Genomic DNA, 288358 nt, shown 5'->3' on the forward strand with positions numbered 1-288358 from the left:
CTATTTCGAACGTAGACATAACGATGTATTAAAAAAAGAATAAAATCTACCTGTGAATTAACGATCAATTCCAAAATATATTAAATTATTAATATACGTATCTCGTGATCGAAACTAGAACGAAGAATTACCTACGATATATTACAAACGATACATAAAGAGACTAAATAGTTTTTCAAATTGTCCAAAGAGTTAGAAAGTGAACGCCGCGGAACAATTGAAATTGGTTAAACTTAGATTAGATTGTGCGATTAGAATTCAATGAATAACGTAGCGGTGAAATGGTAGCTGGTGTCTGGATATTCGCATGATCACGATGCTGCAGCGAATTTACTCAATTAAGAAGCAGCGCTGAATCTCGTAACAATGACGCTACTGGCTGTTGCGTTTCGCCGGTCTGGTAAAAGTGTAGTTTGCGTAATGGTTTGAAATGTAGATGAGTTTGGGACGGAGTATGGCAATATGATGGGTACTTGCCCGGATCGGAGGAATTGGCTGGGTTTCAAGGACGGACCGTTTGTAATTGGCGAAATGGAAGTTTTAGAGTTTTCCTATTAGTTTAGTGGTTCAAGGAGGCTTTTATACGTTACGAGTTAATAATCTGCTTACCGCAAAATGTTTCATGAAATCATGTCGATGATATGTGTGCTTTCCCATTCTAAAAGCTTCGGATATACGTACAGCGATTCGCGAAACTATTTGACCACTTTGATACTATGGAAGATTTTTATAGACGCTTCATATGCGTTGTATGAAATTTTATAACCATTGAAATAGGATATAATTATACCGATTATACAGTACGTATTGGTAAAATATGAAATCAATTTGAAGACAATCACGGTCATCTTGTTATCCTTGCAACGAAATTTGCAATTTAGCTCGATCGGCGTTGATTCTTTGGTCTTGAAGTGGAAAGTTAATTCTTTAAAAATCCTCAGAAAATACAGTCGATCAATCTTACTTTTGGATGACTCATGTATGTACATATGTACGTGCTGAATACTGAAAAAGAGCAGATTTATTACATTTTCAAGAAATACTTTGTGCAATATTTACTCCGACGGTGTACGATTGTTCACCGTACAATTGTTAAATAGAAATGACATAACAATTACATCATAATGCAGAGGAACGAGTTAATAAAACATACAGCTGATCACACGACTTTGGTTCTCATGTTTGCAAGATCGCAAACGCGATATTCGTTACGAAAACGATAAACCGTGCAAAAACGTTATGCCATTTCGCTCGCGATCCTGGTCTCCTGGTTCCCAGACCGACACATTTTCCACGAAATTGCATCAAATTCCCGCATCCTCAGATCTTCCGAAGATTCCTTCCCTTTGCTTTTTCCTCGCTCTAACGACTATCTATTGTAAGAAGATTCACCTCGTCGACCTCGTTCGACAACGACGAACAAGAAGTAGAAGAAGAATTCATGTCGGGCATCTCTCGCGGGTAAACATTCCATAAGCATCGGAGATTATCTTGCTAATGAATCATCGCATTTCCTGCGGCAACGAGGTCGACGAATTTCCTCACGATCTGCGATTTTGACAACAATACGCGTACACAAACGCACGAGAGAGGAAAAAAGAGAGAAAAGAGTGGAGGAGCACCTCGTATACCGAGTCACACATACTCACACGAAATGTACTTAGAGATAGATACACGTGTTCGCATACACTGATACAGAAACATCCGTACGCATACGCAGCAAACGTACAGCACAAACATACAGAATAAGCGTATACACACATACATACATACAAATACACACATACGGTTACCCTTGGATGCAGCGCGTATTGTCAGGTTCTAAATTTCATTTTCATAGCGTCAAGTATCAATCGTATGGAAATATCGGTGAACATGAGACGAAATATAATATACTTGGATCTAGTTAATTAGCACGTCAATCCTAAATGTTGCGACAAATACAATGCTATAGAAGTTTTATAGCCACTGTAGAAACATTTACACAGCGACGATAGAAACATCCAAAACGAACACAAAGAGACATTCGTATGCATCGAAATCGAATATAGAAGCATTCGTATAGAAATATTCGCACGCACGTACATCCAACAATGAAATATCAATACGTGGACGAAGTTGACGCAGAGCCAAATATACGCAACCGTACTAATTCGTAGAAAACGAAGAAGTAAGCAGAAAGAATCGCACGACCCTGTAACCCAGACGCGATGGCGGCCTCCTGAAAAGATTCACGATTGCTCGTTCAGATTAAGCAGCGCGCGGTTCGTTACGTTGGTTACGACGTTACGAGGAGAGACCCCAAAGAAGAGGGGGGTTTTGCGAGATGTGTATGCTGGCTTGATCGCCAGGCCAGGTAGGGGATTTTTGTCGCGATGGTGGTGGTCACGAAAGTTAGGTGTTACGAACAGCAGAAGACGAACTTCGTTGCTTAAACGGGGAGAGGCGGAAAGGCGGGGATCGGCGAAGAAAGGCAAGAGCTATAAAAGAGGCACCGGTCACGACGATGGGCATCAAACACCTCAACATGAAGGTACGTGCTAAGACGCGTTCGCAAGCGTTTCCATTCGTACACGGTGTTCTTTCTTTTCTTTCTTTTGTACTTTCTTTCTCTTTCTTCTCGCCGGATCTTCGGATAAGATTTACACGACATCTTTTCGTTACAGGTGTTCGCGATTACGATCCTCTTGGCGCTCGTAGCCACCACCTATGGTGAGTAGTATCTACTAAGCCCAGTGAACGTGGATTTAAAGTGACTGAGAAATTCTAGCGGAGCTAAGAAATCGCGGTATACATCACGGCTAGTAAATCGTGGTTCCTTCCGATTACGAGTACGGACGATGGATGAGTCGTAGGACGAAAAACACGCCGCGATCGGAACGAGCTTTCTTACCCTCGGGAGGAGACGTTAATCGAGTGACGGGCAAAAAGCCGCGCACGCTCTCTCAATTTTCACGATCGCTTGCGTTCCATCGTTAATCGACTTACCAAGAATCAAATTGACCGTGTATCTTGTAACGACGTCGCGTTGCCGCGAGCAACATTCTCAAACGATTTTGCGTTAGAAATAATTGTACGGGGTTCAAATTCTCGTCTAACGCGATATTTTAGCTATACGATTCCTATCATTCGATTCGAGCGTAGTCCAATTTTTTAAACGAACAGAAAGAATTATAGGCTCGTGCGTGTAGGAAAGTTACGTTTCTGTGAATTCGTATAACACGGTTTCGAACAACGCGAAACCAATCAACAGTGTTGCTTCGAGGGTTGCCTACTCGAGGGTAAAAGTACCGTACTGTATCGTCGTTCCGACGATTTCTATTTCTAGAAAACACCGAAACTCGAACTTCGGTTCGAACGGAAACTTAATTCCACGAAACTCGGTTTTAGATGAGAAGAATTTTGATCTCGAGCGCGAATCTAAAGCATTTTCTCTTATTTTCCAGAAACGATCTCCATCGTAACGAACTAACGATGAATCGTAAAAATTAAATCCACGCTAATGAAAAACCTAAACTTTAGCATTGCTCCGTTATCCTTCGGAAACGTAACCAGCCGATAATTTCAAAAATTAATATTAAGCCAACCGAGAATCGTTCTATACTTTTCGGAATCGTTCGATTACAGTGAACCATAGTCCTGGAGGATAATTTTTAACAGTCTACTCTGTGTATCAAGAAAAGTGTAATAAATAGGAAGGAGCCTGGCAGCGTAGCAATTTGTGTACGTTAACAAGTCAGGAAAATTGACGAGCGTTCTTGTTTTGTCTCGCAGCCGGTTACATAAGCAGCGGCTGGTCCGGCGGTGGTGGCGGCTGGAGCGGCGGCGGTGGCGGCGGTGGATGGAAGGGAGGGTGGAGCGGCGGCGGTGGTGGTGGCGGATGGAGCGGCGGCGGCGGCGGTGGTGGCGGCGGTGGAAAAATCATCAAAGTGATCACTGTGAGCGGCGGTGGAGGTGGATGGCCTAGCGGCGGCGGCGGTGGAGGTGGATGGCCTAGCGGCGGCGGCGGTGGCGGTGGATGGAAAGGAGGATGGAGCGGCGGTGGTGGTGGTGGCGGATGGAGCGGCGGCGGCGGCGGCGGCGGTAAGAAAACAATTTAATTTTCCAAATCTTTTACCGTCTCCTCTTTCCTTTTTTCTTCGTTCGTCTTCTCTCTTCTTTGCCTCAGTACGTTCGTCGATTTTGAAACGAAAATATCGATCGAACGTTTTCGATATTTTTATAATCTCGTTTCTCTCCCCTTTCCTTTTTTCTTCCTCGTTTCGATAAGTTTGTCAATTTTGAAGCGAGAACGATAGCGTTTTGGACTTATTACGAATGTTTTAAAAGCTTGTTCTTCGTTTATTTGTTCTGTTCTTCTCCTATAACATTATGAAGTAAGAACATCGGCTCGAAGATGAAGGTTTAATGAATTCCTCATAATCTCGTTTCCTCTACGCTGTTTTCTCTTTTCTTATTCCTTACTTTAGTGCCACTTTGGAAGAACAGCGATCGAGAGTACTCGGAAGTTACTAAGAATCTTGCAAGATCCCGTTTCTTTCTCTATTATTTCTTCGTTTTAGTATCGATTTCCAAGCAAGAACAGAGATCGAAAGTGTTTGAAACTATAAGCAATGAATTTTCTGTTATCCGTAGCTTCTCTTTTTTCTTCTTTTCTCTTTCTCTTTCTTTCTATTTGTCCCAGCAGAGTTGATCAATTCTGAAAGATTAATTTAAAAACATCGATCAGTAGCGTTCGAATTTGTAACAAATTTTCCATGGACTTGTTTCTTCCTCTTTAACTTGAATTCTAACTCTCGAAATTAGGATGAAGGTGTAACGAAATTTCTTGGGACGTGCAAATTAATTTGGACGGGTGGATCTTTGTTTGACACGTTCGTTGAAGGGGTAACGCGTTAATTAGCTGATTTAGCTGGTATTCGAAGGCAGGGGGATTTATTTGCTTGTTTGTTTATGGGGAATGTTGTTACTGATCCTCGATTTAATTTGTCAAGGCTGGGCAAGATAAATGGAATGGATCCTGGATTGAATCGACGCAGAGAATTATCGGTGGATAATAGATTTTAAAGTTGTGATTAATTATACGGTTTTATTGGGACTCGCTGGCAAATACTGTACGCGTGTGGTAATAAATACTGGCGTTAAAAAGGAAGAAATATTGAATTGCAAAAACGATTTCGCGCGAAAAGTATTCCAGATGCAAGAATAATTCGAAAATTTAACGAACGAAATACTTGTATATTCAAAAATGCAGATTATTCTACAAATACTTTCGAATCAATGACGATTAATCGTTCATTTATTCCGATTTTCTATATTATCAGTATAGAAATATTCTAAATATTTTTCTAATATATTCCATTGAGTCTGCATATGTCCGAATTACTACAAGACCAACTTTTCTTTCCTACCTAAATTTAAAACCAATCTGGAAAGTATTAAAAACTATATAACGAAACTCCATAAAACATAGCATCTTTAAAATATTTCTAAAAGAGATATGACCAGAATTTATCATCGAACGATAGCGTTTGCACGCAGCGTGACATATTTTCACGCTAACGTACAATCAAAAGCCTTTTCTAAAAGGTTTGCCTCGAGAGTCTAACAGCAATGACATCGATCCGAACGACACATTCTCGCAGTGGAGTTGATACAAATAGCCCTTAATGCGCGTCAATAATTTTTTAACCGGGCTCGTGGGAAACGTTGAAGCGTCGCTGAAACGCAAAACTAGTTAGCCGCGACCGAGAAATCCAATATACCCGATCAAAAATGAACGGTCCCGATGTATCTAAATTTATGGCGTGCAGTTTAAATACCGATTAAGCTGTTCACGTAGCAGCTTCGATATAGGAACCGATAAAAAGCCTTCTGCCCCCATCTCTATATATCACGCCTATATATATCGCAAAAACATTTGTCCATTTTGTAGCGTAACGTGCGATGATAAACATTTGATTTGGCGCGATCGCGATTAATCGGCGGGAAGAGGCTCGGTTTGACGAAATAACGTGAAAACAGAATTTCGAAGCCGTGTAATTGGGACGAAACGACGCGACGCCGCCACGTAACGAACAATTCCACGTGGCTTGTCGCTTCCGTGCTTTTGATTAAAGGGGTTACTTCGCGTTACAAAATAGCGGAGGAAAAACAACGATCTCTGGGTTCTAGGAGACAAAGAGGGCTTGTAAACAAAAGCTCCGTTACCGGGGCCATCGTCCGATGAAGAGGTCCCGTCGTCCCTTCCCGATTAACGCACGAAAAATTCTTTTCAGGCTGGTGGTAAAGGACAACCGAGGACCGCGAATAATTAGAAGGAAATTTTGCTCACCGATCACCACCAGTGCACATCTTGGCTGTAATCACACCGATTGTCGGTTCACGAAGAAATAGCCTGACCCCTCTTGTGTGGTTCATCCATCTTTGATTCCTTTTTCTTTATCCCTCTCTCTCTCTCTCTCTCTCTCTCGCTCTCTCTCTCTCTCTTTCTCTTTGTTTCCTTCACGCGAACACGACCATCGCGGAAGAATGAAAAGAAGAACGCGACAACAGCACCGTCGCGACAAGAAACGCGCGTTTCCATCTGCCGCGACTTCCGGAATATAAGCAGACACAGAGAGAAGAAAGAAAAGGACAACAGCGAGAGCAGTGGCCACGATCACGCTTCCGAGGTTCCCTTTCTTCGTAACGCAACGAGATCGAGCTTTTGGTTGTACATACAAGCTGGTCGAGATTGCCAATCCACTTCCGGCAAACCCTTGGACCTCTTTCGTCGACCCGCAACATCCGCATACAAAAATCCCCGAGCTAAACGCGTGTTTTCTTTCGATTAGGAATTCGATATCCCTATTCGTTTCGTTGAATTCACGGAATATATCCGAACGAGAGGGTACGGGCTACTATTCGACCAAAATATTTAGCAAATAATATTGTAGATATTGTAAATTCGATCCCACGTCGTTCATAGAGTATATCCGCGTATAATTCGGTTTCACGAAGGAAAAGGATTCAAAAAAAGAAGAAGTTGTAACGACGTGGGGGATAGAATATTGTACAGCATATTTTGTACTTTTTTTTATATTTGATTTCCACGTGGGACCAGCAACGATTAAAAATTCATTGACACACAAAACGAGCTTTTATTTCTTTTACACGACCCTTCTCCAATCCTCATCTTCTTCAATCCTTGATATATAATACACCGCACGATATTCATCCGATAACATACGCGAACAGGTACATGTCACTTTGAAAACGCACGAAAACGGATTTGCAAATTTTCAAATTGCAAAAAGTGCAAGAAAGTTCTAAAGCGATAAATCACGCGTTGCTGTATAGACGACGATTGAAAACGCGCGAGTAGATGCATAATTGAGCACTACGACTATCCGACTCGTGAATACAGATTCCCACAACTACCGAGACCAAGAACAAATAAAGATTCATTGGCAGGCAAAATAGTATCCTTTCTCCTTCTTCCAACCCCTTGTCCCCTGTTCCGAATCTGCGAACCAATAAATCGCACAAATCCTTTTGCACACACGCAACGACACACGCATGCAGCGTGAATCAAACGGCTGTAAATTCGCGATTCGGCCAGTCCCCTTTCGATTTATGAATCCACGGTCATCTGGCGCGCGAAAATTAAAATCGTGGCAAAACGGGCGTGGCCAGACCGCGGTATCGCCGAACCAATGGATTTACTATCGTTCCCGCTCGCGGCAATAACATTTCCTCGGTTACGAGATTGTAACGACGTAAATATCATGGACACGGTATGGTTGGAATGATCCACTCGAAAAGTATCGCGATAGTGCGTAGAACATGCGACCGACGACTGCTATGAATTCGGAACGCGGCCATTCCTGAGCGCCGCTAACGTCGTCCACGATTTTCGAGACTTCGCGACATCGCTCTTGAATTTACGATACGCGAAACGGCAGCACGGTTTCGCTCGTGATTTTTATTTAATTTTACGGACGAGATTAAATCTGTATCGGCACACGAGGTAGAAGACAAATTAAATCGTGTTGTTGTGTTGCCTCGGAGTATCAATATCGTTAGGACTTACATGATGTAACAATAAATAAACTCCAGGCAAAACAATGTCGCCGCTACGTGCGATCTCGAACAAAGTCGAATTTGAATTTTACGACTTTCCTCCTACCGGTATAAATAAACGCACGCGATTGCGAGCGATTGAGTATATACCGAGTATCTACGAGTTATCGATCAATATCTACGAGTTATCAACGAGCAATTATACACTGTCTTAGCGAATACGTTTGTCCCTCGACATTATTTATATTTATTAATTTATTTGATTATTTGAAATATATTTGACGGGTTGCAACAGCAAGTTCTCGTTATTCTATATTACAATCCTCTACAAGTCCTCTACAAATCTTAAATTAATTTTTCGTTTCGTGTTAGGTTGTCCGAAAAGTTTCTTTCGTTTCATGAGGAAACAATAGACGCATAACGTTTTTTGTTTTATTACTTTGTCGAATTACGTACGATCCATTTTGTTCTGTTGAGATAAACACCGCGACATTTCACAGACTTGGTTTCACGTTTCTATGAAGGTGCATTGTTGTAAAAAACACGTTTGCGAAAGAAAGACACTTTCCGGACAACCTAATAGATTCGACGTAGAGCGACATGAAATGGGAAAATTACGCGAAGCACCCATGGCTCCGAAAATTCATATCACGGTCTGTCCGAGGCTTCTTTCGGCAAACATCGGCCTACGGAAAAGATACGGTGCACAGGGCGCTGGGTAATCAGGAGCAGCAAACCTCGTAACGATGTGTCACAGGGAAACGTCGGAAATCCATCTTTGATTACGACTTTCATGTTTCACTCGAAGCTACCCTTTGCACGAAATGCAAGCATGAGAGCAGAGTTCATTAATTGAAAAAGAAAAATTGGAAAAACTCGATCGAGCGAGTGGTTCGTTATTTCGCTTGCGAAGTTGGTTCATGGGACAATCTTTTCTTCGTTTCTCGAGGTTATTGATATTCTTTTGCGAGTAACTGTAAATTATTGTTTTTTTGCATTATATAATGTATTTTAAAATACATTGGAGAGTGTCTGAGCGACCTCGAATGGATGAGAGGATCTTTAATCCTGATGTATTAGACTGTAAGATAGTATTGGGAACGAAGAGAGTAGATATTTCGAAATGATACGATTTCAAAGTCTGAATTAATTGTAAAATGGTATTAAAAGTGGTAGGTAGCGTTAGAATCGTAAGATAGCATCTATTGACAATATTGAAACGAGTATTGACGTATTTATATGGTAAGGTGTTTATCAAATTTGTTAAACTTTGTATTGTCTATTAGTGACAATATTTTTCATGAAAGAAACATAATTCCTCGATAACGCCTACGTAACTACCTACGTTACACCTACGTTACCTACGTAATTATGGACGTAGGATAACATTTTATAGAATATAGCATTCTCGTGTATGAAAATAAATTCAAATTCAAAAATCACTCACTTCTGTTTCCTCGAGAAATAAGACCCCCACCTTCTGAATTACGCAATGTTACAGCAACGGTGGAACACGTCATCCTGCAATGTAAAAAATAATCTTGCAATTTGTTCAAATTTGTTAATGTTCGTATTGTACGAAACCATGTCTATTAGTGACAATATGTTTTATGAAAGAAACATAGTTCCTCGATAACAATAGAAAGTCCAACTGTAAGGCCACGAAGTCTAATTAACTACCAACGTAATTATGGTCGTAGGATAACATTTTATAGAATATAGGATTCTCGTGTATGAAAATAAATTCAAATTTAAAAATTACTCACTTCTGTTTCCTCGGGAAATTACGCAATGTTACAGCCTCGGTGGAACACGTTATCCTGCAATGTAAAAAATAATCTTGTTGCAGAAAGCGACTCAATATGAAACCTACCACAAATAATAATTTGAAAAATAATAAGTGTGCACAAAACTTGCTAAATTATTGAAGATATAAATAAATATTTATATATTAAAATACTCTCAATTAATTAGTAATTTGTAACTCCTCGTAACCTTCCATTTCTTTCCTTTTTTCTTTTTTTTTTTTTTTACATTGTTTCTAATTTATGCAAGATGCAAGAATACGAGAAACGGAAGAAGAACATAATAAGCATTTCTTACTTTTTTCTATAGAGAAGAATTATTTCATTATTTAATTTTGAAACTAAACGTGTATTTCTCAAAAATTGTAACGATAATACTACTCGTTGTAATATTAAGATGTTGTTTGTTTCAATAACGATTATCTTTGACTTCCACAAAATTTCGTTTCAACTTCTCAGCTACTTTCTTAAAAGAGTCGCATCTCTCAACGTGTTATTTTCCTTCCCAATTACGTCGCGTTAAAATAGGAAAAGGTTATTAAATGTTGAGGTTATTCGATGTATAGTCAGAGAAAACTAGTGGATAAATTGTAAGGCAGAAAATATATTTAAATATAAATGTAATTATAAGTAAGAATACAATTTGAGCTGGTCCAGATCCGCACGCTAGCTGTGTTACCCAATAACTGAAAAAACCCCGAAGCCAACATCGCTTGTCTTCTGTTTATGGTCTGACTTCGTCGCAGTCTTTTGTCTACGCCCTGTCGATGGCTTCAGTGCTTGAGAAACTAAAAAGACCAGATGTAGAGTTTTCTTATAAGTGGTGACCACTTCAACATTAAATATAAAAAGTACTAAGATAGGAAATAAACAGAATTATCAGGTTTCTCTTCCATGATCTTCAAATTGAATGGAAAGTCCAATAATGCAAATTATGTATGCCCACGATAGATTCTTTGTACGCCGCTTTGCATCTTTCAACGTCATCCCTCGCTCGTATAACAAGAAGCCTACGTTCGCCAAAATCATTCTTGCGATGCGCGAAACCAGACGAATATCGTTCAAGAAAAGACACGAAGAAGATATGAAAAGAGATTGGAATGATATTTTCGTCGACGAAGAGACCAAGACTCGTTTCGTTAATTGCCTTTATTCTTTCACGATTCCATCACCCTTTCTCCCTTTCCTTGTTCGCAAAGCTGTTCAACGAGCTTTCTCCAGAAAACGAGTTTTGTCGTTTAATTTCGAAGAAGAGGCGTACGAAGCCAGGCGAAAATTTGACCAGGTTTTGCCAAGTATTCGCGAAATTCGTTACGTTTTACGAGAGGCAGCCGAAAGACTCTCGCGGTCCGCCCGATATCCTCTCATTAATTAATTTACGTAATCAAGTTACGCGGCAATTAAGGCACTTACGTGGTTACGTGCCCTGAGCATTCTCGATGCCGAGGTAGGAAATTTTGTTCGACGTAGAAAAGTATAACGCGCCGAGAAATGTAAATAAAAGAAAGAGTTTTTATGATTTTCTCTTTTTATCTCTTTCGTACTTTTATTTCCACGTCCCTTTTACTTGCGAAGAAACTTTTATTCTTCCGAGAGAATTTAAAAGACAGTTGTCTGAAATTACTTGTTGTTTCTTATTTAGTAACGGCAAAGAGGGATTCTGTGCTTTCAATTTTGTACTTTGTCTGCTTCTGTCAATGCAACGTACCTAGCTTTCTTCTTAACAATTATTTGAATAACAATCGCTGGGAAAATACTATTTACGATTATATAGTTAATTTGTAAATGTAATGGGTTTTAATACACGTAATTATGATATTATTGGTTAATCGATATATCGAAACTCGATGTTTCGTATCTAACGAGTATCTGGTAAAATTTATAAAAAGAAATATTTCAGACGTGCGAGTTACATTTTCTTCGCGCATTACTGTTAATATCGATGATTCCGATTATTCTGATTCGCCAATTTATTCTTAACGTTTGTGTGTCTTGAATTTCTTAAAACCACTGAAATATAGTCCACGCGTTGTCGTTAAAAATATTTGCTTCATCGTCTGTCACTGTGTTCGTGGCTACTTTTTGCGTTACATCTCGATGAAAATGTAAAACGGTACGTTACTTTAAAATTGAGATATCAGTTTCGTAAACACGATAACGTGTCTTTTATAATTTGAAGTAACGCAATGAAAATATTCAATCGACAAACGCACGGATTTCTTTTTTTTTTCCAAAAAACCGAGCACGTGCTTAAAGGTCTATTTGATGAATTTATGAAATGTTGTGTCATTAATCGCGACGAATGTTTCGAGTAATTTCGATATTTCTAGAATATTGTAGACGGGTCGATCGAATTTGTTGAAGTTCGCTGACGATAAGCCGATATCCTGTATAAAAGATTAATAACGCGGCCTGATGAATAATGCGATAAATAATGTTAACAAGTTGCCGTGATTTCCATAATACAGAATTTTGTAATGTAATATTCAAGAAATTACCGGATATCAGTATTTGTTTATTTATTTAGCGACCTGTTTGTCGAAGCGATGAAATACACGTAAAGCAGCGTGGCCGCGGCAGATACGGGGTTACAATCCGAAGTAAAAACAATAGAAATGGAATGGAGAACAGAATAAATTGAAACGAAGCAAACTGATGAAATAGGAAAGAGGGAAAAACTAACAAGAAACGAACGATAAACGGTAGATGAATTGTTCTAACGGAAATTAAATCGAATAAATATGAAATGTAAAAGAAATACAAGAAGATTCGTTAAACGATCAACTTTCTATTTTAACTTTCGCTTATTCTAAACATAATTTGTTATTCTGCCTGATCATTTAATACGTAATCCAGTTTTCATATTATTTTCTTTCCACAAAATGATGTAATCTATGTATACTCTCGAGAATTTCACATTCACCGATAAGTTTACGTTGCTTAGTTCGATCGTACGTCGGTGATACTGCGTGCAAGTACGTCAATCTATTTAACGTCTAAATTTTATTTATTGCCTTCGCAAGCAACAACCACGCTGATCCTAAAAACCTTGAGTCATCTTCTACTCGATCGTGTGCTTGTCTATTGGTAAAAAGTATCTTAAATCGGAAGAAAATACGAAAGAATCATTAACGATGTTGTTAACTAAAGTTGTAAAGCAATAAATATAGTAAAGTAATAAATCGTGAAATATCCGTTTATTTATTAAAACAAGAAGAAAATGGAAACGTAAAAATGCTGAAAGCGCAGTTACGCCGGACATCTTAATTAAATGTTAAAAAACAAGCTGTATAGGACATAACTTTTTTAATTTTTCGTTAGCGTTGCCTAACGGAATTGCTGCCAGTTCATTTTCTGTATCTCCGTTTCGACGAACCAACTTAATGAAAGTGCGCGATAATGCTTGATAATGGATTCTATTTAGATAGATACAAACTTGAGGAAACTTCCTGTCAGAAGACGTACACAGAACGAAATTCCTATAACAATAGTACCGTGGCTGACCGTAATTGTTGCCATTAATAATCCGTTCGTGTAAGTTACACGATGCAAGCGTTCTACAAAAGCATCGACGACCGCGTAACTCGAAACAGGATATTCGCGTGACGATGCTACCCGTTACCTTCTTGCCATTACAGCTTGCTTAATTACTATTATCGCGACAACTACCGGTATTTATCTTCTATTGCCATGAACTATGTTTCGATTCTAATGTTTATCGAACCAATGGATCGATATTCAATTTTGCAACGCGCGATATCGCTCGGTTTGCGATACAACGCGAAAGTTTAAAACATACACGTAACTGTGCCAATAAATATGAGTTTACAGCGAATCGACAATGACGTAAAATACGTTCACGCGGAACGCTATACGAGATATCGTTGGCAATCGCGACGGATCGGTATCGTTATATATCAGTTTTGTACGCTTTGCTCTTGTAGAATTAAACCGATGTCAGGTATATATCGGGAGATCGATGAAGTTTGTATTAACTGACCATCGAGAGGCACGTGATTGCCGATTATGTCTTATCTTTGCGTGATATATGGTCACATTGGCGCAGCTTGACAGCGAGTCTCCAGAGGATCGAGGTTTTACGGCTGTTACCTACCTCGTCAAACTAAATATATAAAATCCAGTTGCATCTATCAGAACTGTGAGAATACGAAACTCCTGGAAAACAATGCATCGACGAAACTCCTGGAAAACAATGCATCGACGAAACTCCTGGAAAACAATGCATCGACGAACCTCCTAATTATCAAATAATAATCGTCGACAACGGTTCTCATTGAACGGCGTTCGGTTATCGAAGAATAATTGCGATCGATGAAACGAACCTGTAGACTCGAGACTTCGCGGCGCGGATTTCCACGTTCGAGTTCTATCGCCGCGTTGTTTTTAATGCAGCCAATTTACAGAACTAGCAGGTGCCCTCGAAGAAAGCCTCGAAAAGCATCCGACGCTAATTGGACCCTTCAGATATCTGCTTTGAATAATTACCAAGCGTCCGTCTTCGAATTATTCGCGCGGATGCCACCCCCTTTTGCTCTCTTGGTTCGTCCCTCCACGTTTTCTTTTTTTATCTAACCAGCCAGATGATATTTTATTCTTCTTTTCTGGTTCGTTTCAAACGGTGGCTCGGTTCTTTCATCCGATTCGAATCCGACAAATTGGTAAGTATCTTCTTGGTGTTTCTTTTTGGTATAGTCGCCGGTGCGTTGAAGCGAGATTTTTAAACCGCTTCCAACGATCGCGATCCATAAGAGTAGTACACGATTTCCGGCTTGCTAAACGCGCGTTCGAGTTAATCTCTCGACGATGAAGTTTCACCGGATAAGAGAATTTCTCGTTTGAAAAATTATTTCAATCTTTCGATGTATACATTTCGTAAACTGAATATCCTATGGAGCAGAGATCATATCGTTTGCAAGCTTGTTACTCGCGTATGTATAGCTTTTCAAGTCGATATATCGTTTGTAGTAGAAACTAAATTATCTTCTGTGCCAACACCGTTTAACATGATAATAATATGTTAGTAATATACATTATGTAACACGTTAGTAATTTATTTATTACAATTTTATTTCGTAAAATTATCAGATTCCTTTTGATTTAAGTTTCAAACTTTCTTCTGTCCGATCACCTACGCATAAAATTTGGCGAAAGACTGGAAAAGAATTTTAATCGCACGAGTATCCGCGAATTATTCGTGAAAAATACGAAGTTTGTATAGCATCGAATGAGAAGTAAGAGGAAAAGAATCTGTGTACTTTGTTGTTGGAACGTTCTGTTCGATATCCTAATTGCCTTTAGAAAGCGCATTGATCTCTTTTCGATCGAGTATCCTGCTAGGTACTGAATCTATAAGCGAACGAATCGCTCGAGAAATCCTTCCTGCTCGAAGGGGCAACTTTTTCCAGGAACGAGGAATTCCTCTTTCATCTCGCTGCCCATTTATGGCGTTTCAGCCAGTTCGCAGTAAAGGTAGCGATTCTTCATTATGCTTCCGTAAAGAAAGAAACATGGCTTATATCGCTTTTGCTAAACCCAGAAACAATCGCGAAAATACGTAAGTTACGCCATACTTTCGATTTACGTCAATTTATTCATGAAATTATTCTGGTGTCGCGTATTTCATTGATCAAACGTTGCATTACGAAATAATATATGTAACAGATGTTTTGTTTAACGAATATATCGTTTTAAAAATTCCGGATTAAAGGAATCTTATTATTATGGGATATGTAATTTTATTTATCGCAATACTATTGAACCTGAAACAGATTTCAGTATATTATCAAATTACATTTGCTAGAATTGTTAAAGTTTTATAAATTCGAATCTGTAATTTTGAGAAATTGTTTGATATGCGTGTAATATAATACTTCAAAAATATTTAAAACGGAAGCAGAATTAAACATTTTTTTTTTTTTTTTTTTGTCACTGTTCGTTTTGTCGCACTGTGACAGCTGACAAACGTATAGTTCGTACGAAATATGAAATCCATCATCAAAGAATTCAAAATAATACATTTACACCAGGACACGCGACATTTTTATAAATATTAATATTTCGTAATAATTTGATCAAAAAAGAAACTCGAGGAAATTATACGGCAAGACGATGAATTTCAGTCTGTCTTGCACGAACGTTACGATGTTTTCGCTACTCTGTTTCAATTAACGGCATATTCGATGTGCGTTCGGCCGCGCGCGACCAATTAGATTTCAAGTGAAGGCTCTTCACCGTAGACGTCCAGGCAGCATCAATTGTCGCATAAATTTATTGGACGCTGATGGCCTCGCAACCGTGCAATCGACTGACACCAATTTATGACACCGCCGCGGTAACCGACCGACTGGCAAAACCGGAAACGGTATCGTTTCATCCCTGTAACGCTCTAACGCTTCCACTTATCTCTATTTTCACATTAAACGCGACACCCATCGAAATCGAACGCAAATTTCAGTTCGAATTTATTTGATCGATCAAAACGGCTACGTCTTTTATTACGCACTGCTTGTTGCAGATTATATATTCGTTTACTTGTACGGGAATTTGTATTATTATTAGTACAATTAAGATAGTGCAAAGTTTTTTAAAACGTGTGACAATTAAATGAAAATTAGAAAAAGTTCTAACATCTTTTTTTACGACAGAAATAAATGTTTTTTTATTTTAAACATCTATATTTACCGTGAACTGTTAATAGCTAAAAATTAATTCGATCTATGCGAAGATAGCTTCTTTGTCAAATTAGCCTAAGTAATTCAAATTTCATGGATATCCTTCCAGAATATACACAACGTACAGAACAGCAAATGTCTTTAAGATGTCTGTAAGACGTCTTCATAGTACCTGGAGCTTCTCATTACGAACACCTACGTACATTCCATGAGTGTTTCACGCCCATAACTATCTGCTTCCATCTATTCCAATCCGAAGTTTCAAATCCATTCTGTCAAACGAACGCACATGACAAGATCCTTCGATGTAACCCCTTGGACGTCCAGCAGTTGAAGTTTCCATCAAGGCGTTGGATTTACAGAAATTGCGTCTTGTACAGGCAACGATATCGTCGACAATTCTATTTCGGTTAATGGCCATCGATGACGAGGAGCAATTAAATTAGCGCGGTTTAGGAAATGCGCGCCAGTGTGTGTGAAATAGGGGATGACCGTGTGGGCGGTCGGGGTCGGAGGGTGCGAGTATAAATTTGGGGTAGGCCTGGTAGTGGTAGCATGTTTCAAACACATCTGTGCCACACGGCCATGTCTCCTCTCGCTCTCCAACCCTCCTATGTTTCCTCTCTTCCTCTCTCTCTCTTCCTCTCTCCGTTTATTTCTCGTCGAGACTCCGCTATACAGGATGTTTCAGAAATACGTGATCAGACTCGAGTATTTTATACAATATTTTACTCGAATAATGAAACAAGGTAATAGAAATGTGTGAAAATATTTGGACACCTACCATAAAGTAGGTAAAAATATTTCATGTCAGTTATAGAAAAATATTTTGAAATTTCATTGCCACTATAATGAGACACTACTGTCACCACTGTGTTGCTATAATTTGATACCGAACTCGAGTATTTTATACAATATTGTAATCGAATAATGAAACAAGGTAATAGAAATATGCGAAAGTATTTGGACACCTACCATAAAGTAGGTAAAAATATTTCATGTCAGTTATAGAAAAATATTTTGAAATTTCATTGCCACTATAGTAAGACACTACTGTCACCACTGTGTTGCTATAATTTGATACCCATCTAGAGACGTATTTAAACGTTACGAGATTTTTACTGCAAACATATTTAATAAAAGATCAGTAAAAGGCATGAGTAGTTGTTTTAAATAATCGAATACGATAAACATCAAAGATGTTATTACTTATTGATACAAGGGACAATTGACTGCTCAGATACTTCAGTGATCTCTGCATTAAATATCTCACAGCTTCTATGTATATTTTCAGATTTGTTTAAAAATTTTACCGATGTAATCACGATAATCGAGTTCTGTTGCAGTACTAATGAAATTCGAAACGTTTCGTATAACATATTTTTGCGGCAAACGTTCAAATACCATCGTGAGCTGCTCTATACGCGATAGAACATTCGTTTACACAAATTCCATTTATTTGAATAAAAATTTTAATTACTGCCCGACTAAAGCCTTGCCGGTCGAATCCACTTCACGAATATGTTTCACGATATATTTTAACGCTCGTGTTTGTCAAGTTGCTGTGGCCAACATTTGGCCATCTATTTCTGGAACGCCTTCTACATGCACTTGCCCCTCTTTCTTTCTCACCTTCCATTTCCCTTCCACTTTCATAGTTCAACCCTCTCCATCGTTTTACCTGTACCGTCTAAAAAGCGCACAGTTTCTATATTCGTCCCATTTTATCCAGTCGAACGCGCGTTACCTCCATCTTCGTCAGACGTTCGTGGTCGTGTTTCGCCCCTATCACGAGAAGCCTCGTAGTGCCAAACTGGAATCGACCTGACGCTCACCGTAGTCGATTACAAATCTGACCAATTAGGCGCACACTGTGCCCGCCGGATCCGAATTGGCGGCCGTTTCGTATCGAAGGAGGCGCCATCACCGATCACCCACCGATCTCCCGGTGGGTCGGCTTTAATGATGCAGGTAACGTCATTAAACGACAGAGCGGATATTGCGTGCTTGGCTCGAGATCCCCACGAAGTACAGAAAGAAGGTTCTGCTTTGACTTTCGCTCGTATATTTTCGTCGTACGATCGACTCGTTAAAGGGATCGATCGATACGAATTACCACGTACGAGCTACGTAAGAAATTTGAGCGCAATTGGCGGTGCTTGGCGAATGTCACACGCTCAGGGAGACCACCCGCTCAGAAAGATAGGATAATCGGATAGACTAGACATCCTGCATACCATAGCCATCGAAACAATAACCAAATAGTAACGAAATAGGCGCCTCTGAGACACACCAGACGACAATCCCTTCAGAGGGACTAAAACCTCAGTATAAAAACCCTCCAAAATGAAGGCTCGCCCCAGTCTGTTAAAACATTTTGAATCAGTCTCTCGTAACACTTTGAATCATTCTGTTGTAATATTTTGAACCGTCGCTCTATTGGATTTGCATAATAAATTCTATTATCATACGCAAAGTTCAATTTCCTTACATTATTCGTGAAACGTTCGAACTGCGACGCGAGGAGATCACCGGTTTCGTGATTTCTTGTGTCTCCGTTACAGCGATATTCGATCGATGATACGAAATCGTAAAATTAAGAGATTAAGCGAGACGAGAAGGCGTACAAACGACGTGTAACACACGACCGATACGCGGTAACAAGAATCGTGACATTTATTTCAAAAGAGAAACCATAATACCCTGGAGAAACATTTATCAGAGGATAAATTCGCAAATGGTGTATTCTTTCTCGCAACGTTATACACTTACGACGACTTAACCTCGTAGTAATTATAGTTGACTTGGAAAGCAACACGAGTAACGTGCGTTGTAAAGACAGTGTGTAACACGAGAATCGCGTAACAGAATTCCTTCGGTAGCGAGTGTACAACCGTCAAGAAGGTTAGGAAGCCTTGTTCGCAGCCGAATAAACGAGCTGCACGACTATTCAAGAATTCCATCTTGTTCTGTCAACGACGATAAACTAATTTCCAAGACATCTAGACTTTTGTGTCTGCCGTTTCTCTACCCAATTCGCGCTTTCGAAGAATCTTCATTAAGCTTAACGAGGTGTTTCACGATTAACGTTCTTGTCTCGAACAGGAAGAGTGTACCTTTACGTAGAATCGTTAATTACGCAGTCATTAATATCTTAAAAACGAAGCTTGGTTTTTTGGCCAAATCGAAACTAGACAGGAATAGATAATTGGCAGAAGATTATCCTACACTCGGAAATACGTTGCAAACGAAGAATAAAGTTTCGTCGCTTCTGTTTTCGAGGAAATAGAATTTGACTATGTTAGTTAAGAATTAGCTCGGTGCACGTGCAATTTTCAAATTTGATCTTCCCCGAAACGAAACGTGCTACGAAAAGATTGCATTCTACATTTTCCATTTACTTTTACATGCAAAACAAACTCCCATTGTCGATTATCTGCTCCTGTCGAGCTGCGAATTAAGCAAATTTACATCTATACTTCGCAAAATTTTCAAACTCAATTTTCTCGAAAACAAATCTACGCGATATCGTTATTCTTGAATGAATCGTGGACTACTCTGTATATTCGTACAAGGAAACAACAATTACGAGTAACGCTAATTGTAAGACAACGAGGTTACAGAAATGATAAAATAATAAAACAGAGAGTTATTTATCTTTGGAACAACGCTATTTATTCGCTTGTATATAGGTACTTTATATCTTGGTAATACGTTTGTTCAAACATAGTATACTGTATTGCGGGTCCATTATGTTAGGAAATATAGACATTTTAACAAATAGCGATACCACGCATCGAAGCGTAATCAAAACGTAATATGTGTAACGACCGCTGTATAAAATGTCACGCTGTAAAAATGCTAACCACGATATAAAACTAACTGTAATATAGCCAACTCGTAAGTTTCAAAATTGTCATAGCCGAAGCCAGTAACATCCACGATCGAACGATAAGAATATTTATATCCAGGCACGCAATCCTTCACGCGTATGTTAATACGTTGCAACAATCTCTTCGAGTAGTGGTTAACGCGTTGGCTGTCACACGCGACCAACGGAAATAAAAATAAAAGAAATTCTTATCGACGTAACACGATATCACTGGTACCGGTTCGAAGGCAGTAAATGTGGCATGTGGCGTTCCTACGTGTAAGAAAATTCCACCTTATGTATAACTATACATATCACTGTATTACTACAACTGCATCGAAATTCTTATCGCAGCGCGTTGCAATGCGATACAGCTGTACAAAATGAAAAAACGAATTAAAAAAAAAAAAAGTAACGAATACGTGGGTGCGTTTCACTGAAAAAACGCGGACGTTTTGCGTCGACCTGGATTCAATCGACACTGCCCTACACACGGCCCTCTTCCCTTCTCAACCATTTCAAAATGTCTTTTTTTCTTTTTTATTTATTTCGCTCGAATTAACCGCCGCTGTATTTTCTACGAAGCCAATCAGAGAAACAGAGAAATATATAAATATATACAGGTAGAGGAGAAAAGGGGAGAAACGGTGGAAAAAAAAGGGGCGAAGAGGAGGACTGTGGAAAATTCGGATGCACACGCGCTGCCGGGCGACGATAATTTATTATTCGCTGTTGGGCCACCGGCCTCGATCCATACGGGGTGGCTCTGGGATACGTGCAAACGCCGAGGTTTCGAAAGAGGAGAAAAAGAGACCGAGTGGAACGAAAGAGAGTGGGACGAAGAGTGGAAAGAATGGGAGGGGATATGGGGGTGAGTAGGTTGGGTGGCAGTTGGGCGCTGTTGGTCGTAGCTGGACAGAGGGAGGGGGAGAGGTTAAAAAAGAGGAACAGAGACAAAGGGAAGAGGGCGAGGGAGGAGAAAAATGCCAAAAAAGAGGAACGAGAACGCGCGAGTCGGTGTTTTATTGCCGGCGGATTTGTCGTATTGACCGAGCGTGGGACGGGCTGAGAGGCAGAGAGAGAGAGAGAGAAAAGGGGTTGTAGAGGTGCAGGCAACGGGGTTGAAAGGCGGAATAGGGGGAGTGAAAGATCCAACAGGAATGGCACAAGTGACACTCGCCTACCGGTGGTCGATAAAATCGGCTGATTCCGGTGTGTATAAATGATTTCGCAAGAGATCGGAGACAGACGATCAACGAACCGATTTCGAACCGCTTAACCGGTTCGCCAGTGACCCCGTCCCCCCACTGATCAATACGGAACTTCGTTACCTGGCGTTTATTTCTCACCACTCGTTCCGATCGCTGCCACGCGCCGCGATTGAAACGGAAAATCATTTTTCCGCGGTAAGTCCTACTAGGAATAGGTTTGGTGCTGCTACGTGTATAGGGTTAACGCGAGTCGCTCGGGGAACGCGAACAGGCGTGGCTGGTATTTCCGGTGACCGGTGTTTGCCACCTGGACGAGGGTGGCTCGGTTTAATTGGCATTCGTGCTGCTCGATTAAAAGTGTTTCATGGGTGGGGAACGCGCGTTATCGTTTGGTAATTTGTAGTAAATCTTCAACAGGTATGCAGGAGGGAAAGAGGATGGAAGATCGATCGGCGATGAGGCACGTATGTTTGTTCTGTTGGAGCTATTTGGTTTTAAGTAATCGAGTTAGGCTTGTTTTCGTGTCACGTTTGCACAAATACGTGTTATGTACGAGACGAGATATTTTAAGGAAGATTCTATGATATAAGGTAGCAATTTTTCGGGAGGAGACAGATATTTAACGTGGGTGTAGTAACTTGTACTTGCTCGATGAAGATAAAGGCTACATCGATGTAGCAATAACAGCAATTTTTAATAACGAAATTGATCGACGAAATGAAATATTTTTTGACGTAGCAATCACGGCAGTGCGTTGCAATCTTTTTTGTCACTGCGGCAAAAATTGCAAAACGACGTATGACAGGTTTATTGTTACTCGCGTTACGACCACATTCAGACGACCATAGGTGTTTAAAAACTTTCTGCGTCCCTGTCACCGTAACGCATAATATGACAAGCAACGTAGTTTAGTAAATGAAAACCAGATGCTTCCTTATATTTGTTCTAAATACAAACATAGGCTTTCTCTATTAATACAGCTGAAATCCAATTCAAATAAAATCTGCGAAAGATCTAACAAGGCAACATCTTCGAGCGTAAATCGCCGATTTTAACGAAACTCATGTACGACGTAGTTCTCGGAAAACTATTGTTAAGGTATAGAGAGGATATGGAAAAACAAATAGTTTAAAATTTATTTACAATTTATTCAGCTCTACGTGTACGTTACTCTCTGAAGGACTCGCTATCCTACTCGCTTGGCTGTTTGTTTTCTTCTGATCGGTTCTGATCGCTTTTAACGGCTTTTAATAACTTCTAACCGCTTTTTTTGTCTCAACCGAGACCTGCACGTCTTTCAACGCTCACATACTCTCTCACACATACTGTATAAATGTACCATTTATTTAACAACTATTTCACGCGTATTTCTTTTTACGTGCTGATATTCACGTTGAATGAGAGTAAACATGTTGAGAATTTTGGATCTTGATAGCCGAAATAATGGTATAGGAACACTAAATTTACACTTAGAATTTATATTAGAATAATTATATATTTATTTGATAAACGATTTCAAAGATATTCATCGATACACACTTGCACTTTCTTCCATATCCGACTGTTAACCGACTGAACAGTTTACATTCCGTAGTCTTCGAGACGCCGTGCACACACATACTTCCACACACTGATATTCACTACTACGCAGCCAGCTTAGTCTAGCACATAAAATTATACATATCTCAATAAAACAGTCTCGAAAATTGAGAATGGAAACCATATTTCAAGAAACGTGTCTGAGATTATTTCCTAGTATGGAACCTCTGTTCGAAGTAACGTTAGTTGATATCAGAAAGGTGTTGATAGACGATTGCATGTTGAAGAGAGAACAGTCCCAGCAACAAACTCGATCAACGCAGCTCTTCCTTACGAACCTACGTCAGTCACACCGTTGCGTAAAATATATTTTCACCAATACATCCAATACTTTCCCTTCCCAAAATCCTCAATTTTTCGTTCCGTGCTCGAAATTCCCCCGAAAACCGCCGGCTATAGACGACACGCGTTTAATTTTCAAAACAATGCTTATTATTTCTCGTGCACCCGCCACAGGTGCACGGATTGTGAAATCGTCATTTGGCCGACACAAAAGCGGCCAAAGGTCAGCTCGTTGAACGACGTATGAAAATTGACGAGGCATAACTGACGTCGGATAGGGGCGCGTCGTTCGCAGCGGAAACCCTTTAGAATTTCAGAGGTGCAGACGATCGCGAGGCGCGGGTGTTATAAAAATTACACGCATTTCCATCTGCGAGCGATACCATCAATCCACAAGTCTCAGGAATAAAAGCAGAACGGAATGAATCCCGCTGTGAATCGTCCGTTGATTCACGGTTCGCATCCCTTGGTTTTTGTGCGACCTCGCTTTCTCTTTCTCTCACATCCCTTCTCGTACTTGGCGCACGCCTTTCCTGCTGTGCTTCTCTCGTTCCCCGGCTGCCCTGCACTCGCGCTTCTTTCGGGACTCGGAGAAAGAGAGATTGAAATTGCGGATTAGAATCTACCTCCAACGAGAGAGACCGTGACAGGGACGAATTAAACAACCTTCGACCCCTGTGCAGGCGGCGAATAATTCATCCCGTGCTCAAGGTACCGGACGTTAGCGTTGTTTTTCAGCAGCAACCGATTTAACCACCTAACGCTAGGTTTATCGTTGAGAACGATTAAACCTCAATGGGAAATAAATAACAAAATGGAAATCGTCGTATAACGTGGCTTTTGCAAGATACATGGGTATCTTTGTATCCTTATAAAGCATCGTAGATCGAATTCATAAAGATGAGTAATAATCGAAAATAATCAGCTAGACCAAAAATAATTTATACCTGTGTATATCGCGAGAGCGTGCGTTAAGATGTTGTTAACATATCTTGAAGTTATAGATGAGATTAAAATGAGATTAAATGGTTCCGTGAAAATTTGGTTGAGACCCGACGCGAACATTTAGACCCAAATACTGTTTCGGTTGAGAGGTAAGAAAATGGAGAGAGAAATAGCGCCTACCTATGTAAAAGATATTCCCTTCGTATAAGCAATTTTTCTGGAAAAAGGTTGAGTCGACATTTTTTAGATCGAGTTCTATGCTAAAGGCAGAAATATAATACGATATGAACGTCGTATAGTCTGTTTCGTACCTAGTACACGTGTTTAAAGGATAAACATGTTAGATCGCTCTTTTCAACGTGACAAAATTTAATAAAAAAAAATTGAATATCTATGCTTGAAGAATATGATTCAGTGAAAATATAAAGTAAGATAAAATAAAATATAGCGTAATATAAAATAATATAACATAGGAATAAGATATAATATAATTGAATCGAGCATAACGTCAGCAAACTGAAGATATTTTTTAATGATCGAACAGTCGAATTTCTTGAATAATGCGAACGAATAAAACTTTGATTTTACATGTATTATCCGGAAAGCTTCTCGCAGAGTGCAGAAATCGCGCGTTATTCTGATGACGTCGCAGGTGTTACTATGTTCCGAAAAGGGGGAGTAGAAACAGAATATCCGTCGATATGCAGACGCTTCCACAGATAGTAATGGAGCTGCGACTCGTTAAAATCTCGTGATGAAATGGTATCACGGAAAATACATTTCTAATATCTGAGAAATATGTGTAGTCTGCCAGACGCGACTTCCTGAATATTCCTAAACGATCTTTTTGTCGAGACTTTACCAATGCATACGAGAGCAAATACTTTTCACAGACATTTCTCGCTTATTACTACCGTGCATAGAAATTCAGTTCAATTCGTTACAGAAGAAATTTAACGAGTTATCAGTTTGAAAACAGATAGAGCAATATTCAAAATTATTAGGTTGTCCGAAAAGTTTCTTTCGTTTTATAAAGAAATAATAAACGCGCAATGTTTTTTGTTTTATATTAGTTTATTGAATTATGCACGAACATAATAATAGAAATATAACGAAATGGATCATACCTAATTCAATAAAATAATATAAGACGGAAATTGTTGTTCATTTATTATTACCTTTGCAAACGAAAGAAACTTTTCGGACGACCTAATATTTTATTCGAGGAAGAAATCAAAGAAATAGCTTTAAGAGCTATCGTAATTTAGGTACTCGAAAGGAGAAAAGATGTAATCATTTGATACATTAAAACCTACGCGAAAGTGATTAATTATCTAAGTTATGAAATTCTTCATTCAAAATAACATACTGTCTCTCACCATGAAATATACATATCGTCTTATCAAGGTAAGAAAGGTGTATTAAAATGACAGATACTTTGAGAAAAAGCTACTGTACACATGTACATAGGGAAATAGTTGAACGATCGATGAATACTTCAATTTTCTCAAACCTCGTAGGAACGCAGAAATTTGTAGGAATTATAAGAAAAAATAATCATGAAAAAATACTAAAAAATTTTTTCGAATTATTTTCAATACCACGGTATTGAAAAACGAAATACAATGATACAAATTGACTTAAAGAAAAAAAAAAAAAAAACTGAAGAAGCTACAAATGAAACGTTGCACTGATGCAACATCGGAACTTGATAAGTTTAATTACAAAATATATCGTGTCGAAGACATCGATACAACTGAAAAACTTGCAACTGTACACGACGATGATATTGTCTCTACGAAGATTATCATCTACAAAGAGCGAGCTTCGAAGTTACCTGGATTCAAAGTGCTAATTAGACCAGTTGTTCGAACCTTTGTGAGTACGCGTTAGCAACAAACGGCGGCGTGGCAGAATGTTGTTACGGTCTATGATAACAGAGTTTGATTCATTTAAAACAGAAGCCTAATATACAGCGAGTTGCACGACGATTGCTTCGATACGCGTAATCAAAGCAGGCCATGTTTATCGGTTAAATCACCCCTGATGCGTAAAAGCCAATTTGGCAATGAACGGCTTTCCTGAAATTAATCTTCGGTCACTCGGATTGACTAATATTCGCCCTCTTGCTCCGGAAGAATGATTGCGCATCGTATAAATGATTAACGGGGACGACTTGCGAAAACTTCAACGATACAGCTGAGTAATTGCCAGGCCGGTAAAGGGATAATTAAAAATAATTACCGTTCTAACGTTCTCCTGCAGCGACAATCAATTAAATAGGTCGCATTTTACGCGCTACATACAAGCACCTCGTTTTCCTTTTTAGTTCTATCCGCCTACTCTGTTTTATATTACCAGCAGCCATTGTGCCTGGATAATTGGGAAATTTGACGATGAAATATTCAAGATTTGAGTAGAATAGCAATCGCCTTGATTATTTTATTATTTTTTCAGATACAGTACACTGGCTGGAAAAGGTATTTTAAAATACTCGTACTTTTCAGTTAAGCAATTTTTTTTCATTAGATTTTTCATGACATCAAATTTTTGTTGTTCTATAAAGGTAGCATTAAATAATATACTCGACGTTTAATATACTCGGTTGTATTAATATAGTTAATTAGTACGATGACTAGATGATAAATACGATGGTGTGCAAATATTTTTCATAAAACATTCAAAGGTTGAAGTTGCTTTTTCGTTCAAAGAAAACTTGAAGCTTTAAATATAATATTCATTAACAAATTCAATAAATTCGAATCTTTAACGAAGTTATAGCGAATTTAACACAGCTACGATTACAACGAATTAAACACGCCTTTGAAGCGATTTTTGGACTCCTCTCATTTTGTGACAATTTTAACTTGAAACGACAATAACGAGAGGAAGATGGTATTAAAGACTAAACAGCAACATAAAACACAACACAAAACACCGATGTTCCAATAATTTCACATGCTACTCGATATCATTGACGTGATTTAAACAACCAATTGGGATCAGTGAATTCGAACGGTTCACGAATCTCTCGTAACTAAATAACTTCGGAGGATGGTCGAAACGTGTCAAAGTAGCGGAATGTCGCTCATTCGTGCCATTCACCCGGGAATACAAGACGAAAATAGAAACCACGAAAGAAATAAACGCGGAAAGCAAGGAGAAAGTGAAAGAGAGAGAGAGAGAGAGATTAGAAAGGGAGAAACTCTTAACTCGGTCCCAAGTTCGACTCGAAAGGCTAGAGTTTCCGTCCTCCAGCGGCCATCGCTCTTTAAACGAGAGGCAGAAAGATCTCCGTTGAGCCACCCGTTTCTCGGATACGTACAACCATTCTCGTACACAGCGAAAGGAAAGCACGAGTCTCGGTTGTTCCATATACATGCGTTGCGAGTAAGTACGTGACGTTTTATGACCTAACGCGGCCACTGTGCAACGTTGATTCGATTTTCCATTGCGCAACACACATTGTACTCATGGAACACACATTGCGTGTTACCTTATATGTACGATGATGTACGTTAGGCAGAAGTTGCTTTTAAATGTTATCGACTAGACAATAAGCTTGTTAAATATGAGACGTGCGAAATAGAATTCGTTTCGTCCGAGGATGGAAATGTCCGTTGAATTGTTTGAAACGAACCTAAAATCTCGAATACGACGACGCTAGGATTTTAAATCAGTGCTATAATTTCTATGAAAGATTTGTTTCGTGGGCTTGGCAGCGATAGATTTTCAATTATTTTGATCGTCACAAAATATCGTAAAAGATCTTACTCGTTGGAGAACGTCGAGACGGTGACCGAACATTTGAAATCAAAACTCTTATGATTTTTAAAGAAAAGAAAGGAAGATATACTTCTAGGGAACGACAAATACGTTAATTCCTTAATAAGTGCGATAAATTTTATAACTTTTAATAACTACGTTCTACACTCGTTCTGGAGAATCGTCGAGTTTTCAAATATGAAAACTCTAAAAGCTTCTTAGAAATCGCACCGTCACTGTCGGAGGATTACTAAAAAATCATTACCTTTACGATTCTCGGAAAATAATTAACCAATCAAGCAGCTTTTTTTCAATATCAATCTGTTCGATATAAGGTTACAAATTGTCCGGGAGACTTTCACGTTTCACCGTCCGCACGATGTAAACAAATTCCAGGTTGCCACCACCGACTCGTGCAAAGGCTGCTCGGCGACATGAATTGGAACCAATTTCAGCACTGAATACGCGTCACAATTTGGATCGTACGGTGCGACCGTTTAAAATGTCTCCTGTACGTACGTAGAATGTATACATATATACGAATATATATATACACACACAATACAATATATAATACAATATAACACGGGGAGCCATTTCATTCTGTCTCGAAGCGAGGCAAAATACGCTCCGTCGGCTCTCTTTGTGAAAAGAATTCACTTTGCATTTTTACAGTTTCGCCAGAGAAGAAGAAATCGACGCGAGATTACTCGTCGAAGGGATATATCCTTCAATGGCGGTTGCAGCCTTTTTTTCATTCGCTCTATCCGACTTTCCAAGGCTTCGTCGTTCTCCTCTCTCCGTCATTTAAGGCACTCGTCTCTTCAACGATTCAAATTTTAATTCAATTACGAGGACGAGGACGACGACAGCGACGCGTCTCCGCCGTGTCTCCCTCCACCTTCTTTTTCTCTCCCTGTTACTTTTTCTTCCCCGATTTCTCTCGACCGACCCCTCTTTCCCTTTTTTTTCTTTTTCCCCACCACCTGCCCCGCCAAATCTGAATTTAATTATGACCCTTCACGTAACCGCCTTGCTCCTCCGCCCCTCGAACCATGATTCGTGGCCTATCTCGCTCTCGCATCTGCCGCCTTCGGGACGTTAAGACGCGCCTTTCTTCTCTGTTCCCTCTTTCTTCCGCTTTACTTCGTTCGACGACTCTCTTTATCCATGAGCTAGCTAGATGATCGTGGACGAGGGCGAAACGCCAAGGGTGGAACGCCTTAAATTTTAAAGGGCGTTTAACCCACCTATTGCTTGTCGATTTTTCCGTCTTTTTAATCTCGTTAAGACCTTGATCGATTAAACGTTCTATGAACGTATTTCGGGATTATAATCGCGTTCTGTAAATCGATTATGAATCTTTATGAACTTTCATATTTTCACGAGTGCAGGTAAAGCTTTATTATGGTAGTAACGAAGAAATGGAAGTTGAACGGAGATCTGTTTCAGCCGTTAAAAATTCTAACTACTAATTTGTATATTTTTGTATGTATTTTATTCCATATATTCTTACGCGTTGTATACGCTTTGAAATTTTCCAAGATTTTGTAAAAATATAGATTAGCGTAAAAATCCGTGGACTACGTTATTCGTGAAGTTATTGTTAAAGACGAACTCTTATTTCCGAGGAAATTGAATCTGGAACTTTCATGGATGTACCTCATGAAGTATTCAATAGACGTACAATTATTAACAATTATTCATCAATAACGGAAATGATAATAAACTATCTTTGTAATGCTAACGAGTGCAAATAGGAACAAAAATCTTCGTCTATTCAGAGCTCCACGTAATCGAAATTAAAGTGCACCTAAGTACACCTAACTTTGCGTCAAGATTTTCCACCTTCACCTTTCCAATTCATTTCTTCGTGTAGAATCCTACGATATGCAATACAGATACTACTATTGGGCAAAAATAAAGCGTTTGAAAATTATGAAAGTCAGTCTTCCAAGAAATGAATTCAAACGGAGGAAACAAAAGAAATTACCTTGACAGGAAACAAAATCTGTGAACATAAAATAATGAAACAACGTATGTATATTAATTCCTTTGTTTTTTCTCTTGATACGCTTTCAACATACACGCTACAAACTTCACGTTTGCTCACGATATTAGCAAAGGTATACAATTCGTAACAAAGAATTACATTCGGAGCATCGTAGTACAAAGAATATCGCTAAGAACTCGACAGAAACGTAGAGAATAATAAGTAGACAATAATCAGAAAGTTCTTTCCGTTAATGCTATTATAGTCGAAGACGGTTCTATTTTCCTGTAATTGGCGTTGCGATGTTCGTCCAATTTGAATCGTTTCGATTGTCATGAGCTTGGTTAGCCAGCGATGCAACGGTTGTAGCATACACACGACCATGGCGCGTATTATCGATTGATCGTTGAATAAATATTCTTATACAGAAATAATGACGGGGTACATTATGAAAAGATGTAATAACGTATTCAGAATTGGTCGTCTACTGGGCTTCAATCTTCATTAATTCTCTTTTTCCATTGGCCGCTCCTCCTTCGTTTCGCTATCTTATTCCCCGTCTCGATTATCCTTTAGAAAACATTCGCATCGACGAGCCTTTCTTCCGATCGATTCATTCTCTACTTCTCTGCCAATCCTCGGCCATACCCTCCTTCGTTTTTTTTTTTTTCGCATTTATTCGAGGTTCCGGTATTCTCATTACTTCGCCATTGATTCCGTTCGAGGTGCTGTGGATAGTAACGGCAATTAAACTAATGCCAATTAAACAAACCGACAATCGTTAATTGATGGTTTATGTTCCCGTCAAATCAATTCAAATCGATTCCTACAAGTTTTGCAATATCGTGCTGGTGATTGGTCGACGTTGAACGTGGATTACGCGTTGGGCGACGCTTACGACTCTCGTTAGCTTCCATCAGTTTCGATATCGTATAGATACCATTCGATAGGAATTAGAATTCTTATTACGTCTTACGGATAGAGCTGATCAAACTTTAGAACAAGAATCACCATATAAAGACACGGGTAGATATTTTGATCGATCTATCGTGATTGGATATACGTTTGATCCTATTTGATGTACAATTTCTGCAAGATCACACGCATACAAGGATTAAGCTGTAGGACAAGCTTCAAAATGTTCTCAACGATCTCCGAATTCTCATTCTCGTCATGTCTCTTATCCGAGAACGTTGTTTTAATAATAGAAGAAGAGAAAGACCTGCATATCCATTCTGTTGAGGTTGACTGATAGAAGAACGAGTAGATGAATTTGTAATAAAAAAATATATTGAAATAAGTATAGGTATAAGTATGAATGTATGCTGATCCAGATCCTCACTCTTACAGTGTTACAATATAATAGAAGGAGCTATGATAGGGAACACGTTCATATATTTATAGCAAAGGTCATTGCCAAACGGTTAACCTTGTGGCTCTAGCTGAAGGCTACAACAAACAGCAATAGAAATCAACTCATAGTTCTTTTGTTTCTAGACCTCGTGACCCAAAACATAATTTATATATTCAAGGGCACAATAATATGGGTCTTTCCTTATTTCGAAATTTTTGTTTCACTAAATTGTAACAAAGAACACCACCAAAAAGTTAACCTTGTGGCTCTAGCTGAAGGCTACAAGAAACAGCAATAGAAATCTACTGGTAGCTTTTTTGTTTCTAGACCTCATAACCCAAAACATAATTTATATATTCAAGGGCACAATAATATGGATCTTTCCTTATTTCGAAATTTTTGTTTCACTAAATTGTAACAAAGGACATTACCAAAAGGTTAACCTTGTAGCTCTAGCTGAAGGCTACAAGAAACAGCAATAGAAATCTACTCATAGCTCTTTTGTTTCTAGATCTCGTGACCCAAAACATAATTTATATATCCAAGGGCATAATAATATGGGTCTTTCCTTATTTCGAAATTTTTGTTTCACTAAATTATAACAAAGAACACCACCAAAAAGTTAACCTTGTGGCTCTAGCTGAAGGCTACAAGAAACAGCAATAGAAATCTACTGGTAGCTTTTTTGTTTCTAGACCTCATAACCCAAAACATAATTTATATATTCAAGGGCACAATAATATGGATCTTTCCTTATTTTGAAATTTTTGTTTCACTAAATTGTAACAAAGGACATTACCAAAAGGTTAACCTTGTAGCTCTAGCTGAAGGCTACAAGAAACAGCAATAGAAATCTACTCATAGCTCTTTTGTTTCTAGATCTCGTGACCCAAAACATAATTTATATATTCAAGGGCACAATAATATGGGTCTTTCCTTATTTCGAAATTTTTGTTTCCCTAAATTGTAACAAAGAACATTACCAAAAGGTTAACCTTGTAGCTCTAGCTGAAGGCTACAAGAAACAGCAATAGAAATCTACTCACAGCAATTTTGTTTCTAGATCTCGTGACCCAAAACATAATTTATATTCAAGAGCACGATAATATGAGCCTCTCCTTATTTTGAATTGTTTGTTTCACTAAATTCTATTCTCTTCGTAACAGCGATCTCCAGGTCACGGATATACGAAACGTAAAAATGTAGAGTTTTTCTTCAAGTAATTACTTCAACACATTCCATCTTCTTAAATCTCTTTCTAAGGACCCTTCGTTTCGGAGGATACCGATCGGCCGAGTGCGATAGACGACGGCAAAGCACGAAATGCCAATGGGGACGATAACAGGCTCGATCAATCTGACGGGACTATGAAAATCTGCAGAAGTTGAACCCATTCTGGCAGCAGTACTCCGGCATTTGACACAGCGGTGCAGTCGTATTCTAATTAAACGGTACAACAAGCCTGATCTCGGGATGGAATCCTAAGATCGGCATCGATTACCCAGCCAATTTGCGACCAGCCACTCTCTCTCTCTCTCTCTCTCTCTCACCCTATCGTAGCAGCCACCTTCTCTCTGCTCTCGGTCTTCGGTTCTTCGAATCTGTTTCGAGCAGTTTCTTCCGCGGATATTCCATGAATTTACAAACTACGCGTGAAAGGCCTCGCGGAAGTTAATTCCGAAACTCGACACAGTTTTTGCTTATACGTGTACGTCGATGTGTATATGTATCGTAGCTGGGAGACGAGTGTTTACGAAACATTTCGTAAAGGGATGTGTAATATGATTAATAGCCTGATCAATAGCGTGTCGGTTCGTGCGCGTCTATTAATGAAACGAATCGACTTTCTCTCGTCATTAACTTCATTTTTACGCTTTGCTGTATGCGCTGGAATAGGTTTCGCGCTAATACGTTAAAGTAACTTGTCACTTAACGTTTGAAAATCAAATTGTAAAATGCTACTGCTTATTTATTTGTGTGCTAATAAACGTAACTTATAATCTAGTATCGAGAATCTAAACATTAAAAACACAATAAAATTCGTAACTGATAAAATAGTATTAGTTTGGGAACAATTATTAGGTACGAGTTTATATAGGTTTGGTTAATGTTTATTAACATATCGATAAACATGATGGAAAAGGAAGATATAAATCTACGATCAAGAAAAGTCAAAGACGGATTTCATACTTAATATGGACAATTATTTTGCGATAATAATTAATGAAAATTAACTGTCAATCAAAATATGTAACACGATGCAAACATGTCATCAATTCTCATCGAAGAAATTTGCAACTGGAACGGGAGAGTCTCAACGAAATGCTACGCTTTCGCGCTCGACTTCAGTAGATTAGCTCTTACATAGTCAGCCATAACGCTGTGACTATTCAACAAGTCTGCAGGTAACTTCAAATCTTTGATAGCTATAACTTTCGGATAAATTTCAACATTGAAATATCCAAAGAATGGCGATAGAACGGTTTCACTAGAAAATGTAAAAATGATCGAAAATGATAGATATAAAAATGGGTACTCGGATACTCGATTAGTCACGTCACGATTAAACGAGCAATTAAATGAATTTACAAAAAAAAAAAAAAAAAAAAAAACGCAGTTATACAATGTACAGTTGGCAAACTCCAATTTTCAATATAAGCGCAAACGTGTTAAATTACATCACCGTCAAACTCGCAACGCCGTGCGTACATGCGTTAAACTACGTATACCACGGTGAAACACGTCGATGTTGGTCTGATGCAATTCACGCGATGGCGAAGTTAAGTGGTCGCCAAGCCTTAAAACGGTCGTCGGTGAAAATTTCAGCCATGTTCCTCCGTCGTTGCCTTAATAGTTCATTTGTCGTCACACAAGCCTCGAACAGCGGCGTGTTACCAGGGGGTAGTGAGGGAAAAGCCAACGAATAAAAGAAGGCGAGGAGGATGGTGGAGAGGAGGGAATGGGTGGCAAGGGAGACAGAAGCTCGGAACCACTGTTTATGTCAATTTCGTACCTACGGCGCATCACAAAGGAAATAAAAGGGAACAATTGCAACGTCGCCAAGTGCAATTTGCGCCTAGATATTATAAAAAGGTAGAGAGGGTTGTGGAGGAGGGAGGACGAGGAAGAAACGGCGAAAGCGAGAGGACAGACAGAAAAGAGGACTAATGGGGAGGGACAAAATGGTCGGAAGAATGCGGAGGAAAGAGGTAACTAGTACAAAACAAACGACGTACCATTCTACACTGGCTGCATTGATATATTACGCTGTAGAGGTAGGGCTTGCGGAGCGTGTGTGTTCCGTCGCGGCCGCTTTCGCTGCGCTTTTAGAATTCGATTATTGGACTGCCGGTAAATCAAGCATGGAAATAAACTTAAATTACGAGCGTTTTTTTCTGCGCTCGGAGAAACACAGATTTTTTTTCCTAAAGCGCGGGAAAGGGCTGCCAGTACGCGTATTAAAGAGATAAATTCAGCGTAACGAACGTATTACGTTCGAGAGCTTTTTGTTCGATGGTAAACTCGGAAGAAGAAATCGGTTTAAAAAACCATCGTTTAAAGGATTATGCGTTTATGGTAATGTTTTTGATACGTGATTTTCTGGCGCGATACGTAACGAATCGATAATTACGTTTCATTAATATTAGTCAGCATTATACGAATACGATATTGAATATAATGAATACGATATTTACTATAACATTTCCGAACGATAATATCAATGTAATCGTGTTGGAGTCGGATCGGGAACCACTTTAAGAACGAATTAAATTGATTAAGTAGGACAATCTGTTTTGAAAGCGTGCGGCAACTTGTAATAGAAGTTTCTTCCGAGAAAAGATGCTCGTTATTTACCTAACTAGGTCAACGCTATGAAGTGCGACTACCTACAGTTTTATTGCGAAAAGATAATTCGAAGATGCGGAAATACTTCCCTCCAAGCTATTCCAAGAAATAACGGCAATTATAAAACTCATCAATTTTTCAAGAAATTGTCTCGTTAAAATTCTGCCCTAATTAGAGAACCGGTATTCTTCGACAATTACACGCGACAAAATTCTTTGCCCAATCTTTAATTTTAATATCGTATGAAGCTCTTAATAGATCGGGTGTATCTATCGACTACTTCTACGTATTGTTAGTATCTATGAGATTCTTGGTCGTAAATTATCTATCGATCTTTTCGCGCATGATCGAATGTGATTTTATACTTTATCCTTACTTCATACCTTCACGTATTTTTATAAACGAAACTGACTAACCTAACTTCAGTTTTTATAAGGTTCCAGATTTATTATCCGGATATATGTATAATTAGTATTCAACTTTTCAAGTATCAAACTAATTAACCATAAGGTTATTTGTCATAAACAATGGTATAGATAATTGTAAACAAATTTCAAAAGGTACATTTTTATCACTAAATATTTGGATCATCTTCGTTCTTCTCACTTGATCAATACGATTGTTAAATTACAATAATTTGTATAGAGGGTGTAAACCTATAGAAATAGATTTTACGCAAAGCAACATGTAATATACCCAAATTTCAATAATATAATGAACATAATAATAATATAATGAGAGATAATTGTCTCTACTTATGGTACACGATATTCCGTGCAATCGCGGATCGAAAGTGAAGCGATTATTAAAATTCTAGTAGCATTTATAACTACCAATGTTGCTCAATAAAATAGAAAATAGATCATCTTTCATCTATCTTTTACATCGACTTGCGTAATAGAAACTGATAAAGAAATATTAATACAATCATCGGAATAAAATGAACGTAATAGAGATTTTCAAAAAATAACGGAAGCTCCAAATCCCATTTTGTACAAACCTTGCGAGCCCAACATTCTGTGTTCTATATACCGCACATACGACATACACACATACGAGCGCGCGCCACAGAACTACCCGAAGCCGCGTAACCAGAGCCAACATTTTCAAGGCCCGAAAATGCATCCGATATTTCGGTGTAGGCACTCTGTTAAGGTCAAAACACGCGCGCATCACTGACTGAGAACAACAGAGGAACGTTCGCGTATCCGGTGCCCGAGGCATTCACCTAGAAAGCACGCGTTCCCGCTGTACCCTTTTCCCTGGTCCCTTAATTCGCTTCTCTGCGGAGAACGTGAGCCGGGGACAAATTTGAATTCGTGCAAATCATTCCGGCTAGCTCTTTACGAGTTACCTTACGTGGCTCCTCCTGCCGAAAACGATAGAGAAAGAGTAAAAGCGAGAAAGAGACGGGGATAAAGGGCAATAGGAAGAAATAGGCAGAACGAGATAGAGATACAAGCGACTAATGTGACAGATAGAGAAAAAGAGCGTCAAGACAACAGCCTTAATAGCCAGTACAATGGGCGGATCTTCGAGTCTTTTACGTCGCACTTGACGAAACAATAGTCGAACGAGTAGAGCGCGGGCGATAGACCGGCGCTGCTGGAGGGTGTCGAGGGTGTCGAGGATGCCGAAGAGGGGCTGCTACCACCGGTAGACGACTCGGAATCCGTAGCCCCGGGTCGGGTTTTAACGACGTGCTCGGACACAGTCGTTGCATCCCTCTGCCTCCGATGCACGCGCTCTCTTCCACGGTAACCCTGTCCTTCTCTCTTTCTCTCTTCCTTTCGCCCATTTCACTACCACGTTTACCCTCTCTCCTCGTTCGTTCTACTTGGCCTAGCTCCATCCGTCTCTCGCGTTCCAGCCTTCGCTTCGTTTCGTTTTCGTGCATGCTGCAACCCCGGGACGCACCAAGTTCTGCCTTCGTTCTCTGCACGTACGCATACACACATGCTGACACGCTCTCCTATTTCTCTTCTTCTTCCCTTCCTTCTCTCTTCCTCTCTGTTTCTTTGTCTTCGTTCCTGTTGCTCCTTTGCCCCTGTCGAGTGCTTCCACTCTCTTCCTTCATTCTCACTCTCCACTCTCAGGCTATTCGCGTCTCTTTCCGTCCTGCACGCCGTGCTATCTCCGTTCCACCTTCGGTTCTCTCTCTGTTCTTTCTCATCGCCAATCTCACTCGCCAACCTCAAACCCCTCGTTTCTCTCTTGCGCCACTTTCTCCCTCGTCTCCTGCTCCTTTCGTCCCTGTCTAACCACGACAACAGTTACCTCAGCTCCGTATGTCTCCGTCGTTCCTTTCATACGGCTCAAGCTTGCCTGCAAGCTCCCTCGTCGCTTAACGTCAAAACTTTCGTGTCCCTCGTCGCCGCCCCGTTCTCTCAGCCAATGAACACATCCTTCCGCCTGTACACTGGGTGTCCAGCCTTATTACCAGCGATTCCATCCTTCGCGAAAACAACCTGTCCTGCTCCTTCCTCTTTCCCTGTTTGTTCCATGGTGATCATTTCGAAGACGCACACGGAGAGATGGTCAGGGTTAAGTTTCGAGACTGGCAACACTTTGAAGGTGTAACAAAGCGAGGAAAATTCAGAAGGAGTTCTTATTTTATTCTTAAGCGTGTTTAAAATCTTACATTCTTTCTGATACACAACAAGTACACATACGTAGATGTATATATTTTTGAATTTTATAGGTTTCAACTTTCTATAGGAAATAAATTATTAATAATTGTATACCTATGATAACATTTAAGATGCGGCAATTATAATTATAGACTGTTTAGTGTTGTTTATTTAATATTCAGTGGATTTTCGATAATTTGCACGTCTAATGATTCGTTTATTGAAAAAACAGTATTGTCAGAATTATTTGTAATGAAATTTTTCGAAAATTTCTAGATTTACGACAGCGCATTTTTTTTTTTTTTTTTTTAATATAAATTTTATACTTTTTAGTCGTCACTGACTTTGATATTATGAATCGTTCTGATCTATTATAATGTATCAAATACACGTTATACCGTGTCTGTATTGGAAAAGGTTCAAGCCCAAGTAATTTGTCTTTATTAAGCTTAACTCTATTTTCAAAGGAGTTTCTGATTTATGACGCGGCTAATAAGTTGGGAAGGTTACTCGATTCCGAGGGATCACGGGCTGAATGTTTTCTCCTTCCTCTAATGGATAACTTGGAATTTCCAAAACAAGCATCTCAAAGATTTTTTTCCGAAATTGATGAAACAAGTCTAATAGATCGCAATCAGAAAATTGAAGAACTTGCCACGCTATTTTATCTCGAGTAGTTCTTTATATATCACACGTTTTTCTGGAGACCATATTTTCCAATTTTCTAGCTCGAAGAATTCAAATACCATTACAATAAAGATTGTTTGCTGATTACAACGAACGCTTTTTGCTTTAAGTCAATTTGCAGACTGCCATTTTATCGCACCACGATAAAATACACTAAAAAAATAATAATAATAAAAATAAAAAGGCAATGCTTTTAGCGTTGGTTGTGTTTCTCTCCCCGACTATAACGCGTACGGCTGAATAAAATATTTTCCTCCGTTTTACAATAATTTGGAAAGGCGCAAAAATCGCAATTATCTTCAACGACTTTTCTGCAAAACATTTACGAGAAACGCATAATTTTCAGCGCGCTAAACCGAACAACCCCTTAACCCGATTACTGGATTGTTCCAGAGTTAGAAAATTCTTCAAATACCGCATTAAACCCTTGATAAAGGAGAATTAATTAGGCCAAGTTTAATGTTCGCCGTTGCAAACAAAATACCTTGTACCTTTCGCATAATCTATTCGTGCATTAAAAAACAAAGCGGTGCTCGTCTAATTAAATTACAAAGTCTAAAATATATTGTAGCAAAATAAAATGTAAATTGATTCGCCAAGTGGGCTCGTCGTTCTCAGTCAAGGATCAAGGATCGTTCGAGCCTAGTAAACCAGAAAATTTCGTTCGCTGGAATTTACATCGCGAGCTGGATCGTTGCCTCTGGTATAGAAATTTCGCTACTGCGTATGCATAAACAACGAAGCCCTAGAACTTTGTAAAAACTGTATGAATATGATATAGCCGGCATCCTCTGTTCCGAGGAAGAAACTGCAGCCATCCAGTTTCTTACAACTTCCAGGGGCTCGTTTCGGAAAGCACCGAGAAAACCGGGGAAAGAGAGAGACTAAAGAGAGCGAGAGAGAGAAGGACAGAGAAATTGAGGGAGGGGAGAGGAGAGAATGAAAACCAAACCAGGGCCGAGTATATTTTAATAAAGTCGTTAAAACTCGGACGCTGGAATCTCTGGCAAATAACTGCGTAAAAATTGAAGAATCGAATACGTATTTTTCCGACTTGTATTTTCTTACTTATTTCTTCCATTATTTTCTCTTTTTACGGCATTTTCTCCTTTTTGTTTCTTGCTTTTTAAGCACAGAGACAACGCGCGCTGCGAGAAGAAAGCTCGATATGGAAAACGACGAGACTTGTTTGAGTAAGGATAAAAAATGTAGAGGAACCAGGAAGATAAGAGAGAGAGAGAGAGAGAGAGAGGAGAGGAGAAGAAGATGGACGAACATAAGGAGAAACTCTAAAAGAATAAATTATACATTCCGAGGTAGCTCGGTGCAGCTTGGACGAGAGACTGCGTGCACGTAAGTTGCAAAGTTCCTCAAAGATGCAACGACTGCAAAATGTTCACCCTTCTTTTTCATACACGCCGATACTCGCGCGACGCTCTCCATCTTGGCCCTTTACGACGCGTCGGCAGCTCGTTCGAGAAATCTCGACATGACAACCGGTAACGAGAAAGACGCCGGGACGCAATATACGCGTCATAAAGCGCGATAAATTTTCAGCAAACTGTTACAAAGGAATCGTCGGGGAACGGGTAACGAGCGTACTCGTCGAACGCTCAAAGAAACAAGCAGCGAATTTCGCGATGGGGCGTTAAGCTCTGATACAAACGCGTGTCTTCAGTTTCGCTCGAATTGCCTTTGCTGCTCTTACATTAGATTAGCCGAGGGACAAATAAATAGAATGTACTGGAAGACAAATATCGAGCTCGTAGGAAAAGTAGTATCGGTGTATTTTTTCCTTTTTTAAGTCAGACGAGATACGTAAAATCCGTATTTCTCTGGAGGATCTTGCTATGAATTTTTGCACGCCTTTACGATTGCGTACGTAGGTTTCAAAGTTTCAGAATGTACAGACCATTCTTCTACCAAAATTTAACTTTATCCCCAATCTTCTAAAATTAGTTAGGTAAGTACATATAGTCGTATAATCGTTAAGTTTTCTAAAGCACGTAACATATAGCTAGAGAAAAGTTTGTTGCATTAAGTGATCGAATATTTCCGTAAGTTGCTGAACGTCTGAGATTTCACATATACGCGCTACTGAAATATACGCAAGTAACGCAATAAATGATGATCATTCGACGGTTTTGTAACGATAACGATTACGATTTGTTCCTTACTGTGTGTAGGGGTTGACTCTAATACGTTTTCTTTAATGTCACTTTATAAAGTTTTATAAAACTAACGGAATCTATGGATTTCGTGATGTAATCCTGCTGGAACGTATAAAAATATTTTTTTAAGTATTCGTTACATTCAAATCGTGATACGTTACACGAGATCGTATTAAAATTCTTTTGGAAATATTGTAAAAACGTTTCGTGAATGGAGATCAAACATTTATACATATTCCTCTTCTTTCTCTTTTTTTTTTTTTTCTAAGATATTCTTCTTAAAATATCGAATATTTCGATTTAATTGAGATACTTTGCGGCAATTACTAAATTCCAGAATCGAATGCTTAAAAAGCACAAATAAAAGCACAAATAATATCGTACGGACACACCCTTTGCTTCACTTATGAAATTTTTCTCGAAAAGTCTGCAACTTTTGCACAGTAATACAATTTCCACTATTTTATTCTGACGTTCACGTAGAAGCTGGCAGACGCGCATAATAAAATAAAGAACCTGAAACTCGGATACGAGCAAATTCCCGTACATTTCGAAAACATGAACGACTAAATTGCAATGCCAAATTGACAAAAATATTCCGTTCCGCCATTCGGGGAATTCTATGAACGTTAGACACGTAAAATGAATAGACAAGAAAAAAAGAGAAAAGAAAAGAAGAAGGGAAGAAAGGAATCAAGCGATTTATAATTCTACGAAGCTGTTACCACGAAAGGAGGAAACATTTTGAGTCGTCACCGCATCGTGACTTCAAACACAACGTGTATCGCATCGTACGATCGTTACGCAATATCCGGCTTTTGCTTTATTCTTCCTGGCTCTACACGGCATCTACATATTTCAACACAATAAACGATCATTGGAGCTCGCAAATCGCGTGTGCGGTTCGGAAGGGATTATATGCGGCAAGGATGCTGAAACTTTAATCTCTATCGTATGCGAAATCATGAATTATTCGCTGGCCCGTTTAAATTATACGCCAGACTCTTAATAGTTTAAACGCGCTGATGACTCATCAATACTTCAGAGCAAACAGTATCATAAGCATTGCATTTGAACTTTGTTTGATACGTTTAACGAGGAATTAGGGAGAATCGAAGTTGGATAATATTCAAAATGGAACCTGCAGAGATTCGTGTATGTATCTGTGTATTTAGACGTGTAAGTTCGTATAGTACAACTTTCACGTTATTGGAATTCATGAACTAAACATCCCGGGTCATTGGAATCCATGCACTGGAACTCCAAGATCGTTGGAACCCATATACCAGTACTACGGCGATGTCGCTGAAACTCATACACCAGGTTTCTGAAATCGCCGAAACCAGGATCGTAAGACACCAAGATTAATGAAACGCGTATTCTGCTACATCAATGTCGTTGAAATCCAAATATCTAAACTAGGAGATTGTTGCAACTCACACACCGTTCCTCTATGATCAATGGAACTCATATATTAGGTCTCCTAGCACGTTTGAACCCATAAACTAGGCGTCCGGTAACGTTAGAACTCGCGCACTACGCCTTTGAGATTGTTAGAATCCACGTCCTAGGTTTCTAAGATCATCGGAATCAATACACAGGACCTCTAAAGTCGTTGGAACCCACATACTAGACCTTTGGGATTGTCGAAATCCATACGTTTGGACCTCGAGGCCGTTGAAGCTGATACGCTAAGAACTTGCTGAAACCTAGCCCAGTAGACTGGGTGTGTATATAGTTTCATGGTCATAGTGTATTGGTTTCGAAGCCTCTGGGTTTTAGCGTGTAGGCTGCAAGGATGTCAGGATCCTAGCGTATGGATTCGAACGACGTTGTGGCAGTGCTGGATCTCAAAGTCCTAGCGTATGGATTTCCACGACTTATGAAGTCCGATATATTGGTTTCGATGATCTCAGAGATCCGAAATGCAGATTCCTACGACTTCAAAAGCCTAATACGTGAGTCCCAATGACCTGAGAAGTCCAGGATATGCGTTCTATGATTCTTAGCGTCTCTGATTCTTATTAGTTCAGGCGATTTTCGGTTCACAACGTCTTTCGACCGGGGATACATATACGTAATGTAAAAATATCAACTAATGAACACAATGACAGGGATAATAGCATATTAAACGAATACATATTGGGATCTCGGTGTATCGATTTCGAGAACATAGGGCTACTAGCGTATGCATTCTAAATATTTCGCTATATTCAAACTATGATCCAGGTACTGTTTTACGCGTTTGTCGTCAGACGATGTATAAAATATTCACCCATACCAAACTATTTTGGATGCTATATTTTTACTTTTAAAGATGCTGAAATGAATTTTCTAATTTGTCAAAATTTAACTCATACGTAACTAGTCTAACTGAACGCACGATACAATATACTAAGTTGGCAACTAAGTGATTGCGGATTTTGTCATTAGGTAGTATTGACAAAATCCGCAATCACTTAGTTGCCAACCTAATATTACGCATGTTTGACGTTGATCTAGTGGCAAGACATTTAGCGTCGACTGTGTGATCAAAGAATTAAAACGAAAACGACGACAGACTCTTACGAAGAATTGATAGGAGCAAACCCATTCGTCCTCAATAGACTCGCTGCCACCGTTGAAAAGCTTGCACGTAGTTTTCCACTAGAAACCTGCTCCGAACGCAATTTCTGTTACGCGTTAAAATTCAATAGCGAATCTGGTCGCGTATAACAGAGGAGCGAAGACGCAGCCAGTAAAGTAAAATTAAAAACTCCACATAAATTAATAACGCTGCATGTCCCAAATATTTTAATAGAAAAAAGCCTGTGTTTTCTTTTAATTAACGTAAAACCGAATAAATTAAAAGCGAAATGACATCGAATATATTACAAACTTTCGTGCGCCGTCGTTTAAATTAATAGCGTGTCGCGGAAAGCGAGCGCGACAATTTCCAAGCGAAAACACGGGCGCGCGCGCGCGTCGTACACAAAATACAAAATACGGGCCGGCCGGGTCTTCGAAAGTTCCACCGTGCGTGGAACAATCACCAAGCATAATACTCGCGGCCTTTCATTCCAAGCACCCATGCACACGCCATCCCCGTCGATCGTAGCAAAAGCTACGAGAAAACATCCGCGACAAAGCTGAATAAAAATTACGCTAAAGTTACTCTTTACGACGCTCTAAAGGAACTATAACAGCAAGTATATATACAACAGAAACTCGACGAAAATAGCGGTCGGATCAACATCCTACTTTACGTAGCATTCTACTTCGTGAAAAACGTACAAGAGAAAAGAAGAAGATACTTGTCGAGCCAGAAACCACAAACTAACCCATCCTGATCATCCACCTACCTGTTCGCGTTTCACGTCGAACATCCAGAGCGTACCTCAAGACGCAATCGTATATTCTGGAAAGAACTTTCTTTCTCCATAGTAAGACAATATCGAGGAACGATAGAAAAGGAAGACGAAGAAGGAGAAGAATGAAGGAAGGAAGAGAGACAGAGAGAAAAACGGACAAAAGCGTAACGCATCGCAAGCATCTACGAATGCTGGATGCGTGCAACGGCCGCGCACCGTACGTCCTCCCTTTCATTCTTTGTGGCACCTGCAGCTACCCTTTCCAACCCCTACGACACGGCCGAGCGGAGTAGAAGCGAGACAGTGGAAAGTTGAAGTTCGCGCGAGAAGGATCGCTATAGTTCGCGAGGGAGAGGGTTGGACGCATGCGCGCGAGGACTCGCGGGGGTTCTCCGGTACGATCAGTCGTGGCCGGCGGTGCCGGAGGCCAAAGACTTTCGCGAGGGTGGACGCGCCGCGTTTTCTGCCGGACCTCTTTCGCTCTATCTACACCTATCTGTCCCCTCCTCTCCTCTCCTCGGCGCCGATTTACGCCGCGACTGGTCTGGCCGCGCACGTATGACCCTGCACCGCTACCGCGTGCACTTTCGCGGTCGGCTGCACCACCATCAACGTCGATCACGACACCGATCGCCGTGTGACAGAGAAGTCCCTAACCATCCGTGACTTACCATCGTCGCTGATCCTCGCAGCCTCGTCGTCGCGTGTTACTTCGCGCGTACGTCGTGGCCACGGACAGAGGATCGGAGGAACGAACGCGACCTCTGACTAACTACCGGTCGATCGACGCGACCGCGACCACGACCACGTTCCACCACGACCGAGCGCCGGCACCGGTGTGACGTTCGAGGACCACCGGCTAAGTGCTCGTCGTTTAAGTTGCTTTCGACAAGGTTGACCAAGAGGTCCAAGAACGGGTCAGGATCCGAACGATGCTGGCCAGCTGCCTAATTTTTGTTGGTAAGTGTCCTGCGATTACGAATCTGTTTCCGCGTGTGTCACGCTGTCCGTTAACTTTGCGAGTTGATCTTGTCGGTCGTTGAGTGAAGTTTCATAAGTCTCGCATGGATCCGATTCGTGAAAAGAGCGCGATAGAGCCGTGTTCGACAGTCACTGATATACTCGTGCATGTTACGCATTCGGATACATCGTTTCGTTACGTGTCAGACGATGATCGATAGAAGTCTGCCAGGTGCTTTCAGAAATTTTCACAAAACGCCGTTTCCATTTTTTCCCAAATTTTTTTTCTACCTTCCTTTTTCAACGTGGATATGCTGATACGAGGGATGAAAGGGCGAACTGATTTCACGGGTATCTCTGACGGAATTCGCCGGCGCGTAAAATTACCGCGAAAAAAAGAGGCGCGGAAGCATCGACGATAGTTCCGGGGTTTTCGCAGTGCTATTTCGGGAAAAACCAGCTGCTTCCACCGTCCAGGAAACAATCGCACGTTCGTCGTGTACGGACGCGAGTGCGTCTACCCTCTTTCTAAAAGTTTCGCTCGGTAAAGCGTATTGGAAACGAGATAACGACCGAGCACGTGACACTCGTGTAAATCTAATTTGTGAAATAGAGGCAGCGAATCTGCGCATCCTATCGAGCCGTCGAATCAAAGGACCACGTTCTATGCGGCGTAACTTGTGTGCATGAATGCATCTCGGACATCAGTGAGTGAGTCATGTGTGAAAACGTTTCGTACGGTATATCTGTTAGAGACGTGTTCCTTTATTCCAACTATCACGTACGTGAATTCTGAAAAATCGACCTTCGACGAATGATTTCTCATTTTTTACGATTTTCTGTGTACGCATACTTTTCTAATAAAAAGAGTTTTTTCGCTTAAAAGCTCCGAGTTTGATCCAATTGATAAGTATGTGCGCGGATTCGCGAATACAATTGGGGATTTAAAAACGTGAAAATACATGCAATGAATACGAGAAATATCTTTGGTTAGATTCTGCATTTCCTATTACAGTAAGAAATTTCCCACAGGTGATAGAAAATTTAACGCGTACTCGAAGAAACTTCCGAACTGTTTCAACATTAAGCGTTGGATGAACTAAATCTGAAGTTGAATGTTTCTTCGTAACGTATTCTCTAGACAACGTCTAGATCGTCTTCTATATGTTACCTAACCGTATGAAAATACTGAAACGCGTTTTTGTATTTCGAGTATCTCGATGGTTTGTAGTAGGAAAATCTCGTTGAACACATACACGTTTGTAATTCATATTGGCGACATTCACCGATATAATATGACATGTATACGTGTCTACAGTACTTGAAAGATAAATTGTTTGTATAATTAAAAACACTTGGCGTGGAGATAATTCGAATTGAATCGAAGTGACGAAAGAAATACCGTTTGCTCTAACCGCAATTCTAACAAGTACCTACTTTACGGAGTGTTATCGCGCTACTTATCTAAATTTATTTATCGTACGAATCATCCTAGCACATAACCTTCTAAAGAAATACTTTCTCAATTTTTCCCATTTTTCTCATTCGAAGTTTGCTTAAGCTGAAATAAGAATTTCTAACAAAAACGTGACCCATTATAAAATTATCATATCCAAACTAGTGGAATCACGATATTATTCCTCGAGTACCCTCCGAATCTACAGAACAAGTTCGGATCAGCACGGTAACCAAATTTAACTTTCTCTTCTAGCTTCCTACGAAATATTTTCCTGTCTCATTTCTAAACGTAAAATATTCTACCTTTATCTCACAACCGAATGTCTCTATTTTTCGCTTTACGAATAAAATATTTCATTTTATTTTTACATTAGAACTTTCATGCCGCTATGAACTTTTATTCTTGTATAACTTTTATATATAACTTTTATTCTTTTATTCGTTGAATAATCTTCGTAATCGTAAAACGTATCAAATAGCAGAATACACCGCTGGTCGAATACGAATATCATCAACTATAGAAATGAACGACTTTCACTCGCTCGTTAAATTTTGTTGGACGGCGGTCGCGTTCGTTCGAGAGAAAACCGATGTTCGAGTACATATATTATGGCCGCGTTAAAGGAACAATAATCGTACGGCGGACTCGAACGAGGCTCTATTTAAATTCGAATCGAAAAATCACGGGCATAATCGTGGCCCGGTTAACGAACTGCGTCTTCCCGGCTTTTTCTTTTAGATATAAAAATTCTCGATCAACCGGTGCCGCGTTCGTTCGTTCGTGGAATATATCTCGTGGAAATTTCCCCGTGAAAAAGTCTCGTTAGAGAGAATCTCTCGTCGCCAGCAAAAAGGAAAAACTGTAATTTCATTCCGAAGAACGTGCGCCACGCTACCAGGCCCATGTTTTCATTTCAAAATTTTCCAGTAAAAAACGCGAAAGAGGATCTAACACATATTTTTCGGATGCGAGTGATATACTTCTCTGGAGAAATTATACTATTCGAAAGGAAGAACGTTGCCTTCTATTTATCACGGAAATCTTCCATTCGTTTTCTTTTTAAAAATAGGAAGTACGCGTAAACGATATTTTATTAGAAACCTTCAAAATTTAATCACAATTAACTCGATCGTAATGAAAACATTCACTAACCTACTTTCAATCGCTAAACAGTCGAGTGGTTAATAATTATTACTAACGAAATCAGATATCAATAATTATCAGTGATTAAATGAATCCTTCAAATATCGTTAATAATTTCCATTGCTTCGAACGATTATCGAAAAACGAATTCTCTAACCGGTCAAAATTCTGTACCAACATTTTTCCAAATCTTTAGCTTCCGCGTTTAATAATTTTTCGCCCAGTAATACGCGTGTGTACGTATGCTCGAACCGAGAAACAACGATTATTTTACAAAACGACGAGAAACAGAGGATATCAAAATTGAATAGCCATCGTCATGGAAAATGCTGCGTAGGTGAAAATCTATTCTACCGTAACTTTCATTCTGTCTCTCGACGATATCCATTATTACGCTGGGTAACAAGCGAACCGGGAAAAGTAAAAAGAAAAAGAAAAAAAAGGGAGAGAAGAAGAAAGAAAAATCAGAAAAAAAACGCGGGAATCGAAGGGAAACAAACAGTCGGCGCGACTGATACGGACGATTGGCTTTCGCGACGACGTCCACAAAGAGCTACATCTTCTTATTTGCGTTCGTAAGAACAATACGTTTGTCCGGGCGAGGATGAGACGACATCGCTCAGACAATGAAGAATGTCGATAATGATCACGACGCATCTTAAGACCTCTCTCGTTAACGTTCTACTGGCTCTTTCGTTTCTTGCAGGAAGCTCTCTGTACTTTTCCTGAAGGAGCTCGCCACCCGGTCAACTCTCTACCATCGTCCCATCCCTCGCTACCACCCTACCAGTCGCTGTCCTCTTCTTATCCGTTTCGCACTAATTGCGGACAATTCCAGACTTTAAATCTCTCGAATCTCGAAAGCCTTTAATCTCGACGGCCGAGCCTTAACGACGTCGCCGTGTTTCGTAGAGCGACAGTTTGAAATTTAAGCGCTCGAGGAGGCGGAACAGACACCCTTAATAAGGTTCCTCCATCGTCTCGTCCTTCCTCTGCCTACTAACCTTCTCCTCTCTTTCACTCTCCACGATATATATGTCTTCCTCTGTCTAGCTGTCCATCTCCGTCTCACTTTCTCATACGCTCTGTAGCTCCTCTTTCTTCGTCGTTCACCTGACCTCACCTACACCGTGCGCCCGATAGCACACAGGCGAGAACGTTAATGGAATATTTTAATGGCTAAGCAAACCTTTAATCAACCTTTGTTCACCGGTAGTACATTGTGCGAAATTAGGGATAAGCAGATAAGGTGTTAGCGGTGTCTTATGGCGGGCGCCAGGCGATGGTGGAGTATGGATATGATCCTAGTCAGCCTGATGGCTGCTTTACGGATATTCTTGGCGTTACGACTTCAACCAATGATACGTACGTAATTGCTGTATATAAAGCGGTAGCGTAATGGTATAACAATGGGACGCAATAGGATCGAATGGTACAGTAACGAGCGAGATAACATTCGTAGGATACATTTGCGTGTAACATACAAATCACACGATGTAGTAGACGAAATAGAGATGTCGTGGAGAAAAATATTAAGATCTTTGTTTGCGCTATGAAGAGCTTCGTCATCTTCGTATGAAAATATGTCACTGGAGTTTGGAAAAATGGAACATTCGAAAAACATATTGCATCAAACGATTGGTCCTTGTGTAACGTTTAATTCGAAAACTCGTGATAATCGCGGGATAATCGCGGTAGTTCAAAAAAAAAAAAATACCTTGTAACTCAATGAATGGCTCGCTTCGAATATTATACGACATCATCAACGCGATACATGATTAATAAACGCAAAAATAGCATGATTACGAGGGAGGCGTTTCTACGCGAAAACTAGGGATCTAATTTCAAATAATTTGGTCTCTTTTGCGGTTATATGATCATTAACGTTCGTACAAATAGGAAAAGAAAAGCAGCGAGGGATTCCACTGATAAGAAGTCGTATTATTTGTTAGCGTTTTCACATCGAAGTAACTTCCACGTTTCTTAACGATTTCTTTACACACTTCAAGCAATTTTTCAAAGTTGTTGTTCGGATTTTAAACGATGCTTATTTAACAATTTGCCAGTTTTGTCCACAGCTTTTCACTGGAATTACAATAGAAACATCGTACAGCTAACCATTCCGTTATTCGCAACAGTTTCAAGTTCCTCTACTCGTTTCAAACTTTTGACGCGACTTTGATCAGATTGAGAGAATGTAGTAAATCTACGTCAAAGTTGAAAATCTATATCTTCTGTCTATCCGTAGCGTAAAATAAAGTTTCCAGCAAGCGTCTGTAGCATGTTCGAGCTAATCCCGAGTTCCACTGGATGGATTTCCATGCGATTTTCACCATTTTAAGCAGTATATCTCGAGTAGGATTTAAGCGCGTGAAACATTAACCTATGACAGAAGAAACCACGAGACAGCAGGAAATATAAAGAGACAGTTTCGCGGATATTCGCAACGCAACAGCGACCTTCTTCGCTGCGATCGTATTTTCTTTAGAATCGCTAGTATAATATAGCGAGGCAATATGATTTCTCCTTCGAACAATGTCTTCCTCTTTGCGGAATGCGGCATGTCAAAAGCAACTTCACGACTTCGCTGTGTAACAATCGATGTTGTTTCACGGACTATGGGACTATGTTTACCGATCCAATAGAAATTCACAAAATTGTCAGCCATGTTATTAAAAAATATAAAAAATATAAAATCGATGGCAAAGGCTGGCTGTATCAGCTAGTACTTCTAATAAATAATCCTCCGTATATCAATGTATCTAGAACTATCAAAGTGGTAGTTTCATTTGTTTCACACGTGTTTCATCTTCTTATGATACGTCAAGAGACCATCGACATTCGCATGGGAATTTTTAACGTAAATATAACATTTTCTAATTAATTTTATCGAATTATAATAACGGAGAAAATCGATGATGTAGAAGAACGTTGATTTTTTAGAAATAAGAATACTTAGCTTCGATACTAGGATTACCAAACTGATTTAAACGACCGGTTCGTAACTTTTCATAGAAATTTTGCAAGTTTACGACGATATGCTTATTTTTAGGAAAAAGCGATTTTTTATTGTTGTACGTGGATATGCTTCTTCCTTTGCATTATATGTTCTTCCGTGTATCTCTCATTTTGACCTCTTCGATATTTTTATACATCACTTAGTTTTAGCATTGAGGTATATTATCCGTAACTCGTATCTTCTTCTAAATTCCCGCATCGTTGAGTAAGATACGTCTGTGTTACTTGAATTAAACGATAGGTCAAATGCGATCTTTATCACGATTACGCGTATGTATCGTAGAGAGGTAGGACGAGTACACGTACTTAAAACACGTAAGCATCGAAATGACCGAAAGTAAGTGGGCGTCACGCGAAAGGCAACGTTTCCTCGAAAATGGCAAAATGGCAGGTTAGAAGCCGAGCTGACGCGCGAATCGATGCGAAACTAAATTCGAAATGTTCATCGACAACGCTGGGTAAAAGTTACTTCTGGAAAGCGCGAGAAGTTACCGATTCGGAACGAAACTCTGAAACTGTTCTCCCTATGGCTGTCTATGCCAGCAATAGCAGCCGAGAACGCAAAAATGCTCGTTTCCAAATATGATATAATTATAACGAAATCGCGTAATTAAAGTTTCGAAGCGTGTGCCACCTCTCTTCCTCTATCCCTGTCTCTATTCTATTCTCGTCGGCCCGTTTATTTTTCCAGCGGAATAACTCCACGGTAAAAAGAACGAACGAACGAACGAATGAACGAACGTACGAACGAACGAACGAGAAGTATCGATCGAACTTTATCGCGAGACGTCAAGCGGGAAGGTTGTTGTCGAAAAACAAAGCGACCGGATCCGGTGAACGCAAATAGCTTAATACTCTGTCTCGAAAATAAAAACGGGGAAACAGCAGGACGCGGCTCTGCGAGTGCTGTCAGTCACTGTGAAAATTATCGCTCAAGTATACCGGCGGTTTGTACACGGATCCCTAGACAGTCTGAAGGGTTGCGCTCTCGCAGAGATGGCGGAGCCAACGACGAGTACGAGACATACGGATAAGGTATATGCTCTGTCACTTTCCTTCTCTCTCTCTCTCTCTCTCTCTCTCTCTCTCTATCTCTATCTCTATCTATCTCTCCTCCTCTTACCTTCTCTCCTTCTCTTACTCTCTCATCTATGCTTAATCCTTCTCTTCCTCTCTGGTTACATTCCACGTTCTCCGATTATGTGGATAATACGAGACAACGTGACGGGCCTATACATACAACCAGATAGGCACACCCTGGGCTGGTTGAATAACTTATTCGTTATGAATATAGACTCCAGGAAACTGATTCGTACCACCGCGTTTACACTCTAAACTACCACTTACGCTTGCGAGCACCCTCGTCACCGGACGGAAGGGACATCTCACGCTGCAATCGTGTTGCTAACTTTCGCGCTTATCGTACCCACGTTTCGTGGCCGTTCCTGACGTTTTTCGTACTCTTGCTCCGCTGAAATTTTTTTTTAACTGCAGACAGTTGACATGGGAAGGTTTTTGTCGTTTATCATGCAGAAGCTTGTTGGCAGAGAACAATCGGAGAGGCAAGCTGAGAATTTATTCGCAGTAAGGAAATTTTGTTTACTCGTGGTAATGGACGAATCGCAGGTATAATTAAATCTCGTCCGGTCAATACGGTGGTTGAAATAACAAATCATAGTTTAAATTCATTGACTTTCTTTATAAGAACGACTCTGTATCTGTTATGTTTCTTTTCTCCTAAACTTGAATCTCCTTGCACAACGATTCAGTAGTTGTGAATAACGAGCGACGATTGTGTTCCTTTTTGTAATATTGAAAGTATACTTGTAAAGTATACTCGAGTTCCTTCTTGCAAATGAAAGTATACTTGTAAAATTTCATTCGTTTCGTTATCAAGCTTGTTCCAATTACGCAAGAGAATCTATCGATAATTTGTAATTTGCGAGTTGAAAAATATTATCAAAAGAGGACTATCGTTTATTATCGTCATTTGAACGAATGTTTTATAAGCAACATCAGAATTATTCTCTGATATTGCTTGCAAGAAGAGTATCTCCTCTACCGATTCTTCGAAATTATTCGAAACTTTTACAAAGGTGTTATATTCTGTCTTTTGGCATACGTTCATGACTGTATTCCGTAACTTTGCGCGAGTGTAACAACGAGAAATAAACGTAACGCTTTATTAATTCCGTTTCCTGGCCAACCATCCGACATTTTTGTTTCAATATTAATCGTGCAGGAAACACGTAATGAGAATACAAAGTAGAAGTTGCAAACGTTATTGCACCCTCGCACGGAAACATAGGTACCATTGTACGATGTTATTTATATTTTCTTCCCTTGTTATCCTAGAAACCATGCAATCATCGTATTCCTTTGTCGAATAGCAAAAATAGAGTGCTAGTAGCGTGCTTTTCAGTTAGACGTTCGTGAATCGAATTACAGCCGGTGCTTCCGTCCAAATTCAATTCAACATATCCCTGCTGTTTAGCGAGAGCATATTCAATTTAATTCGATCCATATTATCGTCCGGAACTCTTTCTCGATTCTCGCTGAATGTTTCACTCCTTTCTAGTTGATCGTGCTATTTTCGATAATACTTCCTCGCCGTTTCTTTTTATCGCGTTAAGAAGTTAAAGATACACTGGTGATCTTATGGCATTTTTTCCTATTCAATTTCAATAAGCACGGAACGAAATGAATTGTAAGATACCGTAGAAGAATCTTAAATCACCTACTAAACTGAAATGTTCTTTCTTATGAATTATGTAAAAATGCTCGATGGTATCTAAATCTTGTTAAGTTTCAAGTGTCTCGTTGAAGAGTTGAATTGGCAATTTCATCTATCTTTCTGTAGTTTATTTATTCCATTATTAGAAAAAAAGAGATACTCGTAGGAAACCCAGGAAATACATTTTTCGAATTATTTTATCGTTGACCGTTAATGGCCAAGTTACAAGGTACATGACCGTACCTTGACAAAATGAAGTGACGTCTATAACTACCACTAGAACATTTAACCTTGGCTCATTAAATATGTATTAAGATGCAGCACGTTGCAAATATTCTTTGGAACTTGTTAAGAAGCTTGTCAGTATCAAAAACTTTCTTGATTTCCAAGTATCAGTTTAATATATACATATGCATATAAATCCCACTTTATTGTACTTGCACTTCTCTTACTACGCTACTGCGCTTCACTTGCATTTCTCCTAAAATTTCCTTAGAACTTTCTGTTTCTTATCATTTTATCTCTTTTATTACTCTCTTCGTCGTGCGCAATACTTTACTACTTTCTACTATGCAGTTCTTTTTTTTTTTTTTTAATTCATCCCTTCTTTTCGCTTAACCGGATAAAGGAATTTTCAATTGAAATACATAAGTATCTACTTTTCCTATCGAGCACAATATTCATCCAGGTTGAGTATCGTCCTTTTTTCCATCGTTCATTCCAACAGTTGTTTCTTGAATTTCCTTCTCCCCGTTCCCGATATCGTCGCGAACGAGAAACTTTTACGTTCGCCATTGCGAGTCATAATATCTTCTTTCGCTGTCCCTTTCCGTGTCTAATTTTATTCCTTCCACGTCATTCGTTTCCTTCAATCTAGCAAAGCACGTTTCAATTTTGCTCGCATCGTTGAAAAAATATAGAACGGATATGCATAACTGTTTGTCTATGGTCCCAGTAAGGTAGAAAAAAAACATCGTCGAGGCAAATGAGATTTTCAAACGCATCGCGACGTACGAAACTCAACCACGACAGATGCTTTTATTCTTATGCCATCGGTCGATGCCTCTTTTTCGTTTTCATTGCTTTCGCTTCGAACGCGTCTAAACAATCTCCCGTCTTTTACATGTTCGCAAACATTGCACATTTATCAAAATTATATAGCCTTCTATTTCCATTATATCTTTTATTCTCTTAGTATTTTCGGTTCGTATTTTTTTGTCAATGTACATATTTCTTCTCATTTATTGAATGTTACGTTATGTCCAAGGTAATGTATACATTGCGTGGAATTTAATTCCACGAAGTATCTAACATACAGTTTTTATTATAATATTTAATAGGCGAAGCAATTTTCTGACTACTTTTTTTAACTGTTTTCGTAAAAACATGTATTTGCGTAAATATCTACAGTCCATGACAATTTGTGTCCGCGATGATTCCGTGGCTATTTTTGTTAACAAATATTTTCCAGTTTAAAGAAGTTCATCTCACTGAGAAATAATAATATTCGCTTTTTTACGAAGTGTTGCTCGATGATCCCGCGTTGCTCAAATTACTGTTTGTTTTTGACGTTACATTTTTACGTAAAAAGTAATATTCGATAATTATAAATATACTTGAAAAGAAATTTCACTATTGCTGCACGTATTTGCTTGCGTTTATTCTACTAATAAGATACATTTTTTGAAGTAGAAAACAACGTAATTCAAGAGCTACGCTCACGCAATGAGTTTCTGACCCACATTACACGTGTAAACATGTATTTGCGTAAATATCTACAGTCGATGACAATTTGTGTCCGCGATGATTCCGTGGCAATTTTTGTTGACAAATATTTTCCAGTTTAAAGAAGTTCATCTCGCTGAGAAATAATAATATTCGCTTTTTTACGAAGTGTTGCTCGATGATCTCGCATTGCTCAAATTACTGTTTGTTTTTGACGTTACATTTTTACGTAAAAAGTAATATTCGATCATTATAAATATACGTGAAAGGAAATTTCACTATTGCTGCACGCATTTGCTTGCATTTATTCTACTAATAAGATACATTTTTTGAAGTAGAAAACAACGTAATTGAAGAGCTACGCTCACGCAATGAGTTTCTGACTCGAATTACACGTGTAACAGACATTGATACCAATTAGTATTAAAGTACTGTTTTAAAGTACTTGTTACGAAGTATGTTAAACATATGGGTCAGAGAATTCTTCGATCTCTAAGGATATAAGTTTTGTAACGCTTATTCAGTGAATAACGTGCTTAAATTGTTTATTAATAAATGGCAAATCAAATATTCTACAAACTCATATGCGCTTTGTTTCGATAAAACTAAGAAGTTAATTAAATAAAAAAAAATTACAGTTGAAAAGATACATGTGGCTTTTTCATCTTCGGTTATCGTACTTTCGTAATCATACCAACGTGCCAATTTGCATTCACTCGATCATTGTATTTATGCAAATCAAATTCAACTACCTTTAATAATCGATAATCAAACATGCAAATGAACTACTAACTAACATCATAATGCAACTATTCTCCGCTACGATAAAATATATTTATTCCTACAATACTCACACTGTTGCGAGAAAAATCTGGGAAAATCATGCGTGTATTGATCAAGAACAATCGAACAAAATTAGTCTCTCTTAATGGATTACCGTAATCACCGATGTAACACAATTTTTCCGTCAACAAAATTTTTCAGATATTGAAATAATTAATATTCCCATGTTAATAGTGGTCAGCCTATTGTATAATAATTACTATAAGTAAGCTAATACAAATTTATCGTTAGACATCGTAAAAATGCAAAGCCATAAATCAAGTTCGAAGACTAGTTTTATTCCTCCTCATTTTTGTGTTTTTCACGTTACAAGAATGAAAAGCGATTTAAACACGTTAGAACTGAATCTATGACTGTCACCTCTGACCCTGGTTGATCATGGGAGAAAGGTCCGCGTCTTGGCTATTTTCCTTAGCGAACGAAGTTAACCGCACCCGGGCATTTACAATTGAAATTACTTCGTTCTTCGTCTCTGGATTATTACTTTAAAGTCTGCCCACGGATATCCGCGCTGTTCTTTTCCCGTGTTCTTGATGGTTCCGGCTGGTTGTAGGGAAATGCTACGCCCTGGGGTCACGTCGCGTCATACACGTCATCATGAAATTCTTCCCTTTCTTCGTGAATATAACAAATTTGATTTTTCCTTTTCTTCTTGCCGTATTTTCTTTGTATTCTTTTTTCTTGCCTTTCTGTTACCTAATGTAAAAATGTGAGCAAAGGCGTCAAGGTTAACCCAAATTCCAACGTTGCCTATTCCTACTTCATATTATCGCACGTTTTATTAAGCTTAAGTATTTCAAGAAAAAGATTTAAGAAATGTGGTAAAACGTTGAAGGAATTTGAAGCTCAAATAAGATACCTCTTTAATTATGAAAGAGGAATATTTTCAAATTTCTTCTATCGAACATTAGACTTTTATACGACAAATTTTCTGTGTCGTCTACAGTACTTTTGATCGAAATACCTGCTGTAAAAATTAAACAAGAAAAGATAAACAGATAAGAGTAGACGACGTTTGCTTCAATAATTTTTTAATACTGCACGAGGTATCTACTTGGACATTAGGTTAAGAGGTCTTTCTTTCGTTTTTCTCTCCATATTTTCCTAATAGTCTACTTCAGTAAATTATCTTCGTTGTGTATTTAAGATTCCTGGATCGCGCTACACAGGTATCTACGATTCAAAACTTCGGACGAAGATTCTTTACAGTAAGAATTTTCCTCTCTAACTTCCAAAAGAGCTTCCTCGCAATTTTTCCTACACGAATAGCCGTTCAGGGAAAGTTTCACACCGGTAGATAGCCGTAAAAGATTAAACTTTCGTTTGAAGCGATTAAGATTGCGAATACTTAGTCTCCTTCACTGGAATCATTATTAAAGTCCGCAAGAGCCTCGCCAATGAAACAACAAACATCATAAACTTGCAAAAATAAGACGAATGATAAAACAAAGATAGGTGGCTATAAATCTCGAGCCATGTTCAGGAGTCTTTAAATCCTTGAAACGCGTTAAGTTATTTAACTTAATCTAACGTGTATACGTTGCAACGTACAACTAATATGATCACTGGCGATGCCAACCGGTTAGTTCAACCGTAAAAATACAACAAAAATTAATGAAAGATATTAATTAAAAAGAAAGAAAGAAGGAAGATATAACCAATCTTTAAGAGATGATGGAAACTGTCGGAATAAACCCCAAAGGGGATTGGTAAGATCCAATGATCTTCGAACCCATTAATCAGCAACTTTGCGACAGTAGCAAAGATACAAGAACGAACGAAGGTAAAAGAAACAGAGGAAGGGAGAAGAGAGTTGAAATTCTCGCTGGGTCTAAGCATTGTGCCGGTAAATTAAGTCGTCACCAGGGTTAGAGGCGTCACAGTTTTACGCGCGATAAAACGACGAAAGGAGAGCCAATTTCCTGATCGACCATGGGTGAAACATCGAAGCTTGGCTGGCGCTGCCGCCCTCGTGTTGCGCCGCCTTGGAACGTGCTCCTTCGTCTCCCCCCGATTCAACCTCCGATCCAACCCTCTTTAAACTCTCAACCGTAACACGCACGCCAGTTGGTTCGTCGAGTGGTCGGCCGGACCCGTTTATTTTCATTCGCCGGGATTGCTTTTCATCGACGCTCGGTGAACACGACAAAAGCTTCTTTCTCTCTTTCTCCTGTTACGGAAAAAGAGGATATACACAGGCGAGTGCAAGTACACACGGACTGCACCCCCGTGACACGCGTGGGGGTACTTCACCACGGGCTCTCGTTTTTCAATGGAGCTCCTTGGCAACGTTCTCGAACTTGTATCGTCGACCATCGTGTAATATCGTCGTCCTTGACTGAGCCAACGAATCGCACAGCTAATTTGCACGGTAATGAGCTCATTATTCCGGCCACTTTACCGGCTCCGGGACACTAAAAGATAATTTAAACGGCGACCCGTAATCGTATCAACCGGGTCAAACCTTTGAGAAGCAGAGTTCGGCTGGCCGCGACTCTCTTCGAGGAAGGAAATTGCACCAAACGCGAGTCTTCTGTCGCTTTCCTACCCGGTGTTCATGGCGACAAGAGACGGTATTATTTAGGTTGGTAGGAATTAGGTTAAGTTCGCGTGAATGATAGGTTAATTGAAAAATTGTACAACATAGCTTCTAATTATTTAAACCGTACTTTACTCTTAATTTAAACCGTCTTTTACTTTGCTTCTGTTACAAGAGCTGAGTAAAAGAATTCTCGCTATTGCTAATATATCAATATGATTCTTTGTTGGAACAATGAAAAAAAAAGAAATTAATCGAGCGAATTGCATGGACTTTAAATCCGTTTGATTAATTACAAGCGACGGTGTATGAGTTATTTGATCGAAATTCTTATTCCTTCTTCTTCCCCGGGTTCTTTTTTCTCTTGTATATCCTGTGGGAATAAGTGTTTGGTACGAGAGCTTGAGTGATTGAATTTTAAATGACAATAATCGAGTGCAATAATACTGACACGTGTAAATTAGATTAGATGCATCTAATATATTAAATTAAAATTGAAATTAAATTCTTGTTTATGTGGTAAGCACTGTTTGTCACAAATGAGACTTGATGCTACGAGACAAGAAATTGGCACTCGTATTGGCACAAGTGATAAATAAAAATACAGAATTAGTAAAAAGATCCACTAGATAATGGTAGAACGTTTCAGTAAATGACGTTACAAATAATACTTAGTAACAATTTCAAAAAAATCTTCTAACTTTTTAAATTTATTTAAATAATCGCTCACATTGCTTGAGTCATCCACAGAAAAAATACGATATCGGAATCAATACAATATTGAATTGAAGCAGAGAACACAAGAGGAGAACACGCGAGTAGGAATGAAAATAATGAATACAAAACCGATCGATCCTCCTCTTACAAACTACTTATGTCCTCGATAAAATCGCTATGGGTCGTTGAATCAACGACACGTATCAGCGACAAAAGTGTCCCGAGTGTATGGCCAATTGGTGACTCTGAGCCGTGCAAATTGCATCGCGCCTTCCGACATTACGTCTCTTCCGGTGACGGCGACGAGGGAGAGTCCCGTATAACGCGAAAACGAAGCGTTGATTAAATTTCCAAGAATCACGCTTCAAAACTTTCAAGATTTTCGGTAGCAATCGTAAAAACATCGTTTACTTTTGACGTGTACAGCAATAATTAAAAGCAAATTTCCGTGTTATATCCAAAATTCAAAATTTGTTCTATAATAAGTCTTGTAATTGTTAGCACGTTCATAGTTTACATTTTATTACGTAATTCTTGAAAGACCGAAAGTTACTTGAAATCAAAGAGGAATTAAGTTGAAAGCTCGTTGCCAGATATTCCTCTTATTATTTTTAAGATTATAAGGTAAAAATTGCAAAAACGACACTTGATCCTATTTTATGAACATTGTCCTTCTTACCGATAAATTTAACGAACAAAGAGAGTACCTTATATCTTCAAAGAGAATTTCTCGTTAATCGTTGATTGATCTTCCTCTTTTTTCTCTTTCGTTATAAAGCTACCATTTGAAACTTGTTCGTCGCCTCGACGTTTATTGTACATTTTCAGTTACTTGAAAATTGTGCCGAGCAAGTGAACTGTAAACGATGAGCGTTCAAGAAACGTGGAAACTGGACGCAACATATTAATAACACGAACGAAACCTGGAAAACCAATAATAAACAAACCACGAACATATCAAAATTTACATTTTACCTATGGATTGACAAGTATCGAATTTATCGTCAGAACAAACTATGCTATCTAATTACCAATTTGTAAGTCTTACGACACGATTTAAAAATTTCATGAGTATTGGTATTTAAATTTCAAAAGTATTGGTATTTAAAATATGTAGAAACGTTAAAATTTCAAGACACTGAATTACGTTACCCTTGATAAAACAAGAATATGAGAAACTTTCCATTGCTCGAAGACTAGGCTAATTAATTACTTAGTATCTTAATAGTCTTAATTCCAGATTCCGGCAGTATGCACACGCAAATGGTCAAATAAACATGAGCAGACGAGGCTAACGTTCACTTCTGACTAGGAATGTGCACGCGTGCATGTGATACTCACCTTGAATCCCAGTAGGACCATGGCGTTAGTCTAGCCACGTATCGCACGTGTGTGCACGTTACGTTACCAGCTACTAAATTATTCCACGATAAACGTGTTTGCGTACGTTTAGTCGCGCAACGAGCGTCACGCGGGCTACTTTAATCGCACCGGCAAATAGACGTGTTCAATATCTATGCAATTCGATCGAGCGGCTTGCACGACGGTCACGTATCGGTGAATAAACGATACGCTAAACAGCTCGAACGCATTTCCACGCGTACCTGTTCTCGTTTCCCTCGATTTTCCCCATTTTTCGTCGTTTTTTCTTGTCGCGACGGCCGATGCTTTATCGCCGATGCAGCATCGATGAAATTTTTCAGCGAGGCAAACACAGCGCCTCGGCCACCCTTTAAACACACAGGATTTGTCAGAGTTGAAAAATTCAAATGTAAACTTGAAATAGCCGGCGCGAACCGCGCCAAACACTCGGTCCTTTTACTCTATTGTTCTGTCATTAGCGGTGCGTTTGTGCCTTTCGCCCCTCTTCGCCACTGCACCGCATGTACTGTACAATTGTATTTCGTCCGGTTAATTCTTTAATTCATCGTATGGGCTTTATTGGTGTCAAATGAAATTGCTGTGAATCAATGGGCAATCGATTACTCGGGAAAATGAGATTTTTCTCTTTCTTTTCTTTTTTCTCGAGGAAAGCAGGAATTTCGAAGATATATTGGTTGGTTTGTGTTGACGAGTTCTTACTCTTGCGTGCAACAAGATATTCATTGCAACAGTTTTTTCTATTTAAGGGATAGCGAGGTCGAAAAAATTATTTAGGAATTATTAATTTAAAAAATTATTAATTAAAAATTATTAGGAAAATTATTAATTAGGAAAAATTTATTAGAGTAGGTAATATACTAATAAGTAGAATTTTTAACGTATTCGTTTTATAACAAAATCAAAGTTACATTATTTTAATATACAACACAGTTGAAAAGCTAAACATTCTGATAAATTCATCAAAAATCATAAATTTATAAAAATAATTCGTATTATGACAAATAATATCTTTAAAATATTCGGGAGAGTGATATTTAATCAATAAATCAAATAGAAAGAGAATCTTCACGACACAGAGATTGGTCGGAAGCATATTGAATTTTAAAATTGCTTCTCTATAAAAAACGAAAAACGTGACCTATCAACTTTCTTTTGTGGCTCTCAAACGCAGCTACATAATTTTTCCAATATCATACTAAGCGATTGAAAAATGCTAAGATATGTGTTCCATTCTATAAAGAAATTTAGCCTTACTGATTTCCATACCAATTTTACTGGAATTTTGATTTAAAAATCAGAGGTTGCAATCATCGAGGAACTCCAATATTGGAAATCATCGTTAAATGAAAAAATCCTTGTGACATAATGTACTGTAGAATAATCCATAAACTTCTAACAAAGAAAACAAATACGTATGTATATAACCATCAAGCATTTATTGTTACGATGTTTTCAATATTTTACGCGAATGCAGAAGATTTCATACTCAGACATAAACTCGGCACATAAACTGTGTCCTGACATTGCAAGATTACGTAAAATACAGTTTAAATCGTTTACTCCAATCGCTACCGCAAAATCTAAACCAACTAAACTAAAGAAAACTATTGAATTATAATCGTTCCACCGTTAGCGCGTTGCCTACTACGGTGGTTATCGGTGACCTATATTTTCTAGTACGATTAAAATAAGACAAATTTCATGAACTGAAAAATTGTCAACAATAGAAATAACTTGAATAATATTGTCACAGAAAGGTGCACAAATACAACACGCACAGTATCTCGCAAAAATTAAACGTTATGCAGTATATTTCAACCTATCGCGGTTCCCAAGACAAAATATATGAAATTCATAGTTAACTAACGTAATGTTAATAACCCTAAGCTCTAACTAGAAAGAAACAAATTCACAGGTTCGCGTTAAAATTCATTTCAATTCCATCGGTATGTAAAGGTGTTCTCACTTCACCGTGGCATCGTTGTTCCAACTCTGTACTATCCTACTCACCTTAACTTAGCCTACATTCTGGCGATGCATCGAAATAAGACGAACAAGCGACGATCTGGTACACGATGCGGCAACCTGCAAAAGCCGAAGTTTCGAAGTTTCCATCGAAACAAGTGGAGGGAAGTTGATCGGCTGAAATCCCATTATCAGAAGAATGTTCGACTACGAGGCGGCGAACTACGCCGGGTTACGTGAAAATTTAATAAACACTGCGTATACGCGAGAAGTACGACAGCTCTTGCTTAGAGCTAATACGAACTTACGAACAAGTAAGAGGCGTGTTCCGTGCAGTCTGAGACACTTCCGGAACAGCAACAGCAGCGCATCTATTCCTCTGGCGCTTGACCGGTTACACGACAAAGGCGGATTTTACGTTGGGCAGAGGATCGTGAACAACGCCATAAAAAACGAAAGATCGATGGTTTAAGTACCAAGGCGAACTAGGTCGAGCGTAGAATGGAAATTCGCGTCAAACCCCACTTTAAATTCTTATTTCTGGAAAATTAATTACGGTAGAATCTCCATATTAGATGCACGTCCGTGCTATCGCGTTTTAAAAATATTAAGGAGAAAATTTTATAAATCGAGAAATTAACAATTCTTGGGTCGGATCGTTAGTGAGCTTTTGATTTATCGTCGCAATATTAATAATAGCGTAACATCATATCGCAGCATGTACGTTGATCATTTCACTTTATCACGTTACATCATTACAACGAGAAAAAATCTCTCTGTAAAGCAATTACTGTCGGTATTGTATTCCAACTTCTACGCTTCGATACGATACAATGAATATTTTACAGGCAATTTACATTTGTACTTTTATTATTGTAACTTCTATATTTTATTATCAATCATCGTCGATAATGTCATATTGCGTAGAATTAACATATCGTACGAAGATGGTCACATTAACAGGCTGAAAGGCTTCAGGAACACCTTTATCATTGTAGTTTCTCCATTATGTTATCGTTGATAACGTCTTATTGTATTTAGTTCATAAAATAGGCGAAAACGGCCACATAAACAGATTGACGGTCTCCAGGAGCAACAACAGCGGCGTATTCTTCTGGCGCTGAAGCGGTTACACGACAAAGGCGGATTTTATGTTAAACATTAAGTTGTGAACGAGACGATGGATACGTAAACGAAAAATCAACGACGAAATTACGAACGATCTTTCGACGTAAATTCGGTGGAGCGTAGAACGGAAATCAACGTTAAAGCTGATCGATTCTCATTCCTGGAAAATTGATTAGTTCGATTTTCCTCCTAGGAAATTGAAGTCCGCGGCGCGTCTTAATCCAGTTTAGAGAAACGCAAGGATATCTTGGAACGAACGGATGGAACGGAATGGGATAAAGACGCCCGTCGATTTTACGAATTATATCACACGATTGCAATCGCCTTCTCGCTACCAGTCTGTATTTCTGATTATTACGCTTTGATCGAGTTATACCGATGATAAAATTATCTATAATCAATGTAAAATTGAATGAACGTGTGTGTTTCAAACTAGACAAATATTGTAAGAAAACAGTGTATTCTAAGATCCCAAGATCATTCAAATCTTTCTTAATGAAATAGTGTATTTTCGTTAAAATATATAAAATAATAAATAATAAAATCAAAATAACGAACCCGATAAGCGTTGACTTGCAAATAGTCCTTTGACAAAGTAATTTCCTCGTACGAAAGTATCATATCTCATTAAAAAAAAAAGAATATAATTCTTATTTAAAATACATGTTCATATTGATATTTTATATAAAGTACGTGTGTATATTTTTACGTTTATTTTAATTCAACTTTTCTATCGGCGCTCGACCAAAGATGGAACGTCAGTAGTCGCAGTGTCGCACCGACATCTGACACGTTATAAAAAAAAAAAGGAGAAAAAAGAGGTGTAAAAAATTGTTCGTGCATTAGTCCAAGATAACGTGATTACCATAAAGTTAATGGATTCGGAGAAAGATGCAGGCCACGCGGTAGTTGCTCTATTTTTCGGGTCATTTCGCGAGGCATTTTATCGAAAAAAGAAGAATCGAGGAAAAGGAAAAAAGCGAAAGAAAGGGAATATCGTCCGCGAACACGGTTACGTCCGAGCGAATAATTTCGTCGCGGAGTTTGCGCTCGTCCAGTAGTAAAACAAACGACCTCTCCACTGTTCCATTCCTGGCAATAATTCACTAAAGGCTATTGCCGTGGTTCCCTCGAATTATTTCTGAATAATTCAACCGTTTTCTCTGCAATTTAACGAATGCACCCGGTGCACGCGAACACGAATCATCACGGCCGATGATTCCTCCGCAACACACATTCGTACACCACTACGTATCTATCCTTCTTCCCGATGCTTTCAGCATGTTCGCAACGTTTTGTGCGTGGGCGCGCTATTCAATGTGGTCATCCATCGCAAATGACGATATCACAGCGCTGTAGTCGACGGATTACTAGAATACCAAAATCTTCATTTCTGCTGCACCATCCTATGGTCTTCCTCCCAAAATAGATTAAACGGAAACCTTACGATTTCGAACTGGCATACATAGATTCTACGGATATGTGACGTGATCTCCTCTCCTCTCCTTTCAAAATGCACAACATATTCCAACCTGACGATCGCCGTTACGCGATCGCAAACGTCGTACGTAGCTCGTTGCATCCCAAGACTAATAATAATTTCTCGATTATACGAACTATCTAGCTCTAATCAAAGCAAGAAACGTGTTTGCCTCTTTAACAAGCTCGTTTCTAGCAAGAAATCACGGTCGTTCGCAAGCTCGTTCATAACTGCCCCATTCTCACGGCTATTTTCTCCATGCGCATCCTCTATCTCCCCTTGGACGATTTCCTTATCGGCTACGTGACGTTCTGCAAATTCCTCACGCATCGCAGATTACGCCATAGATCAAAGCGTAGCAGGGAACGAAGTGAGGAATTCTCGGGCGTCGTACACGTACTGTATGTATACGGAACGCGCGCACACGCGTTCATCATCGTGTACACCTACTTTTCCAACCCTCTCCTTATCATGCTCGGCCGGTGACCGGGTGCATCGTTACGTACCGATGTACCGCGATCTCGATGAAGCAACTACCCAGCGAGCAGCAGTCTCGACAATCTCGTCCTCCTCTCGTAGTCTTCAAGAAGCTCCCGAACGAGCGGAAGGGGAACAGGAGGAGGAACACAAGAGGGTGAAACGGAGACGGTGAGCGGGCTGGCACGACTCGCTCGATATCCATTAACCCCCTACCCCTGCAACCATCCCGAGTCTCTGTAGGGTTTAGGGGAGGCTATTCCCTCCTCGTTCATCGAAAAGACACGAGTTTATGCCACGCCGAGAAGCCGAAGCCTCCTCGTTCGTTAACCTGCTCGGAAACTGGAACTTTGGAGTCGAGCCCGACCAGGAACCATATCCTTTTTTTTTAAACTCCATCTCGTTCCACCAAATTATCCTTCGACAAGGATGCGTCTGGTTGAGAGATAAAACGACCAGTTTCGCAAATTTGTTTATTGGAAACGATGCGATGAATGGAGACTTTGGAGTAGATTTACGATTATGTACTTCGAAATGTGGATATGTTGCTCTGTGTTGCGATGTTAAGCGATCAAAGTTTGAGTATTATGTGAGATAGGAATTTACGAGGCGATGTTATAAACATAAATTTGAAAATGATCTAGATTTACGATTTAAGATTGTAAAAGTATCTGTGTGCGTGTATAGACATTTAAGCTTTTCACGTTAAATGAGACTTCTTGATACGTTTGTCTAATTCTTCTAAAACTGAATCAATATTCAGAATTCATGCAATCAGATCCATTTCAATTTTCAATAAATCTGTTTCGCGTTATAGTACAGCTATCGATTAACTGTAGCTCCATAGTTCTATAATATCCGAAATTAAACCGATATTTAATCTTCACGAAGATTTCGTGGAAATTTTCCTGGAAAATTACACGTAACAGTTTCAAACACAAGATGGCAAAAGGGACACACTTTGGTCAGCCCTCTCCCTCCATCGACCATCTTTTCTTCAAGCTTTTCCTCCGTGTCTCGTTTTACTGTTTACGGAGGCGGTCCAGCACGCCTCGGTCATTTAATATTCATATGGTAGCACACTCCTCGCGGGCAACGTATCTGTCGTTCCTTTCAAAAAATAAACCACCGCAGCGTTCGCTCGTTCCCTTGGCCAATTAAGAAACTGCATTTCAAAATCGTCGCCACTCATCTCGAAAGCTCGATGGCTACTGCCGCTGATTAATTGCCCACATTTATCGTGCTGCACCGTTTAATGTAATTTTGCGATAAAGCAGCGAATACCGCAGGGATCTGTTTACAACGACCACGCGACCTTCCTTTGATGAATGCGCATTATCGTGGGAGCAAAGAGCGGATAGACGGTCGATATCTTGGCGAAAATCAAAGTGGCGGATATATTGAACATTTCTACTTTGACGATACGATATATTATATTAGCGCGGCATGCAATTCTTTTGGTTTAAAACATATTTGCATTATAGTTTACTCGATCCGTACGAAACTCTGGTTAAGGGGTAACTGGGTTAACAGGTATAATAATGGAAATGGAGTGATTATCGTTGATCCTTTCATTGTCCAAAATTATTCCCAATTTTCTTAAATTATCTTCCAAAAATTCCCAGAATTATTTAACAGGCACTGTGATTTATTTGCAATTTCCCTGTCCATTTCGTGAAAAATCTCAGCGAGTCTTATGAATATTCTGAATATAAATATACAGGTCAAAAATTAATTTTTCGATACCCAATTAAAGAAGAAATTTGAATATGGAAATATCGTTGCTAATTAATAGTATATATTAACCTCTAGCCCTACCGTATAATTTATAAAAAGTGAAGAATATTTGATCGTAATATACAAAACATATCGTAAGATCGTAATGTATAAAATAAATCTAAAATCAATTCCATACATTTCATCAAAATAAAAAACGTTAGACTACATTTTTAGGAATACCTGCGTCTCGTACTACAATATCGAGGTCATGACAAAAGCGTGCATGCAAAAGAAACAGGTCAGCCCGAGATAGAAGAAAAGTTCTCCAAAAATGTAACAGCAATTTGATAGCGTCGTCCTACAGACGAGTATATCGATTATTCTTGCGGCGATTAAAGCTTCGACTATTTTACTCGCTCTCGCCTTTTTTCTCATATATAGACATAAATGTCATATAAAAGTATCGATCCAAATACTAAATTTCTATTGCCCTCGTCTTTATAGTGGAAAACAGGAATAAAGAAGAAAATGTGGCCGTTTGTTCCACAATTCTAATTCCTCCTTCTTTTTTTTTGCTTTTGCTATCCCTTTAGATAGACGTATACAGGTTGAAACAAAAACCACGACGCGAGATAATCTTCTCATATAATATCGAGTATAAAGAATCAAACTTAAAGCGAACAAAATCATTTTAAATGGTTTTGGTCTTTGAATCGAGCTTCCCATGTGCATACGTAGGTCATTTCGTTATACGGATTTGCTTCAGAACGACCAATTACGATCCCCTTTGTAGTTGCAGTATTCGAGCAATTTCGAAATAGTTACAAATTTTCGTTTCGACGATGCACGTAGAACTGTGGCTCGACGTTCATCGCTGTAATCTAATCGCGTCCATATTTCGTACTCGCTTGGCTTCTCCCCGATTTAGAAAGCGCGTTTCGTATTTTTGGTCAATAAAATAACGTTTCCAATTTTCGAGCAGTGCATCCACGAACAAGCACACTCACACAATCGTCGTCGCTAACAGAGTCCATTACGCTGAAATCTCAACGAGCGCACGCACCGAATACGATCCTGCTTCAATTTTTAAAATCGTACTCCCCGCCCCCTCCCATGGAAACGAAGTTCACCTCGGAAAACAGTTTTATTCCCAACGATTTCAAGTTACTTTCAATGAACAGAGCGAGTTATGGTAGACCGGAAGTCGACGAATCGCAACGCAATTCTGCACGCGCTCTCGTTTACGTGTAGCACTGTCTATAAGTCAGACAAAACACTCTTTCCACTTATATATTTATTATATTTTTAATATACGTGTACTATAAGGAAGTCTAAGCTTCTATACTACGTTCTTAAAATTCCATTACATACTTAGCTGTTTCTTTATACAACTAAGCTTCTGCTGTTGCAAATTCACCAACACAAAGCTCAAATCGATTAATCGTTCCTTGATAACGCTGCTCGTTACGTTTCGTATGAAACTATCGATTGTCCCAACTTACAGGCGGAAGTGTATGTGTAATTTTCGTCGCGACTACACGGATACACATTAGCCGTGACCGAGGTGGTAGCAGCGTGGCACGTTCAATGACACGAGCGCACGAGGAGGACCTATGTGCTACGTGTCCACGATAGTAACGGTACACGATAGGCTGCGGGTGAATGTACGTCCCTGCCCCTCTGCCGCTTTCGTGCAACTGCATGGTGATGCAGAGACGCGGATGCATCCTGTAGGAGAATATAACGAGCTCGAACCCGACTCTCGGGGTCGATGGCTGGTGGTTTCGCCTTGCCCTCTCGAACACCCACTCTCCTCTTTCCTTTACACTCCCCCTCCACCTGACCCTCTTTCACTCTTTCTTCGTCTGTCTTTCTCATTCTGTTTCGTCCCGTCTCACATCGTTGCACCCTCATTACCTCTCTTTCCAGTCGTCTGATCCTCGCCCTCTTCCCTTGTCCCATCGTCTATACGCCGACAGTGGCGTGTAGCTTTAAATTCAGGACCAGCCAGCCGGTCACGGGGTGCGCCCTCGCCTGTCGAGTGGGACAGCGCCGGTTACTGGGATAGAAAACGTTTTGACGGGTGTTCTTGAGAGGCGGCTCACCTTCGTCCCGTGCTACGCTGCTGTGTTTGTTCTGGATTTTTATGGGCGCGTTTCTCGCGGCAAAAGTCGCGAGACATGCGCGAAAAGATACGCGAGTTTTATCAAGGAGAGGACACGCTAGCTTGTGTACGAGAGTATGTAAATCACAAGGATAGATACAATTGGCGTGTAATTAAGCAAGTAACTTCTAGTTATTAGAATTAGTAGAGAAAGTGTTTAACACGTTGGCCGTGGAACGATGTAATCACAGCAGATTGTAGCAAAGGTTTAGTATGAAGTATTTCTTCTTTCATGTACTTTCGTACAATATGTTTAACGATACAGAGTACTGCATATTATACTAATTTTTTTTCAATCAAGAACGTAACTTGGTTAATTTTAAGATGTCAGAAATTTGTGAGGCTGGTGATACAAAGCCACGATCGTTTCATTTCCAAAAACACAATCACAAACGTGCCAGCTATTTCATTTCTATAAATAATTCCCGTAAAACGAATCCTATCCTACCATTACGTAACACGTCGACCAATTTCCGGAATCGGGGGTCAACAGCTGCCGAGAGAAAAGACTAGCGTGTTCCCTTTAGTTGGTAAAACGTTCACGTCATAACAACTATCGTGCAACTCCCGACACGATGGTAGAGGAACGACGCCGAAGGAACCGGAAGAAAGTGTCGTCTCGTCGCCTTACTCGAGCAAATACGACGCAAATTCGATACGAGCGGCATACCGTCGTCTCAGTCGACCTGACGCTCGCGTCGAGAATGAGATACAGCACGACTACACCTGGGAATAGTCGGAGCTTTCTCCTTTCACGTCCCCTCCTCTGGTTCAAGCGTCACTTCCCCTCTTCTGATGCTCTCCAGTGTCTCTTACCCCTCTTTCACCTTCCATCTTTCCCTATCCATCCACCTGCCTTTCACGATAACGCGTCGACCAAAGTAACATGTCGGTTTGACTGATGTCGCCTGGCGACATAAACGCCCTCCGGGAGATGCCTTCCGGTTTGATGGCACAACCGTTCTCCAGCTGTCTGTTGTCCTAGAAAGACACGCGAAATGCCACGCCAACGAAGATCTCACGATATCCTTGCTTATCGTAAGTGGTATTGCATTTTGATCGCTAAATTACGGATGAAATTTATTTCGGTTAACATTTGAGCATAATTGAGGAAGTTTATGCGTTTTAGATTAGAATAGAGAAGAACGAGCCGATATCTTATTTGAAAAACTAATTTACAGGTAAAATATAGCTTTTTCGATATTTTACGAGTACAGATTTCAATTGTTATTTTAATTTGGAAATCGAGGGCCAATAAGTAGACTACTCGATACTAGAGAAACGATGTGATGTAAACTCAAGTTGTAATAAAGTAGAAGAGGTCAGTCATAAAGAGACGCAGTAGGATTTAGAAAACATTACGTGTAAGTAAAATTAAAGACACGTATCGACGTTTCTGGTTTTTGTAAAATATATCTTTGCCTAGCATTAACCTGATTTTATATTTTTCATCAACTGCCTTCCAGCTTTCGTGGAGTAATGACATGTTGCTATTTTTTAAGGGAGGACGTCATTTTCTTCCTATTTCTGACAAGTAGATATAAACAGGTTTACGTTTCCTCTCGTGATTTACCAATTCTGTACGATGTTTGCTTATATAAACGAACACGGAAGTTCCGTTCTCCCGAGTATAAAACATTAAACGTGGCTTCACTTAGCGTTTTATCAAAAATCCCAGATAGGGAAGTAGTTTCACGTAAAATATAAAATTAGAGAGTGTCCGACCGATCTTCCTTTCACCTTCGCTTTTAATGATAATAATATCGTAAAATCACATAGCCATTTCACTTACCAATTAACCCATTAAGGATCGTGCAATACAATAATCCGTAAAGTTGTGTAAACCTCATTCGACGAATAATACAAAACGGAATTTTAAAAATTCAGAAAGCTAAAAATCTAAAGGTCTGCCGATTTATGACGAAAAATCTGAACTTGTGGAGAATTGAAAATCAAAAAGTTCGAGATTCATGTATATGCATTTTTGAAAAATATTGTTTTACCGATGCTATATAAAACGTGTACTACGATAATAGAATCTTTACAAAAGTTCTACAAGTCAGGAAGAAAAAATTTCCTGACTTATAGCACTTACGGCGCTGTAAATATTTCATCTTTTCTTTTTTTTTTTCTTTCAAAACTCATAAAATTAGAGAATTTAATCGAGAGAAAAAATAATAAGGAAAAAAATATTAAACAAATTTCCCGGTGAATATAGCTGGATATTCCTGGATATGGGAAGCGACGAGATTTCTGAAGAAATTCGCGATTTAGGCATCGATGGTGTTTCTCGAATGGCCGCGCAAAGCTGCTGGAACTTTTTATCGAAATCCTCGTGCTTCCGATTTTCGTGATATTCCTTGCTAGAGATAAGAGCGTGCTTCTGCGGTCGTTGACTCGATGGTAAAATATTATTTCTCTCTCGTCCTTCCTAAAGCAGCGTGCCTCGCACGCGCAGCGCAAAAGGACCGTCACTCCTCATCCTATCCGCTCTTTTTCTTTCTTTTCTTCTTTGCCAGCTGAAGAGCGAGGGTGGATCAAAAGGACACAGCTTCTCAACGGGGGCGCTCATATGGGAATATACACAATGCGAGAGCGTAATGGTAAACGCGCTGTCAAAACTGCGGTCGGTTTCAGATCTACATATACACGTTTTTGCCAACAAGTATTTCGACTTTGGCTTAAACATACAAATCCTGCTCTCGATTGATTTTTCTTTATTTTTCTATCTTTATTCGTCGAGGGAACAGACTTTCTCCTGTGCATTTAAATTGTTCGTTGACGTAGTCGTAATTTATTTAAAATAATATGCCATTGGTGTTGAATATGTAGGGTATTACCTGGCCAGAATTATTCAAACGACTTCAAAGGCCGATGGATATTTCTTGAATAATTTCACTTTGTGACACGTACAATTTCTAATTAATAATATAGTCAAAACAATGTTCCTTGTTTTGTTCTAAACAAGAGTCGTATGTGAAATCAATAAAAATGAACAGCCGTGTATCTTTTATAGTAGAAGCGAAACAAAGCGAAAAAGCATATTCTGTACAGAAACGTACAAAAATGTTTATTCAGCGAGATTTCATACGTTTCTCTCTGAAAGCAAAAAATAAAAATGAGAGAGTGTTATTTTATAGTGGATGTTAGCTGAAGAAAATAATATAACAAAGAAACACTGGTTATTACTCTACTTGTGTCTATATAGAGGAATGCTGAATTAATTTATTTAAGAGGAATCATCGAAAATCTATTAAAAGAATGACGAAGAACGATCTGGAGCAAAATGTACTAAAATACCAAATAGTGGAAACATCTGAAAATTCCACGGTTAAGGATTTTAAATTAACGAATAATCACAAATTATAATAATAATAACGTGCTACATACGAAATAGAAACGATGAGCATATTTCGATTAATTTTATCGTACAAAGATGAAAATTTATGTCAAAGGAAATGTAATTAATTAATCGAATAGTTTCGAAGATTTTTCACTGCATATTATTTTCTCTTAGAGAGATGTTAAAACTTTTAATCAACGACATTATTTTTATTAAAATATTTTTGAAACATACTTTTCGAACGAAATAGCAACGACGTAGCAAAACGACGATATGAATAAAAAATATGAGTACTTTGATCGTAATTATCCGATTACTTTAAATAGGAAGCTGGAGAAAAGGAATAGGAAGAGACAGGAGAAATAAATAATTCATGGGAGATAGATTTTTAATGATTTCTTCTTAACTTCTACGTTCTACAGAACTGAATCGAGAAATGTCAGCGAGGTGCTTCATAAATCCCATGGATTTTCCACGAGATCCGGTAAAGATTACTCTCCTTTGATCCGAACAGGATATACGACTAACAGGTCGTCTGATACACGCTCTTTTAAGGGCCGTAGACGTCCTCTGAGATTGGATTTCAATTTCAGTTTTACGAACATCGATTAATACGTTTTTCTCGTGAAATATCGGAAAAAATATTTTCTCACTATCTGGAACAGGACAAAAGCCATTTCAGGGAAATGGCACTCAGATAGAATCATGATGCTTTTCAAGTATCGAGTCATCTTTAGATATAGGTAACAAAAGGTGTGACATCCTACATATTATATTTCAATATCATTTTCTATCTTCGAGTATTTAGATAGGATTTTTATCCACTTTGTATTTATATCTTTGACTAAGAGTATCGCACTTTATATCAGGAATGAATTCTTAAATCCATTACGAACAGGATCCAGTATCAACGCAAACAATTTCAAGCCAATTCTTTGAAACGAAAAAAGTATCGAACAAACTTTCTACACATTAAAAAAAAAAAGAAACAAAAATCGAATAATATAAATTGAATGGAAGAGAATTACAAATGAAATTAGCCTTTAATGGATTAATGTAGCCAAAAATATCTGAAATTCTTAAATTTCCAAAATTTACTTCTCTCCAAAAATACAAATCTCCTAAAATTTATGAACGCGTAAAGTGATTTCGATAAAAGAATTAATAGATCGATTATCCCCGTGGATAAGGGATTGTGCACGGTGTTTGCCATCTAAAATAGAGGCGAAAGATTCTTATCCATCCGCGTTGGTCCATTCGACGACGGGTTCGTCTCCGCTCGGGTATTTGCTCCCGTAATCTTTTTATCCTTCTCCTCGTATTCGTGGTCTGCAGGATAGAGGAAAAGGAGAAAGAGGTGGAGGAGTCACAGTATCCAGCCAGCCAAGGAGCAATATCGTTCTCCTTCAGGCGGCTGCTCATCTCCAGAGGACATCAGTTTCTCTACTACCTTCGCAATCTCTCTCTCTCTCTCCTTCTCTCTCCCTTCCTTCAATCCTTCTCTTTCTCATTTTCTGTCCTCGTTTTTCCGACGTTCTTCTTTCTCGAATCGAAAGAGCATCCTCGGACTGCAAATTAGCCAGGATCTCGTGCAAGAAGGTTCGTTCGTCCCTTCTTTGGCGTGGGAGCATGCGAGCCATGCAACATCATCCCTCGGCTTTGCTCCATAGCCTCTCTAACACTGTTATGCGAGCATCGTAAATAAAACGGCGCACGTAGGACTTGCTCGCCAGAAACGTAGCAACAGTTTGCAGCGTATGAATCAGGCGATGCGGTTTGTTTTGTTGGCCTACTTTCTTACGATGCTCACACCGCTCTCCCTTGAAGGTTCGATTGGAGGCGATTGCATCTTTCTTGGCCCGAGGTCAATACGACGCGCTGAACCATAGCGAGGGACATTGATCCCGATTCTCGAATGGCTAGTGAAAGTGCACGAGGGACAAGATGATGCACACCGCGAATTAAGGACGAACACGCGTTACTTTCTGCTCTTGGGATTCTCTGGGAGATATGCCGTTTGAGAAAGTAGGAATATGTGTGTATGTACGTGTATGCGTATATATATATAGCTTTATTGAACGAGACGATTCTATTTCGATGATTAATGGACTCGTTTGTAAAATCGTGGAATTGAGACGGGAAAACGGGCCGATGTTCGTCCGTGATAATTCTTACGTATTCACAGTTCGATGAAAATTTACTGTAAAAAAATTATGTCTTTTACAGACTGTGGAACGTGATCCAGTAAATGGAAACTTGTTTGATACTTATCAAATCTTTATCTGCTTTAATGAGAGGACAAGTTGGTGTTTAGCTAAATACGTCACTAACTATGCTGTAAGCAACATTTATGCAATTGATATTACTTTTCAAAATTATTATCAAAATGCTACGGATCTAATTCTTTGATTTGTGCTAAATACTCAAATCTTTAAAATGGATGCTTCAAGATGCGGAAATGACACGTACATTAAAGAGTGGGATTGTAATAAAATATAAGAATAAAGGACAAATCGCAATTTGGTTAGATAGAAATCACTGCGAGGTTTTCGCAGAGCGTCGTTTACTCGCGAACTGGTATAAAGTTCGAGGCAAAGGGCAACGCGACCCTGCACAGAACACGATAAAATACCGCAATTCTTTGTAGATGAAATGTATGTTTTCTGGTGTTGTTACTTTCAACTACAACGGGATATGTAAAACGATTGTTGGCTTGCGGCATAATAATGTTTTCCGTTGCAGGACGAGGCTGCTGCATCTTTTGTAGGAAACTTCACGCTCGTGATAAATGAATTTGCCATGTAAAGCGTATAACCGCCTAATGTGCGTTAATTAAAAAACTTCCGCCGTCTTTAGCAACTCGTTACAGCGATATCATTGTCTTGAAATTATCATGTTGGGGCGACTTTAATGCAAGACTTCACAAAAGGGGCTGTTTATTACGATAATTGATTTCTCTTTTATTTTATTTTCAGACGTTTTCGTCATAGAAAGTTCCACCGCGAAACGACTACTATACCAGACATTCAATAATCGACTCGCTTTCTCTTTTTTTATTTCATTTCCAGACATTTTCACCATAGAATATTCTATTGTGAAATAAGTATTGTATCAGATACTCGTTTTAAAATTTATATCAATGGAACAATGATATAATAGCTGATGAATCAGTTTCACGAATGGTCTTGAATATTCCACTTCCACGCTCTTCAATTATACATACCGTTTTATTGTTCTCGTTTGCGATCGATTCCAAATTATGCTAATAAATTCCGCTGTAAGATTTAACTCTCGGAAGAACTAATTAAAACTTTTCTAATTCCTCTCACTGCTAATTACTGCAAAATCGTGACCGAACGTTTACGACCGCCGATTTTAGGTTGAGACTGTAAATTCATTCGCCGGATTATCGATTCGACAGTCAGGAAACTTTCTGAATGATCTGCCCTGAAAACGTCCCCGTTTACCTTGAAATTAGCTCACACAGTTCATAGCTCAGCAGATTATTAATTTTGATATTTATACTTGGAATATACGTGCTTTCAAGTGGAATAATTATAGAATGTATTTGCTTTGTTTCTACTCGTAAGTTGAATAAATTTTATTTAACATGAACATAAATAAAGATCAATCGTTTTAGGATCGAAAAGCTTCGAAACAGAAGTATTATTTTAGCGGCATATCATTCAAAACTATCGATATAGTATCGATATAGTATTATATATATCCTACATCACGGTGAATCTTTATGGACGTTAACAATTATCAATAAATCTGAAAGATGAAGTCACATTTAAAATCAATACCTGTTATAGCCATTTCAATGATAATATCTAAATTCTCTACTCGACGCATACTAAATTCACGCGTATCTATGTTACACAATCAAACAGTTAGAATTAAATTCATTGGATATTTCGATAAGCTACTTTCTCATAAAATTTTGAATTAGAAATTTGATTTAGAAAAACAGATATTTCTATGACTAAAATATTACCAAGGTACTATCCGTTCCTCTGTCAAAACTGCTTACAATCATCCTTGAACTTTCTCGACAAATACTGGCTATTCTCCAGCCTGGTTCTACTTCATCCCTGTTCCCTTAACATGGAATGTGGATATAGAAGTAGTCAAATACTGCTACAAAAACGCATCTCTGCATAATATTCTTTCTTTGTTCGTATTATCTGTAATTATCTGAAAACGCAAACAAACTTGCCGAATCGAAGCTCGAGGACCCAAGATCAACACTGCCACGATCTCCCTCGTCAGTAAAACTTTCCGTCTAACTTACGTTCGCCATTGAACGCAACAAAGGGGAGCCGACGATCTACAGACAATTCTTCTCCGATCAGTCATTTTCCCGGGCACCGAAAGCTGGTTCAATAGCGTCCGTACCGGCAAGATACTTAAAACGGTTCCCATCTGACTGGTTCCATCGACGCCATTGTACGACCCAATATCTACGACGCGCCATCAAGCCGTTCCTTATCGTTCGATTGTTCGTGCAACACGTTAATGAATCCCATTACAGGCTACCTATCGCGCGCTTGTCGAATAACGTGATCGAAAAATTTGCACGGATATAACGCCATCTAACCGCGATATCGACGCGTCTGACAGAAATACTGTCTGAGATGGGTGGCCAAACAGAGAAACAGCCTAGTCAACCGCGTATGCCAGCCTGCAACATGGCCAATTGTGCGTTACGCAGTGTAGATAGCCTGCTCGTTCGCGCAAGAGGGGTTTGCTTGGCTGCCTTAACGCCGCCAATTCGCGAGGCTTGACTACGCGCGTACACCACCTCTTTCTGTCTCTCTCTGCGTGGCGTCATTTCCGACTGACACCGGTATTGTGCAGACTACATTGTCCCAGCGTGTATTCAATGAGACGGCCCGCGGCAACTAACCGTCAGGGGGGCCAGGGGACAGCCGGAGAAACTGCGAGCACCCAGAGACGCCGCACTCTGCTCCACCGACTGCCTCCCCTCGTAAGCGGACGAGCTTCCTTGGAACAATGAATTGTTCTGAAAGATGTCATTGTCCGATCGCTCGCGGGCCCTGTCGCGTTTCGCGTAGTAAACTCTCGCAGCCCTTATACAATCGCCGTTCAAGTCGCTTCTCGATATAAACTATGCACTATACACAATCATTAACCTTTCGTTCCGCGTCTTAATTTCCCGTTTATCGATCGACGACTACCGATTTAGCGAGCGGACCAGACAAAGGCAACTTTGTCATGGTAGTACGCGAGCAATTTCAGGAATTCGTATCTGGTTCGTCTCTGTTGGCATGGTATGCTCGTGTCTTTTCTCTTTTTTTGGGGGAGGATCCATGGGGTGGATATTAAAAACGACGCGTTTTTGCGAGACTATGAAATGAAGAGACAAAGGGAAACTTTGATACGGCGAAAAATTGTTCTTTTAGAGCTCGAGTGCCTCGAAAGCACGTAAAGTTTGTTGTATAATCTAATTAAAGTTTTCTGATTATACTTTATGTAAGCCAATATTGTTTTCTAACTTCTAAATTTTCAATGAAATCAGTTAATTGATCCTTAGACTAGGTCTTTCGTGATCTTCGAACATACATTTTGTATGTTTTACTTTGTACTATCTGCTATAGGCGCAACATGTCGAAGATTGTACGATGATCCCAATTTCAAATGATCAAAGACATATGAATTTCTTCGGTTCTTTGTAAAGACTGTTACTGGGAAACGTATCAGACACGAGAGATCTACGTTTGCGCTTTAAGGGTACAAATTTTTTAACGTATTTCTTGTATAGCGTTAATTTCTGTTACGTGTGTGTAATCATTTTTTTATGCTCTTATTTAAAGGAAGAAAAACCATATCTCTTTTGAACTGGATTTACCAATGTACGAATAGAAAGAGCTTAATATTGACTTGTATATTTGTACAGATAACTCGGGGAAGTTCAGAGCGTCCGCTAGGGTAACTTTTATTTCCGATTCCGCAATTATGCTCTATGGTACTCCGTACTGTATGTAGGGTCGACACTCGTACTTCAATGTTCACGGCTCTTATCGCGGTAAAAGATTCAATGCGCGGTAAGTTCGACGAGATGATTTCATTGCGAGTACGACCGATATGGTCTGTTACACAGACTGAATAGACTCGATTATATCAATGGTTGGCGTAAAATTCGAACCGCGATAACGACGATTTTTTATTCGCTACCACCAGAGAGAAGCTTCGATCAGAAACCTGAGCATTAATATGCGAATAACGAACCGTACGACGTTTATATTTTAATACAGAAAAGTATTTCAGTGTCTGGAACTGGGAGCATGTGGCAAACGCTCGGTACGAAATTCCATTTCATTGAAACTTTTTGTCTATGAATACAACATTAACGAATTTCACGTGAAACTTCTGGTGGAATTTCTGCATGATTGTTCGCTGTTTAATAAAATGTTTGAATATTTAGAACGACTTTCGTATCGAATTATCAACAATATCTGCGTATATTCTGAAAAAAATTAACAGCTCTCTGAAAACTAGAAATGCGTTTTTGTATGACTAAATATGTAAATATTGTAGTATCCTGACAGATTGCCTAAGAAATCTCGGGTGAACCATAAACAATGTTGCGAGAAAGCCTAAATGCCGACAGGCCGAAAGAGTCTGGAAGCTTCAATGGACCGTGCGGCCCATCAATGTGTCGTTAGTCCTTCAATCAAATAGTTACGCGGAAAAAAAGATGTGACCATGGCAGTGTAACATCAAGCAAATCTCAATCCACATCAGAGACCAGGTCACACACCGCGGGTAAGATGGCATCCAGATGTCTACACATCCTTACTGCGCACCCCCAATAGTCTTAAGGACCCACCATAAATTTTGGCATTTTCATAGTTAAGGTCCTTCAGAACAAACAAGTATCTTTTATTTCAAGTGTCCTTTACATTTATCGTTTACTACAAGTTGACACGGGAACGTTTGTTTTTCTCACGTATTATGCAACTTTCTATCGAGGGCGGCTAAGACCCTTCCTAGTCCACCAACCTTATTATCCAATTAGAAGCAATGTCTACTGCCCTCACTTTCCTAACCAAAATTGTCATCAACAAATCCGATGGTCCCGTGTGCTAGACACACCCATAACTAGCTTTCCTCAGACACAGCATCGTCCCTGAACTTCACTTATTCTCTATCTTTAGAATAGTCAACATCTTTCTACAGAGTTTCTACCCTTAGACCAGTCGCGTACTTAGTTTATACATACCCATCAATGTAACTAGGTCCTAAATAAAGTTGTTGGAGCGAACTGTGATTTATACGTGTCAATTCAGTGTATATTCAATTGTGATTATTGAATTCGTAATAAAGATTTATAAAAAGAAAGCTAATAGTTGTGTTACGGCTCAACCTTGTTACTTTTATATAATCTGAATTGTGAATTGTGATTTTACGTGACAGCCGCAGACGGTTGCGGAACGTGTATGTCAGGTAAACTTGTGACTTAGATTATAAAAAAAGAAGGTTGAGCCGTGGCCCAACTCTTAACTTTCTTTTATCAAACTTTATTATAAATTCAATGATTACAACAATCTTACAAAGGTAGTATAATATATTGAACCAGAGAAAGGCTGAACAAGAACTGCCTGAGTTTGCTGAAGTCTCGGCTTATATACGTTTTGGTTTGGGGATGTTGAGGGGCTCGGTGTACGTTATGATGATAAGGTGATGACGTGTGGAAAAGAGACCGAAGGTCGGGGAGGAAGTCTTATCTTTGATGTAGATCAAGGTGTGGTCGATGTCACACGTACGTGGTGGGGCTATGAGAAAAGACAAAGGGATGTTTAAGGGAGAAAGATGAATTAACAGGCAGTAGTTAGTTGAGAAGTCAGAGTGTGGTCAGCGTTGTCGGAGAGTTGTCAACATCGTCAGAGAGAATGTTGTCAGCGTTGAGGAGGATGGTCCGCGTGAGAGTGAGCGTTGGAACCGTGGTGACGAGAGTTGTAAATTAACTATTTAGTTGTCTTAGTTATAGCACATTACTGTATTTAGTTCACGTTAAATAACCATCGTTTCCTGTTTAATCCATTCTAAATAAATAAAAAAAATCCTACAATATAAGTGAAAAATTTAATTTTGGAAGGTGAATTTAATCTTGTCACCGATAAACCATGTTCAATCACGATGGTAATCTTGCAGGATTTAATACTTAAAATTGTTTGACTCTGGTAAACGTAAATTTTATTAAGTTAGAAGCGAAGTAGATAAAGAATTACAATACATGTATGTATGTAACACACGCTACACTCTAAAACTGGAATTCCCTGCAAATATTTTATATTGAAGTATTCTTCTACAATCTTCTTTAGTAAACAAAATCTCACTAACTCTATTGACAATGTAATCGCTATATTCTACAGTTTATCACAATCAGAACATCATATTAAAGCTATTAAAGTTTCGAGTTAAAAGTTAAAATAAAAATCACGAACTAGTACGCGATTCCTCTAATTTCGTACGAGATCAATCTTAACAAGAGATTCCAATATTATTAAATTCCGAAGAAACTAAAAAATCCAAAAGCGCTTGAAAAAGATTCAAACTAATAAATAAATTCAAGTGTGCACGACATTAAACGATCACATTAACAGTAACCACTTTTCCCGTCCATATCCTTTATAATTGCAACTACCGTTGCACCACATTTAAGCAAGGGACACGTGTCTTTAATACGGTCTGATACGCATTCAGACATTCGTTGAAACGACAGAGATTCAAATACCGAGAGAAACATGGACCACAGACAGTAATATTCCGTTTTCGTCGACGGAGCGAGTCTGCGAATTAGCACGACGTTACCTACGGCCTACGGCAAATTCTCGACTCCATGAGAAGTAATATTGTCCGAGCAGCGTGGCACGAGCTCCTGTTTCAACCACTTGGACTCCTTTAAACAACGGGCTCCACGCCAAAACTGCGAATCCTATCCGAACCGAGTCAGCTCAGAGATTCCTGAGCAGTTCTGCATTCACGTCACGGCCTCCGGTTAAATCCAAAGATACGTGGAACACGGGGAAAATGAATTCACGGACGATATCGTCGAATAGGGTGCTTGTTGCAGTTGATAATGAATTTTTACGATTCGAGACAACGTGCCTTTCCTATTTTACGTACACTCTAGTACAAAAGTGTTAGAGTGCATCTCCTGTTTTTAATAAATCTTTCGTATTTAGTAATTTTAAATGATCGAATTAAAGAAATTATTACAATATGATTTACCCACGTTTTTGCCAATTTTGAGAGAAATATAATAAGCGTTTTAAACTTTTAAGAGAGTGTATGTTTGTTTTTCTCTGTACAAAATATCGCGAAATTGGAATATATGGGGTGCAAGATAAATAACAATTTAACGAATAGAATCTGCATAAGCATGTTAAATGTTGCGGTGGAGTAAATAAATAAATATTGATTTTGAATATTTAAGATAGTGCAGGATAAGAACATAACCTTCAAAATAATATTGACATTTGTATTATTTGTACTATATATCAGAAATTGCAACAGAAGTCGAGAAATATATTTAAGTAACGAGTAACATAAGTAGAAAAAAGACAGAAACATGAATTTGAAATACATTTACCTAAAAAGACATAGCGTACGTATATATATTAGTATATACATGTGTGCATACATAATGTCATTCTAACCTTAGACATACATATTTCAGAACAAGATGTTTCAAAATAAAAAATCGACAATAGAAAGATTCAACTGGGAAAAAGACGATAATAAAGATCACAAAATTGAACAAGACACTCGTTTAAAATCTTCCTGATTCGATCGTACGTATCGTTTCAGTTATTTCTATCTATAAATATCTCGACTCTAGTTCGAACAATAATTCAGTTGTCCACGTAGCTACACGTCTCAGTCGGTAAAACCTGACGTGATACAAATTGAACCTGCATGGCGTACATAAATCATCACTATCTCTCCTTTCATAGTGGATCGTATCCCTTTGGTTCTATCCTATAGTATAGTATATAGCTAAAAATTGACATGTATATTTTCAACAAAATACGCGTTTCAATTAAAAATGTGAATTACCATACGCGCATATAAGTTAATTTTTTCTTTTATTTACTAAGATACTCGAAGTGAAATCTAGTAGTCATTTTAAGAAATTACGTGACTCGAGATACTTTGTCGCTCGAGCGAATACGTATCCGTACAGCCTGAGCAACCGTTAACATAAATCTAGAATGAGAAACTAGAGGAAGAACGATGGGGCGAAACAAGGAGATAGAAGGCAATTGATATTTTCTGTTGCTTTCTTACCTACTCCCCACTAGGATGTGCACAGCAATTCATCTCCATTCTTCACCGCTTCCAGCATCTCCACACTTTTCTCGACTATTATCTTTTTCGTTCTCGTATGATCATCTAGTAATCAAGCCATCCTCCTCCCTCTCTCCTTAACGAACTCGTCTGACGATAACATTGTCCCAATAAAATTTGATAAAAAATTGGATATTGCAAGGAACAAATCGCAATATATTGCTCACGATATATCACGATGAAATCGCTTCATTTTTCATCTCGCATTTAACGACGAGTCTTGTTGAACCTGAATCGTGTCAACATACAGAAATTCGTTTTATATACGCGTATACACACATACACATACACACCATACACGTAAAACGTCATTACTTTTCTGTTATATTTTATTACGAATACGAAGCTTGAAATCAGTTAAATAATGTAAAATCAATATTAGTGTTATTTTATCTACCGCGTGTAATTTACGCTCTAGACTGAATATATAATTAGTAAATTAAATGATGCAAATGGACATTACGAATCAAATACTGTGCAAATAACTGGTATCCATATTACTCGAGAGAATTATACACCTCACGAATAGCAAACTCTTAGTTGTGTTTCTGTCAACGAATTAACACGATAGGCAACGTTTACTGCAAACAAATCAATATGTGTATTCGATCGATGCAAACCCACTATTGTCGATGCAATTTCAAGGTAAATGTACATACTTCTGAGGAGATATCGAAGATTCTCTCTCACCGTCGTTGAAACGAATCTTTGTCCGTGATCGTAATTTGACAATATTTCACTATTAGGATACTTTTTAAGACTGTAAACTGTTTATAACTGCGCGAAAATATCTACGCTTTCAAAATATCAAGTACATCCGAACTTGTAAGAGCACTACCACGGCTACCTATATGTACATATACCACTACTTAGGTAAGCATTTAAGAAAATATTTCTGATTGGTCGTATAAATAAACTCAACTCTCTGATTGGTAGAGAACCTCATTGGTTAAGAAATCTGTCATCAAAATTTACATAACTTAAATAATTTCAATAATTTAACTAATTTAAATAATTCAAAGTGATTATTTATATGCGCATTCTAAAATGCATTAATTTTTGATATTAATCTAAACTCTTTTCTGCGAATGGCGTACAAACAAATACAACTCTCTGATTGGTATTAGATCCTTATTCGTTGAGAAAATTGTCATATTAAGACTCAAGTATTGTAATTTGAACAAGTCGGAGTGATTCTTTGTGTAGTTGTACGTATTAAATAATTAATTAATTTTGTTTCAAATGTTTATAAATTTTCTAAACTGTGTTAATATATTCCATCCAATCACTTACTTCTCAAACGTTATAAACAAATTTCCGGACTTTTTGTGTAACATCACGTACTTATTTATGATATGTACCTACTTACTTATTTGCAATGAAAAATTAAGCAGACAACAGTGAGTTGAACACCAGACTGGTGAGTAAAATACGATATTTCTTTTCATATTATTCATATCATGAATTATCTCCACAGTAATTTATATTACTTTATGACTACCAAAAGAGGTTATGTGTTGGTCATTTGAATAAAAACGCGAATGCCTCTGGACCCTTTTTTTACACGCACTTTCGATGTCCCATATTTACATGTCCATAAACATTTGAATACATCGTAATTTATTGGTATTGTATTATTTAATTAAATTGAAATAAATTTCCACGAAATACGAAGGTTGAATGAACATATACAAATATACATAGCATAAAATACTAGCACACACCACTAAAATCAACACACACATGTTACGTTTTCTATATATTAAATATTCAATTCATATAAATAGACAATAACACAATGCATAATTTTATCTAAAAGAATTAATTGACTTTAGTTTGTATTAAAGCCATTTTAATAATTTCCATATATAAATAGTAATATAATTACTGTACATATATATACATAGTATATGTATACTCTGTATAGAAAAATTACTCAGCTTTAAATTGTATCATCTCAAGTGCGATATTATTTTCATAATTTCAACTTGTCGAGAACAGTTTTCTTGTTGTCTCACGTTAATCTTCTGGTCAGCATCTGTAGATAAACATTTTCTTCAGCAACATAGCAATTTTGTAGAATAATTAACCTAGCCTGTAACTTAGAAACAAAGCTTAGTTTGTAAAAAGTTTTATAAAAATGAATGGGCCATTAATAAAAGTTTTAACATTTTGCGGATCGAAAATAAGTCTCGCTGGTTCTCCGCGGACATTCTCTCTGTTATCCGTCGAAAGAGCAACTGAAAGCGATGAAAAATTGACTCCACTCGTTGAGCCGTGGCAAAGTTGCCGGAACTTCCGGCGACTTTCCTCTTCTTCGTTAAAAAAAAAAAAAAGGAAAAAGAAGAAAAAATCTCCGGGGATGAGGACGGGATAGCGGAATCCAGAAAAAGGAGGGCAAAAAGCCACGGAGGGGGAGACTTAGAGTGTTCCAGTTCGACAAGCAGAAAAGAGAAGTTTTGGCTCGTTAGTAGTTAGAAGAGTCGATAGAAATCTCGAAAGCGTCAGATTTTTTCCTGAATCTGACTTTATCCATACGTTTCATTCCTATAAGCGTTCTCGAAATTATGAATCGATGTTGCGCGAAGGAAATAACAACGTTTGATGACTTTGAGTTCCATTCGTGCTATTAAAATAAGTGAAGCAGAAAGTAAAAGCATCGAAGATAAATGAATCAAACGGAAATAATATCGGAAATCGTTAAGTAAATTTCAAACAAATTTTCGCTGATATAAAACTAATTTATATCGATATACAAGCTTCGATCAAGAGTGTACCATGTGGATGCCTAAATAGGTCATTGTTTTAGCTGGTTCGATTTCTCGAAAATTTTCAGCTAGCGATGTCTACATCCTTATACCATGGTGAATGATTACCTTCGATGAATCCATTAACGTGCACTGATTAATAAAGCGTATCGAACGTAACGAAGCGAACAGGAAAAGGGTACCATTTATTAGAATAGAAAGAATGTAACCGTGGAAGCAGGTACACACTCCTGGCTATCTAATTTCGATCGTCTATCGGCCACGATTCAATACAAACCGTATAATTTCATCCGAATCGAAAACCGATAACGGTTGCGCGGACGTCTGTTGGGTTCAACATCGGCACGATTAATTATTCCCGAAAGTGTACTTACACGCAGGACGCGTTAAGCCTGACAACTTGCGTCGAACGTACGTAATAATGCACAGATAACTTTTTTTCAGTTTCGTTTATTGCGTGCAGCCTGGTATTTGTCGTGTAGATTCAGGCGGTGTAAAGGGTAGGCGGTTTTATTAAACCTCGTCCGGTGGTACACGCTTAACTATCTCTCTGATATCGCGCCGCTACGTGCATACCTCTCTTTGAGATGAACACCATCCTCGAGGCAACCACCACCGGTAAAAGTCCAAGCAGGCAGGACTAAAAGAGGTCGACAACCCCGCCTTCGATAATTACCGTGGGTGGCGTGGGCGAACCTCTTTCTCTCTTTTCCTTTTCCTTCCCCGTTTCACCCTTTCTCTCGACCTTCCCTGTCCTGCTCTTCACGGTCTCCTCTACCCTTCTCTCTTTTCATTGCTGTTTCTCATCTTGCGTCTTCGTCGCTCCTTCGATCTCTCGTTATCGTCTCTCTTCCTCTAACTCCTTCTAGTTCTCTCGTTCTCTTTCACGCCGAAGCTTTTGCGCCTCAGTTGCGACGAATCGATGGAGCGCTCTGATCGACCGATAAAAATATACCCGCGATATACATATGGCTGTATTATTTTGAAAACGGCCTGGTTCGCCTAACCTCTGTGTCGGTGAACGATCCCGGTAATGGTAAAATGCCGGTGAATGAGCATTTCTTTGAGCAAAACCTACGCGAAGGAAACAAAAGAGCGAAAGAATGAGAGAAAAAAAGACAGGGGAGAGAGAGAGAGAGAGAGAGAGAGAGAGGAAGGTCATTGTTGAGAAGGTAGCCGTGGACAGAAAGGGTTGTCGTCGGTGGGGTAGTAGCAATACGTCGAGCGAAGGGAGCAATATTCTTTGATGTCGAAGACTCGACGTTTACCAACGTCACGAGGATTCCAACGCGGACATGGTTCGTATTCAGTCCGTGAAATATATCGTGAACCGTGCAGAAAGAAACGAGAAGTGGCAAGAGGGCAGATTGGAAGGGCGAATGTGATCGCTGCAGAAGGGAAAGGAAGAGGGGAAAACACGTAAAGATATCCGCTCCAATGAATTCACGAAATAGTTCCCTGTTTCTGACAAAACTCACGGTTCCGTGCTAACCATCCTGAGAATTATTTTTCACAATAAAACGAAATTGATAAAATTAAAAAAATTTCTAATGTACAGAATACGTTGAATATATGGTAGGTCAATCGAGTAATATTTCAAGCAACAAATATAAAATCCATAATGTGGAAATTCATACCAAGCGCGAAATATTTCTTTCTTCCTTCCTTTTTATCTCCTGCTCGAATGGAGCTTTACTTTTTAATCGATTATACATAAATATATTTAGAATCTTTGAAATTCACGTTTCCAAATCTCCAAATCCAAAGATAAAGCAACGTGTAATATTCATTAAAACAAATATTTCCACAAATAATTAAATTAAATTTAGAAAATTGATGAAATCTTTTAAGTAATTTATAATAATTTTTATAATATGGAAACAAATCATTCGAGTTAAAAAGTTATTTTTATTTTAATATATACTCAAACAAATCTTTTTAAACGTTGTTGTACACCTGTAAAAATTTAGTACCGTTGTATAACTTCTAAAAAATAGTTTCCTTCTTTGTTAGTCATACAAAATCTGTATTCTGCATATTAAATTGCATCGTATATTCGCTCTTATATAATTTCCAAATATTATACGCCCGTTATTGCTGCAATATACACATTTGTGCCGCATGTCATATTTAGACATGTAACATTAAGTGTAGGTAATTACTCGCAAAGGTATTTATCCGATAATATTTACTATCTTAATGCACTGTAAATAAGGAGCATCCATGAATGTAAACGCTCATTTGTTCAATTTACAGCGTTCGCTGTAAAGTTATGAAATTCATTTCACGCTCTTACCACGCGCTTTGAGGTAAGAAAAGCCTGAGGGACTGTGAACACGCTAATTGCGATTCGCCAAAGGCTGTTTGAAACGGTTTACTGTTCCAATTATTGCGCTGCGAAAGCTTGCTCAATTTCGAGAGTAACAGCTAACATTGCAAATAGAACGAATAAATTGTATCAGTTTCTCCGTATAATTACTGATTATAGGATGAAAGTAATCAGTTTTAAGATAGCTACCTCAAATTGTAATTACATTTCGAATACCTTCTAAAATTTAATCGTGCGTTTTAATTACGTTTTAACTTTCGTACCGGAATATTCGATGGAAATAAACATTTCAATAATAATTATGCAGATGCGGTTGAATTATACGCATTTAATGCAATTTAATGTATTATTATCGTAAAGCATTTACCATGCGACTATAATTTTACGTTTCCAAAACATGAAAGGTTTAATATAACTATTAAGCACTGTATATTTCGAAAAATTGTTTATAAAAGAATCTAACTATATAAAGGGATAAATCTATCTCGTTGGAGCTTCTCGATTATTAAATTCTTAATATCACCAGAATTAGTGTACAAAAAATTTCGAGAATGAACAGATGCTTAAGCATACTCAATAACGTTCAATGAAACAGTAACAACCTGTCGCGAGTTGATAGTTCGAATAGAAAAGTAGCCTGTGTCTTCGTATTTCACAATACATTCAGCTACTTTAGACACTCTCGTGCACACACAAAGTGTCGTACTCTAGATAACAAGCGAAACAGCAAAGCGTGTGCAAGTTGATAGGTACACGTTGACCTACATCACGGTAATTCGAAGTGGCTCGAAAGCACTTTTCCAGCGGGAAGAATAGAAGAGGAGTAACAATCAATGGCTAATACGTGTCGAAAACTATAATCCTCGAACAGTTCTTAACGAGCTTCACACGTTTTATTCAGACGAGCAATTTCGAAGCGTTCTCTGCTCTTTGACATGAAAAACAAATGAATTCGCCTTTCGTCTCATCTGTTCTATTACTGTACAACATACAAGCGGTTTGTTCGAATAGACATTTTTTTTACAGATACGTTGCTCATTTCGCGAAAGCTCAAAACATTGTAAAACGGATAACCGATGTCGAAAAGAGTGGGAACGTGCAGATAGCAGAGCCGCGAAGTGTTAACACTCGGCCCATGCGGCACAATTTTCCACCCAGTCTGCCGTGTTAATTCGCCCGTTCGAACAAAAATGAGAGAATACGTTAGTGGGGCAACTAGAGCAAGAGGACATTGCATCCGTCGCCATTGGGTGGAACGAAAAAAGGGGGATGAAAAAGAATGAAAGACGGAAAAAGCAAAAAAGAAAAGTTAAAACGTGAAATTCCATCGTGCCTTGGTCAGTCTTCTGTAAACTTCAACGCTTGGCAGAGATCAAAGGTCGCGAGAATTTGGCGCCAAACTGGGTCAACGGTGAAATCAAATATCATCGTACGATATATTAATGGGAGAACGGGTACCTGTTTGTGCCTCAAAGACAATCCCTTTTTCCCCATGGAACGTTGATTTAATTAAGAGTGCCGAGGTTTAATTAATTTCAATATCGTCGGATCGGGTAGCGTCATTCGAGCGCGAATACTTCCCATCTATCTACAACCTACGCGTCTGTAGACGGGGTGAAAAGTAATTAGCAGTAAATTTTTGTCGTTGCGCACGATCTGTACGTATTATATAAACGATACGTGGCACAACGTGGGCATAGTTTTACATTTTGCGGTCGGATAACTAAGCCGCCACAGTAGCAGAAGATACACAAAAAAACAAATGTTCGTGACAGGAGATATATGATCGGGGAAAGGTTCATCGAACTGACCGACCCACCCTAAGAGAGCAATTTCAAGAACGCATAGAGCAGCCGCGAGCGGCGGGCACGTTTATATAACGTGACACGTTTAATTGTTAATCAATACTAGCTGGTCAGACTGGGTGTAGTATTCAATATTGCTGTAGCGTCGCGCTTCAATTAGTTTTCGTAGCGCATGTATCGTTACGTTAAACGGATAGGATCAGCCTTAACGACTAGGCTAGACGTCCGACAAAAAAGGCTATTTGCCTGGGAATGTAACTTCGTTTAACTTTACGACCGATGCGGACATCTTTCGCTCGCTCACTGAGATTTCCCTTGCGATTCGTATAAAAATTTTTATCGTTCAAATCCATTCAACCGTCTCCTCTTTCTTTCGATGTCGCTTTCGTGATTCTACTCATCGACGTCATTTCCGCACAATTTTCTAGCCTAAATAATATATCGAATACAGTGGTTCGTTTTGGCAAGAAACAGAGGTAGCGTTCGATGATTGTCGAAGAAAATAAAATCTCGGACTGTATCGATTATTCATCGTGACGCACGTGCGACGGGTGGCTGGCCGTGGTGATAAAAAATCGAACACAACGAAATTCTTGCCTGAGAACGCTAGATATTTTTCCGGTACGTACGCGTTTGCACGTATGATCCGTTCGCGTTCCGCGTGTGCAAATGCGCGCGGATGCGCGCACCACATACACGTTCCACCTGCGGGCTTTTAAATTCTGCGCGATTCGAATTCATTTCGAGCGCGGCCAAGCCGTTATCTATGCGTGTGGAGCTTGCGGTTCTCGGCCCTGGCGTGGTAATAACTCCAGCGTAAAAGGGGTATGGGATCGGCGGAGGGCGCGAGAGAAACAGCGAAAATACTGTGAAAAAAGAGGGATGCTGCGATGGAAAAGCGATAGGGAGGAGAGAGGAGCGAGCAAGAGAGATTGGTGGGGAGAGCGTACACTACCACCCTCCAGGGATAGCTTGCGGAAGGTACAAAGGTACAAAGCCCTGGTAATATATTTTGGATTACGTTGGCTGGTCTATCCCCTCATTCCCTTCATTCGTTCCTTGTTAGAAGTATTCAAGCGTACTTCTAACGAGACTACGAGTACAAACAAACACCGTATACCTCCTGGATAAAGCAGACGGAAGGAAAAGGGCAGAGGATGTCTTAGGAAACACGGTACTTGCTTCCATTGCGATCGCTGGATTAGTGTTTCAGACGCAAAGCCTCGTGTAACTTTTTGCGGCGAGGTATTCCTGCATATTATTCGTAATACGCTTGTTCCTACGATTATCGTTAGAACAAAGATAATTGTGCTTTCGTGAGAAATTCAAAGAAAAATGTATAGAATGTGTACGTTTGAATGATAATTAATAATACGTATGAATGTAAAAATATATAAAACATTCAGAGTAGAGATATATGGCGTATATAGTGGATAGATGAAACGTCTATCTTGACCATGTTTCTTTAGTTATCCTCATAAAAATATGAATTTGTATAAACATTCGTGATTTTATTTATTATCGTTATAGAACGCTTTGACACTATGGGTTCTTGCCATCGTCATTTCTTTTATAATTAAGATAATTAGAAGATCACTCGTATAAACAGTTCTATTAACCAACCAAGCAAATGAAAGCGAAATGAAATCATGTAGGTTTGATAGAGTTCGACGAGTTATTCGTTTGATATTTTTATAAATCGACTTGAAGATAATCGTTCAAACAAAATGTACAAATACAAGGAATAGATATGAAACTCAAAGTAGCACAGAATACTGTCCTTTATTTCGAGCAATGTACTTATACGCATCAACACTCAGCGGTCCCTTCGATAATAAAAAGTGTCTCGTATTAATCAGATTCTTCGGTCGTATACATAGATAATGAGATAAGTTTCAGAAATCGTTGCATAAAAGCGAACGATTTTACAGTTATGAAGCTGATCGAGTTTAAACGAGTTTCGCGTTCAAAATCAAACAGTCTATCATCGTTTGAAAGTCTATACGGATGGCATTACATCAGAGACGAGACTAGAAGTTTGCTCGCAAGAAAGTGAAGTCAACAGGTGCAAGACGACACAGTTGCTCCGTTTGAAAAGGCTTTCAATTCGAAAGATAAACATTCTGAGCATATTGTACATACGGATATGTCGATAACTGCAGCGGATAATAATATTTCGTTATATCGCACGACATCGAAACTATTCCCGTTCTCAAGTCGACGGCTGAACGCTGAAATCGTAGATCGACCGTGTGAAACATTTTTTATCGAAAGAAATTGTTTCTGTCTAATTTTCCGACTACTTTTACCTACTGCTTACTTATTCTTATGAACTTAAAACACGATACTCTTCGTACTAATTAACGTTTATTTGATTCTAACCTCGTAACCGTATGCATAAAATTCATTACAATCGAAAACTTTATCCGTGCGCAACGCAATATCGATTTCACTTGTTGACGAATGTTTCACCGTTTCTCTCGAATTTCACTTTGAGCAGGAAAATTCCATGAATATTGCAGACACAGGGAAATAAATTACGGCTACAGATCGGTCTGTTCGTTAGAGGTAGAATCGCGAAAATATAGCGAAACCTGAATACATCGTTCCCGTTAGTTTTCCAACTATCGCTACAACCACCATTTTGTGTTCTATAGAATCGTTGGTGCATCAACTCGATACTGTAAAACATTTCCCTCGCGGGTCCTGAACCACGATCCCCCTCCTTTCTTCCTTTCTTTTTTTTTTTTTTTTTTTTTGTCCGAATTACCATGCACTTGCACTGTATGTCGATGCTTGTATAAACGCATTCGACCGTCTCGTTGCGATTCTTCCTAGTCTATCCGTGTCTGTATTCAACGTTTCTTTTATTCTTTTATCGCTCATTTTCCTTTCTCTGCTACTTAAAGGCTCGCTCTTACGTAATTGCACATTTGTCCAGAATCGGACTACTTGGTTTCGTGTACTGCATAATTTCACAAGCTTTTTGCCAACGGGCATTGCCGGGGTTCATGGCAAATGCAAATTCCAACCAATCTAGTCATCCTGCAGCAGATGGAACGCGTTATAATGTATACGAAGAATTATGTATGCTTTTTGTATTATTTCGAACGAACTTTTGCACGGAGTCGAGTTCTTTTGAGTTCCTGCTCGACTATGATCTTCCCGTGTTCCTTGAAACACAGGCAGAGTGTACACTTATTTCAGTTAACGTTTCATGGCGACGAGGAAGTTTATATTTTCTTACTGAAAGCCGGAATAGACGACTCTGCAAATGTCGTATTTAATATTCATGTTTTTATTTGGAACTTTCTCTTTACTCGCAATTTAAATGTACCGTGAGGATTCAATCATACGAAAGATTGTTTCTTCGAACTTTGAATTTGTCGAGTCGATTACACATTTAACACGTATTAAAGGAAAAGAAAGCTGTCGATTTCATATATTCAATGTTGAGAAGATTTGCGATAAAAATATCAAAACCGCGGAAAAGGTGTATCTTGACGACATCGCGAACAATATATCTCGTAAGCTCCTTGTGAGTTTAAATTTGAAGAAAATCTTCCGAAAGTTCCTGGAAACGTAAATTTACGAACAATGTCATAATACAAAAATTATTTTAAGAGAAACAACTCCGTTCCGAGAATATTGGAATTCTGGAACTAATTATAATTCCTATAAATTTAGAATAATGAAACTAGTTAGTCGACAAGGTACATTGAATCCTATAAAAATTAGTCTCAGTTGAGAGAATGGCGTTTCGATCCAAGGCGTACCTATCTAATGTTGTATCCCTACCAACTGACACGATGCTTTATAAAATTTACATCATTTATTTCTTAGACAACAAAATACCATAAACTGTTTCTATTAATAATACCATAAATGTTTCGATTCTCCATTGCATGTCCGTATCTGTTCAAGCTAAATCCTGGATACTGAAAACTCATCATTTTTTCTAAGCCATTCGTTATATCATATTTCTACCAACAACAAATAGACGAGTCAAACGTAGCAAACATCTGCGGTACGAATCGAAGAATTATTTGGAAAATACAAATATTTGAGCATATCCAACATCCTTCGCCATCCTTTCTCCCGTTACGCTCTCTTTCTTCCAATTCCCTTCGAAATAGATCTAAACGTATCCTGCGATCAAATATAAAGGATGTTTCTCGTTTCACGGCTTATCCCTCTCCTCATACATACGTATATTTATCCATATACGCGTCTATATTTACTTTTTCCGACTACGAACAGCGCATACACAACGCTCAGACTTTCGCGTGCTCTTCGACAGATAAGTCTCTCTTCGAGATATTTCTTTTCCGTTGGTAAGATGAATCTCGTAAGGAATATCAAACGACGTACAGGCCTGCGTGATCCGGAAGATGCGCAGCTACGATATACAATATACTTGGAGCAAATTCGTCCGGAGGTAAAATCAGCCTCGCGAAATTGCAAGGGAGAAATGGTCAGAGACAAAGAGGCGAACAAGCCCCGTGGAAATTTTCAAGAACTTCGAAATAATTCATGCGCGAGGAACCGACTCCGTATCGCTTCGGAGACAAAGGATGGCCCATCCCCTCGGAATGATCAGCGACGCAGAGAGAAAGAGCGAAAGACACAGAGAGAAAAAGTTCGGTCTTGCCACAGTTAAATGTGCTTCGAACGTTCTGTCGTCCGCTCACAAGCCAAGGCCCGGTATTTCCGGTCGTTCTGCCGCCTCATTATTCCCTGGCCATCTTTGTTCTTGCTTTCCGAGCAGCAAGAAGCCGGTGCTGCTTCGCTTTTCGTACGCCGCCCGCTAATATTTTCATCAAGCACACTCCCACACTCTCGGCTTCTCCTCTTCCTCTCTCTCTCTCTCCCCTCTCTCCCCCGCCGGTGTAAAATATTCTTCCGGCGTGGTGGTCGTTGGCTCGGCCAGCCGGAACGAGAGAGAATCGCCGAAAAATTTATTCCCCGCGAAGTCTTCCTTTTCTCTATCTATTCGAGCGTCGGGTGGTTGGGATGGGTCGAGACACGGGGATGATATAGCTGGGAAGACCGCAGGTTGAAGAGAGAGAGAACAAGCTCCGTGGACTCGTCGGATGCGAGTAGGATAGGGCAGTGCGGCGGAAAGGCATCCTCGTCGAAATTTCCAGACGAAAACTTTCCGCGCGGCGATTGTACGGCGCAGACTTTCAGTCCGGGCGCGGAAGAAAAGCGGACGAGAAAGATGAGGCACGAAAGATGAAAGGACGAGGAACCGACGGAGGGCGAGCTCGAAGCTGAACCGATGTAGAGGCTGCTGCTAGTGTGTTAGAAGGAGAAAGAGGAGTACCGCTGGATGGAGACAGGCGACCGAGGAGGGCGGCGAAGGAGGTACGCGAGAGGGTAGAAGGTTGTTGGCGCGCGCGAGTCAAAGAGGCGCACATAAAGCGAGCAACGTCTACGGCGCGCGGTAGAGGTAGCCGAGGGAATTGCCTCGTCCAGAGACCGCTCGGCCTCGAGATTACCGCTAAATTTTTCGTCGTTTGTCAGCCCACCCTCTTGCCTCCGCGCCATTGCCGGGCTGGTAATTTCAACCATCCTATGAACATTACGGGCCTTTATATGCCGATATTTCAACGTCGAGCCGGTGCGACCTCGTGTATTAGCCCTTCGCTCGGACATTCAGACCACGATCCGTCCAAGAAAAGAGGTAGAAGATGAGGATGAAGTCTTGTTGGTTCCGTTTACGCCGCTCTCGTTTACATTGACGCGCTCAGCCTCGATTTTCGCCCCCGCGAACCTTTCGTCCCTGACTTTCGTATCTCTTCCTTTTGAGCGGATTACGAGAATTGCGCGTTCCCAAAGGCGAGCATCGCGCGAGCGTAAAGTTCGTTTGCACGCTGGTTTTCATTCGCAGAGGAAGTGTATGGGTTTGCGCTGTCTTGTGACTCGTGCGACGCTCCCTCCGGTGGGATTTAAATTTCGCGCTGTTTTCATTCGATTCTAGAGAATCGTTTGTTAAAGAAACTTACGAGACACGGGGGATGCAATGGACTGGAAAAAAGCCCCGTAAATATGAAAATGTACGATCAAATTTGCATTGGGTGCTTCACACTGCTCGGACTGTATTTTGCGTAGACACGTTCTCCTTATCTCGCTTTATACAGAATGAAATGTACAAATGTTTGCAGTTTTTGAGCGATTGAGAAGCTACTATCCTATAGATCGCACGACATTTCGATCTACCTCGATCGAATCGGTAATTAACAAAAAAATCAAATCGTAATTCTAAGTGAAAATGAGTCGAATCGTCGTATTTTCTTCTTTATTCAGTTACGTATAATAACTGCAAATTTATGTACAAGCCAAACAGAAACATTTTGAGCACACTCTCTAAGTATCCTATATTTATATATACCTAGTTTTCGATCGGATAAATAGCTATAAACTGAGCAATACAGACAAATGGAAATCATGTTTTTGTTTCCATCATCTGTTATGGAAGGTAACACATCCCGTATATTTGCAATAGAAATTTTCTACGAGTTAAACAAATAGCTTGATAAACTAGAAGAATCTCTTTAATCCACCTACATGCGTACATAAATATATTTCGTACAAATATTTTTGCACACAAACATTCTCATAAAATCGTGCATAAAAGTGTACAAAGGTATACACAAAAGTTCTTAGCGCAGTTTCAGCTACAAGGAATTCTGATCCCTGCGTACAATCTCGCCCCTTCTCTTCATCCAATAATTCTATAATTCATTTCGCTCGCATTTAACATGAAAATCGATATCGTCAACATTCGCGCAAAATTCAAGCGTTTCCCCATTCGTGTTTCTTTGTCCGATTCGCCTCGATATCGATTCGACGAAAAATACCGTGGCCCTATGTAAATGGAAGCGACGCACGTAAACATGGCCGAATACAAGCGGGCCCCATCTGCGTCTCGCATTTTATTACCAGTCGAAATCGTACGGTGCACGCGATTTGCCGCCGCGAATCCGCGAACCGGTCTAGTAACGTGCAACGTAACATATGCACAAGCGCGTCCTTAGAATACGGGCCAAGCCCCGTTGAATTATTCATGCCTGGCTCGTACGTACACAGGCCGATTCGAACTCGCATTTTTTCTATTTTTTTTATTCCTTTTCTCTTACATTTGGTTTTCTTTTTGACGTAAACCGTCCCTCTATCCGTCGCCCGTAAATTGGGATTTCAAATTGAAATCCGTAGTCAACGGCGTTGTGCTCGTGTCAAACGGAATAAATACACGATTTGTTAACACGGGACGATGGAACGACATACGTATTAGTTTGATATGTTCGAATTTTGCAAACGTACGTACGAATTCCGACGACGAAAGCGGAACACCAGAGTCATGGAAACGCAGGAAGGATGACATTTTCGTTGGTCCACCATGCGATTTACGGAAACTATCGTATTTCTTGAAACGGAGAACATCGTATCCGTCGTGGATAAAATTGTAGGAAACGGTGGATCAGCTTTGGACCGTATATTTTAGGATCATATTCATCGACGAAGTCAGCCGAGATACGATAGCGCGCGCTACGATCTCCGGAAAAATGTTAAAACACGGGTAGCACGATCCGTCTCGTTTCTGGCCGATGCACGCCCGCGAGCGACTCATGCATTTCTATGAAATCCAATTCTTAGTCGAACTCTGACGCGCGCATGGGGATAAGAAGAGTTGCGAGCTCGAATCGCTTATGCACTAGGGAGATCTCTGGAAGAAAGAAGAAAGAAAAGAAGAGAAAAGACGCGGTAGTCACGAAGTAAATGGAAGGAGGATACAAGTAAGATCACCGGAAGTTACAAAAGTCACTTCGACGCGAGTTCGCGCCCAACGCAACTCCGCCAACTCTCTCTTTCGCTAGCCTTGTCTCTCTTCGACCGTTTCCCCGACCTAATCTCCTTTCTTCCGATACTTCTCTGTCTCTTCTACGTGGCTTCCGTTTCCTGTTCGTCGTAACGCGACTGAATTTTCTCCATCCACCGAAGATATATACCTTAGCAGTAGTTCAGGGTGCTGCGTTCGGAATTTAAATTGCGTCGTTAGAGAGACGCGGAAGCTCGCGTCGCGGATTCTGACTTTGATTGGGAAGCGAACGAACGATTTACATATTGTTTTCCTCTGGCGTTGTTGCCCCATTATCGTTACGCGGATGAAGTTGGAGCTTTCACCGTTTCTGTCCCGCGGCTCGCAATTCAACTCCACAGCCATTCTCGTTTTCGTTCTCTCCCTCCCTCCCTTCCTTCTCTCTCACTGTTTTTACCAGTCGCTGTCCTGTGCCCACCATCGGATCTCGTTCCTCTGGCTCCCTGGAACACTATGTATCCGTGGCCGTGCACGGAGAGGGATTCCGGGCTGCCGCGGCTTCGGCGAGACTTTTAACCGAGAATGGAATTCACGATGGAACGTGAATGAAACGCAACTCGACTATACGTACACCCTATTTCCCGGCTATTCGCAATCGTTCGCCGAAATTCCTGGTTGTTTTCAGCGAGACGAAATTCCGGCGTGGCAGACGCAACGCCGTTTTCCGGCTCTCGGCTCGCTCTAGAACCGCAAATCCGAATTTATTTCGCGTTTCTCGCTCTTCTTTCTTTCTTTCTTTCTCCGTTTGTCAATTTTGGTTTGTTCTGCTGCAAGATATACGCGGTTCTCTGGTCGCCAAACGCGTTACCGGCCATTAATTTGCTCGATCATTATTTTTTCCTTTCCCTTTTTAGCCAATTAAATGTCTAGCAAAAGCGTTATACGTGCGAACGCGGTGTGAACGAACGTCCTAGTTTCGGGATAATCATACTTCCTTAATTAAAGTACTATCCTATCGTTATTGGATGCGGAAAATGTTCGGATATGGAATATTACGTTAAATGCAAAATGATAAAGGGAATTAAACCTCCGTTAACTAACTACTATCTATGGCGGTAGTAATTAGTGTCGAAACTCTTGGTTTAACTGTAAGCCTCGCGCCGAAACTTCAGTCCGGATGATCACAGAAAATAGGACTGTTGGAAGAGATTCTTGCGTCGCAATAGATGCAGTAACCCGCTTTACATCGTATTAATCTTGATTATGTCTTGAGATCGGAGTATCTTGAGTCTTTAATCTTTTCTACGTTTAATATTACGTTATAAACGTATATTGTAATTAAACGATTACGTAGCGTATTGTTGACTTTAATCGACGCTCGGTCGCGAGAATATACTCTGCAGCTGTTGGTTGTAGTCGACGTTCGTATCGAATAGATCGCCGTAAAGTAAAAAGCGACACAGGATTATGTTATACCATAACATTTTAATGGGCGATTTTAAGCAGAAGATTCATACGTCTACTCGTAAATGACATCTGCAACCTGAAATTCAAAATGTTTCCACTTTAAAGACCCTTTAGACTAAAAAGAGTGCTTACACCTGTCCAGGATGCATAAAGCCCTAGATATAGCTAGATTAAGCGCTGTCCACTTAATGCTTCGATTTATGACCGTGCATATCCTTTACTCCAAGAGTACGTACGTGAATCAGAATGAAATATTTCCCGTTCAGCGAGAATCCTATTTGCTGTCTTTAGTTTTGTCTGTCGGCGACGTTAAATAGAAGTAAAGAATGGCTGTCGCGTATGTACTGATTCACAAGCGAAGCAGATAAACGCCACCGATAAGAGACGCAGCCGCCTGTAGGTTGGAGGCGTTGGTTGCCGGTGGTTGCAGTTACCCGGGACGCCTCTTATTACCAAGGGTCGGCGTCGTTAAACCGGGACTATCGTAGTAGACCATCTACACGAGGAGTAACCTTTATACGTGTTTATACGCCTCGTGACACCAAAAAGCACCGCCAATTTTACTGCACCGCGAGAGATAACGTCGCATTCAGCGCGCCGAACCATCGAAGCTAATCCAACCAGCCAGTCGATCCTGTTGATAAGGAGTTTCGGGGGTTGCTTGCACGATAATCTCTAATATAATTAATCTCTTGTACACCATGAACAGGAAAGAGCATTCCTGCCGAGAGGGTAGGTTTAACGAAACTGGCAAAAAATGGCGGTGAATAGGATTTGAGAAGGTTATCTAACGTAATTAATCTCTTATGTACTCTGAATGGTAGAGAACAGCTTGAGGGTGGTAGGATTTAATGAACATTGCTGAGGATACGAGCAAATGTGATTCGGTAAAGTTATGTAATTTTTGCATGTGTCAAGAGGATATCTCGTTCTTTGTAGAAGAATAGTCAGAGATACGCGTACGTGTCGGAGGATAATTTTAAATCTTGAGAAATAGAAATGCTTATTTAATGGAAAGGAAGCGTGAAAGAGGAATATTTTACTACTTGGATTAGAAACAACTCTGATAGAATTTAAGCAAACGTGACGATACAAGCAAACGGAGTCGCGATCCTGCCGCTCGCCTTCCAACAATCTCGAATTACTTCAACCAGTTACATGGATCTCTATGTTTTAACATCTTTATCCGGAACTATTTCGTAAACCATCTCCTCGCTGTACGCGTATTTGCATTCAATTACACGCGCTTCTAGTTAAGCACGTTCCAGTAACGCGATAACTAGCAGCTCCTTCGGTATCAGGTAGCGATCTCGAGTCTATCAAAAGAGCAACACGGTTAACAGCCCTTCCCTCACACGTCACATCGCGTGTTCAATAGCACCACGAGGATTCGAGTATCGTGTACACGGCGCTCGGCAATCAAGACGACGACACGTCCCGATGCGGCACACCTGCGAACCATTACACCGTGAATTATGGCAACGTATACCAGTTAAGAACGGTTCTCGCGTGTCTGTAACGCGAAGCTACGGCCGATTGGCTTGCGAATTCGCAATCTTCGAAGGGTGGAACTAGGCTGTGAAGCAAAAAGGGAACACGAAGACGAAGCACGTTAGGTGTGGCCTGGAGACTCGAGATAAGCACCAGTACAGGTGCTAGGGGATACTAAAGAAAGGAAAGGGGATATCAACCCCCCAAGCGTCGCTACAGCGGAGAAGACGTTTCCCGGTTAGACGTTGACCGACCCTCGAGACTGTTTCCACCCCGAAGAAGAAACCTCGTTCGTACGTACGTATATCGTGAAGTCGTACGTAACCTCGTCGAATATCCTCGAGAACGCCTGGAAACGCACGGATAAACGATTTTTCCAGTGGAAAGCCGGAAATTGGACGGGGAATACGCGGTAATGCACTTATGTTCCACGGTTACGGGTTACTCGGAATAATGGTATCGAGTGCAGTCGCAGCTTCAGCAAGATCTATATTTCTGACACGTTATTGAACTTTGAAGATTTGATGCATGTGATTCAGAGATGTAGTTCGTATTATACGAATCTTCGATTTCTATGTACGCTACGAGCCTACCGTATTTAGATCTTAAAACTCGAATTATATATTTGTACACAAACGATTATGATTTAAACGATTGGATAAAAATGATATTACGTTCCTATCCCGGTAAAAGTCAGTGTTAATTTTGCTAAAGACACTTTCAGCTGCAAGCTTTTAATCGCGGAAACGACAAATCTAAAGTGCGCCGTTTTGACAAGCTCGATTCTAGCGCTAAATTCATGTGTTCGCATAAAATTACAATAGTACGCTCTACATGCTGCTGCAAGAATCCACGCAATTGAAGTAGGAAATTAAGACTGACGGTGTCTCATTCACAAATAGATAAACCGGAAATGTTAATGATTACATGTATAGTCGTGACTCGGATTTCAAAATTAATTCAACGTTACGTATTTCTGTCAATTCCATTGTCCTAGTGTCTGAAACGTGATTGTTTTCACTACTGATTTCGTCAGCTTTGACTCGCTCAAGTTTTGCAATTGTTCTGTGTATAGCGACCAGTACTGCGCAATGTTTTCCACACAATTGCGTAGGATATTAAAACGTCGCACTCTACACGTACACAACATCCATACACGCATAACCACTCAAAATAATGCCCATTGTGCGCCCTTGTGATAATGGGAATTGGAATAGGAAGTGGAGTAAAAGCCACTCAGTGTCGTCGTAACATCGGGAGAAAGAGCTTGTTCGGAATTTTTCTCAGAATGCGCGATTGCATTGTGTGTATTACGAGCCGTACAGTGGTGGGTGGAAGTGGATGGAAACGGAGAGTAAGCTGAGCAACCGAAGTACGGCTGGCGCAGCGAGATAAGACCTCCCGCAGGTGAACCGGCCGCACCGGAAGAAAACGACGAAGGACAGCGGTATACCGAAGCTTTCTATACGGCAGGGGATCAAGTTATGACTTCCTCTTCTGAATTATGCCCGCCTTGCGGAAAAATAAATTGATAACATCAGATGGAAGTTTATGACCATCGTCAAGTATAGAATTTATCTCTGCTGCGTATCCGGTGAGATTGAGTTCGTTAAGAAAACTGTGATGAATAAAACGGACGTATGATCGTATGTGTCTTTGTGTGATTCGCGTTGGACATGTGTACAAACTGTGACCGAAGTACATATGTGACCAGAGTTTAGCGTCTACCGTATTTCACTTTTTCAAGGAAGGAAAAATATCGCGGAAACGCAGCTTTAGAATCTATCCTCGATGAGGATATTCGCCTACGTTGAAATTTTATTATTATGACTGTCATGTATAAAATTACGAACAGTTGCTTTCCTTTGGACGGAGGGCAAAAGCAAGTAGCGCTGATATTTGTAATTAATAAGATCATACCGATATGGAAGTCAGAGCAAGTCAATTTAAATATTTCTTAAGGGTAACAGCCATTCTTGAAATATATGGAAAGAACGTTATAAAAGAAACTCTAGCCGAAAAAGGAATTTCTTATTTTCGTACGACTTTGTTTCAACCCTTAGAGAGACCAAAGTACTGTACTAAAGTTTCGACGCATATTTTAACTACACCCTTTATGTGTTTCAGATAGACTAGCAGGAAATAGATATATAGAGCTACGATTTAAATGTGTAAATATAATATTATAATTAATAAATATTCTAATTGCCATACAAGGTAATACATAATTTGTTGCTAAAAATTTTACGAAAACCCCGAACCGAGAATCGTCAATCTATCGTGGATCGCTCGTCAACGAGCTAAAAACCACTATTTTCAAAGCTTTATTACTAAAAAAATAAATCACGATCGCGAATACATATTCGTTAAAGAAAAAATGTTGCAATCAGCAAAATCTACCTCTACCTATCTGTATTTAATTCATCTGTTCTTCTGGAACACCCTGTGCAAACAGATATTGCAAAAATACGCGTTACGTAAAAAATAACGGTCGTTCTAATTCTCTCGTGGCGCGTAGTACAATATCGTCACGCGATATTATTTATTTTCCAGCGAACAAATATACGTATACCATCGAAATCTGTATACATCTCGGCTCAAGTAACAGATAGCGAATCGAGAGATGGTGTACAAACGCGAAACATCGGTAAATATTACCCGATGCGATTCGATTTAATTCATCAGGAAGTTAGGAAAAATTAACGAACGTGGTCTGCCAAAAAATCGAAATGATGTTCACGTTTCAGTCTGATTCTGAGCGTTGAAAGCGTCGAAGGTTGCGTTCACGATGGTTAAATGACGCTGATTTTCATTGATTAGAACTCAGTGAAGATGTATACAAAAAATGTGTACAATAGTTCGTATAAATTTGTTGAAAAAATAAATACTTAACAAAAGATAACTATATACCAGAACATCTACAAGTATGTGTTATCATGCAACAATTTGCAAAGGTTGGTCTAATGATTTAGAATCATTTTCTCAGCTGTAATTATAATTCGTGAAATCAGTAGTAATTTCTTTTACTTCTGTAGATTTTTGACTAAACAATTTTCTACGGTAAGAAAAGTTTAAATTGATTTTATTTTAAGTTTCTAGGACTTGTAAGTGCCAAACTTTTGGCTCCAAGAGAGAATAACAAGATAGAGGAATTCAAATGAAATTTGTTGCCTGTTTTCTGCAGAATTTCTATTCCAATCTAGCGATAGAGTATAGCAACACAGGTCGAACAATGAGTTTGCTCGAAGTTGTCTGATCCTGATCGTCTCTCGAGGCTTCGATTGTAAAAATTGTTCCCGAAACATAAAAAGTTCCTGAACATTCACCTAATTGAATTGCGCGTTTCTCTCATTAGAAATATCCTTGTTTTAATCAATCATGTCTGCTCTAATATATAGTCCATATATTTTTCTATAGTTCCAAGTCATTTTATCGACACGTGTAACATCAGATTGGTCGGATGTTATTAGTTCACCGTCGTATTAAAATTGTTCGATCTTTCTCCGGCATTCGGAAAGCGTGAAATATTAAAATTCTGTTGTACGGAGTATCTCGATTCTTACCTCTTCTTATAACGAGACAAATTGTCGACTACGGAATAGACGAAATAACGTTGCCGAGCTTAAGACACGAACAATGTTACTTGCGAGGATAGAACGACACGAGGAAATACTGGAAAGAAGCGGACGGAAGAAGAAGTAGACGATCCCTCTTGGGAAATCATCGGTGTCCTTACCCGTCGTCCTTGCTTCCTTCATAGTCCTCCCTCCTTGGTCGCTTCCTTCCCCATCGTCCTTTTCCTTTTGCAAAGAAACATTGCCATAATACTCCGCGACAACCATCTTAGCTCGTTTCTTAAATCCATCGAAGACGATAAACTGCCAAACGACGAAGGTAGCCTCGTTAATTTGTCCGAAATCACACGCAATCTTACGACGTTCTTCTTTCAAACGCCAAAGCATCGATTCGTGCAGGGTTCTGAGATAATTTTGGAAATGTTTGTGAACGATCATTTAGTCGTTTCTTGATCGTATTAATATTAATAATCCTAATGAAATCTAATTTAACAATCAAAATTTAATCTGTCTAAGGGTCTAAAATCCACTAATTATGTTATGTACTCAATAATCAAAATTCCACAAAGCATAAGTTTTATTGTGGTTTTTTATGATATTAACAACGTTAACGGCGAAGCATGGTAATTGGTATTTTAAGTAAAATTTACGTTGTGCATCGGCGATCAACTGGCGTCCTACGTAACATTATTACATTACAATGTAATAGGTGTACACGCTAAAAGCGCTTTGGCTCTTGCAAAAGGTGCACGATTGATGTAACTATTATGTATCATTTGCGTTGAGCGAAAAGATCCGTCGATAAAATGTTAATATTACGTTTAAAAAACCCGTAATAAAAATTATATTTGATAAAATGTTGATTATTAAATAATATACACATCATTATAGTCTAATAAAAGGTATAAACAGAATATAGACGTTTCGTTTAAGTTTAGATAGCGTTTGTGCAAATCTCAAGTTCTCGATTGCACCTTCAATAAATTCAGAAGTCAGTATACAATGACGCAATGACGTTATACATTAAACGTATCAGAAATTAGGTTTAAAAGTTCAATAAACATGTTAATAAAATTACACAGTTTTCTGTGTTATTAATTTTGCACATAGCACTCTTAACATTAAAAATTCGTTACTCGTGAAAATTTCTTTTAATAACTCTGTTCAACCTAAAAGTAACTTATTGAAAACGCTACATAATTTTCCTCCCAAAAATTATGGATATGAAACATTTGGTTCATTAAAAGATAATACTTTAAAATAGACGTGTCTCGAACTAAAAGTACATTTCCTGATTTAAACATTTCCTTCTTTAAAAAGTAAAACAGAGCTGTCAACGTTACATTTCACTGATACGGAACAGAATTTTTAGGAATTGTTAACACAATTGTCACGAGCATTATAACGTTTCGAATAAAATGTCGATGGCGCATCACCGTTTCCGCGCCTGACGTTCGGAGACATCGAAAATTTGAAAAGCAACGCGACTCGACGTTTCCACGGGTGCATTATCTATAATTACAAACCGCGATATAGTTGCATTTATCGATCAACGACGAGGTTATTGACCGCGCATGAAACATCGAACATTCAGCAAGTGGAAGATTCATCTTCAATTATCTCAGGTCGTAGACACAATGGCAACGTCAAACAAAAAACAGGAGTACAAAGAGAGAAAAAAAGAGGCAACAATTCTGTTAATTACAAGAACTTGTCGGCTGGAGCACGTCGAAAGAGCCGTTCGTTAAAATCAGTTCGTTTAGCACGCTGCTTAAATGTTATTTCTGTTTCATAAGCGTGTCGCCGTGTAATGGAATATCGCTAACAAGATGCGAGCCGATATTCGTTGTGTCGAGCACGATCTGATATATCTCTAGCCAATGGAAAACGGAAAGCAATCGATAGCTGCGTGTAATTATTATACCGCGTCATTAAAACGCCACTTAAACCTATTATCGAGTGCAATCCGAAATTTCATTCGTATCGACAAATTCCTCTTGGCTACTCCGACGAGATCGATAATATAGAGCGTTCGCTCGAAATTCCTATCCGCCTGCCGATAAAATACCCAACGAAATTATATCGGACGTTTGCGGATACGACGAGATAATTATTCTTTCGAATGAAAAATTTGATCTGGCCGATAGCGACGATTGTCTGATCGCAACGAAGCAACAGCTACTATGGAACTACAAGAAACATCGTAGACACGGGACGATGTTTTACACGTTGTCACCGCGTGGCGATATTAGCGTCCTACATAGCAATCAATCAGCAGGGAGTATCCATGCTCGAAACAAGGATCACCCGCTTTCACCTGACTCTCGTGTTGCGATAATCGATCGACTCGCACCCTCTACGCCTCCACCTACCGAATACGTTCGAATCAACGCGCTTACCGATATATTACCTCTTCAACATACATACGTACGTATATATATACGTGCACATATATGTGCATCTCGTTCACGTACGCACTCGATTCAAGAAGATCGACACAAAGATAGATAGATAGAGAGAGAGAGAGAGAGTGAGAGAGAGTGGGGATACGAACCACCATCGAAAGAGAAGGGATGGTACGCGCTCCAGACAGAGACGAATTCACAGGGAGAGGGAGAGAGAAAACAACCCTTCGAAATTGGGTCGTGGACTGGTCAGTACTGCAACATGCGTGTCGCAAGCAGGCAGTATTCGGCTGGAATTCGCCCCATTTACCGTCCGCTGCAATCTCTCTATCCGTTCTCTCTCCCCTTTCACCCCTATATAACCCCCACCATCAATTCGCCAATCCCTGACCAAGCTTACGCTCCCCCTTCGTGTCATTCCATTTATCAGTTTATACTCCTCTGGCCTTTCTCTTCGGTTTCCATCCATCCTTCCTCACGCGTCGCATTCCCTTTCATCGTTGTTCACCCATGTTCATCTACCCTAGCTTCGACTTCATCCCAAGCCAACTCGCTCTATCCTTTGAGTTCCTTTTCCGCTCTTTCCGCGTCTGTCTTTGTTGGATGCAAATCTGGCTATCCGCGTGGATCCTGGTCCATCCAATTCCTCTTTGCCGCGTACAGCGAACACTACAGGGGCGACAAAAGGCAATCGGGGCCAATGGGCTACTGGCGCGTACACCGACCGTTTGATTGACGTCGAAGGGGTGCCACACCGCATTGATTGCGTTCATTGTTCCAGGCGAACCTATATCCTTGCACCTGCGGGGCGGTGAACGCGTCCATCCGCCTCTCACCACCCACTCGATCTTCCGGGACAAAGAAAATGAGATTGTTACGTCCCACTCGACGATCGGGAAATCCTTTTACCCGCCTGCCGATGGATCGTTTGAGTCGAGTCTCGCTCGGTGAATCGTAAAGAGAAGCACCATACATCTGCTTGATAGCTCCGTCATCAAAGAGCCGATTGTTTCTTTAGGACGATCCCATGCTGTTCGGGTTTCTTATGGCAAACGAAATCGATATGCGAGCGGGATTGGACGCGGAACGCTTGAGAACGTTCGTTTAAGCTTGGTCGGAATGAAAATTATGTAAATGAGACCAGTTTCGTCTTTTTGCTGCTAGTACAGCACTTTTCATTCGCGAACTTCTTCCTAAAACTACTCCTTTATGTGGTGATTATAGATCGTCAGATATTAATTTTGAACAACTCTGTTAGCTTTCTTTTTTTTTTTTTTAGAATTTACGATCAATGGATATTTCGACTTCGTTATGTAACTGTAACTTTAATGCGTTGTTAATAAATTACTCATGGACGAAACGAAGCATATAATATTTTTTAACGAAATTTTCATTTCATAATAATGCATTGAAATGGAAAACTTATCTTCCACAGATAGAAATATTTATATATTATATTTCATATTTTAGGTAATCAATACCTACCCGCTTTTAGTTGTGAAAATTTGACTACCGTATGTTCGCAAGTGTTTGTGAACATTTGCAGAAACTTAGTTAATTTATTCTGCTCCGATTAAAACATATTTTAGAATATCGTGGGGCAAAACTATTATTGTACAGCTTTTTCATAGGAACTATATAAGATTATATTTATTTATAGTATTTATTTATAGTATTTATTCGCGTTGAATATATTTATGCGATCAATTGGTTAGGAGACGTTTCCAAAATCACCAGAAACTTAATTCATCTATCGAATCAATGGCGTTCGATAGTTAAAGAAACGCGACGCTCGTCTCTTGACCACGACAAATTGATCCGGAAGTTCGCCGTCTGACAAGAACACCAAGATTTTCACGGGACCTTTTTCCCCCAGGAAGATTCTTTTATCGGAAGTATCAACTAGACGTCGTATGAAAGAGCGAGCCACGAGTGCTGAGAAATTGCTACGACGTCGAAAAGAAAAAAGAAGAAGAAAGCAAGACAGAGAGGGAGAGAAAGGAAGAGGGAGATAGAAACAAAGTGAAACAGAGGAAGAGGGAAAGTAAGTCGGCAGGTGAACAGAGCACGATAAAACTAACGTAACCGGAAGAAAAGCAGCTTTTTGTCCCAAAAACTCCGTACGGGCTTTCAGAGCGTTTTAAAATGACGAAAAGGTTACGCTACGGAGCACTCGTGGTACGCTGTGAAATCTGCGCGTACTAGAAGACAGGAAGGAAGCCTGAAAGGGAGAGAAAAAGTAACTGAAAGAACGTGTATGCTCTGGCTCAGAGTGGAAACGAGAAACAACGAGAGAAAGGGTAGCAAGTGGAAGCGAAAGAGAAAAAGAGAAGGAGGGGGATAGGGGAAGGTTAGGTTCTCGTCTTAAGCGCGGTTAGGGTTCAAAGTTTTTCTCATATTTCAAACAATCACAATCCGTCCGTCCTTCTTTCTCTCGTATCTCTCTCTTCCATTCTTCCTCTCTATTCGAGAAATTAAAACGACTAACACCTCCGAGAGTCGACAACATCAGCAGTGACCGAAGGTGCGTTCACCTCCGCTCGAAAGAAAGGTGCGCGCGAGCGTTTCGCGTTTTCCAACACCCCCTTCGTTCTTTTCTTCGTTCAAGAAAAAAAAAAATACGAGCGGCTGAGAATAACTCGCGGGATATAATCTTTGGTTACTTCTCGAGCCTTCTCTTACGTTTTCTTCGTCTTAATTGAAACTTTCGTGAAACCTCGAAGTATCGCGATATAATGGCACGTGTATATATCAGTGTTCTATGGTAACGCTGTAAATACGTATGTACATATATGTATATTATTAATAGGAAAGGCGTAACATTGTATTACGATTCGTCCGAACGCCTTTCTATGGGAACTTTCGATCGCAATGATTGCCGAAAAATAATAATGGTATTTTGCATCTCCTATTTCGACTACGCGGAATAAAGGGAAACTATGACTTCATTTTTTACGGATTAAACCGGTATTGTCTCTTTCATTTATGAAAAATTCATTTTTATTAAAACAAAAGCCTGCAGCGGAATTAATAATGCTAGATGAAAGAGAGCGTTATTACGTCCTTGTATTCTTGCGGGCCCGAGATTTTTCATTTCCGTCTGTATTGCTGTGCCATACATAAATTAATATGACGAAGAAAATTAGATCGACAGTTGACGGGAACTACTAACAAAAAGAAAGAAAGAAAAAAAAGAGAGTTAATGCACGCGTTATAGAAAACGTAAAGATAAAACTTTATGAAAGTAGATAATGAGGATGTCGTTCTGAGTATTAATAACTAGGGTGTTGTTTAGTTCATTGTTTGGTAGCAGTAAAAAAGATCGTTTTCTATTGAAATTCATTTAATTTTATCTAAGTGCATTGCTAAAGGTATTTTAAATCTGTAGAGCGTTTGAAAATAAAAATGCATTATATAAGTGTACCACCTGTTCTAGCATGTAACATCATATTAAACCAGAGAGACAAATTTCATTCACGTAGAATTTAAATTTAAAGTAATTTTTAAACAAATATTCATTGAAGAATATTCTTGTGTCCTTCTCACGAATCTTTTGAAGAACGCAAAAGACTAGACCTAAACGTCCGTAATTTTCCTTTTATCCTCGAATCGTATAATCTCGAACGTTAAGAAGTGGCCGGTAAGAAAGATCGTATTATAGTTGATTAAAAGAACCAAGACAATTCACTTTACCCCTATTCCATGAAATCGATGACGTTTTTCTACGAGCAGGATTCGCGAAAACTTTTCACGTATAGTCTCATATCGAGGTTCCGCAAGTCGTAAGATTAGTCGTTCGACGCTCTTCGAAACGCCCCACGGACCGTTCACGAGGCACTGCCACCGCGGTCATAACGAAACTTCTCCAACTTGTTGCCCGCCACGGAAACTTTTTCCCGGCCCGGTATACGCTGTAAAATTGCCCCGTGTCCCTACACGGTGATAGTTTTTCAGAAGCGTTCGCCAAACCAGTTCCAAGGCGTCTAAACAACTTTCGCAACTTGTTGCCCTGACGTTCTCTTCGTGGCATTGGCTCCTAAAATCGGTCGCTTGCCTCGTTTCCTCGTCGCTTTGTATTTCTTCCCCAGCTATACACGTTGTATTGTAGATACCTCGCAATGAAATTTTGTCAATTCACGAGATTTCGCCTCTCCTTGACATTTTTATTTCGACAAGTTTTATTCGATCTTCATTCCTCGAGACCTAATGTCTCGTTGAAGAACATCGGATATCGACTAATCTTTAGTCTCACCCTAATTGCTGTATGATAAGTAAGTAGGTAGAAACGTCAGAATTTAGAATTTCATTCTGAAAATGAACTTTCCGAAGAACCTAATACAATGCAGGATATACTATACGAGGTGTGATCAAAACGTTCGCGCAAGTTGGTAATTTCGCGGTGTAGAAAGTACCGGTTGCAAGAAAGATTGCTTTATGTTGTTGAGATTCGTCTGTTCGTGACTCACTTCAGTTTGTTTATTTAAATCGACCGATCACTTCGGATTTGATCGTCCCTTGAGTGAGTTGTATGTCCGTAATTTCGGCGATTTTCTGATCGCTTAGAATGGAAGAACGTACTCGCGCATCGTTGCTCGTTAGAAAGTTCCTAGCAAAGAACGATAAAGTTGTGATTTCTCAATCGCCATATTCTCCGGCCGACTTCTTTCTACAGCTATTAATGGAAAAAGCTATGAAAAAACAACGATCTCAAAGCACCAAAGACATAAAAGAAAAAACGCAGAGCAAACCAAAATACATACAATGAAATGAATCCCAAAAATATTTCAAAGGATAGAGCAAACGTTGGCAAAAAAGTATTATCGTTAATGGTGATTGCTCTGAAGGGGACGATATAAATATCGAGAAACAAATACATACTATCTTAAAAAAATGAAAATTGCACCAACTTCTTGATCGTATCCTTGATCCAGACATAGTAAACAAAGATTACAATCTGCTACTTAATGGAAAATATTCGTCTGCTACTGTACATCGAGATTTAAGACTCCGGTACAGGGATCGCCGTAGCAGATTGAATACATCGGTCCGGCTGAAAGTTACAACGTAGCGACGTGACTGCATAGCCTCAGGGAAGCCATCCATACAGGAGACGAAGAAGCTGGTATCGACCTCGAACAAGCTCACGGCTCTTTCCTTACACCAGTTGGAAACACAACGACATCGTACAACGGCGAATACGGGTCTCCTTAAACTTTAAACGCAGAACCCTCGAGAGAGAAAAAGAGAGAGAGAGAGAGAGACAGACAGAAGGAGAGCAAGAGAGAAATAAGGCTTCAGACGTACCCAACGGGTCGAGGTGAATATTTCAGGTGACTCGAGTGTCCTCTAAAATACGTCGATGAATCCGTTGGTAGCTGTGCGCGACAAGATACCCAGAATTTATCGCTCAGCTTAGCCTATTATGCTCCTGCAAGGAGCTGATAGAACATGCAGCGAATGCCGACTAGCGCTTGCTTGTTTAGCGAATTAAAAAAACTAAGTGTAGATATGTACATAGTTCGTATCAAATAGGTGAAGTAGGTTTGATAGTGTTTTCCTTTGAGATTATTCGTTTGTTTGTGGAGGGTTTTAGCGAGTGTGTTTGATCGTTGCACGGAGAACGATAGACGAGGATGTTTGTTAATCGGATATTATATCAGATAATTTGTTTTCTTCCGCTCAATGCAAATTGGCTTGATCCTTAAGCTCCTCAGACATGTAACTACATACGTGTTCATTGAACAATTCGATTTTGATCTAATACCTGCTGTTATTCTCTTCTATCGTGAATCGATAACGACGTACAATGTAAATATGTTCGTAAAATAGGAAGTGCAGGAAGGTTGCAAATGAAGAAATGTTACTTCCTTGAAGATTAGGACTGAACCAAAAGTAATTGGAGAAATTAATTACACACTGTCATTAACACACTGTCACTGCGATTTATTCAAAGTAATTCCGACCGTTGTTGCGAGATGCGTTGGTCGTAAATATTGAAAAAAAAATAGGGAGGAAATTGGATACGTTGAAAGGAAAGAAATGTATACCGTGCACTAGGAGATATTCTGCCAGCTTTAGATGGATATTTGTACGACGCTTGAACTTGAGTAGGACACTAACACAAACCACCGGCTACTATAGAGGAAATTGTCTTTTCTCGAGAATTTCCTAATATAGAGGAAAAGAGTTTACAGATTAAACGAATCAATGAGAAAAGAATAGTCATAGTTATTTACGGAAAGAAGGAAAGGTAAGAACTGCAGTATATATTTGTATCTCCAACCCCAAGTATAAACCGTATCGACTCCAACTCCAATGACTTCTTGAACCGGTAATCCCGTATCCGCTATTTACCTATAAAGCGGTATTGAAATAAGAAAACTCAGACGATGAGCAAATTTCCAGCAATTCCGCTTAATATTTAAAATCCACTCGAGCGAATATCAAATTATCTCAAAATTCCAAACAGAAAGGAAGGGAAAGAGGGAACAGAATCTCAACGAGTAGAAAGATAGAGGAAAATGGAGAACCTTCTTCTCGAAAGGTTGCGATTCGCGATGGGGTTCGTCCCTACAGCCGGATCAAATAATTGCTGTCTTGATCGGTAGTGTAAACACGGGAACCTTCACGGGGAAGAAAAAAGAGGGAAACAGTTCGCGAGGAACCACCTTCCTGAGACTTTTAGACTCTTATCCGTTCTAGGTTTGCCCTTCGCCCTCTTTTTTCTTCCTCTTCTTTCCTTTTCCTTTCTTTTTTTTCTTTTTATCCGGTCCCTTCTCACCGACAAGGGCGGTAGAGTCTGCAAATTCAATCTTACCAGCGACCTCTATCCACCTACACAGTTTGTTCCGCCTATTGATTCCGAGTTCGTAGTCGAGCTTACCTTGGCCGGTCCCGAGCCAGTCGGCTCGTTTCATGGAAACTGACTCCACCGACGCGACGCGACGTCCTGAAATCCCGCACAAAAGCTCTGATTCTGGAAGCAACCCAATTTTTCACGGAAGGAAACTTGTTCCGAATATAATCCTCTCTTTCTATCAATTTTTCCTCGACTAACCTGGCTCGACGAACCCCGACGTTCCCAACGAAATTCCGCTATGATTTACGACGGACAATTAATCTCTTCGCCAATATACAGCGATGATGTAAGGAACCACAAACCTTTCGATACTTTTGCTTTGATCATCGTAACAAATGTGTATATTGGTTTCTCTGCGGTGGTCCGAGAAGTTCGTAGCATTTTTGACACTTGATATACATCAAGTATATGTATATACTTTGTAGCCTGTATATTATCGTTTGTCGTCTGTATAAATGCTGTTTGACAAGTTATACTTTTAGCTGAACGTCGAATGCAATTAATAGGAGAACAAATTTTTGTATTGGTCAACGTATCATTTCGTAAGAAGAAAGACAAGTCTTATATTCTTACGAGAAATAGATAAAAATTGTTCGACATTTGTCAAAAGACTGAATACTTCGCTGAAAGTTTGCTGAAAAACTGAATTTTTTCGGTAAAGTAATCACGAAGTTAATCAATAAATATCGAAAATTAAATGGTTTGTTGATAGAAAGATTTAGTATCTACAAATTTTTCCCAAATTTGGTTACGAAATTTTCGAACAAAATGATATTCATTTTCTTTTTTGTGTCTCGTGGATCAGAATTATTAAACGATCGGTATTTGTCGATTATGTTTAATACCAGAATACTTTTTTTGTAAAGGTTTTACGCAGGAAAGGTCGAGATTAAAAATTTGTGTATAGGAAAATGGAGAGATTTTTGAAATTTCAATTTTCGTTACAGTCGTATAAAGTGGACGATCCATTTTTATACTTATATTACGTTTTCTTTTTTTCAGGAAAAATTAGTTTCAAAGCTTTATTGAAACGCGAAATAATGGTATAAAGCTTTTAAAATTGAAATTTTGTTTCACGTGTGTTTTTTTGATTGTCAAATGCAATATACGGAATTAGTTGAAATGTTGATTAAAAATTACAACGTGCGTATAAGTTTTGTCTTCGATAGAAATGTATTTTAAAATATTATAATGGTTCTAAAAAGTAACAATTTCGAAAATTCATTATTTTCTCTTTCTATCAGCTAGCAAAGACCATCGATATCACTTATCGCGTACAACATAGAATGAAAATTTCGATCAAACATTCTAAAACGAAATAACTCGAGTTTAACTTTGACTATGTAATTTCTATAACAATACCTATGTATCGATATGTAACTATACGAGTGTACATGTTACGTACACGTTGTATAATTTATAGTGCGCCATAAATTGTAGCTGACTATTGATTACACGGTTACGAGCTTTATATTTGACGATATATTGACAAAAGTTAGAAATCCGACATTAACGGCAAACAATGCTGACAAATATAATTCTGACACGATGCGAGAGGCCTGTTATCAGCATTTCCACATTTCGAATCGAGGAATTTCTGAGAAGTAACCCGCCGGAAATGCTTTTAGCATTTCTCGAGGATCCAGTTCTACTGGAGCGTGAGTAACCGTGAGATCAAAGACCGATTTGGAAATTCATGCTACTAGGCTGGCATGGACGCGCGACGTGACCCAGAGTGCAAATGCCATCGCTGGGGATGTACATAAACGGTAATCCACGTGCAATGTGATTAATAATAATTTGCCGGTCGGCATAAGCGGAACCGATTAGTCGGCTTAGCCAAGCGTTATGGTAATTGGGAGCTATTACCTGCCGAGTGCTTCCTCTCTCTCATCCTCTTCCCCTTTGCTCTCACACCTTCCGTCTTTCTCGCCCGCTTATCGTTACAACCCTCTCTTTCTCGCTCTGCTCTTACTCTTTCGCAGCTTTTACTCTTCTATTTCTCCATGCGAATTTCTTCCTTTCTAAATAGAAAGGATTTATTCTCTCTATCCTAGCTAGCCTCTAACTTATTATTACTCATCATCTCCGTTTCTTAATTAACTCCCTTTCTTCTATCCGTCTTCTTTCTTCACCTTTCTCGCGCTCTTTACCCTTTTTATCATTCGCTACTATATTTTCTCGCCATTTGCTCGCTCTCGCGATGCACAAACTCTTCTCCTCCTTCCATTCTTCTCGACCTTTTCATTTCTCGTTCTATTTTACCCTTTTCTCTACTTTTATCCGTACTTTCTTCCTCTCTTTTCTTTCCTTCGCATCTTTACAGTCTTCAACGACCATCTCCTTTTCTCTTCCAACTTTACGCGCAAATACAAAACCTGCGACGCTTCTCGTCTCCGTCCCTCTCGAACGTCTTGCCCTTTAATTGTCCCGGTCGCTATTTAACGTTCCGCCACTTTATGGAGTCCGCCGGTGGTTGTCTCGGACGTCCCGGTCGTTCCGTGCAATCCGCGCGATTCCCAACGTTGTCGGGAATTCCTGTCATCCATCCAACTCTCGTTCGATTTTCCGGCTCGTCGAACAAATGCCTGAGACGACGCTCCGCGAAGACGGATCGTCTGGTCGGATCCGATCCCCGGGGCTCGAGAGCGTTTTTAGATTTCCCCGAGAGGAATCTAACGAACGCGGTCCGGAACGGTTTCGTATCGATACGGGTGGACGGGGATAATAGGGGAGGGAGCAAATAAAAAATTAGAGCGTTACTCGGTTGAATTCAGTCAGACATTCTTTTCGCTGATATCGAGCATTTTTAATTCTCTCGTTCTGCTGTCTATCCGCTGCAGTCGTTCGGATCTAAATCTTCCAGAGATTGTGAGTCTCTCTTACGCAACCGCGATAAATCCTGGAGTGTGGTTTTCGACTTAGTAAAGATAGACGTGTAAAATTTATTTTTTTGAATTGCGTTAGAATTTTTGAGTGGCGTTAGAATTAGATCGGGATGTGTTAGAAATTGATTGAATTTTTCATTTCTTTGAGTTACGAACGAGTATATTGTAAAGGAGACCTTTTCTAGAACATCTTTTTTAGATTGTTTTATTGAATTAATGTAATTCGTTTAATGCTTGATGAGATGTAATTTTTTTATCGAAATCTAAGGAGATTTTCTTTATTGAAATCTTAGGATCGATCAATGGTTAAAGTGGTTACGTTATTGGAAGATTGAAAGTATTGTATTTTATTTATCAAACGATGTCGTTTTATTTATCCTATAATGTTTGCGCAGTTTACTCGGTCCTGTAAAAAGATTACGGTGGTGAAGATGACGTTGTTATTGCTCGGTGAACAGGAAGCTTTATGTTGCTTGAAAAGATTATGTGTATAAAACGATTCTGAGAATCGTAGAAAGGAAAATATCATTGTTTAAGTGGGATATAGAAGGATGGTAGAATATTAAATTTATTATTGCACTTGTAAGGAAATACGGGACACAGGAAAATTAGGTTCATTCATTTATCGTACACCTGAAAAGATCTTTAAAAGATCATACTAAAATTACATAAAAAGTTACAGTCTAAATTTTTATAATAAAAAATGTTTCACAAACGTATGAAATGTTACATTACGTTGTAAGCTTGCAACATTTTACAAACCTATAGTAACATAAATAGAAAATGTAAAAACTGATACCTTAAAATAATTTATCAGCAGCGTAAATGGCAAAGAATGGAAAGTAGCTTAACAAGAACGGATATTACGGACTGCTAGTGATACTTAGCTTCAGCATGGGATAATTTCCTTCATGCTCCGTAAAGTCAAATGGCAAAAAGGTTCGCGTTCTTTGCCTCCCAGTGCTCCTCATCCATTCGTAGTTCTTTGCAACTAAACTGACAAAAAAAAGAAAAAAAAAGGAAAAAGAACAACACCTTGTTTCTCTCGATTTAAAGCATCTTGTACACGTTCCCTTCGCAACCAACGCGGCTATTTCACGGCCGCTTCTCCTCAATTAAATTCAAATGTTCCTTTTAACTCGTCCATTAATTCGCATTTTAATTTCTGCCGGGGCGCGATAAAAATTCGCTCGTCGAATTAACAATTCCATAATTACCCTACGTAATTGAAAAATGTCGAATCTCGTCCAATATCGATGTGCAATATTAAATTTTTAATTTGTCGATAGAAAAGTGCTTGTCATTATAGGAGAACAATCAAGAATTATGATCAGAATATATATATATATTAATTTTTCTTTTTATACATTTGATATATTTGTTCTTTTATATTTAGGCTATTATCGAAATCAATCGATGAAACCCTTCATTTAAAATTAATCAATCGCAAAATATTTTCATCGAACAGTTTCGATCAAACAAATTCATAACCTTGGAAATATAAGAAATATTCTATTTTGCATATTTTCTATCTTTTTGTGTATTATACGTATTCCAGACATTTTTCTAATTTTTAAATTCCCGCACATACATGGTACAATACATTCCCATAATTTAGGGATCACAGTATAATTCTAGAATTTTCATTCTAAACTTGTAGTACAATTATACTTCAAGAGTAAACTTTTTATTAAATTTTCCTCATTGAGGAGAACTATTCAATCGATTTAAACCTAAAAGCGTTCAATCTCGTCCAACACGGCAGTAGAATATTACGCTTTTTGTTTCCAATGTTAGCTTTGTATTAATGTCGCAATTATATAATAATTATCATTTAAATTAGGTCGTATACATTCAGGATGCATATGCATATAGCCAACCATTATTTCGTCGATTCGCGTTATATTTATTTCGTTTTATATATTGGTATATATTATTATAGGAATAGTTATATGCGCGTGATGATAATGTAACAATAGCTATGTACTATTCTTAGTTAGCCATTCCATTTACATATTTAATTGTTGATTATTAAATGTAATGAAATTCAGTTTGCATCGATATGGTGATCAACTAAACGCAAATCGGCGAATTGATGTAATTTCCAGGATACGTTGATTAGAAACCGAAAACGGAGTAATCAGCTAAACGTATTTGCGTGGTAGAGTAACTTAAAGAATGTTTATTCCAATGAGATTAGATGATTCCTTTTCTTTCTAAGAACCTTTACATTACCATGGTTCTCTAAAGTTGTAGTCTAAACTAACTATTTTCTCCAATAGTTGACATAGCGAAGGGATTAAACTTACAAATCAATTTTGAAAAAATTGTCCGTGTCGAGTACACTAAAAAAAAGAAAAGAAAGAAAAAACACGGGGCGATCATTTCTTTCCACAAATTCTCCGATGAAAGTTACTGCAGCGCAAGGATTCCCGAAGACTCACCGTTGAACCATAAGCTAATATCGCCTGTTGTTAAAAACCAATGCCCGAAAACAGTATTAAAAAACGCTGCCGTAATTTCCATTAAAAAATTGTACCGCGGAAGCGAGCAATTCCGTGCGACGTTCCGTCCATCAAAGTCGAGATGTCCACATTAATCGTGACACTCGCGTGTATAATGTATGCGCGTGGAAAACGAACGAGCGGAGGGTAAGGTGCCATGCGTGTAATTCAACGCGATGCCCCCGGCCAACGAAATACTTGGCTGGAATTAGTAATTAAGTGCTCGAGACAATTCCGGAAGCGAGTCACCGTGACGGTTTGTAATTGCCGGACACTACGGGGATTTCAATTCGACCGCGCCGCACCCAGGATTTGCATACTTTGTGTTTTGTATGCAACGCGCATACTATCCTGCAACGGGTATTACGAAATTCGGTCGCGACTCAAAACTCTCTCTCTCTCTCTCTCTCGTTCTCTGTATCCCTCTTCTTCCTTCAAATGTCGTTATAAACGAGTTACGTCCGTTCCCTTGGACGTCGCGTCGTTATGAGTTCCACGTTTCACCGAACCGCTCTTCACTTATGGACGATGCCAGAGAGATATGCAATATCGTTCCATCTCCTGGTTTCAGTACGCTCGTGAGCAGCCAGCGGCGGTGCTTCTTTTTAATGGTGGAACATGCTCTTTCGCTTCAAAAATTACGCCTTTATTAGACGAATTAATTTTGCATTACCGTTGCGTTCCCGTTCTGTTTGTTACCTTTACCATTTCTTTTTCTCGCCACTTTCTTTCTACTTGCATGGTATAAATTTTTTAGACACTTTTTCATTCATTCAGGATATATATAAGTGTGTGTGTGTGTGTGAGCAAGCACGACTGGCTCGTAGTCAGAGGAAATTGAATTTAAGATAAATGAATTTTTAATTAACACACGACCACACGGCCAGCGTGCCAGCGATCGATACGCAAATTTTAGAACGTACGCTTTCTACAGTGGCCGCTATGAAATCGTGATCTTCGTTAAAATCGAACCAACGGAATTCTGCGCGGATACGAACCAACGAGGGTTTCTTTTGATCGCCGTTATCGTCCTATCCTCGTCCATATACGCCGTCTATCAAAAACTAGAGGAACCGAGTCTTGGGAAAATATAACGTTCCTCTCTGTGGAAATTTTTGTGATGTTCCGCGTAAAGTAATTTCCGTCTCTTTATAGCTATGCAATTTATTTTCGTCTTTGAACAACAACGCATCGATGTGTTGATCTTTCAAGCCTGTTAGATTGCGGTTCGAAAAGTTCAGTGAAAGGTACATCTGAAAAAGATGAGATGACTTTAATCAGTATCGCGGTGTCGATGTTTACATAAATATTTATGAACGTATGAATATAAAAGAATTCAGCGAAGTAATTACGAAACTGTACACGTATAAACAGTCTCTTGGATTAGACAGAACTGCTGAATTAACGCAACAAAGGGTAGACAGGCAGAAATTGTAATTTTCACTGACACAACCATTCTTGGCTGACGTTTTACTCGCAAACCAAAGATCAAGCTTCTTTTGCTGTTGTGTTCGATAATTGCTTTTTAACCATAACAAAGGTATACTCTTAACATTTGAGTTGTTCCCGATCGAATCGTATCTTCCTATCCTTAAAAAATTTCCTAAATTCAAGGGAAATACGAAGGAACGGTTATTAACGTTCGTGATTTCTCGTTTCAATTTTATATTAACGATCTTTTTATCGTAAAACGTTAAAAGCCTTTCCCTCGGTTGAAACTAAAACGAGATTGAGACGTAAAAAGTTAAAGAATCGTAACAGGATTCAGAGGATTATGAGAAAGGAAAAGCCATGATATTTCTACCGTTAACCCAGATCGATCTATTCGGACATTACAGTGTCCGAATACTTCTGTCATTCGACATAGTTACCATCAATCTTGAATCGTTTCATGGAATGAGGAAATAGGGGTACGGAAGAGTAGGGCAATGAACGATATTAGCTATCCACCCCTAGAACAGAACTTCGCTCGTAGTTTCTTTACCGTAGCGTACGAATAACGTCGACAATTAAACTACACTCCAGAGTCGCGGGAGTGGCCTGGCCGGAGTTATTAGCCTGAAGTGGCTTCTAACGATGCAAGAGCCGAGTACTTGCTGACTCGTGTCTTCGCACCCCCGATCAAAGCATTATGTCCAAGTACGACCCCTCTGATATACTTCGAGTAGGATAACTTGCCCGTTACGTGCTGGCCATCGTTCGTTCGACAATCGCGATAACCGAAGCGTTTAATCGATTCTGAAAATCGACGAACTGCGTTCCACGGCACAATCTACGATCCGCGTAAGAATAACCTGCAGATAACGCACGCCTCCGTTTCTCTCGCAACCGTCTCCAACTTTTCTCGCGGAAAATTTCCGAACGAAACTTAACAATATGGAATCGTTGCACGAGCAATGACTTCTTTCGTACTGCGCTTTGAATTTCTACGATGAAACCACGCGCTAACTATCGAGATCTACGCTTAGTTGTTGGAAACATATCAAACGATATTAGCATAGACTAAGACTAGGAATGATCGGCGCTATCGGATCAGAAAAAAAAATTTGTTCCCACGACGTGAGTTTCTTCTTCGTTTGACGAAGAACCGCGAGAGGGATCATTTTTGGTGTAACGTAACGAGTTGGAGAAATATCAATTTATGGGCGTTAATCCGTTTCGTGTTCCACGATTCCTGATAAATAATATTTCGTTGTTGCATTTTGTTATTTCGTGTGTCTTTGCATTTCGTGCGCCCTGGCGCGTTTGAATCTGCCTCAAGTCCATCGATAGTCGCACTCCGCTCGTTGCAGACAAACGTCGAAGGCAAGATTCGCAATCACGGCGGAAATATCCGCACGAAGGAAGAAAGAAAAGCTCGTAGACGAAACGAGTGAACGCGAAGCGTTTTATTAGCAGAGACCCGGAACAGAGGGTTGTGAGAGAAATATGCAAAAATGGAGAAGGGACGGGATTTACGTCGCAATTAAACTGTCGCGTGTCGGACGGTCAACGATTCAGCGAGCGGCGCCGTTTTTCCGCAATCAGCCGGCAGATTTATGCGAATTTTCGAGCGTTGAACGTTTCGTTTTGTTCGCAGGTGCAGCCGCGGCGGTGACATCCGCGGGTGGTCATGGATTCGACGCACATTTACGTGGCCCAAGCTTCGTGATCGAGCCACCGTCAAGGGTGGAATTTTCGAATTCGAGTGGCGCCTGGCTGGACTGTACCGCGACAGGAAGTCCCCCGCCCAACATCGATTGGTCGACCGCGGACGGACATCCGGTGAACGACGTACCGGGAGTGCGGAGGGTGCTGAGGAACGGCACGTTGGTCCTTTTGCCGTTTCCGGCCGCCGCGTTCCGGCAGGATGTGCACAGCGCGGCCTACAGATGCGTGGCGAGCAATTCCGTCGGTAGAGTGCTCAGCCGTGACGTGCAGGTCAGGGCAGGTAAGAAAATTACTGGTAATGGGTATGATGGTATTGAGACTTTCTCTATTCAGTGGAACGAAGAGGCAATTTAATCCTTCGCAATCCTATTTTACGATCCTAGAGTCGATATTCTACGTGTGCCAGGAATTATTCTGTTTCGTTCGATTACTTTCCACTTCAAAATATATTTCAGATTAATTCCGTGCCTCGTAGTTTTAGATATAAATTATATTCTTCTGCGTTAGAATAGACTTCGGATATTTGCGCATTTGTGAGAAATTTAACTCCTTCGTATACAATGACGTCTGGAAAACGTCATCCATTTCATGTGCCGTTGTAAACTTTGACTTCTCCGAGACGTGAAGAACCGTCTCCGGCTGACATCGAAAATCGTGCATCGATTCTGTTTTATTTTAAATGTTCGAGATAACAAAATGAATATCGCGGAAGATATACTACACAATTCGTCGGAACAGACCGTCACAACGTGAGTGCCCAACTCGGCTATAGGTAAAATATTGGGCACATTTTCCTGAACATATACCTTCGACTAATACAAAGGAACATGCTGCAAAGAGATGCCATGTGTGCTTAAAAAATAATATAAGAAGCGAAACAACTTGTCAGTGAAGAAATGTCTAATTCCTCTACATATTCGAAAATGTTTTGAAATGTATCATACTTTATAGAATTATTAATTTATTATTTTATAACGTTACTTAATTACTGTCCATTAACATTATATATCAGCTCGATTGAATATTATACAGCAATGTAAATTTCGAAATAAAATATTCTCTTTCTGAGCTTACATATAACCGTTCAGTTGAGTCAGATTAAATAGTATTCTTCAGACGCATTAAATTCCATTTCATTTGTACGTCAATGGGTTAAAGATGCAGGAACGTAGAGGACGTATATAATAACCTAAAGGTACGCATAATAAATTTCTATTTATCTGTTTCATTAGTTGTACTTGTAAAAGTACGAATTTACAGAATTTAAATATATCGATGAAGATACGTCGTTGGCTCCAAAGATATTAAAACATCCAAGCACGAACAGATTCTGGAATTAGCTTATTGGATATTAACCAGCTGAATTGTAAATAGAATAAAATATGAAACGTCGTTCGAATTGCAAGGAATTATTTTCCTGTTAAATAAATGACTTCAGGCTATTTATAATGTTACACCGCTAGCATCAGATTCTGGCAAGCGCAATCTCGCGGAAACATCTTCCTCGTCTCTTTCTTTCCAACTTTCTGATCTACTTCTTTAGATATCTTTGGAATTCTTGCGTCTTCTTTTGTACCGCTTGCCTTTTCTTCTATAGTCAGCCTTTCGCCTTTGCACACCACCGGAAATACTTACACACGTGACGTACTAGCTCGCAAGTACGAGCAGATTTTCTCTCGATCTTACTTTCTCAATACTTTCTACACTTCTATCGTTATCTATTGTCCTTCTTCCTTAAAACTCTAGTTCATGTCAACGTTTCTCTGTCGCGACACAAGCTTTGCAATAAAAATCTTGCTGATAGAAGATAAATTCTGTGGTATATGTAAGTTCGGCGCTATTGAGGAAATGGTAGATAAATCGTTTCATTTGTTTGTTACGTAGCAGATAACAGAAGACATTTCTTGAGACAAAAATCTTACGCGCATAACTAACACCTGATTACTAAAAAAGTCAATGTTCTATTTATGATTGACATGATAGAAGAGCATGATTCGCGGTTTCCCAGCTGCTCGAATATGTTTCTGTTGACGCATAGTCTCAAATTTGTTCTCCGTTTCTTCGACGTAAAAGTCCGTCTGCATTGTTCAAAATACGACGTCCAACATGAACAGCAAAATCTAAACAACCAACTACAATTTATGCGGAGCGAAAGAACACGATGCAAACGAGCGTTGATTGCGCCGGGGGCGTTCGAATGAATAGGAGGAGCAATTAAAAAATCATTAGGAGATGCGTTGGTCTTGTTCCTCGAAGGAGGCAAGACACGGAATCCAGGCAAGTCCTGACGAAGGATGTTTTAAACCCGGCCGGATGCAGATGAGACGCGGCCAGGCTTTCTCCGTGTGGAGCTCAGTGTAATTACCTCTTTAAAAAAAGAGTGAAAGACAGAGAGATAGAGAGAGAGATAGAGAGAGAAAGGAGGGGAGGAAAAAAGAGAAAGAGGAAAAAAAATGCAATCTGAATGCAAATCCGTGGCAGCTGCGAGGTCGGCCGACGCTTTCAGGATTGCCAACTACTCCCTCGCGGCTATAAAGTTCTGGCCGGGACGTGTGGCCGTTAATTAAAACTTTACTTCCTGCTTTCAGTTTAACAAAAGAAATTTCTATCCCGAACTGGCTCCACTGATCCGAATCGGAAGTTTTCGCAGCCCATTGCATCGTTCAGAATCGAAGGAAACCTAGAAACAGCAAGAACATCGTATCGATACTGTTTCGCTTCGTTTCATTGGATGGTCGTTGTTGTCGCCTGTATCCCGAGAAAAGAAGCGTTCTTCCTGCGTTAAGGACGACATAAGCGATTTAGGATGAATTGGGATAAAACGAAACGCGTCATCATCGATCGATGAGAATGTGCTTAACGCTGTAATTAAAGAAAAGACGGGGAAGAGCGGAGAGAAACGCGGAAGAAACAAACGTATTTCGTTCTCAGCTTGTCGATCAACTTGCTATTTAACTTTCAGGTGTCGGGATAGTAGAAGATGTGCGATATCTATATCGTAGGAAAAAGTAGTTAAGTAGAGAATTTCGAGAATGCGTATCGTAGCTGGCGAATGTACCAGTGTGCAAATGTGAGAAGGTCGTTATACCGAGTTTTTAGAGGACCTCGAATTTCATAGTCTCAGATTATAAGACTTCAAATTTTTTACTCACACGTGGATCATGAGATCCAGCAAGTCCAACCTTAAACACGTAGGACCTCGAGTTTCATAGTGTTTCATACAATTATTAAGCTCGCCAAGTTTGACCCTAGCGTCGCAGAGAGAACTTTAAAAGTTTATATTTTAAACCACCAACAGCAAGCACGCTACAGAATGCTTTTAAGCTTTACCAGAGCTACCTATAAACGTAAGATTTGCACTCGAGACGACACTTCTTAGTTTCTGGAGATGTGCTTCCAGAAGAGGGCGGAAATCTAAGATTCGAAGAGTAGAATTCGAAGTCAAGATACAAGCTCGCGTGTCAGGGATCTAAGATTAATTAGAAATCAGAATCTAGCACTCGAAACGCATTCTTTTATGTCGTAATAGATGTTCAAAGTCTTAGGATCTCGATCTTATTGATCTCGGAATTTGCTTTAGCGAGTTTCGTAACTGTCGGCTATTGAAGTCGAGATCTTGAGACCTCTGGCATGATTTTGATGTGTTTCACGTCTCTGAAACTGTAGAGATTACACGATCCAGAGATTGGTCTGAGGGGATCTTAGACCGCGTGTTATGAAGTTCCAGATCCTTTGACTTTGACTACATTGGTACGTCAAGGTTGAGACTCGGTTTCGAGACCTCGAATCTTCCTCAAAATTTTATTCTTCGATTATAGCTAATGTTAATAATTTGAAACAGTAATTTTATCACGCGAAGAAAAGAGAAGAAAATAGATCAAAAAACTTTCAACGTTTATGTCCTAGCGTTATTGTTATTTATATTTTGTACCTTGTAAAATTTGTTTAGATTTTAACGTTTTAAGTTAGATTTTAAGTTTAAGTCTCAACTCCGTTTTTTAAACGAAATAAAATTCTGACGAGTACGATTTAATGAACGCAAGGGCTACATTTTTGGTGTAACTAACTATATTTTTGTCGAAGGATCTCACTGTTGCTGACATTGTGTCGTAAAGACCTTGGAATTTGTATCATACCTTAGGCAAAACACATCTTGGGCGAGTGAACGTAATACAAAGACTATTTGCCCAATTTGAATATGCAAATAGCTGTAGACCAACATAAGCAACAGTGCAATCTGTTTAACTATAGGAGGGCTATTACGTGAACTAATCGTTCAATCTACTGCATTTCTCACCAGACATTGTATCGGATTACCATTCTCATTATCTTCAATTAACAGTACAGTTTAAAATTAACGCGAGAAAGAAGTTAAGAAACGAGGGAAATTAAATACGCTAGATACGCAAATTACTTCTTTTTATTTTATCGTTTGACTTTGTCATCTAATTTTCTCAATATTTATCTCTTTCTGACTATTAGTTTCACCGATGCACGATGACCAAAACAACGATAGTTTCGTTCCCCGTGTCGTTTTGATTTTTATATTTACTTCTTACATTCGCACGATCTTTTCTAACTATTGCTATTAACGTTAATTCTTAACGCAATATTATACGAATAACGCGTCTAACTTCAAAGTAGAACAGTTCGTAGTCGCATTTTTCTGATTGCGTTTCTAACGATAAAATTATCGATTCGAAAATATTATTCGAGTACGAATTTTTCATACTGTTTATGATCATATAAATATCCACTTTTTTCTATTTCTTTTCGGGCTTTAGTTTAAACAACGCGAGTTACAAACGAGTCCTAGAAGGCTCTCTGACGCGTCAGTCATCTAACGAGAAAGGGAGCTTGAAATCGACGATACATTTTTAACTTGACACGAAGAACTATCAAATAAAAAATTAAATAAGTCAAACAAAAAAGACAATTGCTTTATTTTACATCGATCAACTTTATCATTTAGTATCCCCGATATCAATTTCCCTGTTTGCAACAATAAAAAATTTAATTGACTTCGGCGTACGATAATCAACGCGACACTACAATTTCTACTCGCGTAACCCACATTCACTGGTATCTGCCTTCAACTACAGTGGAAACAACGCGAACGACGATCGAACCGAAAAAATTCCTCTCTCCGATCAAACGACCTAACCCCCATCGCGCTGCAATCACACCGCGCGGGTTTCTCTATGTAACCCGCATCCTTCGCCAGCTACAGCGAGATTCCAATTTCGAATCGCGTTCGACGCCCGTCGCGTTTAAGTGTTTTCATTTCCAGAAGAATCTCTATTGCAGCATCGAGTTCGCGTCGCTCGATCAGCGCGTTATTAGCTTCTCCAGGGACACGTTAAACATTCGACGCGAAAAAGCAAGAGAAGAGAATTGCGAGGAAATTCGAATCCTTTGAAAAATTGATAAAATATCGTAATATGGGTAACGTGGCAGGCCGCTGAAGGCGCGACTACCGAGCGAAAACGCGACAATAAGCGAAGAGAAGAGATAAAAAGGTGTTGACGGAAACAGGGAACGAGTTTCTTCGTTGGACGGAAGGTTGCAACGCAAGAAAACGATGGAAGGAAGAAATTCAGCGTGTTACAGGGACGAAAGGCGCGAGAGGAAGAGAACGTTCGTCGGCGTCGCCACGTCGCGTCGGCGTGTCAGAACCGGTTGCAGCGTCGCTGGCCGTCGCCCTTGGAATTTCCACGTAAATAAAATCTCCGGAAGAGTATAGTGCCTCTCGAGCGGCTGGGCGACGGTAGAAACAAAAAAGGAAAGGAGAAAAACGAGCGGCAGACGTCGAGGACGAGGCGTTCGTTACGCTCGCGTCGCCTCACGCCTCGCCGCTTCCCCGACGTCGACGTCGAGATTCACCCGATTGTCGACGACGAGTAACGACGTGACACCCTGTATATAAGTCTACGTACATGTGTACAATGTATACGTTACGCGAGTGAACGAGGGATAAGGGCGACGCGTGTAACGTAACGTTTTAATTACCATCGACGCAAACTATCGCTCCGCGGCACCCTTTCAACGCGAGTAGCACTGGGTCGAAAGTTTGGATTAATAGAACTCTAGATTGTTCTCTGAATCATTGCTAAGGTTGTTCGCTGAAGGTTTTGATTTAAACGACAGTAAAATTGTTTGCTGTCGGCATTGATCAGTTTTGTCGGGAACGTTTTGCAATTGTTGAATTTGGAGAAAAATATTCCAATCGAAGAGATAACGTAGAATTGTAATACTTACGCTGTAGTAGTAGTATGTAGCGATGATATGAACTTCGTGAATTGAATTTGTTCGAGGAGAAACGATGGGAAATAGGGGAGAACTTTTATGAATCTCTTAGCGATCGTTAGGGATGATATGCTTATGATATCAATGAATTTGGATAAAAGAAATTGGGTCTAATATATTTTTAGATACGATTATTTAGTTCATACGACGTTAATTTACATATTAATTTATTGATAAATCCGAATTATTGTTCTGAAAACTTAGTATGTTAATCGTTTAGAGATTTAACGCTTTTGAATTTTGTATTTATATCCATATTTATATCCATATGTTGAAATGTTTCCTTGAAAGGTTGGCTTATCGATGGAGAATACTATATTAAGATGAAGATTAATATTATTTTAATATTAGTTTATTTCCTTCGTGTATTATTTAATTTATTTTAGTAATATAACTTTGTCTCTATGTTTACCAAGTAAAGTTACAGTCATAAAAATGTTCCCACTGGAATTTTAACGCTTTTAAATTTTGTAGTTATATCCATATTTATATCCATATGTAGAAATGTTTCCTTGAAAACTTGGTTTATCGATGGAGAATATTATTTTAATATTAATCTATTTCCTTCGTCCATTATTTAATTTATTTTAGTAGTATAACTTTGTCTCTGTGTCTACCAAGCAAAATTACAGCCATAAATCTTTCCACTGGAATTGTGTACAACCGCAAATGTAACTTTACGTTTATTTGTTCACAGTGGTAGCCCAAGCATACAAAGTCGACGTGGAGGTGATCGGAGGTGCATCGAGGGGCTGCACCGCGGTCTTACGATGTGTCGTTCCTAGTTTCGTGAAAGATCTGGTGCGCGTGGTGTCCTGGTTGCAGGAACCATCGTTCTACATTTATCCTTCTCTACAAGGAGGTAAGAGATTTTCCCTTTTTACATAGTTGTTTTCGTTTTGTTCTCGCAATAGTCGAAGAGAAGATATCGTAGCGTATTCGAATCGTTCAAAGGTACGTTCAGTCCTAATCTGGTTAGAATCTTTTCAAGGTACTAATAAAAAAATAATATGACGTAAAACATGCAGTGATACTTGATAACCACGTTCGATGATATCCATCAACAGATAAAGGATTTATACATACGGTACAGTAAAATATTTGTATTAAGAATAATGGAATACCTCGAAGATATATTCAATGAGATAGTTTTTACTTCAAATATTGTAAGCTTTAAAATTGAATTAAACCGACTCAGACAAAATTGGAACGACTAATTACAGACATTTCACTACAATTACTAAAATACATGTAGAGATTTTTGACAAAATTAATACTGAGTTTTATCGAAAAAGGAACATAATTATATACCATACATTTTGCTATTCTATCTTTTTATCTATAACCTTCCATGTACCATTCTACAGACGCTTCTACGCTCTTCTTCCAATTTAGATTAGAAATCAGCGTTAACAATAATCCATTCTCGACGATACCATTACCTAAACAAAAAAACCATCCTCTCTTTCAAAAGCCGCGCGAGAGTGTATACACCAGGAAGAATATGTACGGCTAATAGCCGCGCTGGTTGAGTTTGCGGCCGTCTCCGCTCCCGAACGCTATTATTCTATATGAAAAGCAGCGCGCTATCATATAATCGATAATTTCGCCTATCTACCAAAATGTAATATTCCGCGTAGCGGTCGCTCGTGTGGTAGGAGGTGGTAATAAAAGCCCAAGAGACATTCCATTGGCGCAGATGCAGCAACACACAGCCGATAGGTGTACGAAGCACAAAGCACGAAACAAGAAGAATTATACGGCCACGTTCGTGCGGTAGAACAGGGAAACACTGAGACGAAAGAGAGGATACTGTATAGGAAAGGAGAGCGGAGATGACAAAGGTTGTAGGGGCGATTTTCACATAGGTAGAAGGTAGCACGAGGTATAATAGCCGGCTGGTGGCATTGCTTACTAGGACTAAAATTTAATATCCGGCCACGGGCGTACAACCGGCCGGTACAGTGAAATTTAATATCCACAATAATCTTGCATCACCGTCCCGCGGCGTTGCTGTAGGTCGCGGAGAGATCGTCGAGGACATCGACCTCGTAACGGTCGAGCGACTCGCTCATTAATAGTCGTAGAAATTAATTGGATTTAAGAACGTCGTCGGCTGGTCTTGCTTTTTCCCCGAGCCTCTGTTCTCTCTCTCTCTCTCTCTCTCTCTCTCTCTCTCTCTCTCTCTCTCCTTCTTTCTCTTACTATTCTGTCGCTGCGACGACACGTATTGAAAAAGATGATACCCGGTAATTAAAACGTAATATCACGTCGGTTCGCGCGCTATTAATTAGTAAGCTTAATTAGTAATCCTTTTAATTGGACGCGACACGCCGTTGTTAATGCCGTTTGAGGATGGTCTTGCAATCTTTCCTCGATTTACCTTACTCATCTCACTGATAATTATTTCCCTTCTACTTGCCTATTTTTCCTCTTGGTGCTCCGTCTGGTTTGTTCTTTTCGTTTAGATTTCTTCTTGTTTAGATTTTGATGGACACGCGCTCTGGCCCATCTGTCAGGACCATCAAATGTAGTATAGTACATTGTATCGAGCGATAGGAATAAAGAACGTCCGACCGACATATGTAGATCCTGAAATCAGTTCGTTCCACGTTACGTCAACTCTCGGTGCTTGGACAAATTTTATAATTACGCAGAACATTGAGAAAAGCATATTCGCCGGCGATAACGGGAGTCGATGAAAAAATACAGAGCTGGCTGGTATCCAACGACCATCGTCGTTTGGTTTTCGAGCGACAAACGACAGGATAACGTAACTTTTATACGACCATGGAAAAAAGACGACAGTAAAAACACACGTCGCCCTCAACGAGAAGATATTGGCACACCGTGAACCGTCCCTGTTATCGCGTGATACATAAAATTCCCTGCATATAGCTTTGTTTTTAACGAACCTCCTGGTCTTCCCACTCGGCTTTCCGGTATAATTTCTTCCCTTCTTATGCTTTCTCTTCCTTGTTAAAATTTCTTTTTACGATACTATCAGCGCTCTGTATACTTCTAAGATGTTGTTTCTTTAAAACTTAGTGACCTTATATCTGATGACATATTCGTTAAATCGATTTTCTGAAAGAGTTAATTAGCCTTCAGCGAGTAGTCGACCGACGATGCAAATTGAAACTTTAAAGAACGTGTCTTCGAACAAAATCCATTGTTAATGCAGCTCGATGAAATTAAAAGGTAAAAGGTCGACCATTTATAAATATTCGTATGAACAATGAGAATAGGATTCATCAGAAGCTACCGATGATCGGTTCGAGATAAAAACGTAAATTTAAGCAAACATCGATTATATTACGAATTTAATTATATCAGAGAATCTAAAACAGGTGAGATGGAAGATCAAATTCTCGTATTCCTCAGGATTTACTGGCACAAAATTTCGTAACCTACGCTTTGAGCATACCAATTTGCCGAATCTCTTTTGATTCTTGGCACGTTTCACGTATTGTCTGTTAGCGCACTTATCAGCATAGCTATTTAGAAACCCATATCTTCGACATGCAAACATTCGAAACGAATCGTCTATTTCACGGAATCGGAGACCATATAGCAGAGACATTATGGGAATTGGGACTGATGGAAAGCACTTGGGGGGTGCGGGTAAATGCGGAAGGCACCGCCATGGATTAAGCGACTGTCAATGATACTGTCTTTATTCCTACTGATCTATAACGCGCTTTAGCTATTAAACCGTCTACAGAGATCGACTATCGTCGATAGATCCGTCTCATTTGCGCGAGAATTTGGCGTAGAAATAAATTGGTTTACGCGATGGAGATAGAAATTAATCGAAAATCGATGCTTCATTTCGAATCAGATTGTACATATGTAGCCTGTTAAACGAAATAGCTCTAGAACAAAATACTTCTTCTTCATCAACTATTATTAAATTAAAAGTGAAACGTTAATTTATTGTATTTGCAATAGACGAGTACGTAGAAGGAGTTTTATCGACCAATAAAAGATTCATTTAGAGAAAGGGATATGTTAGGATATTAAATTTTCTCGCTCTCGTTGGTTAGAACATATTTAGAGAAAAGTGTCTTGTTTGGTAAAGTATATTGGTAATGATATCTTTCATCTCTAATCAACGACATATTATAGGTTTCTAATACAACATTTCTGGATTTATTAAACATTGATGGACAAGTCGAAAGATTTATAATTATACGTTTCAGTAGAACTAAAATGCTGTCGCTTAGAGAGAATATAGGATGAAGATTTTGTCGAATGCATCGATACCGTGATCTTAAAATTTTATAATATTCGGTGTAAAGTTTATCTATTTTAGACAGCAAAATACTTAATAGCGAATGCAGAAAATATATTTGAAAGACGCGAAACTATATGTATAGGGAAGTAAGTACATGCTTTGGAAGTGATGTTCTGACGGAAGGCACCCTAGTGGCTAATATCCAAGGGGAACCGCTACAGATCAAAGTGTCGCGAATAATGTCTTCGATCCTCCATATTTACGATGTATCGTGTCGACTATTTCTGATACCAATTCACCAATATTGTATCGAAGTATACTTTCCGATAGGAAATATAATATTGAAAATAAAATTATTTAATTGGATATCGACAATCTTAACTGGAAAATGTTATTTGTTGCAATTACGAGTTCTAACGAATAACGTCCTTTTTTAGGATTACCATTATATCGAGTAATAATACATAAACTACAAATTTTTGTTTAAATAAATCCTAAATAGAAACTTATATCTGTATGCTCTTGTTTAAATATTTCATTTCTAACTTTTAACTCGTATTTCATCTCGTTAAATTTTCACTCGTTTTGCTTTCTTTGTTCTTCTTTCTTCTATTCTGAGTTTCCATAATATATAGCGTAAAGTTAAGTATAGTAAGTAATATAAAATTAAATATAGTGGACTACTCGATAATGTACATAATAAAAGACGACGTGATAATCTTGAACAGGCAGAATTTCTGCATAATCTCTAAAAGGCAAACATAAAATCGTCCATTATTGTTCTAACTATTGTACTTAGCTTCTCATATGTTTAAAAAATATATAGAAAGCAATATATTAAAAAGAAAAACTCTCCGTTTCTTTTAATTGCTTCCTGTCACAAACGCAGCCCACGTTTGTGGTCTTTGTAAACACCGTGCGAAGAGGAATGTAACAAATCCAGTGCAAGATCTACAATATCATTCGAATCGAGACAGGAACGTGTACAGCGTTCCGAATGTTCTCGAGAAATTAAATTTCACCGAGTTCTTTTGTCTGTTGTGTTCCGCTTCCGTCGTTCGTCTAAACTCGCTAGACGGAAATTCCATTTTCCGTCCGGAATCATAATGCTTTCGATACAAATCGAAACAATACAAACATGCAGAAGATGCGATCTGATAAGTAAACAATAAAATTCTCTAGAAATTCGTTCGAAAATTAAATACAATAAAATAATTTTGTATAAATGTGCGCTACTTCAAAAATGTTTTCGCATTGTTGTTACATTTGCTGCAGGTTTGATAAAAATTAGTTCGCATCGGGCTTTTGCTAAACCAGTAACTGTATTTCGCAGTTCACGATCTACGGAACAGCATTATCTTCCAAACTGAAGGTATTTTAAAAATGTTCACTTGTATATACAATTCGATTTATTTCTCAGTTAAAGAATATTTTGCGTTCCACCTGATTCCTTATACCGTCAGATGAAAAACCTTTCCGCACAAACTTCAATTATTCAACGTATCAACTTTGAAAAGCTCTCTTTAATTAACCGTTTTCATTCGTCGCTGCTTTATTTATGCCAATTTACGAGAAACTTTGAAAGTAAACACGTGGAAAGTGCACATAATATGTAAAGATGCACAAAATATCCGAGGATACTATGCTGATAAAAACATGAATCTGCATAAATATCATCAGTCTCCATTTATCATAATATATCAGAAACCAGCAACTTCGGGTTAAAGAACGTACAGAAGCTCGAACAAGAACTTGCCAGCCTTCTTTCATTGCGTTTTCTCCTTTAATTCTGAATGACCCTATAAACGTTATATCCTGTACGTTTCCATTAAATCTATCCCTATACATCTATCAGGATCAGCCCGCAATTAATTCCACGTACATATTTCATCCATGTACACTGTACACGTGTGCAGACACAGTCGCATGAGGATTACCGCCATGTCCACTGTCACGAATTCTTTGACAAGCCAACGTTTTTCCAAAGAGGATTGTCAAACGTTTATTCGCGAACACGCACGAAATTGTCGCGCGAAACGAGCGAGAAGTTTTAATTGCTTCGCGTACGAGCTCGCCGATAGAATCGTCTTCGTGAAACGATATTGTTTGAACGCACGGCTCTCAAAAAAGGTTACATGCTTTTGCAAAGTTGATGCTTACGACTCGTTAGAGGTGCGCGCGTGCATTGACAAAACGGTATTGGTACAATACGGTCCCGCGTTTCATTGTTTTCAGCGTGCAAACGTGTTGTTAATTTTCTTTATTTCTCCTTCTCTCATTTTGTGTCCTTCCTTTCTCTTTTCTTTTATCTTTCCTTCCTGTCCTTTTTGTTTGTAATTTAATCCAAACGTTCGAACAGAAAATGGTGCCGATGAATAGAACAGAAAAAGTTTGTAAATGGAGCGCGCAAATTTAACATTCGTCGATTAAACGAAAGTGTTCGTTTCGATGGTTTTTCAGAGAAATCGACGGGAAATTGCGCGAATTAATTGCTCGCATTCGAACAGCAAATAATATAAAAAGGTTAACATGATGTATTAAAACAGAGGAGGAAAGGGATTTCAGTGTAACTGGCCAACTGAATGAATCATTCGAACTTGATTGCAGATATTTTATCTTTGAAAGAGAGATCTTCCTTTGCATTTCTCTTGATTGCGTTTCTTTTTTTTTTATTTTTCCAGGACACGGGCATTATTATTTCGTGCGTTTCTCAATAGTTCACCGTTTTGTATGTGCATTTGATAAATATCAAATATCAAATAAATATCAAAGTACAGGTATCTTTTTATCCATCTAATAAACATTAAAATTCTGTAAACTATTTCTTTTATAATCTCTTATATCCTAAAACAATTAATTTTATGCACGGTGAACGCGAACGTTTTAAAAATTGTTTGATCATCCTTCTCCTAGCTTTCCATACCCTGAAACAATTAATTTATACTTGGACGTTATATAGACATCTTTCTGTTGACCTAATTGATATTAAAATTCTACCAATTATTCGATCATCCCTCTTATACCTTCCTACAACCACAACTAATTAATTTCCACGCAGATGTTACGCGAATATCTTTTCACCCCTTGAATAAACGTTACAATTCATCAAATTACTTACCGTTTTTAACTTCACAACGCATTTAACCGTTCTCTCGCGCCTCTACAGCAACTCGCTCACAAGCAGCAATCCCGTATTTCTTGCTGCCTATATAATATTAAGCCGCCTTTGTTCCCCATCTATGGGTCGCTATATTTCTGTAAGCGTAACATATCCATCTTACTAATAGCGCTATGGTCAGACTGCACGTAATTCGAGGCAGCCTCCTCCGTCTCGTGCATACATACGCGTATGTACATCGTGTACATGGTCACGTACATACGCAGTCTATCTACGTTGAATAGATCCGAGAGGACAGGGTATAGGTAGTAGCATCGAGTGTGATACCGAAACTACATAACCCATCCAAGCCGGCTGACTTGGCCGACAATCGCTATTTAGCAGGACCGCTTATCTCTGTCGGTCTTAGCTGTGCTAATGTCTCGTAGCCGAATTTGTGTTCGAACGTAGACGTAATAACGTAGAATCTTGGATAGGGATACGGAGGTAGCGTGTACTACGCGCGGCTAGAAATTTCGTTAGCGGGACCAACAAACACGGAGATAAGAAACGCGCGATTACTTGTAAAAATCTTCATCGATTCGCGATGCAAGATTCCAACGAAGCAACGAAAAACAGAATGAAAACTGTTGAGAATTGTGGATCTTAATTGGCGAAATAAAAGTAAAGCAACACTAAGGTTACACTTAGAATTTATATTAAAATAGTTTTAGTTTTATTTAATAAACGATTCCCAAGATCTTCGTCGATGTACATTTGCACGCATCTCAGCACTTTCTTCGTCTCGCCATCTTCCATACCACACTGCCGACGGAACAGACGAGACGCCGCGCACACACACACTTCCACACACTCATATTCACGTACGTGTGTGACTACTACGCGGCCAATCTCGTCTAGCACATAAAATTGTACATATCTCAATAAAAACGAGGAGCGAAAAACGCTCCGGACAACGTGGAAGGAAAAAGGAATAAAAAGAAAGACGAGAACTAATGGATGAACGACCTCTTTCGTGCAAGATAATCACATATTCGAAAGCCATGTTAAAGATATCCGGACGTGAATAGGGGTTTTCGTAAAACGACTGCGAATGTTTAGGATAACTACCGTCATTAACGTTGCTCGGGCTTATCTAAGGAACGAGCACCGGCTTAAGCCGCGCAGGGCAAGAACGGCGAGGTAGTACCTCCGCCAGTCATCCAGAACAGGCCGCTGGAAATCCCGGAATTAGCATAATTATCGTTACGGTAAAACCGTTCGCCGGTTCACCGACGAAAATATCACGAAACGTTGGCGATAGCTCGTTCATCGATGGCACAGAGTAGTTATCAAAGGTAATTCCGAATCCGCGTGTCACGTTTATTGAGAAACGTCGACGCCGATTACAAATTATCGCCACGCACGCCAGTTATGAATAATACGGAGATTAGAAAATTCCTCGTTATATTTCTGCCATGTGCGAAAGAGTGTCTCGCAGAGGATGCTCTGCAACGTATCACGAATCCCACTATCGTCGTATCTCGCGTTAAATAATTCACCGAACGTGGAACTATTTGCTCCGGGGACGATATAATCGCGTTTAACACCGCGGGGAAGATAGCCTTCGCCGTTTTCCGGATTGCAAAACGTCTACTCGATAGCCCGGTCATGTTCTGGTCGTGATGAAAGCTTTCGGACGCGAATTCCAAACGTATGGCGACTCCGATATTATACTTCGTATCGAGAATATTCGCAACAGTTTCTGAAAAGAGAGTTTCATTCGACGAATCGATACTTTTGTTTATTAGATTTGACGAACGATCTATAGCTGAAATTATCGTAATTGTTTTACTACGAACGATCGTTGTTATAGATCGTTGAAATTAATGGATATCGTTGTTTAGTGTCTGATAAATTGAAATTTATTGCTGCAAATGATTATAACTAGGCTACGCATGTTCACGCATTTATGAAAAGTGTATAGAGTACGCGTAACACGCGGATATATAATATAACGTAACGAGAAACTACGACGATAGGAGACAATAAATGATACAAAGGCATAAACCTCTTTTTCATTATTTGCGTTGCAGATGGGAAGTTTCACCTTTTACCAACCGGGGAACTTCTGGTCCACAGCTTGGAGTTCAGCGATCAAATACACGGCTACAGATGTCGAACGATGCATCGTCTCACTAGACAAGTGGTAGTGAGTTCCGTGGCCAACGTAAGGATAGCAGGTAGTAATTTTTACTCCGGTGGACAGGCCGATTTTTCTTATCGTCGGGAAATTGCCGAGGTTTTTTCCAATTACCCGCCGCATTAATCGACCCTCTCTCGAACGATTCTTTTTTTTCCTTTTTTTCTTTTTTGTAGATCACAGAGGGGTGATGCCGCCGGTGATTCTTGAAAACTCTGGCGTTGTTCACGTCGCGCAAGATGAATCAACGTCGTTAGTCTGCGTAGCACAGGCCTGCCCTACTCCTGAATATCGGTGAGTTTTTCATTTATCTCGATAGAGATACCTTAGCTCTTTACTCATTACGAAGAGTTGTTATAAAAAGTATAAATTTTATTTTACATCGACGAACTTTTGTTTAGATACGCAGAATCTTTTTAATCGCATTAACGTGAATACATAAAGTTCATGTAAATTAAATTATAAGCTTATATCGTTTATTTAAATTGTTACTTTACATTTAATATTTGCAATGTGTAGAATACTTGGAAATTTAAGTAGCATATATACATGTATAATCGCAATAATCATGACTCCCGTTTGTCATCTTTAAAAAAAATCTTCCTTTTTTTTATTGCGATATACAACATAGTCTTTCTTTTTATCCTCTTCGTTACAGCCAGTTGTACGTAACAAAGATCGTACAATTTTTCCGACGCTCTAGAAACTAAAGATACGTTAATACTACTGTGTCTGTCGCGAAGGACTCATTCTACTAGTCAACGTACGAATATCGAGCAAGACTTTGGTTCTTTACTTCGTATTTCCTAAATTATTCAATACGATTTATGAAAATCAAATATAGAAATATCTTTACTATTAAGGAAACAATATTTTATACTCACGAAAGGCAAATTAAACAGTAAAAATGTCGAAAATCAAAACATGTAGGTATACACCGACGTGCGTCCAAAGTGCCAGAAATTCTCCATCTAGCAATCTATATACAGGGTGGTTGGTAACTGGTGGTAAAAGCGGAAAAGGGGTGAAAAAAGAAGTCGAAAATATAGAATAAAAATTTTTCGTTTGAGGCTTTGTTTTCGAGAAAATCGACTTTGAATTTTCACTCGGTACGCGTGCGGTACGTTATAACGGATCTCACTGTAGATCGTTGTTTCGATGGAAAAATTAAAAAAAAAAAAAATTTTTTTTAATTTTTATTCTATATTTTCGACTTCTTGTTTCGTGTAGAATCACCCCCTTTCCGCTTGTACCACCAGTTACCAACCACCCTGTATAATAATAATAAAACAGTAGAAGGATCGTGTCTGTATATTGAATAACAGAGAAACAGTTATCCAGGAACAGTTCATAAGCTATTGTGTCCAGAAGACTAGTTCTTTCAATTTTTGTCTGTCTGTTTGTTTGTCTGCTTATACTCGCATCATGTAAGAACTATCGAACAAGTTTTGCTGGGATTTTCTCTGTTCCATATCTTAGTATCCGGGAAAGAAAATGGAATATGTTCCATCTCGATCCGTTTTCTAGAAGCTGAGAAATAACTGGCGTTCGAGTTGTCAAGCTACGATGGTTATTATTCACGTCGTATTTGTTCCGAAATCCAACCATTTGATAATTTAATATTTTTTACCACGGAGAACAATCTAACTGTTGGTATGAAAAATATGCAGGTATTTCATTCGTAAAAGTTCATCCGTTTAAAAATTGTTCTGTATATTAATAGTCCACGCGAACGAAGTTGCGGCGAAAGGCTATTTATGGAACGAAAGACGCAGCTCAATTGATCGAGCTATCTATGTACAGTCTTTGTTCGTGAATGTTTGGCAAATATAAATTAAATCATAATACATCCCAAATAATCATGGGAATAATTACGCGTAATCGAAAACCGATGGCGTGTTGCATGGTAAATTTAATGTTACAATTATTATTACAAACGATATAAATGAATTTAACGCTGTAATTGCGGGGCATTGGTCGTTGCGAGTTCAAAGCAGCGGGAAACGAAGCATCCATAAAACGGAAACACGAATTCTCGCGTAAATCGAGCGTTCACCGAGGGGTATAGTTTTTCCTAGTGATACGATTACCGTCACGATGCAAGATATGAAAATTCATCGATCCTTCGAGGACTGTGTATAGACGTAATCCTTCGGAATACGACCTTTTAATCTCTGTGTGATACGATAAATCTCTGTGTATCCACCGTTTGGGTTCTCCACCTTTATCAATTTTTAAAAAAACGATAAATCAACGTACAACTGTGAAAATCAACTACGATCGACATATACATTTGCCCTCGCCGAAGAACTACTGAGGTTGAAGACATACGTCTGAAAGCTCAGGTACAGAGAAAATTCTTTCATGCCAATGGAAAGGCGATAAAAGCGTAACGTACAAAAGAAGCAGAAAAAACAACGCACGTTCTAATCTGGCTCTTTAATCTAAAAGAAAACTACGAGCCACGTTTTTCAGCGTCGAAAGGTGGATCGAAACAAGGATGAACGAAAAGACAGTCAGAGACAGGAAAAGGAGAATCGGAGGCAGGAATATTCGAGATATAAGGTAAGTAAAGAAATAAGGACTGGGCAGGACTTTGATCGAGGAAAAGTGGAAGCACTCGAACGTGAAGCTTCGCGAACGGAGCACAATCGGAAACTCTCCATGTCGCTCACCGGGTCTTCGAGGAGCCTTCTGCTCTACAAAGTTTTTCTCCTCGTTCTCTTTCCTTCTCTCTTGGAATTTCTGGATCTCCTTTTCCTCGACCCAGGACCACGGGCAGATGCATGCATCGGACAAGAAACATCTGGAGAGATGAAAATTTATTGACGATAGCGCTAGCCAGCATGGCGTGCCAAGACATTTTGCGAACGATATGCTTGAACAGTACTTACATGCTTCACCGATACCAATCCATTCGACTGAAATAACGAGGTGAACTGGTTTTATCGCGTGATTTAGGCTTGGCTACAGATTTATGAGTGAAACCATTTTTAACGCGTTGTGTTCTATCTTGTAATAACGAGGCAATGGATTTAGTTTTAGCGATTGAAGCTGTACGTTTAGATAATTTATTTTATTAACGACGACAATGATGCTAATAATAAGAAGAAGAACAGTTGTAACGATTATAAGGATCGTACATAGAGTGGCAGCACGTTTGACTAAGAATTAAGGACCATCTTTTAGAAAACAATTGCCAGTAAGCGAGGAAATTGGCGATGAAGCGAAAAATTTGAAGAAAATTATTAAGAAAAGGGATTGTATCTTCTTTAAAAGTTGTTTCCAATAGTAATACATCCAATAACTTAAAGTGAGGCTACGATGTAATGTTCAGTAGACTAATTAATGTTTTTCAGGACTCGTGTAATTAGAAGAAATTCCAGAAATTTAGTAACTCTCGTTTCATTCATTATATTATGTTACATTGTATCATATTATGAAGATTTGTGTAGGATTCCGTAAAGAAATATTGTTTTAGTAGACTATACATACATGTAACATGTGGCTGTATGTATTCTAACACGTGGCTGACCATACATTCATCTTATAAATTAGCACACTCCTACACCATCCATTATTCCAAAACACGACGTAAGCAGGAGCAATCAATCGAAACTAGAAACGCTCGGTTTCTAACAACAAACTTGCTGCAATTTACCTGCAGTCAGACCATGTGCGAGTCGAGATAGCACGTATTTACCATGAAACTGATCGCGCTACAAACGTAATTCCCTTTTCCTAGAGAGAGAGAGAGAGAGAGAGAGAGAGAGAAGGAGAGAGAAATACTTCACAGAAAGTCGCAAAGTCCAAATAAAATACACCTTTAACTTAACTCAGCTATCTTGACGCTCTCGAAAGAATCGAAGAACTGATCTACTAGACGAGTTTGAACTCTAACTTCTTACCTTTTTACCTCGGGTAACTTCCCCTAGAACTACCAACTAAAATTCCCGAAGGAAGTCAGCTCCCTTACGTATCAAGAAATCCAAGAACGAACAAAGATACAAGATACGATGTTCCTGGACGATCTACAAAAAACAAAGGGGGTTAGGTGAGGTATAGAGAGGACGAAAAAGGCGAAGATGAAGAGGATCGGGGAAAGTGAGGAGAGGAAAAGAAACGAAAAACAGAGCAGGGGATCTGTGGAAGTGGTTCGAACCGACGAACGTGCTTCGATCGAAAACTGTCAAGACGTTGGTGAGGATGAAAGAAAGCACCGAATCTCCGGGATAAATGCTCACTGTGGATGCGACTGGATGTCGTTTCTAGGTCGTCGTGCCCGAAAGCCAGTGAAATTGAAGCGCCTCGGTTCCACCAACCAGCCCTTTGCCTGATGCGCGAGCGCTTTGCCTTCCGATGAAAAATTATTCCTCGAGTCTTTACCGGAAAAAAGGAAGTTCCGAAGTGGCAGGGGAAGTCGCATTAACTTGCAATCATGCAAACCGCGTTAGCTTCGAAATGTTCGGTCCGCGCGACGCTACGTTTGAAAATTTTTACCGGAATTCGCGTGCGAGAACGGGAACAGAATGGAATGCTGCCAGGACCCATTTTCGTGCGAATGCTACAAAGGATTTCTGCGCGGCTGCCGGCAAATTTTCAACGGAATGTTCGGCTAGAATTTCGCAAATTGTACGCCGATAAAGAGATTTCAATGGATTCAGTTAATGTAATTGGATGATATATTATGTTGCCGAGTGAGTAGAATGACGTTTGAATTAATCGAGATTACGAGGGAATTTATCGTCGGCTGAATTTTCACGATTGTTTGCTGGTCGATTCGATGGAATTTTTAATTGGTACTTTGGATAATTTCGCATGAGATATAAATTAGAGAAATAATATGTTATTGTGGATAGCGCGAAATGAAAATGATAAGTAATAACGAGTGGAATGAATCTCGTAAATACGCGTTTGATTTCGTTTTAATCGTATTGTAAAGAATCGTAATATAAAAATTGGTTTTCACGTGTTTCAATAATTTTCTGAATAGCTAAGTATTTGCTAATACGAGGGTTGTATAAAGGGGAACTAGATTTTGTACAACGACGAAGATTTTAATTAACGGTGATTATTATTAAGATGATAGTAGTACTAAATCTATAATTAAGATGATAGTAATATTAATTCTGTAATTACGACGTTAAGAAGCTTAAAGCTATAAAAGGGAAGCAAAGATGTGCAATATACGGATATAATACTATATGTATGTACATATATACGATTATAGTCTTGGGGGTAAAATTCAGCGATTACAAAACCCATTCTATTATAATAAGATATCTGAGTATAGTCCTACTTTGAATCTTAAATAAATCTAGAGATTTATTAAAAATTTTCGTAGAAGAGGATATATTAAGAAGTTATATTAATTTCATACATGTTTAACAAACATAAGTTGGACTAGACTGTATAACTTTATAATACTTTATAGAGAAAGTACTATAATAAAGACATAATTGAAACATAACATCAAGAACGATTTTAATGAATCATAATTGCAAGTAGAAAGTGTTTTTAAGCTTTATGATCTCTAAATCTTCCGTTATGTTTCATAGCACCGTTGGATTATTTCAAGAGTAAAATATTGCTTACACAAACAGTGGTTCGATCATTTAAGGTTTAATGTTCCATCTACGATTCAATTTCCAGATGGTACGCACAAACCGGTTCCGAGCCAATGCTGGTACTCTCTGGACCAAGGACCAGATTGCTCGGGTCTGTTCTGGCCCTCGAAGCTGTGACGTTAGAAGATAGCGGTATTTATCGTTGTTCTGCGTCCAATCCTGGTGGCGAGGCTAGCGCAGAAATTCGGTAAGGAATAAATGATAGATTTCATATAAATAGTAATAAATCAAGAAAGAAATTCAATAATTAGTAAATTATATCCTAATCATTGATATCTATACGAAAGTGAAAAGAATAAATATATTATTTCCAGAAAAGTTTATTTCGAAATTAGCGCGTTTCCTACTATACAAAAGTTTAAGGATTTGAAATTAGATCAATAAGTTTTTGGAGAACGTTTAAAATATCTATTGCGTTAAATTTTTAACATTTCTATCTTCTTTTATACAGAGAATGCAAGAAACTTATTTAATCGACTAATTAAAGCTTTGCTTCTGGTAATTATGCTCATAGACCGTGGACTCCCTGCAAATACTCTATCTACATATTTAACTTTACAAATAATATCTTGATGATTTATTACAAAGAAATTATTAACGCCTTTATTTCGTCCGGTACTTTATTACAAAGAAAGTAAGGTAAGGAAAGCATAAAGCGTTGATATTTCGATAAGATTACTAAAACGTTTGCGATTTAAAATTCATGACCAATTAAATGATAAAATAAAAGATGTCTTTGATTAAGTTCTTAATGAAACCTGCACTTGGTAGAAATAAACCAATGTTAAAAAGTAAATAATCGTTCTTCAGGCTCATCGTGACAGCCCCGCTACACATCGAAGTGACGCCACCGTTGTTAAGCGTCCATTTAGGAGGTAATGCCGAATTTAGATGCGAGGTCAGCACGCATCCACAAGCTGGACCACACTTTGTTACCTGGTACAAGGATGGTCGTCAGCTGCCAGGCTCCGGCAGACAATCAGAATTATTGAGGCTGAACGGTATCAGCAGAGAAGATCGTGGAATGTATCAGTGTATCGTCAGACGAGCGGAGGGTGACACTGCACAAGCCTCAGCGGAACTACAATTGGGCGGTACGTAAGGAATGTTCATTTATCTCTTAGACCTTTCCATAGTGGAAACCGGGGCAATATTACAAGTTGGGGGCTCATAGCAGGATTAAATTCACCTTTTTAGGAAAATCTCGTTTTTTCAAAATCTCTTCAGAAATGATGTTCTTCCAATTACCTATGTAAATTTCGCGTCGTTTTTTAAATTTAACGAATACCACTTGGGAAAACGTACTCGATCGAATAGCTACTTTAAGTTACGTAATTTTCGTATGCAGAAACACGTAAATGCGCAACAGCATATATTCGTACGTACGGTATTCCATTCGATTCGACTCGCTCGATCTCAATTACCAAATTCCACATACTCGGCTTCATTTCGACTTGGACTGCACAAAGGAAAATTACATGGAAAGTTGCGGTGCAGTTTCGATCGGAATTGCAAATGAGGGGGCTTTCAATAGGTCTATGCATACGTATAAATTCACTTTTCGCGGAACTATCAACCTTGGTCGGGCACAAAGCAAATTAGGTCATTCTCGAAGATTCATTTTCTGCGTCTCGAAACTTTATCGCTTCCGTGAAAATTCACGCGGTCTAATTAGCATGGAAATGCATCACGCTTGCCATTCTACCAGGGAGGAAATTTAATAAATTGATACGACGTGACGTCTAGAATCCGTGACCTCGTTCCATTACAAATGTATGTAAAATAAACAACGGCTTTTATTTTCGTCTAGAAAAAACTATATAATTAGAATATTAATTTTGAATTAATTAATTTATTAACCAAGCAATTTGTATGGAATTAATAAATTTTACTGTTTTACCTCTGATTTTGATTATCGATATATTTGATTGCTCTAGAATTTGATTTTAATAATTGCGTCCCACTTCGACTGGCATAAAATTAATTAAAAATACCAATCGATTCAAGTGTCGCTATATTGAACAACAAACAGTTTACAAATTTTAGCTCTTCGATAATTATCGAACTTGTAATTACAAGTGATACCTCGATTGAAACAACCAAGCGTTCTAAGAAATTAGTTAAGAATTAATCGATTTCTTATTAAAAATTCATTCATCAAATCTAATTGAGTAATTTAGCAGCGTGTGCTCGAATTTTACGTTCAATAAATATTGTTTCAACAGTCTTGGACTTTTTCGAACTTACAATTGATCCAACCTTCGACATCGTTACAACTAATTTGCGTAATTTTTCGGACGTATTCACGTCCAATACGTATCGATATAAAAACAGAAAAATTAAAATTCAACGAATGATGATATCAAAACGATTTAATACGCAATTACGTATTGCGTAACATGCCTCGTTAATACTACACCATTAAAGACACATCGAGTATAATACCAAATTGGCAGACTGAAACCAAGCTTGTAATCACGATTCCCCTCGCCGCTTACAAGCTTCCATCATTGCAAGTGTTCTATTCATCGATCGTCGGAAATCGAGCCCCATTGCCCCCGAAATACTTTCACCCGATCGATGCCTGTGAGAATTGATCTCTCACCCCTTTTCGAGAACGCGACACGGTTACGTGTCAGAAGCGATGCAAGCGTAGCGCTCTCCAAAGTAGGTTCGCGTGATCAGTAGTGAACGTTACCGATCGTATTACCAGGAACTCGATTATCATGAAAAGAGCATGTCAACCACGTGGGCCGTTACGTCGAGAGAACAGAGATCTCCGCTTTGAAGTGGAGGAGGCTTCTTTTACGCCGCTTTACCTCTTCCCATCCCTTTCGTTACCTCCTCCGTACTCGCCACTATTACCACTGTCAACCCCCTTTCCCCTCTACTCTTTGGTAACCACCACGAAGCGTCTCTTTCTCTCTATCTCTCTCTATCTCTCCTTCCTCTGCCTCTCTCCCTCCTTCTTTCTCTGGACCGTTTGCCCTATATCTGGACCGCCCACCTATGGATGAGGAGTAGCGCATGAAAGAGGAACATGCCGTTGGCGAGGGACGCGGAGGAAACCAGCCAGAGGAGAGCCTTTGAAACAACAATGAAGTTAGCGTCTCTCGCTCGTCAGCGTCGGTAATGCACGGAATTTACGTCAAAGGGAATTCGAGCAAGCCATACACCCGTGGTAAGGACCTACCGTGGTCTGGACACAGTGCAACAGAGAGAGACCAATATATATATATATATCCAAGGAGGAGTTTGGAGAGACAGGAAGAGAGAGAGGGGGATTACCGGTTCGTTACAATTTTACGACTAGGAAAAATGTAGGAATAAAAGGGAGAGAGTTGACTTGCCTGTGATGCCACGAGCCAAGAGGCTAGCGGAAAAAAGTCGTTTCGTTGACGAGCTGGAACCAAATGGAGACCAATCGCGTTCCGATCAAACGCCTGGTAACCTACGAACTGCTTTTCTCGACTTCGACTGGAACGATCTCGTGGTGCTTCTAATTTCTTCCCGCCTTCGTGGTGATGTAAAGAAAGAAAAAGAAGACCGAGTTTGCGTATATAAAATGTACGATCGCAAGAGCACTAAACTATTACTTTCCCTGTGAAAATTATGAAGTATAGTGCATTATGAAATTTCGCGTGGATGCGGTCACGCCAGGCTGCCTCGTATTTTGTCGAGCCGCGTGAATGAAGATTCACGGCCTCGTGAATACACTTCGACGAAGCTGTAGCGTCGAGAACTGGAATTTTTTTCCTCGCTGAAATTTGTTCGTCTTTCTCAAAATTCTTGAGATACAGGAAACTGTATACTGTGAGATACAGGAAAAAGAGATTTCTATGGATGTGATGTTGGAAACGTTTAATTAATGCAATAAACGTTGTTACGAATTAGTACGAAGCAAAGCTGTAACTTATTTAAACTCGTGTGTAATGTATAATTAGAGCGTGCATATTTATACATTGAGATAGAAAAATACATAGAGTGTACACGATGTGTAAAAGCATACAAAATATTCAACGTAAAATAGCCGTTATAATGGACAATAAATAAATGAGTTTAGAATCCACTTCTTTATTTATGTTCGTAAAAATAACGGTTTCCTAAAAAATTCACAGTTACATTGATTAATTCTCTGGACATTTTTAAATGACCCATAGTTCCAACTAGCAAAAGCTTTCGATGCTCGCGCATTATTCCTTTGTATCTTTTTCCAATTTCACGTCATTTATGTTTGTACATATTATATCTGTTTCATATACATATATTTTATTCACTTTTATTTTACATCTATTTTAATTATCATTCAGTGATTAGTAGTTAATCTCAGAACGCTACATTTATAGCATCTTCTTCCTCGTTTTGCATCCCGATCTTTTTCTGTGTATACTAAAATATTGTAGCGGTATGCTCTATACAGTTGTATATTATGAATTATTATAAACTTATGCTACTATGAACCATTTTCAGTACCATTTACGCCTAAAACTTACTTACCGCTCGTAATAAACAGACCGTTCGACGCTCGAAAGCTCTACATTTTCCAACTACCACATAACGTTTCGACACTCGCCTCGCGACTTCCCTGCTTCCTTCACGATTCTCCCAAGGCAGACAGACTGAATAAACATCAGGTAGAAATTCTGTTTTATTGAAACCAGCGGACGAAGTGTCGCGGTTTCCCGACTACGTATTGACGATCGCTCGAAGGCATCGAGACGAGATTCATCAATTTCCACACGGATCCACGAGCATCGTCTCTACTTCCTGCCAGTATTCATCGTAGACAAAAGTGTTTTAGTCATCTGTTCCTCCTTCTCTCTCCCTCTCCCTCTCTCTCTCCCTCTCTCTCTCTGTATTTCTATCTTCTTATCTATCTACGTATCTATCCACCCGCTTGTCTCTTCGTTTCTAGACGACGGAACTGTCTTTTGTAACGGGACGCTCGAGCATTTTTAATGACGAAGAAATCGACACTTTTAATTATGGAAAGTCTCTCATCCTGCGAGCTCCGTCCCTCGGCGTCGACCGAGAGAGACTCGACTTCGATCTTGGACTTTCCCAGTTCTTCTTTGCCTTTCCACTACCTCTACTTTCTGTCCTCTACTCTTCTTTCTTTCTTTCTCCGTTTCATCCTTCCTAGGCCCCTTTCCACCGGTCGTCGTGTCGTCGAGATAGAAACATCGAGAGAGAAAAATATTCTGACGCGCTTCCGTCGCAGCGAGCCCATTGTCTTTCGTTTTCTATCGCGATGCACGGGAGACAGTCAGTCAGCCAGGCAGGCAGGCAGGCAGGCAGGCAGGCGTGGCAGCTTTCAGAATCAAGAATCCGTCGTGGTCTTTCACGCTCTTGCCTCTTGTTCTTTCTTCTTCCCCGAGCAAACGGGGATTTCTACTTCTCCCGTTATCTGCTATCCAATTCAACCCTTACCTGCTGCTCCCTAACCTTCCCTCGTATCGTTTTTAACGAGATGGATCCGATCGCGTCGCGGTCATTTACGAATCAAATGGCTATTCTCTGGTCGAGCTGACTCGATCTTTCTTCTTCTGCTTTCCGTTCCGCCTTTCTCCATCCTCTTTTTGAATCGACCGATAGAAACGGAGAGACTTCACCGCGATCGAAAGTCCAATCTGTGTCGAGTAGCAACGTTAAAAAAAAAAAAGAATTTCTCTTGCTCTGTGCTCGGTATTTCTTTCGATATTTCTCTGGCCGTTTCATAACCGCGTGTGCTTCAAATGCTTCTTTGAAGTCGTATAAAAACGCGAGCAAAGTGCGAGGGTAGCTGGGAAGGGGAAGAATGTTAAAAACGAAGGATACCGAGAAATATATGTGTCCTGGTCTTGTTTTCTCTGTTCGCAGACGCACCACCGATGCTGCTCTATTCGTTTATCGAACAAACGTTGCAACCGGGCCCGGCTGTATCCTTAAAGTGCTCCGCTGCTGGGAATCCAACACCGCAGGTCTCCTGGGCCTTGGACGGCTTTCCTCTGCCAACCAACGGAAGGTAGGCTTCATTTAATTATACGTAACCAAATACCGGTGTATTCAACGTAATACAAGGTATAATTGGTCGTTAATTGTTGCATATATCGATTAGACGCTGCAAGACAAATTATAGGTTACTTAATTAATTCGATCCGGATATAGAATTGTGTGAGAGGTTGTGTAAAGACTGAAATGTAGATTTTGCTCGTATGGTTTTTAATTTAACTTATCTAACTTTAACAATCATATAATCGCTTTTTGATCAAGAAGTAAATAAAAAATGATAGATTTATCAAACATCAAATTTAATTTTGTTATATTAATAATAGTAACGAATCGACAAATTATAGGTTGCAGGTTATAGACAAGAATTATAAAAATACATTTTGTCAAATTAATAGATAGAAAAGAACCAAGAAACGAATATTTTTACTCCAAGTATTCAGGGTTATTGCATTAAGTATCGAACTTAATTTGATTTATTACCTGTTACAAGTTATCAAGCTCGTCTTGCGTAATAATCCATCAACTAACAATATTCCATCTTGTTAAATCTTTCCTATTTCTTACAACTACCGGCCGTTTAATCTTAAAATATTCCAACTAGCTGATTAATTTGTTGACACGTCCGTGTTAAATTATGCAATACTCCGACGAGATATTTTGTCCAATTAAATTTCTTTCGTTTCTATAACTGTCTGTTTAATATTGATCGTTTAATTCTAAACTATTTCCGCTAGTCGGTTAATTTGTCACGTACCCGTGCTAAATCTCAATTCAACGATTCTCAACGTGACAACCATTACTTCCGCATACGACTGATAAAATACGCTACTGCTTCTTTGATCGTCGCATAAAGCATACGATCGTAACTCGTGAACAATTGTTTTAACGCGTGCTTGATGCCTCGTAATTAAAATGCAATCTCCTGGCGGCGATAGTCAAGAGGTCGCATCTGCAGCCAGGCCAATTTCAATTTCAAGTGCAATATCCCAGCAAGAAGCCGGGGAATATTTATTGCGACGACACGGGCCGTCATTCGTCGAGGATAGAGAAGGCAAAGGTACGAGAGGACGAACACGAGAGGATATGACGCGAGACCCTCGTAAGGTTTAACGACAGATCGACATAAAAGACGCTCTGTGATTCTTCTCCTGTGCCACTTCGTTGTTGTACCGCCTCGTTCTCGGCCATTTCCTTCCCCTTTCTGTGAAAAGCCATCCTATACGATCCTCCAGCTTCGGGCGAAACGCGTACAATTCGCTTCTCGTCGCACAAACTGTTGCCCGCGATTCTCGGTACACGTGAAATTAGCAATTTCATTGAAATCAGGCCGCTTTCGTCGAGAACGCGCATTGCGACGCGGTAATTGAAAAGTGGTCTCTCTGCACTGTATTGAAAGTAGGAAGTTACTGTGTTCCCTCCCCCATCAAAGTTAATCGTTAATTGAAAAAAAAACTTTGTTCATTAACTTGGAGGATTTTGCTGAAATTGCGTAGAGAGCTTTGCTCGTGAAATATAGCTTCAATTTGGAACGTTCTCGACGGAAATATTCGTTCGTCCTTTCGGAATTCTGCTAAATGATAATATAAGCTGGAAAAAGAGATCAACGAATGGCGTATGGTGGTACGAGTTTATAGGGATTTCTGAGGTTTGTTTATTGCATCGGTGATTATTTTGTCAATGAGAATTTTTACGGAAAAGCTCTGTTTTTTACATACTGATTTTACATACTGTAAAGATTCGGTAGAACGCATGATCGTCCAACGGTTAGGACAGATACGACTGAATGTATCCTATAAATATGTATCTAAGTGGTTCGTTGAAGTTAGTGAAAGGAAACAGAGAAAAAATATTGAGATATACATGGTATTATAGAAAAAAATGCGAGACTGTATTATCAGTTACTCGACATCAGTGCCAGATATCTACTGATTTTGAGGGCTATTTCTCTAGAGTTTTGCGCATTTATCTGCCAACTTTCGTCTATCTGTAAATATTATGCCACAAATAATTTATAAATTATATTAGAAATATTATATTAGAAATAATCTAGAAATAATTTACGGTTCATTAAAGGAGAATTTGTTATCCATGTCCGAAGGTTCGTTATCGGTCAATACGTGACAGTTCACGGCGATGTTATATCGCACGTCAATATCAGTCATGTGATGGTGGAGGATGGAGGAGAATATTCTTGCACAGCTGAAAATCGAGCAGGGAAAGTCACTCACGCTGCACGCCTCAACGTTTACGGTAAATTTCATGCTAAATCCGGTGACCGAACTTCGTGAATAATGTTTAGCAAATTGATGTCCTGTTAGAGTTTGTCCAATTTATGGTTTACGTTTGAGCTTTGATTTCTGACTCTATGACGCCCTTCGCAGCTGAAAATTATTTAAATAAAATGGAAATAAGTTACACGAGTAAATAGAGCCACGTAAAGTGGTTAAAATACGTCACTGCGTTATCAGCTATGAACGAATAAGTAGCATTACCGCGTATGATGTTAGGCCGTTTGCTCATGCGTTCAGTTGAATATTTCATTTATTCGAAGTAACAAAATTTTGTCATTCTTTGCTATTCATACATTCTGTGCGAAATTTGCATTTGATTTTATGTTTTCATGCAAAATTTTGTTGCCGACAAGAGAATTTTATTCCAGCAGTGTAAAAGTAGTACTACCATGTTCATAGTCAGACCAATTCCACTTCTTACTGCAATGATAACACACATCTTTCGAAGTTATCTAGCTACGAAATTTCGTATATTCCTGCAGTAAGAAAATCTTTCATTCTGACTTGTAGAAGAAGCTTCGGGTAAAATTTTCAAAAAGGTTGCAAAGTTAAAACATTCATAATTTTTAATTGATAAGCTGCGATTCTAAGATTTCAGAATTGCATAAATAAATATTTCCAATTTATTGGATCAGATTGTAATTATTTTAAATCAGCGAAACTACCGATAAATTACTTTTCTTCCATAATCCATAAATCTTAATATATTAATCGCTGGATTTTCCCTTCAGGTCTTCCATACATTCGACTAATTCCAAAGGTAACTGCCGTCGCCGGCGAAACTCTTCGCTTGAAGTGTCCAGTGGCTGGCTACCCGATCGAGGAAATCAAGTGGGAGCGGGCGAATCGCGAATTACCAGACGATCTCCGGCAGAAAGTGCTTAAGGACGGCACTTTGGTTATCACGAGCGTACAGAAGAAGGGCGACGCAGGGGTGTACACGTGTTCAGCAAGGAACAAACAAGGACACAACGCGAGAAGATCGGGAGACGTCGCAGTGATCGGTAAGGCATTTCGTTCGTGCCACTATTGTACGATTGTTACAGGTGTTTCGATGCCGAGAAAACGATACCAAGTCTTAACTATTGCCTCGTGGCAAAGACGAAGACCTAAATCGAATATGCTTCGAAAAAAATGATTACTACGATCAACAGTAAGGTGGAAGAACCGCCCAAAAAAAAGAAAAAATGAGAAAAAGAAGAAGATAATTTCTAGGATTCCACGATGAGCAGCGAAGGATTTCCAGATGCGACGTGTTTATCTTCGTCTATGCTTCTCGAGTTCACGAGGTGTCGTTGTTGTTATTATTCCAGTTCCTCCCAAAATTAGCCCATTCACGGCAGATCGTGATCTTCATCTCGGCGAAAGAACTACGTTGACTTGCTCGGTGACAAGAGGCGATCTGCCGCTCTCGATCTCCTGGCTCAAGGACGGACGATCTATGGGACCGTCGGAGCGAGTCAGTGTCACCAATATGGACCAGTACAATAGCATACTGATGATTGAAAGTTTATCTCCAGATCACAACGGCAACTACTCGTGCGTGGCCCGTAATCTGGCCGCAGAGGTATCACACACGCAGCGGCTTGTGGTTCATGGTAATCCTCCTCTAGGCCCCCTTCATTTTTGCCCGACGACCGCCTGACCGCCCGAAATCCGTACGAGTGCCGATCGCGTGAGTGCGTACACGGTTGCCCACACTCGCGAATGAACCGCGTGAGGATCTCGAAGTGCTGTTCTCTTTCTCTTGCGCCTCCGTGGAAGTCATAGCGAGTACAAAATATTTTCCACAGTCTCTATTCGCACACGTTTCTTCGTTCTCGCTTCATCTGAAAATTTCGATGTGTGTTAGTGCTGTCTCACCGCTGTAAATAGCTTTCAACGTGAACCGATACAATGAAGATGCGTGATCACACAGCTCGTTAAATTCTTACGCGTTCATTCGAGAAGGAGTCTTTTTTTATCTGATATAAAGCCATCGGACGTCATTCAGGAACGTAGAGACCTGATGACGGATACTTAATGACGGCTCACGCTTAGCGTGGCTCATCCTCCTGCACGAGACCTGCCATTATCACATCCTATGTTTTCTCCTCCATCCTTGTCTCGACTCTTTGAAAAGAGATTTTACATTTGGATAAAAATTAACAACATAAGTTATATGTACGAATATAAATTTGTATAAAGTATTTTCTAAAAAAAAATCTGTTATCTGTATGAAACTAAATTTTCGAAGAGTCGGCGAATGCTAGCTCTTGCGTTGGGAACGACCGTATGCAGCGTGAGTGTGCGATGCCAAGTTATAAGTGTACAAGGTGTTGTAGGGCGGCAGGGGCAGGTCCGCGGCGGGGCCACCCTCTCTCTCCTCTACATTGCTACGTTACTATACTGCCTCTATTGTACATATTCTACATATATATATATACATATTATATTCTATATATATATCTATACATATACATGGACGTACTACTGTCTATATATATAATATATATGAACATACCGCTACTATATTAAAGAAAAACATCTATATATATATTTATACATATATATATAAAGAACACATGTACCTGGTACAAAAAAAAGGTTCTTGCGTTTTTTTTGGTGCCATCTTTTTCTCGCTCTCACGTATGGTTCTCTCTTCTCTCTTGACCTTTTCCAGTACCCCCTATTATTGAGCCATTTACGTTTCAAGAGGGACTATCCGAGGGGATGCGGACGCGGACGGTGTGCGGGGTCGCGGCGGGTGACCCACCCTTAACTATATCCTGGCTAAAAGACGGCCAAAGTCCTTTCCCTTTGCCGCCGAATCTCGCCTCCGTCGCAAACATCTCCCAACTGGATCCTTATTCGAGTCTCCTCAGTATAACGAACCTCGCGGCCGAGCACTCCGGCGACTATACCTGCGTCGCCGCGAACCCCGCCGCCGAGGTCAGGTACACGGCCAAGCTACAGGTAAAAGGTAACTAGATGATCGGCGACCTTTTCCATCATCATCCCGAAACTTCCAACTTTGATCTTATACCAGCATTTCCCATCGATCTCGACGGAAATATCTGTAACATCTTTTATCCTCTTACATATACGCGCTATGAAATTATCTTCTTATTCTTCTTTCGAAGAATTTTTCATTCGCTCATTTTTGTTTCTTTCGCTCCTTAAATCCCAGGTAATTGTGGTTTGTTCCCAGTAAGCTAATACGTTCTTTTCGTTGTTCTTGTTTCCTATTTTCCTTAGGTTAATGTAATATTTTTAGTATATGGTCTCAAATAAAATTCGTACTTGCTACTTTGCTTTTTGTTGGTAAGATTTTTAGACAATTGAATTTGCTGTAAGAGTTTTGTACGTATCTATTTAAAGTTCGTATTTGTCGTTTGGTTTTTGGTAGACATTTGACAAAGTGAAGCTGCACATTTAGTAGATGCACCTGAATATTTTTTACCAATCAGAGATTACATATCTATTTTGATCGATATAAAGAGAATTTTTAATATCTGCTAAACAAATAAATAGAGTAACTCAGTGAGAAATATATATATTCTGTGAAAGAAATAACGTCGAGGTCGAGACCAACTTTTGTCCCGGTCCCAACTGTACATCCGGAGAGATTCACCAGATCCATCTCTATCCAAATCGCCATAATCTATAGTCCATATTTAACGTCCATAACGATCGAATCACGTCATAACGCTTTACTAATTCGATCCCTGCATAACCATCGTTAATCGTCGTAGTGTTCTCGCACGGATTAAAGACGAACCATTAAAACCAATAATTCTGTTACATATAGCAATACACGTTACTGTGGCCTGTTCGATTTACCAAGAATACAGTCTATTCGTAGCGAGATCACGCACGTTTCATCATTGAACCCTCTTGAATCATCGAGTCCGTCCTGTTCTCCTAGAAATCCAAAGAAATCTCCTTGTTCCCTCAGACACAGTGTGTATTACATTTACGTTGCTTTGGCTCTCTGGGAATGCGTCGGTATCTCGTGGACCCCCGAGGTTTGCTTGACTTGACCGAATAATAAAGGTAACAGTTTGCACCTTTCCTTATTTTTACTCGTTTCTTTAAAACGGAGCAACCAACCAACCAAGCAAAACTATAAAAAAAAATGATAATGGCGATGTGTACGAACAAAAATAAAACTCTCTTCTGGCCTGCGTGCGTGCGTGTATGTGAGCATCATACACACTTTATTTGCATGTTCTCTTTTTACTATTGACATAGCTGTCGTTTTTTCTGTCTGCATATACATATATTTATATATACATATACCTTACGTGTTTGTGTACATATATTATTATTATTACTTCTATATATATATATATATATATTTTAAGTGTTTTCTGATTAACCGAGTACGAGCACGTGCCACTCTGCTCACGATCAAAAATCTTCACAGAACCTATGCGCTGTGGCTCTCCTTTGGGCTCGTTGGAAGGCAACCTTTTTTCATTACACTTCTGCATGCTTTTCTCACTGTCTTTTCTATCTCTCTGTCACGCTCTTTTTTATCTTTCCTTCGCGGTAGCGAAATACACGGGGCACGAGTCGCAACGAACTCGAATTAGTTTCATCTGACCGTACGCGAAACGAGAATGGATAATAAGGCAAATATATTGATACTCGCACACAAAGTGCTGCGCTATGTGAACGTATCGGCACAAATAAAACGTCAATATAGATGCATCGTATGCCGCAATGTCGAAAGTAAAGGAACACGCGCCCCATGTGTTTCCAACGCGAATTTTCCGGTAATGTAGGCTAGTAGTACGTATTTATTATTAATTAAATTCGTATTCGTCGAACTAGTCGTTAGAAGCGGGTACTTGATATATCTATATATACATATATATATTATTATTCGCCTACCCACGATATATATCTTTCGGTTTTCCGCCGACATGCTCTCATCCAAGAACCTCACATTTCCTGCCCAATTGCGCCTTTTCTTCTTCCGAGAGTTCTACTTGTTTCACGCCACAATTGAACGAGTATCTTATATATTTAATAACACGTTATACACACAATCTTTACATACATTTGGTCTACATACACATATATATATATTTATATATATATTATATTGTCGCACGCGTTAATGCGTGGCCGGTATTTGCCGTCTTGTAAAACGTTGGAACTCCCACTCACAGTATCTCGCTTGTGCAGCGTTTTTCACCACCGTAAAAAGTAGAACCCGCCAAACAGTACACCCAAAAATACAGTAAACCTCAAACTCTCGACACTGGTCGATGCGCGGCGTACCGTCACGGATCGTTTATACCGTTTTGGAAACTCACTCATATCCGGTGTTTGTCGCAATTTAGACGATGCACACATTTAGTGGCGATTTCGTTTGAGCCGTAGCTAGATATACAGAGATCTCAGATAGATGCTTCATACTGCACTGTGTACCTCATTCTCTTTTTTTTTCTCTCTCTCTCTAATTTTTTCTTCTTTTTTTTTTCTTTTCGTCTGTCTCCTTTTTGGGCTACGTATGTACGTTGATGGTGTATCGATCGAACCGCTTTACATTGATGATCCTTTAGTAGAAGCAGAGAAACAAGTCCAGTCGTTTATTTGTTCCAAGCGATCCAAGAGAATCGGTCGAAGGCTTGTACGTCGCGGACGTCTCGCATCGACAGTTAAAAACCCCACTTCCATACTAAACCTCACCTACGAACCTTCATTCACTTTATCTCTTAATGTCTCTGCCACTTTTTCATTATGTAAATTTACCATTTTTTCCACCATTATTACGGAAATTCGAGATTTTGTCAAAATTTGTTTAGTCGCGTGTCGAATCTTTCCGCGGCTTGTTTTTCCGATACTGAACGATCGGCTTCTCAGATAAATCATTTTCGAATAGATTCGAAGTGGAAAAGAAAAATAAAGAGTAGAACGAAAAAAAGGAACGATCGTTTCTCGTCGACGACAGGCGCCATCGTTCTGCGTTCTCTTCGTACTTTCACTTTTGTACAGTGTATCTTTCTCGTTTTGTACATATGTATCTCGATACTGCGTTTACGACGATATAGCGCCATACCGTCGACGAGCTCGTCCTTTGACCGCGCTTTTCACGACTCTCTCACGACGTACCTGTCTCTAAATCGCTAACGACCAGTAAAAATAACGTACACGGAAGTATCACAACGATTTGTCTAAAGCTGTCCGCTCTGGTTTTCAGTACCTCCGCGATGGATCGTGGAACCAGCGGACGTGAGCGTCGAAAGAAACAAGCACGTCGCTTTGCACTGCCAAGCGCAGGGCGTGCCTACACCTACTATCGTTTGGAAAAAGGCCACGGGTAAGAAATTTGCTACGTTAATCCATTAAGGGCTGACAATATTTCATTTGTAATTTTTTTCAAGTCGATTTACATAATTGGATCTTATTGTTAACATCGTAGCGATAAGAAGAGATTTCAAGAATTTATTTAATATTTTTTTTTTTAGCATTGTTCACTATTCTCTCAACTTTAGATCGCAGATTCTACGATGTTATAAAGTTTAAAGAAATCTGTAAAGTTTAAAGCGCTTATTTATATCTTATCGGAAGTCCTTTTTGTTTCTCGTTTACGTAATGAACTTGTATAAAGCGTTGAGTTGTTGGAAAAGTTCGTACCATTTTTATTATGAATTTCTATCAGAAGACCTCGAATAAACGTTGCTCTTGGTTGGATAATAAAGGGAATTAAGAAAGAAAAAAAACGTCTAAAATTCGTGGATAAAACAAATTCGATATATCTCATTATCTGAACAAAATAGGAAGCAAATCCGGTGAATACGAGGAGTTGCGGGAAAGAGCGTACACGAAAATCCTCAGTAATGGTACGCTGCTGTTGCAACACGTGAAAGAAGACAGAGAAGGATTTTACCTCTGTCAAGCGAGCAATGGCATTGGGAGTGGTATCGGCAAAGTAGTTCAGCTAAAAGTAAACTGTAAGTACCTTTGTGTTGAACGTATAAATCGAATAATCATATAATAAATTGTATATCAGTAAAATCAACGTAAAACGCATTATGTTCTTATTTTGATGTCTCGATAGCTTCTCCATATTTCGCTGCACCATCGAGGCTCGTCACCGTGAAGAAGGGTGACACAGCAACTTTGCATTGCGAGGTACACGGCGACACACCGGTCTCCGTCACCTGGTTGAAAGGAGGAAAAATTGAGTTAAATCCCTCGACGAACTATCGGTAAAGCTAGGATTAGCTTGAATACTGTCGAATGAAACTCTTTGATATATTGCTAGGAACTTATATTTTTAAACGCGTGATAGAAAAAAGTTGTTTTAAAGTTTTATTAACTTTTAATTAAATTTTGATCAATTTTTTTTATTTGTTTCTGTATGAGATGATTCGTCATTTGTTGGCGAGTGTTTTGTATAAGACGAATATGTACATACACGAGTGTTTATATTAGAAAGAATTTTAATTCATAGAAGTTGCGTTCCAATTGTTTTTCTGTTAGATATTAATTATACATAGGATTATGACTAAATTTTTTACGGTTACTTTATCATGTGTAAAGAGTTACGGTGAAACGAGAGGTAACACCGGATGGTGTAATTGCACAATTACAAATTTCTTCGGCGGAAGCCTCAGACAGTGGCGCGTACTTTTGTCAAGCAAGCAATCTGTATGGTCGTGATCAACAGTTAGTGCAACTCCTCGTACAAGGTATAATTTCATCGATGAAAATAGATATAACTAAACAAATATTCGTTTAAAGAACGATCGATTTCATTCTAATTTAGAGCCACCACAGCCGCCAAGTTCTTTAGAAACTGCCATGGTTGCCAGCCGAAGCATTAACGTTAAATGGCAACATAAATCACAAGACACCAGTGAAGTGACTAAATATATTCTCCAATATAAAGAAGGCGATGGTGAATATTTTTCAATTATTTAAAGAAAATATATCATAGTAAAAAAACAAAAAAATCTAATAATAAAATATTTATCATTATTGTCATTCTAGATCACATTGCTCGTTGTAATGTTTAGTAGATCAAGCAAATTTTGATTTATAATTGATCAAAATTTGAATTTGCATAAACACTCCAAGTCTAGTGATATGTATCAACATTTATTGAATAAATTGTATTAAAACAGCTGGAATGTGGCAACAACAAGAATTCACCGGGCCGCCTCTTTCGTATGCAGCTCTAATAGACGAATTAAAACCGGCAACTAGATACACTATACGCGTAATAGCCGAAGGACCAGCGGGTAGATCAGTGCCCTCGGCAGAACTGATTGTCAGAACCGAGCCACAAAGACCGGCTGGACCCCCGATTAATCTTGAAGCTAGGGCTCTGTCCTCCTCTGAAATTTTAATTACTTGGTCGCCACCACTGCCTGAACTCCGACACGGTGACATTCAGGGATTCAATGTTGGCTACAGGGAAACAAGGTAGGAATATCGAAGCAGAGTAATCTGTCTTGTACAGTCGTTGTACTTTAAAATTTATGCACAAAAGATACCACTCTATAAGAAAACAATTTATATTAGTAAATTTTACATATATTTTATAATTTCGGAATTATGAAAAATGATCTATGTCTAATGAAAATCAACCGGTTCTATAAAAACTTTCTTATGGGGTCCAGTACTTCATGATTTAGTTAGATATAACTCTCCTGCAATGTAATAATTACAAATACGCTCATCGAAGTAATATGATGAATATTTTGTTTAAAAGAATCGAAATATATTAAACAGAAATTAAAGATACTAGAAATGTTCTTAAATAAAATTTTTGTCAAGTACCACACTTCATTTTCATAGTGTTAAATTTTTGTAGTTGTATAAAAGTACCATCAAATTTAATATGTTTAATATATTTGGACTTAATTAATTAGGATATAAATGCTGTAATAAATACAATGGTGTACAAATCCTTTTTGTCGCCACTACATTTCAATTCTAATTATACAAATGTTTTGAAGCGCATTGAACTATTCAAGTTCAGAACTCCATTACGCTAGCAATCTTCTTTCAGCTCGGCGAATCCCTCGTACAACTTCAGCTCTGTGTCCGGAGACGGAGAAGAAGGGGGTGCAGAACTTCGGCTAACAGGCCTTCGACCCTATACAAAGTACACTTTAGTGGTTCAAGCGTATAATCAAGTTGGATCTGGTCCACTTTCCGAACCTTTGTTCACACAAACAATGGAAGATGGTAAATGATATTTTTTAAGATGTCAAATAATTGTGTATTTCGAAAAGTATATTTAATTACATAAATTAATTTATTTAGTGCCCAGTATGCCACCCGAAGATGTAAGATGCGCTGCGTTAACTTCACAATCACTTCAAGTATCTTGGCAGCCACCACCTAATACGCACAGCAATGGTATTATTCAGGGATACAAGTTACATTATGAACCTATCCTGGCGGATATGTGGCGTAGTGTCGATGAAATGGAAGTAAGCATAATATCTCTTTTACTTAGACAGATGTAAATTGAGATTCTTCAACGTCACTTTGTTTTAGGTTCGTAAGACTAACGTTTTAACCATTATTCTTACGGGTCTGAGGAAATATACAAATTATACCATTCAAGTATTAGCTTTTACAAGAGTTGGAGATGGAGTACCTACAACAGTAACTTACTGCCAAACGGAAGAGGATGGTAATTTTTGTCAAACTAATTAAAATTTTATACAATTGTAGAAGTATCTGTAGTAAATAACTTGAAATTAAATAATCTTATGAGTAAAAATGTAATAATCGCAGTATTTTTAATTTATCCACAGTGCCAGGCAGTCCAGCGGATATAAAAGTGGTGGTAAGCTCACCGCAGGCACTTTTTATTTCTTGGCTCCCACCCTTAGAACCAAATGGAATTATTACAAAATATAATCTGTATACGAGGTAAAAATAACCACACCGAAATCGTTACATAAATTTCTATTTAGTTTTATTACTATAAAAATGTAAATGCTATAGGGTCGTGGATGGCCGAGAGGAACTTAATCACGGTAAAAGAACACTGCCAGCAACAAGCACTTATTTCGAAGCGACTGATTTACAACAACACGTAGAATATCAATTTTGGGTAACTGGTAGCACCCGTGTAGGCGAAGGTCAAAGTTCCAGAGTAGCCGCACAGGTTCCAACAAATCGTGTACCAGCGAGGATTACGTCTTTTGGAGGCCACGTAGTGCGACCATGGAGAGGATCTGCTACGTTAGCTTGCAACGCAGTTGGCGACCCTACTAGAGAGTGGTATAAAGGACAAGCCGAACAAATTCGTACTGACACAACCAGAAACATACAAATTTTACCGTCTGGAGAACTCGTACTGTCGAATTTACAATCACAAGATGGTGGAAATTATACTTGTCAGGTGGAGAACGCTCAAGGCAGTGATAAGTTACATTATACTTTGACTGCACAGGGTAAGTTTAATTTTTGAAGGATAAATGGTTATTAATAGTTGAAGTTGTAAGAAGATTAATTGGAATTTTTTCACAGTACCACCTAGTGCACCCGTTCTGTACGTAACGAGTTCCACATCAAGCAGTATTTTGTTGCACTGGAAACCTGGACACAATGGTGGTGCTTCACTCACAGGCTACACGTTACATTATCGAACGACACATGGAAATTTAGACGAGTTGCAACTATCTCGTCATGCCACAAGTCACGAATTAAAGGTATAATAGACATACATTTATTCTATATTCATATCTTTAAAATAAAAGATTTCCAAAGCGTAATGAAATGTTTCAAGGATATTTTATACTGAACGTATTACTGATATAATCTATTAATTTCCAGGGTCTCCTATGTGGTAACACATATCAACTATACTTGACATCTCACAACAAAATCGGGAGCAGTCCATCGTCACCAGTCCTCTCAGTTCGAACACAGGGACAGGCACCAGGAATACCACCAGCTGCAGCTTTTCTCAGTCCAAACTCGACCACATTGGTCCTCCGACTTCACGTGTGGCCAGATAATGGCTGTCCGATTCTTTTCTTCGTGATTCAATACAGACCCATAAACGAATTTCATTGGACATTAGTCTCAAACAGCGTGAAAATGCAACGAAGATTTGTCGTGACAAATTTACAACCGAGTTCGGTTTACCAGCTGAAAGTTGAAGCCCACAATGTAGCTGGTAACAATCAAGCGGAGTTCACATTCGTAACATTGACAAAGGAAGGCGGTAAGCTTGATGATATAACTATTCTTCGTTCCAAACCAATTGATCATTAAAGCTGAATTCCAAATTTCGAATAATAAGCAACAAATTTATCATTTCTCAATTATCAAAAGCAGTTAATTTATAATGGACAAAGGATAGAGACATTTCACAGCTTCTAACAAAATTTGAAATAGAGCAAAACGAATCAATCTGGTGACAATATTCAAATTGAAAGAATTATATCCAAAAGCACTGTGTTCCTGAAACCTTGCAGAACCGCCTCCTCCAGAACTGTCGAAACGTGGAATTGCTTCGTCCGTACCATTCTACGCTGATGTGAAAGTGATGCTGCCTCTGATCGTGGCCACTGTTGCCTTAGTTGTCGTTGTGGTCATCGTAGGTCTTCGCTGGCGAAGCAGTAAGTTGTTCGTTGTAAATTTCTATCAATTTTTGAACTTTAATATCTGAATGGTTTACCTACATCGCGGTTCGCTCTGTATTTTTCATGTCATTCGCAAAATTATTTTGAAATCATTAAATTTAGAAAAATTAATTCCCTGTAGATAAAGCGGATGTTTCATTAATTATAAATTTAAACCATATATGAATAAAATAAATTACTGTGATATTTGATTATCTATATTTTATAATAATGTTTCATCTTGCATATAACCCATGAGATGTTGATGTTCCACTTGGTGAAACTCACAATCAATGGATCATGAAACAATTTTGATCGGCGATAGATATATTGTAAATAAATCCTATTTATTCATACAAAGTACATACATATTTTATTTCTATTTATATATAAGGATATCTCGGAGACAGAATGCAGCGTCCCATGAAAGAGACCCAAGAGAATCAACAGAATGCCGAAACTCAAAGAGAGCGTTACTACGCGACGATTCACAAAGTGGCTTTACAACAAGCGGCGAATACGGGTGGAGGGCCCGACAAGATTCCAGGTGAACCTTTGTTACGATACGGACGACAGCCAGGTTTGGTACTATAATTGTTGTTCAGGTAAAAGAAAATCGCACGCGTAGCGCTGTTCAACCAAAGTGGGCAGACCCGTTAGCGTTCGATTGCAGTTCACAAAGCAAAGGTGGATTATTTTACATCTTCCTTTCATCACCATAGATCATCGTCTTTTTTCTTTTTACCCTTTATGCGACCGATCTTGAATGTTTCACTCGTGTTCCACTGCATATTTCATTCGACACTTCATCATGCATTGCTTCTGCCTTCATCGACCACCCTCTGTAACTTTTTAGAAACTGTATTACTTAGGCTATCACTAAAATTTCTAAATTAATAGTGACAAGAACTCATTAGAGAGATTTGTAGTCAATTCTGTGTTTGCCAATTCTGCTCTCAGGAGAATATTATAAAAAAATGTATTCTAATATAAAAGAATATTATTGTAGTTACATTAGTGGATATTTTATTCTATATATTCAAAAACATCTATTAACAGAATAAACCAAAAAATTCAGAGGTGCGTTTGATTGATGATGATAGTTTCGTGATATTCTCCTCAAGAAACCAGTTGCTTCTCAAGAATCATAGTTCACGTTAGAAATTGTAACAGAGAAATTACAAAATGAAAGTAAAATCATTCTATAGTAAAGCAGATAAAAATCGATTCTCACATAAAAAATTCATCCCAACGCGATTTGAAAGGTAGGCAATGCCTCTGGTGGGTTACAGAGACAGCGGAGGACATCTCGCCGTACGCTACGTTCCAGCTTTCGGAGGGTGGCGGGGGAAGCCTGGCAGGGTTGGGAGGGTTGGGAGGACTGGGAGGCGCGGCGGAAGCTTCAGCAGCCGGCCTCCACCCGAACAACACTCTGCTACACAGTTTCATGTATCACGAGCACGCCATGACCGAAGGGTGCGCAAGCCCTCCACCTGCCGCGACAGTAAGTTCACAGTTTAAATTAGTAGCTAATAGCTTAAGAATGTTAATATTTTATTAATTTATTGAGCACTAAATTTTTATTTTCCCATTAAACTATAATCTGTAATATATGCAACCATTAGTACCACCCCAGGGCTTACTACATTAATTGATGGATATATTCATTACATTAATTATAAATAACGTAACGTTAATTACATATATTAATTCCTACATTAATCGCGATATTAATTGTTATGAGGTAACTATTAATTACTAACGTACATACATATGTATTAAACATATTGCAATTTCCCATAGACATTTGTTTTGAATAAATTGGCCCTTCCACATCTTTTTCACGTATTAATTCATATTTTATATATTAAGGGAAATAAATAAGTTCTGTTCCTGTTATTATTTGTTCATTAAAAAAAAGCAAGTAAAGTTTTATACAATTATTTCTACTTGATACGTTTTAATGTTAATGATATTTCTTAAAGTAGTGATTCATTTGTAAAATGTGATGAGAAGTCACAGGTTTTATATTTTTATTAGACCTACATATCGTGTTATATTCACAGAGCATGAAGAGCGTTTCTTCGAGGAGACGACAGCAGAGAAAGCAACAAACTCCGGGCGATGTCGAGACCGACGAGAGCGAGTCTGACCCGGATCAGTTGACGAGCTCTCGCACAGAGTCTTCCAACCAACTGGACGCGGGCAAACTCAAACACAGTATGCATAATCATCCATCCAACCCCTTCATAAAATAATACCTTAGTAATAAAATTTTACTTCTAGTTCGGGCCGTTTCCGATTTCATTTATCACGGTACGTCGAGCACTTCTTCAGACATCTCGCCCATGTCAGAGCAGAAGTCACTTCCTCGAAGAGGACGATCTAGGTAATTGATAAATAATCTATCTTTCATTAATTTTTAATATTTTTATATTAAATACATTCATTAGTTAAATTATCATTCGTCTCATTCATAATTGATTGGTATTCGTAACACATCGTACAGAGCGTTTCTCCAGTAATTAATTTGATACATTGTTTTCTTTTTAAATTGTCACACACACACACACACTCATGCAGAGAGGTTTCAATATAACAATTACGCAGTTATAAGACAATGCAATGAATGAGATCAACATTGATCAATGAGATAACATCGTTAAAAAATTTGCGATCATTATATTGTACCAATTGAATAGTATACAATTAAGATCTAAAGGGTTAGTTTTTAATCAAACTTATCAAATCCCAAAATATTTTACAAAGTTTCAATCCCAAATGATACAAGTAGAAAACTCGCATAGCATATCACACGCGAAACTCGATCATAAAATAATGATCCAAATTTGATTTCCAAATAAAGGCCATGTATCATGTTCATGTTCATAGATCATCCAATATTCATAAAACTCTCTGTACGGCCAAGATTCAGCCAACAATGTTGAAAAAAAAGCAAACTCATATATGTCATATTCTCACCCGTAGTAAGTTCATTTCTTTGGCTGTCCCGTAAGATGGCATGTTCCCAGCAGGAGCTCTCTACGCACATTATTACCGCCGATATCGGTCGCGGAGACCACATTCGTCGGAGGCAATCAGGGAAACGTAGTGCCAGGGAATGGCGACCGTTCCGACAGGCCAGAACTCAGCGAAGCTGAGTGCGATATCGACTCCTTGAAGAAGCTGAAACTCGGTCTGAGGAGCTCCCTATGGTCAAGGCCGAGTACCCAAAATAATCCTTCCTCCGATTACTCTATCGCCGTTTAATTCGTTCCACTCTCTTCCTCTGTGTGCCTCCTCTACTTCCCGTTATTGTCCGTGGTAGGCCAAGATATCTCTGTTCTCCCTCTCTTGATCCCATGGTCCAAAGAGTTAGATAAATGAAAAAAAAAATCCTTTTATCTGGTGTCTCACCGGATGTTTCGACGTGGTTAGATTTAAAATGAAAAAGAAAAAAAAAAGTTGAAAGATAGGACTTGGTGACGCGTAAGTACGCGCGTCCGTTTCCCTTTTTCTCTCTGTCGATTATAGATGAAAATTAAATTATATTCGTTGCTGGGAATATCGGCAGATGAATCGCTCATAGATAACGGAGAGAGGCTAAATAAACGAAATATTAAAATAAATATCGCGAAATGAACTGTATCACGTGCATTGTTAACAAAAATAATTCGACTGACTCGTTATCTCTCGTTAATGGAACGTCGAACAAGTTATACACCTTTTACCTTTCTCTTCTTTATCTATGACGCAACGAGATATTATATCCGTGCGTGCGTGTACGTAACGAGTGAATGGTCAAGAAGTTGAATGAGTTAATCGCGTGTAAGAGTGCGTGCCAAACGACAATTTGCTCAGACCGCTGCGACTCGTTTGCCGGCGGGCGACCCATTCGAGACCAAAGACTTAATCGTACGAACAGAGCACGGGAAAGTCCTTGGAGCACCAGCGAATCGTGGGAAACGATGGCATCTTGTATTCGTGGAAATCTCGCGTTTCGATCTTTCTTCGAACGATGGACGATCGGCTTTGAACGTTCGTGCAGTTGACCGATTGCATATTCTAATGGTATAGACGAGTAGAAGTAATTATTAATAGAATAACGATGACAAAAAAGCGGTACAACACAATTGAAAAAACGTTTACTCGACGTCGATTAAATTGATCATTACGTAACTAATTGTCACGATCTAAACAACTTGTCTCCTCTCGATGCACACCGGGAGCACTTATTTTGGTCACGCTGGCCTACGCTGTCCGTTCTACGATTCTAGACAGGTCCGTCGTTATTTTTTGCAACTACGTTCTGCGTTCGTTTTTCTATCGACTTCTCCGGCGCAATCGATTCGATCATTATACAAACTGCGACTCTTGAATTTTATGTTATGTTTTGTATATATGCGAAATGCTTTATTTTATGAGTCACAGTAGATGGTATATGTATTTCTCTGTTTCTAAAATATTCTTTTTCATCTATTTACGACGCTTAAAAATTCCTTAACACGGCTATATCAAAAAATTGACTCATTATCCCGTACTATCGTACCGATTACCTTTAACTAACACTTTTCCTAAATATGAACCAAATATTAAATTTTGCAAACGATGATTAATATTAGAAATTAGTCATCTTGTTATCTTTCACTGTGTTAGCTAATCGCATCAACTATTTATTCTGATCAAATGTTACAAATTTTACTGAATAATATGCTCCTCGAGCAACAACGAATCTCAACAAACGGTTCAAAGCTCGTGTAACGTTCGTTACCGAAAGAAGCGATTTTTTCAATTCGTAAGACTGATTTTCTTACTCTACGTTCGATTGCGATTGTTCACGAGCTCGTATTCGATCTAATTTCAACGAACGAATCACCAGACATCGTTTTCCACGTTCTCGATCCGTGCTCGCCTGTGTCCAGTTAAATACGTGCGCGTGGTATTAGAATCGGAATGAGAGTTATTAACCGAGAAGAAACCCGAAAGAGAGTGCCGATTCGGCGCGGTTTTACGCGAGCTAACGTAAAACTATTCGTGGTACGTTTTAGAAGACAACAATGAGACGCGTTTGTCCGTCTTCAAGACGGGCTCGTCGAAGGTTGGGCTCTGTTGCATTGTAAAGTTTATACGTACGTCTAAACACCGTTGATTACTTTAAGTCCGTTATTAAATCCTAAGACTTCTAAGTAAGGCATTATTTCCGCGTGCGGGCGGACCGCACGCTCCTCTCCCGCTCTGTAAATTTTTCGCCGTGCCGACAAAACGCTAGTCTAACATCGACAGCGACCATTTCGATTCTGGATCGTTCGTCGATTAAATACATCAACATCTCTCTTCGAATGTCGCGCACTTCGACCGAAAGACTCGCGAATCGTACTCGAATTATATTCGAGATTCAAACGGTCGTTATTTTCTGATTAAATAATAATCAAACTCGAATTAACCCGTTAAGGTCCAACATTGCATTAACGCAATATGATAAGTAATATTTTCCATTTTTTTTATTTTATACACCCAATCGTCAATCAATTTTATATTATCAAAGCATCTCTTTAGTTGGTTTTTTTTTTAGATTACATACGTATTCTTTCCATCAGTTTGGATATTACAACAATATCGATTATCAGAACATTAGTCTTTTTAGGATAATATACAGGGTGTTCTGTTTAACTGGAGATGGTAAAATATCTTACGTAACATTATAATAAATTATATATCGTTTGGACCTTAATGGGTTCGATGGCGAGTACGAAATAACAAATTGCACGCGAATACGTTCGTGTGGCATCGACGATGGCTCTTAAATGAGCAATCTGAAGAACCTGTTCTCACACAGATTTCGAGGTTTTTTCGGTAACGGTTGAAATAAAGAAAAAAAAAGAAAGAAGCATATCGATCTCGTCAAAATTGAAATCAAAAAACAAATGGAAAATAGAAACGTGGCGAAGCACCGCGGTCCGCGCGAGCCGCGACAAATTCGTACGTTCCCTCAGACTGATTTGAAAGTAAAAATAACGTGGTTTAACGCGCGTGTTTTTACGCGTACCGTGATCCACGAATTGCAAACACACACTACCACGACACTGCCATTCCGCAGACTAACTCGAATAGTGCCAAATCATGGCCAATTTCCTACTTCCGGAAACAATAATTTTACAATTGCGATTTTTATCATTACCAGGTAGCAGGTTTTTCGAGATTTTTAGGATTTTAAAAACGAGCGATTTTTTCGACAAACTTTATAATGAATTTTCAATCGTTTCCTTCGTGAAATTGCAACCTGAGTTCCAAGAGTGTGCGCGACACTGCGAAGACGAGGGCATATAGGTATACGTATATATATAAATTTATATAAATATATATATACATATGTACTTAAAAGCGCGTGTAAGCGTATACATTACGGTTCAACATACATGAATGTATATATCGAGAAGCACGTCAATCAAACTCGTAGAGTTCGATTAATTTGTTAGATCATTTTCGGGAAGCGGGTATCGTTTATCGCGACGATAATAACGTTTTTTGTACATTTTTGCTTATATCGCCGACCGACTGACGTCCGCTTAACGAGGACTCCGTATATTCGTCGATATGCCCGGATTCTTTTTCTATTCGATTGTTTTTTTACTTCTGGGAATTTCTGGCTCCAGAAAAAATAATCTTTCAAAATAATCATACCTATCGGAATCAATTTTTCGAGATTAAATGAACGTTTACCTTTTATTTTATCGATGTAGATAATATAGGTATTGTAAGGACTGACAGTTTAAACTACATACTTGAAAGTATTGATCTAGGATCTGAAGGGTGAGTTATGGATTTTGGCTTACTTTTAGAGCCACTATATATTGGGATGTAACAAACGCATTACTATAATTCGAATCATCGTATTGAAGTATCTAAAGAATTTATTGCAAGATTCAAGAAGATTTTCTATACATCTTTGATTTTATTCGTTAATCGTTATTTATTAAGAATATCTGTTCGATGAAGAGCCAGAAATTCCTCGAGCACACACGACTCTACTGCCAATTATTTCTTCCGCGTTAATCGTTGAGCCACGAACGATGCTTCCAACTGTACGTTTCAGTTAAAACGGTGACGTCACTTAAAACACCTCGAAATACACACAATAGCATTACACACGGGTACACGTTATGAAAAGTAATGCAAAAATCTAAAAAACAATAGCGATGAAAGTTCATCAACATCGACATAACAAATATAAGATTTTACGTCCTTCTGAAAAATCCAAGCTAGTCGTACAATTGTATCGTATAAGTACTATATTCTCAACACGTAAAATGTAAAACTAAAATGACGTAGCAAAAAACCTTTTAGCGAAAAATATCGATAATGATAAGCATCAGCTTTACAACGTCTAAAATCTAAAAATTGATCAATGATGGACTTTGTATCGCTATATGGTTATCTAGATCTTTCGTGTATCTCTATAAAAATTCATCAAACTCCCCTTGGTCGCGATTCTTCATACGGAACTGTCTTTATTTCGATTGAGTATTTGAGATTACGTCACCGGTTTGACCGCGTTTGCGAATGAACGAAGGCGTGGGGAGTGAGCAAATCAAACGAACAATTATTACTGTAACTATACTATTAGCATCGTTGTAAAGAAAAAATAATAATAATAATAAAGAACTGAAAGAAAAGATAAAGAAAGACGAGATGAAGGCGCGAATGTGAGGGTGTGTCTGCGTATCGAGATTCTATTCTTGAGTGGCATGGCTACGTGCGGAGGGACGTCGGAAAACCCCGTCGAAAAAGTCGCGATCTTTCTCCCTGTTTCAAACAATTGCGAAGCAAACGAAGCGACGTAACGTGACTATCAATGTCACAATTGAAATTGTATTCGAGTCGGTGGTATGGCGTTTCGAAGCATTGTGTCGATCGTAGAATCGATAAAATAAATTGATATCCTGTAAAGTACTGTACGAAAATCACCTTTGTTGATTCTTTGCTTCACTCCTTGAAGATTTTAGATAAATGAATATTAACCTGTTAACCGGGGCAGACGAGTTGATTCGTCGCTTAATCATCGTCGATCTCTTGATCGTCAGAATTTCTTTATTTAGGGATTTTCTATTTTATCGTTTCATTTTTATGAGAAATGAATTATGTTATATTTATATGTATAAAAAATAAAGCTGGCTTAATTCAAATTGATCTTTATTAAGCTTCAACTTTGAGATTACGAGAGTGTCTGATTAAAAAACGACTCGGTTAACGGATTAATTAATTAGCGAAGATTACTTTACACTCTATGATTGAATTTAAATACGTGAATGAGTAAGTTCGAGCATGGCTTTTAATAGAAAAGATACAATATGGATACACTGGCGTAGAAAATAGCAGAGTTCGATATTACAAAAGTTTGACTAATATCCGGTGAGTTCAGCAAACGTGGAATCCATGTCGTCGCAGATGTATTTGTATTTCTCTTTCTCTCTGAATAAGAAGTCTGAAAAACAAAAGCGTGACAGTAGATACAGACAAGGGAGGTCTTCACTAAAAAGTATGAAAAGAATTGTAAAAAATACCTTCTCTTGCATCCAACTCTTTCGAAAACACTTTAACCATCTTCTCCGCGATGATGGCTCTTTTTTCAGCAGCTTTCAATTTCACTTTCAACTCCTTCAGCTGTGTTTTAAATTCCTCTACCCTTTGATTAGCCTACAAAATTTCCAAAATGGGAATCTTTAACTAGCTATTAACTTCAATTTTTTACACTTTGTTTTAAGATCTTTTAACCATCAAGAAGTTGATTATACGATATTATAGCGTCGATTAATAAATATTTTTCTCAAATATAAAAAAGATACTTTATTATTTAATGTTGTTTTTAATAAATATTCAAAAAATATTTGATAAATAATATATTATTACCTTTTCTTCAGATACTTCTAAAGATTTCAATATGTTACCAACGATGAACAATTCGTCCTCTCGTTCCATTATCTTGCTGTGAATCATTGCACGAAATTACTTACGGTACATGGAACTAGAATTTGTAAAAAATTATCATAAAATGATTTACGATTCGTCCTACATACGCCTCGCTCGATTTCACTCTTTCTTCAGCCGCTTCCAATTCATCTTCGACGAAAGCCAATTTCCTCGAGATCTCGTCCGATTTTGTATCAGCATCTTCAGCGATCAACCTCGCCTCCTTCAACTGCGCCATCAGTTGATCCATCCTTTCCTCGTCCTGTTTACTTCTGTTCTCCAAAACTTTGCAGATGCTAAAAGCAACAATTTACTACGAACAAAATCTTAAACGCTAATCAAATTCTTTTCGTCTTCTTTCACACAGGACAAACCGTTTCGCGTCTTCCGCGGTCTCCATCGCTTGTGCCAATTTTGCTTGAGCCGTCAAACGGCGTTCCTCCGATTTTTCCAAATTCTGCAAGCACTGCTGCATCTTTCTGTTCAGAACCGCCAACTCCGATTGCGTCTGTTGTCATTCGTAAAGATTATCTTTAATTATTCTTACGTTTCGTAAAAATGATCATTATCCCGTATGAAAAATTAATTTTTATCGGAATAGAATTATTTTAATTTATAATATTTATGGAATGTATTGAAAGAAGATTTTATGTTTCTACAAATCACCAACCACGATATAAACTCTCTCTTTTTGCTCGAGATCTCTATTCGACTTTTCCAACTGAGCTTTGCTCAGTTCCAAGTCGCGTTCCATCTGCACCAGTTTCTTCGCCAGTTCCCGAACTTCGTCCTTCAGCTTTTCTTCTCGCCGATTCGCCTCCTTCGCCTGTTGATCGCATAGATCGGCTCTGTCCATCGCCAGATCCTTCTCGATTTTCAACGTTTGCAGGCGTTTCTTAATCGCGTTCATCACAACGACCGACGTTTCGACGCGAAGCTATATGAAAAATTCGATCAATAAATCTTTTATCAACGAAACTCTGTTTTCTTTTAATAAAATCTGGATCGTTGTTCGATAATGCAAAAACGTTAATATTCTACTATGAATCATCTTAATTGATTAAAAGATTTTAATCAAGGTATGCACACTATTGATGTGCAATCTACATATAAAAAGTATTTCTATGAATTTCTCGAATTCTTGAAATATTTTTGATTAAATCTTGGAGTATTTTTTCTCCATTCTTCTTTAAGAGTAATAAATATTTTATAAATAGAAGAATTCAAATGTAAAAGAGAACATTGTTCTAATTGTACAGATAGATGTTGGAAAATTTAATAAAAACGGGAATATTCGACACACATAAATCGATATTTTAAAGAAGGAACGATTAAGTATTGAAAATTAGGGAACTTAGTTGCGTCAAAAGTTCATATATTGGAAACACTTTTTTACTACTCCGATATTACACTAATTCTAAGGCTATTATTAGTCCATTTAAAACACTTTCACACTACATTAAAACAGAACGTCGAACAAAACGTTTCACCCTATTTGTGAAAGAATTATGATCTTACGTATTAATATATTAAAAATAAAATTCGTAAAGATAATATGATTGCACGGTCTTTCAAAGCAAAGCTCGCGGGTTACTGCACTCCGTGACCGACGAGGACAATGCTTTATAGACTCAAAGAAATGCAAAAGAACCTAATAGTCAGTTTCTTTAGTTAGACGCAAACGAATTCCTCGACTTCTCTAGACGTTTATGCTCTTCCAATAGTTCAATTGACACAAAGCTGAGGATTCGAGCATTAACGAACATACAAATCCTAAAATATTGTTGCTAAAAAAGTTTATACAGTTTTTATCGCATTATGCATATAAAAAAAATTACTCGATACGATAGAACTATTCTACAGACCGTTCTCTATCTGCAAATGCATTTATTAAAAACTACTAATTTATTAAAAAAAAGAGATAAGAAATGTTTTAAAAGGTGAAAAATAAAATCTTACCCGATTACGTCTCTCTTTTATAATATGAGAATATGCAATTAGAAATTTATCTATAAAAAGTTAGCAGTATATAGTTTAAGTTATGTTTCTGTTTCCCAGTTATTAATCATAAAAGAGATGTCGTTTATCCCTGTATACGTTTTCTTTATGCTTTTCATATTATTTTTATTTGACAGGATTTAACAAGGTATTGAATTAATTCATAAATCATACTACGATGAAGAATTCTTTTTTTTAAATACCGTTTATTGAAAATACAGATTTGGCGTACAGTGATAAAAAGAGGATGCAGTATCGAGCTTGCATTCATATTCACCGACTCCTCTTCAACGTCTCTGAAAGAAAAATAGGCGATGCCGTTAATTCTATCAAAAAGAGACTATTTGTTTCTGAAGCAACTATAACACCATCAGTCCAATCATCTCTGGGCCCGAAGCTTTTATAGAGTGTTAAGCTTGAAGCAAAGCATTACATTAACGGAAAACTAGTACAGTGTACGCTCTCTAATTGCTATGTTAATTGCACAATTTCGCATAGCAAATTATGTTTGAAGCACCATTGAAAGCTTTTTTTAACGGTACACTATAACGAGTCGAGTCAAATCAGCGTAGCTGAGTACAGCCGACTGATGTCCATTATTAAATGTAGCGAATAAGCGGAAGAAGCTCAGAATAGCAAAATAAAAGGAACTCCGTCCGTTTCTGTGGCCTTAATATCCTGTCATTTCTGCGAATGTGGCGTCCATGTCGTCGCAGACTGCCTTATATTTCTCCTTTTCTTCTCTCAGTTCGTCTAAAACACAGCGATCGTTGAAAAATATTGCCTTCGAAAAAAAGGTAGGTCTTTATCTACTAAACACCCTACCTTCCTTCATATCGACATCCTTCAACAACTTCTTCACCGTTCTTTCAGCATGGACGGCGCGTTTCTCGGCCTCTCTCAATTTTTTCTTTAACTGTTTTAGTTGTACTTTAAATTCTTCCACTCGTTGATTAGCCTAAATGAATAATTTTTAATATGTAAAAGTATGTTAAAAAATTTAACACTGATTTGTAATACGAAATATATGATAAGGAAACTTCTTTGAGTTGATCGATTTTTGCTACTTTAAAATTTACATACTATACATAGTTCGTAAAGGATGATTACCTTTTCCTCGGATACTTCTAAAGATTTTACTATATTTTGCACAATGAAAAGCTCGTCCTCTCGTTCTACGATTTTTCTGCAAATGCGTTTAAACGTATAAAGAAAATGGTATGGGAATCGTGGAAAAAAGAGAGTAACATAATTATACAAACGCCTCGCTGGTTTTGACTCTCTCCTCAGCGCCTTCCAGTTCTTCTTCAACGAATTGCAACTTCTTCGATATTTCGTCAGACTTTGCGTCCGCATCTTCGGCGATTAATCTTGCATCTTTCAATTCGTGCATTAATTTCTCCATGCGCTCTTCGTCCAGCCGACTTCTGTCTTCTAGTACTTTGCACATTCTGCGACAAAAAGAAAGATTCGTTTATTATTCACGCATTCAAACATTGTAATTATAGAGTTTATGATGTGTCAAAATATTATTCGACAAATTCATCTACCCTAAGAATATTTCTTTACAATACGTTACTTAAATTTTAATAAAAATTCTCTAAGTTATCTGATAATAGAGATATAAAATATGACAAAGAATATCTGCTAAGACGAACGATATTTATTTATCGCTTATTAAAAGCATTTCAGTAAACTGTAATATAAACCTTTGAGCATCGTCCGCAAGTTCTGTCGCACGTGCAAGTTTCAATTGAGCAGAAAGACGCAACTCTTCTTTCTTCGTTAACGTTGCCTCGATCTCTTGTACCCTTTTAGTCAACGTAGTTCGATCTTGCTCTGCCTATTAACATCATTCATCAATTACACAATATCGACTTTCGTAAATCAATATGGCACATGTCTTTACGCACCTTAGACCAAGATTTTTCACATTGCTCCAAGTCGGCAGTGGATTGCTCTAAATTCGTCTTGGTAATTCCGTAATCTCGTTCAAGCTGCGCCAGCTTCTTCTGTAAATCCCTTACATCGTCGTTCAGCTTATCCGCTCGAAAGTTCTCTGATCTTGCTTTCGCTTCATTTGCTTCGACTTTTTCATTAGCGGCGTCCATCTCCTGCTTCAGCGCCGCAATCTTCTTTTTAATCGCCTCCATGATGATAGTCTGTGTTTTTCTCCCCTCTTATTGCTTATTCTTTGTCGGCAGTTTAAACCTAATAAATTCATTAATGTTGATATATATATATATATAAACTGATTTATTAATATTACACTAACGTAACGCGTAATTTGTCAGTACACTATTATTATTAATTATCATTAATCAAAGTTGCATCTGTAACATTATAAATTCGTGAATTGTTATTTAGTCTACTTCTTATTTTAATCTTTAATCAGGAATAAATACAAGTTGATAATATAACAACGTTCAAATTAAAAGTAGCGTTACTCTGCTTTGGTCTGACTATAATCGCGCCGTATCTACTGCATATCTACAATTAAGCTAACGCTACTACAAAATCGAACCGCCATGAGAAATACGCTCGCGAAGAGTAACGAAAAATATCTCTAACCTGTTTCTTTTTAATAAAAAACGATGCAGTAGCACATTTAAACTTGATATAGTTTATACGAATACGAAACGAAGTACTTACTTCAGCCAGTATCGTTCGACGATGCACGATATGAAAAACGAGCGATTTAGCTCTCATACGGCACCCAAGCCGTTGTTGCTACTCACCGGTAAGCAACATTTAATAACAAATAGCGCGAAAGAAAAGACAAGTTAGAGTTAAAAGGGGGACAACACTCACTGTAATCGTGGCGACGATCCGCGATGAGAATGCACAACCGGATGCCTTCGAAAGCTAAGCTAAAATAAAACGAAACCGGCGTCGCAGGCCTCCTCGAACTTCTCGATCCAATCCAATTCTATAATTGCTTGTCGCCTTGTTGGCTGTCGTCCCGATTTTATCTCGGCTCTTTACTGGCTGATTGCTGCTCGTCGCACTGACTACCAACGAAACGCGATCTCCACCTCCCTTATGCTATTCTCGGCTCGAAGGAATTCCGTTCTTGTTTCCTGTCGGCTACGTAACCTAGTCTACATAAATACCATACCGAGATAAACATTCTCCCGTTCTCCGTTATCTTGAAAAATGTCTAATTTCGCGCCATATCGTCCACGTTGTCTTTCTAATATTTGTATTTTCCCGCTCCCAACGGCGACCCCTGTCGATCCATCGAATCGATGTCGTTCACTACAACGTGCATTACACGTTGTAAACGCGGGAATTCTGTCGTCTTGATCATCCAAAACGGTACGTTAATTCTTTTATATATTAAAATAAAATTCTTTGTAGCTGCATATATTAATTTAATAAAGTATATTTACTATCGATCATAGTGAAATACACATATACTCTATTTAATATACTTCGTATTAATATTTTTTTATGCTTATATCGAAAATGTTACTTTCTTATAGAAAGTTGAACTTATGAAAGGATTAGTTGGGCTCATGATAAATTAAAATACATCTATGAAGCAACATGGCTTTATTGACATCTTTCCTTGTATAAAAGGAATAATTACACATCTCGTTCAGCTAGTATATTTTTCATCGCTTGTCGTTACAAATAAATGCGCAGCATGTACGTTTTTTCATTCAGAATGTATATTCACTCCTATTATTATCGACCATTTTTACAAAGGTATGGATAAGAAATATAAATACAACTTATTAAGTCATTACGCGATGAACAAAATTGAACGCAACTTTTCGACACTTTGCAGTTCGTTTATCTTTTCTTTTTTCTTTTCTTATATTCAGAATTGTTTTACGACACTAGTAGATTATTTCAATATCAATTTTGATTATAGCATGGAGAATACAGTCTCTCAATGATGTCATTGATCAGACATGATCTCTCAATTATGATTTTAAAAGGTTTAAAAAGAGCAATTTTCAATAAACACCCAGGTTATTATAAAAACTAGAAAATTGTAAATACTACAAAGTTCAAAAAAATCAATATTACTATATTTCTATTTTTCACAAGGTATAAATAAAGACCGATTGTAATTATATTTATTATATTTTTCAATTTCCCATTCTGCAAAATGTCCTTTTTACTAAATAATTAATTAACAATACAAAATTTTCAAAAGTAAATGTTCGTCTGTAACTTAACGTACGCATTACGAAAACAATTCTCTATGTAATGTACAATATTAAAACGTTTAATATTTCAAACGTCGATGTATAAATGCATGATGAACACAGTGCATAAAAGAATGCAAACTTAAGACCAAATTCCAAAATCAAAAAGATGATTCAGTACCAAAATATTAGACAATTCATGTATCACACAACATCATAGTAAATGTTCATTGTATAGTAAATACATACGCATAGAACACAGAGATAACAGAAGTATCTTAGATACATTTTACAAGAGCAAATTAGAACTAACTTTTTAGATATTTTATAACTAGATACACTACTTTTGTCTTGTTCTTATATTCATATCATGTTCAATTATTCCCATACATTTGAGATTCGTATCAAACATTGTATTATGTCATATGGGAATGAAAATCATATCCTATTCAACACATTATGTATAAGCAGTGTTCACTGGATAAAGTTAATACACAATAGATATGTTCAAAGAATAGTTTTTCGATGAACAGCAAGTGTTTTTAATGATATATATACATCCATGTGCGTTGCACATGAACAGTGCGCCTCGTGTAATATTTTTGTGCCTATAAAACATGAATAATATCTTATGTCAAAATCCATTGTCATTATTTGAGATTGTTTTGAACAATGATCCTTTGTATCGTAAGCTTCAAATCGTTAATAAGAAAGTGTTTTATTTCCACGAACATCAGCAGAAGGATCAGTTTAGAAATTTAGAAATTTAGAAATTTAGAAATTTTTAGAGAACGTTCCAACGTTTTTTTTTTTATATAAGTATAAATGAGCAAATCTCGTTTATGGCACATAATAAATATTTTAGGAATGTTGATTTAGTAAAAAATGTCCATATAAGAATGGAGCTTCCATAAATTTACCAAAAGCAAACAATTGTGCGAACTGTTTCACCCCTTTTTTCACATAAATAGTTTCTAAATATCATAAAAAGCAGCGTATATTGACACTGAGTTTTGGCAAGACATATAATATATATGCATATCAAGTAAAGCTTTCAAAACAATATTAGTATCAAATACGATAATATCGTATTATATAATGTGTAAATGTGTTTTATGTGTAATATTTAGAATTATTCTGTCTAATACAAATTTACTTAAGAAATTTGATTAGAAATGTAGTTAATCATACAATATAATATCACAATACAAATGCTTACAAATGTTTCACAACTAAAAAGATTCTAAATATTATAAATTAAAACTTCGTTTTATATATATCTCCTTAAGTAAATATTTGCAAACCTAACAAAAACACAGAATTATAAATATATTTTATGCTAACAAGTATACTTAAATTATGATATCTTTTTTAGAATTATAAGAGCTCATAAGAAAGGACAGAAATTTATGCAACTTATGCAACATTTTAACTATATGTGTGTGTGTGCGCGCGCGCGTGTGTGTGTATGTGTGTGTGTGTGTGTATGTATATATTAAAAAGAATATATTAAAAGAATTTTGTGCCGCTTAAAATGTGCTGTAATATTTTGATATAAAAGTACACATGGGTGCATGTGCATTTCTAAAGATGTACACAAGGAATGTACTATTATGTATGTACTTAGCTTAAAGAGCAATGCACAGTTTATATTGGGCGGAAGCGGTGACGTAATAAGTCTATCAAACTCATAATGAGGATAAAAGTTTCCTTCAGAAATGCATCTTCCTCAAAAAGTATTAATGCACCATTGATAAATGCAACATTGTCATCTAGAAAGATTAGATCCTGTTTCAGAGTCTGCAGCTGTTGACAATATATATGTCGGTGTATAAGAGAGCAAAAGATGTACAGCATCTTCCCGATCAAGAGCTCGTAGTTGTTGTATTAAAGATCCTATGGTGCAATCAGCACCTGCCGTGTTAAGCAATCTATCAAATAATAAATTGCACGGAATACATGATTAGCTGCTCAGGATTATAATAAATAATTACTACAAATTTGTCTCACCTTAACGTTGGACTGTCTACTGTACTATCTAGTTGCGCGACTCGATCTCCCAAACCTAGTCTCACAGCAAGTAAACACCAATCTCTTCCATGATGATCGGGGGGATCGAGCATTTGCGCCAATCTTCTTTGTACAGCAGACTTGATTTGTTTTATTGGTTGCTTTGGTCCAGGAAGACAACTTTCTATTAAAGGTAGTCCACAACCTACTATTTCCCATACAGTTTCTTCTTGACCATTTAAAGGATTTTTGAGTGTTGCTTCTTCAAGGCCTTTATCAATTAAAGCTGATATAACTGGTGCTGGTTCCCAAGAATGTATTACCTACAAAATTTCATAAAAAAACATTAAGTACACCTTTTTTATATTGCGTTACTTTCTTATTTAACTATTATTAGATAACTAACTTCATCATATTCCCGAAGTTGACTAGGGCTTAACCAATGTCTTTCAAGTAACATGCCAGGAGCAACTAATTCAATCGTTGTTTCAATAGCATCGAGAATAATGCTGAAAAGGGCGAAACATTGAGCACTGGTACCTCGCGGTCCACGTACTCTTATCTCTATACAACTCTGTTCTTCTTCTTCGAAAGTAATAATACTTTCACAAGGACCAATACATAATTTTGATCCTCTCCACCATTGATATAAATCTGAATTTGATGGATCCCATGTTTGTGTAATTTTCCTCAATTGTGCCTATATAGCATCATTATCAAAAATGTGATTACAATTATAAAATTACATAAGTGCTTGTTATTTTTACATACTTGTAAATGTGGAAATACTGCAGTCAAATGATATAAGGGTGCTTCAGATGGAGAAAGGCGAAGACCAGTATGAGGTAAAACATTGGAGCAAGATTTCCATGGTTCCCATAATCCTGGTAAACGCTCGACGAGATTTAAACATGGTATTTCATATTCTACTTCATCGTCATCCACCTCGCACTGAAATAAAGTAACATAAATTTATCTTATGAATAAAATGCAGACATTTAAATACATACCGGCACACATAAATTTACAGCCTGTAAAGCTTGTAAAGCTTGTCCTGCAGGACAAGGACAACGAGCCTGAAAATCTTCTAAAGCATAAACCCCTGTAGTACGACCACCAAGACGTCCTCTCTGTTCTAGGCTTAACTGCCAATTTATTACATCCTGCCAAAACCATTCTGGACTTAAAACTACTAAATTCCCAGGAAGAAGCATACATTCTCCTAAATTCTGAAGATTAAATCTTAATTAATGTATCAAGAACAAAAACTAAATGGAAAAGATACAACAGTAGGAACAGAAACCTGTAATTGTAAGCCAAGGTGTCTACAGTGCTCTAAGGAAACTAATGGATTAATTTTTCTCACTTCCTTCAAAAATTCCTCCTGTGTTAGCATAACTGGAGGTACTTCTAATGATTGCATGTACGATCTCCAAGATTCAGCAAGACCAGTCCACACTAGTGCACTCTATAATAAAATTATGGAATCTTTAACAATAAAATACAAGGGAAAAGTATTAAATAATACACTGATGCAGAAAATATATACAAGAGTAGTTTCTTAATTGCATTGGACAGTAGTGCACGTATGTATTAATGGGATAAAGCATTAGAGTAATTATTAAATAAATTACAGCTTCATTATACGCATCACTTTTATCAAAGGAATTGAGAAATAGTTCGACCTGTTTATCAAGATTCGCCAAGGGCACGTACGAGGCCGCAGCCCGCGGCGTGTCACGTCGGAGAATACTTTCTGCAACTTCCGGTCCTTCCTACATCATGCATTGCATGCAGTAAGGCTGATGTTAATAAACGTTAATGACCAAATAATCAGCAACTAAAATATATGTCGTTAGTAAATTGATTATGTGATAAAGTGACAGCAGATTTGAGAAATTTTACTTATAATACTTGTTTTTTAGAGAATGTGCTTGATTAAATGTCGCAAATAATTATTTTAATCGAAAATTATGGATAATACAAAGTATTATATTTGGTGAGCTTAATTACTTATACATATATATTAAATCAACCATGCATCATGAAATGACCATGGATTTACTGAATCATAACTTCAACAAAAAGGATTGCATCATATTTAGGAATGAATGCTTTGTTCAACATAGTATTAACATTGCGGGATTTGAAATCAAAGAGACGTGAATCGTTTAAATGTAATTGGCACTATGCAAATGAAATGACTCGATTCTGATCAGAATCGTTTTGAAAATGTTAATGCACACATTTATTGCATGCTGTACAAACACTGGCGATATCCCTGTAAAAAGATGTGGAAGTATAATTATGTACACAAATATATTAAGCTGAACCTAAACCTTTTAATATTTTGTATATTTGGCATCAATTTTTTAGTGATATATCAATTGACCTTTTTTTTACTAAACGAGTCGCTCGTGCAACCAAGCATGAAATGATTGTAGATTTTCGTGTTGAACTGAGATTCCTAGATGTAAATCATAAATATTCAAATATGTTTACACCCTTAAATATCTTTCTCATTTCACAAGAAATTATCATCAATATACTAATGCAATAACATATTCACATATGATTTACATCCTACATTCTTAATTTAAAGTAAGTGATCTTCATACAATGATCTTAATTTGATATTATGTATGATGACATGCAATAGTTTACTTAAATCGGTGTGTCTTAAAAATTTAATTCAAAATTTCAAATATCTAAATCTCTTAAATTTGATTGAGTTTAATAAAGAATTAATTACGAGTTATTATGGAAACTCGGTTAAAACTGAGAGACTCGTAATAATACTTTTTAAAAAATTTGTTTTGTAGTATGTGTAAAAAGTGTAAATATGGTCACTTTCATAATTCACCTCTAAAAATTCCATCCTCGCATTATTCAAGTAAGATCTTAGAAGTTTCAGACCAGGGCTAGAAGGATTAGTTGCATCCACTGCGACCATTTGGGGTTCATCTCCCAAAATTAGTGCGAACTCTCTCAAAAAAGGTAAAAGGGAGGCAAGAAGGCTTGCGCTATTTGTATTTGGAGCAAGAGGTTCGGGAGCATAAGTACCGACTAAGATTACTTTTACATCATTATATTTGCCACCAAAACCTGTTGCAAAAACATATTTGACAAAGACATGTAATTTATTAATAAATATATAAATATTTATATTTTTCCTTATAAATAGATCGTTAAACTTACCAAAATTAGTTGACGCAATACGATCTGAAATAAATCGTAGCCAAAATTTTACTTGCTGAAGTTGTATAGTGAGTGGTTCTCTAAGACTAACTGTAATAAGGTGTACAACAGGTTGTTGGAAAGTGAGTACATAGTGATAAGATGGTAAAAATTCTTCCCGACCACATAACTCCCAAAAGATACATTCACCACCTTATTAATTAATAAATTTATAAATATATGTAATTTCATATAATCATAAATAAGAATATTTAATTATGTTCCTTACCTACGTTACCGCGACTCCATTCTACTCCTTGTGTACCTTCATATTCACTGTCACTGTACTCAAAACTAAGTGAGCCATGCTTACTAGTTACATCTAATTCAATACTTGGTTCCCTCTACAAAATTAGTTTTAATAAAAATAATTTTCGCTCTCAATGTGCCAAATAAATATAATATATACCTTTACTTTATATTTAAAGTATTAAAAATAAATACCTTTGTAGTATAATTCTGACTTCTTGATCTTCTAAAAAATCCAAAACTAAAAATACCCGATTTTAAAGAATTTATTAAAGATGATTTTCCTGATGCACAATGTCCTAAGAGTCTTATATGTAAACGATCTATTGGTCTGTGTGTTGGTTGTAACTGTTTAATATAATTTTCACGTTGAATGGGCTATAATTTTAAATAAGTACATTAATGTAATACCAAATATAACAAAAATAGACCATTTTAATAACATACATTTCGAAGCTTATCCAACAATGATGCAATATCTGGATGTCCATATTTGATTGCTGTCACATCCGCTCTAATTCCACGATTTGTTTTATCAACATCACAACCAGCAAGGCACAAATGTCTAACAAGATTAATGAAACCATATCTGGCAGCCACATGTAGTGGTGTTAAGCCTTTCTTGTTCGGTGTATCCAAGTCTATTCCATTCTCTATTAAAAAAGTTACCATTCCTTCATCACCTGCTTCACAAGCTATATGTAAAAGCGTATCTTCTTTCTGTTTAAAAAACAAAATTATTCACACTTTATTTATATTACATTTGGACGTATATAGCGAAAAGAATCTTACAGAATCTTTCACATTCAATGGTGCTCCTTGCAATAGTAACTGAGACACAGCTTCAACACAGCCTCGTTTAACGGCACTGATCATTGCTCCACCAAGACCTTGAGAGGCTTCTGATTCCTATAGAAAAACAAACAAACACAACTATTCAATACTATATTATTTTATGCACATATTATGTATGTATTTTATGTATATCGTGTTTTATGATCAATTACATTACAATATACAATCACAAAGTCATATATTTATATACAAATGCCAATAAAAACGTTTCCTTAAAAATGAATTATCAACATGAATAACATTTCTATATTATATAGTACTATGTAAAAAATTATATTTTCTAAAACATAATAATTAAGGTACATATATTCAATAAAAAAATTTGTTACATTTAACTTATGTATATTCTGTAAGAAATAATGTATATGCATGATATATAATTGGTATGTAACTGTACAAATGCTACTAACATTCGTTATGCGATGTACATAAATAAACATTATTTCATGAGAAATCAAAAAATAATATGAATGATAGAAAATAAAAATGATAGTCAGCTCTGGCAATTACAAAGGAAATTATAATATTGCTTTCAGGAACAGACCGTGAGGATCCAAGGATGTTTAAGGCACGATTCTGCGGTTCCTCTTTCTCTGAAAATCAAATTTTTCATTGTTATTTCATTCCATTTTAAATCATTATATATCTTAAAATTAAACTTTCTAACACTGCTTCTAAATTTCTCATACTTACTTTGGATCCTTGATCAACAAGGATCGTATGAAATCTTTGGCAATTTCAGATACTGTACTGAAATATTCATTGTCAAACTGATATTGACAAGCAGCAACATTTGCATAAGTTTCTTGTTTATCTTCACCTAGAAATGGTGATGCACCACTTAAGAGAATATATGTTAAAACACCAACTGCCCAAAGATCAGTTCCCAAACTGAGTGGTTCATAATTTACAATTTCAGGAGCAACAAACTCAGGTGTACCAAATAATGCTCTGTGTTCAGATCCAGGTACTAATCGATGTGAAAGACCTAGATCTGTATATTGAAATACACAAATTTTTGTTACATGTTTTAAACAATTCACATGTAAACCTTAATGTAATAACTTACCTATTAATTTTATATTTGGCATTGGTGGTGGAGTTGATAACAGGATATTTTCAGGTTTGATATCTAAATGAGCAACTTGATGAGAATGTAAATGACTAAGAGCCATTAAAACTTGACGAACCTATACAAATTTACATTGTTGAGTATTTGTTTTATATTAGTTATTTTAAATTACATTTACTAAAAAAAAATTACAAACCACATGTGCAGCTTCTAATTCACCAGATGGTACCCAATGAAAAAGTTCTCCTCCTGAAATTAATTCTAAAAGTAAAACAACTGTTGTGCCTGTGTCAACAACTTTGTGCAATGAAACAATATTTGGATGTCTTAGTCGTGCTAATAAACCTGCTTCTCGAGCTAAAACAAAAATTCAACAATTATTTATGTAAGAAAAGTATTATCAAATATGCAAAAATATCTACCAATGTCTTCAGCTGCCACACCTCTGGCAACTCGTCTTTTTCTCATAATTTTGGCAGCATAAAACTCTCCAGTCTTTATTTCCATACATTTCCGTACTATTGCAAACTGTCCTCTGTAAATTATAAATATGTAGATTTGTAATTTCATATATTTATTATAAATGCAAACTGTACATTGTATGATGACTTACTTTCCAATTTCTTCCAGTAACTTATAGTTTTTTTCAATTGGTTCATGGTGAACCTCCATTAAAGTGTCCCACTCAGGGCCTATTTAATAAATAAAGATTTTTACATGTAAAAGGTATATACTTTGCCTATATATATCACTTTACCAATACAGAAGTTATATGTATTCTGTCAACAAAATAAAAAGAACTTGATAGATACTAAAGTAAAATTATCAACTAATAGAAAATAAGTTTTCTCACAAACATAATATTATTCAAAAGATATCTATATGTATATATATGTATATAACAAAAATACGAATGTTTACAAAATAAACGTTTTATTTCTACATGAACAACTTATCTTAAGCAACATTATTTACAAATATTTATCAATATAAATAGAACAAAAGCAATATAACGAATGTTCTTTAATCTTTTAAAATCAATGTGTAATGCTATACAATAATAATTATTTATTAATAGTCGTCGTTCAAAACTAACAGAACATAGACACCTGTCAATCCAGTAGTAAACAGATATGAAATTCACTTCCGTACACACGTAGCCACGTGGATGTATTTTCATTAAGATCAGAATAATCGTGCATTAAAAATGTTGTTGATACACTTTGCATCTCTTGATCGTATCGAATCGCGAAGATATATTAAACATCTGCCAGCCTTGACAGAAACATCGACATCGATATTGTGTAGAAAGATTAAAAACAATTGAAAGGAAGTCGGTTTTTACCACCGTTCGAAGTTCCCAATTTGCGAGACGTGCCTGGCATCATCTCACATTCATGCTCATCGTTCAGTCTACCCGAACAGTTTTAAGTTTCGCAAAGAGCCGTTACGAAAATTATGTCCCATTCGTCGGCCTTTACTCATGCCGGCCACCCTACACACACAATCAATATACCTGTGTCGCGTGAAACGCCACCTTCCTCAAAATGTATTATAATCTCCTTGAACTTTTTCCCATTTTTTAGAATCTAAAATTTACACTATACTAACTGCTCGATTTACACCTCATTGATTATTATTAATTACTTATCATTAAAGGTTATAAATTAATGTTACCTTTCTTTAAAAAGACTATGAGGAATGGGATAGGAAACTAGCTATATCTTGCCAGTTTCTTTAAATACTTAAAACTTATAATTTGTGAAGAAGTATATTTACAATGATTTGATCGTTTGTAACAAATCAAGCAAATGATAAAAATTGATAACAAAATACTTACAATCTTCTACAGAAATTCTCAATGAACATTTTATTCAATATTTGAAGTAATGAGAATAGTTCAAGCTATTTGAGACACTGATATATGAACATAAAATTTAAGAATAATTAAAAATTTATAAACATCAATATTTTGAATAAAAATATCTATCCATTTGGTGGAACTGAAGTTAATAACAAGTATTATAATGCAAATGTGAAAGTGGTAGGTACATAAAGATTCAGAACGTAATATTTAAGCAGTATTATATTATTATTTTGCTATATATTAAACATGCACTGAGACAGTTTATGAAACATTGTTGATACGGATAGGGAAATAAACTACTGAAAACAATATATAAATAGATATAATATTTGCATCAATTTTTAATACCTTAAAGTATTTTTATTATTATGAAAATGCATACAGACAGGCAAATAATGCTTCTCATAAACATGAATTAAGTTTTAATAAAATTATCATGAGTATGAATTATGAAATGTTAACAAATAAAAGCTTTGCAAGTGCAATATAAATTCAGTGTTTTTAATCTTTCATAGATTCTTCTGAAACTTGTGCAGGTTGACCAGGCTCATTATCTGATTTCTTCTTCTTGCTTCCTGATACAATATCATCAATTCTTAACAGCAAAATAGCAGTTTCAATAGCTGTTTTATATGTTTGCAGTTTCACAGATAGAGGCTCCCAAATTCCACGTTCTTTCATATCTACCAATTGACCAGTTTCTCCATCAATACCCCATGTCATTCCTTCAGTGGCATGTTTTGCCCGTAATGCAGTCAAGGTCCTGATTGTATTTGCTCCACAATTTTGTGCAAGCGTTCTTGGAATTATTTCTAATGCTTGTGCCACTGCTTTGTAAGGCCATTGCTCTACACCTGCAAGTCTTGCTGCTTTTTCTGTTAGAAGCCTTGATACTGCCATTTCCACAGCTCCTCCACCTTTATATGTAAGAATACAAATACAATATAATAATACAAATTTTATATGCCCGTTTGTGTATTATACTATTTTAATAATAAATATTACCTGGTACTAATTTAGGTTCAATAAGAAGATTTCTTGCGACATGAAGAGCATCTTGTAAGTTTCTTTCAGTTTCATTTAACACATCTTTACTGGCACCTCTCAAAATTATAGTGCATGCTTTAGGATCTTTACATTCTGTAATAAAGCAAAAGTATTCATCCCCAAGTTTTTTAATTTCAAAAAGACCAGCTCTAGTACCAACATCTTCCTCTCGTAATTCTTCTGTACGATTAACAACAGTTGCACCACAAGCTCTTGCAATTCTGTTAATATCACTTTTCCTCAATCTACGGATAGCAGAAATTCCAGCTTTGACAAGATAATGTTGTGCTAAATCTGATACTCCTTTTTCAGTGATTATTACATCTGGTTTTACAGATATAATATCTTGACACATTTTCTTAACAAACTCCTCTTCCAATTCTAAAATCCTGGTAAAATCAGTATCCTTCATTATTTCTATATTAGTTTGAGATTCTCCTTTTTTGTATTCTAAGGAACAATCCAATAGAACTATTCTTGGATTTTTAATATATCTTTTCATTTTTGGATGAGTAACATCCTTATTGAACATTACTCCCTTAAGAACAGTGCTATCCTCAATAGTGCCACCAGGGATTTTTTCCACCTTTGCATAACGCTTTATATCTATTTCTTTTCTACCATTCTCTTCAAGCATTACAGTATAAACTGCATCTAAAGCAATTTGACATGCTAATTCACACCAACGTCCAATAAATTTGGTGCCTACACAGGAATTAATGACCTGAATCAATTTGCTTCTATTGTTGCAATCCAGATCTATGCTGACTTGTTCATTGAGAATGGCCACCATATCTTCCAAAGCCTGGCGAAATGCCCTTATTATAATTGTAGGATGCATATTTTGTTCAAGAAAAGGTTCAGCAGTAGCTAAAATTTCCCCTGCCAATACAATAACCGATGTAGTGCCATCCCCAACTTCTTCATCTTGAGTTCTAGCTATTTCTATCATGGATTTTCCAGCTGGATGTTGTACCGTTATTTCTCGTAATATAGCATTTCCATCATTGGTCATAACTATACCTCCCATTGGATCCATCAACATTTTTAACATTGCTTGTGGTCCCAAACATGTTCGAATAACATCTGCAATGGCCTTTATAAAAAAATACAACATTTAAAAATTCGTAGATTCATGTTAAATGCAAAAATAAATTTATTTGAACCCTAGATATGTAAATTTAAAACCTAGATATGTAAAAAACACCTAGATATGTAAATAATGTAGAATTAATTCACATTCGTTCTCAATTTTAAAGAAATTTATTTAATATTTGATATATAAATTTTACTTCGACCTTATTTGCCATAAATGTTATAAATACTACATTTTATATTATTACGTAGCATCAATTTTTCGTAACGAAAGTTATTCATATAGAATATACACGTGGGCGTATAGATATTTAATGAAGGCCTTAAAAGGCAAATATGTACGTAAATTATGCATCGTACAGACTCACCTTCCCAGCTTGTATATTTTCTCTCTGAACTTTTCGACCGGTATCCCTTTTCGTATTTTGACCTGCAATAATCAATGCACACGACATAACGAAATAAACTTTTCTTAATCTCACTATTGAAATAAATGACAATCAAAATCGTAATTGTTTTACATACTCAATACTACGATCGGAGCAGCCCCTGATCCAAACATTTTTCTTCAATTACTATAGTAGTAAAATACTGTGACAAAAAATGATAGTTAAGTACACGCCTGACTTTTTCAGAAGAAAACGAAAGACGAGAACTTGTAATAATTGGTTATAAATGGGAATGACGATTGAAGAATATTCCTAGGATGAAATATACTTCAGTAAAATGGGTACTACCAACAAAAATGTGAAATGTCCCTATGATTGCTTTTGCCAGAGAAGAATTTCCTCCCTGCTTTTGCTTTTATTAAAATCTTTTTAATTCACAGTAATATAAAAACAGGAATAAAATAACTGCTTACTTTTTATTCAAGCAGTGCTATATATATCTCAATAATAAATATTTATATTAAAATATTATGTTTTATGATTTATTTATCTGTCAAAGTACAACAAGACTGTAAGAATAAAAAACATATTCACAAAAACATGTCGTGTATTGATGGTGAAATAAATAACAATAAAAAATGATAATAAAGAGAAATAATATTTAATATCTTTATTTATTTATCTATTATAATATCTTTATTTCATAATACTTGTATAATATTTTTAATACTTGATAAAATAAGACAAATCTTTATTGTTAGTAAATTTACAACAAGATTAGAAGTAAAATTAAAAGGTACACTTTAAGATATAAATTATGTATTTTATACATTATTTATACAGATTTTGTACGATGTTGTAACTTTGTTTACAAATGGTAAGTTGCCTACTTATAAACGAAAGCACGAAAGTTATGATATAACTTTCTGATTAACAATCGATAATATAAAAATTGCAACACCTGTTACCATAACTTTTTATATTACTAAAAATACTATAGATGACTCTATTAGGAAATATTTATACCTATATATGTTATGTACATACATATATCTACATTCCTATGGTAGCAATATTCCTTCATGCAGTATGGTATATATACCAATGTATTAAGCACGGTAGACGCGGCAGAATGATGGAAAATGTGAAGTAGAGAAATATGTTAACTTTGTAATTTCATAAAATGATGGAAGATATTAATGATAAGTTTTTCTATGTGTACAGTTCTTCATTAGACACGAAAATACAAATTAAAATGTAAGATTTAATTGTAAGTGTGTGAAATGTAATAAGTGTCAGTATCAGCTGCTATCAGGTTACCATAATAAAAGTTCCATAATGTATCTCCCCAATAAAAACAGGTGGACTACTGGTAGTACCATAAAATATAAAATAATCCGCTTACAAATTGTAATTTAAATGTAGTACAGACAATCAAATATTTCATTGCAGATTATCTGGATCTTTTAATTAAAATGCCATATGAATACATATCAATTTTAATGTAAATTATTCTAATATAATACATTTTCCTTTTCATAGAGGAACATTAGAAGGAAAAAGACAACGACCAGAATATGATAAATTGCTTATTGACCCTATGCTGAAATACTCTGGTCTATATGGAACCAATGGAGGACGTGGGGATTTAGCAGCTTCTTTACAGGTGTGGGCTGGTGGTAGACCACTTGCTTTACCCGTTCATACAGCATATAAACATTTCACATCACGTTGGAAGTATGTATTATTGTTTTGGAAGTATGGTGGCAGTATTTTTCTAAAATACGTGTAATATATATATGAATTTTCTTAGTTGGAATCAATGGGTAACTCTACCTATTTCTTATTCTGATCTACCACGAGATGCTCAATTATGTATAAGTTTATATGACTGTGCTGGACCTGGTAGAAAATTACCAGTTGGTGGTACAACAATATCTTTATTTGGAAAACATGGAGTGTTTCGTCAAGGAATGCTAGACCTTAGAGTGTGGCCTGGAGTAGAAGCAGATGGTAGTGTACTAACTAGTACACCAGGAAAAACTAGAGATCATGGGAAAGAACAAATGCAACGATTAGCAAAACTTGTCAAGAAGCACAGGAATGGTCAAATGAATAAAGTTGACTGGCTGGACCGACTAACATTTAGAGAAATTGAGTTAATTAATGAAAGAGAGAAAAGAGCATCCGAATACTTGTACTTAATGATTGAGTTTCCTGAAATTACTATGGATGGAATACCGGTATGAAAAACTTCAAATTTAAGTGCTGCAGGCTATTATATAATTATTATTTATAATTTTATTATTAACCTAAATATTTTAAATATTTTATATATATTTATAGTACTCTATAGTATATTATGAAAAAGATGGGGATGAAGTTGTTCAACACAGATCACAACCAGATGTTGTAACTTTGCCCGATTATGAAATTTTGCAAGTAAGTATAATTACAAACTTTTATACAAAATATACCAATAGATTTCAACTTTATTTATATGATTATTATCATGAAAGCTATAAATATTTCCAGGGAAGAAAGAAGATAAAAAAGTTAGTTCTTATTATTTGGTTTACCTTTAAATCACTATCTTATATATATCTATGTGTAGTATATGTATAATTCTTATACTCATTCATATATTTTTATTGTTAGGAAAATCTTGTGGAAGCAAAACATCATAAATTGGCTCGAAGTTTACGAAGCGGTGGCCATACTCGGGAATTAAAACCAACTTCAAATGTTCGTGATGCTTTAAACATAATATTAAGTTATCCGCCAACAACGGCTCTTTCTACAGAAGAACAAGATCTTATTTGGAAATATAGATTTTATTTGTCAAATCAAAAGAAGGCGTTAACAAAATTCGTGAAGTGCGTAAATTGGAAAGTTGCTGGAGAAGAACGACAAGCATTAGAAATGTTAGCATTATGGGCACCACCTGACCCTGAAGATGCATTAGAGTTACTTGGCCCAGCATTTACACATCCAGCTGTTAGAAGATATGCTATTACTCGACTTAATCAAGCACCTGATGATGACTTAATGTTGTACTTGTTGCAATTAGTACAAGCTTTGAAGTATGAAGATTTTGAAAGCATCAAAAGGGCACATCAAACATTAATAAAAGAAAAGGAATCTGAAAAAGTTGAAAAATTAGATAGAGAAGTACAAATTAATGATTCTTCATCTACAGCTGTAACAACGGTAAGTAATTTTATAGTATAAACATTGAATTTCTCTAATTTGTTACAAATAGTTATACATGATTTACAGTCCAGTGAATCTGAAAGTGGACATTTCTCAGCAAGTCAAGATTCTCTTATGGATTTGGCATCTTTTCTGATTACTCGTGCATGCCAAAATACTACACTGGCTAATTACTTTTATTGGTATCTCTCTATTGAATGTGAAGATCAAAGTGATCCATCCATAAGTGCAAAACAAGATACTCGTGTTAAAGAAATGTATAATACTGTAATGTCAATGTTTTCAATGATGCTAGCACAAGGAAATGCTGTTTGGCAAAAAAGAAGAGCATTTCTTTTACGCCAAAAAATGTTTATTGATCAATTAGTAGCATTGGTAAAAGCAGTTGCACGAGAAAGCGGAAATCGTAAAAAGAAAACTGACCGGCTCAGGATATTATTGGCAGATCCGGATCCAGCATTTAAAATCAATTTTTCCAATTTTGAACCAATACCTTTTCCCTTGGATCCAGAAATTTGTATCAAGGGAATTATACCTGAAAAGTATGTGCAATTCTTTCTACATAATAATGATATATGATATATTTAAGTAATGTAAGTTATTTTTTAGAGCCAGTCTTTTTAAATCAGCTCTTATGCCTTCTAAATTAACATTTTTAACAACGGAAAACAGCGAATACATTGCGATTTTTAAACATGGCGATGACCTCAGACAAGATCAATTAATTTTACAAACAATTGCACTTATGGATAAATTATTAAGAAGAGAAAATTTGGATTTAAAGCTTACTCCTTACAGGTAAAAGTTCTTAGAACAATCTATCAACATATAACGTTATTTAAAATATGAATTACTTTATTTTTAGGGTACTTGCAACAAGTACTAGACATGGTTTCTTACAATTTATTGAATCTACAACAGTTGCAGAAGTTCTAGCTAGTGAAGGTTCCATATTAAGCTTTTTCCGAAAACATCATCCATCCGAAAATGGTCCTTATGGTGTTGTACCTGAAGTTATGGATACTTATGTTCGAAGTTGTGGTAAGAATTATGTCTTCCCAAAATAATTTATATCAAATTGAATTATATAAAATCATAAAATTTCAGCCGGTTACTGCATTATCACATATGTACTTGGTGTTGGTGACCGGCATTTAGATAATTTACTCTTAACAACATCAGGTAATTTCTGGTATAAATTTGTTAGTTATATAAGCTGTGAAATCAATAAACATACATATATAAAATTATAAGCATTTCATAAAACCGAATAACATTTATATTTTAGGTAAACTCTTTCATATAGATTTCGGCTATATTTTGGGTCGAGATCCAAAGCCTTTACCACCACCAATGAAATTGAGTAAAGAGATGGTTGAAGCTATGGGAGGCGTAGGTTCGGAACATTATCATGAATTTCGAAAACAATGTTACACTGCATTTCTACATTTGCGCAGACATGCAAATTTAATTCTAAATTTGTTTTCGTTAATGGTTGATGCTAGTGTACCAGACATAGCTTTAGAACCAGATAAAGCTGTTAAAAAAGTTCAAGATAAGCTACGATTGGATTTGAGCGACGAAGAAGCAGTGCATTATGTACATAATCTTTTGGACTTATCAGTAACAGCTGTAATGGCAGTATTAGTGGAACAATTACACAAGTTTGCACAATACTGGCGAAAATAAAACTAAATCAATCGAGATAATGATTGTAAAGACTGTGTTCCTTCATAACTATTGCAAATATTACTATATTGTATATAAATGACCATACATCTATAAATGTAACATAATTTATTGTATTTTGGGATTATTTTAGGTAATAAATCTTTGATAATAATAACAAATATATACTAGTACTTTTTATATGTTTGTAAATTACATACAAAAATGTTTAATAATTAACATGTCATATGATCACAATAAAAAAAATTTTTACTGCATAATATATGTGAACTATACATGTAAATTATATATATGTCAACAATTTTCGTAAATTACAGTTTAAAGTACAATAAAAATATTGCTTACTAGTTTCTTTATGAAAATACATTAAATAAAATAGTAAATATATTTTTTTACAGGCAAAAATTTATTGTAATGGGCATGTCCAAATAATAAAACAACAAAAACATTTATTGTATATATAATTTGTTACGTAAATATTTATGTATTTATTTTATCTCTTAGTTACAATCGTGTATGTGGTGCACACTGTAGAAATAAAAAGATAATATTGTTAGTGATGAAAATATCAAATTGTTATCCATATAACAACGCATTAATGCTATTTTAATCAATATCACTTTATGTCACTTAAATTTGATTACTTCAATGAAGCAATTATATCCCAACTTACGATTGTACCAGAAAATTTTAATAGAAAATGTAATTATATTTTCCCCATTTCACAGTATTACATACTATTTATAGGTATAGAAACTTTTATAATATAATTGCTTTGAAAAATATATGTACATGTGTATTTATGTATATATTGATTGAATTCAAGAAGCAATCAAAGAATATTAACAATTCAGTCCATTTTCGAAAATTTCTCTGACTTAATTTCTCTTCCATCAAATCCGATATATCATAATCAATAACTTTCTTCCCGTAACAGTAACATAATATATACATGCGTGATCACGATTGAAAACGCCGCGAAAAATAAAAACAAATTTCTTTTTGATAACATGAGTTTATAAAGAATATAATATAGCTGTTTTTATATTAGAACATGTGGGGAAATCTGTCTTGTTTGAGGGTTACATCATTCTTCAAAAAGAATTAATTGTTCTAAATTATTAGAAAAACTATTAAAACATGTTAAAACTATTAAAAATATTCATGTATATTAATACGCATGTGTAAAAATTTGTACATATAAAATTGCGGCATGTAATTGTAAATATTTCACAGGAATAAAATGATCTTGTTTACGTTAAATCGTTTATTTCTATTAATTTGTTTTTAAATTACTCCCCTGTAAATATTAACTCATTTCAAACATGACAGATCTCCTATTAAATTCTTTTATTCTTTACACTTCAGCACACGGATTATACATTATTATAATTCAAATAATAGGCTTCTTTATTTCTCATAAATGTAAACTATTACCTACAAATAAACAATGTATGTGTAATAATTCAATTCTTGATTCTCTTAATTATCTACACTTCTGATTATACATAAAGACTTTCCTGTCAGTAAATAGATTCATAAGTAGTGAAAATGGAGAATGAAAAACTTATTTGAAAAATTAAGTCTTTAAAGAATAATCCAAGAAACTTTCTATTTGAATTTTACAAATATCTTGGGACGTACATTACTGGTACTTACTGAAGATATATTGTGCATTTAGTTTTTATACGTTTATTAGGACTTGTCATTATGGAGTAGTAGTAAAGTTTCACTGAATTATTTTTCCAATTTTTATTCGATTCTGATTATTCTCCATAAGAACCCACGATAATATACAAATATTTTACATTTTGTATTTGTCCATATAGTGTAACTATTAAGTTTTATTGCAAAACTAGCAATAATTAACAGTTGTTACTACTATCCCAATGACAGTTTACAAAATTTTACAATATACACATTGCATATGTATTGTATTTGAAAACATATAACCAATTTAGTATATGATAAAGTATTGTATCTAGTTAAAAGAAAGGAGAAAGAAGTTATGAATGATAATCTAATTCAATATATTGAAATGTTTATATTTTTTCAATATATTAAATAAGATGGATATATGTATAAGATAATATTTTTGTAACAAAACCATAGTTTTCCTCTGTAATTACACTGCTCACTTATCAAATTCTATGTACGAATATATATAATTAATATACATACATATATACATACATATTTATGCACAGATGTACATAAGCATTGTGCATTTGTGATAACGTGTATGCATGCATGTATGTATGTATGTATATATGTATGTATATACATATACATACATAATATACATATATATGTATACGTATAGTTATAAATTATAGATAAGAATCTAATTTTAACTTATATTTAGTTATTTATCATCTTAATATTATATTTACATTTGAAAATAGATGAGTTTATCTATCAATGGCTGTAATGTCCATTAGTCTATAAAAACAAGGACTCTTTTTATAGCACAACGCTACTTCTCATCATAATATATTACCTCTCTGTAGGCCTAGTGGCTGGTACAGAACTTTCTACAAGATCGTGCCTGTCTATTGGTGAATTCTCTAATGTGTAATCAACTGGATATCTTTCTGTATATGTTGGTGTAGCTTCTCCTTGTTGAGTTAATTTTAATTCATCAGATTGTTCTTGATAGAAACTTTGTGATGCCTCAATATTTTGTGAGGAAGACTGCTCTGATTTTTCTATGTCATCTGCAGAATAGTAGCTCTGACTTGCTTCACTTTCTGGTCTGTGATCATAATAACTGGGAGAGACATTATGACTGGAATAACTTGGTGTGGCTTCTTCTGGATTAAAATAACTTTGACTTGCTTCTTGTGGATTACTGTCATAATAGCTAGGAGTAACTTCCTCTTGTGGATCTTCAACTAATCTCGAATTTGTTTCTTGCCCTACAGATTCATAATAGCTTGCTGTTACCTCCTGGTGATGAGTATAATAACTAGATGGTTCGTTTGTATGATCTGTACTTTCTGTAACAAAATTCTGAGAGGATGTTTCCTCTAGGCCTGGCATTGAGATTGGAACTTCATAAGAAGTTGATACATTTTGCTCTTCATAACTAGAGGTTGGTACAGAATCCACATGAGTTGAAGTAATGTCTGGATTCAAATTATATGAAGATGTAGGTATTTCAGGTACTCCATTGTCATGGATACTTGTGTGCTCTGCACTAGATGATGCAATATTCAACTCAGCACATGGTGGAATTTCACAAGATGATGTACTTATTGCACTTTCTTGATCTGGATCTCTCTCTTGATTTTCAGGCGTTTCTGGAACATAAGACGAACTTGCAGTTTCATCTTCATTAAGTCCAGAATTATTTGTAGAAACTGAGGATGTGCCAATCCCATCTGTACCAATATCGTTAGATTGAGATGGCATATTTCCTTCCTGACTAATTTCAGCATCCGTTTCTAAATTTTCTGGAATATTTTCTGCTTTACCAACTTCGTAACTCTGTGTTGGAAATGTCTGATCATCAATTGCATCATCAATAGTTGATCTTTCTTCTTGACTTTGCATTAATTCGTTAAAAGATTGGGTAGGCGCGTTTGTACTTGCTTCTGCAGATGCTTCATATGATTGAGAAGCTTCATTTATCTTTGAATGTTCAAATGATTGTGTTGGTGGTTCTGTTACAACAGCTTCTTCATCTGTTTCCATAGGTTCATATGTTATTGATTGTGATGGTTCTTTTGAATTTTCAGACTTTGTAGCAGATTGACTAGGTAAATCAGTGGAATCAGTAGTCATTGCTATTCCAAACTGTTCATATGATTGTGATGGTATTTCATGACTAGCCTCTGCATTTGTTTCTCCAAAATGTAATTCTAGATTTCTTTGAATCAAATCTGATTCACCTTGAGATGATGGTTCATCTCTTTGAGAATCTTCGGATTCTTTCATTGTATTTGCAGCATAAATTTTAGATTCAATAACCTCATCTATATCCATACTATGTTCATCTAAACGGTTCAGTGACTCTGCTGGTAGAATTTGTGCCCCTTCTTGAGCAACTTCTACTTCATTAGATGTTGCTGCTTGTTTTTCACATATGGGAGAATGGACTTTATTAGCAGATTGTTCATTAAAACTTAATTCTTTAAATTTTTTTATATTCTGTGTTTCTTGTGACCTATTTGTATCTATTTCATTTGAATTTGAAACTTCAAAATTCGCATGTTCTTCAGACGAAATTTTTGCATTGGATTCAGAAGTAACTAAAGTATTATCATCCATTAATGACATACTATTTGTCATTGCATCATCCGGTTGCTCCATAATTTGTACATGTACTATATTATCATTATTACTAACTTCTTCACTTTGGCTACTAATTCCCACATTTGAATTATTCTCTTCCTTAGTAACTGTTTGTTCCAAGAGCATCTCTTCTGACTTAATAGAAATTTCTTGAGAAGAGTATACTTCTTGCAATGGTATTGTGGTATCTTGTTCTTCATTTAATAAAGGAGATTCATTTGTTGATACAATAGATTCTTGGGAAGATGTAGAAACATTATGAGATACTACCATTTCTGATGTTACAGCAGTGTCTTGCGATTTTATGTTTTTCTTGGAAACAACTGGTTTTGAAACAAGCATTTCAGAAACAGGTACATCCACAAAAGTCTGTTCTGGTGCCATTGATGGTTCTATAGTTGAAGCAAATTGCACATTTTCAGTATAGGTATCATCTATTATTGGCATTGAAGGAGTAGTTTGAACTTGTGAAGTTTGTAAAACTATATTATTTGGTATTGAAACTGAATATGAAACACTAGGCATTGAAATAGTATTACTCTGTTCACTCGAAGTTCCTACAGCAATATTATCTTCTAAGTTTGGTAATACTAAATATTGAGTACTTGCGGGGATTTCCGCTCGAGCAATCTCTGCTGTGTTTGGATTTTCCATGATTTCTCCAATATCTGGCATAGAATTACCAGGGATTTGTATTTGTGCTTCTCCCGTCGAAATATATGAAATATTAGGGCTTGTGATTGTTATTGGTAATTCAAGAGAAGACGGGATGGTTGTCACAGCAGAAGTTGGAGTTGACTCTGATTGTATTGGCAAATTACTAGGCACTTCTAAAGGCGTCATTATGGGTTGATTTAAAGTCAATGAAGTTTCAAGCACACAAGGAGAAGATATTGGTTCTGTAGGAGGTACAATAGTTGACTGCAAGATAGTTTGATTAATTAAACTTGTTTGAGTCAAACCAGTAGTCATTACGTTTCCTGCCGGATTTTCTGTTAAATTGATCTCTTGTTGAAAATCTGTATTTGCCAGAGCAGCGGCTAAAATATCTTGATTCGATGTGTGTATTACTTCTGAAGTAGGAAGACTTTCTGATATAATTGTTTGAGTAGTTTCTGTAGCACTGGTTTGTATATTTGGCAATACAGCATTATCAAATTGAAGAACAATGTTATCTAATGTGCCTGCTTCTCCTAATGAACTAGGATCTATATATAATGTTCTTGTGCCATCTGGATTTTGTGTAGTACCTTCTAGTGACATAAGAGTATTATTATCAAGAGGTTGTATTTGTCCTTGTTCATCAATAGTTACCAAAACATAAGTTTGTGTTCCATCAGTACTTTCTGTTGGCAAAGCCATTATTTGTGGTTGTGTTGTTATTTTCGGTTCTTCTATTTTTTCTATTTCGCTACCTTTCTCAACATTGAAATTTTCTAGTTTAGGCTGGTCCTTTTGAAATGATTCAATAAGCACATTATCTACTTTCGATTTCCTCTCAGATTCAGTAGATTCTAATGGTGGAAGAGACAAAGACGTAGAAACATTTGTATTCACGTTAGTCGTAGTTGCTGAATTCATTGCAATGTTCAGCAAATTCTTCTGCTGTTGTGTAGTAGTCTTATTTACTGATTGGCCTTTTGTACTAATTCTTGTAGTTGCAGTAGTACTAGCTGCCTGTTTTTGCTGAATTGTTGTTTTAGATACATTTGGTACAGTAGTTAGTGGTACTGAGACCGTTTGTTTTGATTGAATATTTTGTACAGTCGTAATTGCAGGTTCTTGTACTTTTTGAACAACTATTTTTTGTTGTGTTTTTTGCTGTCGATTACTTCGAGGTATAATAACTTTTTGTATAGTTGATGTAGATACAGATTTTCCTTTCTGTTGAATTTGTGGACTTATACCTATTGTCTGTTGGCTACTTTGAGATACAATATTTTGAATAGTAGAACCTTGCTGTACAACTGTCTGTTTAATTACTTTCTTTCCTTGTTGCACAGTCTTTTGTGTAGGAATGGTATTTTGCAATACTACTGTACTGCTGCCACCAGTTTTCATTTGACCAGATCTTCCTTGTGAAGTAGCAGACATTGGAACTTTTTGCGATTTTTGTAACATAGGAAGCTGTACTTTTTGTTGCGCTGATTGGTATTGTACTTTATTTCCTTTGGATGGACTTTTTGCTGCAATAGCTTTTACTTGCTGTCCTGTTATTGGTGTCAAAACTGTTGCCTTACTGCTTACTATACCTTGAGTGCTTAAAATTGTTTTGCCAGAAATAGCTTGAGATATGGGGGTCAAAATAGCTTTAGAAGTACCTAAATTCTGTGAAGATAAAATGGTTGTACCTTTTGTAACCAGGGCTTTTGATCCAATGATAGTTTTCCCACCTAAAGTAGAAGCACTTATTGGCGTATAAATTCCACCTTTCGTGAAAATTCCTTGAGGTAATGTCCCCAGTAAAGCAGTCTTTCCAATTGTTCCTGAGATAGGAGTTAGAAGTCCTTTTGAAGCTATTATACCTTGTGTGTTAATAATTTTATGTCCAGCAGGAAGCTTAGATGTTGTTGCTGAAACACCATCTCCTTTCGGAGCAATGAGTGTTTTTGAATTTATAATACCCTGAGGACTGATAGGGCAATACACTTGACCCTTATTTGTCATAATTCTTTGAACCTTGCCACTTAATGTTTTAGAAATATTTAAAGGTAGCATTTTAGTTTGGCCTGATTGTGCTGATGTTAATATAACTACTTTACTACCTTGATGAACAACTTGGGCGTTTCCGGTACTTTTACCAGGTATAGCAATTTTTTGTTGCACACCAGTTTTTCCTTGTACACCATATCGCAATTGTTGACCTCCAGATGTTTGTACTACTACATATTTTCCTGATGTACTCTTCTGTGTTAAAAGAGGTGGCACTTTGTTTGTTGTTGGTGTATTTTGAAATTTTATACCTTTCACACCACCTGTAAGTGGTGGCACTAGCGTTTTTATACTTGTAATTGTAGGTTTTGCTTTAGTTTTGTTTTTCAAAATTGCTGGAGTACCACTCTTTTTCTTTGAAGGTGACATTTCATTTGTAGTTTCATTCAATTTGAACTGACTTTGAGTGGGAGATACTATTTGCGTAGTTGGTGTAAAAGATAGTGTTGGAATTGTGCTAGATGCAGGTATAATAGAAGATATAACAACAGGCATTTGTTCAATGCTTTCTGGAGTTAAAACATCTTCACTTAAAACAAATGGCATTGAATTTATATCTAGTTCCATATCTGCCAAGCTTTGTGAACTTTGTTGAATATATTTTTCAGTTGTAGTAGTTGTAGTTGGAGTTTTCGAAGTTTTTACATTTAACTGTTCATTTTGTGCCTCTAACATAGCAGCTGTTTCTGCTTCTTCAGCTTTTAAAACTTGTAACTTTTTAGTCAAAGACAAATGTGGAGATGTAACCTTTGAACCAGTTTTCAGTTTGGTATTTGAAGATGCAGATTCAATTTTCATTATTTTCGTTTTTGGACCACCCTTTTGATCACACCTTTTTGTACCATCGGTTTCTAATTTATGTTTTACCCCTTTCTGTGGTAATTTGTCTAATAATTTTGACTTTAAAATTTGCATAGGTTCGGTCAATGTTACATTTTCAATTATTCGTGGCATTTCACGTTTTTTTACTGGTACATTAACGTCTGATGATGGGGAAGGTGTAGAAGTTAATGATCTTGAAGATTCATCTAACTTTTGCACATCTATATTGATAGATTTAGTACTGTCTTCAGTAGGTGATTGTATCAATGATTTAGGCATGATATTAAATTCGTTTGTTGATGTAAGTTGGTCAACATTTTGAAAAATAGTATCATCCACTTTAGCATCAATTTCAAGATTTTGATCAACTACTACTTCTATACCTTCAAAATTGCTCATAACTGTGACTTGAGAATTGTTGTCTTGAGAAAGATTAGGATAATTTTCTGGAATATTTGGATCTTCAGTTGTCATATTTTGAGTTGTCTCAGAAGATGTATTTCTATCTATTTCTTCTTCAGGCTTTTTCTTCACTAATTTCTTACCTTTTTTTCCTTTACCAGTTGTATCAGAATCATTAACTATACCCTTTTTCTTGTCAATATGCAAAGTTTTTAAGAAAGCTTCCTGGAATGTATTTGTTGATTTTTCTTCAGGAAATAACTCTTTATCTTTCTTTAATTTTGTGCATGTATCTGGTGTAAATTTTCCTTTATATCTTGTTTGCATAGATGTTCTATTTTGAGCTTGCTGCTCACTTAATGTACTTATTGAGTCTGTAGGCAATTGTTCTAAATTCTCTGGTTTAGTTTTTTGTTCTTCTTTTTCCAATGTTTCCATTTCCACATGCTGAACTTTTTGATTTATTGGTATAGTTGTGTTTCCACCTTGAATTTTATTTTCTTCCTCTATTTGATTTGCATCTTTTGTAATTTCTACATTATTTGTGTCTATCTCAAGTTTTTCTAGAGCATCTTTCTCGTGCTTTAAAGAATTAATTGCCTCTGTATCTGTACTAGTTTCGATTGTTTCATTAGTAGTTAAATTTTTCATTTGTTCTTGTCCACTATTTAATTTAGGATCTATCATGATTTTTTGAGTTTCATCAGTACCAGAAATATCAATTTGTGATAATTCAAACTTTTTTATTTGAGATTTTTTGGGAGGAAGCATGTCAACAGTTTTTGAAGTATCTAATTGTTGATAAGAAGATTCTTTCTCTGATGAAAGTTCCAATTGAAGAGAAGTAGGAGATTCTAGATCTTTTAAATCTTCTTGTGAAAGATTACTTGAAGTTAATACACTTTCAGTATCATTGTCTTTTGTTTTCTCATATTCGAGAATTGTGCTTTCTAATTTAGCAGTATTATCTTCTGTTACTACAGATTTTGTATCTTCAAGGACAGATGTATCAGATTCTTTTAGTAAAACTTTTTCCTCAGTTGATACTTGTAACTTCTTAGGAATTTCAATAGAAATTTGATTGTCTGCAAGTTTTGTATCTAATTCTATAAACATTTGGTTTTTAGATGTATTCTCAAATAATTCATCTTTTAATTCTATATTTGAAGAATTAACATTATTTTCTGTTGTATGTATGGTATTACAAGAAATTTCTATTTCTTTTTCCTCTTTAAGATCAATGTCCTTGCTTGTTTTCTTAATATTTTCTATAAATTTCCTATTTCTTTTTGATTTAATTTTTATTTTTTCAGAAGATTTTTCCTCACTTTCAGATTGACTTTCATCAGTCTTACATATCATTTGATCTGCATCTTGTACATATATATCAGATTCTAAATATTTTTTATTTGGTTTTCGTTTTCTTCGACCATATGAACGCTCGCTATCAGATTCTGATATTCTTTCTATTTCAAATTTTTCAAATATTTTTGAATTGCTCTTATTATCCCTTATTTTTGGGCTTTCACTACCACTGGCACTTTCACTAGTATTAGCATGCATAGGTTCTGATTTTCTTAATTTACTACTGGGCTTACGAGCTTGTGGAGTAATATTTAACTGATCGTCATTTGATAAAATTTTTGTAGAATTTGAATTAGGCACTTGATCTTGATCCAGCATATCTGCATCTGAATTTTCACTTTGTTCTGGAAATGTTTCAGCAGATTCAGACATAGCTTCATCTTCTGTTTCTACTGTAAAACGCTCAGACAAAGTTTCTTCAACTTGCTTTGAAGATTCCTGTTTTACATTTTTTGCATTTCCTTTAATAGTTGCGTCTTTAATGTCTGTTTGTTCGTCATCAATAGGGATATTTTGTACATCTAAATTTTTGTTTTCTGTTAATTTCTTATTAATATTTAACGTTACATTTGTTGTAGGAGAATTTTGTATCTCAACATTTTTTGAAGCATTTGTAGTATTTTCATTCTCAGCTTCAATTCTTTCAACCTCAAATATTTCCACGATTTCTAATTCTGTTTCACAAGTATTAACATTAGATTTCTGTGTTTTTTCTGATTCTTTTCCAGATTTAATTTTTTCCTTTGTATATTCAAGTTTATTATTTGTCTCTTTATCATTAATTATAACCTTGTCATTGTTTTTATTTTTTTCTAAACTCTGCTCACTTAAAGATGACTGTGTATTTAATCTTTCACATTCATTTGAACTAGTATTATTATCTTCATCTTCAGGTTTACTATGTTCAATTTCTTTTTCTTGTTCTGTTTTTAAAGCTTGACTCATTTCAAATTCTTTTATTATTTCTTTTTTCTGATGAAATGCACGAGACTTTTTCCTTACAGGGGGTATGGATGGTTCTTCTTCATGGAAATCAAAACAAGATAATAATAATTTTTTATCTTTATTTGATGTAGTAGGTTTATTTTCGCTATCAATATTAAAAGTTTCTTTTTCCGTCTGTGATTTATTAGTAGACTCATTACTCTCAACATCAGATATTCTAGCATCTTTTTCTAATTCGGACGACTGTTTATCAAAAAGATTTGATTTCAGATTTTTCGAAGTATTAGTACTATCAGATAAAGAATCTTCTGTTATGTTAATTGTTGTAAGCGTCTCGGTTTCTTTAAGTAATTTTTCAGTTTCTGCAATAATTTCACTAGCATCTGGTAGTGTATTATTCTTTTCATTAAGTTCTTCTGATTTGTCAAAATCAAATTGATTTTTTGGTGATGAATCATTCATAGATGCTATATCAGTTGGATTGCTTTGATTCAAGCTAAGTTCTTCATCTGATTCATCTTCCCAATCTGCTAATATAGTATCGCGAATTTTAGGATCTGAAGTCTTTTTCTTTTTAGCAACTTTTTCATTTTGTTTAATTTGTTTTCTTTTGCCAGATTCACTGCTGCTTTTATTCTTATTTGATTGACCTTTTTCTTTCTTTGTATATTTCCTTTTTGGAGTATCTACATCAGAATACCTACTTGTATATTGAGAATAAGTTTTTACTTTAGATTTGGACATTGGTGAATTTCCTGATCTGTGGCTTTTTATGTGACAAATAATAACATTTACTCGCGAGGAAGTAAAATTACATAAATGACAAGGATATTGTGGAGACCCACTATTATTCGGTGTAGATGGTAAGCTGCTAGGTTGTTGACGTATCCGAACTTCATGATCACTTTCTTTTAAAAATCGTGGATGTGTGATTTTTCGTACAACTTCGCTATTATCACTTTTTCTATGACCTTCCTCACGTTCTCGTTTCTTTTTAGGAATTTTCTTGTCTCCAAATAAAGCTGATATATTTGGCTTTTCTTCGGGAGAAAATTTATCATGGCTTAATATATCAGGATCTCCTCCTGTTAACTTTTCAGCCATTTCAACATCTCCAGGAAATTTGTCCATGTATCTGGATCCATCTTTGCATCTGCTTCTATATTTGTCTGTAAGTAATATTATAAAATGTATAATTATACAAAATGTGCCAGGTTGGATGGTATACCTGAGCAGGAGAATATTTAATATGCAAAAATAAGTAAAAAAAAAAAATAAGTTTGGATAACCTCCTAACCTACCCTATTATATTTATTATTTTAAACTGTATACTCACACATAAGTATTAGAAATATACTATTCTAAATATAAGAAATATTACCTAATCCTTTCCTGATAAATTCATCTTTCAGGGTACAGTTGTATTTATAAATCTGTTGATAGTTCTTGACAAATTCACTGAAAAAATTAATAAGACACACACATATATATAAAAGATATAAATATCTATCAGCCAAAAATAATATTAAAAACATTAATAGATTTAGTATATAATAAAAATAAGTTGAAGATTACTTACTATGTATCTTCTTGAAAAAACTTCACAGCAGCTATTAAAGGTTTCTTTTGAAATCCATGTTGAATATCTTCAGGTAAATTGTGGAACCCAGTAACTTGTCCAGGCCACCAACAACCTCCAAGTTTCACCCAAACAACATCTCCATCCAAATAATTAATTTCTGTTTGCTCACACATTTTAGAAAGATACTTAATATTATTCTTTCATAAAACCAGCATTGAAATTCAACATAAATATCTTGTATATTATCTATTTTTAGATGAAGCACCTCAAATAATAATTGTTCGCGTATCGTAACAGTAATAAAGAATTATTCTACTGACTGAAATCTGGTCTTAATATATAGTAACAATAAGTGGTTTTATTTAATTTGAGAAGAAACATGATAAATACGTATGGAAAACCATATAAACAAATGCAATATACAATTTGCAAATGAATAAATGATTCTCTTAAGTTTATGGACACTTTTCGATTATGTTTCTCTCATTTTGTAAATTTTTACACTTAAAGTACATATATTGATTGATCAAAACGCTTTTGATTTCTTCATGTGTAACATTTTACATTAGGCATAAATACAAAAGACAATATAACCACTAGAGTAAATCCTGCTACTAAGCCTTAATTAATATGTCCTTCTTCCAGATCTATAAATTGCACCATAAATATTCGTTCCAAAATCATGTATTACATATTTTATTAGAAATACATGAGAGAAAGAAAAAAGGAACAGATAATACACTAACAAATTGTCGTTGTTTTCATGTTATATTATCTCGAACAAAATATAGCAATCATCCGTAGTATATAAAACACAAATATTTTTTTCTTCAAAACAGTCGATTAATTTGCAAACACTCCAATGTTTCAAAATACGACAAATTGTTCACCCATATGCGCGGGCATAGATAAAAATGGAATCGGAGGTGTATTCGCGGGAAACCAGGAGCGAGCGTCGCTCCGTGCACCGCTTCGTCGATCTTCGTTGATCTCGATGCCGACGTTGTCCGCGGGAGCCACGTCGGGCATCTTAGCCCGCGAATTCCGTGATTGGATATATTCCACACACAGATACACAGCAGTGAACCTTTATGTGTTCTCCCGACTGTTTGTTAAAACGACGCCGCAATAGAATGTTATAGCTCCGAAATTGGCGAGCGTCCCAAGAAAAGAAGTTTCTCTTTTCACCTCACCTCTTATCACTTAGTCACTATAAACTAGAAGGGTTCGCGAACGTCTTGATAGCTGACCATGCGACGTTGCTGCGCGCACATTTAACCGCGAAAAGTGCAAGCCAACCCCGAACGCAATCGACACATTCAACGCTCTACGTCGCTCATACGACATACGTACATGTTCAATTTCCCGACGTGCAACGGGGCTCTGTACGGTGGATGGATGGATGTGTGATGGATACTTCCTTCTCTCTCGTTGTTCGAGATTCTCGATCCGACAGTGTTGCCAACTATTGCATCTTATCTATCTCCTAACTTTCTACCAATTTCTACTTATATACATATCTTATTTTAGTAATTCTACAATTTTATAATTATTCCAATAATTGCTAATTGCGCTGAAATACTATTTTCAGGATAGGAATAAATAAACATTGTTGATTTTAAAAAGACTTTATTCTATATATGATAACAAAATTATATAAAATATCAAAGGTTATAAGGATTTAAATGCTAAGTAATACCTGGTAATATACATACATTTCTCATGGTTTATCAAATATAATTTATATATATATTTTATATATTTATATATAGATTTTATGCTTTTGATACTATGTAGAATGCATTTTGTGCTACAATTAAATATAAATATACTTTTATATTTTGTATACATAACGTAAACATGAAGTTTAAAAAACTAAATTTAGTGTATAACAAATAAACAAAAAGAAATACAGTTTAGTTGCAAAATTATTACGAAAAATTTTTTACAATATTATGAAGTATGAAACAATAACTATGATGTAAATATAAATTCAAATATCAAAATGGATCAACTTATAACTTTAATAACTGATACGTTTAAATTTTGTACAAATATAAAAGTATAATATCATATTATATTAGAGTTATAAAATTAAAATATTTTTTATCAGTTATGACATGTAAATTGAAATGTATACGAAATTAAATACAAAATAATTTGCAAATTATTTAACATCGATAACGTTTCTTAATTACTAATATCGTTATATTGTTATATTGTGATAAACAGTAATAAAACTTTAATACAAATCAAGGAAAAAATTATAGCATTTATAAAATTATAGCATGTACAAAACAATTCAAATGTAATATTTGGTACTAAATATGTAAGTACTTTGAGATATATAATAGTAATAAATTTATTGTCTTTCAGGTATAAGTACCTTGTTAAACTCTTGAAACTTTAAAATATACAATTTTCTTATTTTTATTTCTACAGTTGGTCTTACTGTGTCGCCGGGCGGGTAAGTGTAATTTCCATAATATTTTCCGCTAGAGGCGCTAAAAGTTCGCAATGACGTCTACTATTCGTTTCCGGTTTATGTGGTAGCTTAACATCGTTCTTCATTTTTCCTTATACATCCGTTTGTGTGCGATAAGTATAGGCATGTAAGTCGTTCGTTTGTACTAGGTTATATCAATTTTTACATGATACACGATGCAATAACACAAGACCCAATGAACATTACAAGTTTTATGACTATAATGATACCGGAAGTTCTGTAGTTTTCGTTATCAATACGTATATTCAGAGTTCACAGAAATGGCGACCGCCGTACCATCAAGATTCGCAGTACTCAGCATTGATGATGATGATTGTAAGCCGAAGAAAACCCAGAAGAATGTTACTGCCGGTAAGACGAATCAAAAATCTAAAACCGACAAATCGAAACAACAGCAGCAACCAAAAAAGGATGACAAGAAAAAACAAAATAAGGTATGATGCGTGTAGTTTTTGTTTTTTTTTTTTTTTGTTTTTGATTACCCGGTAAACGTCATAGTATTTATAAGTCGTGGCGGGACCTTGTATTTTGAAACGAACTTCAATATTGATTTTGACCTTTAGTAGTGTATATAATGAATCTCAATATATTTTGAAATGTAGGAAGCAAATCAATTTATAATTAATAGAATAATTTAGTTCTTAATATCATCATAATAATGTTCAGAAATTTGTAAAATAAATGTTTTATCCATTTTACACTTTTTCTTTATTTATAGGGAAAAAAGAAAAAAACTAGTAGCAATGAAAATCAACAATGGGAACAATGGAAACAGAAAGATACAATGGTAATGTATAAATTTTTTATAATATATTTTGTTTACTTGTCTTTAGCTTAATGAAATTTTTGTTATAAATTTAATAAGTTTTTATCTGGACATTGGTACAATGACACCCAACCAATTGTGTGTAATAAAGGACAGCACAGGCTTGACTAATATGTGTGAAAATCATAGTTTAGTTTTAGATATAAATTGTTAAAGCTAAGGTTTTGTTTCAGTAGTGACATATTTATAAGTGTTGTGTGTTATCACGTCCAATTGTGATTTCCTTAAGGCTGTCGAGGAAACGTTTGAGCAAGAATTACATCAAGCCATCTTGCTGTCAAAGCTGGCTTATGAAGAGCAGCTAGTAAGTGCAGTCAAGTCAGAAAAAGAGCAAGAGTCAAATAAGAAATCAGGGAAAAAATCAAAAAAGGCTACTATGTCATTGGAGCAGTTCAACAATATGGGATTAGAAACTACTTCTACTACAACTACTACCATTAATACTACTACTACTCAAAATACAGTATTACCTCCAGAAAATGGCGATACTAAATCCAAAGGTAAAATAATTCCATATTTTAAATCTTAATTAGATATAAAATGATTAATTTAGTTAATTTATTTATAGAATTAGACACAGAATTTTTTGAAAGAATTGAAAAGGAGACAAAAGAAGAAATTACAAAGGAAAAAGAAAAGGATATATTGAAGGCGAGACTAAATAAAATCGATGATGATATTACATCTGCTCAGTTAAGGGTAGAGGTGGAAAAACGTGACGAAATCATTAATGAATTAAGAAGTCAAGTAGAAAGCTTAAAAAAGGAATTAACACAAGTTAAAGAAAGGAATAAAAAGCTTTATCAAATATTATCTCATGGAGAAAGTAGGCTTAATAGTTCTTTACTGATAGTTCTAGTATTATTGTGAATATGATTAATTTTCTTGTTTGTTTCTAGTGAAAGATAAAGCGTCAGTATTAGCTGAAGTAGCAAAATTACAAGAAATACGAGATGAGTTGACGTCCGAAGTAGCATCCTTACATGCACAATTAGAACAAGAGAGGTCCAAAACACGTACTTCTAGTACAGATGTCAAATCATCTAAACAAACTGTAAGATAATTATTAGAACGGTATTAAATTTAATGTAATTGATTACATATAATTGTGTGTTAACAAACTATATTTATTTTTTAGAATAAGAAGAGGCCCGTTAATGAAAATGCCTAAACTACAGACTATTTTTGTTGAATGTAAAGTACTAAACCATTGTGATCTATAAAGCTTAATTTACTGCTAATGACTAATCAGTTAACAGTCTCAAGACTGATGCGTAATCATTAAAACTTAAGATCTCATGAAAATGTATCACGTATTTGACTTTAAAGCATATAAAGCGATCTTTTAAGTAACGTATTTTTCAAACATACAGAAGTTCACTCAATGAAAATAGGGTTATATTTTTCTAAAGTGCATATTTTCATTTGTAATTTGAGTTTCATTCTTTCATAATATGGTACAAGAATATCTCTTTTTATTCAAACTTTCTTACACAATAGTAGTTGAACATAACTTTGCAGTCAAGTTTAAACGGGAAACTAGTACAACATTACTTCCATATTGCAATTTGACAACATAAACAAATGTCGTTATCTTCCAAATTTTGTGCGAACGTACGTGAGTGAGTATACGTTATCTGAAGTATTTTGTAATAAATATATTCTACACCATTCTTGTTGATGTTAATAATTTCCTTAATATTTTGTTAAAGCTATCAGTGAAATTAAGATATTTTGATATTGTACATACAATTTAGAAGTAATATTTTATTCAGTGCGAACATTTGTGGACAAAAGATTAAAAAAAGGAATGATCAAATCTTTTGTTCTATGAGACTGAAACAAAATTATATACATAAAAGAAGAATTTCAGGTCCTAAATGTATAAGCCATATTTATATACAAACTATCATGAATGTATCAAAATAAGTAACGAAAATATATTTTTTTCACAAAATTATTCTAGATTTAAATTTTATTTAACAAAATAACATTCTAATATGATATTAACCCATACATATTTTAGTTCATATGTCATTAATATATGTACTACAATATACTATTCCTGTTAAAGATAATTTTTTAACATGTTTTATTTTTAACATGAATTTTTATAATTATATATATATTTTTTTTTTTATTCAAGAAGATTTCTTTGAAATTATTGTATGCTATAACATTTTCTTCACGTGCCCTTTTACAATCTTCGATTACCGTCATTTCCACATACCAATTCTGTTTTTTTCGCCATTTCCACTGGTGACATAGCTGCTCTCACGATGCTAAGCTTTATCCGGATTATACGTACGAGTGCATTTTTATGGAAATTTTTTGTTCACTTTTTCTGCCTGGAGTTATTCCAGGCCCAGGCAAAATTTTTTTTCGACTCGCTCTCTCACTGGCTTCAACATTCAGTTCGATATGTTACACCTCACGTTCCAATTCTTTTTTCCGGCTTTGCTTCATTCGTTTCCGAGTTCACGTAAAAAAAGAAGGAAGGAAAAAATGGAAGAGAATTCGCATGTACCATGATAAATTTAAATACGCATTATACTTTAGATTAAAAGAACCCATCGGCTTAATCGTAAGCGGATAAACGACTGAATTTCTTTCTTTTATTTTTTAATATGTGAATTATAAACGGAAATGAATATTAATTATGTTTAAATGTGGAATTGAAAACAATATAAGGAATAGCTATAAATAACGTAATCAATCATAACAAAAAAAAAAAAAAAATATAAAAATATTTGCTTAAATGGAAAAATCACGTTTAATTTATTTTTAATTTGTTCAATGTAAATTAATCTGTATCGTTTAGCATATAAAAATTATATTAGTTGCCAAATGAGATTTTACGGGATTTAATATAATATTTACAAGCAGGTATAATGAATTGTTCGTTCAATTTTTAGAGGAAACTGAATTGGGAGTATAACTCGAGCGTCTATTCAGCTTTTGACTGGAATCTTGACCAATAAAAGGGGCATTAGCGTTAAGTGGACGCCTCGCCTACTCGGTCATAGTCCTGTTTGCTACAAGAGTAGAGGGTGGAAAATATAAAGGGTATAGTTAGCGAGAGATACAACTGAGATCTAAGTAAAAGTTACATACATCGTTTATTAGCTTGATACGACTCTTTTTACTCTAATTTGGTTGTATTATAAGAAATGAAAAAAAAAAGGAAAGAAAAAATACTAATATAAAATAAGCGAAAGGAGAAAACTAATTACTTATTATACATAAGAAAATTAGCCCTAACAGCAATATCGCAATGTTGTATCTTTAAATTAAAAAAGAATATAGAATTAGCAAAACATTAGTCGTTATCTTTTCATATTTTATGCAGTTTAAAATAAACGCTTAAGATGTAAGTTTAATGTAAGTAATTTTCACTAAATTTCTTCATTTAAAATTCTAAACTAGAGATATATAAACTCAGAATGGTATAATAAATAATTAGCTGGACAAATATTATTTCGTAGTCGATTCGATCAGTCTAATTTATCATTATGATATCGATGTTGTGAAAAAGTTTGTTCTTCGATAAGTAAAAGTTGATGGTTTCGAACCCGTCGCTGCTGAGAGAAAGGAAATACGCGCGGGAAAAAGACAGGTAGAGAAAGAGAGAGCATAGCAAAGGGTGGGTTTTAGGACGTGAGATGGTAAAGGGGGTGACAGTGGGGATTCATTATCTGACAGTCTATTGTCATTCCTGCGGGCTGAGATTTTGCTCGGGCCAAGAGCATCTCTGGTATATGTCTGTGTACATATTATGCGTGTATGTATGTAGTGATACGCGATATCTGCCATCAGAAACGCGTTTGAAAAGTCAGACATTTCCTTCAGTTCTTTTTCGCCTCGTATCATTAGATACGTTCTGGTCAAAGATCTGTAATATCTCTTATTAAAGAGCTTGACATTTTACAGAAAATATTAAGTTCTAAAAAAAAGATGTAAAATAGTCTTGCCTGACTTAGCTTTACTGATTGATATTAAAATAAAATGTGTTAAAAATATGACAAGATTAATGTTATATCGTTGTACGTTTTAGTGGAATTATTGGTTCGCACAAATTTAACGATCTATTATACAAGATTATTTAAGATGATAAATATATAAAGAATCTATTATGGAAAATAACAACTAAAACTTATAATGAAGAAATTTGTATACTTCAAATATCAAAATAAAATGTCTACATGCATGTTCCAAACAAAAAATGGAACAACAAAATACTGTGAAACAGTTTTAATCTAGAATCAGAAAGGAACAATATAAGCGCGCACTTTATATGTACTCGCTCATCCCCTGCAGAAGTAACAAAATAATATTTTAAATTATCCAGGATGCTATTGAGTATTTGGCAGTGACGATATTCCGCTGAAACAAAATTATATACATATACTTATATATATTATAATTGTGATTCGCCGGAAAGTGTGTATCATGCATATTGTATGTATACACAGAGAATCTGTGACGATACAGCTGCAAAAGAGATTTTCATATTCAGATAGGAGACAGCGGCCTACATTCTTTGTTTTATTTCAACAAAAGTAAATACGCGGCGCGCGAAAAAGACGAACGGAAAATTAATCCAAACATTAGGCAGGAAAATTAAGGGGTCCGTTGCGAACAACGGTTGGCACTCGTTATTACGATCTTATTCATCGCGTGTATTCCACGGTGTCATTAACGCTCCCACGAATGTACTGTCGTTCGCGATATGAAGTGTCGTCGCCTATGTCGGGCCGCAAGAGAAAATTAAGACTAACGAGGAAAGCGTTTCTGTATCGTGAAACGGGAGGCCCTCCTTCCTTCCAGGCGAAAAAGAAGTTCTACGGAGACGATCTCGTCTTTCCACGGGGTATAATGAGATCCCAGAGACGCCAGCTCGATCGCGCCCTATCATTTTTCACTACTGATCCAGGAAAGTATCTAACTCTCGGCAATATCATGATCCTCCGTTTATCTTCTGTATTCCCTCTCCTTCACTGATATACATAGAGTCAACAATTTCTTATCTGTTCGTTCCTTTATCAACGTCTGAGTCGCTGTAATAGGCACGATAAGACATTTTTTAATTGTTATGTGCTGCGTTTAGTTGTATTTTGATCGAGTGTATTTATTTCTGTTCGTCTTTGAAGTAATATCGAATATCTCTTAGTAGTTCTTGTAGAATATAGTGCTAAATGTTCAAAATTCGAAAGTTGGAAAGACTGAAAGTTTATCTAATAAGTTGACAAACATGTCTGCAGGTTTAATATTCTTTATATTCATATTTATCTAAATCATTGAATCATTGGTTGTAAATTAATGGGACAGAATATACCTTTCTTGAAGAAAAGAATAATATTCCTTTAAGGTGGTTGCACAATATTTTCTACACATTTTTTTATGGTTATACGATTTTCACAATTTCTCATAGTTAACATGACTTTTCGTAATCAATCGTACGTATCAATCCACGACGATTATTTATACCACACGAAACAGATCCCAAACTAATGTTAATCGTTTAAGAATTAAATTAAATATATTTACTACAATAACAATATAATATTTAATATTTAAGCAATATGGCATACATTAGAACCACATAATCAACTATGGGGACTGTGGAAGTTGTTGAAATCCATACAATAGGTCAAGGTCTTTGGAACCTATACACTGTTCTTAATGGCCTAAAGTTTAAAGTGCCACAGTGTATGGGTTGCAAAATCTTCGAGTACGTGAATATATACATGGATGGATACATATCATATTCAATAAGATATTTCAAGTACATTCTTCTTAAATAAGAAGAACTCGTTATCGATTATTAATCCCTCAACCTGAAATCTTCGCACGACACACTCAGCCAAACCAAACATCTTACCGTTAAATCGAAACATTTCCCTATATCTATCGATCTAGAAAGTTTTTACTCCACCGAGTCATCGATTCAGATGAAAGGAAAATCATCGACACAGATGGTACCCTTCTCGACACCTCCTCGTCTCCCCCGAGGCTCGGCTGCGGACGTGAAATATTTTTACATGCGGCTTAACGCGAAAGCATGTCACTCATACGTGAAACGATTAAAGTTTTAGAAGTATCGATTCCGTTGGCGTTACCGTTGACAGACAGAGGGATCGTCAAAGAGCATAATAATTACTGCGCCCGCAGAGAAGAGGCTCAACCCTTTGTTCTATAGTCACTTTGCGAAAGGGGCTGTGCCAGGAGCGCAGGGACGCTTTGGGGTGGGACGGGGCTAAGGGGGCTCGGGGCGGTGGTTGAAGAGCATCCGTTTCAGTCGCGCCATTATGTAATTGATCTGGGCTTTCCGTACGCGATGATCGTGTAATGCGTTCCACGTACTCGACGCGCGCGATTCCGCATACATCTTCTCTTTTTTTTCCTTTCCTTCTTCCCTCCCGCTCATTCTCTCTTCCTCTACTGCTATCCGAAAGCCCTCGGAGGCAGAAGAACGTTGCAGTCCGTTGCATCACGCGGATAGATTAAAAGGAACGCACTGGCAAAGGTGAGAGTCGGTGGACAGTCAAAGTCGATACTCGTTTTCGTATCAATGGTGCTTTTCGACTGGATCGCGCTCCCCCGAACCGTCGATAATTTTCCTAAAGAGAGAGATTTTTCGTTCCCGGCCCACTCCACGCTGATGCTTCCAGTCAAGATCGAAATGATTTCAAGAGTGGCGGATTGATGACGAACATTGATTACGAAGATTGGCCGGTGTCGATGCGATTATCATAAATAAACTGTGGATGTTTACGTATCTATGGGAAATTTAACAGAGTAAGAGTATGTAATTATTCCTTTTATAATAAAAAACAACTTACTATACAGATGGGTGTATCATCTATTTTTTATAAGATATATATGTATACTTAGATTCTGAGATCTTAAATTATACGCCTTCTTTGAATTTATTAAAGATTCAATTAAAAACAATTTATTTTTTCATAGGGATGTCACGGGCATGAAAGTACGTCGAATGGTTAAATAGTTGGCATGCTATTATTGCGGATTACATTTTTCACATTTTAACTTAATTAGTAATTACTTGAATTAAATTAATCAACATAATAAACATTATATATATAGATAATGTCAATATTTTACTACAGTCTACAATTCATATAATTAATCAAATCGACACACTAAAAAGCAATCAGACAAATAACTGTATCTTCAAGCAGTATTCTAAAAAATTCAGGATAAACATAATTTACACGTACGAATATAAATCACGTTCTTTATGGCCGAGGATAAGCCGTGACAAATTTTCTCGTTATGTTTCATCAAAACGGTTTTCTGATATCGCAGTGATCTCTTGTTTACAGAAACGTAGCGGTAATTCGATTCCACGTAACAAAAATAGCCAGTCTTGTATTTACCCTAATACAGGCGTTGCTGGGTCTCGCGATTCATTATAATTAACGAAAACCGTGGTATGCCAATACGATGATGGACTCAATTAGAAAATGGCGTGGTTGGGGGTGGTTGTGTACATCGAATGCGGTATGATTATCTACCCTGTCCATTATTCATTTTCATTAACGAAAACCGCGATTCCGAATCTTCTAAAGAGAATTAGCCTAGTATTACGTTATTAGGTATTCACGTTTACTTCTCTCGCTTTTTCACTTTTCTCTATCTCTTCTCCGTAAATCTTTCTCCTTTTTAACTTTACCTTCTTTTCTTCGTTTCCTCTTGTTCTTCTCTCGACGATCGTTTCTTTTCGTTTGTTTCCAGCTCTTCCTTCTTCGTCTGTGGTTCATCGACGAACACGCGCAGGCATCGCTGGTAGATATTTAATTAAAGTTGTTTGCGCGACCAAGTTTGGAAACTTTGGGAATAAGTTACCAGCGGGAATCAGCGAAGGGGCCATTTAATTGTCCTCGCGTTTAATGCGTCGTATGGCCCGGGAGTTATACTCGTCATCATGTCACCGGAAGTCGCCGGATGGGTGGGCTGAGTAGTAAACGCGTCAACGGACAAGAAAAGAACTACACGAGCGTGTTGCGATTTTCGTGAAAAGTATCTCGTCCTTAACCCATTTGCACCGGTTTCTTTTATAGCGTAGCGTTGGCAAGGTGCTACACGCGAAACGTTAATTTACTCTGCCGCATACATACATGTATATATGTAAATATATAAATATACTTTTATCGCAATTGCACAGGGAAAAATTTTGTACGTCACGCTTTTCATGTTCCTCGAAGTTGGCGGTGATATCACAATGCGACCCTCTTGCGTTTTATTTTTAATTTGCGCCGATATCAAAGCCGAATCCGCGCGTCCGTCGCCGTTGTTTTACGCCGCTCGTAATTATACGAAGACACGCTGCAGGCTTCCATTCAAATCGTTGATTTTAAATGACAGAATCGATATCGATGTATTAATATAATGGACGTTGGCCGAGATAGAGTAAGCCTTTCCTTTCTTGTCCTACCGATTTGTAGAAGTATGCACTCGCGACATCGGTGAGTCGCGATTTAATTGATGCTGCTCGCGAATTAATTACGCGTTAGTAGTCGAGAAAATTCCTGCATCTCGGATTAAGTTGAACGCTTTGAAGCGTGTCTGCGATTACGTAGATTACCGTCGTCCTCGATGAGGATAGAATTCGTTTCTTTCAAGTCGCTCCATTTCACGCGCTAATAGGTTCGCGGTGTTTCGCGCACTCGTGTTACGCGACGTCGCGTTTACAGACGCGATTCACTTAAAAACCAAGCTCTGTCGTCAGCGGATTTCATTTTCTTTCTTTTTCTCTTCTGTCTTTTTCCTCCCCCGTCTTTTTTTTTTATTTCACCGCGAAGCGACTCGATTATACCAACCGACTAAAGCTTGATATCAAAAGCATTATAGATTCAGATGTATCCAAGTAAGCGCGAGCGAAGACGAGAAAAAACGGAAAAAAGGAAATTTCGCGACCCAGCTGAAATATCCCTTTAGAATATCAGCGGGTGAAAATCTTTTTTCTTGAGTTACAAAGAAGCTCGGCGACGCGTTCTTCCTGAAATAAAATAACCGATAAGTGATCCGTGTCGGTGTGGACAGAGCCTTAACGTGAGAAACGAGAGGCCAAGTGATCGCATAAACGTATTCGTGTCAAAAGCAGCTCCGGTCGAGACCCGAGTTATCCTCTGACCCCACTCTGTCATCTCGAACTTACTTCGCCTCCTCTTCGTATCACCAAACCGTTATTTTCGGCGAGGTTTCCCATTTTCTTCCCGATATTCATCCGGTCAAATGATTCGAATACTTTACATATACATTTTAAAACAAACATATGTACCTACTAGCTGAGAATAAAGCGTTTCTATGCGAGACTTGTTGATAATATATAATTACATCATTTAATATGATTACCACTTATCTTTTAAAACAATATCTTGACAAAATTTTAATTTGATTTTCATTCGGATAATCAACGGAATTCGTTTTGATTTCAAAAAATTGTAAAAATTGATAAGCGTTTGCCAATGAGGATCTTGAAATCTTCAAATAGAATTACTTAAAATATGTAAATAAATTTACTTTCCAAAATTCTATACTACAGATTTAATATAACATTTCTGCACTAATCATTTCTAAATGACCGTTTATAAAATAATTTCAATGCAATATACATTTAAACAACAATCATGCAAATTTCTTCCCATTTAAAATGTTTTTCGCCTATCCTATTCTTAGCATAACATTTCCTCTCTATCAAAGGTAGAAATTCGCGTTTTTCCATTTAAAATAGAGAAACGTTTAATAAAATACCGCGACGGTTGGTGCACGGCATTCTTTAGTATCGAATGCTTACGTAATAATACGTGGTCGCGTTGGCGCGTCTACTCCTACGAACCGTGCGCGTTCTATATCCACGGAAATTCTCGAGCGCGGTGCATCGGTGCACTTTAAAGCTCGCGGTTGTATATTTCCTCCCGTGCACCGAACACCTCGCACTTGAGCCTTGTCACAATAAAACATCGGTCGCGCTTTCGCGGCGTTGCTCGCTCACTGTCGCGAAACAAAAATGTTTCGCCGCGGAACGTCGTGCAATTAAGGACACAGAATCCCTTGCCGATAAACTTTGTAACGTAAGCCCTGACTAAGTTTAATCGTTTAGTCCGTATCGCTTTTACGCTTGGAAAAAATTAAACAGCTGTTCTATTTAAATGATACATTTAGATGTTGATATTCGGATTTTTTTATATAAAAAATCAAATCAGATTGTGACATAGTAATTTTGCAGGTATGTATATTTATTGATAATTCAACTGTTTCAGAAAGATTTTAATTTCTTATCATTAATATCGTAGGAATCATTGCTTAGCGTGTATCGTCATAATAATTTTTTCAAAATTGTAGCAAGATTTCAGTGTAACACTTAGAATTTATTATGAATGAGATTTCATTGCTTTCTTTTATTGCAGTGATTTGTATCGGTAAGCTCAAACAATTACGTATTTTATTATTATTCAAGATTAAATGAAAAGTAGACAAATTATTGTTTGTAATTGTTTTACAAATAACCGCGATATTCCGATGGTATTATTACAAAACGATAATTGGTAAAAAATTCAGTTTTCATGAGCAACCATGGTAGTGTTCGAGGGTTAATTTAAATATGTAGCACATGAAACTTCTGCAAACCGCAAAGATGTGTTAAAAATATTGATCCAAAAGTAGTAAGAGATATAGAGATATTCTCAGCACGTACGCCAAAGTTCAAATCAATCGGTTCAGTAATTTATGGCATATCGTGAACCGTCGCGTCGTCGTTATTCTAAAGGATACTCTGTAAAAAATCCATGCAGATTTTCACTTATACTGTGACGGTAAAAAATCTTTATAACTTCTTCAATTTTAAACTTTATTAAAATATTTTGGAAACATATTTTGAAATCTCTGAACATTCGAGAAATGTAAAATCTTTAAAAGAAAGTTAGAAACCTGCATTGGAATATTTAATTGTAGAGAAATATCTGTAAACTTGAATTATTAACACTTTATTCTTTTTTATAGATAGGTATAAGAATAGTTATGAAGAATATGTTTGTCTACCTGAATGAAAGTTTGCTTGTTATCGTAGATTCACGATAAATCCAGACTCGACGCGAGACCTCTTAAGGACTTCGTAACAGGGTTATATATCAATCACAGAGAAAGCTAATAGGGGAATGGAGCAAGACAACATCCTCACGTGAGAAATTCATGGAAAACGTGGTATCTTTCGCGCGTGCCGCGTGAACACGTGCATCCTCAAAATAGAACGCAAATATTGTTGACGCGAAATGGAAATTAATAGAGAGGATCTGAAATACTGAAAAGACAAATACAGATGTGGAGTATCTACTGTTCTGCATGCAAACAGCCATATTGACAATAAGCCTTCGATAAGCGAAGCATTTGCGTGCATGCATACGTTCAATCATTGATGATTGCTACAAGAGCAAACGAATGTAATAACGATTTTACGTAATAATCAGCCTGATAGGATGCATTCGTTTCTGTCATACCTATCATAAAAATTGCTGGTTAAAATCCTATTATTGGATATGATCGTTTACGACCTTGTGTATGAATTCACGTGCGTAGGATGTTTGGCAAGTCAGTGAAACAACTATACATTCTCGGGGATCAGTAGATGTTTCCTGTAATGAACAGACTCTACTGTTCATAGGACGGCATACGTATTTCTTCGACTTGTTAGACGACACGATTTTTTTATTTTTTTTATTATCGAATAATTGTTTAATTTACCGTTCATTTATATATTTTTAATTGAATTTTAAAAAAGTTGGTAAAGTATTAAAAAGTACTATAAAAAGGGAATAGAATTATGCTTTGTGATATTGTAAAAGATATTAATATTCAATTAATTTATATAAAAGTTGAAATATAAGAATAATAAATTATATTGCTACGTTTATTACGTAGCATTTATTGATCTCTAAGGATAAATTATTGTTAGTCTTTATCAATTTGCGGATCATATAAAATTTCAAAAGGAAGAACAGCTGCTATTCGCCGCAATTTATCCAGCAGAAAAATTTCTTCGTTAAAGAAATATCGATAACCTGTTAATTAGCGTTAACGCGAAACCCGCGCTGCTGATTCAATAACTTGCTAAACGAAATACCAACTCGTGTCGGAAGCAAATCTGAAATTGCTCAACGCTCCCTTTTATCCGTACATTCGTCTCTGTCTCTCCTCTGCTCAACTCGTTCTTACGACCCTACAACATTCACCTAAGTCTGATCCAATAGTACGCGTACGATAGTAGAGACGATTATCCCCAAAACGTCGTGTACGTCAACCGTATGTATAGCTAGTCCCGATACATTCTATAGACACACATACTCAATCATACACACACGTATGTACATGCAAACGTATATATATATATACAACAGCGGTGCGTTACTCGCGGGCAAAGCAAAGCGGAGTAGAGCAGAGGAGTGGAGCAGAGAAGAGCAGAGAGATCCGTAGGTGGATGTGCATCCGGCAACCTGCTGACAACAAGGCCCCAATACACCGAACAAGCCGGCAGTAGAAATTTACGTGCACGTATCGACGCTCATATACGTACGCTCATCCATGTAACATATGTACGCATGGGTCGCGTTAAGTGTAGCGTACCTCTGTGATTCTCACCCGGTACCCAGCTCAGTTCTCCTACCCTCTCCCCGCGCCCTCTTGCTCATCCTCGCGGTCGCACACCACCGTCGGCTCTCCCTCTCGCTCTGCCGTCGCCTCCAACGCCCCCGACCCACCTCCTCGCCGTGATCCCTTTCCTCCACGAACCACCCCCGCCGCCCATCACCGCTGTCACGAGGCCTGGCAGTCGCATCGTATCGCAAACAAAAGACGAGCGAGCGCGCGCCACTCATCGCTCGCGCTCGATGCGACAGCGAGTGACGTCCCTCCGCTTCCTCCTCTCCTTCGCTCTCCACACCCGTCTACACACCCTTCGAATGCTCCCCTCGCGTCACCCTCCGTATCGCCGCTTTCCTCGGACCACTACTATACAGTCATGTAGCTTTTCTCTTTTCCACCTTCGCCCTTACCCCCTTTTCACCGTGTTTCTATCTCCGTCTCTATCTTTTTCTCGCTTTTTCGTTTCTCCAGTAAGCTGACTCGTTTCAGTCCTTTCTCTCTACCCTTCGTTCGTTCATTTCCCTCATTTTATCCATTCCTCTCTGTCTATCTACTCTCTTTGCACCCTTCTCCACATCCAACAGAGAGACCAACCCTCCCCATCTCGCTACCTTCTACCCGGTTTCTGTTGTCACCCCTCCTCCTTCTCCACCTCCACCGCCACCTCTTACTCCCTCTACCCTCGCAGCCGAAGCCATCTCTTCTCTGACTCTCGCTACTCTACGATTTCTGCCGGCCTCTTCACTCCCACCGACGACCACCCTCTGTGTACTCTCTTCATCTTCCATCGTATCTTTCTATCTCCCTCTATCTCCGTTACTCGTCCTCTTTGCGCGCCTCTCCGCGCCGACCACCCTCAGTCATCCCCTCCCCCTTCTACCACCCTGCCACGCTCTTTTCCTCGATCTCCCTTCGCCCCCGAAACCTAAACCGCCACCGCGTAGTGGTACACCGACACAGATATAGAGTCAGCCGTACCGGCACAGCTATCTGTTGTTATCACCAGTTATTTGCATCCCTTCTCGTAGTCGGTGGGTTGGTTGGTACTGCCTGCTGCGAGCACGAGGATACGTTCGCACGGGGGGGTAGAAGGGGGGAGAAAGGAAGGATGGGATGGGTGGTTGTAGAGGGGCCACAGGGAGACGGACACAGGGGGTTGACGGTGGGGGAGGGGTCTTGAAATTCTCGGGAGCTTTACTTCCCGGGAATATTACACGCCCCGCCGTGAGCTCCCGCCGATTCGAGTGATTCCTCATCTCTCGCCCTTTTCCTAACCGTTCCGTTCTTTCGCGAAAGCAGATGCGCAACAACACGGCTGTATTTATGCCCTTCTCCCGTTAGATGAATTTCGATTTGATGGAACGTTGACCGTGTTTCGGATTTAACCGGCCGCTATCCTCGTTTGTCCCTCGCCGATGTTCTTCTTACTTTTTTCTCCCTTTGTCTCTGCCTTTCGTCTTTTTCTTTCTTCTCCTTCTTGTGTTCGTCTTTCTTCTTTCTTCCGTGTCACATCGTAATCTATGTACTTACAATAGTAGATAGATCGTCGTGTATCAATAGGGGGGAGGGAGGTGAAAAGGAGTTTCGGTAATCTCCAAAGTTGTTTGGCAAAATTGGAAGATTAATTAGGGTAAAATTCAGGGGCAATGATGAAGAAATTTAAGAATTATTTGGACGATTATTTTTGCTTATTATCAAAAATGAATGCGATTGAAATGAAAGTGGTATTCAAATTATTAATGAACAAAATTATTTGGTGAAATAAATAAACGATATTCGATCATTAGTGTTCAATGGAAGCAGACATGAACGAAAGTTCTAAGGTGCAAAAATTATAAAGTTAAATACTATAGCATAATATTCCAGGTTTTAAAGTTCTCAAATTTCACGTTAAAATAATTAATAATTTATATTCCAAAAAAAAAGAAAATATTCTATTGAAGAGTCAAAAATTAAAAATTCACGACTGAAATATCGATTGACGATGATGTGTCAGTCACTATTCAGAGACCCTATGGCCAATCCTAACCAACGGATTAATTCACAGGCCGCGTTCGTTATAAGATTACCAGTGCGTAAGTACCCCAGTGAAGAACCCTTCGACCTTGTCAGAGGGGCGCGTTAACGTCGAGGCGGTCCCCTTCTACAAAGACAACATCATCGTCGCTCCGCTAGCTCCGACCACGATTTTCGCGTGTCAAGGAAGAAAGGCTGCGCCAGATTTGAATGTTTCCGCATTATCACCATGGGAAGCGCACGGGTGTCTCGGCAACGATGGCTCGTCGTCGTCTGCGGAGAAAGCGTTCCAGTCAACTGATAGGAAGGAAGGAGGTGTACTTGCGAAATGAACGAAAAAGCCTAGGCAGAAGATATGGTAAAAAAGAAGCACAAAAAATGGGGAAAGAAGTTGAGGAAGAAAAAAGATGAAGAGAGAGATGAAAAAAGGGGGAAAAATAGAGAAACGTTTGTATGTATGTATATAGGTGTGTGTAAGAAAGAAAAAGACAGAAGTAACGCTAAAGAACACCGACGAATCACCGGTGTTTAAAATTCCCGTGAGGTTTCGCGGTTTCGCGCTTCGCGAGAAGAGGTGGGAAATAGAGAAGAATGGGGTTGGTGGGGATTGAAGGGGTTGCTGGAAAGGAGGTGGAGAACCAAGAGGAAACGAGGAGAAGGGGTTGAGCGTTCGGAGTCGACAGATTGCCGAGGGGACAAATAAGAGTGTATCCAGTCGCCAAACGCGACGAGGCGAATTTCGGGTAAATTGTTTCCCCCGAGTCCTCCCTCTCGTTCCCTCTTTTCACCCTGCCTCTTCGAATTCTCTCGCCATCGCCCAGAGGAGATTCACTGGTGTCGTCGTGGAAGCGACGATTTAAATTTGGGGTACTTGCCCACGAGGCGAAGCACCCTTCTGGACTTTGGGCTGGCCTTCACCTCTCTCTCCCTCTTTCTCATTCTCAATTGGAGATCATCGATTTGAAATCGTTATACTTTACTTTCATAGTTTAATCCTTCACCCGATTCTTTTCAAATCTTATTCGGCCAAGTGTTGTCGAACATTAATGATTTAAATTTTTAAGTAATACCGTGTTTTGAGCAGAAACTTTAACCATCATCAAGCAAGTTTATTGTGCGTTGACGTCACGATAAATGAAACTCATTTGAAGAGAATTTAGATTAAGGAGTGAATCAATGAGAAGAAGTCAATGGTTTAATCATAACGTCTGCCTATGAGGTAGAAGGTATCCCTGAAATACGGAGGGATTATCGCCATTTGGGAATTCCAAGCATCTGGTTAAAATCGTTGTACCTTGACCCAGTCCATTGTATGGTTTGAGGTTCATATAAGTTGAGCTTATTTCTCGTCGATCGCAAAATAGAGTGCTATTATTATATGAAAAAGAAGACCAAGCAGTGCATTTTCTTGAAACTCTGTGCTTTTTACGTGAACATTTCGTTTCCATAATAAAAATATGAAATTTTTGTAACTATTTGAAAGTATACTAAATCAGTATAGTAAATTTGTATAGTTTTATCCTGCTTAAACAAATTGTATATTTTGTATGAATTAATATTTGTTTCAAAACTCAGAACAGTTCGTAATAAAATCCAAAATAAAATTTAATATACGAACGCATAGCGTAATTAAATTGTACAAAAAAATAAATACCGTAAAAATATTGTAAGGAATGAAGACAACTTAATCTTTGCCTTTATATCGAAGCACAACCGGAAGTAAGTCTGGCTTAGGGCGGTGTGAGGAGTGTTACGAGAGCTTTCGCACATTACCCTTCGCAACAGGCCAATTAGCACCGTTTCAGGGTCTGATGTGAATGGTCATCTAACATCCACATGTAGTAAAACCTGTTACCAAGGACAATCCGTGTACTGTACGAAAAGTCTCATTGAACAATAAATATTTAGACCGATCTCGTATGGTCAATTATCTTTTTCAGGATTATTTACTCTCTCTTTACATTTACTATTACTATATTACGATTACTATGTAAGTAATGCTTCCTCATAATTTAGCCCTAAACTAAATTAAGTTAAATTTGGTATAACAATTCCTTATTTTATGTTCGTCGTTATCGTTCGATAACATATTAATATCTTGTATTTTATAAAGAAAATATGAGAATTTTCTAAGTAAAACGAAATAAGATAGCTTCTGATTAGTTTGTTTAATTTTTTCCACGATCGGTAGGTTGAACGCGGAAATTAAATACGCACTATGCGTACCTATGCAAGCGTGGATTGATCCCTGATGCATTGGAAGCTGTATCGTGCATCGTATGTCCCCGTTCGCGGCTTAACAAAACGTGTTCGCTGCGTTCGAGGCAGTGAGGAATCTCTCGAAATTCTTTAAATTCTGAATCGTAACCATCGCACGGATCCCATTGCCATTTATCTGTTCGTGGAATTCAGCTCGTCGAAGAAAATTTGTTTGCCAGTGGTTGCTATACATTTCCTGGCAAAACAGCTATCTTCTTCCATTCCACTTCATACACCAACCTTCTTTCACATCTTTTATACGTATCTACTAGGATAACTAAACATTAATTAAAATGCACATAGTTACAATTTTTTTCATAAATTATTCCTTCAAGATATTCGATAACTCTTCTTTTTTCTTTTAATATAAAATTAGGTAAAATTAGAAGATAATAGAATTAAAATTTTAGAAAACTGGCATGTGTAAATAATTTTTTAAATTCGCAATAGTATAGAATAGCTACAAAAAGTATTTTCACAGTCTCTTATTTTACAATAAAGTATTCTTTATCAAGTGCTGTTTTTATTTTCATAGTATCAAACTTTTGTAACCTTAAAGTATTACTAAATAAAAAGTTCGATATATTTGGATTTAATTAGTTAGTACGTAAGTTCTATAATAAATGTATGTGTAGGTGTGCAAAAATTTTTGTAGGCATTGAATATTAGTTTATAAAAATCGTGATACAAAAGTATAATTTGAAGCCGAAACATGTGACCGAATTATTTATATTACCGCGTTCCGCCACGTTTTCACACGCGTTCGTCTTCACAGTCGTTTCGAGTAATTTCAAGAAGAACGTCCACCGGTCCCATTTTAAGATAAACTGACAAAGGCACGCACGTTTCAATTCTGTGGTGCATTTAAAGATCGATATTCCAGTCGTACGCGAGCGGAGATTCTTCTCCGGCAGTGTAAACATATCCTCGATACGTCCGTGGAACGCAGTAAAGAGACGCGAAGAGACAGGCGAGCGAGGGTGGGAAGAAGCTACGGGTACAGGAGAAAGATTCTCTTTTGCCTATATCTGTTTTCCACTTTTTTCATCCCCGTAGCAAGGCTATGCTTGTATTCCTCTCTCCCGTCTTGTCTCTTTCTACCTTTTCGCTTCCTCTTTTTTTAATGCCGCCCTCTTGCTCTCATTCTCTCGTTCCTTTTTCCTTGCTCTGCCCTTCGTCCTTGTCCACCAGCCGTGGTCGATCTTACCGTCTCTTTCTTTCCATCCTCGTCTCAAAATGTGGCATTCAACAGGGCTTCTACGGTGCTTGCGGTGGTGCGGAATCCGCGCCGGTTTGCCGCGACGCGGGGTGCATCGGGGAAATGATGCGCAGATTGGCCGGATCATCTCAAAAACCACCACCCTCTGCCTCCAGCCCTCCTCCTACTACCATTCGTCCCCTCTGATTTCTCTTTCTCCCTCTTTCTCGCACTCTATATCATGCTTGTTCGCCCTCTCGCCCCCGTATCGCAGGTCCCTTGTTCCCTCTCTGTCATTCTCGTGCTCGTACTCTCGTCGTCGACGGTCGCCAGGGATGGAATACAACCCCCACTTTCGGCACCGCCGCCGAACAACCACCCTGCCGCCGCTGCCTGCCACGGTGCCCGACGACGAGTGACTGAGTCCTCCGATTATTATCTCATTTGCTGGCACGAGCAGCACGCGACGCTACTGTCGCTTCCCGTACGATCCGTAGATCGCTCGCCTCTGGATCACCGCCGAAGAGAACCGGAACCCGGGACCACCTGCCTGTCGCCGCGTGTATAGGTGAGTCGAACTTTTGTCTACCGATTCTTCTTATTTGTTTTACTTCATTATACAATTTCGAGTGTTAATTTCTTGTTTCGTACATTCTTTTTATTTTTACTTTTATTTCTTTTCTTCGCCTTTTTGCATCTTTGCTCTCTTTTGAGATTGGTCGTTGATTTGTTTGAGGAACTTTTATGGTCTCTACCATGTGACCTGATCGCCTCTTCTTTGGTTGCGCGCAAGAGACGAATGCGTTGAAATTGTGCAAAATTGTTGAGATTAGTGTAACATGCATGAAAGATGGTGTTTTGGGGAACGGTGTCGATCAGAATCGGTTAGTGTTCTTTATTTCGAGCTGATTGTTGGTTTGGAAGTTTATTCGATGCTTGATTTCACGAAGGATGGTACACGTGGGAAAATTTGATTTGTTGCGTAACGACTGTGGTGTTTATTGTGGTAAAACGAAGTGATGAGATGCGGCAAGTTGATTTAGGATAGTTTATTAACTAATTTCATATCTGTTGTTTACAAAGAGGGTTATTCTGTGAAGTGCAGATATTATTATCAAATAAGTGTCCTTGGTTTCCCTTTTCTTTATGAGTTATTATTTGCATTGAAATAAGATTAGAAAAAATGTAAAAATGAATAATGATTTATGATCGAGACAATGATTTATCCCACGTCGTGGTCAAATAATCACAGAAATAGAAAAAACGACGGTGAATATAGAAGATCGATTAAAAATTAGCATTAACGAGAGGATCCTGTGAGTATCACATGACAAGTAATGAGAATTCATCTTGCAATCCTAACTCGGCCCGTACATCTTCCTTTGAACCGCGTGTGCGACAGCACTGATTACGTGTTCGAAATGCAGTTTGCAAATTCACGTTTGAGATAATAAAAAGAATTATTTAATTTATTTCTATTTACTATTAATTATCGCTATTGATCTAGATATTTGTTAGTCGAATTGATTACAATTATTATACTAATAAATAAATTAAAATAAAATAAATTATAATTTTCAATTGTTCATATATATCGAAAATCTTTACCTATTCTTCGTTCCTTGAAAACGCGCATATTTCAATTGTTTCCGATACTCAATTGCATTTAAATTTTATAAACTTATAACCTGCATATCTTACATGTACACTAAGTTTTATTTGCAAGTCCAAGAATAAAAATTTTTAATCAAACACTAGGTTAACACATCCTATTGTGAATTTTATATTTAACATATCATTGTTGGAACACGTAGTAATAGCGTTTTCGCGTACAAATACGGGTTTGTATACGCCTTTTCCCATATTGGTCCAGTCAATACTCAACTACATAGAGTTAGTATGCATTCAAAACGGAAAGATTTGATAAAATAAACGTTCTTTCGAGAAAACAGAATATTGAAGGATTTAATACGAATACCCTCTATCTTCCTCAACGAACAATTTCTCACCAGAAGAATCTCGGTTCGCATCTCATCGAACCAATTAATCCTCCCTTTCTTCTATAATCTTTCGCGGTTATCGATTATACCGCAGTTTGTGCACCCTCGAAAGCATTCAAATCCCCTGGCCGTTCCTTCAAACCACGATACACCATCACGTACTAATCTTAAGCGCTAACGAAAGAGTTCGTATCGGTGCGCCAGCTTTATTTATTGTCGGTGTGTCATCGTTCTCTGCGTTTCGCGTCTTTCGCTGCGTGCAAGTTTCTCTTTTATTCCTTTTTTTATGAATACACACAGAAAGAGGAAGAGAGGACCGTTCGAATTACGCAGAGAGTTCAACCGTAAAAAAAACCGAGTTCTACTGCGACTGACATTTTTTTTTCTCTATGTAAAGCGAGATCGTTCCGCGTCTGGTCGCAATAAAAATGTTTATGCTGACAGTAAAGAGATCGCCGCTACTCGAAGGGAGAACGAAGACATGGGAAGCGAAGAAACGAAGACGAATCGATTGAAATACCTGTCGAGGTTAACATTTAATTCGCTTTCGGTCTCGTATAATTGATAAAATCTCTTTCGACATTGCATTCGCTATTTCCTCATGCATAGATGTGACTCTTTATTGCCTTTGTTAATCATTATTGTGCTTCGTTTTCACACGACCTCTGATCTAATATTCTTCTGCTTAGTTACGCGAGTCGAGAATTGGAGGTACGTTACGTAAAACTAATCAACCGTAAAGAAAAACAATATGCCAACTGCAGCGGATGCGTGGTAATAACTCGAGTGACTCAAACTACTTGTAATTACATAAAATTTGGCATTAGATATTTGTAGCGAGAATATATTATGTGTTGCGTATTATGTATTATACTGTTGTGATATATAAAAAAGGAGGGAAGATACTTGTATGAAAAATAAGAACAATAGCATTTTGCTTGATCTCTTTGTTACTTTTGATGAAACAAAAGCTTTGAATTATTTTTCGACGGTCGCGAGGAAGACAATGATGGAGAGTAATCGACAAAGAGACCTGTGCAAAATTATTGATAGACAATGTACAATATACGAAGATGTGAACAGGAGAAGGACGCACAAGACAGGGTATAGTAGGAAAGAAATGAGTAAAGATAAAGGGAGATTTAACGAGAAGGTACAGAACTGTGAGACGATCAAAAAATTGGATCTACAAAAGACGAATAAATAAATAGAAGCAAAAACAGAATAAACTCTTATTAAATGGGAAAGCAGATTATATTGGACGATATACGAAAAACGAGAAAACCAAGGATGAGGAACAAGAACACGAGACGCAATAAAACTGAAAGAAAGAAAGATACTTAGGAGACTTTTGGAAGAATAAACATAAACTGTAAAGATCAAGAAAATAAATAAAATAGAAACAGATACGAAAAAGGGAGGACCAAACACGCATGAAGAAGAATAAATAAAATATAACGGGTAAGAGAGCAATATACGATGCACGACAGATCCTTGCAGAAAGGGGTAAAACGAACCAGAAAAAAGGGGGAGTGAGGCAGAAGGTATACAAGCGGGTAAAGTACATAAAGAAGAAAGAAAACGAGAAATTAAGATGTGCAAGGGTGGGGGTGAAAGGGAAATCGTTCGAGAGAAAGGGTGGAAAGGAACGAATTAGGAAAAGAGAGGAGCGTACGTCGAATGGTTAGGGAAAGAGGCGGATGAGGGAGAATGGGAGGGAGGGTAGGGCGAAACGAGAGGAGCAGCAATGCAAATATTCGCGGCGACAGAGATTGAAACAATCCGCCAATTAGAATCGTCGACGTGAACGGGATTATGCAGATTCGCGGTGGGTGCGCGGACAGAACCAGAAACGGACTGGCAGCTGCCGCACCGTTCGCTTAATTCAATCCACCGAGTTGTCTTATGAATCGTAAACCGGCCTTCCCCTTCCGCGTGAAACTGAAACTACGTCACGAGGAGACGGAAAGGAAAACGTCGTCGTCGTCGTCGTCGTCGTCGTCGTTGTCGTCGACGACGACGCCGAGCGACGCTTCGACCAACCGCAACGATTCGCCTCGAACGGAACGATAATGCAAGCCCGTAAAATTCCAAGGTTAGGACGAGCGCGATTCATTGCTCTATTATAGTCTTGCAGAGAGGTTAGTTGGAGGAAAGAGTTAATTGATGCGTTCAAGGGATGGGGAAGATTTTTTATTTTGTAGCTATTAAGAAAATTATACGTCGTACTACGTAAAATGCTGTCATATATGTAATCGATGGTATAGCAATCAATATCATCAAAGAAAAAATTGGTTAACGCGTTGCTTAGAGGATGGTTGAAAAGCTCCGGTTTCATGCGTGTTAGGGAGATCGTTGTACTGTGTAAGATGTTTTATGATGATAGGTGGTGATCAGTGACGTAAAAGAGGTTGATATACAAAAGATGTTACATACTTTGATCTTTGGCTTTGCCTTGTGTTCCGTATTTCGTTTTATATCAGATTATTGTTTCATTATTCTATCACCTTCCCAGATAGGATAAAACGAAGAAGGATGATTGAAGTACAATTTATTCATATTAAATTAATATTTATGTTTAATAAGTAATAATTTGCTGTAACATCATTGCAATTCTTTTCGCAAGATTGGGATGCTTCTTTATTATTATTATTGCGTTCTCTACTAAATAGTTAATTGAAATAATTAATAAGAATAATTCATAATTATATTTACTGTTAAAACGCTGATTAATTATTTTATCTTACATCGATATATATAGTAGCGAAGTATGTGATAAAATAAAGTGCATTTTCAATTATCACTTGTAAACATATGCTTCAATTATAGGACATTAAACAGTGACAAGATCATTCGTCATACAATACATAGAAACGATATAGGAGATAAGAATCGAAGGATAACTGCAGAGAGGGAAATCGAGAAAGGAGAGAAATGTATATTGCAATTTTTAAAGGATACTTAAATAGAATATTACGAGGGTTGACGGTGAAAACGTGTTACCATTGACTTTTAGGGGCGAGAATCCAGCGGGAAATAAATTGTTTCGTACCAGAGAATCTCAAGTAAATACTCGCGGAGACTTTCCGGGAAGCTTCTTTATATTGCGCCGGTAATAGAATAAAGAACCGACCACGCAATGGAAATTCTCACTTTTTGCATAATTGACGTATCCTCGGGAGCATACCGGCACGTTGAATTATTTTATCTCGGGATAATGTGATTTAAATACAAGGGACTGAGAAGACGCTGTAACGTTTCCATAAAGTATAGGGGGATGTAAATTTTGCTGCAGTTTCTTCGCTTCTTTCTCGGCGTGAATTTTTTACAACGTTATGGAAAGATAAAACAAAAGAATATGGAAGAAAGAGATAAAAAAGAAAACAGAGGAAAAAAGGATTGAGTAAAGTGGCTACAACGATCTCGTGATTAATGTTCTAGAAATGTAAGATCTCTTCCGCGGTCGGTGTAATTCAAGCTTGGTTAAACCAGCGCGACCGCTGAATTTCATGACGCAGCCAGCCTTTAAAATTTCCTGTTTAAGAAGACCACGATGTAAGGCAATGGAAACGCGTCGCTATTGTCTTTCATCGCAACCATCACGGAGGGAAAAATATCGTTTCGCGTCCCCAGGGATTCTTCAGAAGTCCCACGTATCTGAGCCTTTAGAGTTGCCTTGTTTTCTCGACACAGTCTGTGTCAACATTTTACCATTCAAATGGTTAAGTAAATACAAGATCAATCACAATATGAGATTTGCATAAAGAAAATAGCAACTTTAATCTTATTGTGCAAGAAACAAGTAACTTTACGATGATATAATATGATCTTCCGTTCATTTTTTTGTTTTTCAAGATCTTCAAGAAAAACTTCCACTGCCTGCTAAACACGTTTAGAATTTTCTTCTGAATAATTAAAAACTCCTCAATGTTAAAAGGAGTACAGAAGTCGTTTCCATTCCTTCCATCAAAGACTGTTATTTCTTCCTTCTTCGTGCCGCATAACGAGCAACTAATATTCGCCAATATACGTAGAAAGCGTAACCAGGTCCATTTCACTCTCGCTTCTGACAGAAATCAAAAGATTTTCACCGTTCGATGTTCAACAACGATAGAGACGGCACGGGAATTATGGACGCGCTGCAATGAGAACCGACGACGAGAGCCCGTATTTATCACGAAGAGTAAAACTGACAGCAGTCCATTTCCTGTTCGTCCTGCCTGTCTGGCTGAACATATCTCCTGACGAAACAACGTGGACGCCGTTTGTTTGGGAAACAATGGACCGAAACAATACCCAATCCCTCCTCGGTGCGCGGACACGGATACAGACCACCATTCTGCTTTCCACGCCCCGTTACACTCTTCTCTCTTTCTATCGATGAAAGAATCTCGCCAGGGACCTGGAAGACTTCACGGATTCTCGCGAATGGACAGTAAAAATTTTCCTCTCGTCGCTTCGTCACTCGCATTAACAGTTGTCTGTCGTTCTCGTTTATTCCAACGCCTAAAACTGTTTACAAAAAGTCGCCCTCTGATTCCTCCGTCGCGATGAAGAAGATTTTCATCGGAACATTAACGACTCGAGAATACCGGCCTGGAGATAATGGAAAACGTATGTTCTCGAATTTATTCTTTTTTCCAAAAAATGCTTGCACGCACGTTCCGTCTTTGCGAATGCAAATATACTTTATACTCTATTTACAATGTGACACTGTATGCATAGTAAGTTTCGGAGTTATAGGTTAATCAAACGCAGAGTGGTAGAGGATCATAGAAGAAATAATTTTTGATTAAAAGAAACGAGTTTGATTTATCTTTCGTAACAAAGGCTTGAAAGTGTAGGTTTTAGAAGCCTGTGAACGAGCAACCTGTTATACACGAGTCATACGCGCAATGATTCGGTAAAGAAAGACGGAGCAAAGTGTTGAGTTATTTCTGATATCTTTTAAGGATGCTGTTATTGACTGTACTAATTACCATAGAAATCCAAGTATGAGCATAAAATAGTATAATCTGTGTACTAAATAATACGCAATTTATTATTTAAAACTTTATTAAAATGGCAAGTGCAGTCGATCGAAGTTATATCTAAAAATAACTTGGATATATATTTATTAGAAATCTTCATAGAATCGCACGATTATCAAAACGCGAAATAAATGACGAATACATCGAAACTGATATCAGGAGTTTAAATATTAAAAAAGTGGAAATTTCTCACTTAAGTCTGGAAGTTAATCTGGAAAAATCAAAAATACACGAGAACTTAGGATAAAGTAAATGCAAATCAAAGAAATTGTAACTATATCAATAGCGAAAATCAGTATGTAGGGAACACTTCCTTACTAATTACTAATTGTTCCTGATGCGACTGTTCATACGAGCGTGGCGCGAAGTTTAATTGAAATACCTACGATCGTAGATTCTCATTAATGATTTCTCGGGAATTCCTTGCAAGACATTCGCGCGAAACCGAACGTGCACTTGACAGAAATTAGTAATCCTTAATGGATGATGCGACGCAAGCCCTAGTATTACTCATCCCTTTAGCCAGTCATAGGCGTTGCCTGCTGCTCTTAGACTTAACAACGGCGGATATTCAATTAATTTCAGAAGACAATAGTAGCTCGTCTCTGCTCCGAGGATTGTACGTACTTACCTACAACGATCTTCCATGCGTTCGATTATTGTTGGGAAGCAAGCAGATGTGTAGTATTCCAAGATTTAGCTGTGTTCAATGTTCCAACTACCAAACTCATCACAGGGTTGCTATGTTAGCTTTATATGTATGATTGTACATTCTTTATTTTGGAATATCGTTTGCTTTTATTTGCTTCATTCCCCAGAATGCAAAGAATCAAAGTTACTTTCCAGGAGTATTATTTATATTTGAAATAGTTTTGATAATATTTGCATATCATTTAATACAATATGTTGGAAAATAGAATATATCTTCTGGATAGAATATCATTAAATGTCATTTGGTTAGAGAAAATATTGAAAAAATTGCTAAATACTTAACGAATTAAAGAATTTATTAGAATTTCAAAACGAAATAATTTTCTAATCTAAAATTAATATTACAGATATTACCACAATCTATAGTCGCTTTTGCGTTGATACATCAGATACAAGAGGTTCCTTTCTTTCTATTTAAAATAATGTCAAATCGAAATTCTACACTACACTCGATCAAACTAATAATAACGTCCATATCCAAATTTTGTCATAAGTTGTCCTCAAATACTTGCAATGAATTTTAACCGTGAATGAAAACGAACATCCACGGAATATTTCAATCACGAACCCTTACTATCTGCTTCTTTTTAACATTTTGTGACTTCTCCAGTGCTCATCTTCGAAAACCAGAAACATGACGACGACCACAGGCGATCCGTCGACTCTGAAGAGTCCAGCCTCGCTCTCCGGCGGCGATTTAGTGTCCCGCCTTCTAGCAGCTACTCCTCCATACCTGTACAACGTGCCCTTAACACCGCATAGCTTCTTCTTCAGCGAGATGTTGCGTTCGTTTGTGCAAGCAAAGACGGAAGTATCATCCGCGAACAACACGACGAGCGTACCTCGACGTCGCAAAAGATCTTGGCGAGACGCTCGGGATCGTCCCTTGGAATTAACCACGAAAGAAAGACAACATCATCACCATCATCATCACTCGCAGCACCAACAGCAGCAACAGCCGCCGGATAAATATTTCCATACTCAACAGCAGCCACAGCAAGCGGAGACGCGACTGGAGAACGGAAGTAAGCAAAGCGACGGCTACGACACCGCAAGTAAAGTGGGCAACTTCGAGCAGAAGCCAAACTTCGGGACAGACATTTTGAAACCGGTGGATGAAAATAAATCTGAGTTTAGCAAGCAGAGTAAGAGCTTTTTCGACGAACGACCTCGTCACTTTGAGCAGGCCCAACCACCGGAAAACATGTTCGCCAGTGAATTGCAGAAAGTCAAGCCGGAAGAGTCTCACTCTAGCGACCGTAAGAATTGCAATTACAACGACAGAAGCCCGTACGATGATCGTACGAAGAGCGCGATTGGCAATCAAGAGCTACCGCCCCTGTTGTCAGATCAGAAGAAGCTCGATTTCTCGAGGACCTTTTTGCCCAGCCTTCCAGGAAGGGGCTGCGATATGCTTCCGGGCGTGAAAGGATTCGGTCTGCCCGGGAACGTTACCAACCCGGAATTCCTCCCTGGCCCACTTTGGTATCCGCCTTATCCAATGCCTCAATCATATCCTGGCATCGATCCTCTACACTTCTTCATCGATCTTCGCGTATCCGGTCATATCTGGGATCGCAAGTTGAGCGAAAGGCAACTGCCCTTCAAAGGCAAGCACTGTTCCGCCTTCAGTGTGCCACAATCCAAGGAATATAATAGCAATCGACCGTTAAATTTGACGAGAGACGAGGCTAGCACGTCTAGGAACAGCGAGGAAAATCTACGTGGCACTAATTATATTTTGAGACACTTGACTAGGACGTACAGGGACATTGGCCAGGCACGGAAAGCAACCAGGAGCGAAACATCGACTTCTGGCGAGAGCGAAGACAGTTCAAAGGACATTGATAATAGTGGGTGTTAATAATTGTTTGTTGCATGATTGGTGTTTTTGTTACGATTGGTTTTTATTTTCTTAATACAGTTGAAGTAACTTGTGTTCTGACATGGTGTTTTAATGTAACTAAACGTGTGCGATTGTATAGAGAATTACTTGTTTGTTTTCATCGTTAAAGATCTAAATTTGTTTATTATTAAAAGTCTAAATGTTTCTAACACAGATCGAACTGTGAAATATTACGATAGTGAACAAGAAAAAGATCTTTTTAGAAAGAAATCAACGTTAAAATTACGATACTGCTTATAAGGGATTATTCTGTAATTTCTTTTCGACTAGACAGCTTTTGAGGCTCGAAGTAAAAGTTAACTTGAATTTCAAATTAAATGATTCCAGCTATCGATAAGAGTAATACTACAGTAGTAGTAAAAATGACGATTCCATACGGTACAAAGTTAATATTCACAAATGAGAAACAGGATATTCGCAATTAATCTCGTCACGAACTAGATAAATCTCATTATGTCATATGAAATGCTTTCTTGTATAAAATTTTAAAAACGTTCGTATTATACATAATATTGATTTCTTAGAAGAACGTATCTCTAATTAATTAAGCTTTTGTGTGTTACAAAATGCAGACGAAAGATCTCCAAAACCGGAAGAAATCTCGGTTGCGTCCACAAGTCCGGAAGAAGAGAGGAAGGATCTTCGAGCGTTGATAGGGTTGGAACTGGTGGTGGATTATGTGAAAGAGCCGAAGGGAGATACCTCGAACGAGCAGAATTCGCAAGTAACCGAATAACTCGTGAAAATCGAACGATTCTCTTTCGTTCTTGACTGTATAAATAGATGTAGCTCCGACACTTACAATCTCAGCTGCTTCTCACTCGACTACGTCGTTCATATAGAATGTTTAAAAACCGAAATTCCATGACTTTTTTGATTCGTTGCGAAACAATTAAATTCAACAGATTGTCAATTTGACAAAAAATTGCATAATTATTTAACAATATCTCTTATTAAAAAAAAAAAATTTATTTCACAGTCGATACCATAGACCGAATTTTATCCTTTACGATTCTTTATAGCATTTAGAAACTTCATTGTAGTAATTTCTCTAGTCAAATGTAAATTGTTCGGTTGACAATGTGTTAATGTCCCTTTGAATTATGCACGGTGTCAAAGAATGTTAATAGCGAAAGAACGTGGAATATCTTGCTATTTTCTAAGATATTCCTTCCACTAACTCGTTCCATCTTTTCTGTTTCTTTATTTTCGATGTGAATATTTAGAGACAACCTTGTACATTTAGAAACGATACATTGAAAAACTAGCAGCCTCGAACTTTTATCGGTGCTATCAATTGCGTAAATGTGGATGTGGCTGCTCTAATCTGACAGACCAAGCAATACATAAGCCTGCTATCTATTCACGCTCAATACGCAACTGAACAGCGTGAGACTTACGACATTTTTTAATATCGCAGTTTAGTCACGGTACTTTCCAGATACATTGAGTTTTTCATTCAGCAATCTGTACCACCGTGTCTGTCGTTCTTTGAAGACTCTTCCTATCTTACACTCGAGACTCGGCTCGAAAGAGTCATTTTCTACCAAGGAGGATCTTAGAGATCCCTTGCGGGCCGGAAACGCTCTGCTACGAATTCAACTATATGTGATATGCGGTGTACATATTATAGTAGCGTTCTATTGTATCTATATGTATTAATAGAAATCATTCGACCTGTATATTAAACGTAATAAAAGTAATGCGACTCAATCACGTGAACGAATTCGTATTCTTTCGAAAATTACCGTAGACCATTTCATATCCTACATTGCGACAAGCTTTCTACCGCTGATTGTACCTTTAATATTAATTCCTCTTTTATAATAGGTAACTTAACAAAATTTTGCTCAAATATTAAAACTGCAAAATCTTTCAAAATAGAACAGTCTCTTCCGCTTTTTTCTGCTAATAAAAAGCAATTGATTAAAAATCAATTCGGTAGACTTAGAAGCCTACGAACACTCTTATATACTCAATCACAAAAACCACAAAATAATTCAAACATTTAATTATGAAATCCTATCGAATAGAAAATAAAACTTACGAAATGTTCAACTGCAGAAACCAACTACTAAATTATAGAGATGAAAATACTTACGACATATCCGATTACAAGAACAAAAAAAAAAACAAGATTGAGAAAACGACAGAGAAATATTTCTGCTCTGGATCAATTGCACGAGCTTACGATCGTAAGTTACGTCCAACACACGAACTTAAAGGTACATTCTCACGAGTACCATCTAAGTACGAATGGACTGAATGCTCGTTGCGCTCGAGGTCGATCTTTCAGAGTGAAACAGAAGAAGGAAGGATGATACAGTCTACGGCACATGCCGCTTCTTCACCTTGCTGAATGCATCGGCACTCGTTATAATTGGGAGTACCCTCGAAGGAACGCACACAGAAAGGGAACGTCATATTCAGCCGGATATGGTCACACCCTCGCCCCCATCAGTCTCTTGACGTTATTTGACTAATAAACTTCTATCCAGGGTTCTCCTTCATCGATCGAGATACTGTTTCCCGGTTTCGTCTCTCTGTCTATCGTTGTCGACATGGCTCTCTTTGACACGGCCGTTGACAGAGTACAATTAGGGGAACCGAGTCCCCGATATGTATGCGCAGAATGACAAGAGATACGTGGCTTTTAGGGACGAGGGCAAATCTGACGGGAGATATCGATCTGCCGACTCATTTGCAAAGGCTGAATGGAAAAGTTCGTCGACGTGTTTGCGGCCGATTAGATAGATGAAGATGCGTTTCCAATGTGGATTTCCATTGGATGATCGTCCGAGAAATTCTTTTGTTCTGATATTCTTTGGTGATTAATTGTCTCGAAGTATCTGCTAACTTTCCTTCCTTTTTCTTTATGCAAGTTTGATTTATTTCAACTTATTTCGATGAAAATTCGAGAAAAATGCAATGGAAATTGTAGGAAATTAAATAACGTTAAATCTCTTTAACTTTCGGAAAGAAGAATCTCGCGAGCGTTACATTTAGAAATAAAAATTTTTCTTTTTTAACTAAATATTACTAAAATTTTTTAACTTTTACGGAAATTCAGGATCGACGTTAAACGTAAAATATATGAATAAACGTTATTTATTTATCTCATCTCTAAATATTACGATCGGGTTTTTAATCTTTCCAGTAAGAAAAATAATACGTAATTATCAATTTATGTTTTATAAAATTATCAGTTTATTTTTATCACACTATGCGTAGTATTCACGCTCGTTCGTATACCTGATAAATTCCTCAAACAGTATCGTGATTAGCGATAACGCGAAGCTCCAAGATCACTTCACCCTTGTTGTTTCTATCGATTTTCACCATTTTGCGGTTCACCTCCGGGACCATGATAATATCATCTGATCCGACTCTCTTAACAGGTGCTTCGACTAATTTGTAACGCGTGATCGGTAGCTCCTCTTTGTTCACTTCCATGACCGGCTTTTCCGGCGCGACAAGCGTGTACACCTAATTTCAACATGATATATGATTAGTACGTGCATTGGTATCTGCACCTACGTGGAAAATTTTTCGATTAATAGAATTAATAGATACGAGGTTCATACGACTTTAATTTACGATTGTTATCGATGTCCAATCTACTGATTATTGGAAAAAGTGATTCTCTGAAAAAATTGGACTCGTCAGAATTGTCAATTTTTTTTTTAATTCTGTAATGAAATAATCAGTGACATTCTATCAAGAAGAAAACACTATTCTAATTGATGTTTCTTTGTATTCGGTTGTTTTATGCCATAATTTCACTTTAATTGCTTTTCGAGAGCATTAAAAAGAAAGCAATTTAAACAATATGAAACATAAATTCCCTCGGTATTTCGGTGAATTGGTATGATTTCTATAGATGATTTAACGTGAAAGACAATCACACACTTTATGTAATTAATTAATTTTGTATTTTTGTATTTTTAACAATTGATAAAAGAACGATCGATAAAAATTATTTATTTTGTGTTGAATTCATGATTCTACTGGTATTAATTTTCCACAATTTCATCATGAATAAAGTATATTATGACAATAAACATAATGGAAACATCATTTGAACGATGAAATATACAGAGTCGGGGATAAAAATAAAGGTAGTGGAAGTAGGTATCAATGAAGATTAATCGAACTAATAATTTCTTTAAGTTATTATATGTATTATTATACATATTACATGTTATATGTATACATATTATATGTATTATTATACATATAAGTTATTATATATATTTCTTATTATATGTATATTTCTATAGTATATTATTTAGTAAATAATTGAAGCTAATAATTTACGTCTTTGCGCAAATAGGCAATATTTAACGAAACTTCGTTGGCACTTATTTCCATCACCTGTCCACTCCTTTTCGTTCTCGATTACGTATTTGCAAATACATTACGTAACTGTGTTACGAAAGAAACTCTACATTCTGCTTTTATTCGCTGTGAAAATCGAATAACAATCTTCACGATCCTTATCTCTACATTTTTTCGACCGCAATAAAAAGATGTTAGATAAATACTGTTCATTATCGCAACAATCTCAATCGATGTATTTAAAGGTAAAATTCCACAGGAACGAATCGACTTACCTTTTTAACAGGATGTATCTTACTATCAGGATCGCTTGAGTCCCCAGCAAAGAAACTCAGATCCAAATCCCGCGAAGATTGCTCATTCGGAACGGGGAAAGTTAAGTCGTCGTATCGATTCTGGTCCAGAGTCGGCAAATAATAAACTCGTCCATTAACGACAACTACGAACGTCGTCAGAATGCTCACAAATATCCAACCGTTCTTCATCGTTTTGCGTACTCAGAGAGAACTACGAGTTAGAGGACCGTGTGCTTGACGAAGAAAAATAATAAAAAAAGAACTTTCCTCGTGACAGCTGACAGATCCATTAATCCATCGTAAGGCGATTACAGACCATTCTTTCGAATGATTAATTAAGAGTACAATCTGCCAACGGACGAAGAAACGAATAATAATTTCCTATTGGTCTAATTGTAAACCAAGAGTTGTTTCATGTGGTCAGAAAGACGAATATACTTTTTTTCCTTTTTTTTTTCATCAGGAAGCTTTGTATTATATTGAAAAGTGGAGGCGTGTTGTTTTGTTATTTCGCAACAGTAGCTAAAAATTGAGTACGAATGGAGTTTAAAATATTTTTATGCTGCCGACGGGTTTATTTCGCTATCTATGAAACATTTTTCGTCGACAGTAATGGATCCGTTTTGAAGCATCCAATTATGAGGAAGTTGAAGCTCATTCATTCTATGAAATCAATAGCTTTTAATAGTTGAGCCTGAGTTTTATGAAAAATAGTATAGAAAAGCGAAATTTTGACACGAACATTTTAAACTATAGTGATACACTATAGTGATATAGTGACCATTCAAATAGTTAATTACACGTACAGTAAAACTATGCTCATTTGACTTTGTCGGAGAACCAAATAATTTATATAAAATAGAATTTATATCAGAAATTCATCGATACTTCCTACTGTCTATGATTTCTCGTCCACGTAATAGAAATGCATGTTCAGATAATAGAAACCAACCGGCAGGAGTTTCTGTGCGTAATCGGACACTAACTAAAATTGCGGTCAAACGAATGCAATTCGTATAATATAAATGAAGCTCTACTGTGCGTATATATATTTATACTACTTTAAGATCGTTTCCAAATTTCCACAATGTGTTCTCATAATTCTTTTTCCAATAAGACAAATTCATCGTGCATCGTTCGTCACTTTCGTAGAACTCTCTTTGCTAACAGACTGATAGCTAATAAATATCATTACTTCGAATACAACAGACAAGCTGCGGCGAGGAAAAAACTGGTGCAACACTTGCGCGAAACCATTAACATAGGAAGAGAGTAAAGAAGAACGAGAAAGAGAAAGAGAGAATATTGAGCAGAAAAATCGTAACTGCTCCGTCAGCAGCTTTTTACATTTCTGTTTGACGGTTCTCCGAAATGATCAGGCCCAGCGATTATGAACACTGAGACGGAAAATAAATCGCGGAACTCTAAACTGAGAGCGTCGCGTATTCATGGGGGTAGATACCGATAGATCCCCGATTTATTGTTCGCGTTCGAACCGGCGTCCGCTTTAAAGGCAGAAAACACGGTTTTCACTCGTAAAGGGGTGAAAGCGAACCGGGGGCGCGCGGGGCATGAAAATAGGTGAGGGGAAGAGGTGAGCGGGTGTGCATGTGCATTATTGGAACGCGACGAGAGATTAAAAACGACTTTTTCCAAAGGATCGGTTCCATTGACTGGGGTGCATTGCGGCAAGTCCTGAATAATGCATGAAATTTGTTCCCCGGAATCGAATCGTTTCTCGTCACCGCCAGCACCGGAACAAGAGAGCGAGCATAAATCTAAATAATTTCAACCCTCGAATTTTTATTATTCCTATGACTACGTCTGCGCCTCCACACTGAATATGCATGCCTTGCTTTCCGCACTTCGCCCTCGAGTGTTCCACCTTTTGTGTAACCAGCCCTTCGCCACAACTGATGATGCACCTTGTGACTGCCCCGGTCGCCGATACCGCTTAAATCGTCAACACACTGGTTAATTTTCCGTCTAAAACAAAATTAAATAAACGATTGCTTAGAAATCAGTGTTCTGGACGATCGAACAATCTTCGGTAAGCCGAAAGAGAATTAAGGCGAAACTAGCATTTTGTCCTGCATAATTGATTTGACAGATTTGACTAGTCGGCTCGTAAATGAAAGCTTTCATTAATATCGTAATTAGAAAATATTTGTTTTAGTAAGAAATGTTTCGAAAGGCTAAGAAAGAAAAGATTCATATGTATCGAAAATTTAGTGATTCTATATATCATAGTTGAACAGAAAATTTAATATCAAAAATTTACAAGAGGTCAGTCATTATTCACTCGAGGAATCTCGATAAATCACAGAAAGTATTAACGAGCAGCGAAGATGACACCGGATCTTCCCCCATCCCATCCTCTTCTTTTGCCTGTGAAATATAGCCGACAACTTTTCTCATACTTGAGAATTTTCTTTAGAAGCATACTGTACTACGGTGAAAAGAGTAGAGGAAAGGGGAAGTTATAAAGTGTCCAAGACGGACGCTATAACAACATTGCAAAGGATAAAATTATGTAGCGTTTATACCACAAGAATTATATTTTTTGCAATAAATATTTCGTAAGAACATCAGAAATGAAAATTAGCATAATTAAAAAATTCTCGTCTTATGATATTCATACAAATATTAATATCTATAAATACGTTTGATTGTAAAAATAAATCTAAATTTTCATATTTGTTAATTTTATTCAAATATTACTGTAAATAAAAACTCAAAAAATAATGAGTTATGTAACAATATGAATTACATTTCTGAAAAATTATTATTAGTAGCATTATTTTTCAATATTTATAATTATATTCACAAATGATCTTTAGGTCAAATAATGGACACAACACATAGAATCCATAATATTTTATTTACGTGTAATACTGCGCAATATGTTACTTCTTGAAACTCTTCCTCGAGGCACACATTATCAACAACTTCATTCTAAGGTATTGTACAGAATTCCTAAATTAATTTACATGTTTACTTTTTACAGATTCTATTAGAATCTTTCTTTTAAGCAAGTATGACAATCATACATATACGTGTATTCAGTCGCATTGCAATAATATCGTATTAAATGCTATTACACATTAACAAATCTACAAATGTTGAGTAACATCAAGTTTTACAATAAACTAATTCAAGTACTCAACAAATTATCTAAATGAGTGCAAATATAAATGAAAAAGATATCCTTTACCTACATTGAACATCTCTGTAATTCAATCAAATAAATTGCACATACATTTTGAAAGAACACATTGAAAAAAATTTCGAAAAAAGAAACAAATTACAGAGATATTTAAGAACAACGTTTTACGTCACATGTATTATTTCTACGAGTATTTGGCAGTTTATACCCAATAAATTTTATATCATCTATTTAGCTAATGCTGAAACCTTTTTGCAAATTTCATTAGTGTATTCACTGCATTTTGCAGATCCACCAAGATCTCCAGTTAAATGTTTGCCTTCTTTAATAGTGTCATAAGCAGAATTTTCAATCATTTTAGCATGTTCATTTAGCCCCATATATTTAAGCATCATTACAGCAGAGAGTAATAATGCTGTAGGATTCGCCTTATCTTGACCTGCTATATCTGGAGCAGTTCCATGCACCTATTTTTGGGACAAAATTATTATCAAATCACGCCCTATCATATTATAATTATATTATAAAAGAAATATAAACTTTTGTCTACTCACAGATTCAAACAATGCACCATTCAGACCAATATTTCCACTTGGTGTAAGACCAAGTCCTCCTACAAGTCCAGCACACATATCAGACAAAATATCACCATATAAATTAGGCATTACAAGTACATCGTATTGACTAGGATCTTGAACCATGTTTAAGCATACTGTATCTAAATATCTTTCTTCAAATTTAATAGAGGGAAATTTTTGTGCAGCTTCTCTACAACACCTTAAGAACAAACCATCTGACATTCTCATTATATTTGCTTTATGTACCGCAGTCACCTATTAAGGAAATTAATAGTTGTCTAAAATATTTGTTAGCTTCTTTTTTTAAGTCAATTTTTGAATAAGTAGATTACAAACCTTTTTTCTATTATTATCCTGAGCATATTGGAAAGCAAATTCTGCTACTCGACGGGAAGCTTCCTCTGTAATCAATTTAATTGATTGTACAACTCCTTCTACAATTTCATGTTCTATACCAGAGTATTCTCCTTCTGTATTTTCTCTGATAGTGACAACATCAACATTGTCATATAATGTCTTATATCCTTCCAAGGAACGACATGGTCGAACATTGGCATATAAATTAAATTCTCTGAAAAAAAAAAAAAAAATAAAAATAAAAGAAAGAAATAGGATAACTGTTCATTGCTATAAAAATATATAAATTGTCGAATAGTTTTAAATCCTTGCTACAGTCTATACTAAAGCAGTCTACACTACTTTAAATAATTACATGTTTACATTGACATTTGTAATTATGTAACTTAAACAACTCATAACAAATATATGAAGATTGAGACAATAATATGAAGACTGAGACAATATGGATGGATGTTTGAAGTAGATACGCTTAACTATTCTTAATTACACGAAGATAAAAGTAGGCTTACTTTCTTAATGCAAGATTTAAAGATCTATGTCCTTTTCCTATAGGTGTCATCAATGGTCCTTTCAAACCAATTTTATTTCTGTTAACTGAATCAATAGCAGCTTGTGGAATACCAAATTTTCCATCTGGACCTTTTACCGGTGTTACATCAACAGATTCCCACTCTATCGGTACCTGGTATTTAAGATAATATTACAAGTATATGTGAATGCATATGAAGAAATACAAAATGTTTGGGTACAATCTTATCTAACATTGGATACATTCATCTTTATTAGTGCTGCTATATGAAAGAATAAACTGTATAGGTATATATTAACATACATATAGATACTAACAGTTGAGTAACAGTGTTATGCAATACATGATATATGAGTGATACTATTAAAGTTTCTTCATTCATGCTGAAAAATAGTACATTGTTGTTTTTCAATATTAAAACTATTATGCATCATTATTACACATATAAATGAAAACAAATTAATAATCTCATGCATTTATTTGAAGTTCACAAAATATACACTGTGTTTATAAAAAATATACAAATTAAAAAGAACATACCCTGGCTACAACAAGAGCAGACTGAATTAGCCTACAATTGGATCAACCTGTATAAGAGTAAGATTAAAATAAACTCCTTAAGGTTATTAGTAGGACACTTAGGGTCACCTTGTAAGGTTCAAACCACAAATAATGAAAAAATTAAAACAGTTACTCAAAATGTGATATCTACTGTGCAAAAATGTAACAGAAATGTCAAAGTGAACACATGTTATCAATATACTTCCATTCGACTGATAAGACATGCAATTACCTAGAAATATCGTGCATAATGAAAACTGTTAACTTATAAAATTATTTGTGAAAACCATTTTACCTTGGCAGCATCGAAAATCTTTTGTACTGCAGTTGAAATTTCGGGTCCGATACCATCTCCGGGAATAAGTGTGCATTTGTGAACTTTATTGCTGTAAAAACGGACACAGCCAATTTTGGGGACCTGTTAATCAAATATCAATAAGATTGATAATTATTAATAAAAGAACACGCGGAATACTACTATATTTCGTAAAGAAAGATAGTACGAAGCTGGTACTGAGAAATTGATATAATGTCAAAGGAGGAAAGAAAAATTATAAATGATATAAGGAAAAGAGATAGTTTGCCAAGCCGTTACAGCCCTCAGCAGAAAGATATAACCAAGATATGAAATATTCTAACCTCATTGTTTGAGAAGGATCACAATTACGTGTAGGACACTTATTGTTTTTAAGATTTCTGGATTGACACGTGTTACTTACTGCATTTCGTATCCACTGTGCTGCCATTCTCTTTGTAAATTTTATAATAAAAACAAGAACTTCCACCACCCAAAATTGTTGCGCACGTCACAAGCAGCACCAAAAACCCAGAGATGTGAAATGAATCACACTTGTGATTGGTTCCCGCGAAACGATGTCTTCTGCTATTCGGAAACGGAACATAATGGACGATAGTATAGAACATGACGAGTGGCTCCACATATACCGACATTTTGATTTACAAGATAATGACTAAGGGCAAATTTATTTTCAATGATTGAGATTGTCTTTTCAAACTTTTTGTTATTTTTTAAACAATAAACTATCGAAATAAGAATATGAAATAATAAACACTCTTGTAACATTTAAAAAAAATCTATTTAATTTAAATATGAATATTGATACGTGAATTTTGATTGGCTACACAATCGGGTTTTAATTTTTCCGAAGACAATAGCTCGAGTTTGAAACTTCTCAATCAGTTATGTTCAAATGTTTAATAATCACAATCGTGTAATGTTTTCTAAATATGAAATATAATTTATACTTGCAACGCAGAAGGGTAACAACGTAATATCATGGAAATATTATAATTAAATGATTTTTATAGTTTTATTCGTATCTTTTTAAATAGGAACTTATTTTGAATACAGTAGTTTCCGGTATGGTTTAGCATTTCCTCGGACGGCCATTTTATAGGACGCTTCACCGTCGCGTATGTTTGCTTATTCTGTATCTTTTACTCTTTTTAACGAATAAACTATCTATATGTTCTTTAAATAATTTAGTTTATTCAGTGCAAAAAGCGTTGACAATGATTAAGCAAGAGGAGTAAGTATAAAATTGATATTTATAATAATTCATTGTCTATTCTTTGTCGGCGTGGAGAATCATGTACAATTAACACAAACCGACGCTAATACATTTCCAACGTATCAGCAGTATACATTTTTTTAGCAAGTATTTGTTGAATCACTCAATTTAGTTAAAATTTATACAAATTATATATTGAAAAACATAATAAAAGTTGTAGGTACATATATTAACAAGCAACAGTAAAACGTGTTTTCTCTTACACGCGTTAGTTCTATATAATCTTGTTAAATATTAGGGGTCAAGTACAGAATAACGAGGAGAGAGATCGAAGTAGAGAACGTGATCGTAACAGGAGAGCGGAACGACAAAATCGCATAAATTCTACAAGCCGTGATCGTAGTAGGGAACGAAACGATCGCAGTCGAAAAGCTTCAGATCGACGAATCTATGTATCAAACATTCCCTATGATTTTCGCTGGCAAGATCTTAAGGATTTATTCAGAACAGAAGTTGGAAAAGTTGCTCATGTTGAACTTTTTACTGACGAAAATGACAAACCAAGAGGTTGTGGTATTGTTGAATTTGAAGATTCAGACTCGGTAAAAATTGCTGTAGAAAAAATGCATCGGTATGATATTAAAGGGAGAAAGCTGGTCGTCAAAGAGGTAGTTAGTATATTGTTATTTTTTCAACTTCCTTACATCTTGGATGGGTACCATGCAATCAGTGTTAAGGACATATTTAATATTTATGTATTTTAGGACTTTGATGTTGAACGGGACAAATATGGCCGGTTAGCAACAGCTCGTAACAATGAAAGAGTTCGTGATGATAGATTTAGGGATCCGCCAAGGCCACAAGGTGGTGGGCGTCAAAATATGAATGCTCCTGCTGGTGGAGGTGGTGGTGGTGGAGGCGGTGGCGGCGGCGGTGGTGGTGGCGGCGGTGGTGGTGGAGATAGCAAATTTGGGAATACTTATGGTCTAAGTACTCAGTTTTTAGAATCTTTAGGTATTAATGGACCTTTAGTTACTAGAGTATTCGTAGCAAATGTAAGTATATCTTGCGATACAGTTTTGTATTATATTGACAAATTAAGTATGTGAAAGTTTATTAAGTTATTACTTTGTATATTTAGCTTGACTACAAAGTGGATGAAAAGAAATTATTAGAAGTGTTTAAATTAGCTGGTAAAGTACTACATGTTGAATTAGGAAAAGATAAAGATGGAAAATCTCGAGGATTTGGAGTGGTAGAATATGATCATCCAGTAGAATCTGTACAAGCTATATCAATGCTTCATAATCAGCAACTTTATGATAGACGTATGACTGTGAGACTTGACAGAGCAAATGAACCAGATATGCCACCAAAATTACCAGAAGGTACCTTCTTATTTCCTAAGAAATATTTTATTTTGTTATATAAACATATAAAAATGAAAATTGATATCAATTCCAAAATAGGATTAAAGGGAATTGGAATGGGTCTTGGAGCTGGTGGTAATAGATTAATGGATGTAGCTAGAAACATTCCTAATGTACAAGCAAATAATCCACCTGTTGTGAATCCTATTTCTGCTCCTGTGTTGGCTGCTGGTGCTTTTGGAGCTGGTTTAAACAATGTTGTGCCAGCACAGTTAGGTGAGTCTTACTATAAATGTAATATATAAAATAGGATAGATAGAGAATCTGACAATGATATATTTATATACCTATAGCATCTGCATTGACAAATTCAAATGCTGCAGCTCTTCAAGCAAGTCTTGCTGGAGGTCTAGGCGCTAACCTGACCACCAGTTCTTTGCTGAATTCATCGTTAACAAATGAGTTGGCTTCTAACTTAAATAATTTCGGCGGAGGAGTTGGAGGTTTGTCTAATTTACAAGCCTCTTTAGCTGGTGGACAAGGCAACAATTCATTTGCGCCGCGAGGCTTATCTAAAATGGACAATGATGTAGGCTTCGGTGGAAACAATGCTTTTGGTGGTTCTAACTTCGGTGGTGGCAGAGATTTTGACGGTGGATTCAACAGAGGGGACAACGATCGTGTTCCTGGTGGAGGTGGTGGTTTTGCCGGAAATCAAGGTCAAGGAGGAGGTGGGAACAGACAGAATACTAATGGTTCTCGGCCGATGTCAGACACTATTCTTATAGGAAATGTATGTACTTTTCTTAATTTGTACACAACAACTAATACATGTATGTTCATTTATAAACATAAAGATAATTGTAACAGCTCCCACCAAACACAACATGGCAAATGTTGAGAGACAAATTTCAAGACGTTGGAGAGGTGAAATTTGCTGAAATGCGGGGAACTGACATGGGCATGGTACGATTCGCATCTGAATGGGATGCTGAACGCGCTGTGTGTATCCTTTTAAAGAATATGCTAATAGTATAGATCGATTTTGTCTATTTAAGAGAATACGCATTTTGAAGGGCATGTATCATTTTAAAGATTTTTCTTAATAATTTTTATATATAGCTATGATGAATCGGTCACGTATCGATGGTAGGACGATTGATGTTCGTCTCTACTAAAATCTGGGCAATACACTCAAGGTAACATTAATAGAGAACCTCTGCAGAATTTGATGCTTAACAATAATTTATTGATGCAGCGAGAGGAGACTGGGTGTTCGTATGTCGTCTGCAGGATTGTTCCGCTCCTGGTGACAATACTTGAAATTCATCCTAGTAGTGTGGCAGAACTTAGGACAGTGGGTGAGAAGTATCTGTCGTTGGAAGATCAACAGTTGTTTTATGCCTACTTCAACGTTGAAACACTCATTGGCTGCCGATGATCACCCTTCCTTGCTACGACTATTTCATTCGAAATTCTTTTACCAGATTATCGTTCCTTTTTACAGTGGAAGTCTACTAATTGTTCACTCCTAAATCGATCTTTTTGAGTGATCGACATATAGTTTAGTTGTTAGATTTAGGTTCATAATGTTCTACGTAATCTGTAGGTTTTTCAGTATATAGGTTTATGCTATTTACAGTAATTATCAAATGTAGCTTGTAAGTTTATTTCTTAGTTCTCACGAGAGATCAATCGATTTCCCCACATTCCGGTTGAACATGACGCTTTGGTCGTTCGCGGAGTGGTTTATCGATCAGGGACAGATTAATCTTTCAAGTATAAATATTAAAGCGATATAGTTGTTACGGATTTTACGAGTTAAAGTTTATCCATGTATGATAGATACTTTCATGCACAATCCTACATACATCGTGGACGTGTGTCGATTTGTTTGTGGTATCGGTCGCACTCTATTCTTGTATCTAATACATGGTAAGATACATCATGGCTCAACAGGGGACTGTATTGTTTTCATTATAGTTCTGCGATCTGATCTTTTATTCGTCGCGTCACATCGTTTTAGTAACTTGGAGATTCAAGTGTAGCGGAGCATACAAAATTTTAGTTGTCATTAGGAAGGTCCCTTCCAATTCGCTCGTTTCGAGACTTCAGCGAATGAACATTGGATGACTTTATACCCAAAATTTGGCAGAATTTGTCTTACATATTGTGCATCAATCATATGTTTACCAAAAAATACAAAATATTTGTGTAAAGAACCAACAATTTTTAATATCTGTCGGTTTTTACAGAATGCAAATAGAGGCTTTCCACAGCTAATTTTATATGCATATTCTTTGGTAAACATATTTCCTCTCGCTATGTAGATCTCGAGGAACATTCTGCGCATTGTATAACACTCTTGTATAACCACAACATCATGACAGTGATTGAATAAAATCCAAATCCGTTTTGACTACAAAAAAATATGCTGGTCGTTGTGTTTTATTTCTGTGTTGTTGTGATTCTTTATACTTTAAGCAGGTTTAAGCTGTGTATATGCATTGGCAAAGAGGATATTGTTTCCGCTACTTTTACATGTGCAATACATTTACCTAGAATGAGTTTTTTCAAATGTATTGCACTTAAGCAGAAATTTCTGCTTAAAAAATGTATAACTGTAGATATTAGTACTCCCTGCTTACTTTTGAGATTTATAAACTTCACTATCTGTGAGGCATGAATATTTGTTTACATCGCAGGTGAGATATTTTTCAGGTGATTGTGGTTTTCTATTCCTCTATGATGAATATATATTTCAAGAAGGAATAATTTGCTTGAAATTTATCAAATATTTGTTCCTTCATTAATGGCTACTGGAATGCATTGTTAATGTGATATTCGAATTATCAAGTTACATGTGGTACTCTTCTTTCGAAGATTGTTAAAAATTTATGCTATTGTTTGAAATAGTGGATTAACAGGTTTTGGGAAAATTAAAACTGTGGACGGTAATATAGTATTTCGTCTCTAATATTGTGGTTGATTCTTATTTTATTGTAGCATCTAGAGAGATTTTATTGTATCCTCCATATTTATCGAGAACTAGTTTAGAACTGCAAAATTTCTATATTCCAAGTGAATTTATGTAATGTAAGAAGCACAATTACTTATTATGACTGTAACTTCTATGGTAAGTGGTTGTAAATATTTTATGCTCTGGTCTTTGCCGCAATCGCCAATGAAATATTTAATGCGTGTTCAAATCACTATGCGTATGGAATTTTTTAATAACCATCGTCGATCTCCGCTGTGTGGTTGCCAAATTTGTTTCTTAACATTTGAAGGATGTGGTCTTTTTTTCTTATAATGTCATTGATGTCAGATAGGGTCTTACTTTATAACGCATGAGATCGTGTGCTATGGTTTGTTGTATTATTTCCATCGTAAGTGATTGATCCGGTTGTGTTTTATTATTCCATGAGATATTTTGGAGGAAGGATATTATGTGTTTCGACGAACATAAGAGAATAGGGATAACGACATCTTCTCTTTGATATCGTTTAAACGCTCATTATCAAAATTGTTTGAATAAGTGTCTAAAAATAAAATTTTTTAATATAGAGGATCTAAATATATCTTGAGTAATTAATCACTTTTAAATTGCGGCTATCATCTTGCAGGAAAATTGGGTAAGTTCTACAATTTGTATAACAGATTTTTATGAATGTGTTGTTCTTCCAGGGAAGCTATCTCGTCCGAGCGAAAAGTTATTGAGCGGTAAGTTTTGTAGGATGAAAATCCATTGGTATCTTACTAAATAGAAATAAATGAACATCTCGATATATTATTAATCACACCTGTATTTCCAGTCTTCACATTATAAAACAGTTAAATTGGGTGACTGAATGTAAGATACTTTTTTTGTAGAGAATCACAGTGTTTGTGTAAAAATAAAGTGTGTGAATATAATCACTGAAACAAAAATGTGTTCAAAAAGTACAAAACTCAAGTCACATCAAGATCTCAATGGTATTATAAACTCTATATGCATTACTGTGAGAAAATTGTTATAGTTGTGCTATTTAGTGTCAAGTGCATTTGTTTATTTTCAAAAAAAGCACCTTACTAAAACACCTCGGATATATAATTCTTAAGTATATATAGTTCTGTATAATACTTATAATGTATATGTATGTTTATCACATTTTAAATAAAGGTAAGCTTAAATATTATAGATTAACATAATATATACGTAACTTCTTAAATCTTCTAATTGGCAAATTTTTTTAAGTAATAAACTCAAAAAACATGTTTATATGTATAATAAAAATGTTATATCGTAGAATTTTTAACGTATAATTTTATTTTTCCCTATTTTTAATATATAAAAACGTATAAGTAATTTATATTTTAGATATTCCATGCTATATAAAAAAGTATATTACATAATTTTACTTCTGTCCTTATTTTTTTATGTAACAATGAGAATGAAAGTAATTTCTACGATTACACAATTTCTCAATTTAACATATATTGAGTTATAACTAAATGTTATCAATGTAATTTGTATATTATGGCTTGTAATGGGGTTTATGTATAAGGGAAAAGGCTGTCAGCGTATACAATAATAAAATCATATTAACTGATATTTATGAGCTATCATAATCAATGTCAGTAATCTTAAGTGTTTTGTATTGATCAACATCAATATTAAGAATCTTTCTTTTATTGGACGAAATGAAGAACATAATTTAAGACTAATTTGAAATTCGTAACTATTTGAATTGTTCTTAATTCCTTACTAGCATTGAACGATACTGGGGTCGCAGAGGTTACTGACTCACTGATATTTAACTCTCTAGAAACCAGATCTATAACTAAAAATTACTGACAGCATATTTTACGTATGCCACATCATGGCATTATATGTATAATAATAGCATTCTTCTCTATGTTTCATACTTGCTTATTCGGAAAAGTATCTTAATATTAATTTTACACTTTCGAAAAAGATATAAAACTTTATCGTTGATTTTTCTTATTGTTTAGATAACGTATAAATATCTCTTGTAGCATTCTAAGCAATAGCCTATCGTTTCCACTGCGTAGTGCATTAATACCACTAGTGCATTTGAACAAAAGTTTGAAGATGTTTTGGGACAGACTCAATATCGTATGCTCTCCTTACTACCCTCGCTGCTAGACAGGTGAGTTTAATGTACCTCATGGGATATATCGAATCATATGGGTGTTTATTCCGTGCTAAAGTGTCATACGCGTTGTTACTCCATATCAATGATTCGAATGTGCTACCCATTTTATTAACAGCATCAATATGTGCGCCAGCATCAAGAAGAATATTAACAAGATCGGTTGGCGGATGGAACATAGCAGCAAGGTGTAATACCGTACTTCCGGTTGCATCTTTTGCTGAAACGTCAGCGCCAACTTTTAGAAGAGCCTTTATTAAATGCGGAGAAGGAAACCTAAATGACGGAGATTTAGGACCAGCTCCAAGTATAGTATTTCTTTCGCTAAAAACTAAATGCAACACAGACCGATCCTACACAAAAAAGGAAAAGAAATTAATCTATCAAAAAATCAATATATTTTTAATCGGTAAATAAATTCCTTCGTATTAACTTACGTTATTGTCTTTGGGATTTACTCGAACTAACTCATAAAGCGCTTGATGCAGTGAACAATATTCCGGAGTGTCTTCTTCTGGCATTTCGTGAGTCAATAAACTTGCTAGATGTAAAGTGGAGACAAGAACTCTGTTTAAGTAGGCAATATCACGTCCACGAGCCGATCCTTTGTCCAACATTTGTTTTCCTAATTTTACTTCCAAAACCTGCAATAATATAGATTGTATATTGCCATTTGCAAACAAATAACGAATATCCAGTATATTTTTGAAACGTACAGCTTTCCTGAACACTCTAAGAAGTTCTTCTTTCTGAATCTGTGGTACTCTACGTCCTGTATTTATTTGTCTACCTATCATAAAACTAAAGAGTTCGGTAAAACTAAAAAGTGAACTCTGGGTCATTGGATCGAGTGGTTCCAGCATGCTTTGCTGCATATCTAAAGCATAGTTCCAAAGTTCTATACAACGACTGAACATTCCACCATCCGCGTATACAGCTCCTCTGTAGCGAATATAGTAACTGGTGTCAGGATGAGCTGGTCCTAATATTCGTTCTCTAATTACAAGTGCTTGCATTCGCATTTCATCCGGATCGTTTAATAATCCATCCAGTGCATCAGGATCGGTAATTTCCCGTGCAAAATCGTAAGCAGCTACAAGTGGTGATGATCCTGGTTTCAGTATCACTGGATCACTTCGATATCTGAAGTACAACATTGACAAATATTTCAATAATTTATGAATATTATAAAATGTAGAAATTATACGTACACACATGTATTGTACATAAAGGATGCCCCAAAAAGATGTATATACACTTTGAATGATTATAAATTGTTATACCATGCATTCGTGAGATATTTAGGGGTGAAGAGGACTTTTATTTCCAACAAGGTGGTGTACCTCCCCACCACCATCGTGAAGGTCTGCCTTCATGAATATTTGCCGAACCGATAGATTGGAATAGAGATAGTGTTGAATACTTCCAGCGATTCCCAGACCTCGATGGACTTTTTTTATGGGGATTCATCAAAGAGAAAGTTTATGATACAAAAGCGGCAATAGTTTATGAATTGAGATCAGCTATTGAAAGACTATGTACCGAAATACCGAACCAAATGATTCGTTCTGTTTGCGATTCCATTGCTCTACTTTGTCAGCAGTGCCTGAATCGTTCAAATGGTCATCAATTTGAGAGCATTTGTGATAACTAAAAAATTTCGATATCTGTCTTCTTTGATTCGGAGTTTTAATCTTACTTATACCTTAATAAATACGCTAAATTTATAATCATTCGAAGTGTATATAAATTTCTGGAGGTGTATTGCTGAAATTCATTTGTTTCTACAAAATTGTACATACCTTTCATTCATTGCTTGTTTCCAGCATTCAAGTGCTCCCATCATGTCTCTCTTTCTATCCACATATGTAGCGCCCAGTAATTCCAGTGCGTCTATGCGTTCCTTGCGATTCACCAAGTTCGGCATATTGATAAAGTATTCGACAATGTGCTTATGACCTGTAAAATTAGAAAGACTTTGTGATAATTCACTTCCTACTAGAGAGTTTCCTCGTTCACTTAATAAAACACTCAGTTAAACATTAATTGTAATCGTCTTAAGGGAACCTTCGGGGTTGCGCGTGGAACATTCTGCTTTAACCTGTTACTGCTGCCGTAAGGAGTGGTGACATCCCGTAGGAGTCCACGTCCATTCGGGCACCATGCTCGAGGAGTACCTTCACGACTTCTAGAGATCCGCTCTCAGCACAATCGTGAAGTGCTGTGTTACCCTTTATGGATTTTCGGTTAACGTTCGCTTTCAGGGTAAGTAGGAACCTGACGATTTTAAGATGACTTTTGTAACAGGCGATCATCAAACTTGTATGACCATGACGGTTTGCCATCTCAATATCTGTAATCAAACAGCGTATTCATCGTTAATTGCATTTTTTTTTTTTATAAGAAAAATAAAACATTATTACTTCACGACATTTATCATAATACAGAAAGTTTCTATATTAATCGGAAGTTCTACGGTGACTACATCAATGCACACTTTTGTTTACAACTTTAGAAAACAGTACATGACTATTAGAAGATGGAAACGTTCAGGTTATTTTTAAGAGATACTTGAGTGATTCATACCTGCACCGTGACCCACCAAAAATCTAACAATATCGAAGTGGCCGTCGAAACAAGCTGCTCGTAGAGGAGTGGAAAGCGTTTTAGTGGTGGCATTTACCCGGGCGCCATTTTTCACTAGCAACTTAACTAAATACAAGTGACCGGCAGCTGCAGCGCACCACAAAGGTGGCGCGCGCTCGATCATTTCTCCATCGAACATCACTGTTGGAATAAACGAAATATTACAAATTATATTAATCGAACAATATCTCAACTAATATTATTACATAAGAAAAATATCAAGGATGAGTTTTAACATGAGTTACGATCAACAGATAAATTATTTGAATTAGAAATATATCTGATATCAGTTCATAGTTACGATCGAATTCGTTCGGTAATTATCGAATTTTAACACTTAGCCAATCGAATTGAGAGATCTCCCCTCTATGAAGAACATCGCTGTGTGACCGAATGAGGAGATCTTTCTTCTTGACTTTAGCAACGCGTTTTCCCTTTTTTGTTGTTATTATCAGTTATTGTTTACCTGGAATTATTCCCAATTAATTGCGCCACATTTTCTGCTTTTATAATATACAGTATATAATAAAATACACCAATTTAGTGGTGTTAAAATTAATGAGAAAGTTACACTATCAGCTATGACTAAATAAAGTTATAATCGAACGATACTCGTGTTACTTATCTTTAGCCAACTTTAACGTTTTTAATTATACCTATATTTTTTTATGCTTTTAATATATACTTTCAATTTGATGTTTTGCATAAACAATATGTGAAATCGTCAAATAAATTCGTTACCGCAAAATATAATTAATCACTTAAATAATTTTTACACTTCTTTGTTTTTTAAGTAGTGAATATTAGTCCTTGATACTTGGAAAAATGCGCAGTGAACAGCGTATAGATTGGCTTGTCCGAGCGCGGTTGGCTATTTAGCCATTTTTTTGGCTATTTAACGTTTGTTAAGACATGCAAATTACAAAAAATATACCTTATATACTATTTTTAGAACGTTCTAATGTTTTTATTTATCAAAATTTCAGAATTACTGATATCAGTTACATTTAAAATTCAAATTTAGAAGGATATGTAACCTAACAAATTATATATATAAATTTACCAACGAACTTGTACTTCAATCTACTATTTTCGCAACTCATTTCGAATATTACGATAGAAATTACTTCAGACAATTCTGTCATTCAATCATTTCACGCCATTTGGAATACTACAGTGGTGAAGGTGAAACATTAGGTTGAAGATTAATAGGCTTACGGAAGCACATTTATGTATGTCCTCGATTTCGCCACAATCGATCAGCTTAAGCCGTTGTAATTTGAAATATGCTGACATATATGAAAAATTTGACAAAGACAGTTTTATAGCGCTGTCACAATTTTACCTAAACCGGGTTGATTGACATTCGCTCCACATTTTTCAATAAGGTATTCAGCCACGTCATAATGTCCATTTCGGCAGGCGATAACTAACGGTGTCGTACCATGGCTTGTTGTACTGACCAACTTCACTACCTCATCTTTCTCTCGATGTTCCAGTAATTCCTGTAACAGATAAATTATGCGTTTTGTTTTTAAAGATATCAATGGTTTCGTGTCAAGAGTGGACAAATTTAACAAAATTGTCCGCCGTTGTTTTTATTTCTGAGATATAAAATTATATAGTTCCGATCTATCCGAATGATAATTGAAGAGTAACGTAATTAGCGACGTTTTTAGATACGTCAAACAATTTGTTTAAAGAAGATCGACTACCGTGTCGTATTATTAATTGGGCTATGTTTAATCTCTCTTATCGAATCAGCTCCACAATCGATATTTGCGCTGAAACATGTAATTCTATGAAAATACCACGGCAATAGATACCGCGAATATTTCAAGGAACAAAGAATCGATAACGACGAAAGAAAATCGTACGTATCGTTCAGGTTGAATTTTGGAAATATAACGTTTCTGAATAATTGCTACAATTCTCTTTAAACTTCATTGTTTCGCTAATCGCTGCTGTACCTTTATCCGTTATTTTCAAATCGCAATTTTTCAAAATTTAATAATTTCAAAAATCGCTTATTATTAAACTAGTTATTAGCAAACACTGACCAAACGTACTGACAAAAAGAAATCTGAAAAGTAATATCCACGTTGGAGGAGAGAAAATTAACACGCATCAGCGATATTTCCCTCGCCGTGTAGCTTTTCTTAAAATGTATATGAAAAAGATAATTGACGTATTCCACTTATTAACGGTATTGGTAGTGAGCGTACAATGAAAATTGCTTCGATGACTTAGGAGAAAATGAGTTACGGATTTCATGACTGAGAATAAGCACAGAATCACGGAGTTGCTAAACTGAAAGCAGCGTCGTTAAGTTACGATCAAATAGAAAATTTGGCCTAACTTTGTTCGCTACCACGAAGGCACAGTTCTGGAAATACGCGTTTCATATTTTCACTGACTTACGTTCGACAGTAAGGACCCCGTGTTGAACCGTTTGAAAGAAACTTTGTCCTTAGACGAATAAACCGTACGTTTGTTGACAGAATCGACAACGACTCTCGTGCTACTGGAATAGTATGCCAACTAGTCGTAAATTTTGAGCTGACAACTGAACTTGGACGAATTACCGCGATCCACGCTCACCAGCGACGGATCCTTCGTTCGACGAATAATAAATATGTAAAATTCGCCAGGCTCTCGTCTTTATATAATCACAGTATAGCACACTCCTACAGAGATCTCTCTCTCTTTCCAAAGCTTCGCTATTCTTTCTTACGATTCTTTATTTTTCAGCGCTCCAGTCTGTCGTCATCTTCTTCTTATGATTACTGGTTCTCGCACAGTCCATCCGTTAAACCTCGATTCAGATTAATTTATTTAATATTTATTTAAATTTATACAATTTCCTCCTACTTTTATTCTCAATTCTCTTGTCAACGAAACGTTTTTTTATGTATTTCACTTTACAAGACTTACTCAAGTGTTGCAATTATCAATTTTCGACAGTTATTCGTGGACCAAGATTTTTTTATAATATGTAAACTCGTAACGAGATATAACGTCGGTGAAACATTCGTACAGACGACACGTGGGATGTCGGGGCTTAGAGTATCTCTCGCGTCCCTGAACTATAGGTCGATAATATTTGTACCAGATGATCTGTACGCGAATACGGAAAATTTTCTTCGTAAACACAGCCGCTAATTTCCGTTTCCTCTTGGCACAATAATTAGTAGAAATACGTAGCGAATTATCAAATATTAATCGTGTGTTCGACAACAGAATGCAAATTTCGAGAATATAAATTTCAGTTTTTACTTGCTTTCGTCGAGTTTCGTCGTTCACAATACCGCGAGCTGTTACCGCTTTTCGTGTACCACGTACGTACGTTTTGCAATTTGACGCAGAAAGTTGAAGGAAAAACAGGTAAATATTAAATAATTGACCGCGCGCGCTCGGTGTATTGTTCGTGAAGTAAACTTTTATACAGTGTGTACACGGCCGTTAAAAGCGCCTGTATACTCGGACCACGTGATGGCTACGAGGTCTTAACGAGACCGAGTTTTAAAGATACCGCGAGGTGACAAGATTCTTGCGTCACGTGGCCGGGTAAATTTACCGAAGAACGAAAAAACTGCGTCAATACGCAAAACCAAATTGTCATCGGTGACTTTCGATGCTCTCACGAAACAACGTACACTTCGACTGACCGAAGCCGAAAATCCCTAAGTAACAGTTGGTCTCCGGAGAAATCATCGTTCACCACCACCGTGGGTACGTGTAGATCCCGTTAAACGAATAATCGATGACACTGGGCCCACGTCCGCGAACGGTGAATGGACAAACTGTTGTATACTGAAAAGAGGCTGAGAGAAGGGAAAAGGGAGCGCGAGACGAACAGGCTTACTTCACTCTGTCGTTTCTCCGTCTCATCGTTTATTACTTTGTCTCCTCTTCTTTTGCCCGGTTGCCCGCTTCTGCAGCTGTTTTTCTATGCCTCGTGCACACACCTTTCTCCACCTTGGTTTCTCTATGGTAACTCTCTTTCTTTAGAATTACGCGCGTGCACGCATGCGCACACGGATCGCAACGTAAAACAGACAGCAAATTCCGTTATACCATTGACCGATATTCTTTTTCGTGGGCCCGCCCGCTGCTTTTTGGGTCTTGCACCGGCAAGAAATCTAGGCAACGAGAACGAAACGCAACGAAACGATTCTCGTCGTAAAGACTGAACTTGGCTTAACGGTGAACTATATGATTGACCTCTTTGCCGCAGACATACCATTAAGTCATTAACGTCGAGTGAAACAACCGTTTTAGATATATTTTATGGACGCGAGCAAGTGTTGCAGACAATAATTCACGAGGAAGAAACGAATCGATCTGGGTGAAACGAAAGATATCGGACTGTAACACTTTGTCGGACATGTATATAAATCACTACATCAAATTACGGCGTTGCGAATCATTATAAAATGAAAATATGATGTAAAATATGTTATGTTGTAAATGTATATGTAAATGTATTATATCGTTATGTTATTATTATATTAAGTATCTTCTTGTCCGATCTTGGACCAAGTTCCGGCTCTATGATACATACATTACCTACTTTGATTTTTTGATTCTCACCTACATTCCCAATACGTAAAATATAAATTTTACCATCGATTTTATCATCAATCATACGCATCCACGTTATATTCTTATAAATATATGTCAAAGGAAAATAAAGTTTTGTCGTCGAATGTAAAAATTATTGCCTTCTAGCGACCAAGAAAAAATTATTCTTCTACTCGTAGCTAATTTTTACGATTGAACGAAATACAATATTTTTGTATTATTTACATTGTATATTGAATTTATATAAAATTGAATATTTTGATTATTGAATTTACCGTGTAATAAATAATACAATAATAATAACAATAACCATACATAATTTGTGCTATGTATAATCTGTTAAAATATAATATATATAATATATAATAACGCTATTAAATTATTAACGTTATAGAATTGCTACTGTGCCTACCTGTCAGGCCGCATTTGTCTACCAAAGAATCTTATCGCTCTAATTATTGACACAGTGTATTAGCCATTAACAAAAGATAATAGCTAGTCAGTTAGTTTTACCAGTTTTCACCAGATTATTATCGAACCTCTCTCTGTTTCTCACACACGCGACGTGAAACCTATTTACTTTCTTAGTTTGACTAAACTGCATTTTCTTCGCATTCCTTGTGTATATTCAATTTCATGTTAATAATAGCCTGTATTCTGTTAAATATTTTAAGTCACGTTTCCGACACGTTTTCAGCGTTTAAAGCGAAGGATATTTCACTTTACCCTATAGTTAATCATCATATTTTTAACGCTTGCATGATAAATTCATTTTATAACTGCTATTTTAGATTTTATGGCTATTATGTTTATTTCACATCTTCTTGGATATAGGACGAACGGTATACGTCTATTTGTTAAGAAAATAAAAACTATCGATGATGTCTTCGTAGGCGCAACAAGTCCAAGAAGAAACTACAGTGAATCAGTTTCTATAACCGAACGATATAGCAAGGACGTGAAATTTTTTCGATTTTCGCGAAAAACGATGCAAATGTATATATTTTTAGGCCAAAAGTAAACCGATTACTCTTTTGTGTTTGAGTTAATATGAAGAATACTTGATAGAGATCTTGCGATCTTAATCAACAGATCGAACAAGTACAGTGGCAATGATAGTAACGATAGAAGATCATTTTTAAAAAGTTCAAACTAGTAATATTGCAATATTATATAATACGTGCAAAGTTTCAAGCTTTCCTTTCTCGTCTCAATTTCTTTTCTACCCTTTCTATCTCCCGTACTCTTCCATTTTGCTTCTTCTTTATTTACAAATCTATCACACAACGACTACTCTCTCGATACAGCGAACACAACTAAGTTTCCCTAATAATAAAAATAATAAATTGTTAGAAACGTTCGGAATATTCTGTGATTAACGAAATTTCTGCAACAAAGAATGGTTAAATTCTTAATTAATAACTACAAACGCTTAATACAAATCTTTCTACGTTCGAAGTACGAGATCTTACATTCATTAAAATGTATCGCAACACTTTTAGCGTGAATTACAACTGGCATTTCGTGACTGCAAAGTAAGAAACTGAATAAAACTATTTTATGAGACGTTATCTTGAGACGTTGCTTCACGAATATTCAGTAAGAAATGCAAACAGGTAACTTGTAACGCGTATCTGTCACGGAATTCATATATTATTCTCTTCCGTTTCAGATTGCAATCTCGACTATTTGAGGTTCACTGAGTACAATTTTTTTCCCTCCGATATTGTACATACTGTCCTTGAACACATTTTGTATTCGCATGTCGGTTGAAATATACACGTGACAATCTCATGTACCCTACTACAAGATAAAAACTCTGAAATTCTATGACAGTACGGTGAATGATACTTCTTGCTATTAAACTTGGAACAAGGAATAAAATTCTCTTAAATAGAAGTCACCTGGAACAAATATGCATATGTAACTTCTTGTGCATTTGAATGCCGAATTTGAAAATAATTAAGAAAATCAAATTTCTCCTTTACGCTGCGTCGTTTCGAATGTTGGTCTTAAAATTCAAGTTTCTGCTAAACATCGAGTACTTTGACAAATTATCGGAAGAAATCTTTTCCAAAAAAGTTCATTTCGCGAAAATTTATATTCACGGTATGTAATTCATAAAATGTAACAGATATTAAAGAGAAGGATATCGACAATTTGATTAGCTGAACGAAGTACAATAACCGTACAATATCCAAGGAACCTAGAAATTTCGACGTCGTAACATACAAATTTTAATAATTTGTATAACTTGTTTCTAATCTTATCATTTGAAATTCTAATGTGGAAACATTTTCATATGTATAGAGAATTCGTTGTAAACTCCGTGATTATGAAGAGATTACAGCAATTGTATAATTCTAGCTTCAAAAAGAAAAAAAGAAAACTATGCCAAGTTTAATTGTTTCTTTATTCACTGCACTTTTGTCGCTTTGCCTCGGGGAAAATTACGTCAATTCCAGAATAATTATAAAGTATGTCGATAGTGTATACGTAACATAACAAAAAGTAAAGTTAATGTCAGCGTCTTAAATAAGCAAATATCACTGACTCCAGAGACAAATATTTCGTAACGTCTAACACCTTCCTGTAATCTAACTTTAAGCTAAATACTTACTTCAAGATGATCTAAGTACGCGAATATGCATCTTAATCTACTTATAACGTGTATAACATGATATAAATATATAATGTATACATACAGGGTGGTTGGTAACTGGTAGTACAAGCGGAAAGGGGATGATTCTACGCGAAAAAAGAAGTCGAAAATATAGAATAAAAATCTTTTTTCTTCTTTTTTTTTTAAATTTTTCCATCGAGACAACGATCTACAGTGAGATCCGTTATAACGAGACGCGTACCGAGCGAAAATTCAAAGTCGATTTTCTCGAAAACAAAGCCTCAAAAGAAAAATTTTTATTCTATATTTTCGACTTCTTTTTTCGCGTAGAATCATCCCCTTTTCGCTTGTACCACCAGTTACCAACCACCCTGTATATTATTGTTATTAATTTTTTATTGCCGACTACAAAATGAAATTAGTTTACACAGCTTTTTCATTCAACCTCGATATACACTGAATTATTACAATACACGTATACGCATACGTTAGTATATTGTAATTTGTTGACCATGATAAGAATTAAACATCAATATTCTTTAAAAATATTTTCCCGTTGTTATTTTTATTCCATTGAAATTCGAAAAATTCGAATTTTTAATTTAAAGATATCCGACCCTGTATTTCGATCATGATGGGGCACGAAATGCAGTTTTTGTTTCTGGCGAATAATAAGACATTCTAGAAATCCATCTATACAGAACGATGGAAACGCGATCTATGGATAAAATTGCCTGTAACCAGAGATGAAACCATACACTTTCTCGTAACTGTTCGCTTCAAATCAGCATTGATTTTGCCCGTATAATCCTCGATATCGTGCTCACATTAACGATCAATTTTACAAATTTTCAGCGTTAATTAACTTTCCTGATGTGCATTTATATGTTTACACGATGCACGTTATGGTAATTATTTTCTTTTTTCATTTTATATAATATTCGTCTCTTAATTATTTTTAAAATTGAGTTTTCTATTTTTCTTCAAGTGGATTTCCCACAATCCTGTACTATTGCAAAGCTATTAAACCTATTTGTATTATCTCTAACCTTGACACAAATTTAGTTTTTAACGCTTTGAGTGCTATGGATGAACTCTTTCATTAATGTACGAGACAATACATGTGCATTTCTTAACAACGGCGATAAACAAAGAAATGAAAGTCCGTTTATCTTCTGTATACTTCGCGGGGAGTCGTGATTCTTATTACATTGCGAGAATTATGATTATATAATATCGCTTTAACGATATATCTTATCTTATGTATCTATTAGATTGTCCCACGATTGTTTTTCTTTTACAAACATGAAACCTAATCTGTCAAATATTGTGCTCTTTATCTTAATAGAACAAAATGGATCATACATAATTCGATGAAATAATATAAAACGAAAGAAACTTTTAGCTCCTATACATATATTAAACTATATTGCTTTAAATAACGAATAATATCCCTGTGCGCTCTATTGTCGCCGCCATGGCGACATTGTCAGTGGAAGTAACAGCTCCGCTGTTGTCGCCATGGCGACATTTTAAATACGATTGTAAATGGTCTCACAGTACCTGGTAGCTCATAGCAAAAATGATTCGGAGTTTCTGGTAGGTCATCGAGATACTCGCAGTGCAGAGGAATATTATAGTAGTGCCGTATATAAATCATTAATTTTTATTTCAAAAAGTATTCCGTCCCCAACGATCGCAACCACTAGGCGCGTGCCATCTACGCGGATAGCTTCCGCCGGGAGTATTCAGCACTCAAAGGGTTAAATATCTTTATGTTTTCTCATATTAATAAGGATTCACTTAAAGAATATTCTCATTATTCTCATTTCTTCTTAAAATTCTTTTGTAGTAAGAAGCTAATGGTTCGCCTTACTTCTTTCAACTTTTCTTACTTCCTTGCATATTACCACGCATATATGGAAACATTCGAATAATTGCAAAAAAGGATTCTCTGCGTAACTGCACGGTCGTCGTATCTCCATTGCAGGTGGGGGGGGGGGCTTCTTCCTGACGCACCGGAAAGCTCGAGAATCCGCCATGATCAAGTAGCGTAACATGATCCAATTTCAGATATCGTTGGGACATCGTATCTAGGTACTAATTCGAAAGTAAAACTTTTTTATTTTTGACTTTTTTTAAACGAAGCTTTTACTAACGCATTCGTGAGTATTTTCTGATTAAAATGACACCAAACAAGATATAATTTGAATTATACTTATTTATCGATACGTATTTATTTGCCATTTATTAAGCGAGGAAATATGCCCCAAAGTATATCGTGTTTGATGTCGTTTCAATCAGAAAAACGTAACAAACGCGTTGATAAACGTTTCATTGATCACAAATCAAAAATACAAAATTTTGCTTTTTCAGTTAATATTCTCGGTCAGTTTTTAATGTTTGCCGAACGCTTCGACTCTCAGTCCCTCTTTCTCTTTCACTCGCGTCGTCCTTTTCTACGTTCGGCATGTTTAAGATCGCAGTTCCGAGAAACAGAACTGTTCTCTGTATCTCCATAATCGCGACACTTGGGTCTCGATATTTGTACAATTATCGAATGTTTCCAAGTTCCGCAGATCTAAGATTCAATAGAAAATAGTTCGCATGAATCATTTTAGCTCGACTCTATTAATACACCAGACTTTAGTGACTAGAGTAGTAGAGTCTCGTATATAAAACCAATTGTCAGAGTGTCGCTGTTTTTCAAGTGCGTTGGCCTCGGAACAGCTGCTTCGACTAGTCAGCATGACAATTAACAAACGTGCCTGGAAACTGCGAATAATATATTTTGCTCTTGCCGATCGAAAGATCCGTCATAAATAAACATGTATCGCGTATATACCCGGTTTATTCAGAAATAGTGAAAACAAAAGGCGTGTTCGAAGGAACAGAGGAAGCTGAAGAGTGCGGCATGGCGCGGTATGGCGCGGATCAGGAAAGTTTATTTTTCTCCAGGCAACGAACGCTGAGGACGCATGATTGCCTCAATGCAAATACACGCCCCTCAAAACACGGACGAAAAGTTCTATTCCAAGATCACATCCAACGTTAACAGATATATTGGACTTTCAAAAATTATGTAAATCTAAAAAACGAAAATAACCGCCGACGAAAAAGCCGCTGAACGACAAATTCTCTTAAAATTTTCAACTTTTTTGTAACCTTTCATCCTCGTTTTTCATTGTATTTTTGTAATGTTCCTTTTAGTAAGCAGCAAATTAGTTTGAATTTTTCAAGTTTTAAGGACGATAACTGACAAGTTCATAAGGAAAATGATCCTTATCAAATTTTTTTCGTCATTGTAAACATTGTAGAATCGTTATCGTAGAAAATGATCTGTATCTTGATTTATCGTCGAATAAAAGTTGGAAAATCAATTTTATCAAAATAACTTTTCATAGGAGATCCGCAAATTGTCCTTTCGGGGTGCGTATAGTTACTCGCAGATCTAAATACTCACAGTTATTGCGTATGATGAATATTTTGTTGAAGAAAATTGAAACGTAGCGTAAAGAGATCAAAATATTCTTCTATTTTTTTCTTCTCTTTCTAGACTACCACGAACGATGAACGTCGCGGTACAGAATTGTCAAAAGTATCCTGTTTTTCTTTGAGCATAATGGGTATTTCACTTTAATATCCTTCTTTCGTTATCTATGCGAAAGTAAATAAGTGCAATTATTCGAAGGTACTAATTTTCCTTCATAACAACCAGGAAAAGTAACGCTGAGAAACGCGTGTGTAATTGCAGAGAAATTCTTAAATGTAGCCGCAGGTCATCCTGTTATAATACACAAGTCTTTATATAGAAATCTTCGCCGTTACAAAAACTTGTTCCATTTCAACAACTAAAATATTCCTACCGTTTTAAAACTGTTGTCTCGATATTTCACGAAGAAAATAAATATATACTTTAACCTACTCGGTATATCTTAGAACATGTGTTTCTTTATTTCAAATACGTTCCAAAAATTCGTCGTCACTCGATCACGAGATTTTGTCCTATATTTTTATAAAAATTATTGTCAACGATTGTATGACGTTACGTGATTTGAGATAAAGAATATATTAAAATTCTAGGATATATGTGTTAATTAGAGGTATGCAGGTTTTTAACGGTAAATTATGCAGTTACCTCGTTTTTGAAAAAATTGCTGCACATCAACGAGATAAGAAAATAAGAACGCTTCAACGTTATATATAAACGTTATTTAACGTTTTAGGCATTGTTTGACTGAAGGGATTGTATGATTGCAGCTTTGTATAATAAATAGCGTGCAATTTCATGTTCAGCAATAGACTAAACGTTATTAACATATCTGACCGACTTTTAATTCCTTATCGGTACTTTTAATGATTCCAACTTGTGAAAGTATTGTCAACAAAGTGAAGAAGCATACATAAGAAAAATACATAATCAACGAAGTGGAATTCAAAACTCACTCGTGTAAAATAATCTTCATCGTTCACCTCGTACTCCATTTTCTCGTTCTCCTTTTCTCCAGGCACAATTAACGAATTTGCCTCTCGGCCGGATATATTTTTTAACACGCGCGATTACTGAAATAGCTGTATTTAAGTGACCCGAATAGCACAATGATTTAACGATTATACGACTCGTGATTTAAGTATAACACGCTGTCTTATAAAGTAAAAGATCTGATTGTGATCTATTTATTATAATCTATCCTCGATCTATTTTAGAATAATTCAGTCATTTCACTATATCTCAATTTTACGATTATTCTGATTGGCGTACAAAGATTTCAAATTTTATACGATTCCAAAATTTCGTTCAATTAAATACACTGAACACGACATAAAATATGAAATCCTACGTAATTTAGAAATTCCATTCAATTAAGCACAGTGACCGCAAAAACAGTTAAAGAAACAGTAAAATATTTTTCTTCCGGATATACATATCTTTTATGGCAAACACACTCGCGGAATGGTTCACTCTGCCACGACATCAACACCTTCGAAATATAGCAGTTTATCATCGTCTAGACGCGAATGAGAAAGCACTTTTAATAAGCATGAAACGCGAAACTGAATGCGTAATGCGACGAACTTAAAAACGAAGAGTTTATGTAGCTGAACTTCGACCACGCGAGAGGAAATTAGAAACTAAACGAGACGGCCGATGGGTAATCGATGAGCCGACCGACTGACAATCGCACAGTGACCGACTGATCTGAGACCGAGGAAATAAATACAGAAAATGACGCTACGAGCTCTGGTAAAGGAAAGAACGAGCGAAGCCTGTTATTTGAAGCGACACTGTTCGTTTGGAACTTCCCCGAAGTACGCGTGCCGCGAGATTCTGGCGAGCTAAGCGAAAGAGTAGGAGAAAGATAGATCGTGTAGTGAAAGAGGAAAGGAGGGACCTTCTTTACCAGGTGCAGGATTGAAAAGAGGTGGTCAGCTCGAACACAGGAATACGTATAAAATGCGAGAAAGTAGGCCCTGCGTATCGATATTTATGCAACAGCACCGACGGTCGCATAAGCTTGCTTATGCGCCAGAACACCACCGTGTACACTTTCTAATTGTTCTTCCTGATCAACTCTTACCGGTTGTTACACAACAGGAATATAGTTGGCGCGTATGCGCGTTATGAGATACGTTCGCTACGTCATACCTATCGTTCGTCGTGCTATATCTGCTTTAATATCGACTCCGTTCAAACGAAGAAAATCCAATTTTCCGAACTAATTGACAGACACAGACTCCGTTCGGGCAGCCGATTTTTCCGGATCACCGAACGATTACCGTTTATCTAGAGATTTAACCATTAACACTACGTAATATTACGTAAAGAAAACACACACAGGGGTTACGTATTCTAATGTAACGTCTTAAGTCATTTCACTTTAACAACCTTTTTTTCTTTTTACTTAAGGAATAATTTTAAGAGATTGATCGTTTCAACATTCGTATACTTGTTATTCTTTCATTTTGTAGTTATTTTAGTTAGGATATCGTATTTTATTTTAGTAGAGATTTATCTCGTTTCTATTTTTGCGATCACTCCGTATATAGGAAATTGAGTAATAAAAATCTCAGACGACTGGATGATCGATAAAGCGCTTTGTACTTCGCCGACACATTGTTTACGTCGTTTTTTGAAGAAGTACAGACCATCGATCAGTTTATCTAGAATGAACCATTAAATACATAGTTAAAAACAAAAAAAAAAAAAAAAAAAAACCGGAGAAATGAAAAATACTTCCTTATTTACGTATCATAATTGATGTCGTTAACGACCACAGAGGCAACATTAATAGGCTTATTGGTTCATAACACGCTCACAGTCTCAGATTCGAGTTGGCATGTAATTTTACAATATACGCGTGATATCGATTCGGACGTGAGGTACAAGTTAAAAACCGCGGTGTTTTAAAAATAGATTTTACAATAATTTACGTAAAGCACATCTATACTGGTACAGGCAGATTCCGCTGCTCTATCTTTTACAATTACGTCGCAGTAGCCAACAGAAATAAAATCTTCTTTCTGTTCAAATAAGAAACATACAGTGTGGCCTCTTTGGTTGTATAATCGTAAAAAAGTGTAAAATTTTACATAAATTAATATTTTTGATTAGTAATAAACGTCGTGTTGCTTGATAATTAGCCCTTTCGGCAGTGTGCTCCGTCGGAGTGACACCGCTGTACGGGCCACCGTGCCGCCGGAATAGCAGTACTGAACGGAGCACTGCGACGGAAAGCGTTCATACGTCGCGCGGGGCTCATGGTTAAGTGGTATCCCGCGAACGTCGCCTATAGACGACGCTCGTGCACACAGGCCATCGCGCGGACGTCGTCTATAGACGACACCCGTCCACACAGGTCGTCACGCGGATGCCGTCTATAGGCGACATACGTAGCGAAAGGGTTAAGAACGGTGAACACTTCTAGCCACCTGCTGTATCGTTCGTTTTGCATTATAAACAAAATAAATTAAAATCATCTCCTCCCGTCTTCGAGTTATCAAATATTTACTATACCGTTGTTTGTTTCGTATATAGAATTTTCGTGCAAAGGTTATTGACATCAATGTATGATAACAGAAATTCGATCAGTAGACATATAACAAACGTGATTCGCGTCACTTAACAGTGAGGGATTAATTACTCTTCGAACGTAACGCTATGACGCGTCATACTGACGTATAAGAAAAACGTATAATTACGCAATCAACTACGACATATCGTTGGTTATGTAACACGTGCCGTTGAAGTGCAACAGGTATCATATGTACGCCGGTATTACGTGTAATTTCCCGCGGATGCAAATCCTCGACACGAGAAACGTCATATGGTCGTGGGACTTATGTAAAATGCCACTCATTGCTGATATAATAGCGGAAACGGGGTTCTTATACGAAGTAGCATAGAATGATCATAGAATGCTTTTGGAGAGACTAGTTAACATTGGCAGCAGACACGTGAGAAACGAGAATTACGGTAACACGTGGACTACGTTATATTTACCTAACATCAAGGACCGAATCTTTTATTATGTCATTACGTTACAAATTGTATACCTGACTTCGCGTTTTTCTATACACAGCTAAGCAATTGCTTACTAATATTTCAGTTATATGTTTTACGACTGCTTGCCTGGAAAGTGAGACACGAGGTGATCGTATGAATCGGGAAACCAATGGTTCAGAGATGTTGTCAGGCGAAAGAAATGAGTAAGATTGTTGAACTGTGCAAGTAATAGGGAAAGAAATGATCGCTAACTATGTAACTAGATGTTGTATGAAATTACATTTACTTATACTTTCCAAGCGAGACTGTTACGTAAACTTTCGAGAAAGGTATTTACAAAAAGTATTACAGGTAGTGAAGTATCAATGTGAGTACAAATCAACCGAGTATATCATGAAGCGCGTTATTACCTATTTTACATAATGTACACGTTATAAAATCGCTGGTTATTTAAATCAATACGTTAACGATCGAAGAATAACAAATATACTCGGTACAACAACATTCCATTTCGTTTAAATTCTCGACATTATGCGTATTTACAGTATCAAGAGTACATATAATTTAACAAATATACGTTCAATGACAGAAAATGACAAATATAAAATATTTTTTTAGTAAGTACGATTGTTCAAATAAACAATTCTTCTCAACATACAAATAATCAAGAATAGAAATTACACAAAATATAACGATCACAAAGACCTAGAATATTATGTTATGTTTATGTTTGGCTATCGCGCGAGGTACCATGGACCTGATAACAAGGAATGGAGGATATTTGAAAAATCGTTATTTATAACTATTTATCGCTATTACAGCTTTGTCTAAAAATTTTAGTCCTCTTAGGGATCCCTGTGCATACGGTGGATCTGCCTCACGCAACATTTGTACTCGCAATAACTAACGATAAAAGAATTTAATCGTCCATGAGACTCTGTCTGAACTGGTTTTTTTTTTTTTTATTTAATATTTCACATTCACAATTTGTCCAATTTGGACATTTGGTAGAATTTTTTAGCTGTTTGATTATCATGTGGGTGGCTACCCCCAGTGGGGTACTATCTTCGTGTTTGTTAGATTATATCCTTTATGAGATCTGCTGGGTGTTTCCTATGTCTGAACTGGGTGTTCGCAAACGTTCGAAAACATTGACAGATTTGCATCGAAGAATTCCTACCTATTCGGGGAATTCAGTGTTTAGATCCTTTAAAGATTAAACTCCTTATTAAAATTCTTTACAATCATTATGTCGGGGACTCCTATTGAAGACAATAATCATACAAGATACATATTATTGTATCTTCATGATATTAGTAGCGACTTATTATCCTCGGCAATGATCTTTATGTTTTTTTCGTCATGTCGCAATCGTTACTGATTACCTGCATACTCGAAGCAAATAAGACAATAAAAGCATCTGTACTACCAACGCGTGTATTGCATCTGTCTTTTTTTTTTTCTTTCATTTCTGTAGTAGATAGAAGCGATCGATATAATCGACGAAAGTGTAAAAGGTAGACAAACAAATATAAAAAAAAGCGTCATAACTACAGATAATTTACTTCTGTAGAAGCGTAATTTAATTACGTACCTCGCCTTTTGCACGTCTCGCGAATATAAAAAATTGTATTTACAACGAAGGTAGATTCTACCAATACTCGATAGTTCTCTCAATACTCGAGATCGTAATATCCTTGAGCGCATACACAATACAGATTCTTCTAACAAATTCAATAATATACATCACAAGTAGAACGCAATCATCGACAACTGATTCGTTGTAAGTTGCAAGGTCGCTACGCTACATTCTTCTGTTCTCGTTACAATAACGTTTTGCCAAAATGTTTGCAACCGCACACGCGCTCCTTCTGCGACACCGATTTATATTCTTGCGATTTATTCGCTATTATCCACGAGGAAAACAAGAATGAATCACATAAAAAAAAAATTCTTTCCACGTATATCAAGAAATTCTACCACATTTTCCGTACGTGATTGTGACGCTATGTTACTGGTTATTTCATCAGCCAAATGTTGCTCGGCATTGAGGTAGAACAACATTCTTAATAAAACAAAGGATCTTTATATGTACACACTGCGTAACGCAATTCTTTGTTAGGAAAGATTTAGCCAACGCAACTGCATAACGCTTTCAGTTGGAACGTTTTTGATTTTATAAAAATTCTATCCTTCGAATTTAACGATGATTGGTTCATGCAGACGTGTCTTGCTTTCTGACAATTCTCTCAAACGACTAACTCTTTGCCTGGAATCATAATCTAATTTAAGGCTAAGTAAATGAAAATGATACTTTACATTATAATTTTTAAATGTTTCAAGCGAGATAATGATATAAATTACTCAGTCCCTTTAAATGAATTATTAATTATTCAGAAATTGTTACAGATAATCCTTTGATCGAAAAGATTTTTCCAATTTTCTGGCGCTAATGTGAAATTTATGTTCAAAAAGAGAGAATGATCTGTATATCGTGTAATATTAATATTTAACGTAATACATATACAGTTCGAATGTTTTGTAATGTTAATAATATAAATTTCTATGATATATCAGACAGTATATCTAACAAATTGAAATAGAATTTTAAATATCGTGAAATTTCTTATTAATCTTCAACTAGCATTATTGGATCATAGGAAATCATACAAAAATTTCGGAGGGCAAGTCTCGAGATTACTTACTTTTTTGGAATACTTAATTATTATTACAAAAATATAATTGGTAATTAATTTACACGAGATAAGCAAGATTCTTGAACAAAAATATTCTCATTTAATTAATTTTATTAATCCTGAATAAAAAAATTATTGTGTTCAGAAACCTACGTACATAATTCATTCATTGAACGTTCATGACAAATCATTGTGAGAGAACTGCAGACGTAGATATACGTATGTCTGTATATAAAATACACGCGTGTGTAAATACACGTGCAATTTAATCTCGCGAAAATTTTTGTATCGTCGTCTTACAAACGATCTACTGTGCGTGGGATTCCTGGATATTTAGAAAACGTAATTTCGCAAGAAGACTAGCAATATCGGTTATGAGATTTCCTTCGATAAGATCCTATTTACATAAAAGATTATATTCTCGTTGAGAATTCTTGCCAACGAAATGGGAAAAAGAAATGAACGTAAAAACCCATGGATTGATTGGTTGATTCATAAATGGCAAAAAGTGAAAGTTACTTCGTTACAATTTATTTATTGGTACCGCAAAAACAAATTTTCAGGAGAAAAGATTTCAAGAAGTGGAAACTCTTAGACTTTTTAGTCTGTTTATACGAATAGACTAATTCATTGATCGGCATTTAATTCTGATTACTTCATTTCCCGTGTCAGGTTAATAATATGATAGGTCAAATTAATTAATATGTATTGAAGGAATCCGCATAGATTTGCCTAAGTTACAATGATGAAATACTTCTAATCCGTACGTATAGTTCGTTCGTTATATGAATTTATTATTGTACGAATATGCAATTTGAAAATCACGAGCAATTCATTTGGCTGTTGGAAAAACTATTTGAAAAAGTTAAATTAGCCATACATTATTACAAATGTACTACATAAATCGTATCTGTTGATCGGGTGTGAATCCATTTATTAAAAAAAATAATAACTTACTGCTTATTCTGCAAAGCTAATGCACGTATGAGGCTCAATTTTATTACTACATCTTATATTAATTATATTTCAAAGACACCTTCTTAGACTATATCATAAATTTTCTTGCGGCCTATTCTTAGAAATCATAATCATAAAACGTGTAAATTATTGGTCTTTTACATAATACAATCTAGAATTAAAGGTGTTTTGCAGCTGGGTATTATTCAGAGACAAATGACAATGAATCATGTCCATATCATTTTTCATCGTAAGTTCTTATTTATCTTATTCAGAATCGACGCGAGGTAAACATTTTGTAGAAAGATCGTACGAATTTATATGAACAAACGTATGTCTCATTTGAGAGTTTAGATATTTAGCAAAATAACGAAGAAGAATTAAATTCCGGGGAATCTCCGAGACTAATTTGAAACGCCTGTGCCCCGTAACAATTGCAAGCATATGACTTATAGATGTAGTTTTGTTTCGTTCTTTGTAGAAGTTTTGAATGTAAGTCAATAACTCATTGTGTTAAGATATACTTGCACATATAGAAATACGTTTCTTTTTTTTGCAAGAATTTTACAATCAATTCTCATTGAGAATTATAAGTAAATTATTCTGACGTGGTACTAATGTCGTGTTTAATAAGCGTTTATCGTATGTTTGATTCTAGGTTCATGAAGTTAAAGCCGAAGAAGTCGATTTAACTGATTTTTAAACGACTAAACTTTTTCACAGATTGATATCTTTATGAAATATTGTTAAATGGAATGCTTTTAGCAACGTAATATACACAACAATTAAGTTGTCAAGATAGAAATATATAAATATCAAGCAATCTGTTTGTTGCGTCCTTCAAGTTAATACAATTACAAGCAAATACAATAAAGATGTAAATAAAGGATTTAAATAAATAAGAAACTTTCAAATCGCTTTAAGTTGTTATAACAATATTTAGATGGATAAACACCAAGACACAGAATATAACGTATTCTGCATTGTTATCCGTTAAATACGATTTTAAAATAAGAACTTACTTGGATCTGTTAAATACATTCTTGGATGATGATTCACGAATATTTACAAGAAATTAGCAAGTTGCTAGTGACCGACATTATCATCGTCACATTGTCTGTGAAATGTTAATGAACGTCAAAGAGGATCCTCCTCCTTCAAGTTGACCTTTTGCGTACCGATAAAGTCCACGAACGAAAATTTAAATAGAAATGTCATTTACAGGGCATATGTACCGTACATTAATAATCATCGTGCAGTTATGACGTCTAAGTTGCTATTGATCGTCAGAAGACTAATTAAAGGACATCCTGGAAGACGTGTTGAATAAATAACGAAAGGCTTCGTATGGTAGAAAAATCGTGGACTAAATCCACCACACAATAAATCAAATAATTCGCTGTCTAAAAGATAGATGTTAACGTAAAATACTCGATGTAACAACCGATTCTGTCACGTTATTTGGATTTGGTGTACAAATGTGATCAATATAGTTTCTTACTGGAACAAATTAACGTTATAAAGTCATATTTGTGAAGGAAACATATGACTTCACCTTTGTCCTCGATGTTTCATATAGAAACGAAATGATTCAAGTAACATGAATAAATGCATTACAAAGCATTAGTAGAAAATATATCATCTTTTTAAAACTAAAGAAAAGAAAATGTATTATTTTGTAAGTCAAGATAAAACACAAATTACATTCTTGTGATAAGAAACGCGCATTTATACATATGTATTACGCGATAGGTGATATTTTCTGGAAAATTTATTTAAATATAGTCACATTATAGCGATAAATATGTACTTCGAAGATCCGATTATTAAAATAATTTGAATACGAGTGGCCAGATATCGGTTTTCATTTTCTTCGCATGCTTAAAAAGTTGTTTCGTTATTCGTGGAAATAATCCTTCCAATGTGAGAAAACAGCAACAGAAACGAATAAAAAAAGATATCGTTCGAACGGAAAATCCCCGGACTTGAAAATCTTCCATCCTATAACCATAATTCAATAACATAACACGAGTCGATTGTTTTCAAATCTATGCTTTCTGGAAATTTCAATCCGATTAGTGAAACACGTGCCCGTAGGCGAGAAAAATATATTTAAAGGTGGGATTCCCGGAAATCCGTCCTTGTAAAAATTCCGTTCGACTCTTCGTAAGGTATGATATTGAAAAAGGAAAATATATGACGATTTAACTCGTTCATCACAGAAGGCAAGTTAACTCGTGACTTGAATCCCTAAGAATTTTCTTTATCTACAGACCTTCCCTTTAAAATCGGTTCACGCGTAGTTATATTTTCCAAGATCGAGACTACCTTAAAACTAAACTACATTTAATCTATCTTTATCTGTCGAAGAGCACAGAGGAAGAAAATGATAAGCTATACTTTCTATTCTTTACAGGAAAACAATTGAAAAACTCGTTACGTTGTCGATCAACCCTATGTTACCAAAATTGCCTTTCTACAATATTTGCTTTTGCAGCTATAAATACGTCTCATCTTCTTCAAAATCTTCATAATATTATTCGTCATAATATTAAAATATTATGCTTATAATCGTATATTTACCTTCCACAAAATTTCGTCAACTTGACAGCTATTTTCAAAAGATGTGCATCTTAAAACTCAAGACGCTCTTCGTTACCTTTATTTTCAATTATTTTCGATTACTTCATATTCCCCCGTTTCCAAGCAGGAAACGGCGTTGACATTAGAAAATCAATAGAAAAGATGTTCTTATCGTGTTTCTGTCCTTCGTTTCATCGGTTGATTCTATTTATTATTTGTCATTTAGCACCTAATGATAAACTCCGCAATCACTCAGTTGTCAACCCATTATAATAATAAAACTTTCTGGTTAAGAAACGACCCAGTTAATAAGTTGAAATCCTCCCTTTGACGTTCCAGCCGCTGTTTGATTTCCCGCGTGAATAAGGGTAAATAGAAGATCGCGGAATATATTAAAAGACAACGTAGGCGCACCAAGCATTTTAGTCTTTCTCTCCATTCTGAGTGACGTCTTTTCTGCGCCTGGTTATGCCTCTGACTCACTACCTCGTCCACCGAGTAATATTAGAACGTGCCGGGAGAGTTGACTCGCATGTACCTCGCGAGTCACTCTTCAATCCCCGTCGTTCGTACACCGTAGATTTCCCTTGCTGTATGCAGCACGGACAAATTAATTGCAACTGCGAGAAAAAGGGGTTAACACGGATCACCGAGGCAAAGAGAAATATAAAGGTGAAGTGAAAGTCCGTTATACGTTACGCGTAGTATAAAATTGTGGAAAAGATGATGGAACAATGAAATTTGGAGGTATCTTATGAAACTAAATGCTTTGTTTGATACACGCGTAATATAGAAATATCGCGGAAAGATATTTATGGAAATATGAGTCACACAGAAGGTAAACTGATATATTTTATCGACGGTAAGAGTAGAACCGCTAAATTCGTTAAAATTACGAATTTCATCGATATCTTTCTTCGTGGTATCACTAAAAATATTAACATGCTACTGGCGTATTTAATGTACACTTTATACACAGTATATTTAAATACACATCAGAGACTGGTCTTGATCTAGCGTTAAATATTTACTTTCTGAACGATTAATTTAAAAAGCAAAGAATAATTATTTTGGTACCTAAAGTCGAGAAATTTTCAGAGAATGAAGTTACGTTTTCTATATTAATGAATTCTTGTTCGAACAATCTCATGATGCGACGAATAATTTAGGAATAATTTCATTTTTAAATACATCTTTCTGTTTAATTAAATTCTGCATGCTTAATCTTGTCTGCATTATCTATGGAAATATCTTTGCTGAATTCTTGAGTAAAACGTTTAAAAAACCCAAACAATCTTGTTCAGTATTCAATGTCAAAATCATATATTTGTTTAGTAAAATATTGTTCAAGGCTTATCTATCAATCTTGTCGCTGGAAACGCGTGGATAAATTACGATGCGCATTTGTCCTTAAGAAAATTTCCACGAATCTTGATACATACAATCGTCCAGCAATGTAGAAAGACAATAACCTGCTTAGTCAGTGAACCGCTGACTTGGCCAGAAGCGATAAGGAAGGACAATGAAAAATCGATGGTACATACTTGGAACGTATGGAGAAACATTCTCGTCTCGTCGAGGTTGACTAAATAAAGATTTAAACTGGCGAACGTGTTGTGAAACGATGCAGAACTCGTTCCAAGTTTCCAAGTGCTTCGGATACAACAAAACAGCTTTGCACACAATTTGTATTATTAAATTCTCGATTGTCTTCGTGTAACAAATTATTGTTTAACTTCGCTATACAATAGCCACGTATTTTAATCGATTCTATAATAATAATTTGTTTATCTCTACTTTAACCTACTTTAATCTAATCTCTAATCAACTTTAATTGATGAGGCAATTGACTTTTTTATCTGTTACTAATCAATTGATAATAATAATTGATTTAATTACGCATAAAATATCGATTTAAAACTCAATATTGAAATATTCTCATTCTTCTAAGTATCGCTCCATCGAGAAAATAATAAACATATAAATGTATTAGAAACGCGCTCAACTTTTCATTTACTACAAAAGATATTAGAAAAGATCGACTAGGAAAATTCCAATTTCGACCAGAATATGATACAGGAAGAGATACGACACGAAGGGCAGATAACTTGCCAGTGTCAAGGTACTGGATAAAATCTTTCACTGTGACGATTATTTCTCGACTGGTTGACTAGGTAGCAGAGGGATTAAGCCACGCTCACACTATCACACTATCATTGGAACGTTACACGTTGCTACTACAGTAATACGGTGATATGATTTTATTGTCCGTAATTGAGGAAAGTTTCTCATATCAACAAAGAATACCAATATACGTACAAACCAGCGAGATAACGCGATCTTACATCATTTATTTCAATGATCATGTGAACGCGACGTTAGATAGTTCAATTCAACTTGCATATACCGTATAAAAGAATGAGGAACTTCGACACGAATAAGCTTACCGACAACTTCAAGAGTAGCTAGATATTATACAGGATGTCATATCTTTTTGTTCGCGTGAAATTAGAAATGACATTGTGTAGAGGATAAACAGGAAGCTTGAGAGGAGAACCGTATGAACGAGGATAAGCTAGATTTTCTTACAGATTATTATAAAAAGAATTAATATTAATAAACGTAGAAATATAGGAAGATATAAATACCACATCTTTATATTAAAGGAAATTATCGATATAAATTGTTGAAGTGATTCTCACTTCTAGGAAAACTCTACATCTTTTCTATTATTTAGTTTTCCTAGTCCTCGAAGCCATTGAGTATTGTTTAGCACTAAATTAATTTGAAGGGGCTCTCAGCCTCGTAGTCTTTTTTAGGAACATGCTTTGCACAGATGACGCAGCGAGGTGTAGACAAGCCAGTTTTTCTTAAACCCATAGGCCCATGGCTTCGGAGCTCTATTATAAAGTAACGCTACCAGTGTGACAACGACCATACCCAAATCCACCTCATTCCACACTACCTGACGATGAACCGTTAGGCTTTGACCTGACCTTTGAACATGGCCCAACACTAAATTTTTCCCATTACGTAGGGCAATCAGGATCCTCTCCTTGCCCCTCAACTTCTACAAACTCAACATATAAAAACTGCAAGCATTCGACCACGAGACTAGTCTTGGGTATAGTCTTGGCCGTGCTTTGAACAACTATTTTAACTTCGCTGTATTTAATTACTTTTGCGAATAAAAGCATACAAAAATATAAAAGGACAAGTTAAGCTATTGCTCAGGTACTTCTTTTTTTATCACGAATTTTAAGTGACACCAGCGTGCGGATCTGGACTATCATACACTGTACTTATACTTAAATATATTTCTATTATACATTCATCCAGGCATTTCCTCTTTCTATTCTAAGATAAACATAACATAAATAAGTAGATATAAATACTATTTTAATCCTTATTTTATATTAAATTTTACTATTTTTAAAACACCATTTATTCTCTGATACCTATTAACAGACTCATTTAACGTAAATATAAGAAGAATTTTTATTTAGTTAATATAAATAAGTAAATATAAATAATATTTTAATCCTTATTTTATATTAAATTTTACTATTTTTAAAACACCATTTATTCTCTGATACCTATTAAGAGACTCATTTAATATAAATATAAGAAGAATTTTTATTTAGTTAATATAAATAAGTAGATATAAATACTATTTTAATCCTTATTTTATATTAAATTTTACTATTTTTAAAACACCATTTATTCTCTGATACCTATTAACAGACTCATTTAACATAAATATATATAAGAAGTATAAAAAATGATTTCATATTTAAGATGTGTTCGTATACTTATATACTTAATAAAGGAGAAATGGATTTACTATATCTTACTAACTTTCAAGATATGAACAGATCTCGAAGATATTACCAAAGAATGAAAAATTATGGATATATCAAAGGATGATCATGAGTTGGGAAGAATCTCGAATATTTGAATAGATAACACTTAATATGAGTATAAATAAATCAAACGGACAGCAGATGCTTCAAGTATTTTATTACAGCGATATAAATTATGGTACGGTAAAAACTCTGTGTTTAAGATAATTTATATTAGTTTAATAATTGATAATGTTGCGCTCAGTAATTTGTTATTACTCGAGGCGAATAAAAATTAATATTTGAAATGCGACGCGATTATCTGTGCAATGAAAGTGTGCTGTATCTTATGTATTATAAGCCAAAGTAACTAAGCAATAATCCCTAAGCCCTGAGTAATAATCTTCTATCTCTATGAAAGCATCTCGACAAATAATTCCTATAACCGCAATTAATCAATGTCTAGTTCGTTTCTTAATCTACATATAACGCACTATATACAATACGATTAACTTACTTTTATTATTACTCATTTCTCTCAACTTTATCTCCAATTAAGTATAAAACGATCTGTAAATAACTTCGTATAGAATATTCTGAACATTTGTATAATTAAAAAATAAGAGACAAGAATAGAGATATTAACATATCGGGCTAGATCAATCCGAGACTTTGCCTCATCGATTAAGTCTATTACAACGATTGACATTGATGTTTCATTGATTTGAAACAAAAATATATTCAATGACTATCAGCAGTTATATAGGCACGTGCATGTTCAATTCGAAATAGATATCTAGATATTGGCTATAATGCTGTTCTATTTATAGAGTCTGTTATAGATTTTACACTATCCAATCAATAAACAGGCATAAAGTCCAACAACACGATGATAATAGTTACTATCTAATCTAGACTTATGGTACTTCGGGAAAGAAATTTTTTCTAATGAAAATTTCTGAAGTAAAATACATACAAATTTATCTTTTTTCACGTAGTAAATGCTGACGAAGTAAAAGCTTTATCCGAGAGAAGAACAAAATCTTTAATTCACAAATTGTATCTTCTTAATTACACGACAGACAATAATCTCGTACACAATGCTACTTACACGTTACTATCAACATCCGTTTGATTAGATAAGGATTACATATTATAAACTCGAATGAATTATGGAGAAATGAAAAGAACATAAATCTTCATTATAACAAAATGCAAAAAAATATTGTAGCAATAATTTATGATGTATTTATGCATGTTCTGAGCTGAAATATGAAACTAATTTAAATATCATTAGGTGAGGCATCTGGTAGATACAAAGCGACTGACGATCAAACAAAATTTTTTCCAATAATACGCAATCCCAGTACAAGTACATAAACAATTCATGCGATAAATAATTCTAAACAATTTAGTGGATTTTTAATAAACGTTATATATTTTTTACAATGCCTTACAAGAGATTAATGCTGTTGCGTTTTTCTGGGGTCATTGTCAAAAATATTATTAAAAAATATCTTAGATATGAAAATAGGTTGTGAAAAATTACTACATACTTATTAAAGTCTGTAATACGTTGTACAATTAATTTTCTTTTTCTTTAAAAGATTTTCCCGATAAATACGATACCCGGATAAGCTTTTTCGTTTCGTGAGGGAAAAATGATATCGGCGTGCAAAAATCCAGCAACCGTAGCTCAGCTGAATTAGTATCAACGTAAATAAATTCGTATACGTTTTATCGTCGAATAATCGATCCGAAGGCAACAAGATGTTGCTCGAGATTCTTCGTAAAAATGTGGCGAGGAAAAACGTAAAGATCGCGGCATCGAGGAAGAAAACGTATTTTTGTGTCGTAACTGAAAGTTATTTCGGTAATTGGAACGTTTAGGCGTTACACATGTGTACAATCCTAACCTAGATTTTATACTGTCTTGTCCGCTGCTGAGGTGATTCGCATCCGTATGAAATGTGTTTCGAAAGCGGCGCTGAAGACGAAGAAAACATAACCTTGCAACGGGAATTCGCTGAATGGTTACCGTTCATTGCGATCTTAACCTATTTCGCGACCGAACAATTCTCGATCTAAGTGAATTTCAATGAGTTGTCTTTGCTATGCATTTTGCAACGGTCTATCTACGAATCAGATTGGTAATTGACAAAGTTACAGTTACGATACTAGGTCGATATCTGTTTTTATATGTTTTCTTATCTTATCCTGATTTTAATCTTGTTTGGGAAAAGTGGGATACGCGGTATAATTTATTTCTCGTTTTACAATAGAATACTCGATTCAACGGCCAATTATTTATCGATTATATATTTTTTAGGCAAGCTCCTTGAATATTTTTTTTTTTTTTTTTTGAAGCGATGTTTCAATTAAATTTGATTCGATTGTCGTGGCTACAAGCAGTCGAAGAGAAAAGCAATTCTTATTGTGACCGTGAATAGTTCGAGGCAGCTAGCCAACATTAACGATTTCTTCATTGGAAATGTTCATAAATTTCGTCTAAATATAACGTGGTTGTAGATTTCTGCATTTGATATCAGCTATAATACGTTCGTTTTTTAACACTTCAATCTTAACATATACATAATTCTAATTAAAGAATATATCTAGATTTAATAAATTTATCAGACCTGCTCTTGAATACACGCTTGGAATATTCAAAAAATTATTTTAAAATACGAATGGCACGAAGAAAGACTAGATCTAGTACTGATTTGACACGTGTATTTTTAATAGGAGTAGAAAATTAGTTTTTACTAAACTTATTAGAATAAAGTCGCGAAACTGTCCTAATTAACTATCGTTTGTAGTCTGATTATAAATATTCATGTATCCATAAGTACAAGTAGGAGTAATTCAAAGATAAATTACACCATAAATTATGTCAGTAACAGGAACGTAATATTTAATAATTATCGCGTTACGACAAATAGCTATATATATTTTAATTAAGCTTATTCATAATATCTGGCAATCTACGACGAAGAAGGAAAAGAACAGAAGTCAAGTCACGAAACAAACGTGACTCAACGAAAATAAATATCTAAATTAATCTTTTTATGATATGATATCGAATTAACTGAAGCGCGAGTGAAAATTAAACGTTTCCACGAAAACAATTTTTATTTACGTTTCACAACTTCGCATTTAATTGGCTACAGTTCTCGTATGGTACAACTAAGGATACACTTGCAACAATTATGCAATATGACGAACAATTTATTTAAAAAATTAAATTCCACTGAATTAGAGACGTTAGAGTATCTTTCGTTTTCTTAGAAGAAAAAAAATCAAACGAGCCGGTCAAAAGCCAAATTCATTAACTTTTTCTAGTTTATTAATGTATCACATGCAGGTGTTCGTATCATTATCATGTTAACATGATACGGTAATGGTAACATTGTAACGTGCTATAAATTCATAGTCAAATAATATTCGTTTGCAATAAAATTTTGCATTTTTGGATAAATAAAAATAAATGTAATATAAATTAAGTAAATTAAATATCGGTGTTGCGTCTTTGTTGCTGCAACTCTGCAATTTCTAAAATTATCGTTCTAAACATCCCTCTGGATCGTGCAAAATATAAAAAATCATTTTGCTTTTTTCAGAAGAACACTATGTCAGTTTTATCCTTGAATTAACGTAGCAAACTTGCAACAACAGACAAACGTGCTGTATATCTACATATTTTTAGCGACAGAAGCATCAACATGGTCGTCTATTTTTCCACATGCAATCTCGACTGAATACCCCTGAATATTTTATTCGAGGTAAAACGAGCCGGTTTCTACGTTCGCCGTTCTACGATCGCGATTGTGATTTCAACGTAATTACCGCTGTAGCAGCAATCGGTCAAGAGGTCTTCGTGAAATCAAGATCCTGAGCGTAGTGAAAATTGGTGTCAGCCTTGAATCACAAGAATTGAAGTTATGTAATTTCCCACCACGCGAGAAACTGACATAAAATGTGCTAGTTCGACAGTTTGACCGCGTTGCGTAATTTGAACTCGACTAACATTCATTCACTGTGTGTGAAGAACACTGACTAAGAAATTTTGGATTTTAGTTTTACGTGGGTTGACTCATGGCCAATGAGT

General features: G+C 37.1%; 13 protein-coding genes and 3 long non-coding RNA genes across 43 annotated transcripts in view; 6 read left to right on the forward strand and 10 right to left on the reverse strand.

The window, feature by feature from the left end:
• Positions 1-44685: 44685 nt before the first annotated feature.
• On the forward strand, positions 44686-167115 carry Dscam2 (Down syndrome cell adhesion molecule 2). 10 transcript variants are annotated; one of them, XM_069129269.1, is made up of 30 exons: positions 44686-45225; positions 122432-122782; positions 129506-129670; positions 138239-138385; positions 138522-138639; positions 143998-144159; positions 144783-145066; positions 149832-149976; positions 152062-152213; positions 152986-153258; positions 153568-153852; positions 158448-158567; positions 159028-159201; positions 159309-159459; positions 159794-159942; positions 160020-160151; positions 160378-160678; positions 161268-161446; positions 161525-161694; positions 161762-161900; positions 162025-162142; positions 162218-162669; positions 162746-162927; positions 163052-163445; positions 163699-163842; positions 164240-164425; positions 165138-165349; positions 165912-166065; positions 166132-166234; positions 166863-167115. In XM_069129269.1, the coding sequence occupies exons 1-30, from the start codon at positions 45198-45200 to the stop codon at positions 167113-167115; spliced, it is 5823 nt and encodes a 1940-aa protein (XP_068985370.1). In that variant the 5' UTR covers positions 44686-45197. The 10 variants fall into 10 exon arrangements, with proteins under 10 accessions (XP_068985370.1, XP_068985404.1, XP_068985423.1 ...); XM_069129303.1 differs by having other exon boundaries at positions 164240-164392; XM_069129322.1 differs by having other exon boundaries at positions 163714-163842; positions 164240-164392; positions 166878-167115.
• On the reverse strand, positions 72560-84267 carry LOC138189808 (uncharacterized). The gene is made up of 3 exons (XR_011176137.1): positions 84099-84267; positions 83380-83668; positions 72560-72816 (listed from the first exon to the last, which is right to left on the reverse strand). It is a non-coding gene; the product is annotated as an uncharacterized LOC138189808 (long non-coding RNA).
• Positions 164419-166914, reverse strand: LOC138187994 (uncharacterized). 3 transcript variants are annotated; one of them, XR_011175317.1, is made up of 4 exons: positions 166828-166914; positions 165892-166230; positions 165080-165338; positions 164419-164693 (listed from the first exon to the last, which is right to left on the reverse strand). It is a non-coding gene; the product is annotated as an uncharacterized LOC138187994 (long non-coding RNA). The 3 variants fall into 3 exon arrangements; XR_011175313.1 differs by having other exon boundaries at positions 164419-164687; positions 165080-166230; XR_011175312.1 differs by having other exon boundaries at positions 165080-166230.
• A 5129-nt stretch (positions 167116-172244) lies between the features above and the next one.
• On the reverse strand, positions 172245-173722 carry LOC138189573 (tropomyosin-2). The gene is made up of 6 exons (XM_069131600.1): positions 173483-173722; positions 173187-173320; positions 172920-173108; positions 172753-172828; positions 172407-172539; positions 172245-172327 (listed from the first exon to the last, which is right to left on the reverse strand). Exons 1-6 carry the CDS (start codon positions 173720-173722, stop codon positions 172245-172247), a joined length of 855 nt encoding a protein of 284 aa, XP_068987701.1.
• A 1274-nt stretch (positions 173723-174996) lies between these two features.
• Positions 174997-177800, reverse strand: LOC138187172 (tropomyosin-2). Of its 3 annotated transcripts, XM_069127695.1 has the most exons (8): positions 177622-177800; positions 177463-177540; positions 176724-177021; positions 176520-176653; positions 176073-176261; positions 175921-175996; positions 175636-175768; positions 174997-175563 (listed from the first exon to the last, which is right to left on the reverse strand). In XM_069127695.1, the coding sequence occupies exons 3-8, from the start codon at positions 176961-176963 to the stop codon at positions 175481-175483; spliced, it is 855 nt and encodes a 284-aa protein (XP_068983796.1). In that variant the 5' UTR covers positions 176964-177021; positions 177463-177540; positions 177622-177800; the 3' UTR covers positions 174997-175480. The 3 variants fall into 3 exon arrangements, with proteins under 3 accessions (XP_068983796.1, XP_068983778.1, XP_068983787.1); XM_069127677.1 differs by lacking the exon at positions 177463-177540; XM_069127686.1 differs by lacking the exon at positions 177622-177800 and having other exon boundaries at positions 177463-177615.
• Positions 177801-177823: 23 nt separating this feature from the next.
• LOC138187185 (uncharacterized) lies at positions 177824-178897 on the forward strand. The gene is made up of 2 exons (XR_011175121.1): positions 177824-178128; positions 178296-178897. It is a non-coding gene; the product is annotated as an uncharacterized LOC138187185 (long non-coding RNA).
• LOC138187143 (death-associated protein kinase 1) lies at positions 178349-188027 on the reverse strand. 5 transcript variants are annotated; one of them, XM_069127633.1, is made up of 21 exons: positions 187739-188027; positions 187490-187668; positions 187007-187085; positions 186816-186928; positions 186590-186750; positions 186391-186511; positions 186015-186315; positions 185866-185914; positions 185259-185375; positions 184914-185186; positions 184662-184844; positions 184447-184561; positions 184179-184370; positions 183844-184085; positions 182666-182755; positions 182284-182448; positions 181991-182209; positions 181752-181931; positions 181387-181680; positions 180981-181303; positions 178349-180901 (listed from the first exon to the last, which is right to left on the reverse strand). In XM_069127633.1, exons 2-21 carry the CDS (start codon positions 187494-187496, stop codon positions 180739-180741), a joined length of 3387 nt encoding a protein of 1128 aa, XP_068983734.1. In that variant the 5' UTR covers positions 187497-187668; positions 187739-188027; the 3' UTR covers positions 178349-180738. The 5 variants fall into 5 exon arrangements, with proteins under 5 accessions (XP_068983734.1, XP_068983725.1, XP_068983749.1 ...); XM_069127624.1 differs by lacking the exon at positions 187490-187668; XM_069127648.1 differs by having other exon boundaries at positions 187007-187172; positions 187503-188027.
• A 539-nt stretch (positions 188028-188566) lies between these two features.
• On the reverse strand, positions 188567-191121 carry CCT3 (chaperonin containing TCP1 subunit 3). The gene is made up of 4 exons (XM_069127669.1): positions 190928-191121; positions 190771-190832; positions 189266-190403; positions 188567-189177 (listed from the first exon to the last, which is right to left on the reverse strand). The coding sequence occupies exons 1-4, from the start codon at positions 190962-190964 to the stop codon at positions 188762-188764; spliced, it is 1653 nt and encodes a 550-aa protein (XP_068983770.1). The 5' UTR covers positions 190965-191121; the 3' UTR covers positions 188567-188761.
• Positions 191122-191869: 748 nt separating this feature from the next.
• Pi3K59F (phosphatidylinositol 3-kinase 59F) lies at positions 191870-195856 on the forward strand. 2 transcript variants are annotated; one of them, XM_069132396.1, is made up of 10 exons: positions 191870-192048; positions 192334-192528; positions 192605-193034; positions 193138-193233; positions 193450-194001; positions 194071-194546; positions 194614-194802; positions 194870-195045; positions 195112-195186; positions 195293-195856. In XM_069132396.1, exons 1-10 carry the CDS (start codon positions 191975-191977, stop codon positions 195691-195693), a joined length of 2664 nt encoding a protein of 887 aa, XP_068988497.1. In that variant the 5' UTR covers positions 191870-191974; the 3' UTR covers positions 195694-195856. The 2 variants fall into 2 exon arrangements, with proteins under 2 accessions (XP_068988497.1, XP_068988498.1); XM_069132397.1 differs by having other exon boundaries at positions 191906-192061.
• A 131-nt stretch (positions 195857-195987) lies between these two features.
• Positions 195988-209239, reverse strand: LOC138189998 (serine-rich adhesin for platelets). Its single transcript, XM_069132395.1, has 3 exons — positions 207815-209239; positions 207617-207693; positions 195988-207404 (listed from the first exon to the last, which is right to left on the reverse strand). The coding sequence occupies exons 1-3, from the start codon at positions 207988-207990 to the stop codon at positions 198190-198192; spliced, it is 9468 nt and encodes a 3155-aa protein (XP_068988496.1). The 5' UTR covers positions 207991-209239; the 3' UTR covers positions 195988-198189.
• A 1048-nt stretch (positions 209240-210287) lies between these two features.
• LOC138189248 (G kinase-anchoring protein 1) lies at positions 210288-213109 on the forward strand. 2 transcript variants are annotated; one of them, XM_069131381.1, is made up of 7 exons: positions 210288-210429; positions 210573-210757; positions 211042-211110; positions 211379-211649; positions 211718-211975; positions 212049-212203; positions 212288-213109. In XM_069131381.1, exons 2-7 carry the CDS (start codon positions 210584-210586, stop codon positions 212318-212320), a joined length of 960 nt encoding a protein of 319 aa, XP_068987482.1. In that variant the 5' UTR covers positions 210288-210429; positions 210573-210583; the 3' UTR covers positions 212321-213109. The 2 variants fall into 2 exon arrangements, with proteins under 2 accessions (XP_068987482.1, XP_068987487.1); XM_069131386.1 differs by having other exon boundaries at positions 210331-210425.
• A 16449-nt stretch (positions 213110-229558) lies between these two features.
• On the forward strand, positions 229559-240643 carry LOC138189576 (uncharacterized). 2 transcript variants are annotated; one of them, XM_069131605.1, is made up of 3 exons: positions 229559-229850; positions 237634-238876; positions 239502-240643. In XM_069131605.1, exons 2-3 carry the CDS (start codon positions 237658-237660, stop codon positions 239663-239665), a joined length of 1383 nt encoding a protein of 460 aa, XP_068987706.1. In that variant the 5' UTR covers positions 229559-229850; positions 237634-237657; the 3' UTR covers positions 239666-240643. The 2 variants fall into 2 exon arrangements, with proteins under 2 accessions (XP_068987706.1, XP_068987705.1); XM_069131604.1 differs by lacking the exon at positions 229559-229850 and adding an exon at positions 235151-235896.
• A 1408-nt stretch (positions 240644-242051) lies between these two features.
• LOC138189820 (uncharacterized) lies at positions 242052-243788 on the reverse strand. The gene is made up of 2 exons (XM_069131997.1): positions 243543-243788; positions 242052-242415 (listed from the first exon to the last, which is right to left on the reverse strand). The coding sequence occupies exons 1-2, from the start codon at positions 243750-243752 to the stop codon at positions 242194-242196; spliced, it is 432 nt and encodes a 143-aa protein (XP_068988098.1). The 5' UTR covers positions 243753-243788; the 3' UTR covers positions 242052-242193.
• Positions 243789-246425: 2637 nt separating this feature from the next.
• Idh3a (isocitrate dehydrogenase [NAD] subunit alpha, mitochondrial) lies at positions 246426-249644 on the reverse strand. Its single transcript, XM_069132380.1, has 6 exons — positions 249477-249644; positions 249053-249175; positions 248177-248349; positions 247644-247878; positions 247284-247562; positions 246426-247196 (listed from the first exon to the last, which is right to left on the reverse strand). The coding sequence occupies exons 1-6, from the start codon at positions 249501-249503 to the stop codon at positions 246957-246959; spliced, it is 1077 nt and encodes a 358-aa protein (XP_068988481.1). The 5' UTR covers positions 249504-249644; the 3' UTR covers positions 246426-246956.
• A 503-nt stretch (positions 249645-250147) lies between these two features.
• Positions 250148-254089, forward strand: rump (heterogeneous nuclear ribonucleoprotein rumpelstiltskin). Of its 5 annotated transcripts, none has more exons than XM_069132378.1 (10): positions 250148-250307; positions 250588-250960; positions 251054-251344; positions 251431-251677; positions 251759-251935; positions 252013-252162; positions 252253-252452; positions 252530-252665; positions 252782-252858; positions 252918-254089. In XM_069132378.1, the coding sequence occupies exons 1-9, from the start codon at positions 250291-250293 to the stop codon at positions 252835-252837; spliced, it is 1647 nt and encodes a 548-aa protein (XP_068988479.1). In that variant the 5' UTR covers positions 250148-250290; the 3' UTR covers positions 252838-252858; positions 252918-254089. The 5 variants fall into 5 exon arrangements, with proteins under 5 accessions (XP_068988479.1, XP_068988480.1, XP_068988475.1 ...); XM_069132379.1 differs by having other exon boundaries at positions 252043-252162; XM_069132374.1 differs by having other exon boundaries at positions 252013-252452.
• A 1358-nt stretch (positions 254090-255447) lies between these two features.
• LOC138189991 (protein fem-1 homolog CG6966) overlaps positions 255448-288358 on the reverse strand; it is a 39922-nt gene continuing 7011 nt past the window's right edge. The window contains exons 1-8 of one of the 4 annotated variants that reach the window (XM_069132371.1): positions 271115-271290; positions 260807-260966; positions 259402-259602; positions 258917-259168; positions 258618-258774; positions 257532-257958; positions 257253-257459; positions 255448-257168 (exon numbers count right to left, since the gene is read on the reverse strand). In XM_069132371.1, coding sequence (XP_068988472.1) covers positions 256728-257168; positions 257253-257459; positions 257532-257958; positions 258618-258774; positions 258917-259168; positions 259402-259602; positions 260807-260966; positions 271115-271153 — 1884 coding nt within the window. In that variant the 5' untranslated portion in view covers positions 271154-271290 and the 3' untranslated portion in view covers positions 255448-256727. Of the gene's footprint in view, positions 257169-257252; positions 257460-257531; positions 257959-258617; positions 258775-258916; positions 259169-259401; positions 259603-260806; positions 260967-261686; positions 261822-261882; positions 262432-271114; positions 271291-288358 lie in introns of those variants that run through there. The other 3 variants (XM_069132372.1, XM_069132373.1, XM_069132370.1) reach the window with 3 other exon arrangements.

Source organism: Bombus flavifrons, chromosome 2 (genome assembly GCF_040668555.2).
Source record: "Bombus flavifrons isolate JBK064 chromosome 2, iyBomFlav1_principal, whole genome shotgun sequence".
Taxonomy (NCBI): Eukaryota; Metazoa; Arthropoda; class Insecta; order Hymenoptera; family Apidae; genus Bombus; species Bombus flavifrons.

Excerpts from the sequence above, each read along its gene's own strand:
- Dscam2 (XM_069129262.1), top strand. The coding sequence starts at position 45,198 with ATGCTGGCCAGCTGCCTAATTTTTGTTG. Across the intron at positions 45,226-122,431 it reads CAGCTGCCTAATTTTTGTTG|GTGCAGCCGCGGCGGTGACA; the intron begins GTAAGTGTCCTG and ends TTTTGTTCGCAG. Across the intron at positions 166,066-166,131 it reads CGCGGGCAAACTCAAACACA|TTCGGGCCGTTTCCGATTTC; the intron begins GTATGCATAATC and ends TTTTACTTCTAG.
- LOC138189573 (XM_069131600.1), bottom strand. The coding sequence starts at position 173,722 with ATGAACGCGATTAAGAAACGCCTGCAAACGTTGAAAATCGAGAAGGAT. Across the intron at positions 173,321-173,482 it reads AAGAGAGAGTTTATATCGTG|ACGCAATCGGAGTTGGCGGT; the intron begins GTTGGTGATTTG and ends GAATGACAACAG. Across the intron at positions 173,109-173,186 it reads ACCGCGGAAGACGCGAAACG|CATCTGCAAAGTTTTGGAGA; the intron begins GTTTGTCCTGTG and ends TGTTGCTTTTAG.
- LOC138187172 (XM_069127677.1), bottom strand. The coding sequence starts at position 176,963 with ATGGAGGCGATTAAAAAGAAGATTGCGGCGCTGAAGCAGGAGATGGAC. Across the intron at positions 176,654-176,723 it reads GTGAAAAATCTTGGTCTAAG|GCAGAGCAAGATCGAACTAC; the intron begins GTGCGTAAAGAC and ends TGATGTTAATAG. Across the intron at positions 175,997-176,072 it reads AGAGTCAAAACCAGCGAGGC|AAAAATCGTAGAACGAGAGG; the intron begins GTTTGTATAATT and ends ACGCATTTGCAG.
- LOC138187143 (XM_069127624.1), bottom strand. The coding sequence starts at position 187,781 with ATGATGCCAGGCACGTCTCGCAAATTGGGAACTTCGAACGGTG. Across the intron at positions 186,751-186,815 it reads TGTGGCAGCTGAAGACATTG|CTCGAGAAGCAGGTTTATTA; the intron begins GTAGATATTTTT and ends TTTTTGTTTTAG. Across the intron at positions 185,187-185,258 it reads CATTGAATGTGAAAGATTCT|AAAGAAGATACGCTTTTACA; the intron begins GTAAGATTCTTT and ends TTTTTTAAACAG.
- CCT3 (XM_069127669.1), bottom strand. The coding sequence starts at position 190,964 with ATGTTTGGATCAGGGGCTGCTCCGATCGTAGTATTGA. Across the intron at positions 190,833-190,927 it reads TGCTCCGATCGTAGTATTGA|GTCAAAATACGAAAAGGGAT; the intron begins GTATGTAAAACA and ends TGATTATTGCAG. Across the intron at positions 190,404-190,770 it reads AAAATATACAAGCTGGGAAG|GCCATTGCAGATGTTATTCG; the intron begins GTGAGTCTGTAC and ends TTTTTTATAAAG.
- Pi3K59F (XM_069132396.1), top strand. The coding sequence starts at position 191,975 with ATGATGGAAGATATTAATGATAAGTTTTTCTATGTGTACAGTTCTTCA. Across the intron at positions 193,035-193,137 it reads TTACTATGGATGGAATACCG|TACTCTATAGTATATTATGA; the intron begins GTATGAAAAACT and ends ATATATTTATAG. Across the intron at positions 193,234-193,449 it reads CCGATTATGAAATTTTGCAA|GAAAATCTTGTGGAAGCAAA; the intron begins GTAAGTATAATT and ends TTTTATTGTTAG.
- LOC138189998 (XM_069132395.1), bottom strand. The coding sequence starts at position 207,990 with ATGTGTGAGCAAACAGAAATTAATTATTTGGATGGAGATGTTGTTTGG. Across the intron at positions 207,694-207,814 it reads TTTTTTCAAGAAGATACATA|TGAATTTGTCAAGAACTATC; the intron begins GTAAGTAATCTT and ends TAATTTTTTCAG. Across the intron at positions 207,405-207,616 it reads ATTTATCAGGAAAGGATTAG|ACAAATATAGAAGCAGATGC; the intron begins GTAATATTTCTT and ends TATTACTTACAG.
- LOC138189248 (XM_069131381.1), top strand. The coding sequence starts at position 210,584 with ATGGCGACCGCCGTACCATCAAGATTCGCAGTACTCAGCATTGATGAT. Across the intron at positions 210,758-211,041 it reads ACAAGAAAAAACAAAATAAG|GGAAAAAAGAAAAAAACTAG; the intron begins GTATGATGCGTG and ends CTTTATTTATAG. Across the intron at positions 211,650-211,717 it reads TGGCGATACTAAATCCAAAG|AATTAGACACAGAATTTTTT; the intron begins GTAAAATAATTC and ends ATTTATTTATAG.
- LOC138189576 (XM_069131604.1), top strand. Across the intron at positions 238,877-239,501 it reads TTCAAAGGACATTGATAATA|ACGAAAGATCTCCAAAACCG; the intron begins GTGGGTGTTAAT and ends TACAAAATGCAG.
- LOC138189820 (XM_069131997.1), bottom strand. The coding sequence starts at position 243,752 with ATGAAGAACGGTTGGATATTTGTGAGCATTCTGACGACGTTCGTAGTT. Across the intron at positions 242,416-243,542 it reads AGATACATCCTGTTAAAAAG|GTGTACACGCTTGTCGCGCC; the intron begins GTAAGTCGATTC and ends TGTTGAAATTAG.
- Idh3a (XM_069132380.1), bottom strand. The coding sequence starts at position 249,503 with ATGGCAGCACAGTGGATACGAAATGCA. Across the intron at positions 249,176-249,476 it reads CACAGTGGATACGAAATGCA|GTCCCCAAAATTGGCTGTGT; the intron begins GTAAGTAACACG and ends TTTGATTAACAG. Across the intron at positions 248,350-249,052 it reads AGATTTTCGATGCTGCCAAG|GTACCGATAGAGTGGGAATC; the intron begins GTAAAATGGTTT and ends CTTAAATACCAG.
- rump (XM_069132374.1), top strand. Across the intron at positions 251,936-252,012 it reads TGTTGTGCCAGCACAGTTAG|CATCTGCATTGACAAATTCA; the intron begins GTGAGTCTTACT and ends ATATACCTATAG. Across the intron at positions 252,666-252,781 it reads GGATGCTGAACGCGCTGTGT|CTATGATGAATCGGTCACGT; the intron begins GTATCCTTTTAA and ends TTTTATATATAG.